Genomic DNA, 233,635 nt, shown 5'->3' on the forward strand with positions numbered 1-233,635 from the left:
GCAGTATGGGTATCAAAATACAAGATAACAGAAAAACAAAACAGAATAAACGGCAAAAATTCAGTAAAATGCATAATCAAATGGCATACATACTGTAACTAAGCAAAAAAAAAATCATAGTGAAATAAAGGGTCTCAAACAAACTCCGCCTCCATGTGCTGCAAAACAAATACAAAGTAGTAGAGCATTCAAAAAAATGTCTAAGGCGAAAGACTGTATAATCTAAAAAACCCATATAGAAAGGGGGAAAAATTATTTTAGTTTTATCCAAGTTGAGTTTTAGGTATTTGTTAGCCACTCACAATGGTATGGCTAAAAAGCAGAGAGAAATTGTGTTTAGGACACAGGGAGACAAGTCAAAGGTGGAAGGAAACATTCAGCAAAGAGCTCTGACAATTATATCTCTATGGGATCATTCCCACTGAAGAGCTTGCAATTTGCATAAATATCAAACATAATCAATGCAGCATTTTGGTGGTGATCGCAATGCAATTCTTGTTCTCTTGAACAGGAGTCGTCGATTATAATCACCAAAGATCACCAAACTTTTGAGCTCCAAGATTACTATCACTAGGGGATTGTGTTGGGCGATCCGAGTGTGAACCAGGTGTAAGTGTTCTTTCCTCTGCTGACTAATGCTTCTTTCTCTTTTTTAAAGGGAAGGTTCAGGGACTAGCTAAAAAAAATAAAAATCCATTTCCACTTACCTGGGGCTTCCTCCAGCCCGTGGCAGGCAGGAGGTGCCCTCGGCGCCGCTCCGCAGGCTCCCGGTGGTCTCCGGTGGCCGACCCGACCTGGCCAGGCCGGCGGCCAGGTCGGGCCTCTTCTGCGCTCCATGGTGCGTTCCACGCCGGCGCGCTGACGTCATCGGACGTCCTCCGGGTTGTACTGCGCAGGCTCAGAACTACTGAGCCTGCGCAGTACAGCCCAGAGGACGTCCGATGACGTCAGCGCGCCGGCGTGGAAAGCACCATGGAGCGCAGAAGAGGCCCGACCTGGCCTCCGGCCTGGCCAGGTCGGGTCGGCCACCGGAGACCACCGGGAGCCTGCGGAGTGGCGCCGAGGGCACCTCCTGCCTGCCACGGGCTGGAGTAGGCCCAAGGTAAGTGGAAATGGATTTTTATTTTTTTAGCTAGTCCCTGAACCTTCCCTTTAATCAGTCACATGAATGTATTTCTGCAGAAATCTCTGAGTGTTATCACTCTTTTCTTTACTTCTCTTTGCCTGAGTCTGATAAATCCTCAGTACCCTGTTACAGACAATTTTGAGGCATAATTTCCAGGAATTTTATTTGAGAAATATTTTAGAAATACTTTCAAAATTTTTTCAGCGGGTGTTCTGAGTCTCAATGGAACCATCATTTGACTTTAAAGGGAACCTAAACTCAAGTAAAAAAAAAAAGAGTTTCACTTACCTGGGGCTTCTACCAACCCCCTGCAGCCATCCTGTGCCCCCGAAGTCACTCCTGGATCCTCTGGTCCCCCGCCACCAGCTAGTTTTGTTTTTACCAACTTGGAGTGACTTCGAGAGCACAAGATGGCTGCAGGGGGCTGGTAGAAGCCCCAGGTAAGTGAAACTCTTTTTTTTTTACTTGAGTTTAGGTTCACTTAAAAGTGAACCCAAGGTGAAAATAAACTGATGAGATAAAAAATTGTGTGTATCCTCCTACTCCTAAAAATGCCTTTTTTTAGATAGCCCATGGTTTTATTTTATATTTAAACATTTACAAAGTAGATTGAATGTTTTGTTGCCTCTGCTCAGTGGTAGTCTATTAAGTGTCCCAGAGTTAAAATACAGGAACTATTGACCTTTTTATCTCCTTCTGCTCTCAGGTGTTGTGCTCTGCCAGGAAAACTTTTAAGGCTGTAATCTGCTTATCAGTGAGGTTTACTATATTCCCAACAAAGTATGAAAGCTGTCACTTCCATGCCTCAAAATTAACTCTTTCAGGCAGCAAAATAAAACAAGTAAAACAGCCTGGTTACTACCATATTTTTCGGACTATAAGACGCTCCTAACCATAAGACCCATCTCGGTTTAAAGGACAAAACCAGGGGAAAATATATATATATATATATATATATATATATATATATATATATACTAATACTAAACTAAACTATTATATTATACTAATACTAAACCTGGTGCATCCATGGTAAAGGGACAACTTGTGGATTATGCCCCCTTTGTACCTCACGTGTTTCCCTGTGTACACCTGTGCCCCCCCATGTGTCCGCCTCTGATCTCCTTGTGTCCTCCTCCATGTCCCTTTGTGTCCTCCTCTATGCCCCTTTGTGTCCCACTGTGTCCTCCGTTTGTCCCTGTGTCCTCCTCTGCATGGGCACAGTACGGGGAGTCGTATTGTCAGGCGTTCACAAGTCAGGGGCTCCCTGCATTTGGACTATAAGACGCAGTACTTTTCCCCCCCACTTTTGGGGCAGAAAAAGTGAGCCTTTTAGTCCAAAAAATACATTAGTATATTTTGTACTGTACATACACATGTTTATCTCATGTCACACATCGCGTTGGGTACACTTTAGATGGTGCTAGTGTTTTGGACAATAATGTGACTCAAGGAAATGACCTGGAATTTCCAGTTCCATGTTTAACATGTTAAGAGATCTCACACATGAAAAACTACAGCATGCTCTCCCCAGAGAATACAGCCAGCATAGAGACAAGGAATGCAAAACTAGTGGTCGGTGGGGCAAAAGACACTGAATGTGTGCCTCTCTCCTCTAACTGCATGCTATATGTATTTTAGCACTGAGTGGTGTGTACCTGGCAAGGGGACAAGATATACTTTTCCCTCTCAAAATGCAGTGTTGTCCAGTGCTGATGAATGCTGTGTTCTTCCACAATGCTGCCCACACTGAGAAGGGAAAAATATGGGAGAGGGCATTGGGCTATCTGCCCACACCTTAAATAGGAACTTTAACCAAGAATTAAACTTCATCCCAATCAGTAGCTGATACCCCCTTTCCCACGGGAAATCTTTATCTTTTCTCAAATAGATCATCAGGGGAATCGGTATGGCTGATGTTGTGGTGAAACCCCTCCCACAGTGTGATGTCATGACCATCGTCCTGACAGTTTTCGGTTTGTGAACCTCTGATGTCACCACTTGTGATACATTTTTGAATGTAAATCAGGGAGAAGAAAGATTTTACAATAGGCAAACACTGATCAAATAATCTTTAAATTAATCTTGTTAAGAAGAAGCAATTTTATCACTTATGTTTCTTTCATTACCATTCCTCTTTAATGTGGAGGTTCTACCAGGTGAATAAATAAAGACGTATTTTCCCAGTCCCATTATTGATTCACATAAAGACAAAATAATGGAAACACCTAACATTTTGGCATCATAATCTTTGAACATGTTTTAAGCAATCAAAACTTGACATATGTAAAAAAAATGTTGTTTATTATTTTTGTTATTTGATATGTTTAATTAAAATAATTGCTTCTTACAGATATTTAAACAAAAGTTGGTTATAATTTATAAAAATGTCAGATCTCTCAGAGAGGCCAAATTGTTGGTGCTCGTATGGCAGGAGTTACTGTAACAGAAACTGCCCGAATGCTTGGCATGCTTGGCATTTCAAGAGGTACTGTCTCAAAAGTAATGACTGCCTTTGAAAGAGAAGGAAAAACTTCCTCAGCAAAGCACAGTTGTGGCCGAAAGTCGAAGTTGTTTGAGAGAGAGACCGTCAGACTATAAATCGAATTGTTAGAAAAGCTCACAAGACCACGGCTCCTAAAATAACTGCAGAGCTGAATGAAAACCTACAGAACCCAGTTTCCACAAAAACTGTTCGTCGGGAGCTGCAGTAATCTGGATTCCACGGAAGAACTGCAATTAGAAAACCTCTGCCTTTGTCTTTTTGTCTCAAATACAAATACAAATGTTTCAAAGCATTTACAGTGGTGTAGAAACCACCAGAATTGGTCCCTCAAGCAGTGGAAAAATTTGATTTTCTCTGAAGAATCATCGTTTACCTTATTTCCGACCTCCGGCCGAGTGTATGTTTGGAGACAGCCGAAAGAAGCATTTCATCCAGACTTCCTTCTCCCAACCGTAAAACATGGCGGGGGTTCTGTGATGATCTGGGGTGTTATTTCTTGGGAATCCACCAGGCCAATTTCCCTTCATGGAAGAATTAACAGTTGAGACTATTTAGGAATTTTGGGCGACCAAGTTCATCCTATGGTTCAAGAACTGTTTCCTGAGGAGAATGCCATCTTTCAAGATGATAATGTCCCAATCCATACAGCTAGAATTGTTAAAGAATGGCACGAGGAACACTCTAATGAAGCTGAGCATCTCATCTGGCCACCACAATCCCCAGACCTCAACATTATTGAGCATTTATGGTCGTTATTAGAGATTAAAGTAAGAAGTCGATTTCCGCCGCCATCATCTCTAAAAGAATAGTGATGTCTCGAACCTCCGATCTAAGGTTCGCGAACCTCGAACACGAACTTACGAAAAAGTTTGTGTTCGCGCAAACTTTGCGAACCGCAATAGACTTCAATGGGCAGGCGAACTTTCAAAACTTCAAACATTAATTCTGGCCAGAAAAGATGTTTCAAGGGGTCTAACACCTGGTGGGGGGCATGGCGGAGTGGGATACATGCCAAAAGTCCCGGGGAAAAATCAGGATATGACGCACATCAGTGTTTTAAGGGCAGAAATCACATTGCATGCTAAACTGGAGGCATAAAGTGCTTTAAAACATCTTGCATGTGTATACATCAATCAGGGAGTGTAATTAGTGTACTGCTTCACACTGACAGACCAAACTCACTGTGTAACACACCGCACACAGCTGTATGTATAGTGACGGCCATGCTGGACTGGTGCGCACCATGGCGATAGTGCAGGCGATGGCGTTTTTCAAGTCCATATGGTCGGGCTGAGGTAGCTCAATGACAGAACAACAGTGACTGTCCAGCTGATCGAATTTGGTCTGCCCACAATGAAGCAACAACCTTATTATCTTGGGTGTGCCCCCCAACACACTCATATAGCCAGCGGTCATTGTTTCATTGTGATATGCAAGCCCCTTCACCGCGCCAAGGTAGCGATCACAAAGGGGAATTGACACATGTACGTGCCTTTTGTTTTGTTGTTGCAGCCGCAGTGCAGCCACAAAAATTAGGCAGGCATCATGTACATGCACCAGAAAAAATTGTCATTGTTTTTGTAAGTGGCCGCTGCTAGCAGCGGCCTTAAAAATTCAGGAATCCACCTGGAGTCCTGGACCCTGTTGGTGGTGGCAGAGAAGGCAGTCAAGCGGCTTGCAGGCAGAGATGCTGTGTGGGGACCGACATAGTGGGGCAGGCAGTCACATGGCATGCAGGTAGAGATGCTGTGTGTGGGGACTGACTTAGTCTTCGGGCAGGCCTGACCGTGCTTTGCAGACCAGGCATCCGTGGTCAGATGGGCCCTTGACCCAACGCTGTGTTCTAGAGATGACACCACTTGCCTTTCAACATCACGGTACAGCTTGGGTATCGCCTTTTTTGAGAAATAATTGCGGCCTGGTATCTTCCACCGTGGTGTGTGACTTTACTTTTGTGTGCTGCTTTTCCTCAGGTGGTCATCCCATTGCAGTTTGTGCTTTGTCATCATGCACCTTTGTAAGGAAGTTTTCCCTACGCGGGCCTTGGTCTTTCCACGGCTCAATTTTCGGTGGCAGAGAGTACAGATGGCAATGCTCTCATCTGAGGCAGACACACAAAAACATTTCCATACAGCAGAGCCCTGGGATGATGGCACTTTGATGGCTGCCGACTGAGTGTTAAGTGGGGTGCCAGAATCAGAGCAGGAGGAGGAAGCTATGTCACGGTTCCATGCGGAAGCTGAGGAAGATGAGGTGTTCTGTGTTAAATAGTCAACTACGCCCTGACAATATTGGGGGTTGATGGCACGTGCCTTCTGAACACTGTACTTTGGTCCAGGGCCACACAAAATCACGACAGCATGACCTCGAACAGACCTGCCGGGTAGCCTGCCTTTGGCTCTGCCTGTTTTGTCCATATTGGGGGGGATGAAGTGAAAGGTATACACTGACTTGACTAATACAATGAGCAGTCACACAGGTACAGTGAACAGGTATGCAGTGACTGGTATATAAAACTGTGTGCTGTCACACAGGTGCAGCAAACAGGGATGCACGGACTGGTATCAATACAATGTGTAGCTGGCACACACACAGGTGCAGTGAACAGATATGCACGGACTGGTATATAAAATTGTGTGCTGTCACACATGTGCAGTGAACATGAACAGGTATGCACGGACTGGTATAACAAATGTGCAGCTGTCGCACACACAGGTACACTGAACAGGTATGCAGTGACTGGTATATAAAACTGCGTGCTGTCGCACAGGTGCAGTGAACATGTACATGTATGCACGGACTGGTATTACAAATGTGCATCTGTCACACACACAGGTGCAGTGAAAAGGTAGGCACTGAATGTGCTGGGCCTGGCACAGTATAGCAATTAGCAAGGGCCAGCTGCGACCAGCTGCAACAGACAGGGCTGTATTTGCAAGTGGGCCACACACAAAAAAAAACACATCACAAGAACATTAGCTCTCAAAAGAGCTGTTTTGGGGTGCTTTTTCGTAATAAGTATCAGCAAGGAGCAAGCTAACAAGCCCAACAAAAGCCTAACTAAGCCTTCCCTATCTCGTCTCCAATGTCTCTCCCTTCTCTCCCTAATATCTGAGCAGACTGAGTGAGAACATGGCCGACGCTGCTGCCTTTTACAAAGCTATGGGGGGGGAGGGGAGGAGGGCTCCAGGAGGGAGTGTAGCCTGATTGGCTTCCATGTGTCTGATGACTGTGATGTAAAGGGTCAAAGTTTAGCTCAATGATGTAGTATAGGGGGTGGGTGCAACTCGCATAAAGTTCGCGTTCAATCGCGAACGAGAACCCGCGATGTTCGCGCGAATAAGTTCGCATGCAAACCGTTCAGGCCATCTCTATAAAAGAACTGGAGGGTGTTTTAACTGAAGAATGGGCTAAAATTCCTTTGGAAACAATTCACAATTTGTATGAATTAATACCACGGAGAATTGAGGCTGTAATTGCCGCAAAAGGTGGACCTACACCATATTAATATATATTTTGTTGATTTTGTTGATGCTTCCATTATTTTGTCCAACCCCTGTATATTAAAAATGCTGTAAGAGTGGCAACAGCTTGCCGTTTTGAGCCACACAGGCTCAAAACGGCAGGCTGTTCACACAATACAGCATAACACATAATGCAAAACGAAGGCTTTATATGGTAGATTACAAATCTGCATTAACCAATCAAAAAGCTGCTATGCAAATTAACGGACCTGATGGGGAACTATTAGGTAATGGCCAAATAGGCCACACCCCTTATTGCCATTGCTCACCGACTATTTAAACACAAGCCTTCACCAATCAGAACTGACCGCTAGCAGAAATCGTGATATAAGCCCTAAATATATATCAAACATAGCTTAAAAACATACCTGTCAGGCTTGTCTGGTCACCTGCTATAAGTCAGGCTGTATGCCCATATGACTGACCTATAGCCCAGCTCTAACGCCTGCGGAAACTCCTGCCTAATACAAACTACAATACCCTGCATGCAGATGTAACATACAAACTGACAGACAGCAATCACCAAACACAGCAATGAGCAATGCAAACACAGTATACTTAATAGTCACCTGAGGCCTATAGGCTGAAGTAATCCAGATGATGGCAAGATAGCAGGCTGTGGCTAAAGTATAATCACTAGACAGATGCGTAGTCAAACAGGACAGAGTCAGTCCAGGCAGAGTACATGGAAGTCCTTTTACAAGCAGGGGTCGGTCCAGTCAGCAATCAGGGGAATCCGGGTACTAGCTGAATCGGCAACAGGTAATCCAATAGAGAAACGTGGTCAGGTACAGGCAGAGGTCGGCAACGATAAGGCAATCTGAAAGAAGCTTAGTCAAGAGCCAGACACAAGTCGGCAGCAAGACAAGCAACTTAGTGTGAGCGCAATCTCAGCAACAAGTCTAGCATAGGCTATCATGGGCAATGACAGAGGGCGCTCAACTTTAATTTATACTAGGACTAACCAATCAGAAAGTAAAAGAATCCAAAGTAACCAATCAACAGAGAGCGTGTCAGCAGAGATGCTGACACGCAATGCACACATATGGTTAAAGGATACCCGAAGTGACATGTGACATGATGAAATAGACATGAGTATGTACAGTGCCTAGCACACAAATAACTATGCTGTGTTCCTTGTTTTCTTTCTCTGCCTGAAAGAGTTAAATATCAGGTATGTAAGTGGCTGACTCAGTCCTGAATAAAAATCATCAGGGAAAAAAGCCCGGGCTTTTTTTCTTTGATGGGTGGAGCTTAGATAAAAATACAGCAAAAAATGATGCTTTGGTAAGAAAAGCAAAGTTCTGATGCTGTGAAACTGTTAAAGAAACTCCAAGCCTTTTCAGTTCTGCTGAGTAGATTTTTAGTCCGGAGGTTCACTTTAACTACTTCAGCCCTCAGTCGTTTTCACTTTATGCATCCGAGCAATGTTCACCTCCCATTCATTAGGCTATAACTTTATCACTACTTATCACAATGAACTGATCTATATCTTGTTTTTTCCGCCACCAATTAGGCTTTCTTTGAGTGGTACATTTTGCTAAGTGCTACCTCACTGTAAATGGGTCAGGCACTGCAAAAAACGCTATCCCAACCACGATAGAAGTCGCTATAATTTAAACCGAAGCCCACCGTCACCAGAGATGAATCCTTGTCAACAGGTAGCGGAAATAATTGTGGCAAACTAACAAAAACGAAGTAACCCAGCTGACAGGGACACTATAACCCGGAAAGGCGCAGTGATGTCCACACCTTCTGGACTGCTGGGGTTTATGCATATTGTATTGGTTAGGATTGGATTGGTTAGGATTCTATGATACTGGACACATTTTCCCTTTCAATCATTTGTATACAGTTATGATTGTGTTGTGTTATTTTGTAAAATTCCCTTGAACTTTTCCTTGATTCAATAAATGTTTATTCATACAATAGAGTGTTGACAGCCCCTCCTACTACTTAGATATTGCATTGTCTAGCACTTTAGTTTTAGCAATCTGGCTTCCACCTAAGGCTTCACTATAGGGAGTGCAAAGAGGAACTGTAGTGAAAATTATGTAATGAATAAAATTATTTTTTTTAATCAACGATTATTTATACATTTTAGTCAGTGTTTGCCCATTGTAAAATATTTGCTCTCCCTGATTTAAATTCTGAAATGTATCACAGGTGGTGACATCTTTACTCCTGTCAGGTGATCTCTGCAGGATTTTCATTTACTGAGAGTTCCAAAGCCAGTACAAAACATACCTGGTCTCCCAGAATGCTCTGGGGAGGAGAGTTCAATTTAGCTAATCAGCCGAGCTTTCCATCACTGGCAGGGCTATATTCAATATACGGTACAGCAATATACAGATATAGGAAATGCTGAAACCAGGAAAATTACACTAAAAGTGGGTATCTGAATACTGTAGTTTACATTCTACCATGTGTCACTACTGTGCCTCTTAAACACATGGGGCTTGATTCACAAAACAGTGATAACTGAGTTATCACGTCTAAAAGCTTTGCACGTGCAAACGTGCATGGAAGCCATTTTGCGTGCAAAGTTTTAGCACTCGCGTGTTACGTTACGCCGTACGCGCGATAAGTCTGCTTTGCACGTGAAAATGACGGCGCTTCGCGTGCTAACCTATAAGAGTGTCTGGTTTGCACGCTGTGTAATGTGCGCAAAACTTTACGCGCGCAAACTATTGACTTCACACTAAGTCATTAGTTTGTGCATGTAAAGCTTTACGCGCATGATATCACGTGCAAAGCAGCTTTGAACGGGCGTGCTAAGTGTTAGCACTCTTTTGTGAATCAAGCCCATGGATTGTTATCACTGAACAGAGCTCTTTGCACCTCCAATTTCAGCTTAGCAGAATGGCAATAATTGTTGATGAGATGAATAAATGACAATTTGAGTAACAGAAAATGTTAAGTTTTATTCATAAAATAATTCTCCTTCATCATATGTATCAGGGAGGGATACAAAACAATGGAAAACTGTCTATAAATTTTAATGCAAACATGGCAGCAATTTACATAGTTGGTTTGAAAAAAAGACATTGGTGTAGCAACTGGGAGTGCAAAAGTGCGACCGCATCGGGGCTGGACACTTTCAACTATCCTCTTAGTTTTCATTGGTGCTATGCTGGTAATGAACACTTCTATATGTATATTGCATTGCGGTAATCCTTAACAAACTGTTTCCTTTATCTAAATACACCTCTCTCATGCTGCAGCTGTCCTTGATAGAACTTGGGGCTCCATATCAATAGAGTGCTTTGGGCCCAGTATAAAACTAGCACAGGGGCCCCAAGTTCCTTAGTTACGCCACTGACATTTGTCCATCGAGTTCAACCAGAATTGTTGGTACAACACTAACCTGCACCGTTTGTTATGTAGTAAGGTGCGTACACACGCACTACTACAGAGAACGACGGGTCCGTCAGACCCTCCTGCTGGGTGGTCGTTCTCCCGACAGACCCTCCCACTCAGCGGATCGTTCAGAAACAGCCTTATCAGTCTGCAGACAGACTGTACACACGCACTACTGTCTGGAGAACGACGGCCCAGTGGGAGGGTCTGACGGACCCGTCGTTCTCTGTAGTAGCGCGTGTGTACGCACTTGTAAGTCTACACTGTGGTATGCAGATGTTTATTTGTTTTGGTGAAGGATGTGACAGGTATTCTTTAAATAGCAGCTTGATCATGATTCATTTTGTTGCATCTGTTAGGGCATCGTTTTTCTTACTAAAGGACCTCCTCATGCTCACCGGACAGTGTTATGATTATAATGTGAATAGATCAGTGTTGCCTGTAAAGTGCTGCAGAATATATCTGGGCTATGTAAACCAGTAAAATAAATAAATAAATAAATCACTTTCCATTATTCTTTTGGCATATATTCTACCCTGTTTTCCTGTCAGAGGGAAAGGGTGAGCTCAGCCTTCACTGTCTTTTTATAGCTTTAGATTTGAGACTTCCAGTCTCTAAGCTGATTTACAAGATAAGTTGATAACTTGAAGGAGGACTAATGCTTAAAGGAAAATTACAATTACAATGTATAAGCACATTTTGCGTAAAACAAGCCTGAACAGAAAATACATGTTTGAGACAATTAATTGTATTTGTAGTACTATATTAATATTTTTATGTAGTAATATATATAATATTTTTATTAACATAGTGACATCTTCTGCAGCGCTTTACAGAGTGTGTTTTTCTTACCTACAGTTTAAGTGCTACGATTCAAATGTGACGTGTAAACAGTAGTCATTACAGTGTGGTGTAGAATCTGGTTCATTCAACTTACGCACAGAGATAATTAATTACCATTTGAAAATTCTAGCACTATGTTGTTACTGGATATCTTTGTGCAGATGGATAAAAGTGTTCTGTCCTTATTTTTCAGGAGAGCTACTGCTACATTAGACTGCTGTTCATTGCCTTATTTGCACTGATAAAAGAATTGGTCAATGAGTTCTTGCCATGTAGAAAAAAAATTGAATGTGAACACCCCAAGTTCAAACTAGGATATATACTACATGTACTTACAGTGCTGCCTATAATTAATCATACCCCTGGCAAATTTTGACTTAAAGTTACTTTTAGACAAGACACATAACATTTATATTGCGCTTTTCTCCTGGCGGACTCAAAGCGCCAGAGCTGAAGCCACTAGGGCGCGCTCTATACGCAGTAGCAGTGTTAGGGAGACTTGCCTAAGGTCTCCTACTGAATAGGTGTTGGCTTACTGAACAGGCAGAGCCGAGATTCGATCCCTGGTCTCCTGCGTCAGAGGCAGAGCCCTTAACCATTACACCGTCCAGCCACCAGCAAGTAATTTTTTGACGGGAAATGACATAGGTGTCTCCCAAAAGATAATAAGACGATGTACAAGAGGCAATATTGTAGCAAAAAAAAATTCTCAGCTTTTATTTACATTTGAGCAAAAAGTGTCCAGTCCAAAATTATTCATACCCTTCTCAATAATCAATAGAAAAGCCTTTATTGGCTATTACAGCAATCAAACGCTTCCTATAATTGCAGACCAGCTTTTTGCATGTCTCCACAGGTATTTTAACCGATTCATCTTTAGCAATGAGCTCCAAATCTTTCAGGTTGGAGGGTCTTCTTGCCATCACTCTGATCTTTAGCTCCCTCCACAGATTCTCAATTGGATTCAAGTCAGGACTCGGACTGGGCTTCTCCAAAACTTTAATGTTGTCTGCTAACCATTTATTCACCACGTTTGCTGTGTGTTTTGGGTCACTGTCATTTTGAAATGTCCACTGGTGTCGGGGTACGCCAGGGATATGAATAATTATGGGCAGCACTGTATACGTTACTCTCATTATTTCACAAGTTAATTAAAGTAGAAGCAGACAATTTGAGTGCATGCAGCCACTGGACAATTTGGGCGTCGCTATTAGCCACTTAAAGGAACACTCTCAAACCAAGTGTTCTAAAATGACAATGCACAAATAATGTCTAAGTAGCTGTGTAAACATGTTCCTACTTTGTATGTTAATTATCAGAGGCAAAAGCTGTAATTTGTTTGTGTGTAGAGTTTAGCTACGCTTAAAATGTCTCATTTGCATAGGTGAATCCCTGCAGTCTGACATGCTAAGAATGGTGTAATATGGAAGCAGAGTTATATGAAATGCCTCTGGTTATGTTGCACATAAAATACATTTCCTCTGCTTTCTGCAGAGAGCTCTCAGAGACAGGCAGCTGCTCAAAGCTTTCTCACACACACAGGGTTAACAGATAGAGTGTGAGGGAATCCCCCCTCATCTCATGGTTCACTGGCCCCTCAGATTTTGGTGTCACTGAAGTGTAAAAGGAATTTGATAACAGTAAACAAAGAGATAAGCATTCAAATGTATATACCCATACTTAACAGAACTTCCCAAACTATTGCTATCTCCATTGAAAAAAACCACGTTAAAGCGGAATATAACCCTGCATTTCAACTTTGCTCTAAAACATTATTTACAGTATATTATATGCAACCAGCATTTTTCTTTTTACTAGACCAGCATTGGAAGGGTTACACAGGGCTTTAAAGTTCCTGGAGATTTCTGCAGACGCATTCCGAAGCTGAAATAGATACATTTTTTTTACATAAATGTATCTAAGTGTTGAATGTGACTCATCTCTCTCACTGAGAAGGAGCTTGGAGGACAGCCAAAAAGTGTGTAACATTTATCAATAGATACATTCAGCTAAATAGAATGTATCTATCTGAACTTCTGCATATCTCTCCACGGAACTTTAAACATCTGTGTTTAACCCTTCCAATGCGGGTCTAGTAAAAAAAAAATGCTTTTTGCATATAATATGCTGTAAATAATATTTTAGAGCAAAGTTGAAATGTAGGGTTATATTCCGCTTTAATCGATAGTATTCCTTTAAGCCTAAGTGGATGAATATATTTGTCCAACAGGAGCCCCTTCGTGGCAATCTGGATGAATATATTTGTCCAGCGGTGTTGCAGGGGTACACGCTTGTAACTGTCGGGTGCATGCTCGTTCCGCTATTACAGGGGATCAATTGCAGAAGGGGAATGAGTGTTCCCGAGGTAAACGATTCCCTGTAAATTAATCCACATGCCTCTAATCACGAGGCATGTTGATTCATGAAAACGGAACATCACAAAATGTAAAAAAAAAAAAAAAGATCAAGCACTTCTTGGTATCATCTAGGAGAGTGCTTAGCGCTACCTAGTGGCATAAAAGGTAAAAGTAAAGTAGAAAAAAAAACACATTACACACAAGCACACACACAGACACACACACACACACTTTAAATAAATATATATATAAATGACAGGTTTAAAAAAAAATACGTAAATAGTCACCTTAGGGACTAAACTTTTTAAACGTTTTAATATGTACAGGTTTTATGCACAGTACAACATTTTATTTTAAAACTATAATGGCTGAAAATTGATAAATATTTTTTTCCCCCATTTTTTCTTATAATTCTTTTAAAAATGCATTTAGAATAAAATAACTCTTAGCAAAATGTACCACCCAAAGAAAGCCTTTGGGTTGGTGGCAAAAAATAAAGTTATTAGCAAATGAATGGAAGAAGCACTGACGGGAAAATTGCTTCTGTCCTAGAGGTGAAAACACCTGCGGGCTGAAGTGATTAAGTATAATACTAATTAGCAGCAAATGGGCGCCAAGACAATTAGCAGCTACAGTAGCAGCCATGGCACTATCTGCATGGAGTTTGTATGTTCTTTCCGTGACTGTGTGGGTTTCCTCCGGACACTTTGGTCTTCTCCCACAACTAAATTATACATACATAGACATAGGACTATGGTAGACAGTGGCGGCTCCAGCTTCAGATTTTCGGGGGGACTGAAAAGGGGCTCAATGGCTGGCAGGCGGGGCTCATGATGAAAAATGGGTGTGGTCATGCAACAGAATGTGGGCGTGGTCATGGGTGGGGCCAAATATACATGACCTTAGCTGTGGTGTAATAAATCTGCCAGGGAAGTTTGAGCTCTGCCATACTGTTTCCCCCCAAAATACATGTAATCTAACAGCATTTCACCAAAAATACATGTAATCTGGCAGAGGTTCCTCCAAAATACAGATAAAATGGCAGTGGTTCCCCCAAAATAGACAATCTGACAACAGCGGTTCCCCCAACATACACATAATCTATGGTAAAAATTATTAGACTAACCCTCACGGGTCCTCCTCTAGAATTGACCATTGCTGGGTATCGTCTGCTACCTTACCCATGATTAAATCAGCCACAATCCACCCCACTCCCTGGTCAGATCATGACATGAATATAATATCATTCTCTTCCTTAGTTCAGCGCCCCTCAGAGTTCCGCTGGGTCTTTAACCAGTATTTACTAACTGACGAGAACACAATACGCCACATCAAGTCTAAATTGGTGGAATACTTTGATTTGAATAAAGCTGACGAGGAATTCTCTGATCTTACAATTTGGGAGGCACACAAAGTGGTAATACGGGGGATAATGATCCAACTGGCATCTAAACATAAAAAAGAGAAACAACGCACGCTTCATGATTTGGAGCTTGATTACCAATCAAAGTATGATTTATTCCATAATAGCCCCTCCCCCTCGAACAAACGAGATTTATTGGCTGCTGAAACTGCCCTTAATTTAAGCTTAACTGATGTAGCGGAAAAACACCTTGCTTCTACTAAGTTTCAATTCTATTTAAAAGCCAATAAACCAGACACCCTACTAGCTAACCGATTGCGCCACTCGGATCCCTCATACAAACCTATAACCCTACAAACAGGACAAAACTTAACTACTTCTAACCCACAAAAAATAGTCGAGATCTTCCGGCAGAATCTTGAGAAGTTATATAACTCCCCTGACTCGGCCTCCCCGGAGCAACTAGACAGTTACTTATCATCAGTATCTCTTCCCAATCTTCCAGTTGGTTTTAAGGAGTCAATAGATAAAGAGATAACGTTAGAAGAAGTCCTCTTGGCAATTAAACAGCTTAAATTAAACAAGCAACCAGGCCCAGATGGCTTTAAAGCCATCTACTATAAAAAAAACTCAGTGAGGAATTTTCCTATCTTCCACGCTAATACCAAACCTGATTTTTGCCAGACATGTCATCAGTGCTTGGTCTGACCACGACATAGTTTGGACTGCTTGCTCATCCCTCACAACTCCTATAACACGCCCCCCTTGGCGATTGAATGAAAGCCTTTTGACTGATGGTGAGGTGGTTCTGGAGTTGGAGGAACACCTTATAAATTATTTCCAACGAAATGATGTAGATCGCATTAAACCTGATATACTATGGCTAGCACATAAGCCCACTATTAGAGGCCAAATTATTAGAATAGCCTCCCAAAAGAAAAAAACAAAAACTGGCAAGCAACTAAATCTTGAACACAAATTCTCACAATTACAGAGAGCCCACTCTTCCTCTCCCTCCAGATACCTCTAAAAGCAGATCCAGGATACTCAAAGCCAAATAGACATACTTCTCTCAGCAAGGACAGAAAAAGCAATTAGATGGACCAAGTAAAAAATTTATGTTCAACATAACAAACCAAATACCTGGCTCGCTAGGAAACTTAAACAAGCGCACTCCAATAACAGAATCCACCAAATAAAAACAAAATCTGGCATTATCAAAGCTGACCCATTAAAAATTCATAACGAATTTGCCGAATACTATAAATCGCTATACAAAGCTAAAACTTGTAATATGTCAAGCCCAATTGCAACCACATTCCATCAAAATTTACACACACCAATACTACGCCCCGAAAAAGCCTCTACATTGAATTCCCCAGTCACCGACCTAGAAATATTTCTAGCCATCAAAAAATTAAAAAATGGCAAGGCCCCAGGCCGGATGGCTTTTCTGCTATATACTACAAAAAATTTAAAAAAGTATTAATCCCCTACCTTAAAAAAATATATAACTCTATATTAGATGGCAAAACCCCGGCCCCTGAATTTTTGCAATCAACAATCGCTGTCATACCAAAACCTAAACGTGATCCCTTAGACATAAAAAATTATAGACCAATATCTCTTTTAAACCTAGACTATAAGTTACTTACAGCTATACTTGTCGCCAGGCTAAATAAACTAATAGGACCACTTACACATAGAGACCAAGTAGGATTCATCCCACATCGCCAGGCCCCGGATAACGTAAGAAAAGTAAATAACCTCCTCCATATAATTAAAACACGCAAAGCCCCTACTGCCCTTCTATCCCTAGACATGGAAAAGGCTTTCGACACTATTGACTGGACCTTTATGCATTCAACTCTCCAAAGAGCAGGAATATTTGGCCCCTTCCTACAAGCTGTTAATTGCTTATATTCCAACCCAGTTGCATACCTTAAACTACCCACTACTAACCCCGTCCCTATCCCAATTCAAAGAGGTACCCGACAAGGGTGCCGCCTCTCTCCCGCCATCTTTGCCTTAATAATAAAGCCCCTAGCCAATAAAATTCGCTCCTCTCCTGACATACTAGGCATTAAACTCAAAAGTTCAGAATATAAAGCAAACCTTTTTTGCGGATGACCTGTTACTAACCCTCTCCTCTCCGCATACCACTATCCCCAATCTACTCCAACTGGTTAAAACATTTGGCAAGCTTTCAGGCCTCTCCCTAAACATTATTAAATCAGAGGTACTTTTTGCCAATCTCACTAAGCAAAGTGCTGAGGCTCTGGCTGGCAAATTAGGCCTCTCCCACCAAACAAAGTATATTACATATTTGGGCATTAAAATATCAGCTGATCCAAAGGACCTCTTTCAATTAAATTACAAACCAATGCTCAGTGAGCTCAAGCAAGACCTGACTAGGTGGAATTCACCGATAATTTCGTGGCCTGGTCGTATTCACTCAGTAAGAATGAACCTTCTACCGCGAATATTATACTTATTCAGAACACTACCTATCCAAGTGACCAAAGCATCTCTCAAAGACTTACAGAACTCTGTCTTTAAATTTATTACAAACGGCAAAAAGAGCAGAATTAATCAGCACACTATGTGTCTCAATAGAGCACGTGGAGGTCTAGGTGTTCCAGACCTATACAGCTACTATCGAGCTTCTCAAATTGCCCAACTAGCCCAACTCCACTCTGAACACAACCACCCACTATGGGCTGATATTGAAAACGACCTTTTGTCCCCAGTTTCATTAACGGCCACCCAGTGGTCTTGTCTACCCTCTCCAGCAAAATATAAACAACAATCACCTATAACTGCGCACTCCCTTAGTATATGGACTAAATTAAGATTCACCAAAAATCTACAATCCCAAATCCCCCACCAGCTCCCTATACTCAATAACCCAGATTTCACACCTGGGTGGGACACATAATCTTTCATATGGTGGACAACCCAGGGTTTTGAGACTATATCTAAAATTATTGTGGCTGACCGGTTGCCAACATGGAACCAATACAGAACACTTACCTCCTTTCCACCAAAAGAACAATTTAGAGCTATTCAAATCTACCACTATATTAGATCAATAATTGGCTCCTCTGTGGCCCCTCTCACCCATACCACATATGAAAATTGGTGTTTACATAGACCCTTAGAAGGCGGCCTTATTTCATATCTATATTCAATAATCTCACAACCTTTAGAATACTCTAAAACTAAATCAATGATGATGTGGGAGGAGGACCTAGGACAGACACTGTCCATTAAACAATGGAGTAAATGTTGCCTTACTCTAGCAAAAGGTAGTAGCTACTTTTCTCACATAGAGACTAATTATAAAATACTCCACTGAACGCACATTACTCCTAAGAAAATGCACACTATCTCCAAGGACAACTCCCCCAAATGTTTTAGAGGGTGTGGACAAAATAGTGACTACTCGCATATATGGTGGATCTGCCCAACAGTCAAGCGATTTTGGGCCCAGATTGCCTCAGCAATAGGCACTGCTCTAGAAACCTCCATCTCCCCTGACCCATTTCAACTTCTCCTAGGCCATAAACCACAGAAATGGAAGTACCAACAACATAGGTTGGCTCAACATATTGCAAAAGCAGCACGCCTGCACATTGCTAGACAGTGGCTAAAACCCACCCTCTCAATAGAACTCACCGACCTTATCTTAACAGACATACTGATCTCTGAAAGACTGCTGGCCATAATCAATGACACCACTCTACCTTTCACCAGAACATGGCAGCCCTGGCTCTCTGCCTCGACCTCACTGGGCTTACGCTCCTGTGCCCTCTCCTTCTAGGGACAATGATCACTTTGTACTGTATTCCATCATATATTCAAAAGACGTCTTGTAATTTTTCCTATGTTAATGTCAGCTATGAGTTTACCTGTTTGATACGCCCTATGTTGAGGGCTTACGTAACCGATGTTATATTTCTTCAAAAAACTTAATAAAAGATTTTGAAACTAAAAAACTCAGTGAGGTATTAGCCCCAAAATTAACCAAGGCATTCAATAGTATCCTGAAAGGAGCTATCTTTCACATGGACTCCACCTCAGCAATGATCAGTATGCTTCCCAAACCCAACTCCAACCATTCACTCTGGTCCAATTATCGCCCCATATCGCTTCTCAATATCGATGTCAAATTGCTAGCAAAAATTTTAGCGTCTCGCCTTAATGTCGAAATTGCTTCAATCATCCATAATGTTTAGGTAGGCTTTATGCCGAACAGACAAGCAGGTGATAGCGTTAGGCGCTTGCTGCACCTTATCCACCAAGCCCACTCTTGTAAAATCCCAGCAATGTTACTCTCTTTAGATATCACTAAAGCTTTTGATTCTATCTCATGGCAGTCCCTGTTTGCTGCACTACGGAAATGGGGCTTTGGCGACCATTTCCTCACATGGATCAAAGCCCTCTATTCTCAGAATCAGAATCAGAGTTTATTATCGCCAAGTACAACGGTGGGTTGTACCCAGAATTGGTTTTGGCGCATACAGGGTCGTCGATGAAAAAGACAAGAAACAGCATACGGATAAGCATGGTACATACATAGACAGGGGACAAGCATACATAGGACAACATTACAGCTTGTGCGTACAATTAAGCAGAGTGCAGCATTGCATACAGTTAAGCATGGTACATACATATAAACAATAAAAAGCAAAAACAAAAAGTAAAACAGAGAGCATTACAGCATACACGTACAGTTAACGTAATACAAACATAGCAAAGCATACATTGATAGCAGGAACAGAAAAGAGTGGGACTGGAGGAGCAGCCTGAGAGCTGATATGAGCGTTGCCATTTTCGGCACTGGACGCTACACAGCGACACGCTCCCAACAAGACAGGTACTACCGATTGTCCACGAAAGTAGAGAGAAGGCTGAGAAAGCTGAGGGGCATCATGATGGAGGCGGACAGCAGAGTTCACTCGGACCAGGTTGCTCGAGGGGTAGCACTCCTGATTTCAAGTCTGCACAGCTGGAAATGAGGGTGCAGACGCAGTGGGGGCCCTGTGGGGCCAGGAGGCACTTTTGCTGGGCCACAGTGGTGGTGGACTTGGGGCCGGGGGCAGCAGTGGTGGACAGGCCAGGGGGGTTTACCTTGGTGGTGGCAGGACATCAGATGCAGCAGCCAGCAGTAGGCAAAGGTAGTGGACCTGGCAGCCAGTAAATTTAGCCCCCGGCTTGTGGCCTAGTGCAGGTAGGGTGTAGGTGGCCAGGAGGTCAACAGCACAGACCTTTAGAGAGGATGGTGTGTCCGTGGGTGGTCTGGTGGATTCAGCAACAGTAGCGGTGGGCCGGTGCAGCTGCAGGGAGCAGATGGATGGTCCGGCAGTGGCATGCTGGTGTATCCGTCAGCGGCAGACCTGCACTGAGGAGCAGAAGAGCCCGTTTCTCCCCTTCATGCTGTGGCAGCGGTGTTGTGTCTGGCAGGCTCCCTTCCCAGGTCGGAGCACGTGGCACAGCTATGATCAGCTGACTGTCCCGCGCATCCGATTCCTGGTCAGCTGATCCAGCGGCAGCCAGCAGTGGGCCAGGACCAGTGGTGTCAGAGGAGCCAGCGCTGCACGTGTGGCAATCCCAGGGCGTGGGCGCGATCCGCCGAGCGCCCGATCAGCGGAAGATTCCCCAGGCTGTGTGGCGGCATTTCGGGTGGCTGGCTGGACTGCTGAGGATGGCAGAGTCCCCGCAACACGTGGCCGATCAGCTGGCATCCCTCGGCCTGCTCAAAACTCACCCACCGGCTCCCACCCGCGACCTCCGTTATTCCCACATCTTCCCCCGCATCGTCCCCAGAGGGGGAGAGAGAGCAGGTGAGGGATAGGGGGGAGAAAGGAGAAGAAGACCGGAGCCCTGTGGCCGCGGCGCCCTGTTATGGCGCCATCTTGAGTACTGGTATGACCCCATTCTACCCCATTGGCCTTCATGAAATACAATGGATTTAAATCCTCCTCATTTAAAATTGCTAGAGGTACTCGGCAAGGCTGCCCCCTTTCACCACTCCTATTCGCATTAGCGATTGAAATCCTGGCTATCCAAATTAGGCACTCCCCAGATATCCACGGCATTCAACTGGGGGACAAAACTCACAAAATCAGCCTCTTTGCTGATGACCTCATACTCTGTATATCTCGCCCCACAGGTACAATCTTAGCGTTAAATAAACTACTAGATACATTTGGCAAATTCTCAGGACTCAAGGTGAATCCAAATAAATCTAGAGCATTAAACATATCCCTGCCTCATAACCTCATGATAGCTTTGCAAGATACCTTTGAATTTATATTAGATCAGAACAAACTCCCATACCTGAGTATATTTCTTACTAACTCCCATGATACACTATTTTCCCATAATTACCCTGCCTTAGCAAAGGAACTGCTCTCATTACTTGAATGCTGGAAAAAATACTCAATCTCATGGTTGGGCAGGATTGCGGCAATCAAGATGTCCTTCCTCCCAAAGCTTTTATATGCTTTTAGATTACTTCCCATTCCAATGCCTTCATCCTTCTTAGCTAATATACAAAGGAAAATGAATGAGTTTATTTGGGGCTCCAGGAACCCTAGATTCCGCAATTTATATCTTTACCGATTGCGACATGACAGAGGCCTTGGAGCGCAAAATTTAAAACTCTATTTTGCAGCAGCACAAATAGCTCCTCTAGCTCTGTGGCACCTCAACTCCAACAGACCCGCTTGGGTAGATATAGAGGAGTCACTAGTCAAACCGATCAGCCTATCAAATCTCCTATGGCTTTCTCCTTCCTTAAAGAGACACTGAAGCGAAAAAAAAATGATGATATTATGATTTGTATGTGTAGCACAGCTAAGAAATAAAACATTAAGATCAGATACATCAGTGTAATTGTTTCCAGTACAGGAAGAGTTGAGAAACTCCAGTTGTTATCTCTATGCAAACAAGCCATTAAGCTCTCCGACTAAGTTAGTAGTGGAGAGGGCTGTTATCTGACTTTTATTATCTCAACTGTTCCTGGACTATTTACTTTTCCTCTGCTAGAGGAGAGGTCATTACTTCACAGACTGCTCTGAAAGACTTACCGTATTTTTCGGAATATAAGACGCACTTTTTCTTCCCCAAAAATGAGGGGGAAAAGTGTCTTATATTCCAAAGATGCGGTAAATGTGGCTCTGGAATATACTTACCGGCTCCTGTTGCCGCGATCCTCTCCTCTTCGTCTGGCGCTCTTCATCCCAGGACGTCTTGTCATTCATTGTGAACGTCTTCAGAGCCCCAGCTGCCCGCGCGCCTCTTCACTGCAGTCTTCGTATAGACTGCAGCCTTTCGATATACATGTGCTGCCGCCGCCATCCTTCCTAGTTACGGCGTCCTCCCCCGATGTCCTCCCTAGTTACAGCATCCTCCCCGACGTCCTCCCTAGTTACAGCGTCCTCCCCTGACGTCCTTCCTAGTTACAGTGCCTCTGACGTCACGCGCACATGTGCGTCGCAGATCAACCAGCAGAGGGCACTGTAACTAGGGAGGACGTCGGGGAAGGACGCTGTAACTATCGAGGACGTCGGGGAAGGACGCTGTAACTAGGGAGGACGTCGGGTGAGGACGCCGTAACTAGGAAAGATGGCGGCGGCAGCACATGTATATCGCAAGGCTGCAGTCTATGCTAAGACTGCGGCGAAGAGGACCACGGGCAGCTGGGGCTCTGAAGACGTTCACAATACATGACAAGACGTCCTGGGATGAAGAGAGGAGACTGCAGCTGAAGAGGAGTGCCGCAGCTTGGACCCTGAAGACCTGCATCCTGAATGACGGGCGCCCTCTGATGAAGAAAGCCAGATGGGGGAGGAGAGGATCGTGGCGACAGGATCAGGTGAGATGTTTCATCAGGGTTTAGCTAGTGTAGTGTATTTGGTGGTGGCAGAAGGGGTTGGTTAGTGTAGTGTAGTGTAGTGTAGTAGGTGGTTACAGCAGCAGGGGTTAGTTAGTGAAGTGTAGTGTAGTGGGGGCAGCAGGGGTAAGTGAAGTGAAGTGTGGTGTGGTATAGATGGGCAGTGTAGCTTAGGCCAGTGTGGTGTAGATGGGCAGTGTAGTTTAGGGAGAAAGGGTCCATAAGACGCCCCCTGCACCATAGACGCACCTAGGATTAGTTTTTTTTTTCTTTGATTTTTGCCCCCTAAACCTAGGTGCGTCTTATATGCCGGAGCGTCTTATATTCCGAAAAATACGGTATTTTGAATGCTGAGTGTTGTGTAATGTGCACATATGATAGAATGATGCAATGTTAGAAAAAACACTATATACCTGAAAATAAAAGTATGAGAATATTTTCTTTGCTGCTAATCTTCTAGTAATTATTCATAGTACACAACCAATTCACTATATCATATTTTTTTTCGCTTCAGTGTCTCTTTAAGGAAACCTATCAATAACCCTATAATTAAAGCATCTCTAGCAACCTGGGACAGTTACAAATACTCAGGGACTCTTATATCTCCTCATAAGCCTCTTATCTTTCCTAGGAAACCCCTCCTTCCCAGCGGCCTTAGACTCCCCAGTCAGCTTCCATTGGTGGTCTCATGCAGACCTCACCACAATCTTCAATCTCTCATCAGGCTCTGGAATGAAATCATTTGCTTTCCTACGCGAACATAAACATCTCCCTAGATCTAAATTATTTCGCTATTTACAGATTTCACATTTTGTTCAGGCCCACCTGGTATATACCGACTCGCCACTAACTAGAACCTCATTCGAGCACATATGCTATTCTGACCCCCTTTCCTCTGGTACTATTTCCCATCTGTATAAAACGCTTATCCACAAATTTTCTCGATATAGGCCAGGATATATAACAGCGTGGGAAAGGGATCTTGGAATTACACTGGACTCTGATGACTTATCTGACATATGGGCCAATGTCCCTAAAATTTCGGTTAATGCCAACTTAATTGAAGTTAATTATAAACTTCTCTTTAGGTGGTACTATGTCCCTTCTCGCATAGCAAAATTCAGCCAAACCACCTCCCCATATTGTTTTAGGGGATGTAACATCCTTGGGACACATGATCATATCTGGTGGAAATGTCCAAAAGTCCGCCGTCTTTGGTTGAGAGTATGCACATGGGCATCCTCTTTAATAGCCAAGCCAGTTCCCAGAGACCCGAAGCACGTATTACTAGGACTTCCCTACCCTGATTTAACTAAAGCACAGAACTCACTTCTCTCCCACATCTTCACTGTCACAAAATTAACTATAGCAGCAGCCTGGCGCTCATGCACCTTATCTTTTGAGCTGGTCAAAAACAGGCTGACTCGCGTACTATTCTTTGAAAAGTTACGAGCTAGAATGCTGGATAAAATTAGCAAATTTAATAAAATTTGGCTACCCTTAATGCAATATCTTCTAGGCCCGGAATGTAGCGCCAGAGTGAATAGCTTATAATTTGAATTGTGTCCTTAGCATCATAATACTTTTACCAACAACTGTGTGGTCGTAAGGCCTCCCTGTTCCAAAACTTGGTCACTACCTCTTTCTCTCTCCTAACCTAGCCTTTATCTTTTCCTCTCCCTCCTCCTAAGCTCAGTTTAGTTTTTCTCTATCCACTTTTTTCTCACTCTTCTTTAACTTTACCTGACCTGAAGGTGATATTCTTACTGCAGGATTTCCCCTCATCCACAATGTAATGACCTAAAGCCTTCACCTGCCCTCACTGGAGGGTAGGGGTCAATATTGCTATCTCCCCCTCACTTAGATGGGATGCACTCCTGTCCAGCCCAAATTGGGTTTTTTGAATGGACAGGTGGGCCATCCCGAATCAATGGCACCTCTATGTTACATACCCGTCAAACCCTCTTTTTTGAGATATAGCAAAATAAGTGACATGCAATTTAAGCTTATAGTATTGAATGACTATATTAAGTAATATTAGAGTTTAGCTTTGCTCTTTAGAAAATGTCATTGGTACTTCTATTATTGTACTAGTCTCAACGCATCCTGCATATGGACAATTTATCCTTTTACCCTCGTTTTTAATGTCATGTTGACATTATATGTGTTTTTTAAAACTTAATAAAAATTTCATTGGAAGAAAAAAAAAAAAATATTAGACTGTGGTGTGGCTTGCTAATGGCCGTGTGAGGACACACCATCGCTAAGCTCCCGCAGCCCGGACTCAAAACCTTCGAAACAGCACTCATAAACCCACTGAAACAGCCCATGGGTGGAGGCAGAAAGAAAGGGGCAAAAACCCAACACAACACGCCATCGCATTCTCAAATTAAACGCTTCCTGAGGCCTCTGTAGAGAAGACTACAAGACCGGGAGACCAGCAACATGGCTGTGGCTCCGCGTGACAAGACTAGCCACGGCTCTCAATCACCGAGAGCGAGCGGCTCACCAAAGGGTTCACCCGCAACAACAGGGACAAAGGGGACCCGATCACCTGACTAGCCTCACAGCCCCCTGGACAAGAAACAGCGAACGCAGCCATTAGAGGAGAGGCCCGAAACACCACAGGGCGGACAACATGGCTACTCACCCACCTCGCCAAGCAGCAGCACCTCCTCGGCATCTCCTAAAGCGGCGGCAAGGGGATCTTCTCAACAAGCAAGCCCAGTCCAGCTATCACAGGTCCTCACCACTGAACTCCGATACCGTGAAGGCTTCACAAGGTAGGCCTATATCCCCTAATCAGCAAGCTCATAACTCTCGAAGAGACCTGTACAAGTGCCCAACCCTCTCCTAAGCGGCATACAGGCCTGGCATCTCCCCCACTTTCTGATGGAGCAGATTCGTATGTAGAAGTTGAATTACATGACTATATCAGCTCTCTCCCTACCAAGCAGGATCTAGAGAGCTGTTTTACCAGAATAATGGAAACATACAAACAACATATGGCCGAGTTCAGACAGGACTTTGCACATGTAACACATAGAGTGGAGAAAGTGGAAAAATGTCAAGAAGATCTTGCTGACTCTCTAAAACTACAAAGCAGCACTGTTAATGCCCACTCTGAACATATTGCAGCCCTGTATATGAAGATTGATGATCTGGAAAATCGCCATAGAAGGAACAACATACGCATAAGAGGTGTTCCTGAAACAACCAGAGCCCCTGTGTAACGATTGGTGTCAGCAAGTACAGACTTTCTGATTATTGGTGATCTGCAGTAACACCAATAATACAAATTGGAGATTATTATGTGCGAACTCTGCAAATGGTAGAAACTCTACCCACTGGTGTTGGGCGTCCGCCACATAACATCTCAGGAACTGTTCCAAGGACTGGTTGATCCTTTCCGTCTGACCATTGGTCTGCGGGTGGTAACCCGATGAAAAGGACAACGACATACCCATCTTTTTACAGAAGGCCCGCCAGAATTTCAAGACGAACTGGACCCCTCTGTCTGAGACGATATTCTCCGGAATACCGTGCAATTTAAAAATGTTTTGCACGAAAAGATCTGCCAATTCTTGGGCAGTAGGGAGACCCTTCAAAGGCACAAAATGGGCCATCTTACTGAATCTATCTGTGACCACCCATATGACAGTCTTTCCACTGGAAACCGGAAGTTCTCCCACAAAGTCCATGGAAATATGCGTCCATGGTTCCTGAGGGGAGGGCAGAGACTGTAAGGTTCCGGCTGGAGCCTGTTGGGAGGGTTTGCTCCTAGCACAGAACAAGCTTTAACAAATTCTCTGCAATCAGGTTGTAGAGATGGCCACCAGACAGATCTACATAACAGTTCTTGGGTTCTGGAAATACCAGAATGTCCGGCATTCTTATGTCCATGAAACAGTTGCAGAACATTGGTAGGCAACTGACAGAGGACATACAGAACGCCTTCCGGTTTCCCCTTTGGGACCTCCACTTGAAAAGGGTTAAGAAGGTTAGCGAGATCTTCCACTATTTCGGTGGCTGCCAAAATGATCTCCTTGGACAGAATACTTTCTGGAGAAGGAGGTGGCGCTGTTTCAGGTTCAAAACAACGTGATAGAGCGTCAGCTTTGATGTTCTTACTCCCTGGTGTAAATGTAATTATAAAATTAAACCGGGAGAAAAAGAGAACCCATTTGGCCTGTCTGGGGGTGAGTCTTTTGGCTTTTTCAATATACTGTAAATTTTTATGATCCGTGTATACAGTTATTACATGCTCCGCCCCCTCCAACCAGTGGCGCCACTCCTCAAAAGCAAGTTTGATGGCCAACAATTCCCTGTTTCCCACATCATAATTCCTCTGGGCTCGAGAGAGTTTTCTGGAGAAAAAAGCACAGGGCTGAAGTTTACCTTGAGGACCTGAACGCTGGGACAACACTGCTCCAACTCCGACCTCCGAGGCATCTACCTCTACTATGAATGGGTAAGCCACATCTACATGACGTAGTATAGGGGCAGAACAGAATGCTTTTTCCTATAATAATTCGCGAATCCCAGGAATCGCTGCAGTGCTTTAAGCCCAGATGGTTGTGGCCAATCCCTCACAGCAGAGACCTTCCTGGGATCCATGGATAACCCTGTCGTAGAAATAATATATCCCAGAAAGGAGATCTCTTTCGTCTCAAAAACACATTTTTACAATTTTGCAAATAATTGATTCTGCCTGAGTCTTTGTAACACATACTTGACATGTTGGCGATGATCAGTGAGATTTTTAGAAAATATCAAAATATCATGTAAATACACAATCACAAAATGACCCAGTACCTCCCTAAAGATCTCGTTCACCAACTCCTGAAAAACTGCAGGAGCGTTACACAACCCAAAGGGCATCACCAAGTATTCATAATGCCCCTTGGGCATGTTGAATGCCGTCTTCCATTCGTCTTCTTCCCTGATACGAATTAAATTATAGGCCCCTCTCAGATCTAGTTTAGTAAATACGGAAGCCTCAGACATTTGTGTAAACAAATCGTCAATGAGTGGAAGTGGATAACGATTTTTAATCGTGATCTTATTTAAACCCCTGTAGTCAATACAGGGACGCAAACCTCCGTCTTTTTTTTTAACAAGAAAGAATCCCGCTCCCGCAGGGGATCTTGAAGAGCGGATAAACCCTTTCTGTAAGTTCTCCTGAATATAATCATCCATGGCTAGTTTTTCTGGATGAGAGAGGTTATATAAGTGACCCCTAGAAGGCATGGTTCCCGGTTTCAAATCAATTGGGCAGTCGAAAGGTCTATGTGGGGGTAATCGATTTGCTGCTCGAGGACAAAACACATCAGAGTAATCTTGATATTGTGGAGGCACTCCTTCCACATGAACCTTAGTAGAACACAAGGCTATACTTTGTAGACAATGCTGAGAGCAATAAGGAGACCATGTAGTCAGCTGCCCATTCCTCCAATTAAACTGAGGAGAATGTAAACGTAACCAGGGTAAACCTAATATCACTGTAGAAGTAGACATTTTTAAAACAAAGAATTGTATGGTCTCGTGGTGCAAAACTCCGACTTGAATTGAGAGAGGAGGAGTCTGACACAGTGGGGACTTTCCTTGTAAAGGAGAGTCGTCAATTGCCGTGACGTACAAATGTTTTTCCACAGGAAGGAAAGGAATATTTAAACTTAAAGCAAAATTTAAATCTATAAAATTAGCAGTGGAACCAGAATCTACAAACGCTGTGGTAGGAGAATTTTGCCCCTTCCAATCTATGGAGCAGGGCAATAGTATCCTCTCTTGTTTAGGAGGTAAAACTAGTCCGCTTAGGGTGGTACCCCCAACCACACCTAAGCCGAAGAGTTTCCCGACTTCCTACCACAGTTTTGTGCAATGTGACCTTTCTCTGCGCAATACATGCAGAGACCCTCTCTGCGTCTTCTTGTCCTCTCAGCCTCTGTGAGGCGCCCGTGGCCTAGTTGCATAGGCTCCTCAGTCTCGACTGTTGCCGAGCTACTAGCCCCTGAACTCCTAGGATACATAGGGTACTTGCCCTTCTTGTTATACCTGAGGCGTCTATCTATTCTAATAGATAACGTTATAGCCTCATCTAGATCTTTAGGCTCTGGATGGCTAACCATTACATCGGTAACTGCTTCCGACAACCCGTTCAGCAAAAGTCTCCACCCCAGGCAGCAACCAATCAGAGCAGGCTAAAATGTCAGCTGACCTCCAGGTGGCCTTCCCGACTCCAGATGGCAATCAGATAAAATCCCTGGATCAACATCATTAGGCATTACCTAGTAATTGTAGCCATGGATGTCTTTCAACGCAAGGAATGCATCTAAGCCCCCTTTAAATGCAGGTATAGAATTTGCCATAACTACTTCCTGTGGCAATGCATTCCACATCTTAATCACTCTTACTGTAAAGAACCCTTTCCTAAATAAATGGCTAAAACGTTTTTCCTCCATGCGCATCTCATGTCCTCTAGTCCTTTGAGAAGGCCTAGGGACAAAAAGCTCATCTGCCAAGCTTTTATATTCCCCTCTAAGGCGTCTTTTCTCTAGACTAAATAAACCCAGTTTATCTAACATTTCTTGGTAAGTGAGACCTTCCATCCCACGTATCAATTTTGTTGATCGTCTCTGCACCTGCTCTAAAACTGCAATATCTTTCCTGTAATGTGGTGCCCAGAACTGAATTCCATATTCCAGATGTGGCCTTACTAGAGAGTTAAACAGGGGCAATATTATGCTAGCATCTCGAGTTTTTATTTCCCTTTTAATGCATCTCAATATTTTAATAGCTTTAGCTGCAGCGGCTTGGCATTGAATACGATTATTTAACTTGTTGTCGATGAGTACTTCTAAGTCCTTCTCCAAGTTTGATGTCCCCAACTGTATCCCATTTATTTTGTATGGTGCTAGACCATTGGTAAGACCAAAATGCACAACTTTACATTTTTCAACATTGAATTTCATCTGCCATTTACAGTGGTGTGAAAAACTATTTGCCCCCTTCCTGATTTCTTATTCTTTTGCATGTTTGTCACACTTAAATGTTTCGGCTCATCAAAAACCGTTAACTATTAGTCAAAGATAACATAATTGAACACAAAATGCAGTTTTAAATGATGGTTTTTATTATTTAGTGAGAAAACAAACTCCAAATCTACATGGCCCTGTGTGAAAAAGTGATTGCCCCCCTTGTTAAAAAATAACTTAACTGTGGTTTATCACACCTGAGTTCAATTTCTGTAGTCACCCCCAGGCCTGATTACTGCCACACCTGTTTCAATCAAGAAATCACTTAAATAGGAGCTATCTGACACAGAGAAGTAGACCAAAAGCACCTCAAAAGCTAGACATCATGCCAAGATCCAAAGAAATTCAGGAACAAATGAGAACAAAAGTGCTGTAACTGAGATCTATCAGTCTGGTAAAGGTTATAAAGCCATTTCTAAAGCTGTGGGACTCCAGCGAACCACAGTGAGAGCCATTATCCACAAATGGCAAAAACATGGAACAGTGATGAACCTTCCCAGGAGTGGCCGGCCGACCAAAATTACCCCAAAAGCGCAGAGAAAACTCATCGGAGAGGCCACAAAAGACCCCAGGACAACATCTAAAGAACTGCAGGCCTCACTTGCCTCAATTAAGGTCAGTGTTCACGACTCCACCATAAGAAAGAGACTGGGCAAAAACGGCCTGCATGGCAGATATCCAAGGCGCAAACCACTTTTAAGCAAAAAGAACATTAAGGCTCGTCTCAATTTTGCTAAAAAAACATCTCAATGATTGCCAAGACTTTTGGGAAAATACCTTGTGGACCAACGAGACAAAAGTTGAACTTTTTGGAAGGTGCGTGTCCTGTTACATCTGGCGTAGAAGTCACACATCATTTCAGCAAAAGAACATCATACCAGCAGTAAAATATGGTGGTGGTAGTGTGATGGTCTGGGGTTGTTTTGCTGCTTCAGGACCTGGAAGGCTTGCTGTGATAGATGGAACCTTGAATTCTACTGTCTACCAAAAAATCCTGAAGGAGAATGTCCGGCCATCTGATCGTCAACTCAAGCTGAAGTGATCTTGTGTGCTGCAGCAGGACAATGACCCAAAACACACCAGCAAATCCACCTCTGAATAGCTGAAGAAAAACAAAATGAAGACTTTGGAGTGGCCTAGTCAAAGTCCTGACCTGAATCCTATTGAGATGTTGTGGCATGACCTTAAAAAGGTGGTTCATGCTAGAAAACCCTTAAATAAAGCTGAATTACAACAATTCTGCAAAGATGAGTGGGCCAAAATTCCTCCAGAGCGCTGTAAAAGACTCGTTGCAAGTTATCGCAAACACTTGATTGCAGTTATTGCTGCTAAGGGTGGCCCAACCAGTTATTAGGTTCAGGGGGCAATTTCTTTTTCACACAGGGCCATGTAGGTTTTGAGTTTTTTTTCTCACTAAATAATAAAAACCATCATTTAAAACTGCATTTTGTGTTCAATTATGTTATCTTTGACTAATAGTTAACGGTTTTTGATGAGCAGAAATATTTAAGCGTGACAAACATGCAAAAGAATAATAAATCAGGAAGGGGGCCAATAGTTTTTCACACCACTGTATGTGCCCATATAGCCATCCTATCAAGATCCTATTGTAATATGTCCCTATCTTCCTGAGAGTTGATGATTCTGCACAATTTTGTATCATCTGCAAAAATAGCAACATTGCTTTCTACTGCATCTACTAGGTCATTAATAAATAAATTGAAGAGCATTGGACCCAGTATGGACCCCTGTGGGACCCCACTGCTAACAGTCTCCCATTTTGAGTATGATCCATTGACCACAACTCTTTGTTTTCTGTCCATTAGCCAGTTCCCTATCCATGCACACAGACTATTGTACGCTTAGAGTGACGTCATGTAAACAAACTCGAGGTTGCCATCTTGTGGCCAAAGAGTAAAACTACATCTAAAAGTAAAAAAAAATTACACTACACAAATTTTTCCCGAAATAAAACACTATTTACTTCCCCCCTCCCAAAAATACCCACATAAAATGTTTAATAAAAAAAAAAAAAATTACAATGTAAAAAAAAACAAAACACATAAATATGTCTAAGGGTCTTAACTATTTAATATCTATGTAAAGATGAAATATTTCTATATTTTTTTTTTATAAGCTTGTAAATAGTGATAGATGCAAAACGGGAAAAATGCTCTTTTATTTCCAAATAAAATATTGTCGCCATACATTGTGATAGGGACATAATTTAAACGGTGAAATAACCGTGACAAATGGGCAATTACAATACGTGGGTTTTAATTATGGAGGCATGTATTATTTTAAAACTATAATGGCCGAAAACTGAGAAATAATGAATTGTTTCCGTTTTTTTCTTATTCTTACTGTTAAAATGCATTTACAGTAAGGTAGCTCTTAGCAAAATGTACCCCCCAAAGAAAGCCTAATTGGTGGCGGAAAAAACAAGATATAGATCAGTTCATTGTGATAAGTAGTGATAAAGTTATAGGCAAATGAATGGGAGGTGAACATTGCTCGGATGCATAAAGTGAAATCAACTGAGAGCTTAAGTGGTTAAAGTGAACCTAAAGTCAGACAGAAAAAATGAGTTTAACTCACCTGGGGCTTCCCGCAGCCCCCTGAAGCTGATCGGTGCCCACGCTGACTCCATCAGATGTCCCTGGACCGGCCGCCCGCGACTTCCGGTTTCGCCGTCACCGGCCGACAGGCTGGGAACGCGAGTGATTCTTCGCGTTCCCAGCCAGAATATCGCCCCCTATGCTGCTATTGCAGCCTCCCTATGCTGTAATAGCAGCATAGGGGGCGCTATTCTGGCTGGGAACGCGAAGAATCACTCGCGTTCCCAGCCTGTCGGCCAGTGACGGCGAAATCGGAAGTCGCCGCCGGCCGGTCCAGGGACATCTGATGGAGTCAGCGTGGGCACCGATCAGCTTCAGGGGACTGAGGGAAGCCCCAGGTGAGTTAAACTCATTTTTTCTGTCTGACTTTAGGTTCACTTTAAACATTACCAGCTGCCTGGCAGCCCTGTTAGCCTACTTGGTTGCAGTCGTGTCTGGATCACACTAGAAACAAGCACGCAGCTAATCTTGTCAGATTTGGCAGAAATGTCAGAAACAACTGATCTGCATATGCTTGTTTAGGGTCTATTGCTAAAATAATTAGAGGGAGAGGATCAGCAGGATAGCCAGGCAACTGGTATTACTTAAAAGGAAATAAATATGGCAGCCTCCATATAGCCCCTGCTTCAGGTTCCTTTTAACCATTGCAGTGTATGAAGTGACCTTTATTGACTAGGCACTTTAAGAATAAAATGTGTTCTTAAAGGTTAGATGAACATTCTATAAATAGTGCCTTCAAGAATATATGATTTAGTACTTGAGACAAAATAATAAATCACCCTCTGGAAATGCATACATTATACTCTACAGGGTGATGACAGTATATAATGCTATGAAGCAAAGTGCTTCATATAAAGGAAGGAATACGGTGATTAAAGTTGTGTTTATATCTGTAGGGAATTGAAAATGTAGCTTTCCAAAGTATTCCTCATCTCCAACATAATATGCCTAAACTCATGTCTGATATTGTAAAATGATCTCTGCTGTATTATAATACATCCTTGGTGCTACAGTAGATTGTTCTGACAGCTTTTATGGTTTCTCCCCAAGGCAGCCAGACTGAATGGATGAGTCAGCTTTTTGTGCAAAATCAATTTTGCAAGGAAAAGTGCAGTTTTGTTTTTGGAATATTTTCATGAAAACATGCCTTTCACATGTTTTTGCTGTAGGTAGAAATAGTTAATATTTGCAAGAGTTAAAAAAAACTCTATAGAGGTCCACAGTACTGCACTCTTACCCATGGGTAAAATAACACAAAAGAGAGATGGTACACACTGAAAGAAATAAAGAAAAATGAAAAGAATACTTTTAGGCTACGTTCACAGTGCTCCATTGCGTTGCGTCATGATGGAGGTTTTTCTTTTTTTTTTAACATAATTTTTATTTTCGTTTTTTAGATGCTTTACAACAGTTTATCCATACAATTATTATTAACTTTCCTTATACACGTTCACTTGACTGTCTATGTGCTCATATATCCAGAAATTAGGTTTCAACAGTAACATGGACAAAACTCTTCTCAATATTAAAACATATTTTTTTCCTCCTTTGAGAGTGTGGGCTTGCTTCTTCCAATAGGTGTTATCTAATTTGCGTAGAATCCCATTAACTATGATAAACATTGCCCTTCTACCCTCCCCCATCCCCTCCCCCCTCCCTTCCCCCCTACCCCCGGATCACGGGCTGTTGGACTGTGTTCATTATTACCTGAGATTAGCATTTGTATCGAAGGTCCCTACCGTGCTTATATATCAAACTCATGCAGGATTCATCTCATATAATTCCTGTATTCTACTGAATCTTTATAGTTGATCTATAAGGCCCAGGTTTGGTAGTATTTTTTGTATTTATATTTGCTGGTTAGCACTGTCTCCTCAGTCATCTGTATCTGGTTAAGTCTCCGGAACCAGTCTTTTACAGTGGGGATGTATTGGGATTTCCAATGTAAGGGGATTAGACCTTTGGCTGCGTCTAGCATATGAGGGACCACTGTTTTCCTATATGATTTGCTTTTAGATAGGTGTAGGAGGACTACCCACGGATTATCCTCAATCTTACGACATGTTATTTTTTCAATTATCTGAAGCACCTCGTCCCAGTAATTTACTAATTTGGGGCAGTTCCAAATTCTGACAGTGTCTTTAATCGGTGTTTATGCCATAGGTGCCCTAAACATAGTTTATCTCCTCCTCCCCAGGATCCAAAAAATCCCTTCTCCAGGCCTGGTGTGAATAACGGGTATCCTTTCATTGGGGACATTAATGAGATTCCTGGGAACCATTTGTGCTTTTGGTTTATGTTGTCTATGATTTTAAGGGTATTGTGTGTCCAATCTGGGCACATGTCTGATAGACCTCTGTTTGCTTTCGGAACCCATTGGGCTGTAGCCAAATCTCTACTCCCTAAAGTTTTCTCTAATCTAACCCAGCTTTTCGTCTCGTCCCCAAATTTCCAGTCTAGGGCTCTATTTAATGCTACTGCCTGATAGTATGTTTTAATATCGGGGAGGCCCAGGCCTCCTTTCTCTTTTCTTCTGATGAGGATGTTGTAGGCTAATCTGGGGTGTTTACCTTTCCATATGAATTTAATAAATTGCGTCCTGATTTTAGAGAAAAATTCTTTGGGGAGGGGTATGGGTATCATTGACATGAAGAAAAGAACTCTTGGCAACACATTCATCTTCAGAATGTTCTTTCGCCCGAACCAGGTGAAGCTATCCCTATCCCATTTCCCTAAGTCTTTCTTCAGAGCCTCCAGTAGAGGTAAGAAGTTTAGCTTATACAGTGTCTTAAGATCCGAAGGCAATTTAATCCCTAAATAACGTATTGCTTCCTGTTTATACGGAAAAGGATAGTTCTCAGAGATTAGTTTGATTTCCATTGGATCTATGTTAATTGCTATAAACTCTGATTTGGACATGTTTATTTTAAAATTAGAAATTAGGCTGTACTCTTTCAAGATTTTAAGGAGGTTTGGGAGCGTGGTGTGCGGGTCTCTTACATAGAAAAGAATGTCATCTGCGAATGCTGACAGTTTGTATTGTTGAGAGCCTATCTCTACCCCTTTGACCTCCCGGCTCTCCCTGATTTCTCTTAGTACTGGTTCCAGAGATAGCACAAACAGCAGAGGAGACAGTGGGCAACCCTGCCTGGTGCCATTGCTTATTGTGAACCTTTCTGACAATATTCCGTTCACACGGACCCTCGCATTAGGCTTTGAATATAATGTCATTATCCAATTTTGCATTCTTGGCTTCAAACCAATGTGTTGCAGAATTACTCTTAGCAAAGTCCAGCTCACACTATCAAACGCTTTTTCCGCGTCAGTGGATAGTATCATCAAGGGCGAGCTAGACCTCTGTGCCCAGTGGATTACATTTAATGCCTTACTTGCATTATCCCTGGCCTCTCTTCCTTGTATAAAGCCTGTTTGGTCAAAGTCTACTAATTTGGGGAGTACTTCTTTTAGCCTATTTGCAAGTATCTTTGAAAAGATTTTTACATCTAAATTGATGAGCGAAATCGGTCTGTAGCTTTGGCACCAGGCAGGGTCTTTCCCCTCCTTAGGAAGTACTACAATATGTGCCTCTAGAGTTTGTGGCTGAAAATTATCTTCATTTGCCAGTTTGTTAAAAAAGGTGAGCATGGGATTCATGAGAGTATGAAGGAATGTTTTGAAATATCTTTTAGTGAGACCGTCTGGTCCCGGGCTTTTACCATTGGGTATGTTTTTGATTACTTCCCCAATTTCTTCCGCCAGGATGGGTGCATCAAGCACTTCTGAGTCATCTACCGACAGTTTAGGCATGGCTACCTTGTGTAGGTATTCTTTTATTTTTTGTATGAAGGTTGATTGTTCATGGGGTGTCCTCTGTGTCTCTATGTTATATAGTGAGGAGTAGTATTGTTTAAAAATCTCTGCTATTTTCTGTGAATGATTTATCATTTGCCCCTGAGGGTTCTTTATTTGGCTTAAAAATGCTTTTTATCTTTTTGCCACCATGGCCCTAGCCAGAATCTTCCCCGTTTTATTGCCATACTCATATATCTTAGCTATCCAGAGTCTCTGTTGTCTCTGCACCCTCTGGTTCATTAACTCTAATAACTTATTCCTTTCTGTTTTTAATGCTTGTATTCCATCCCTGGTTTGGTTTCTCTTATGTATCTTCTCCATATTAGTTACTGAGTCAATAAGTTTTTGGTATAATGTGTTATATTCTCTTTTTTTTTGTGTGCCTATTTTTATCAATTCTCCTCTTATTACTGCCTTATGGCATTCCCATACCGTGCTCGATGCTACCTCATCTGTGGCGTTTTCCCGAAAGTAGTTTTTTAGGGTTTTTTGCAAAGATTTAATTGTCTCCTCATCATCCAGAAGTGACTCATTCAGGCGCCAGTGCCATTGTTTTCTAGGAATGTCCTTTAAGGTAAGTTCAAACCACACTGCTGCATGGTCAGATATTGTTTGACATTCCATTCCTGCTTTTAATACCACCCCCTAAAAAATATTGATCTATATAACATCGATCTATTCTTGTATATAGATTATGAACTGTGGAATAGTAGGAATAGTCTCTGTTTAATGGGTATAAGTACCTCCAACAGTCTACTAAGTGTTGCGCTCTTAAACGTTGATTTAATCTCCTTATTGCGGAAACTGGCGTTGATGAGACCCCTGTGGATGAGTCCAGAGACGGATTACTCAGCATGTTGTGGTCTCCTCCCCATATCAGACATCCCTCACGAAATCCCCGCAATTTGGCTAGAACATGCCTAAAGAAGGGGATCTGTCTCTGATTGGGGGAATAGACATTCACTATCGTATATTTTTGTCCTGCGGCTTCCCCTTTGATCATCACATATCTCCCTAGTTCGTCTATCAGGCTTTCTGTTATCTGGATTGGACAGTCTTTACTAAGAGCAATAGCCACACCTTTCGCTCTCCTTATTGGAGAAGAACCCAAAAACCATCTATCAAATTGTCTTGTTGGTAAATAAGGAGGGAAGCCTATTTTGAAATGTGTTTCCTGCAAAAGTAGAATTTGCGGCTTTAACCTCCTCATCTCCACCCAGAGCTTCGATCTCTTGTTTGGGGAGCTTAGTCCCCTTACGTTATATGTAAGAACCTTTAATTTGTCGCATTTATTTTCCATCTCTATAACCTTTGGCATAGTTTAGTCCCTTTAGCCCGTGATCCCTATATTGTGTCCCCAGTCTAACCCATTTAACACTAGAAGTGTATGAGCTTATCGCTCTCACCCACCCCGTATATCGGGGAGACCTACTGGGGGTATATGACCGCATGGTGAGGAATCTATCCCTCCCATCTCGGAACCTCTTACCCATCTATATTTAACACCTTGTTTCCTATCTTACAACTATAACATATTTAGACACCTGTGTATATGTACCGCTCTACATATGCAACACACAACATTTATATGCATAAAAACCAGAAAATTCTTAACGTTGAATTTCTTACCCTATGCCCGCACGGATGCCTGGGTATTATATTACAGGTCATCCATGTTTGCCTAGAGTTTGTCTGCGTACCTTTATACTGAATGTCCGCTTGTTACTGAAAAGTCCTATTTGTTACGCGACTATGTAGTTTCTTATGATGTTCGTAACAAACAGATGTGCCAACTCACAGTCTGACCTTAAGCGTCTGGATGTACGCTCTTGCTCCTTCTAACCTTTTTCTGTTCGCAGGCTTTGCCATGTGGTTATCCTTGTGATCCTTGCTGAGAGTTGCTCTCGGATCTGCTCTTCCTTTTGTTTTGGCCTTGTCGTTGCCATCTTTCTCTCTGGGGCATTGGTGGTAAGTCCCCTGTTTCTCTCCAGTCCTCAAAATCAACTTTAGATAGATCAAGTTTTTCTAAAAATTCTTCCAGATCGTCCTTGGTGCGAAGTGTGGCTGTCTTACCCGCCACCGTTGTGATGAGTGCAAACGGGTGTCCCCATTTATACACACCTCCTGATTTCCGGATCTCCTCCAAGAGAGGTTTTACCGCTTTTCTTTGCAGTAAAGTGCGTCTGGAGATATCCGGGTAAAAATAAAGCTTGGCCCCGTCAAAATCTAAATGGTCTCTGTCTCTCATTTTTTGAAATATCAGTTCCACTTCAGTAAACCTCAATAGCCTGCAGATGACGTCTCTGGGTTTTGCTGGGTCTGCATTTCGCGGCATGAGGGCTCTATGGACCCTTTCTATGTCTATAGGGTTTTGTGCCGGGCGTTCCAAAATTATGTTAAATACATCTGTTATTGTAGGCTTTAATTCTTCTGTGCCTGTTGCCTCTGGGAGACCCCTGATTCTTATATTTTGTCTCCTAGCTCTGTTTTCTTGGTCATCCATTTGTGTGCGTAGCAAGTCCAGTTCTTTATCTTGCTGCGTCACTTTCTTTCGGACGGCTTCCATGTAAGTGTGGGCCTTGTCTTCATTTTCTTCCAGGTTCAGCACTTTTTGCCCTATGTAAAAGATGTCCTTATGTAGACCATCTAATTCCCTTCTAAATGATTTCTCGATGCGGGCAGCGAAGTTCTCTAGGTCATTTAATGTGGGGAGACCTTGTATGCATTATCTCAACTCTTTTACTTCAGAGGCCAGATCTGTCCCCTTACTTAGTCTTCTCCCGGAACATGCCTGCTCTCTGTCATGTCTTGGGGAGTCACCCACCTCAGAGCTGGGTCTCTCATAGTCCTCCTCCGAATCAGTGCGGTATTCCGGTGAGTCTGTATGCTGGCTGCGAATCCTTGGTTGTGTGTTCTTGGATTGTCTTGTCTCCCCGCTCTGTTCTCTTTCGTTGCGCTGCGAGTTCCTGTCGGGCGCCATCTTAGATGAGGATGCTCCGGACTCTCTTCTATTGTCTCTGAAGAAGGTGCCAATCCCCGGAGTATTAGCCGTTTTTTTCCCGGTATCTTTGTTCCCCTTCTTAGGTGGCATCACTCCTTCGTATCAGGGCTCTCAGACTTGCTTCGATGTCAATGCTGCTGCTTAATTTCTCGGCTCCGGGACGGGAGCGATCACAAGCGCGTCTTCACTCTCCCATGTCCGGACACGCCCCCCGATGGAGGTTTTTCAACAGCGGACATCGCACAGCAATAAAAGAAATCAATGCAACATTCACAGTGCATGCGGTGCGATGCAAGTCAATCAATCAAGCAGGAAGAAGATCAAATGATTGTCCATGGAGGTTTCCAATAACAACTCCTCTATGTACCTCATTCCCTCCTCATGTGGAATTGAGGTAAATAAACTTTGTACATCGAGAGTTGCAAGTATCACCCCCTCAAAATCAACGTTCAGTATTTTTAACCTTTGAAGCAAGTCAGTGGTGTCTTTATACTTTATTCACTGCTGATGATTGTTTTTTGATGTGTTTCTCCCCTAGGTCATGATGATTGTCATCGTGTGGTGGGCGGTCGAGAAAGGGAACATGTCGTATCCCTGGGTCTGTGAGTCGCTGTACAAATTGAGATTAATTACATGACTAACATTACCGGAAGTACTGTGCTATTGCTTAGGCTTATGTATGCTTTTCGCTCATGTTTACCTTAAGTGTTTAGCTGGGTAGACATTATATGTGTAGTGCCCAGTAAGTAATTGTATGGACTGATCCTACGGGGTTAATTTGTCTGACATCACCTTGGTCTGCTGACCAAGTGTGTCTTGGATTGAAGGGTGTGGTGCACTTTAGTGGCTAGAGTATATTAGAAGACTGTGTGTCAGGGTTGTATGTACACTTGAGGAAGGGGGTGACCCCGAAACATGTTGTGTTTGCAACTTTTCCAATAAACGCAAGTTTATATCGCCTGTGGAGTGTCGACCTCGAATCTTTGTTATTGTGAACATATTGGTGGAGTGGTGAACCCCTGAGTGTCTGAGCACCGGCGGACCAGGTGTGTGAAGCCTGGGTGGGTGAGGACCCCGGCAGTCTGACTGTTTGCATGTCAACTTACTGCCCATACAATGCTATGGGCCTGTTCACAGTAACTGATCACGTTATTCTAATTTTCTGAATGAAGGCTTTGCATTTAAGTCTATGCCCAGTCTCCATTGCAGTTCACACACATTTTAATGCGTGCGTTATGCAACTGACCACTGTGAATCCAGTTTTAAGGCTGGATCCACAGTGGCCATTGCATAACACATGCGTTTTAATGACTGTGAACTGCCAAGGAGACTGGACATAGGTTTACACTGCATCAGTTGCAGTGTAAACCTATGTCAATACAACTGCCCATGCACTTCTATGGACCTTTTCACATCTGTGCATTTTAATGAATCGCGTTATTCTAACTTGCTGCATGCAGGCTTTGTATTAAAGTCCATGTCCAGTCTCCATTGCAGTTCACACACATTTTAATGCGTGCGTTATGCAACTGACCACTGTGAATTCAGCCCAAGGCTGGATTTACAGTGGTCAGTTGCATAACGCACTTGTTTAAATGCGTGTGAACTGTAATTAAGACTGGACATAGACTTTAGTGCAAAGCCTGTATGCAGCAAGTTAGAATAATGTGATCCGTTACTGTGAACAGGCCCATAGAATAGTACGGGCAACAAGTTGGCATGCAGAATTATTCTGCAACACAACTGAGCACATAGCCTTAAGGATACCAGAGCCTAAAAAAATTGGAGAAGTGGGGGAGCATGCATTTAGGGGGAGCAGTCCTGATGGCCACCGCTCCCCCCGTTCTCCACGGACACCCCTCTCTCTCACCTAAAGAACCTCCCCCGCAGCTTCCTCTGGGTCGTCGGGAGTCTTCATCGCTGCTCAGACCCCGGCCCTGGTGCGTACGTTGTGCAGCGCTGGACCACGGCTGGGAGTGCTCTGTGCATATGCATGACGTAAATCATAACGTAATAGGCATGTGCAGGCCGTCATATGCATGATGTCAATCATAACATAATAGGCATGCGTAGGCCGTTCCCGGCAACAGTCGTGCGCTATAGGAAGCGTGCAGCCAGGCCACCGTCTGTGCAATGATGACGACTTCTGGCGAACCGGAAGCTGAGCGCGGGGGTCCTTTGGGTGTGAAAGAGGGGTGTCAGTGGAGAGCGGTGGCCATCAGCACAGCTCCCACTAAATGCCTGCTCCCCCCGTTTCTCTAACCTTTTTCGGCTCTGGTATCCTTTAACGGCTAATTCACATTGCTCATTTGCAGTGCAGAATAACTCTACATGTCATTTCACTCCACACCATAGTAGGCACATAAGGGGTGCCAGAAGCAATATGCTCCACCACCAAGCTGGGTGCCCGAAGTCCCTCTGTTGGACCTTATACCGCCAGACTGACCGACTGCCCTGTCATGGCTAATGCTCTGCCACTGGGACATGTAACTAGGCCACCAGCCAGCTATGGCACTGCCGCAACCCCCAGGGACTTTCTCTCTCTGTTTCTTTCTCTACTATCTCTCTACACTACTTTTTCCATAGGCATCCTGGGGGGCATCCAAATAGCTGCAGAGCTGTTGAGCGCTGTAGAAAAGGTGGCGGCTCCACTCACTTAGCACTTGGATGTCCCCTCGGGACCTTCCACTATGCTCTATGTAACTATGTATTATGTTCCATGCACTGTGTACTCACTACTACGTGTAATGTTACATAGTTACATAGTTACATAGTTATTTTGGTTGAAAAAAGACATACGTTCATCGAGTTCAACCAGTACAAAGTACAACTCCAGCCCGTCCCCCACATACCCCTGTTGATCCAGAGGAAGGCGAAAAAAACCCCACAAGGCATTGTCCAATTAGCCCCAAAAGGGAAAAATTCCTTCCTGACTCCAGATGGCAATCAGATAAAATCCCTGGATCAACATCATTAGGCATAACCTAGTAATTGTAGCCATGGATGTCTTTCAACGCAAGGAAAGCATCTAAGCCCCCTTTAAATGCAGGTATAGAGTTTGCCATAACGACTTCCTGTGGCAATGCATTCCACATCTTAATCACTCTTACTGTAAAGAACCCTTTCCTAAATAAATGGCTAAAACGTTTTTCCTCCATGCGCATCTCATGTCCTCTAGTCCTTTGAGAAGGCCTAGGGACAAAAAGCTCATCCGCCAAGCTATTATATTGCCCTCTGATGTATTTATACATGTTAATTAGATCTCCTCTAAGGCGTCTTTTCTCTAGACTAAATAAACCCAGTTTATCTAACCTTTCTTGGTAAGCGAGACCTTCCATCCCACGTATCAATTTTGTAGCTCGTCTCTGCACCTGCTCTTAAACTGCAATATCTTTTTTGTAATGTGGTGCCCAAAACTGAATTCCATATTCCAGATGTGGCCTTACTAGAGAGTTAAACAGGGGCAATATTATGCTAGCATCTCGAGTTTTTATTTCCCTTTTAATGCATCCCAAAATTTTGTTCGCTTTAGCTGCAGCGGCTTGGCATTGAGTATGATTATTTAACTTGTTGTCGATGAGTACTCCTAAGTCCTTCTCCAAGTTTGATGTTCCCAACTGTATCCCATTTATTTTGTATGGTGCTAGACCATTGGTACGACCAAAATGCATGACTTTACATTTGTCAACATTGAATTTCATCTGCCATGTATGTGCCCATATAGCCATCCTATCTAGATCCTGTTGCAATATGACACTATCTTCCTGAGAGTTGATGATTCTGCACAATTTTGTATCATCTGCAAAAAATAGCAACATTGCTCACTACTGCATCTACTAGGTCGTTAATAAATAAATTGAAGAGCACTGGACCCAGTACAGACCCCTGTGAGACCCCACTGCTAACAGTCTCCCATTTTGAGTACGATCCATTGACCACAACTCTTTGTTTTCTGTCCATTAGCCAGTTCCCTATCCATGCACACAAACTCTTCCCCAGTCCTTGCATCCTCAACTTTTGCACCAGACTTCTGTGGGGAACAGTGTCGAAGGCCTTTGCAAAGTCCAAGTATATCACATCAACAAAAGAGAGGGAGCACCGTTTCCAAAAAAGAGTATGCAGCGTGCCCAAGGTCTCTCCCCAGTGCCTCCTGGGAAGTGCAGTCCAGATAAAACAGAAAGGACCGGCACCGCTGTCTTGTATCAAAGCTCTTTTAATAGCACCAAAGTGGCAGCAGTGACAGACTGCTGTTTCGGTTTACACCTTTATCAAACTGCTCAAAGCCATAAAAATTGTGACAAGACAAACACCTTTAAATACCCCCTTCCTGTATGGGAGGGGCCCCAGAGCGGACCTGAGAGGGAACTTCAATGGTAATATGCAAATATGCTCATGTTTCATGCACACTGAAAAAAAGTGTAATACCTGAATTAGCTTGTACACCACACCCCCAAGCTGGGATGGATGGATGATCACTTCCAAAAAAGGGAAACACTTTCTCCTCCTGTCCCTCCTCCAGCCAGCCACTCACAGCTGTGCAGGCAGTGCTCTGACAACTTCCAGGTCAACCCGGAAGTAGTCAACACATTATGGTCATTGGAGTGATCAGGTTGCAGTATTACCAAAAGTGGCCACAAGATGGCTCACTAAAGGTCGGTGCGACATTAAAGTTGCACCCTGCAGTAAAAAATGAAAAGTTCAAGATTAAGCCACAAGATGTCAGTGTGTGCAAAAATTCTAATGCAGTCAATAATTCGCATAGACAATGAGTTTAAGTATATTTTAAGTGCGACAAAAACGTCGCATCAAGAATACAAAAAGCAGTGTTGTTCTCCTACCTGGTTCGCTGAGGGTGGACATTAAAAGCAAAATCTGGAAGAAGAGCATAAAATAAACATATGAAAACGTGATTTACTCAGGAGGTTCTGATGTCACTAGATACAAAAACTAAGATCATATTCGCGGTTTAAACCACCCACTCCAAAAGTATTCAGTTTCCTGATCCAAAAGGCCTCCTTTTTAAGTAAGGCCTTGTCCCTATCCGAGCCCCTCCAAGTATCCGGGACCCCATCGATTGCCATTATGCGCAATTGTGACACTGCGTGTTTATGCAAATGAAAATGTTGCGCTACCGCCAAAGTGCAATTCGGGTCGCGTATATTCGATTTATGCGACGAGAAACGCTCCTTAAGTCGCTGAGTGGTTTTGCCTACATAGCCAAAACCACATGGGCATTTAATCATATATACGACGTACCGAGAGTTACAATCGTATCGGCCACGTATTTTAAAGGGGACACCCGTTGAGGGATGGCAGAAAGTGTCCCCCCTGATAACATGTCCACACATGTGGCATGATAAACAAGGGTACATGCCCCTTCTGCCCGTGTCCCCAACAGGGCCCCCACTCCTAGTAATTTTGTCCCGAACTGTTGGTGCCCTTTTAAAGGACATCAACGGGGGATATCGTAGTTCTGGAATCGATGGGAATCCTTCACTCAAAATGTGCCAATGTTTGCGAATTGTACGTGCAATCATGTTACTGCAGGTATTATATGTGGATACGAAAGGTAACCTAAGGCTTCTCCTTCTACCTATTCTATCACGTTTCTCAGTTTGGAACGTATTTTCAGGGTAACCCCGGGCCCTAAACTTACTCCTCATTTCTTCCTGTCTCCTCTCCCTGACCTCAGTATCTGTGACAATGTCCGCCACTCTCTTAAGCTGCCCTAGTGGTATACTATCTCTGGTGCCGTCGGGGTGGAAACTCCTATAGTGCAACAGGGAGTTCCTATCAGTCTCTTTGACAAATAAATCCGTCTCGAAGTGACCATCTTGCAAAATGACTCGAGTGTCCAAAAAGGAGACACTACTGGGGTCACTATGCGTCGTAAACCGAATATAGGGGCAGGCACTGTGCAGTTGCGATACGAACTCATCCAGGCTCGAACGCGGGCCCCTCCACACGCAAAATATGTCGTCTATAAATCTCCACCAGCACAAAGCGTGCTGGCGGAAAAGACGATTATCATAGACAAATGCCTCCTCATGGAGGGCCATGTATAGATTTGCGTAGGAGGGGGCCACGTTCGAGCCCATTGCCGTGCCCCGCCTCTGCACAAAATACCTGCCCCCAAACGTAAAATAGTTGCACTTGAGTACCACCTCCAACAGTCGCACCAGAAATTTCCTCTGCTCGTGTGAATAGTCAGTGCGGGTCATGATGAACCAGTCAATCGCCTCCACACCCCCATCATGCGGGATGGAGGTGTAGAGGCTCTCAACATCTAGTGTAACAAGTAGCACTCCCTCATCGACTTGACCAAGACCTCGTAATTTATCCAAAAACATCCTTGTATCACGAAGATACGATGGTACTTCATGTACAAGAGGCTGGAGCAGGCCATCCAGGAATTTAGCTATTGGTACAAATATTGACCCAATGCCCGAAACAATGGGTCTACCTGGAGGCCTGTCCAGCCTCTTGTGGATTTTAGGAAGGATATAAAGCGTAGGGGTCTTGGGATGTTCTTCCCTGAGGAATTTAAAAAGACCATTATCGATAATGCCTTTTCTCAATGCTTCATTTAATAAATCATCAATTTTTGCCCGAACAATCAACACAGGATCACAATCTATGCTTTCATAAACATCAGAGTCAGATAATTGTCTCAAAACCTCCTCATTGTACATACTGGTATCCATCACCACCACTGCCCCACCCTTATCTGCGGGGCGGATGGTGATGGACACATTATCCCGTAAGGAAGAAATAGCTCTACGTTGTATTGGTGACAAATTACAATTGACCCCAATTTTACCCCTCTGGAAATCATCCTCGACACATCTAAGGTCATTCTGGACTCTAGAAATAAATGAGTCAATAGTGGGGTGACTTGGTGGAATGAAACCACTAGGGTTTCGCAAACCTATTTCCCGCAACCTGAAACAACCCTCAGGGCCATCTCCAGAAGTTGGGAACTGGGGTATGGAGGCCGATCTCGGATGCCTCAGCGGGTGCTTCGAGAGATCGATCCCCAAACGGCCACGTAGGGGCCGCAGCAGGAGAGGCGGCCGGAGATACCAGCGGAGAAAATGGACATCAACGCAGGGCAAGCCCACAAGGCAGGGGCAGGCCAGGCCGCAATGTGAGCCCGAGAGTACTGAGACCGAGGGCACACCATCATTAGTGGTGAACATTAGTTCCCACAGTCTTTCACCTGACGAGATTCAAGTTTTGGAACTGGGACTGAACTTTTGTCCAACTAACTCACCGAATTTCTTCGAAGTGGATCAAGAACTTTATCGTTTTTTTCGTCTCATTAAGCTCAAATATTTTTTTGCCTCCATACCCCAGTTCCCAACTTCTGGAGATGGCCCTGAGGGTTGTTTCAGGTTGCGGGAAATAGGTTTGCGAAACCCTAGTGGTTTCATTCCACCAAGTCACCCCACTATTGACTCATTTATTTCTAGAGTCCAGAATGACCTTAGATGTGTCGAGGATGATTTCCAGAGGGGTAAAATTGGGGTCAATTGTAATTTGTCACCAATACAACGTAGAGCTATTTCTTCCCTACGGGATAATGTGTCCATCACCATCCGCCCCGCAGATAAGGGTGGGGCAGTGGTGGTGATGGATACCAGTATGTACAATGAGGAGGTTTTGAGACAATTATCTGACTCTGATGTTTATGAAAGCATAGATTGTGATCCTGTGTTGATTGTTCGGGCAAAAATTGATGATTTATTAAATGAAGCATTGAGAAAAGGCATTATCGATAATGGTCTTTTTAAATTCCTCAGGGAAGAACATCCCAAGACCCCTACGCTTTATATCCTTCCTAAAATCCACAAGAGGCTGGACAGGCCTCCAGGTAGACCCATTGTTTCGGGCATTGGGTCAATATTTGTACCAATAGCTAAATTCCTGGATGGCCTGCTCCAGCCTCTTGTACATGAAGTACCATCGTATCTTCGTGATACAAGGATGTTTTTGGATAAATTACGAGGTCTTGGTCAAGTCGATGAGGGAGTGCTACTTGTTACACTAGATGTTGAGAGCCTCTACACCTCCATCCCGCATGATGGGGGTGTGGAGGCGATTGACTGGTTCATCATGACCCGCACTGACTATTCACACGAGCAGAGGAAATTTCTGGTGCGACTGTTGGAGGTGGTACTCAAGTGCAACTATTTTACGTTTGGGGGCAGGTATTTTGTGCAGAGGCGGGGCACGGCAATGGGCTCGAACGTGGCCCCCTCCTACGCAAATCTATACATGGCCCTCCATGAGGAGGCATTTGTCTATGATAATCGTCTTTTCCGCCAGCACGCTTTGTGCTGGTGGAGATTTATAGACGACATATTTTGCGTGTGGAGGGGCCCGCGTTCGAGCCTGGATGAGTTCGTATCGCAACTGCACAGTGCCTGCCCCTATATTCGGTTTACGACGCATAGTGACCCCAGTAGTGTCTCCTTTTTGGACACTCGAGTCATTTTGCAAGATGGTCACTTCGAGACGGATTTATTTGTCAAAGAGACTGATAGGAACTCCCTGTTGCACTATAGGAGTTTCCACCCCGACGGCACCAGAGATAGTATACCACTAGGGCAGCTTAAGAGAGTGGCGGACATTGTCACAGATACTGAGGTCAGGGAGAGGAGACAGGAAGAAATGAGGAGTAAGTTTAGGGCCCGGGGTTACCCTGAAAATACGTTCCAAACTGAGAAACGTGATAGAATAGGTAGAAGGAGAAGCCTTAGGTTACCTTTCGTATCCACATATAATACCTGCAGTAACATGATTGCACGTACAATTCGCAAACATTGGCACATTTTGAGTGAAGGATTCCCATCGATTCCAGAACTACGATATCCCCCGTTGATGTCCTTTAAAAGGGCACCAACAGTTCGGGACAAAATTACTAGGAGTGGGGGCCCTGTTGGGGACACGGGCAGAAGGGGCATGTACCCTTGTTTATCATGCCACATGTGTGGACATGTTATCAGGGGGGACACTTTCTGCCATCCCTCAACGGGTGTCCCCTTTAAAATACGTGGCCGATACGATTGTAACTCTCGGTACGTCGTATATATGATTAAATGCCCATGTGGTTTTGGCTATGTAGGCAAAACCACTCAGCGACTTAAGGAGCGTTTCTCGTCGCATAAATCGAATATACGCGACCCGAATTGCACTTTGGCGGTAGCGCAACATTTTCATTTGCATAAACACGCAGTGTCACAATTGCGCATAATGGCAATCGATGGGGTCCCGGATACTTGGAGGGGCTCGGATAGGGACAAGGCCTTACTTAAAAAGGAGGCCTTTTGGATCAGGAAACTGAATACTTTTGGAGTGGGTGGTTTAAACCGCGAATATGATCTTAGTTTTTGTATCTAGTGACATCAGAACCTCCTGAGTAAATCACGTTTTCATATGTTTATTTTATGCTCTTCTTCCAGATTTTGCTTTTAATGTCCACCCTCAGCGAACCAGGTAGGAGAACAACACTGCTTTTTGTATTCTTGATGCGACGTTTTTGTCGCACTTAAAATATACTTAAACTCATTGTCTATGCGAATTATTGACTGCATTAGAATTTTTGCACACACTGACATCTTGTGGCTTAATCTTGAACTTTTCATTTTTTACTGCAGGGTGCAACTTTAATGTCGCACCGACCTTTAGTGAGCCATCTTGTGGCCACTTTTGGTAATACTGCAACCTGATCACTCCAATGACCATAATGTGTTGACTACTTCCGGGTTGACCTGGAAGTTGTCAGAGCACTGCCTGCACAGCTGTGAGTGGCTGGCTGGAGGAGGGACAGGAGGAGAAAGTGTTTCCCTTTTTTGGAAGTGATCATCCATCCATCCCAGCTTGGGGGTGTGGTGTACAAGCTAATTCAGGTATTACACTTTTTTTCAGTGTGCATGAAACATGAGCATATTTGCATATTACCATTGAAGTTCCCTCTCAGGTCCGCTCTGGGGCCCCTCCCATACAGGAAGGGGGTATTTAAAGGTGTTTGTCTTGTCACAATTTTTATGGCTTTGAGCAGTTTGATAAAGGTGTAAACCGAAACAGCAGTCTGTCACTGCTGCCACTTTGGTGCTATTAAAAGAGCTTTGATACAAGACAGCGGTGCCGGTCCTTTCTGTTTTATCAAGTATATCACATCTACAGCATTCCCAATATCCATATTAGCATTCACTACCTCATAAAAGCTGAGCATGTTAGTCAAACAGGACCTGTCTTTAGTAAACCCATGTTGATGCTGAGAAATAAGATTATTTTCTACTATGAAGTCATGTATAGTATCTCTTAGTAACCTCTCAAATAGTTTGCATACAACTGATGTTAAGCTTACAGGTCTATAATTTCCTGGATCAGATTTTTTGCCCTTCTTAAATAATGAGAAAACGTGGGCTGTACGCCAATCCACTGGGACTCTGCTAGTTGCAAGAGAGTCACAAAAGATAAGATAAAGGGGCTTAGCTATAACTGAACTTAATTCTCTTAGGACTCGAGGATGCATGCAGGGGCGTAACTAGAAATCACTGGGCCCCCCTGCGAATATTTGGATGGGGCCCCCCCCCCCATAGGTGCCAAATAATTGTAATGGGGCAGCGTTTCACTGTAAATTAATTGTAAAGTGGGCAGCATTTTACCAGACAATCGTAATGTGGGCCAGAAAATCGTAATGTGGGCAGAGTTCACCAGAAAATCGTAATGTGGGCCTTTAGAAAATCATAATGTGGGCAGAGTTCACCAGAAAATCGTAATGTGGGCACCAGTCACCAGAAAATTGTAACGTGGACAGCATTCACCAGACAATCGTAATGTGGCAGCGTTCACCAGAAAATCATAATGTGGGCAGAGTTCACCAGAAAATCATAATGTGGGCAGAGTTCACCAGAAAATCGTAACGTGAGCAGCAGTCACCAGAAAATTGTAACGTGGACAGCATTTACCAGACAATCGTAATGTGGGCAGCGTTCACCAGAATATCGTAATGTGGGACAGAAAATCGTAATGTGGGCAGAGTTCACCAGAAAATCGCAATGTGGGCAGCAGTCACCAGAAAATCGCCATGTGGGCAGCAGTCACCAGAAAATCGCAATGTGGGCATCAGTCACCAGAAAATCCTAATGTGGGCAGCAGTCACCAGAATATCGTAATGTGGGCAGCAGTCACCAGAAAATCCTAATGTGAGCAGCAGTCAGTCACCAGAATATCATAATGTGGGCAGCACACACCAGAAAATCCTAATGTGGGCAGCAGTCACCAGAAAATCCTTATGTGGGCAGCAGTCACCAGAAAATCGCAATGTGGGCAGCAGTCACCAGAAAATCGCAATGTGGGCAACAGTCACCAGAAAATCGCAATGTGGGCAGCAGTCACCAGAAAATCCTAATGTGGGCAGCATACACCAGAAAATCGTAATGTGGGCAGCAGACACCAGAAAATCGCAATGTGGGCAGCAGACACCAGAAAATCGTAACGTGGGCAGCAGACACCAGAAAATCGCAATGTGGGCAGCAGACACCTGAAAATCGTAATGTGGGCAGCAGACACCAGAAAATCGTAATGTGCGCAGCAGACACCTGAAAATCGTAATGTGGGCAGCAGGCACCTGAAAATCGTAATGTGGGCAGCAGACACCTGAAAATCCCCCTGCAGAATTTCAATGTGTGTGGGCAGCGGGCAGCGGGCAGCAGCGGGATAAATACCTTCTTCCTTGCGTTCCATCGCCGCCTTCTCGCTCTAGCGGCTGACGTCACTTCCGCTTCCGGAAGTGACGTCAGCCGCTAGAGCGAGAAGGCGGCGATGGAACGCAAGGAAGAAGGTATGTATCCCGCCGCCGCTGCCCGCTGCCCACACACATTCACTAGCTGGAGGGGAGCGCAGAGGGGAGAGCCCAGAGGTGAGGGAGAGGGGGGAACTTCCCCTCTCCCCGCCGACTGTGGGCAAGGCTTTCCCCTCATGCTGCCACCCCTCCAGCCCCCAAAAAACGGCCCCGAGCGGGCCCCAGGGGGGGGGCCGGGCCCCCCCCCGCGGGCGCAGGCGCTGCAGGGCCTATTGCTACGCCCCTGGATGCATGCCATCCGGGCCAGGTGCCTTGTCTATTTTTAATTTATTTAGTCTTGCCTTTACTTCTTCCTGCGTTAAGTATTTAATATTACAGTTAGAAGATCGAGACTCTTCTGCCTCTGTAATTTGCAACAGTGCTGTTTCCTTTGTGAAGACAGAAGCAAAGAAAGCATTTAATAACTCTGCCTTACCTTGGTCATCCACCATTGAGTTCCCACCCTCATCCTTTAGGATTCCTATACAGTCAACCTTTCTTTTTTTAGCGTTGATGTACTTGTAAAACTTTTTTGGGTTAGATTTGATATCCCTAGCGATTTGATTTTCAGCTTCGATCTTTGCCAGCCTAATTTCTTTTTTACAATTTTTATTGCACTCCTTATAATTGCTTAGTGCAGCCTCAGTCCCCTCCTGTTTTAGGACCTTATAGGCATTCTTTTTCCTCTTCATTTTATCCCTAACCTTTCTATTCATCCATAGAGGCCTTTTTTTATTCCTAGACATTTTGTTTCCATATGGGATATACATACTACAATATTGATTGAGAATACGTTTAAAAGCTTGCCATTTCCCTTCAGTGTCTTCCCCTTGTAGTACATTATCCCAGTTCACCAAACTTAGTGCCTGCCTAATTTGATTGAACTTTGCTTTTCTAAAATTCATAGTTTTAGTGGTCCCGCTGCCCCGTGGCCTATCAGTCACCAGATCAAACGTTATCATGTTGTGATCACTATTTCCCAAATGTTCTTGAACTTGCACATTTGATACATTATCTGGTCTATTAGAAATGATCAGATCCAGTAACGCATTCCCCCTAGTTGGTTCCGTTACCATTTGAGTCAAGTAATTGTCCTGTAGTGCTGCCAGAAATCTGCTGCTTTTACCAGAATGGGTAGCCTCAATACCCCAGTCAATGTCTGGAAAGTTGAAGTCGCCCATAATTATGACCTCATTTTTACTTGCAGCTTTTTCAATCTGCTGTAGTAATCGCAGTTCTGCAGCTTCATTAATAAGAGGTGGTCTGTAGCATACCCCAATAAGCAATTGGCAACTTTTATTTCCACCATGAATATTTACCCAAACGGACTCCACATCTTCGCAATCTTCCTCCATCTCATCGTTGAGGACAGCTGTAAAAGAATTCTTAACAAAGAGACAAACCCCTCCACCTTTTTTCCCTGTTCTATCCCTCCTAAACACATTGTATCCTTTTAAATTAGCTATCCAGTCATGGCTTTCATCCATCCATGTCTCGGTTATTCCCACAATGCCTTTGTCATTCAGAATGAACTCTAGTTCGTCTATTTTATTTGCAAGGCTCCGAGCATTGGTTACCATGCACTTTATATTTTTACCAACACATTAACCAATTTTGTTTACACGAAATGGGCTACTTGAAGTTTTACCAACCTCCTTAATCTTTACACTGTCCCCACCCCCCTCTCCACCCCCCATAATGTTAGGCTCCCACTGTCTTTTTACCTTATCTTGTCTACATATTGAGACTTTATCCTCCCGCCTCCCCCCAGATCCTAGTTTAAAATCTCCTCCAACCGTTTAGCCATCTTCTCCCCCAATGCAGCTGCACCCTCCCCATTAAGGTGCAGCCCATCCCTGCTGTAGAACCTGTAGCCGACTGCAAAGTCTGCCCAGTTCTCCAGGAACCCAAACCCCTCCTTCCTACACAAATTTCTCAGCCACTTATTTAACTCCCTAAGCTCCCTCTGTCTCTCAGATGTGGCACTGGCAGTATTTCAGAGAACACCACCTTGGAGGTCCTTGCTTTAAGTTTATCTCCAAGTACCTGAAAATCATTTTTGAGGACCTTCCATCTCCCACTAACTTTGTCATTGGTGCCAATGTGTACCATGACAGCTGGGTCTTCCCCAGCCCCACCCAATAATCTGTACATTACTGCTTTCAGTTTGCTGTACCATCACCGACCCTGTATGTGCCAAAAATAATTCTGGGTACAACTGCCGTTTTACTTGGCAAAATAAATTATTCTGATTCTGAACTGTACACATGCACATTATCCTGCCTCGCATTATGCCACTGTATCTGTTGAACCGATATGAAAATACCATTACATACCACGATCATTGTTAATGCAATTTAATGATCCGCAATGTCCCAGTGTGAAAGTAGTTTTAGACCTTTGACATTTAGACCTTTGAAATGGTGTCTGGTAGCTGCATTATACGCGTATGTATTTCAGCAACGTGTATCGTGTGCAACACACAAGGGGGTTGATTCACTAAGACAAATAGCATGCCTTATCAGAGTTAACACACCTTATCAGAGTTAACACTCCTTATCAGAGTAGCAATGACAAGAGCTCCACTCGTACTGCCCTGAGCCCCTGTGGGTCCAGTCACTTTATAGGGCATTATCCCAGCACTTTCATTGGCCCAATAGGCTACCTGTCAAGTTTCCTGTCAAGTGACTGGCAGCCTATTGGGCCAATCAAAGTGCGGCGATAATGTCCTTTAAAGTGATTGGCCCCGCAGGGGCTCAGGGCAGGACGAGTGGAGCTCTCGTCATTGCCAATTAGCAGGCATAAGTTCGTAACACTCGCTATGCTACTCTGATAAGGCATGTGCTTTTAGTCTTAGTCAATCAAGCCCATAAACATTAGAAGACCATAGACTTGCACTGTCTGATGTTCCCACGTAATGCGCTGCGCAGTAGTGCGTTTTGATATCGCACTGCTGCATACATTTTTGTCAAGACACAACACTGACCCATTCAATGTGATCAACACACAATGCACGGCAATGCAGAAGGCATGCGATCCCATGAGCTGCATTCCAATCGCAAGGCTATCTGCAACTAGTGTGAATGAGAACTTTGCAACTTCTTCACTTGTGATCGCCTGACATTGTTTCCATTTATGCCTCTCTACAGAATCTGTGGTAGTCCATTTCTAGCCATTTTATTGCCCTAGGCAGGACAGCCCCAGGCTCATACCTGCCGCAACTAAATTTATGTTTTTTATAGAATTCCTAAAAATGAAAAAAACAAAACAAAAACTATGACTTAAGGAGGTACTTTAGCGAAAAGAGGGGTTAAAATCAATACATTGCAAAGCCAGAAGTTAAAAAATGGAAGAGAGATCAATAAATGATTGATATTCAATGATTGATATTCACCATGTAATTTGTTAATGGTGTTTGCTCCACAATCAGCCTGCATGTCATCATCTTTATTGCTAGCAGACATGAAAAAAACAGACACCACCAACTTACTGGCATTATCTATAACCACACCCACTAACAATGCGATAGGCTAAAAGGCTGTTTATATATATATATATATATATATATATATATATATATATATATATATATATATATATACATATGCACAGAGGGTGTAACGAAACAGACCACATACCTGGTGTGTTGGAGTCTGAAGTGTGGAGGACAGCAGCTCTTGCGACTCACCACACAGAGCCCCTGAAGTATGAACAGGGTCTCTGGGGAGTAAGGGGCAGAAGCACTAGCAGACCAAGCGGCGTGACGACTAAGCGCGTGACCAGGATGGAGCTGCAGCACTTCCGCAGGCTGAGTACGGGCGTGCAATAACTCAGCAACCGATGCCGAAGGCAATAGCGTAGTCTTGATCCGTTTCCAGTAGTCAGCAATAAAGCAGGTTCTCATACAGGCCAGGGTCGGTAACAGAGTGGGTAGTCGTCCGGAATAAAGGTTGGTAGCAAATCGGATAGTCTGACAGGCAGAGGTCGGCAGCAGAGCGGGTAGGCGGGACAGAAGTCGGTAACCAGGCAAGCAATCAGCAATAACTCAGGAACAAGGCAGAGTCAGAACTCACGTCACGGGAGAACGTCTCACAAGCTGCAATACAACAGCACTGAGGCAAAGTTCTCTGCAGACTAATGTAGGCCGTTTGGGCGCGAATTTGCGTCATTACGTTCGCATGCGCGCGCATGCGTACTTAGCCAAAGACGCTGCCCCACGCCTTTCAGTGCAGAGGCCTACATCGTTGCACAGAACGCGCACGGACACACACCGCCAGAGTCCCCCGCCTATGGACCCGGTGGCCTGCCCCAGGACGCACGTGGACATTCATTTGTGTCAGCCGCCTTGTCCGATCCAGTAAGTGTGACAGAGGGAGATACTGGTTCCTTGGCAGTTGGAAACAGTTGTTATTTCCCACAATGCAACAAGGCTCACAGACAGGAAACTATCAGGACCTAGGTCCTGATATCACACTGTGGGAGGGGTTTTACCACAATATCAGCAGTACAGACCTCCCCGATGATCTATTTGAAAAAAAGGTAAATATTTATCATGGGAAAGGGAGTATCAGCTACTGATTGGGATGAAAATCAACCCTTGGTTACATTTCCTCTTTAAATTCCAACTAAATTAAAACTGAGTGTGTGCCAACCCCCCCCTCCCCCCTCCTTACGCACGCACACACACACACACACACACACACACACACACACACACACACACACACACACACACACACACACACACACACACACAGGCACACACACACACACACACACACGCGCGCGCGCGCACGCACACACACACACACACACACACACCAGGCAGTGGATGCATGAACCGCTTCAGTTGAAGCCAGTGAATGGATACCATTCGATGCATGAACCAATTGTGAATGAACCCTTACAGTACATGGCCGTCAAAAGTAGAAACTGTACCATTTGGAATTTAGAGTACATCTGAACTATGCTTAAATTGTTGTCATTATTTTGTGTTTGAAGAGAACCTGAAAGAAAAAATAAATTATATAGTGTTTTTAAGGTGCAACCCACACCATAAGGTCTTATCTTTGACATATTTTTCTATCTCCTGCACCAAATTCACAGGTCCCAAATATCATATGCTTCTTTCAAAAGTTAAGGCATTTAGCATTAACTCATAGTTAGCTATGTTTAAGCAGCTCAAGGGCTCACTAAATCAAACAATTGTACACATGTTTGGGTACCATTCGATGCATGAACCAATTGTGAATGAACCCTTACAGTACATGGCCGTCAAAAGTAGAAACTGTACCATTTGGAATTTAGAGTACATCTGAACTATGCTTAAATCGTTGTCATTATTTTGTGTTTGAAGAGAACCTGAAAGAAAAAATAAATTATATAGTGTTTTTAAGGTGCAACCCACACCATAAGGTCTTATCTTTGACATATTTTGTTGTGGCTGGATAGTGTACTGGTTAAGGGTTCCGCCTTTGACATGGGCGACCAGGGTTCGAATCCTGGCTAGGTCAAGTACCTATTCAGTAAGGAGTTCAAGGCAAGACTCCCTAACACTGCAGGGTGGCCTCCTGAGCGCGTCCCAGTGGCTGCAGCTCTTGAGTGCTTTGAGTCCGACAGGAGAAAAGCGCTATACAAATGTTCGGATTATTATTATTATTATATTTTTCTATCTCCTGCACCAAATTCACAGGTCCCAAATCTCATATGCTTCTTTCAAAAGTTAAGGCATTTAGCATTAACTCATAGTTAGCTATGTTTAAGCAGCTCAAGGGCTCACTAAATCAAACAATTGTACACATGTTTGGGATCAGACTACAGTTCGAGGCCCAATGCTTCACAGATGCATCGGTAGATTGAAAGCTAGCAACACCTCTGTTGCTACTTAAAGAGAAACTCCAACCAAGAATTGAACTTTATCCCAATCAGTAGCTGATACCCCCTTTTACATGAGAAATACAATGATTTTCACAAACAGACCATCAGGGGGCGCTGTGTGACTAATTTTGTGCTGAAACCCCTCCCACAAGAGGCTCTGAATACCGCGGTACTCTGGGCAAACTGCCACAATGTAACAATGTTCACAGACAGGAAATGGCTGTTTAAAGCTGTCTGTAACAGCCAGAGCAGCTAGAAACAGCTACATAACTTGCCCACAGTAACAATGTCACCATGTAATACATGTCAGAATGTGAATCTGGGAGAGGAAAGATTTTACAATGAGCAAACACTGACTAAATCATTTATACATAATTATTGTAAAAATGAAGCACTTTTTTTAATTAAATTATTTTCACTGGAGTTCCTCTTTAATACGGGCGGGCTGAGTAGGGAGAACAATGCAATCGGGAGCTGCTCAGGCAACAGGAGTTGCTAAAGATCAGTTATGTCAGATCTTTAAGAGATGTCAAGTGGTTGCTCCACATAGTCGATGAATGCTAAATCCTCGACTGAGATGTTCTTCGTCACCTGCCCTAGGTGAGTTTAATCTATGGTGTGTCTGTAACTTAAAGGACAACTGTAATGAAAGGGATATGGAGGCTGCCATATTTATTTCTGTTTAAACAATACCAGTTGGCTGGCAGTCCTGCTGATCCTTTGCCTCTAATACTTTTAGCCATAGACCCTAAACAAGCATATGCAGATCAGGTGTTTCTAACATTATTGTCAGATCTGACAAGATTAGCTGCATGCTTGTTTCTGGTGTTATTCAAACACTACTGCAGCCGAACAGATCGTAAGGACTGCCAGGCAACTGGCATTGTTTAAAAGGAAATAAATATGGCAACCTCCACATTCCTCTCGCTACAGTTGTCTTTTAAGTCGTGTGGACTGGGATGTCAAGGACACTGCAAGTAAACTTTCTAGTAGATTCTTATGAGAAGAATGCTGCAATGGGGTGCATTGTAGAACCAAAGTTGAAAAAAAAGTAAATAAAAGACAGTACTCTTACTTTCCAGTTGAACACGTCAATATTACATTGCTATAAAGGGGCCTAAGGGACTTTAGTGGAGTAGAAATAGAAAGATTACAAGCTCTGAGACTTAAAACAGTGGATATATATTTAAAAGAGCCTAAAAAGCACATATCAAGAAAAAAAAAACATAGATGGTCAACCAATTTGCATCTATCAGCTGCATGAAGAAGAGAGGCCTGGTGCATGCTCATTCCACATAAAACTTTGCCTTGACTTGTGTCCAGAGACTTGGTCAGTAGATCCTTGTGACTGGCAAGGAAACTTTATTCTCACCTTATGGCACTGACACAACTGGACATTGGCAATTCATGGTTATAAGCTATGTCCTTAGTTGGCTTAGATAATTTTTTTTTTTTTTTAATCTTTTTGGTCAGTTACTGTACCCCTCAAACTTGGCAGCCCAAAGCGAGGAAGGTGCTATCTAGCCACATGCTGCTTTCCTCATTGGGTTCTTAGGATCATGATAATATGACATGCTATAAATTTAGGACCTTACAAGGAAATCCACACACAGGACCGGCACCACACACTGTAGTTGATAGCTCCTTAGAGTTTTATTGGTGACAGCATGAAGACAACAACAGACCGCTGTTTCGGCCTACTCAGGCCTTTGTCAAGTTGCCTAGTGATCATGGAACACATAATGACACATACAAACATTAATATAGTAGAAAAAACGCCCCTACAGAGGCCCAATGACCAATCACAACAGCGTATATCAGGCGGACCTGATGGAGAACCAAGCCACAAGCAACACACCAATCATATAACTATAATTCAAATAGTGGCTCACCAATCAGAAAAAGATGAAGTTACCCCGCTGCAGGGATCTAGGAGGAGGAACGCATCATAGCGGGCGCCGCCGCTTCCGTACCCGGAAGTCGGCGGCATGACGTCACAGTCACATCATGTGACTAAACCAGCTGACGCCCGCCGACCAATCCTATGCGTCCAAAACACTCCATACCCATAACAGCCTCCGCATCATAGCGGTGGGAGGTATAGAAGCAACCCCGTGAGTCAGCCCCTGTTGTCATAACGACCCAGGACGCTCACACATATTACCGGCCGCAACACTCACCACACCACTGCGAAGTTAAAGGGGAACTCCAATCTTGCCTCAAGACGCTGTCATGATGGTCTGAAAAATAAAAACATACAAAATAAAACATCCTAAGATCACAACTATATGATATAAATACAGATATATTACACCAAAGACACATCAATTTAAATACAGAAACCCAAGTCTAACTCTCTATTAAGTCCTGCCCGCCCCATGGCATCCAATCTCCTGATCCAACCAGCCTCCCTTCGTAGTAATTCCTTCTGTCTGTCTCCCCCTCGCCATTGGGGTGATACCCCATCAATGGCCATTACCCTCAGTTGAGAAACTTGGTGACCACAGGCATTAAAGTGTTCAGATACCGCCTGTCCCGCCGTGCGATTTCTAACAGCTGACTTATGGGCTGAGATCCGCACCTTTAGACACTGAGTAGTCATACCGATATAGATAAAACTACAAGGACACTTAATCAAATAAACGACATGATCTGAATTACATGTGTAATGTCCTCTGATATGGTACTCAGTGCCCAAGGTGGGATGTTGAAACCTATTGCCCCTAATGACGCTATTGCACATATGGCAGGACAGGCAGGGAAACATGCCTCTACTTGGTGAGTGACTCTGTCCCACAGGCGCCGACCCCACACGCAACTTGTCACGCAAAGTCGGGGCTCTACGATAAGACATCATGGGGGGACATCTGAATTCAGGCACCCTTGGAAAACCCTCACGTAGGAGGTGCCAGTGCCTACGTAGTGACCGTGCCACAACTTCACTGCAGGTGTTGTATGTAGATACAAATGGGATACGAGGTATCCCCTTCGTACCTGGTCTACGTCTACGTTTATTACGTTGTATGATGTCCCCAGGGTAACCCCTCATGCGAAATTTTTCTGACAATTCAGTTTTACGATCAGCACATGTAACAGAGTCACTCACAATCCTGTCTATCCTAGAGAATTGACTACCAGGAATCCCATCCTTCACCCCACTGGGATGAAAACTCCTATAGTGTAGGGTGGAGTTCCTGTCCGTCGGTTTGATGAACAAATCAGTAGAAATAGTCCCCTGTCTGCTAGAGACCATGACGTCAAGAAACGGAATCTGCTCCAAATCCCAATTGGTCGTCAGTCTTATACAGGGGCACTGCTGATGGACCTCCTGGATGAACTCATCCAGGGTATAACGTGGCCCCCTCCATATGCAAAACACATCGTCTATATATCGCCACCAACAGAGGGCATGTCGGCGATACAAAGGATTCAAATAGACGAAGGTTTCTTCATACAACCCCATAAAAAGGTTTGCATAGGAGGGGGCCACGTTGGAACCCATAGCAGTTCCCCGTATCTGTCCAAAGAAACGCCCCCCAAACTCAAAATAGTTTTCTTTTAAAACAATGTCCACTAATTGCATCAAAAATCTGCGTTGTGAATGGCTACAATCAGTCTGAGTCATAATATACCAGTCTACAGCCTCTACACCCCCATCATGTGGGATGGAGGTGTAGAGGCTCTCAACGTCCAACGTGACCAAAGCCACGTCTCCATCAAGGGATGGTAAGGTCTTTAGTTTAGTCAAAAACATACTGGTATCCCTTAAATACGAGTCAAGAGTCTGCACTACTGGTTGCAAGAGCCTGTCTAGATAACGTGCCAGGGGTACAAAGACTGATCCCACTCCCGCCACAATCGGTCGTCCCGGAGGACAACATAGGGTTTTATGGATCTTGGGAAGAACATAGATATGTGGCGTAGTGGGATTCTTCTCCTGCAAAAAATTAAACAGTGGTTCATCAATAATATCCCTGGCAAGAGCATCTCTCAAAACATTCAAAATGCGCCTTTGTATTCTGGGTAGGGGGTCACACTGTAGTTCTACATATACACTGGTATCAGATAATTGTCTTTCGATTTCCCCAATGTATTGTTGGCGATCCCATACAACCACAGCACCCCCCTTATCTGCAGGACAGATGACAATATCAGCATTGTTCTGTAAAGCTTTAAGGGCCTGATTTTCATCCTTAGACAGATTATGGGACACACGGAATTGTCCGCACTTAAAGTCACGTTCAATAGCAGACACATCCTCCGTAACTCTGGCAATATAATTATCAATCAGCATATGACTAGACGGTGTAAATGTACTAGAATTACGTAAGCCTGAGTCTCTCAAACGTAATGCATTGCCAGTTGTATGGCCAAAGTCTCTATGTGTAGGGACATCAGGGATCGTGCTGAAAAATTGTTTCAACTTCAGAGAACGGAAGAACCGGAATAAGTCCTGTTCAAGTTTAAAGAAATCCGGCAAAAAAGTGGGACTAAACGACAGGCCAAAATTAAGTACTCGTTCCTCAACTTCAGACAATGTATAGGAGGATATATTTACCACCAAGCTAGGGCTGTTTATCTGCCTCTCCTGGGCCTCAAGTTCATTGGGTTCTTCGGTGGCTTGTTTTTGGGCCCTCCGCCTGTACCGCCTGCCCCCCCTCCGCTGCCTCCGTCTTGGGGGCGGGCCGGAGAAGCTTCCCTTGATGTAATCACGTCCTCCGACCCAGATGATCCTGCACCCGAGGCTCCACTTCCAGCATGTCCCTTGCCAGGAATTCTTCTCTGACGTCGTGGAGGTCTATTCTGTGAAGAAGTGACTTGTTTCTGCCATGGGTAAACATATCCTGACACGTAATCTGACTTGTCACGATTAAACTTCATCCGTTTAGCATCCTCCTGGGTTTTTAAGTACTCTGTGAATTTCTTATCCATAGTTTCAAGGAATTTGTTGTAGTCATCATCAGACATCAAGTCCTTGATTGATTTAAGGATGGATTCCAATTTACTGTCCAGTGAGGGCAGCTCCTTCTGGATCCTTACAATAGTATGTAGCATTGCGTCATATGACGCCTTGTTCCATATTTTGACCGATATGTCACAGAACTCCGTGTCCTTAAGGAAGAGTAGAGGAGCCACAGGTGCTCGAACTGCACGTGGTATCCTATGTGCCCTGCAATATTCTGCTAATGTCTTTGCATGCACTTCTAGATTGATCTTAGATCTCCTTGTGGTCTCATACTCTACCTGGAGTGGCTTTACATCTGGCTTGAGGAGGAAAGGTGTACCAGTTTCTATAGATGCCAGGATTGATGCAGCCTGGGTCTCTGAATAATAGAAGGTGTCCTCTGGTGTATTCTCTGTATCCGCCATGTTGCTCAACTGGAAATGGTACAAAGCAGTATATCACAAGCGTCCAGGAGCACACTTCTGGCTTTAAAGTAAGATGGTGTGCCTAGGTCCTCACCCCGGTACCAAGGGGCCACAGCATCAAATCCACACACAGGACCGGCACCACACACTGTAGTTGATAGCTCTTTAGAGTTTTATTGGTGACAGCATGAAGACAACAACAGACCGCTGTTTCGGCCTACTCAGGCCTTTGTCAAGTTGCCTAGTGATCATGTAACACATAATGACACATACAAACATTAATATAGTAGAAAAAACGCCCCTACAGAGGCCCAATGACCAATCACAACAGCGTATATCAGGCGGACCTGATGGAGAACCAAGCCACAAGCAACACACCAATCATATAACTATAATTCAAATAGTGGCTCACCAATAAGAAAAAGATGAAGTTACCCCGCTGCAGGGATCTAGGAGGAGGAACGCATCATAGCGGGCGCCGCCGCTTCCGTACCCGGAAGTCGGCGGCATGACGTCACAGTCACATGACGAATCATGTGACTAAACCAGCTGACGCCCGCCGACCAATCCTATGCGTCCAAAACACTCCATACCCATAACAGCCTCCGCATCATAGCGGTGGGAGGTATAGAAGCAACCCCGTGAGTCAGCCCCTGTTGTCATAACGACCCAGGACGCTCACACATATTACCGGCCGCAACACTCACCACACCACTGCGAAGTTAAAGGGGAACTCCAATCTTGCCTCAAGACGCTGTCATGATGGTCTGAAAAATAAAAACATACAAAATAAAACATCCTAAGATCACAACAATATGATATAAATACAGATATATTACACCAAAGACACATCAATTTAAATACAGAAACCTCTCTAGAGAGTTAGACTTGGGTTTCTGGGTTAGACTTGGGTTTCTGTATTTAAATTGATGTGTCTTTGGTGTAATATATCTGTATTTATATCATATAGTTGTGATCTTAGGATGTTTTATTTTGTATGTTTTTATTTTTCAGACCATCATGACAGCGTCTTGAGGCAAGATTGGAGTTCCCCTTTAACTTCGCAGTGGTGTGGTGAGTGTTGCGGCCGGTAATATGTGTGAGCGTCCTGGGTCGTTATGACAACAGGGGCTGACTCACTGGGTTGCTTCTATACCTCCCACCGCTATGATGCGGAGGCTGTTATGGGTATGGAGTGTTTTGGACGCATAGGATTGGTCGGCGGGCGTCAGCTGGTTTAGTCACATGATTCGTCATGTGACTGTGACGTCATGCCGCCGACTTCCGGGTACGGAAGCGGCGGCGCCTGCTATGATGCGTTCCTCCTCCTAGATCCCTGCAGCGGGGTAACTTCATCTTTTTCTGATTGGTGAGCCACTATTTGAATTATAGTTATATGATTGGTGTGTTGCTTGTGGCTTGGTTCTCCATCAGGTCCGCCTGATATACGCTGTTGTGATTGGTCATTGGGCCTCTGTAGGGGCGTTTTTTCTACTATATTAATGTTTGTATGTGTCATTATGTGTTACATGATCACTAGTCAACTTGACAAAGGCCTGAGTAGGCCGAAACAGCGGTCTGTTGTTGTCTTCATGCTGTCACCAATAAAACTCTAAAGAGCTATCAACTACAGTGTGTGGTGCCGGTCCTGTGTGTGGATTTGATGCTGTGGCCCCTTGGTACCGGGGTGAGGACCTAGGCACACCATCTTACTTTAAAGCCAGAAGTGTGCTCCTGGACGCTTGTGATATAGGACCTTACAAGGAAGCATGAGAGAGATTAGCTCTTTAAGACTAGGTTCACATTGCTCAATTGCGTTGCAGAAAAATTCTGAAAGTCAACTTACTGCCCATACAATTCTATGGGCCTGTTCACAGTAACTGATTGTGTTATTCTAATTTGCTGCATGCAGGCTTTGCATTAAAGTCCATGTCCAGTCTCCATTGCAGGTCACACACATTTTAACATGTGCGTTATGCAACTGACCACTGTGAATCCAGCCTAAAATAGGAATTTAGAATTTATGTTCAATGGCTAGTGGACTGTCTAAAAAACTTCCAGAACATCAGCAACACAGGAAGACAGCCATAATAAACAATGAGTTCAGCAGACATGAATATAGTTGGCCATCAGGAAACTTGACTGCCACTTTGGTCAGTGGAATATGCCCCAACATTGTGCTCAACATTGAAGGCCAAGGATAAGTTTTCTATCATCAACATTTTCCCTTTTAGGCGCAAGTCGTTACCCTTGGTGACTTTAGGGGGACAGAGCAAAATAGCATCCGCCTACACATCACTTAAAGAATACCTGTAATGACTCGTAGCAGAACATAAAATATTATTCAGGATACCTATATTTACATTACTTATCCTGGTTTTGCCATCTGAAATGCTTCTCATAACTATATATTGCCACATATTGATATGTAACCCTGCACTCCCAATGTTGTTTAGTCTATGGGTCAGAAACCTTTTTGGCTGAAAGAGCCATAAACGCCACATATTTTAAAATTTAATTCTGTGAGAGCCATACAATATGTTTCAAACTGGCACAGTGTGCATGTGCAGCAGAGGGCTTGCGTCCCTGTTGCCATAGTAATGTGTATACAGTTGATCCTGTGTATGACGCATCTTCAGCTTCTCTTCTCTTTCAGCAACATCAGCAATTTCCACGAGAGCCAGACAGGAACAATTCAGACTAACAGCTTGTACGATTAGCTAACTGACTTGGGAGTTGATTCACTTTGGCCAAATAGGCTGCCTGTCAAGTGACAGGCAGTCTTTTAGGCCAATCAAAGTGCAGGGATCTCGTCCTACAAAGTCACTGAACCTGACAGGATCCAGGGTGGGACAATTGGAGTGGCGGTTAGTTTTGGGGGGAGCGCAAGTAAGTTAGTAGTGCATACTACCGCAGTAGCGTGCTTACTTTGAAAATGTTACTTGCGTTGCCACACAGCGCTGCGCTGTTTGAGCAGTGAAGCTTAGTGAATCAACCCCTACTGATTTGTCTGTGAGCCAGATGCAGCCATCAAAAGAGCCACATGTGGTTCCCGACCCCTCGTCTAGGCTAAGATGTCATGCATTCTTCCCCTGAGCACACTGGGAGATCAACTGATGTACCTGCTCACTAAATAGATAAGGGGAAAATTATCTCACAGTGATTCATCTTGCCAACAGTAAAGATTCCAGCATTACTGGTAAATTTAAGAATGTCACTGCCAAGGCACCAGGCAGTGATGCGATAACCACTGATTTGATCTGGCAGTGTATTGTAGCTTGAGATGGTCAGTCAGGGCTGCCTCTACCGAGAATACAGCATGTGTACAGCAACCTCTGATCCTCCTCGATACGTTTGACGGACCAACACAGCCAGGCAATGTTCTATTTCTCACCCCACTATCTCCATTTACCCCCCCCATCCCCCTTTACAGCAACAGAATGTACAGCACCAGGCCCCAAATTGCCGTCCAAGGTATCAAGTTCCAATCCTGGCAGGCAACAGAATTTTTAGGTGCAAACGCATTGCATTGCTATATAAAAAGTATTTTAATATGGAGTCTGCAGACTGTGCAATCAAATATACAAATTGTTTACTATATGGACTTATTGAGTCGGTGCAGCCGTGTAAACATATGACCAAAATAAAGCAGAAAGAATTGGCATTGTACACCTATTCAAAATAGTCACACTGAGCCAGTACACAGACAGAATTCTAAAATCATAACTGCGCAGAAATTCCTATACCCACTGTATGCAATCCTTTGTTTTTTTGTCAGTGTTGGCAAAAGGAAAAAGGACCTCAAGATATAAGAGCTTAACAAAAGTGACCATAACAACTACCATAACAACTACAAGGGTACCTGTCTAGTGAGTGCTGCTGGTAAGGTCTATGCCTCTGTCTTTTTGGTGCAAATTATTATCCCCCCGATTTTTTTTTATTTTATTTTTTTTATCTGATCAGACATGTTGGAAAAATCTTTATATTCGATCTAATGGAATAATCGAACAAATTATCTATTAAAAAAACATCAAATGAAAAAATTGTACCATGTATGGGCACCATAAGGAGAAGCTGTTACATCTCACCTCCTTGAGAGCCAAAACAGAAATGTGCCTTTATAAGTAATATGCTGTTTGCTGATGATGCAGCAGTGGCAATTCATATAGAACAACAGCTTAAAGCAGCAGAGACAGCCATACTATTCCAGGAAAAAACACACACATATAAGTAGATAAATACTTGTTCTACTTAAATAACATATGTATTGTACTGTCCACATTTTGGTTTCAGTGAATTTGATACAGTAAATAAAGAGAAAACGGTTCCTGGCATTTTCCAATTTTACTTTTTCTGACTGAAGCCAATCCTGTCATTTCCTCCCTCACTCTTTTTTTCTATCCTAGAAACTGCATTGTCATATCTAGCTTGCTTTGTAAACATGTGAGCACAGCATAGATCATATTTCAGCAACTTCTCCCTTGTCAGTCTTGTATCACACTGAACTGCCTTCAGCCAATCAGTAAGGAGCAGGAATGTGGTAGGGAAGATGACAAGCTTCCTTATCCTTGGCACTGTACTGATTAGAGCCAGGCTAACTGAGATAAGATTTATAACAGCAGAAATGATTGGATTGTAATGCTTACAATGCAGCATTGGGTTGCAGGCTGTATAATAAACACAAAGCAGTGGGTAAATGGAATTTGATTTTGTGGCTGACAATCCCGCTTTAAGACTCTGATGAATAACTTCCAGACATACATAGAATTCAGGCTGACAATCAGCCTGGAGATCACCATGGCATGAGGTAGTGTCAAGGCATCTCCATTAAAAACTAGGAGCTGGATGCTGTTTGCCAGTTCACCTGCTTGGGCTCCATCATCCCTGATAACCTTTGCATACATGTGGAAATTAACCTCTTGACGACCAGCTAACGCCGATTGGCGTAAACTGGTCGTCTGCGGGTTACCATGGAAACTTTCCATGTCAGTTCACGGAGGGTGTCTCCGTGAACAGCCGGAGAGCCGCCGATCGCGGCTCGCCGGCAAAATGTAAACAGGCGGGGAAGAAATCCCCGCTGTTTACATCATATGGCGCTGCTGCGCAGCAGCGCCATAAGGCAGATCGGCGATCCTCGGCCTCTGATTGGCCGGGGATCGCCGGCATATGATAGGTTGAAGCCTATCCTTCAATGCGCAGGACGGAAATCCGTCCTGCGCAGCTCACAGGGGAAGGGAGAGGGAGGGAGCGGGCGAGAGGGCGGAAAGCGCTGCGGAGGGGGGCTTTGAAGAGCCCCCCCGCTAAGCAACTGCAGCCGGCGGCGATCAGACCCCCCCAGCAGGACATCCCCCTAGTAGGGAAAAAAGGGGGGTAGTCTGATCGCCCTGCTGCACTCCTGATCGGTGCTGCGGGCTGTAGAGCCCACGCAGCACCGATCAGTGCAGAAAGCCCTGGTCGGCAAGTGGTTAATAAGCCCTTTGGAAAGGCTGCAAAGATCTTTTGCTCTTCTTAACATACATGTTTGGAAGATCTTTTCAAGCTTAAAGAGAAGATGAAGATGGAAGTTGCCAGTACCTCTATTATCAGCCCATAACAATACAGGAATTAAATTTGAACATAAGGCAAAAAGGAGACGAGGCACAACATATTTCCACAGTATTCTAGGTATATCCTGGAGAAGTATAGTGCCTAGCAGTGATGTCCTCTCTTGTTCCAACCTTCCTAGCATGTACACGCTACTCACGCAGTGAATAGGGAACTGGGCACAGTAGATTCTTCCAATAATTTTGTACTGATATTGCACTTGATGTCTGCCGAATGATATCAAAGTAAATTTCAGTTAGTTATTAGTCGTCAAGGTGATCTAAAGCTACACTGATACTGTACAATAGGAGACACAAGGGTACTGGGCGTTGACACTGATTCTCAAGAAAAGAATACAAATCACTGGGTCCGGCCCATACAGATTATTGCCCTGAAGCAAATCCTCAAGGCAGAAGAAGAAGAAAATAGGAGGACCCATTGTAATAAATATGGACGGGGCAGCGGCGGCAAACAGCGCTGCCACCGTCGCTGCCTCCGTTCCCCTGCCCGATCAGTTACCCGTGCCTCGGGCGTCTAGCACGCCGAGGACGGGTTTGTCAGTTGCCCATAGGGTTGTGTTGACGCCTTTATGCGGCGAAGAGGCGGCTCAGCTGACCTGCGGGTTGGCTGACGTCACGCCATGTGCCCGCTGCTGCTGATTGGCCGGGCGCAGGGGGGCGTGATTCCAGGTCTCCTCGGGCTCTTAAGCCCGGAGGATTCAGTAGATCTTTGTCTGCTGTTGCGATCACTACGTGTTAGCGCTCAGACCTTAGTTAGATCTGGTGTGCTTTGATCCGGGAGGAAACCGGGGATTTCACACAGCTCTAGGATTTGTGCATTATATTGTTATTATCTGTTTATGAATTTGGCTCGTTTCTGACTATTCTTACTCTTTAGTGATTCTGTACCTTTGCCCATCTGATCTAGTTACCGACTCTGCCTGAATATCGTTCCTCTCTCTGCTCTAGCGATTCTGTACTTTAGCCCATCTGATATTGCTGCCAAACTCTGCCTGTTAACCGTTACTTCTCTGCCTTCTGATTTTGTACTGTATCTGCCTGGCTGTTACCGACTCGATTAGTCTGGCCTCGCTACTCACCAGTGAGCCCTTGTCACTGGTGAGGTGTTCGCTGTACTGACAGTGCCCACCAGCTCCTCTGGTGAGGTATAGTCAAATCTGTCAGTATATACTGTATGCACCAATCACTACACTCATTTACAATAAAGTGTGACTAAGGTCTCGTTATTCTTTATGTTGCTATATTTGTATTATTGGTGATTCTGCAGATCATCACATAATCAGATATAGTATCTGCATTATTGGTGATACTGCAGATCACCAAATAATCTTTGTTATTGCTGACACCAATCGTTACAGAACAGCAGACCAAAAATCTCTATGGAAACACTGTGCAGTCAAGTTGAACTGTTAACCACTGCTGTTAACGGCCTAACCAACACGGTTAACGCTCAACAGACACAGATCAACCAGTTGTCAGAGGTGGTGCGCACCCTTCAGGCAACTAATGCACCAGTGTCATCCCCTGTTGTTACCGAGCCCAGGATACCTCTCCCTGAAAAGTTTTCAGGGCACAGGTCTGATTTTCAGAATTTCAGAAACCGTTGCCTGTCGTATTTTGAGTTACGACCTACGTCATCAGGGTCTGAGGGTCAGAGGGTGACTTTCATTAAAACTCTATTATCTGGGGATTCGCAGACGTGGGCTTACAGTCTACCTACTGGTCATGAAGCTTTAGCGTCTGTTCAGGAATTTTTTAAAACTATGGCAATTATATATGACGATCCCGATTTGGCTGTTACGGCTGAGAGGAGACTCAAAACTCTCAGACAGGGGCATAACACCGTTGAAACATACGCTGCAGAGTTTAGAAAGTGGGCTGTGTCGGCTAGATGGGGACCATTTGCTTTATTGGATTGTTTCTTAACGGGATTATCTGATGCAGTGGCCGATCTTATGTTAAGCCATCCGGAGCCCAAGACTATTGATGATGCGATCTCATTAGCCGTTAAAATAGATTCACGGGGAGACCCGTTCCTATCACTTCATCTTCCCCATCTCCTTCTCTTCCTCAGGACGAGCCGATGCAGATAGGACATTCCAAGTTATCTGAGGTAGAGAAAAATCGGAGACGAGCAGAGAGGCTCTGCTTATACTGTGCAGAGAAGGGCCATGTGGTACAGAATTGCCGGAAGAAGGCGGAAAACTCTGCCGCCTAGGTGTAGCTAGAGGTACTACCCTAGGCGAGCCTGTGTTACCTCTAAACGGGAATCGTTTACTTCTCCCGTGTTCTATTACCTGGGAGGATCGAGTTTTTTCCACACAGGCATTCATAGATTCGGGTTCAGCAGCCAATTTCATAGATTATGATTTCGCTATGAAGTTGGGAATCCCCTTTGTTTCTTTGGACAGGCAGATTTTTGTTACTGCAGTGGATGTGTAACGATTGTGGAACTTTCCCCGTGATCAGCGCACAACGCGTGCGCTGACACGGCGGAAATCCTCCACAAGCGTATAATTTGCAGGAACCCAGAAAAAGGTGCTACGCACCCGTAGAGGGAAAATTCCTGTCGGCAGATGGCGCTGGGGAGTGCAGAGGAACCAATCCTCTGTACCTCCACAAATGCCAGACAGGAATTGTACGAAACGCAGAATGCAAATCGCAAGAAAGGCGATTGCGAATGAGAATGAGCAAAGGGACAGGTTGTATGTGTGTGCGCCAATCCAGTCGCCACCCCGCGACCGCACACACACAACAGCAGATATGAAATAGGAACGCGATCGCGAGAGGTGCGATCGCCAGACGAGACACAAGGCAGATCAGGACAGAGTACGAGGGTAGCAAAGGCACAGTAAATAATACAATGAGAAAATGTGGAAAACAACAAACGCTAGCTAACCGCGAACACCGCACTCCGCACATTCGCAACAGTGCACGCGGTTATGCGCGGTCTCCACGTGATAAGCACAATAGAGACAAGCACGCCTAACTAACCATCAACAGACAAACATGAAACAGAGGACGCGAGCGCTTGCTTAACGGTTACCTCACCGAGCCTCCAGCAAGCGTAGCAGACAGACACACGAAAACAGGGACAAGCGAGAGATAGGATCCACAGCACTAGCGAAAAGTGGCTAGCGCGATCCAAGTACAGAGTAGCAGAACAGAAGGATCCCCAGCGCCAGCGAAAAGTGGCTAGCGCAATCCCAGAAGAGAGAATAGAAGGATCCCCAGCGCTAGCGAAAAGTAGCTAGTGCGATCCCAGGAGAGAGAACAGAAGGATCCCCAGCGCTAGCAAAAAGTAGCTAGTGCGATCCCAGGAGACAGAACAGAAGAGATAGCTGGTAGCAACCGCTGCACCAGCTATACTCCAAGAACAGAGATCAGAACCATTTCCTGTCAACCACCATAGGGACAGGACAATGGCAAACAGGCAAGACAAGACAGAACAGGCAATACAGATAATACAATCCTAACAGCACTAGGGAAATCTGCCTAGCGCAGATTTAGGAATTACTCTAAGCTGATGTTCAAACAGAGTAAGGCTGACACCCCACCAGGAGTGTTACATAGGACGAAATCCTTATGAACAGCGAAGCATTGTGGGAAAGACATAGTACTTATATAGTACACGCCTCCAATGAATGTGGCCAGGCAATTTGCATGACAACGTATGCAAATTCCTCTGCAAGCACAAGCTGCAAAACTGACAGAAGCTGTTCTTTCCAGAGTCCTGCAGCATGCAAACCTACACAATGGTCAAAAGGCTGGCTGCCTGCACAGGCAGCTGAGCAAATCATCACAGGATGACTCTCCACTGCAGGGAAAACAACCTCTGTATCAAACTCCTGTATTGTTATGTCAGGTGGGGGTGCTGCATAGGGAGCAAATACAGTTTTTTGTGCTCAAGATGGTCACTTCCACCGTGATCCTTGGTATGACATGGTTGCAAAAGCATTCTCCTCAGATTGACTGGAGTTCTGGGCAGCTTTTAAGCTGGTCCTCCTACTGTCATCATCTTTGTTTGGAGAGAGTGACTATTTGTGCTACCAAGGTTTAAATGGAAGGATTGCCCGCACCATATTCTGAGTTTACTGATGTCTTTTGTCCCAAAGCCGCAGACAAACTTCCTCCACATAGAAGTTTCGACTGTCCCATTGAGTTGAGACCAGGTTGTATGCCCCCTAGAGGCCATTTATATAACCTTTCCGGTCCTGAAAAACTTGCTATGCAGGATTATATTAAAGAAAACTTGGCCAAGGGGTTAATCCGTCCTTCAAAGTCTCCGGCCGGAGCAGGATTCTTTTTTGTAAAGAAGAAGGACGGTGGGCTACGGCCATGTATTGATTACAGAGGGCTAAACAAGATTACTATAAAAAAATTGTTATCCACTCCCTTTAATAGATGACTTGTTCTCCCAGGTTACTGATGCATGTACAGTGGAGGAAATAATTATTTGACCCCTCACTGATTTTGTAAGTTTGTCTAATGACAAAGAAACGAAACGTCTCAGAACAGTATAATTTCAATGGTAGGTTTATTTTAACAGTGGCAGATAGCACATCAAAAGGAAAATCGAAAAAATAACCTTAAATAAAAGATAGCAACTGATTTGCATTTCATTGAGTGAAATAAGTTTTTGAACCCTCTAACAATAAAAGACTTAATACTTAGTGGAAAAACCCTTGTTTGCAAGCACAGAGGTCAAACGTTTCTTGTAATTGATGACCAAGTTTGCACACATTTTAGGAGGAATGTTGGTCCACTCCTCTTTGCAGATCATCTAAATCCCTAAGGTTTCGAGGCTGTCTCTGTGCAACTCTGAGCTTGAGCTCCCTCCATAGGTTTTCTATTGGATTAAGGTCCGGAGACTGACTAGGCCACTCCATGACCTTAATGTGCTCCTTCTTGAGCCACTCCTTTGTTGCCTTTGCTGTATGTTTTGGGTCATTGTCGTGCTGGAACACCCATCCACGACCCATTTTCAGTTTCCTGGCAGAGGGAAGGAGGTTGTCGTTCAGGATTTCACGATACATGACTCCGTCCATTTCCCTGTTAATGCGATTAAGTTGACCTGTGCCCTTAGCAGAAAAACACCCCGCCCCAAAGCAAAATGTTTCCACCCCCATGCTTGATGGTGGGGACGGTGTTTTGGGGGTCATAGGCAGCATTTTTCTTCCTCCAAACACAGCGAGTTGAGTTAATGGCAAAGAGCTCTATTTTGGTCTCATCAAACCACAGCACCTTCTCCCAGTCACTCACAGAATCATTCAGGTGTTCAATGGCAAACTTCAGACGGGCCTGCGCATGTGCCTTCTTGAGCAGGGGGACCTTGCGAGCCCTGCAGGATTTTAATCCATTGCGGTGTAATGTGTTTCCAACGGTTTTCTTGGTGACTGTGGTCCCTGCTAATTTGAGGTCATTCACTAACTCCTCCCGTGTGGTTCTAGGATGCTTTTTCACCTTTCTCAGAACCATTGACACCCCACGAGGTGAGATCTTGCGTGGAGCCCCAGAGCGAGGTCGATTGATGGTCATTTTGTGCTCCTTCCATTTTCAAACAATCGCACCAACAGTTGTCACCTTCTCTCCCAGCTTCTTGCTAATGGTTTTGTAGCCCATTCCAGCCTTGTGCAGGTCTACAATTTTGTCTCTGACATCCTTGGACAGCTCTTTGTTCTTTCCCATGTTGGAGAGTTTGGAGTCTGCTTGATTGATTGATTCTGTGGACAGGTGTCTTTTATACAGGTCACTAGTTAAGACAGGTGTCCTTAATGAGGGTGACTAATTGAGTAGAAGTGTCTAACCACTCTGTGGGAGCCAGAACTCTTAATGGTTGGTAGGGGTTCAAAAACTTATTTCACTCAATGAAATGCAAATCAGTTGCTATCTTTTAGTTAAGGTTATTTTTTCGATTTTCCTTTTGATGTGCTATCTGCCACTGTTAAAATAAACCTACCATTGAAATGATACTGTTCTGAGACTTTTCATTTCTTTGTCATTGGACAAACTTACAAAATCAGTGAGGGGTCAAATAATTATTTCCTCCACTGTATCTTCTCCAAACTCGATCTACAGGGAGAATACAACCTGGTATGCATAAGGGAGGGTGATGAATGGAAGACGGCGTTCAACACACCCGACGGGCACTACGAGTACCTGGTCATGCCCTTCGGGTTGTGTAACGCTCCCGCCGTCTTCCAGTAGTTGATTAATGAGGTCTTCAGAGAGGTCTTAGGGCGGTTCATCCTGGTTTACCTAGATGACATACTTATATTTTCACCCAATTTGACGGAACACAGGGAGCATGTTAAAGGGAACCAGAGACACCGGAATCGTAAAAAGAAAAAAGCTTTTATACATACCTGGTGCTTCTTCCAGCCCCATAAGCCTGCATCGCTCCCACGCCGCCATCCTCCGCTTCCTGGATCCGACAGGTACCGGGTCCCGTCACTTCAGGCGGACGCGGCCAAATGTCCGCATGAGCAGGGGCTCCCTTCATACCCTTACGCGTGCGGCTGCGCAGTAGGCGGCACAGTCGGCGGACAATTGGCTGCGTGCTGCCGCCGACTGGCCGCAACTACGGGACCCGGCACCGCTGGATACAGGAAGCGGAGGACGGCGGCGTGGGAGCGATCCGTGCGTATGGGGCTGGAGGAAGCCCCAGGTATGTATAAAATCTTCTTTCTGGGACCTCTGGTTCCCTTTAAGTTCGTCTTGAGGAGATTAAGGCAGAACTCTTTATATGCTAAGATAGAGAAATGTCTCTTTGAAGTGTCCGAGGTCCCCTTTTTGGGTTACATCATTTCTACCACAGGACTCTCTATGGATCCCAAAAAAGTTTCCGCTGTACTGGAGTGGCCACAACCTTTAGTGCTGAAGGCACTCCAGAGGTTTCTTGGCTTTGCCAACTATTATAGAAAGTTTATCAAGGGATTTTCTTCTGTGGTGTCACCTCTCACGGAACTTACCAAAAAGGGGGCAGACACTTTTAACTGGTCAGCCGAAGCGCATACTGCCTTCTCATCTTTGAAAGAGTTGTTTTGTTCTGCCCCCATTTTGCGGCATGTTGATGTCTCTTTTCCTTTCATAGTGGAGGTGGATGCATCAGAGGTTGGGGTTGGGGCTGTGCTGTCCCAACACTCCGGTCTTCAGGGCAGACTGCATCCACGTGCATTTTTCTCTCAGAAGTTTTCTCCCGCCGAGAGAAATTATGATATTGGAAACCAAGAGTTGTTGGCCATCAAACTCGCATTTGAGGAAAGGCGCCATTGGCTCGAAGGGGCAGAACATACGATTACGGTCTATACTGACCACAAGAATTTAGAATATATTGAGGGGGCCAAGAGACTTAGCCCCCGACAAGCCTGATGGTCTTTATTCTTTTCGAGATTCAGATTCATCATTACCTACAAGCCAGGACGTAAAAACATCAAGGCAGAGACAGTACAGCCACCAACCCCTGAGTACTTCCTGCCCGAGAAAGTTGTCTTAGCAGCCACTGACACATGGGAGGATTGGTTGTCTATTTTGGGTCCCTATCAACAAGACATTCCTGAGGGAAAAGTAGATGGGGTTCTGTTTTTGCCACTGCATTATCGTTTACAACTTTTAAAGTTGTTTCATGCACATAACAATGCAGGACATCCTGGGGTGGCTAGAACACAGGATTTACTGGCTAGATGCGTCTGGTGGCCGTCTCTGGTCTCAGATTGTAAGGAGTTCATCAGAGATTGTTCAGTCTGTGCCAGAAGTAAACCTTCTAGACAGGCTCCGATGGGCATGCTCCAGTCATTGCCGGTGCCTGAGCAACCATGGACCCATCTGTCCATGGACTTTGTGGGCGAACTCCCTAGATCTGAGGGTAAAACTGTCATTTGGGTGGTAGTCGACAGGTTCAGCAAAATGACTCACTTTATTCCTCTGGACGGACTCCCCTCAGCTCAGGAATTGGCAGATCTCTTCATCCAGCGCATTTTTTGGTTGCATGGGATACCAGAAAATGTGGTGTCAGATAGGGGAGTCCAATTCGTGTCCAGATTCTGGAGAGCATTTTATCATCAGTTAGGAATAAATCTGTCATTTTCCTCCGGCAACCACCCACAAACCAATGGGCAAACCGAAAGGGTCAACCAGTCACTTGAATAGTTTCTTAGGTGTTATGTGGCCGATGCTCAGTTGGAATGGGCAAAATTCCTGCCGTATGCGGAATTTGCGCATAACAATCTAAAAAGTACCTCTTCAGGCTTCTCTCTGTTCCAGGTAGTTTCGGGGAAATCTCCTAAATTTTCCCCGTTACCAGTAGTGTCCTCTTTCCTTCTGGCAATGGAAGATTGGCAGAGATCTTTTAGGGACATGTGGCCTATAGTTAAAAGAAATCTGGAAAAGGCTTTTCTAACCCAGAAAAAACAAGCAGATAAGAAGCGATCTGTGGAATGGGTGTTTGTTCCTGGGGACATGGTGTGGGTTTCAACTCGACATCTGGCGTTGAAACAACCTTTGGCCAAATTGGGCCCCAGATTTGTAGGCCCATACCCCGTCTCCAAAAAGATCAGTGATGTGAAATATGTGATTGCACTGCCCGCTAGTATGAGAGGTACAAAATCTTTCCATGTCTCTTTGTTAAAAGCGGCTGTGCATGTGGATTCCTCCCCCCCCTGTGTTTGTTGATGGTGAACCTGAGTATGAGATTAAGCAAATATTAGATTCTCGCTGGGTACGCAACTCAGTTCAATATTTAGTTAATTGGAAGGGGTATGGGCCTGAGGAGAGATCTTGGGTGCCGGGTCACCGTATGCATGCTGAGGAGTTGAGGCAGCAGTTTCATAAATCGCATCCTGAAAAGCCATGCAGGACGGGCCCGGAGTCCACGCCTCAAGGGGGGGGGTACTGTAACAAATATGGACGGGGCAGCGGCGGCAAACAGCGCTGCCACCGTCGCTGCCTCCGTTCCCCTGCCCGATCAGTTACCCGTGCCTCGGGCGTCTAGCACGCCGAGGACGGGTTTGTCAGTTGCCCATAGGGTTGTGTTGACGCGTGCACGCGCGCACCGTCACAACCTTTATGTGGCGAAGATGCAATTGTAGAGTCAGGAGCGGCACACCTTTCCGTACTGTATGTGGGTGCTGAACCTTTGATGCAAAGCAACATCAGATGAAGTTCCAAAAGTCCAAAGGTAGGTTCGCACACCAGCTTTTCAGATAAGCCAAAGATAGTTTTATTCCATCATAATGTGTCAACACTATGCATGACAATTGTTTCGGGGCCACGCAGGGTCCCCTTCCTCAGATACGTGCAGACAAACATCCTAGTGAGTAGCACATCACATTAAATACAGAAAGTGACAAAAAAGGTCAACCCATGTAAGCCAAAGGTACGCCCCCTCATTAGAAAATGTAAACAAAGAACAAATAGAACAATCAATGCTAAATACACATGTGAGACACAGGTCTAAAGACAGTGTCTATCACTAGTATAATGCCCTCCAAAGGGTCTCATTGCAAACTTTGCAAAAAGCATGAGAGTATCCTAATACTACTAAAATCTATAGCTGTCACTCACCAATGATTTCAAAATGATTGGATGTCGGTTCCCGCCGTGAGAATCACTCCGGGGCATTTCAGTAGATAGACACAGTGTTCAGAATTACAATTGTAATAATTGTTCATATAAAATATACATTTATGAAAGGAAGGGGTGTTACAGATGTTTTAACTGCAATGTATGTAACTCTCTTATCACAGGTACCTACTTTACGCATCCCAGATCTGGTAAGAAATTTTATATGAACAATTATTACAATTGTAATTCTGAACACTGTGTCTATCTACTGAAATGCCCCGGTGGCCTAGGATATGTAGGCAAAACCACTGGGGCATTCAAAGTAAGATTTCAGCGTCACAGGAGTGACATCCGTGTTGCAATAAAAGCAAAAATGGAGGGCAAATTGCTTGATTCTACCAAACCAGTAGCAGTACACTTTGTGCTAAATGGGTCACCGAGTCAGTGAACTTAAAGGTCTTGTCATCGACCATGTCAGGAAACCTCGGAGAGGGGGTGATTGGGATAAACTTCTATTACAAAAAGAAACCTATTGGATTTATACCATGGACACAGTGACACCCAGGGGTTTGAATCAGATCAATTCTTTCACGTGCTATCTGGATGAAAGATAGTCCCTTCCCAGGTGATATCAGGAAGTGTACCTATGTTGTTTAGCGATAGATTACCTTAATGGCTCAATATGTGGATTACATTTATGATATGTCTATATTTTTGCAACTGCATGGTTTGTTTTGGTTTTACAGGTCCCCAGAAGCTTTCCTGATACCATTCCCTTCCTCCATCTCCCTTTTCCCTTCCTTGTCTTATCCTTACCCTACTCATGGGCAATGTAGATATGTATATGGTTTTTATCGCTCACCATAAAATTCTGTGAACTATGGTTTCATATGCAACTGCTGTGGCTTATCACCCCTGATGGCGGATGTTTATGCCATGGGGTGGTCTATCCATGAACAGATTGCATGCTTGTGGCACCCGGTACTGCCTGTCGGTTCTCAGTGGGATCATTCCGTTTATTAGGGTTATGACAAGCGAGTGCTCAGCTGAGCACTCGGCTTGTTTCGCATAGTTTGCGTTAGTTTCCATGGTGACGCGCCGGGTTTAATGCGCTGTTAAGTTACGTCAGGGGCTGTCATGTGTAGCATATGTGTTCCCATGACAACGCGCCATCGCTACGCTACAAGGACGCTTTTACAATGACACGCCTCTCCAGCGTGTCAATTGACAACGTGTGTGGTGGGGAACTGGCTCTTGGATCTTACGTTTGACCCTTGGCCACGCCCCTTCCGCTCCAGCGGCTTCCGGCTCCTACGGCAACACTCTCATGCGGTGAGCGCTGTGATTGGTTGCCGTCAGACTTACCTCCCAGAAGTCCACGCTGTTTTCTAACAACGGCTGGTGGCGGAACGGAGTGATTCTCACGGCGGGAACCGACATCCAATCATTTTGAAATCATTGGTGAGTGACAGCTATAGATTTTAGTAGTATTAGGATACTCTCATGCTTTTTGCAAAGTTTGCAATGAGACCCTTTGGAGGGCATTATACTAGTGATAGACACTGTCTTTAGACCTGTGTCTCACATGTGTATTTAGCATTGATTGTTCTATTTGTTCTTTGTTTACATTTTCTAATGAGGGGGCGTACCTTTGGCTTACATGGGTTGACCTTTTTTGTCACTTTCTGTATTTAATGTGATGTGCTACTCACTAGGATGTTTGTCTGCACGTATCTGAGGAAGGGGACCCTGCGTGGCCCCGAAACAATTGTCATGCATAGTGTTGACACATTATGATGGAATAAAACTATCTTTGGCTTATCTGAAAAGCTGGTGTGCGAACCTACCTTTGGACTTTTATGTGGCGAAGAGGCGGCTCCGCTGACCTGCGGGTCGGCTGACGTCACGCCATGCGCCCGCTACCGCTGATTGGCCGGGCGCAGGGGGGCGTGCTTCCAGTTCTCCTCGGGCTCTTAAGCCTGGAGGATTCAGTAGATCTTTGTCTGCTATTGCGATCACTACGTGTTAGCGCTCAGACCTTAGTTAGATCCGGTGTGCTTTGATCCGGGAGGAAACCGGGGATTTCACACAGCTCTAGGATTTGTGCATTATATTGTTATTATCTGTTTATGACTCTGGCTCGTTTCTGACAATTCTTACTCTTTAGTGATTCTGTACCTTTACCCATCTGATCTAGTTACCGACTCTGCCTGAATATCGTTCCTCTCTCTGCTCTAGCGATTCTGTACTTTAGCCCATCTGATATTGCTGCCAAACTCTGCCTGTTAACCGTTACTTCTCTGCCTTCTGATTTTGTACTGTATCTGCCTGGCTGTTACCGACTCGATTAGTCTGGCCTCGCTACTCACCAGTGAGCCCTTGTCACTGGTGAGGTGTTCGCTGTACTGACAGTGCCCACCAGCTCCTCTGGTGAGGTATAGTCAAATCTGTCAGTATATACTGTATGCACCATTCACTACACTCATTTACAATAAAGTGTGACTAAGGTCTCGTTATTCTTTGTGTTGCTATATCTGCATTATTGGTGATACTGCAGATCACCAAATAATCAGAACTTTGTTATTGCTGACACCAATCGTTACACCCATAGAAAAGAGTATTGTGTCGGTATCAGAGCTGAATTCAGTAGTCATCGTAACCAGGGCTGTGGAGTCGGTACAAAAATCATCCGACTCCGAAGATTATAAAACCACCGACTCAAAGTCCAGGTACCCAAAATTGCTCCGACTCAACAGCCCTGATCATGACATATGTGCAAGAGTCATCCTTGCACTTATTTCTTCTTTGGGTACAAGAGATATTGTTCATGTATGAACAGGCAGGACAGAATCTCCCTAGCTGACATTTACACATGCATGTGTATATTGTAGTTTGTTGTTTTTGATAGATTTATAAAATATGAAGTAAAAAGTACATCAGAATGTTATGCGTGACAAAAACAATGAACAATGAAAGTGACGGTTTTCAGCAGAAAATGTTTTTTGTTCTGTAAATACTTGCCAAAACTAAGTAGAAAACATTTGAAGAATGGTACTTTTGATTCAATAAAATGACTGCATCTATGTAAAGGTGCCCATTAATAGGGATGTGCTCACGAGTACTTACGAGTAGCTAGCTACTCTATTTCGTTATTCTAATGAGGCTTAACCACTTGCCGACCGCCCCCAGCCGATGGGCGGCGGCAAAGACTGGGCCCAAACGACCGCAATACGCCCATCGGCGGGGGCGGCTGCGGGAGTGGCTATGCGGCGATCGCGTCATTCGTGACGCGATCAGCCGCCGGGGACTGGCTCCGCCCACCGCTCGTAGTAACCCGCCGGCCGTTCGGAAGCGCCGTCGGGTTACTAGCACCCGGATCGCCGCATTTACATTGTATAATAGGCTTTGTAATGTATACAAAGCCTATTATACTGGCTGCCTCCTGCCCTGGTGGTCCCAGTGTCCGAGGGACCACCAGGGCAGGCTGCAGCCACCCTAGTCTGCACCCAAGCACACTGATTTCCCCCCCCCCTGCCCCCTGATCGCCCACAGCACCCCTCAGACCCCCCCCCTGCCCACCCCCCAGACCACTGTTTGCACCCAGTCACCCCCCTAATCACCCATCAATCACTCCCTGTCACTATCTGTCAACGCTATTTTTTTTTATCCCCCCTCCCTGCCCACTGCCCCCTCCTGATCACCCCCCACCCCTCAGATTCTCCCCAGCCCCCCCCCCCCGTGTACTGTATGCATCTATCCCCCCTGATCACCTGTCAATCACCTGTCAATCACCCGTCAATCGCCAGTCAATCACCCCCTGTCACTGCTACCCATCAATCAGCCCCTAACCTGCCCCTTGCGGGCAATCTGATCACCCACCCACACCAATAGATCGCCCGCAGATCCGACATCAGATCACCTCCCAAATCCATTGTTTACATCTATTCTCTCCTCTAAACACCCACTAATTACCCATCAATCACCCCCTATCACCACCTGTCACTGTTACCCATCAGATAAGACGCTAATCTACCCCTTGCGGGCACCCAATCACCCGCCCACTTGCTCAGATTGCCAGTGCAATATTTACATCTGTTATTCCCTGTAATAACCCACTGAATACCTGTCAAACACCTATCAATCACCCCGTCACTGCCACCCATCAATCACCCCCTGTCACTGCCACCCATCAATCAGCCCCTAACTTGCCCCTTGCGGGCAATCTGATCACCCACCCACACCAATAGATCGCCCGCAGATCCGACATCAGATCACCTCCCAAGTGCAGTGTTTACATCTCTTCTCTCCTCTAAACACCCACTAATTACCCATCAATCACCCCCTATCACCACCTGTCACGGTTACCCATCAGATTAGACCCTAATCTGCCCCTTGCGGGCACCCAATCACCCGCCCACACCTCAGAACGTCCTCAGACCCCAGCCCTGATCACCTCGCTAGTGCATTGCTTGCATCTATTTCCCCCCTCTAATCACACCTTGAGACACCCATCAATCACCTCCTGTCACCCCCTAGCACACCTACCCATCAGATCAGGCCCTAATTTGCCCCGTGTGGGCTCCTGATCACTCGGCCAAACCCTCAGGTCCCCCTCAGACCCCCTTCCGATCACCTCCCCAGTGCATTGATTGCATCTATTTTCCCCTCTAACCGCCCCCTGAGACACCCATCAATCACCTCCTGTCACCCCCCTAGCACTCCTATCCATCAGATCAGGCCCAAAACATCCTGTCATCTAAGAGGCCACCCTGCTTATGACCGGTTCCACAAAATTTGCCCCCTCATAGACCACCTGTCATCAAAATTTGCAGATGCTTATACCCCTGATCAGTCATTTTGAGAAATTTGGTTTCCAGACTACTCACAGTTTTGGGCCCGTAAAATGCCAGGGCAGTATAGGAACCCCACAAGTGACCCCATTTTAGAAAGAAGACACCCCAAGGTATTCTGTTAGGTGTATGATGAGTTCATAGAAGATTTTATTTTTTGTCAAAAGTTAGCGGAAATTAGATTTTTATTGTTTTTTTCACAAAGTGTCATTTTTCACTAACTTGTGACAAAAAATAAAATCTTCTATGAACTCACCATACCCCTAACGGAATACCTTGGGGTGTCTTCTTTCTAAAATGGGGTCACTTGTGGGGTTCCTATACTGCCCTGGCATTTTAGGGGCCCTAAACCGTGAGGAGTAGTCTAGAAAACAAATGCCTCAAAATGACCTGTGAATAGGACGTTGGGCCCCTTAGCGCACCTAGGCTGCAAAAAAGTGTCACACATGTGGTATCTCCATACTCAGGAGAAGTAGTATAATGTGTTTTGTGGTGTATTTTTACACATACCCATGCTGGGTGGGAGAAATCTCTCTGTAAATGGACAATTGTGTGTAAAAAAAAATCAAAAATGTGTCATTTACAGAGATATTTCTCCCACCCAGCATGGTTATATGTAAAAATACACCACAAAACACATTATACTACTTCTTCTGAGTACGGCGATACCACATGTGTGACACTTTTTTGCAGCCTAACTGTGCTAAGGGGCCCAAAGTCCAATGAGTACCTTTAGGATTTCACAGGTCATTTTGAGACATTTGGGTTCAAGACTACTCCTCACGGTTTAGGGCCCCTAAAATGCCAGGGCAGTATAGGAACCCCACAAGTGACCCCATTTTAGAAAGAAGACACCCCAAGGTATTCTGTTAGGTGTATGATGAGTTCATAGAAGATTTTATTTTTTGTCACAAGTTAGCGGAAATTGATATGTATTGGGTTTTTTTTCACAAAGTGTCATTTTCCGCTAACTTGTGACAAAAAAAAAATCTTCTATGAACTCACCATACTCCTAACAGAATACCTTGGGGTGTCTTCTTTCTAAAATGGGGTCACTTGTGGGGTTCCTATAATGCCCTGGCATTTTAGGGGCCCTAAACCGTGAGCAGTAGTCTAGAATCCAAATGCCTCAAAATGACCTGTGAATAGGACGTTAGGCCCCTTAGCGCACCTAGGTTGCAAAAAAGTGTCACACACGTACTCAGAAGAAGTAGTATATTGTGTTTTGGGGTGTATTTTTACACATACCCATGCTGGGTGGGAGAAATATCTCTGTAAAAGGACAATTGTGTGTAAAAAAAATCAAACAATTGTCATTTACAGAGATATTTCTCCCACCCAGCATGGGTATGTGTAAAAATACACCCCAAAACACATTATACTACTTCTCCTGAGTACGGCGGTACCACATGTGTGGCACTTTTTTGCACCCTAAGTGCGCTAAGAGGCCCAAAGTCCAATGAGTACCTTTAGGATTTCACAGGTCATTTTGCGACATTTGGTTTCAAGACTACTCCTCACGGTTTAGGGCCCCTAAAATGCCAGGGCAGTATAGGAACCCCACAAATGACCCCATTTTAGAAAGAAGACACCCCAAGGTATTCCGTTAGGAGTATGGTGAGTTCATAGAAGATTTTATTTTTTGTCACAAGTTAGCGGAAAATGACACTTTGTGAAAAAAAAACAATTAAAATCAATTTCCGCTAACTTGTGACAAAAAAAAAAAATCTTCTATGAACTCACCATCCTCCTAACGGAATACCTTGGGGTGTCTTCTTTCTAAAATGGGGTAATTTGTGGGGTTCCTATACTGTCCTGGCATTTTAGGGGCCCTAAACCGTGAGGAGTAGTCTTGAAACCAAATGTCGCAAAATGACCTGTGAAATCCTAAAGGTACTCATTGAACTTTGAGCCCCTTAGCGCAGTTAGGGTGCAAAAGAGTGCCACACATGTGGTATCGCCGTACTCAGGAGAAGTAGTATAATGTGTTTTGGGGTGTATTTTTCCACATACCCATGCTGAGTGGGAGAAATATCTCTATAAATAGACAATTGTGTGTAAAAAAAAATAAAACAATTGTCATTTAAGGAGATATTTCTCCCACCCAGCATGGGTATGTGTAAAAATACACCCCAAAACACATTATACTACTTCTCCTGAGTACGGCAATACCACATGTGTGGCACTTTTTTGCAGCCTAACTGCGCTAAGGGGCCAAAAGTCCAATGAGCATCTTTAGGCTTTACAGGGGTGCTTACAATTAGGCACCCCCCAAAATGCCAGGACAGTGAACACACCCCACAAATGACCCCATTTTGGAAAGTAGACACTTCAAGGTATTCAGAGAGGAGCATAGTGAGTCCGTGGCAGATTTCATTTTTTTTTGTCGCAAGTTAGAAGAAATGGAAACTTTTTTTTTTTTCTTTTTTTTGTCAGAAAGTGTCATTTTCCGCTAACTTGTGACAAAAAATAAAATCTTCTATGAACTCACCATGCCTCTCACTGAATACTTTGGGATGTCTTCTTTCCAAAATGGGGTCATTTGGGGGGTATTTGTACTATCCTGGAATTTTAGCCCCTCATGAAACCTGACAGGTGCGCAGAACAGTCAGAGATGCTTGAAAATGGGAAAATTCACTTTTGGCACCATAGTTTGTAAACGCTATAACTTTTACCCAATCCAATAAATATACACTGAATGGTTTTTTTTTAATCAAAGACATGTAGCAGAATAACTTTCGCGCTCAAATGTATAGGAAATTTTACTTTATTTGAAAAATGTCAGCACAGCAAGGTAAAAAAGTCATTTTTTTGCCAAAATTCATGTATTTTTTGATGAATATAATAAAAACTAAAACTCGCAGCAGCAATCAAATAGCAGCAAAAGAAAGCTGTATTAGTGACAAGAAAAGGAGGTAAAATTCATTTAGGTGGTAGGTTGTATGACCGAGCAATAAACCGTGAAAGCTGCAGTGGTCTGAATGGAGAAAAAGGCTCTGGTCCTTAAAGAGAACCTGTACTGAGTAAAATTATTTAAAATAAACACATGAGGTAACTACAAATGAACATTACATAGTTACCTTGCCATCAGTTCCTCTCAGAAGCTCACCATTTTCTTCTGACAATGATCCCTTGCAGTTCTGACAACATTTTGTCAGAACTGAAATATATCAGTTGCTGTCAGTTATATATCAGTTGCTGTCAGTTACAGCTGAGAGGAGAACTGATGTGTCCATGTTTCCCTATGGCTCAAGTGGGCGATATTACAGTTTAACTGTGTGCTGACCAGGAAGCTGTTATGGGGTAATAGCCAATTTCAAAATGGAGGACGGAGAATTCCATTAATCACAGTGGACAAACAGGACACAGGAGAGGAGAAAGAGATTGATGAATAGACTACACAGCAGGTAAGTATGACTTGTGTATGGTTATGTTGACTTTTAATTTTCAGTACAGGTTTTCTTTAAGGGGCGAAAAGACTGTGGTCCTGAAGTGGTTAATTGCCTCAGGTGTGCGGCTGGGAGAGAGGGGGTTAATTACCCAGCTGCCCGCCGCTTCTATGCGTATCCCAGCCTCACACCCTTCCAATGGGACGCGTTCCACGACTCAGTACCATGCACTTCCTCCTTCAAAAGGAGGAAGTGTGCGGTACTCGAGGCTGTGATACGCATAGAAGCGGCGGGCAGCTGGGTAATTAACCCCCTCTCTCCCAGCCGCACACCTGAGGCAATTAAGCCTCATTAGAATCACAAATTCGGGTAGCTAGCTACTTGTAATTACTCGTGAGCACATCCCTGCCCATTAACGGTACCATTTTTCCTTCAGATTCGATCTTTTGACACAATTTTTATGATTTAATTGTATAGAAAACCACTCGTGGCACAAATTGATGTAAAATGATTGTTTGATAGATTGCAAAAGGAAAAAATAGACTTGAAAGTTGGATTTTATAATGAAATCGGAATGTAAAACCTTGTTAAATTATTCTGTCAATAGGAACAATCTATAATTGCCTTTCGATTAGTTTTGATTGTTCAAATCACATCAAAATATCAAATCTGAAGGAGAAATGATACCATTAATGGGCACCTTTAGACTGAAAAAAGAACTATTGATTAGTTTTGACTCTTTTCATATAAAAAAAATCATTTTATGAAAGAGGGAGCGCTAACAAAATTTAGAACTGATCATATGAAACACTGAAATAATCATTTTAGATGATTTTAAAAATGATGTCTGCTGGTATGCCCTGTGTAACTGTCAGATTTTTAGCATGCAGTGATTGTACTCAGTCATCCCCAAGGAGCAAGCCCATTAGTTCTGTGATCTTAAAAGTAAAGTACATTTTACTGTGGCTTCAATTGATTTGTAGTGTAAATGGCAGTAATACAGCATTGTGAAGAAGAGGTTAAGCCAGTGCTGTGTAGTGGATGGGGCGGGCAGAGTGGGAGCAGAGCTCCTCCTTCACCCCTGCAGATGCCAGGGGGCACACGCCAGATGGGTACAGACAGTGTTGTACTGAGAGGAGGTACATGTAGATAAGGAGGAGGAGACAAGTAGAATGGCAGTAAGGGGAGGATGAAGGGATGCAGGGAGGGCACTAGAGAGAGGGAGAGAATAGAGGGGTGAGAAGGGGTCAGGCTGATCAGGGACACATACCGACAGTGTAATGTGAAGTACACATAGAACAAGCCAGTAGTCCAGGACAGGATATGACACTGTACAAACAGCTGCACTTTAAAAGTCATAACACAGTGCAAGCACTCTCTTAAATTCAACTATTTCCATTTATAATAACATCGACACTATCCCAGTTCTTCACGAACACTGATGCTCTCCTCGTGCCCAAATATAAGACCATGGGTGTGGCCATCTGCTTAATTCTTTCTAGCAAGGCAGCAGAATTTGGGCTCTTATTAGGATAATTATTGTAGAGAGTCTTATTTTAGGGTGCTCCTTTATCCCCAAGTCCCTCTCCCCTCCCTCCGGCCCAGTAATTCCCCAGCTGGAGCGGTGGGGAGGGCAGTACAGGATCTCTCACACTATGTTACTCAGCATTTCATTTACAGCTCCGCTGAGAAGAGACAGGGGCACAGAGACCCGCAGCACAGCGCCTCTGATACTGGACACAAAGGGGCTCTGATGGGATTCTCATCCCCTCCCTGCTGTGTGCGGCGAGAATGGACCTAGGATAAGCTAGCGGAGCCCAGAACATGCCAGCCTAATGGATGTGATTGTGGCGGGCACACGCAGCAAGTGAGGGAGCTGGATCATGGTAGGTGGCAGTGCCCGCGTCCTGTGGGTGGGGGGTCGGGAATCCCCAGGTGCTGCTGAGCTCGGCAGAAGGCTTTGTTTTTACTTCTAGTTTGGGGCAACGTGTGCATCTCGCATGTTCTGTGGAATGGCGCTGCGGTGCTGGGATTTTTGTGCAGAAGCGATGAAAACGATGTAATGTATTAATGGGGTGACCCCCCTTCACCCTGGCAATGTCTAGCTTTATAAGAGAAGGAGGGGAATTTAGGACAAGGGGGTGGGGAGATTTTGTTTTAACAGACTGCTAGAGACTAGAGCTGGTTAAAAATGGCCGCGTAGGAAGGGGAGGACCCAGAGCAGACATCGGGATTAGAGATGGGAAGTTCGGATCTTTTCAATGATCCGGATGATTCGAATCGGATCATTGAAGAGATCCGGATCTTTGATCCGAATCTCGGATCATTTTACTACCGGAAGCATTCGGGGGTGAAATGAACAGCAGGACAGGTCTGTGGACAGGAGAAGGAGAGGGGGGTGGACACACAGAGAAGGGGAGAAGATGGACAGAGGGCAGGGAGTGGACAGAGAAGGGAGGAGGGACGAGCAGAGAGCAGAAATGTTTGCACACAATACCCACATACTGCAATCATGCTTTACATGTATTTCACCTATATGTTCATCTGTACACTTTGAAAGAAAAGGTCGCACAGTGAAAGAAAGCATTCCCAGAAGATAAGTGCAGCTGTTTAGTGCCGAGTGCAGGAGGATTATATTGCCTTTCAATCACACTGTCTGCAAAGTTACTGAGCTGTGCTGAGCCAAAAGCTTCCAATGTGTTCACTGTGCAGCACTACGGAACAGCCAGCCTATAATGGGCAGCACGTTATAGCCAGTATGTGTGCTCTACACATATCTGGCAGTGGCACCGATGTCCCCTCTCTCTCATCTACCTGCTGTCCCTGCAAGGCTGCCTCCCCTCCAACAGAGCGATCCATCCCTGCTCTGCTTCCAAGACCCCGCTGAGAGGGGGCGTGTCGCTCCTGGCCCCGCCCCTTTTGCGATCCGAATCGTTCATTTTGATGATTCGGATGATCGACTCATAAGATAGATTCGGATCAAAGATCCGAATCGTTCATGATCCGGACAACACTAATCGGGATGAACTTGGAAGTGAAGCTGAGGAGAGGCAACACTGACCTGACTACTGTCCCAGACGGGTAGACAGACAGACAAGTCACAGTCACTGCTGTGTGTCAGCCAGCAGCACAGTGTACAGCAAGTACTCTGCAGCACAAACTGGCCGGTGAAATGCAGAACTGAGCACAAGTTCTCTGTGGGACGGAGTAGACGGAGGTTTGGCTGCTGCATGGTGCCAATATTGTGCTGGGACTGGCATTGCCATCAGCTTTCTCTCATGTCCTGTACCCCAGGACTGGCATTTAACAGCATCTCTGCCCGCCCGTCATACCTACACAAAATGCAGGCAGATGTTATCCCATTCTAATGTAGGTGCAGACATGTGTGTTACAGTCTGCTCTCGGATCATAGAAGATTCATGCAGCATGCCAACGTCTGGCAGCAGCGGCCAAACAGATGCATGGCTTCCTGCTGCAGTCTTCCTAATAGACATCTCTTAGGAAAAGTGACTGCTAATCCCCCTTTGAGTGACTGGTAAACATTACTTATATCACTTCCCAAAAAACGTCAGTTATAACGTGCTATAAAAACGTACTGCATAGATTTCACAGATTGTGGAATAGCGACTTGCGAAAAAAAGAAAAGAAAACTCAAGTAGTCTAAACAATGCACAAGTTATACTAGTATTAAACAAGTTAGACTATATATATATATATATATATATATATATATATATATATATATATAGTATTAGTAAAGCATGCATGCACTGACGTGTTATGCAGAACTTTACTCTGCACAGTAGGAGCACAATCATTGCCATAGTGCTTATCCATTGTTTGTAGCATTATCATACAAGCTCCATGCAGATGGTGTTCTGGCAGACATTTGAAGTTGGGACTGCAGCGCTGCAAGGCAGGGTGATGACCATTTAGCTCCCATGATGCCAAGCTAATGCACAACTTGCTACTAGTTGATGAATAAAGAAAACACTATTCACCATTTCAGCAGTTATTAACCAACTGAGCATCACCTAGCAAATTTTTCTGATCTTCTCACTTCATTAAAGCAAAAGCAGAGACAACACAGCACCATGATTGAAGAAAACTAACATATACTTTATTAGACTCCTAATTTGCATAACAGTGACTTTTTGGTTTAATTTGCAATTGACCATCACACTTTTTATCCAGAGTAATATGCATAGTACTGGTATATCATACCATATTTTACCATTTTGAACAGTATAAGTGAAAGAAAAACCTATCTTTATCCAATGATAAGTCTATGCCTTCTGCAAAGTTCTTTATTTTCGACAGAATCAGCATGTTATAGCTGCAAGGATCAAAAAATCCAAATATACACATGGTAACATTTATAGAATGATTGTATATGTGTGCAGAACTAAACACTTTTGACAGTTATCAGTCCAGTCAATAATAGCAGGTGACAGCTACAACAGGACAAGTGAAATTATATTAGAACTGCATACATTTAAAGCAATGAACATTTTACAATGTGTGGTGTGTTTGGTAAAATTTAACCAGGTGACAGAAATAATTTGGCACCTTACATGAGTTATTTTGTGGCTCACCAAAGCAAATGTAACAAACAGCCGTTACAAAAAGTGTCAGTCTGCATCTACAGTTTTGTTTGCTATTACACACTTCCTCTGGTTGCTGTGGCACGTCCTATTCTTGCACTGGTACATGTGAATAAGTGTCCCATCCCAACTCAGGGGTTAACCCCTCTGTAGATATAATGATTTAAAATAAAATACTGCAGTGAAAATAGTAGCTTCACATCCTATCTTACCCATCTTTGCATCTTCCTCACTCTGTGTTTGGGTCCTGCATCTTTAAAGGGATGTCATTTTATATCAGTATTTTTTTTAGTACTGTAGGACGGGCTAGATGTTGAGCGTCACCCCTTTCTCTCCTCCCCCCCACCCCCTCCTTCCCACACACACACTCACTCTCTCTTTTATGTCTTTTTTTATGCTATCGTTCCTCTGCCTATTTTCCTAATGGAATATAATTCATAAAGTTGCCTTTTACTTCACTGTGGGGAAGCCTTAATTTGGGGTGGGGGTTGAGGGATGGTACCAGGATTTTTTTCAAAGCAAGACCTCCTCCCTCTATCCCAGTCTGGAATTCCCAAGGGATCCTTTATCGCTTGATTTTTTTTTATGTGTCATTGGAAGCATTATTTTGATTTTTTTTTTTTTTGTGGGGGGACAGAAAGTTGAATGTGGGATCTTACACGGAGAAGAAAACATAAAGCTGCTGCCTGTGACTCAGTAACTTTTTGTATATAGCAGTGGAATATAAGAGGATACCTTGTACAGTCATGTATGCTTCACCTTTATGCCTGACCCAGGTAAAGTGACTTCAATCACATACTTGTGACTTTTAGCCTGTCATGCTATTGATTCACACCTTGCTTGCTTCTTTCCGCTGCATTCTACAGCCTCGTCACATGCAGCTGTGTCTTCATCTTTAAAAGACCTTTTTCTTTTTGCACTGAAGAAGCGATCCTGTTGTAGTTCTGAAAAGGAAAGCATTGTAGCAGGATAACAAAGGGTGCATGTCTTTTTCTGGCAAGGAGGGTGGCTGTCATATTTGGCACTGTGGCATACATTTGTGTGCTGTAAATAGGAGCTAAGGAAAACAAGTCATAAGTTTTCGAAGGACTTCTGTTACACTCAAAAAAAAGGATATGTTGTCTTAAAAATGCTAAGAACTGTGATTCATAGCTATGATATTACAGTTTGTTTTAAGTGAGAGAAAAAATATGTTTTAAAAAGAAACCTGCAGGAATGTGTTAGGCCATTCTTTGCTGATAAAAAAAAAAATTCTGGTCACATGTTTAGTCCGCCCTTCGTCCCACACCCTCTTGCCCGCTCTTTTCTGCAAAACATATTGTTTTATAATAATTTAAAACTATATTTACGTGTATAATAATGCTGTATGTGTATAGTTGTATGAAATATTATGTATTTTATGATTAGTATGTGGGTGCTGGTAGGATACGAAAGTATTATATGGCAGTGCCACTCTGTACATTTGGGGGAAGGGAGTAAGGCAAAGGCCACGTTAACAAGTCTGTGTGGATTTTTGGTGCACTAATGAAGTTTTCTTTGCCTTCGTGTTAAATTAATCATAACTTTGCTCTTGGTGTTTTGTGCTGCTGCTTTCTGTGACATCCTCCTTCCATCGCTCACGTTTGTAGTGACTGACAGTCGTTTTTAACTCACTGAGAGATTAAACTTGGGATGGTTCCCCCAGGAAATGCGCTAGTTGCAGGTTTGGCAGTTTTGGGGTTAACACACCGACGGGTAGAAAGGCCTGGTGCGTGACGTGACCTTGGCCTGAAACGACAGACAGGCGAGTTCTGACCAACATAAGTAGGAAGTGACTGTTGCACCTGCTCTATATGGGTGTTATAATGTATAAGTATGCATCCATAGGTATAGCTAAAGATAGTAAAGAAGCTAGAAATAAATGCTGCTATCTGAAAAAGGAAGAAAGCTCTACCGTTATGCAGTAGCATTGTTGTCAATGCACTTTCTGTATAAGGATTTTACTTAAAAGGCTTCCATTGTGATTATATGACACATATGGCTTTGCAGATACATGAACTTTCTGAGCCATGTACATACTTCTGCAGGTGCTGAATGGCTGTTCATTATGCAGCTGAGGGTGCTGTACTGCAGAGTAACATTTATCTTGCCTCAATGCAGTTTTTCTATCCAAGTACACAAACCAGCACTTCCATTTTGACACGGTAATATTACAGAGCCCTGAAGATTCGGGGGACAACTATACAACTTCAGCAAAAGGGATAAGCTGCTGCTGGCCAGTCAATTCTTGCCTTTCATGTTCTGTATGGAAACTAATAAGTTACTATGGGTAACTGCTTTAGTTTTACTATTTTCTTCAATGCAGTTATAATAATTAAACCCTTGAATGCCTTTAATTAGGAACTTGTATTTTATTGTTTAGCTTCAGCTCTTTACTTGTGTCCTGCTTCATAATCTACTGTTGTAGCCCTACTTGGATATTACTGATTGTATTGCTTTAAGGCGTGTTTTATTTTTGTTATATTTTTACCTGGACCAAATGCTATAACATTACTACAAAAAGGTTGTAGCACAGTGGACAGCAGTGGAGGAGCGACACAGCAAACCTGGCCTGGATTCAAAAAGGGCCCATTTCCACTTGTGCGAATGTGCATGTGTTTTCTGCATGCAGATTCGCATAACCAATACAAGTGGATGGGCCTGTTTCCACTTGTCATAAATCTTGTGTGGTTTTGTGTGCAGGAAAAATCTGCACGGCGGAGCCATCAGAATTCGCATACAATGTATTTAATAAAAAAAATTGCATGCGTTTTTATATGCAAATTTTACCATGAATTCTACTGCGAATTCACGGGCGTTTTCGCATAAAATAAATGTAAAAGCACACAGGCACTGACATGGTTAAATTTGCATACTTACTAACATATGCGAAACGCCCACGAATTTGCAATAAAATTCGCATCCACGTGCAAATTTGTTTTTGTGTTTTCCGTGACTAATTCGCACCACACAAGTGGAAACGGGCTCTTACTGTTTGCAAACCTCACCTGGTTCATATCAGACCATAGTAGAAGTTTCTGAAAGATTAGTAAATTTGCATCTATGCAGTCATGTGCAGCAACTGCAGTAGGAACCGTTTTTTAGGAGGATTTAGTGTAGTTTAGCTCTTGCTGTGGCTACGAGCATGAGACTACCATGGCAGGACCACTATAGAGAAAAAGTTGTAATATTTTAAATTTGTATATATTCACATGTATAAAATGTACATTTGTCCCAGAGTAACATGACTATAATTTACTTTTTTCCTATGTTTCTGTCACCTACAGTAGATAGCAAACTTCTAACAGATCTGACAGTTTTTGGACCAGTCCAAATCATCATGGGGGATTCTCTGGCTTTTCTTTGTTTCAAAAGCACTTACTGAGCAGCTACTGCTGTTTCCAACTGCCACAATAATGTGCAAGTGGGTAGGTAACCTGGCTGACATCTTTGTATAGATCCTTTCTAGGGAATGCTTTTGTAAAGAATGAAGGAAACACTGAGGGCCAGAGCACACCAAAAAACGATAGAGTAATCGCAAACGCTCATCGCTTTTCGAAGTGGTTATTTAAGGCGATTCTAGGCATGTGCCTAGCGATTTTCTATCGATACCTAGCATTTTTTGGGAGCGTGTTGTGTGTAGCATTTTTTTTATATACAGTACAGTTGCTAGTGTACTGGCTTTGTCAAAAAAAAGTTTGGAAAATCTCTCTGTTCTAGTGTTTTTCAGCCTGATTTTCCACGTTCCTATACTTAACATTGAGGCTGGATCGCCTCAGAAATCAGCAGAAATGCTGCAGGACTGCGTTTGGGAAGAAAATCACATCGCCCTGGTGTGATCCATCCCATTCTAATACATTAGCCAAACGCTGTTTAGGGCACTAGCGTTGTTAAAAGAGCTCAGAAGTGCTCTTGGTGTGCACCAGCCCTTTGTCTGCCCCTTGAGGAAATGTACTAGTCCAAATCCTGTCAGTTCTGTCAGACTTTTACTACCTATACTGTAAGTGACAGCAACATAGCAGAAAAATAATTCATAGCTACTGCAATTGTACTCGGAAAGAAATGCACTTCTTATTTGTATGTGTACAATTGTATTTAAAGCTTTTTGCCACGGTGGTCCTATAATCAGTTTTCTCAGTATTCTAATACAACCCAGGCATAGGTTGCAAACAATAGCCATCTGACAACAAAATTATTCATGCCCAGTTTCAGGATTTATTTTTTAATGTTTGAATATTTTTTTTTAATTAAATTTTTTATGCCCCCCTTTCTGTCTATTGGACCACCACGGAGATCTTTAATTTGGAGACTCATGGACAGAAAATGAAGGCCATCAATATAATTGATTGATGATTCTAAAGCTTGGTACATATTTGAAATTGTTGGCATTTCTTGCGTTCCCTTGAAAAACAGGAATGGAATAGGAAAGTCGCAACGGTGCAAACGTTATATGTGCATGGCGTCCTATACAGTGAAGCATACAGTCAATGAAAAATATGGTTCGCTGTCACTGTTAATGTACACGTTACATGGCAACGCACTGCATGCAGTGCATTGGGATACTGCCCTACGCTAGATTGCACTGCACTGTAAGCATCGCATAGGATTATCATTGCAGTGCAACTTTCCATGGTATTATGCATCTGTGAAGTCTCACAGCAGCACCCCACTGAGAACGTAGCCTAAGGGCCTTTTTCCACTACGCGTGGATTCTGGATGCAGAAATCTGACGCCAATGAATGTCTATACATGAAAATCATGCACAAACTTTTTTCTGCTTGTTTTTGATAGATTTTGGCAGTTTTAGGACTTATTTAGACTTATTCTTCTCTGTGTTCCCTCTGGAGAGATTTTCCCTCATTCTCTGTTATATAGATAAAACAGTAAGTTAGAACTATCTCCAGTGGGCTGTTAATAGAACAGGAACTCCACTGGAGGATTTATCCACAACGTCTGCTCTGGTGACAACTTAAAAATGAAAGAATTCACCAAAACATGTCAATAGAAAAAAAAAAAAAAAAACTTGACAGAGGTTTTTTCACTTTGACATGCACACTTAGGGCTGCTTTCACTTCTTCACTTAAACTTTTCTTCCCACATAAAAAGTGAAAAACTGCTCAAAATAAATCATTTTAGATTATGTGATGACAGATGTCACACCTCTTCTGTTGTGAGCAATAAGCCTGAGGCCAGAGAAAAAGGGCCTGAAGCAAGAAACATGTATCTTCCATGTTAACGCCCAACATTATTAGAGCATGTACCCTTTTATGAAAGATGATGTATGCTGAGAACCCCCTATTGTGCATAACATCATCTTAACTTTCCCTTGACACGCATACAAACACCACACACACACACACACACACATGTACACACACATGTATACACACATGTACATACACTACACACACACACACACACGCAGTGTATGATATATTATTTAAAAAATAAAAAAACAACCCAAGTGCCCTCAGGGGTACATGTAGCATTTGTTAAGTACCTCTAAGCAGCATAGTACAAATCAGGGCTGGAGACATCCTGGGAGTCAGGTAGGCAGGAACTCTCATACAGCTGTCGTCTAAATTGTGCACGTTTTTCTGCTGTTGGTGTAGCTAGCTCTTAGACATACCAGCTCCTGAACTGTGGATTCATTTTTTAATCTGTGACAAACTGTAAAATCTAAGGTAGGAAATGCAAAACAGTTTAGTGCATCAGGGCTCAATATTGTATTGTTAGACTACAGTATATAGGAAACATATACCCCGTTACATCGGACAATATCATCGCTTTGTCAACACGATGCAAATATATTGTAATGGTACAATCACAGTGGCATGGTAGAGGTGCAGTGCAATTGCTCAGTTGGCCATAAAGTGATACATATAGTGCACTATAGTGCTCTGCCTCTGACACAGGAGACCAGGGTTCGAATCTCGGCTCTTCCTGTTCAGTAAGCCTGCACCTATTCAGTAAGGATCCTTGGGCAAGCCTTCCTAACACTGCTTCTGCCTATAGAGCGCGTCGTAGTGGCTGCAGCTCTTGCACGTTGAGTCTGCCAGGAGAAAAGCGCGATATAAATGTTCTGTGTCTGTCTGTCTGTCTGTGTCTGTCACTATCACATAACGTTAACATTAACAGTGCATTACTGAATGCATCACACCGCATGCATAACATGTGAAGCCACTTTTTCCCTCCATTGTGTTCCTGTTATGTATCTTAAATGGTATCTGAAGTGACATGTAACATGGGCCCTGATTCACCAAACAATGGTAAGATTGCAGTGCACAAGTAGCGCACATCACTTTTTCTGGTACTAACGCTGGATTAGCACTGCCTGTTAACATACTAGCACCGCCAGGGTTACTGAGATATAGCTTGTATTACCATAGCAATGCGCATGCAACCTCTGTAACATGCGTGGCGCTAATAGCAGGGCCGTGGAGTCGGTAGAAAAATCATCCGACTCCTCAGTTTATGAAACCTCCGACTCCAGGTACCCAAAATTGGTCCAATTCCTAATGGTGCCCATATACAGTACAATAAAAACGTTCAATTTTCCCATTCGACCAAAACGATCAAATTAAAGTTTTAAATATTTTTTTTCAATCCAGAAAAAATAATTGATTATCCTGTTTTTTCAATAAAAATCCAAATTGACATGTTGGAAAAATCTTTATATTCGATTTAACAGAATAAACGAACAAAATTATCTAATAAAAACAAATTGAAAAAATTGTACCATGTATAGGCACCATTAGTCCAATTTTTACAAAGGCTATGCATTTGGTTCAAAAATCATCCGATTCCGACTCCTCGGTGTATTGAAACCACTGACTCCAGGTACCAAAAATTGCTCCGACTCCTCAACTCCAACTCCACAACTCCAACTCCACAGCCCTGGCTAAAAGGTTAACGGGCAGTGCTCCCCCTGCAGTCCTATCAGTAAAATTGCAGTGTGCAGACATCTTACTGTTGTTCAGTAAATCAACCTTGATGAGATACTGTGTATGTACAGTCTCAGTCTCTGCGGTAACACAGCAAACCACACTTGAGCAAGCCCACTTGAGAGTGGGTGTAACACGTATGTGGCCTAACTTACCAGTTGGTGGGAGCACATAAGCCCTTCAAACAGAGTCGGGACAAGATCCTCCAGCATCCAAGCCTGAGACACTAAAGTGCGCCCCCCATCCCTCCCACCCCAGCCGTCACACACTGATTGCTATTAGACTAAGAGGCTCCCCAGGGCCCCCAACACCTTAATCTCTAGTTATCTGGCTTGCAGTCACTGACATTTATCCCCTTTTCTTATTTATCTCTGCTTCAAACACAAAAGGGATATGATAGCTGAGTGAGTTGTGCTCCACCTCCTACACTGCGCACTGAGGCTAGAGCCTCTCTTGCCTCTGCCTCGGCCCAGGCTTTCCAACATCTCTGGAAAGACCTGTGACTCCTGAGGCAACAAATGGCAGTAGCAGGTACCTGCATATCACGGGACAATATGAAGCAGTATGTAAGAACCTCCAAAGTTTTTGAAACTGCCACAGGTGGCTCCTGCAGCATATGGGTGAGCATGGACTGGCAAGCTAAATTGCAGGCACGATAAAGAACATGCCTGTTTAGAAAAATACTAAATATGTTTAAAATAAGAGACTATTATAAATCTTCATTTGGTGAACTGACTTATTATACCAGACTTTCCATACAGTAAAGGTGGTCACACACGATGCAATACAATTATCCGATTTTACAGCAACTCGATCAAAATGATCGATTCTACAGAAAAATCAAAAGCTTTTACTTTTTTTTATATTCGAGTGAAAATTCTGATCTGATTTCCCATTTTCTTTTTTTTGATTTTTTTTTATCAAGAGTGGAAATTTCTGATAAATTTTTTGTAAGATTGAAATGTGTGTGGTAGATTGACAATTTTGTAATGTAGAGACGCAAGCAATTTTCTGAGTTTTCAATCATTTTCTTTTCATAATTGGGGAAAAATTTAATGTGTGAGGTACATTGGTCAGATTTTTAAAATGTTACAATCAATCAGAAAAATGGATTGTACATCTTGAAAGCAAAAGAAATGTAAAAAATTGTATGGTTTGTGGCCACCTTTAAGCTCAACACACACCATACAATCTTGGTTGTACAGATTTACCAAATGTACGTAGTATAAGGGCCAACAGATTGAAAATACCTTGAATGAGTGATTGGATAAGCTCTTATACTACATGAAAGTGGTAAGATTGAACAACCAAGATTGTATGGTGTGTGTTGAGCCTTAGTCTAATTCAGGTTGCTTCACATGGTGATGAACAGGGAGTAACCCTGTGTGACTGAGGTATGTGAATGTCTGATCAGCTTGTTAATGCGCTCTATGTGCATTGTTTTGGAATACTCTGCTTACAAATTGGATTGTTTTTAGGGGTTGACGAGAATGTTGGAAATGTTTTGCATACAAATTGTAACAACATTTGTTGTAAGTATCTGTTGAGCTTGTTCTGTCATTTAGTTCAGAATTGTAAACAGTGTGGATATGGAGCTAGTATGCCCACATTCAGGAACCAGAAGAAAATTTTAGTTAACAGTCCCACTGGAGGTCATCATAAAATTGAAAACTTTGGGTGCCTTCTGTAATTTTCAAGGCACACTGTCTGGCTTTTGGAATTTGTCAAACCTTTTTATAACAAGTTCTATTTTCTTTTTCAACAGTCAGACAACATTAACCTCCCTGGTGGTATGATTATTTCCAGATTTTAGTGTCTAAAAGCAGTGCATTTTTTGCACCCTATCAGACCCTAAAACCGCAAAATAATCATGCTGCCAGAAAGCCTGCAGCAGCCCCTGCTCTTACCTCCCTGCGCTGCAGTTTTCCCTCCTTACTCTGAGTGGTGTTGTAACTCTGTAGTGAGATTGTCGTTTGTTATCATGACAACAGGGGGCAATCTCACTAGGGGGATGCAAAGTCGCGGAGGACAGAAAGAAGAGTGACTGCCGGCGCCTGGATCCCTGGGGAGGGGAGAAAAAAACGCCTGCTGCGCGCTATAGTCTGCATAGACCTCGTCACCACAAGTCTAGCTCAGGGTTACTGCTCTGAGCTGCGGATTTCCAACACCGAGCCTGACTCGGGGTACCGCCTGGGAGGTTAAATAGAAGTTTTTCACCTAAGACTTAGGGTTGGCGCTCACCAAAAACCGCTAGAGAATCCTCAAACACTACCTGTTTTTGAAGCTGTTTTTCAGAGTGATTCTAGGCATGTTTAATGATTTTCTAAACATACCTAGCATCTTTTGGAGAGTTTTTGTGTAGCAGATTTTATATTTTGTTGCAGTAAATCTGTAACTGGACAGCTTCTGTAACAAAAACGCCTGGAAAACAACAATGATCTAGCGCTTTTTCAGAGAAGTTTTCCACTTCCCTATACTTAACATTGAGACAGAAACACCTTAGAATTCTCAAAAAATCTGCGGGACCCGAGTTTGCGTTTGGGGGAAAAATTAACCACTCTGGTGTGCACATTGACTAACATAAGCCAAGTGGTTTTCCCCCCGAAAGCATTTTAAAAAATGCTCAGAACTGCTCTTGGTGTGCACCAGCACTGAAAGGGATCCAAGCAGCTTTCTTTTTCTGCAGTTTGTCCTAGCTTCTAATAGCTGTAGGAGCTGCCATTTCCCCCTCCCCTTTCCTCTGCCCTTATTTTTCAAGGGGAAGGTGTGAAGGTAATCAAGTCTCTAAACCTTTTGAAGTACATAGTCCTTTTGTTTGCTTATTGCTACTTTGCTACTGCCAATTAGTGTAATCCTTATCTGCCTGCTCTATCCTCTTTCTGCAGACAGCAGTGCGGCAATAGGGCAATAATGAACATTTAAAGAGAAGCGAAAAAAAAAATGATGATATAATGAATTGGTTGTGTAGTACGGATTATTACTAGAGCATTAGTAGCAAAGAAAATATTCTCATATTTTTATTTTTAGTTATATAGTTGTTTTTTTTTATAACATTGCATCATTCTCTAATATTTGCAGCTTACACACTATTCAGCATTCTAAACGATTTTACAGAGCAGGCTAGTGAACTTTTGAACTGTTCTCTGCAGGAAAAAAGCAATACAGTGCCAGACAGTTGAGATAACAAGCTTCAGAAGACTATCTGTGACTTTGAAAGTCGTGGAGCTCAATGGCTCTTCATAGATAACAACTGGAGTTTCTTAACTCTTCCTGTATCATGCTGATACATGATGAGGTAACACTTTCCTCCAGGCTTATCAGGAAATTCCAGATGAAAGTCCTGAATTAACTGATCAGCATGAATTTGACGGGCCGGAACCCAACACCTTTCCTCCGGCCCATATCCCTTCCAGTCCACCAAGTACTGTAAAGAACCACAAACTCTCCTGGAGTCCAAAATTTTCTCAATTTCATATTCGGATTCACCATCCACCTCAACTGGCGGAGGAGGAGCTGAGGATTAAATTGTGTTCGCTGCTAGTTTTAAAAGAGAAAGATGAAACGAATTGACTCCCCTGATAGACCGAGGTAATGTCACCCTGTAAACCACATCATTATTCTTCTCCTGAATGGGATAAGGACCAATAAATCTAGGCCCCAATTTCACAGAGGGTTGACGTAAAGGGATGTTTCGGGTAGAAACCCATACAAGATCCCCTGGGGAAAATTAAAATTCAGGTGAACGTCTAGCATCAGCATATTTTTTCTGTCGAGACACAGCATTCCGTAGATTCTGCTGAACCTGAGGCCAAATCTGTTGAATGTGAGCACTCCACTCTTCCAAAGCTGGAAGAGGAGAAGGAGAAAATGGGAAAAAGGAAAACTTAGGATTTTGACAAGTGGCAATCCAAAATGGTGACAATTTGGTAGATGAACTGGAGAGGTTATTAAAGGCAAACTCAGAAGTAATCTTTGGACTATTTACCATTTGCTGACAGTCTAGTGCAAAACACTGTTCCAGGGACTGGTTAGTTCGCTCTGTTTGTCCGTTGGTTTCTGGGTGAAACCCGGAAGAAAAAGAGAGTTTGATGCCCAAGAGATTACTGAAAGCACACCAAAAGCGTGACACAATATGAGGATTATGTCTCTGCAGCCAAGGCAACCCCAACACGAGCGGACTAGAAGGCATTCTGAACACAGACAACTGGATTTTCTCATAATGTAAAGCCCCCACCTGCAATGAAATCTCTGGTGTGATGGATATGGGTTGTTTGGTCTGCAAAGGGGTATCATCTATGGCCGTAACATAGATTTTGTTCTGCAAAATGAGAGCTGGAATACCCAAGTTGGCTGCAAAAGTGGAATCTATAAAATTCCCTGCCGCACCTGAATCAATAAAGGCTTCAGTTTGTAATGTTTGGAATTTTCTTTATTTTTAGGGAAACAGCTGGCCCGCCCAGTTGAAGTTTCCCAACTTCACCTAGGCGGTGGAGTTTTCCGGAGCCTTTCCCTTTGCAGAACAAGTCTGGGCAAAGTGACCCTTTTCACCACAATACATACAGAGGCCTGCCTGCCTTCTTTTGAGCTTCTCTGTGGGTGAAAGTCGTGAGAAGCCCAGTTTCATCGGTTCTTCACTGGAGGATGCGCTACTTAATAATAATAATAATAATTCCTTTTTTTGTATAGCGCCTTTCTCCTGTCGGACTCAAAGCGCTTGCGAGGCAGCCACAAGAGCGCACTCAGTAGGCAGTAGCAGTGTTAGGGAGTCTTGCCCAATGAACTCCTTACTGAATAGGTGCTGGCTTACTGAGTAGGAAGAGCCAGGATTTGAACCCAGGACTCCTACATCAGAGGCAGAGCCCTTAACCATTACACTATCCAGCCACTATTGACCTAAGGTTCCCTGAGACGGAATAGACCTTATTGTGACGTCTGTGTCTGATTCGTCTGTCAAGCCTTATGGCCAGGGAGATGGCATCCTCCAAAGTTCTGGGTTCAGGGTGACTCACAGGCATATCATTTACAGAGTCAGCTAAGCCAAAGAGAAATTGGTCGAGGAGTGCTGCCTCTCCCCACGTGACGGATACCGACCATTTTCTGAACTCGGCCGCATACTCCTCAACAGTATCCCTTCCCTGACGTCTTGCAACTTACGAGTAGCCGTAGCTGTAATATCTGGGTCAGCATACATAGTAGCCATAGCATCGAAGAAACTTTCCACAGAAGAAAGGGCTATGTCTTCAGGACTTAACCCATATGCCCAAGTCTGAGAGTCCCCCTGTAGTAATGTTTTGACCACAGTAATTTTCTGGGATTCTGTACCAGAGGACCTAGACCTAATCTCAAAGTATGACATACAACGGTTATGGAAGTTACTAAAGTCAGAACGAAAACCTGAACATTTTTCAGCTAGTGGCATTTTAGGCTCAATAATGGTTGGAACAAGAGTCGGTGGAGGAGATTGCTGAACATTAACATTAGCTAGTATATTTATCTGAGCGAGTGTGTTGGATAACTGAGTTATCTGCATTTGCTGAGTGGCCATTTGCTCAGTGAGGTGATTAACAGCACCTGCAAGTGTGCGAATCTGTTCTCGCAATTACTCCATAATACTTTTTAATGGGTCTTGATAATATCACGCTGATACGTACAAGGGTATACACAAACAGGCTGTAGTCGTACACAAAGTCAGAGGTATCAAGGTACAGAGTAGCAAGGCAATATCGTAGTCAATAAACAGGCAGGGTCATACACATAAGTCAGATGTCAGTCATATTGTAAGGATCAGGCAATAATGAAGTCAGGGACAGGCCGAGTCGAACACGTGTGTAAGATGGCAGCGGTACAGCAGGATCAGACGAGAGCGAGGTCAAGAGGCAGGCAAAAGGTCGGTACACAGATAAATATACAATAGATGTTACTTCAATAATATTACTAGAATATTACGAATAAATTACAAAGTATAACTACAAGAACAATACTGACTGACTAGAGTACATATATATTGTGCGTCTACACAATATATTAATGTATCTCAGAATACAGCTAGCTAGGCCAAGAACCAGCGAACTGATTAGTATCAAGGGCAGTGAGTGAATGAATGCTCTGGCCTTAAAGAGACACTGAAGCGAAAAAAAATATATGATATAATGAATTGGTTGTGTACTATGAATAATTACTAGAAGATTAGCAGCAAAGAAAATACTCTCATATTTTTATTTTCAGGTATATAGTGTTTTTTCTAACATTGCATCACTCTATAATATGTGCAGATTACACAACACTTAGGATTCAAAATGAGTCTTTCAGAGCAGTCTGTGAAGTAATGAACTCTCCTCTAGCAGAGGAAAAGTAAACAGTTCAATTACAGTTGAGATAATAAAAGTCAGATAACAGCCCTCTCCACGACTAAGTTAGTCGGAGAGCTTAATAGCTTTTTTGCATAGAGATAACAACTGGAGTTTCTCAACTCTTCCTGTACTGGAAACAATTAGACTGATGTATCTGATCTTAATGTTTTTTTTCTTAGCTGTACTACATATACAAATCATAATATCATCATTTTTTTTTCGCTTCAGTGTCTCTTTAAATACATCTAGATCCCTATCAGCAATCACTCCCACCTGGTGATGTCAACTAGTGACCTCACCTGCTGACATCCCTAAACACTCCTCCTAAGCCAATAAGGCTTGTCTGAACTCGTGCGCCCTATAGTTTGCACCGCGCACGCGCGAGCCAGAAGACACTGTCGCAGGGAAGCCGGGGCCGCCGGCAGAGGACTCCAGCACAGAAGCCCCGCTGTTCGCCCGGACCATGCCAGAGACGCCGCGGGACCTGCCACTGGAAGGTAAGCTTATTACATCCTGTACTGGAAACAATATTAGACTTATGTCTCTGCTCCTAATCTTTTATTTCTTAGCTGTACTACACATACAAATCATTATATCATATATTTTTTTCCGCTTGAGTCACTCATTAAATGTAAAAAGAATAGGTAGAATATAAAAAAAACATTGTTAATATGCATTTTTAATGTGCTACTGAGATGCTCTGAATGCTACTGAGGTGCTCAGTTCACTTTAAACATGTAATCCTTCTTAATGCAGTTTATTGCGTACACCTGGTATTGCGATTTGCTCTACTCGGGGTGCGGTAAAAATTAACGCGTGTAATCCTGCTTACGCAGTTTAGTGTATGCACACCATATTGCGATCTGCTCTACTCATCGTGCAGTAAAATTTTATGCACGTAACCCTGCTTAACTCAGTTAATTGCATACACCACATAGTCACAAGACGGATATGGGCCAAAAGGCAGACTGTTATCACCTTTATTTCATGCATCATCCATCTTACTAGACCTAGCTCTGTTAAAGGAAAGGTCAGAGGGAAATTGAAAAAACCAAAACAAGATCTTCTTACCTGGGGCTTCCTCCAGCTCCTGGCAGCCGATCTGCCTTGGGTCCCCTCCGTTGCAGATGTAGCTCGCGCTCATGGTGCATTTTGCACAGGCACAGAACATGCTGACCAGGCGAGGTCGGCAACTGCAGCAGAGGAGAACCCGGAGCTGCGGTGAGAGACAGATCAGCTGCCAGGGGCCTGAGGAAGCCCCAGGTAAGTAGATCTTGTTTTTTTTATTTTCCTTAGATGTTTCTTTTAAGGTGATAGGGATATTTCCCAACAAGTTCCTGATTTACAGTTATAGGCCCTTATTCAATTCATTTTTTCTCTTAAGTTTTCTCTTTACTAAAAACTCAGTTTCAATTAACGTTACAGCACTTTGTAATTGAAAAGGTACCAAAAAGTAGGTGAAAAAGTTTTGTCAAAATTATTCTGAGTGCTTTCTTGCTTGCTAGTGGCTTAAAGGGACTCTGAGCAGGTGAAAAATTTACACTTACCGAGGCTTCTACCAGCCCACCGTAGGCCATGAGGTCCCCCAGCGTCCTCCTGGTTTCTTCCCTGGTACCAGTCTCTGCACCGGTTACAGGACAATTTTGGCCTGAAGTCATCAAGTCTGCTTGCCGCTTCCGTAGATTGCGTCAATACGCCATCTGGCTACGCGTCATCACACCGGTCGGCGTTAGAGTCCTGCTCATGCGCGGTTTAATCGGAGAGAACCACGCATGCGCAGGACTCCTCGAATTTGACCCACCTAAACCATTATATCATTCAACACTACAGCCCAAGGGGAAATCTTGGGAGGCAAGTTAGACTTCCATAGTCTAGCTATCGCAGTTGTGGCAGCTGACAGAACATGTCATAGGAAGGACTTTTTAATTTTTTAGATAGGGCAAGGGAGCAAGGAAAGCAGAGCAGCCTCGGGGTTGATAGTGTAGGAGGAGCCAGTGACCTTCTGGTAACATAAAGAAATAGACTGCCAAAAAGGTTGAATATCCTTGCACCCCCACCACACAGGTTGCTGCGTACCCGGGGAGGCCCCACACCTCCAGCATGTATTGGGCACAGTGGGGTATATCTTTGCCAGAGTCGCAGGGCACATGTACCAATTTGAAATACGCTTATAATTTTGTTGCTGAAGCCAGGAAGAATGAAGAGCTTATCCAAGGTAAAGGCCTTAGACCATTGAGCAGAGGAGAAATGCTTTCCCAAGGCGCCCTCCCAATAAGAGCAAAAAGTGCGCTTACACCCACATAGAGCATCTCGCAGTAAACCATATAGTTTGGAAACCAGGTGATCCGGCTTATGAGTTTATGCACAAAGGTCTTCAAGAGGAGTCAAAGACCTGGCATAATCACCTCTAGATCTGAACTCCCTCTACAGAGTTAAAGCTTGGTGTCGATGGAGCTAATTGCCTCCAGAAAACGTGGGGCACTCAGGCGGAATCGGGGCGTAGTCCGGCGGAGGGAAAAGTGCCGCAACTGTAGCCAGTCCTCTAGTCTCCAGGATAGGAAAAGTTTTCCCTTGATCCGAGGTGGAAAAATGTCATTGTCAAAAACTGTGCCCAGAGGAACTGCACTCTGCAGGATAGAGACTAACAGTCTGGTGACATACAAAAGCAGATCATCTGCATAGAGTGAGAGTTTATGGTTTGTCACTGCAGTTTGTATGCCTGTTATAAGCGGATTAGCTCTCAGAGCAATGGCCAAATGTTCCATAACCAGAGCATACAGAAGGGGGGATAGGGGACATCCCTGGCGGGTGTCATTATATATAGTGAAGGGGAGGGAAAGCAGACCATTGACATGTACATGAGCAGATGGACTAGAGTAAAGAGCCAACAAAGTTAGGGCCCAGAACTATTTGAAGTAAAGAAAGGCACAAAAAGGTCCAGTCCACTCTATCAAACGCATCCACTGAGGCGCTAAACTGATTGGAGGGAAGGGACGTGGGCGGGGACCTGCGCAATGCAGGAGGCGGGGGAGCGCCGAGACTGACAGTACAAAAGTAAACAAAGCCCGGTGCGACACGCTGCGTGTCGACAGCGCGGCTGTGATTTATGGGGGAGAGCGGTGCGCAGGGGGAACTTAGGGGGGATTGAAATAGCCTCTAGTGGATGAGACCTGAATGGCAACCGTGTCATAGTAAGATGGGATTGGTGGGTGTTTGTCACATGTGGTAGTGTAATGCCTTCATATTGCTCTCTGCAATTTTAATACAAAGGTCCCTGAATAAAGCTTTCTACACACCCTACATGGTTCTTGACAGAGGAATGCTACCTCTACTGAGAATCCAATGCGTGTACAGCAACGTCTTATCCCCCTCGATGTGTTGACGAGTGATCCATTGGCATATTGACTCAGCTGCGGACATAGGTGTGCCGAGCTGTAGCCCCCCCCCCCCCCCCCCCCCCACACACACACACTCACTCACTGTCCCACGAGAGCTTCGGGATCCTGAAATTTTAAGATGTATACACCTTTATTATGAAATCTTTGATCAGCAGTGGCTGGATAGTGTAGTGTTTAAGGGCTCGGCCTCTGACACAGGAGACCTGGGTTCGAATCTCGGCTCTGCCTGTTCAGTAAGCCAGCACCTATTCTGTAAGGAGTTCTTTGGGCGAGACTCCCTAACACTGCTACTGCCTACTGAGTGCGCTCTAGTGGCTGCCTCGCAAGCGCTTTGAGTCCGACAGGAGAAAAGCGCTATACAAAAAAGGAATTATTATTATTATTTTTATAGTATTGATACATTTTGTGAGCTATTATAGCGTGTGCACTCACATAATAGTTTTATGCAGCTTGATTTGGTAGAGGTTATACTTGGCTTACCTTATTTTGTTGTATATGTATGTTCAATGCTGTCATATTGCAGTGTTTTTAATTCTGGTGAGACACTGGGAGACGTTTGGAAGATCACAAAATGTATCAGCAGTGCAGGTGGTCACTGCAGTAAATGCGCAGTGAAGAGTAATAAGGTTCCCTGTGATAAAAGCATCATGTTGCATCTGAGTATGGCCACAGTTACGCTCTGATGTGACTCAGTGTTGTGGCAGCCTCTCCACTGCTCATGCCAAACACTAGCAAATAGTCAGCCAGTGAACAGGAGCAGCTGGCAGGCGGCACATCCTGGAAAAACAGGATTGGAATAGTAGCAAAATTTGCATTATGCGATGCAACACATACAATGAAGCATACAGTACATAAAAAGTATGCTTCACCACTAGGTCGTCTGGTTACACACAGTATTCCTTGTTTTATTCCAGGCCTAAAAGGAAATAAATATGGCAGCCACTATACCCCTCTCAGTTCAGGTGTACTTTAAGCATTTATCATATAATTTTACAACGTTTTCAATACCTTTGTTGTAATATTACTACACACCTCTCCTATGAAATGGAGGGATTGAGGACAAAGACTTCATGTTAATGCTGCTGAACAAAGAGTTGCTGTTGTTCTGCAGTCACAAGACAAGCACGGCAGGGAGCGAAGATATTAACATGATAGATACTAGATAAATTAGACTTACACTGAAATAATACCATCTGTATCTTGCAACATCTACACAGGAGGGCCAAGAGTGGCCAGAGATAAAGATACGGGCAGCCCCATCACCTTTGCAGCAAATCTCCTCTCCACTAACCTTTAAAGAACAAGTGTCACCCATGCTAACTTAGAAATAAAAAACTATATAAGCAGATAAATACTAGTTTTATTTACATAACATATGTATTGCACTGGCCACATTTCCTGTGATTTTTATAAAGGAAAAGCAGAGAATCCTATTCTAGACAGTTTCCATATTGGTTAACTTTGACCTCCTGACATCATTTCCTCCCTCACTCTTTTTTTCTCCTCTTGCTAATTGTGTAACGTTACCCGCCCTCCTCCCAGAGTCTTCAGACACTCCCACTGAGGTCTATACTAGGAAGTGCACTGTCTTATGTCATTAGAAGGAGGGGGAAATAAAGGGAAGAGGAGGAATATATTATAGATAAAAAGTCCCCCCAGCATGCAACTGTTTGGCAATGGCAATTAAAGGGCCAGTGATCCTGAAGTATGTGATGACTCCGAACCATAACAGCAGAAAAAAGTTTTGAAAGTTTTGAATGCAGGATTAACATCTTTATCACTTAAAGAGACTCTGCAACAAAAAAAGTTCCCCCGGGGTTACTCACCTCAGTAGGGGGAAGCCTCTGGACCCTATCGAGGCATCCCCCGTCCTCCTGTGTCCCACGGCGGTCTCGCTGCAGGCCATGGAACGCAAAGCCGACAATTTGTCAGGCTGTACAATATTTTCCTTTTCTGGCTCCAGCGGGGGTGCTGTTGCGGCTCTTCGCTCAGAAATAGGCGGAAATAGTTCATCTCTGTCGGGTCTGCTCTACTACGCAGGCGCAGGAGACTTGCGCCTGCGCAGTAGAGCGAACCGACAGAGATCGGCTATTTCCGCCTATCTCCTTGCGGAAAGCCGATACTGCGCCTGCTCTGGAGCTGGGAAGGTAAATATTTACATTATTATTTTGTTACAGATTTTCATTAAGACACTCAGACCAGTTGCTGTTGAAATTTGATTTTTATGGTGACAATCCCGCTAACACCTTAATAATTAAAAACAATGGTGCATGAGCCAGCCTGGGGCCCCGGGAACTTTAACACCTTAATAAAACATAATGGATCCCATAGCGTAAAACTGTAAAAAAGTTTATTTAAAAAAACTATCCATTCACAATTTTGCAGATGTGTCACATAATCAATAAACACTAGTGTCCCATTGCCTCTGGCAGCCATGCACGCCCAAGCCATCACACTGCCTCCACCGTGTTTTACAGATGATGTGGTATGCTTTGAATAATGAGCTGTTCCACGCCTTCTCCATACTTTTTTTCTTGTAATTATTCTGGTTCATCTGTCCCAAATATGTTTTTCTAGAACTGTGCTAGCTTTTTTAGATGTTTTTTAGCAAAGTCCAATCTATCCTTTCCATTCTTGAAGCTTATGAGCGGCTTGCAGTGCACCCTCTGTAATTACTTTCATGCAGTCTTCTCTTTATGGTAGACTCCACCTACCCCCTGGAGAGCGTTGTTTGCTTGGTTGGCAGTTGTGAAGGGTTTTTCCTTCACCCCGGAAATGATTCTGCGATCGACCATCACTGTTGTCTTCTGTAGAAGTCCAGGTTTTTTTGCGTTGCTGAGTTTACCAGTGCTTTCTTTTTCAGGATGTACCAAACTGTAGATTTTGCCATTCGTAATATTGTAGTAATTTCTCAGATTTTTTATTTTTTTTGCAGCTTAAAGATGTCTTCTTTCACCTGCATGGAGAGCTCCTTTGACTGCATGCTATATGATTACAGCAAAATATTCCACATGCAAGCACCATACCTCAAATCAACTCCAGGCCTTTTATCTGCTTAATTGATAATGACATAACAATGGCCTTGCCCACACCTGTCCATGAAATAGCCTTTGAATCAATTGTCCAATTACTTTTGAGCCCCTGAAAAGAAGGGATTGGGTTAAAAAATGATGTAGTTGCCTCACATTTTTATGCAATTGTTTTGTTCACCCCACTGAATTAAGGCTGACAGTCTGTACTTTAACTGGATCTGAGTTGTTTCATTTAGAATTCATTGTTGTAATGTACAGAGCCAAAATTAGAAAAAAATTGTCTCTGTCCAAAAATGTTCTGACCTAACTGTATGGAAGCAAAAATATATTGACATTATTGTATTGCTCGAAGAAACTCTGTTTCTTGTCATGAATTAATATTCTCAAATTCACATAAATATTAAATTAATTAAAAAGTTATTACTGTTAAACTTATGCAACACTAAACAGAAAAATTTGCTCTGCACAAGTAAGTTAAAAAGTACTACAGAGAATAATCGCTATTGCAATAGCAGCAGAATAAACTACTTTGGGTCAATAAAATGCTTAAATATGCAACTATTACTATCAGTATCTGACAGAGTTTTGGCTGTCAGCACAATCGATGTTCGTAAATCTAGGCATACACTGCACAGGGTACACCTGATGTTGGCCATGGCTGATATGTCCCTGTTCAACACCTGATTATAGGAAAAATAAACCATATACCACCTTGCACAACTAGAATAACTAGAATCAGTTTTTTTGCAGATACAGTTACACTGCTTTGTACTGTTCATTGTGGTATATATATATATATATATATATATATATATATATATATATATATATATAAAAATAACATTTTGCGTTTTTCTCCTGGTGGACTCAAAGTGACAGAGCAGCAGCCACTAGGGCGTGCTCTATAGGCAGTAGCAGTGTTAGGGAGTTGTGCCCCTACTGAATAGGTGCTGGTTTACTGAACAGTAAGTGCTGAGATTCTAACCCAGGTCGCCTGTGATCGAGGCAGAGCCCTCAACTATCCAGCCTCTGCCTGTGTCCCTGCCTGTGGTCTTACCCTCCTGTAGGGCTGGGTCTAGACTTTTTGCTGCCTGAAGCATACATTGTGAGGATGCCCCTCCTCCCCCCAACATCCTGCCCACACACATTTGAAATTAAATAATTACCCCACATATAACACACAGCAATCACCCCACATATAAACAGCAATCACCCACATATATAAACTGCAGCAATTGCCCCCACGTAGTATTACTGGTGTCAGTGGGCATTATGGATAAAAAATATCCCAACATGCTGCATATCATCTCCCCAACCAAAGTGCAGTCACCACATCTGGCCATCATTGATGTTCAGTGGGCAAGTATGCCTGTTCCCTCATCATTTCTGGTTAGTGTGTGTTTTAGGGATGGGGAGAGTGACTCAAAGTTACAGAAAGTCAGAAACAGTGGCAGTTTCAACACTCATGCAAACTCCATGCAGAGCCCTGTTTTAAAACTAAAGGATATCCCAGGATGTTTACACATATACAGCAGTTCAGTAACCAAAGCTTCTAGCCACTGCATTAGGCCTAAATGATAAATTGAACTTAAACCAAAATCGTGATCACCAAGATCACTATTTCGAAATCGTCAAAGCAGCGATTTCTGTGATGGCATGATTTCCGCATGGGAAGTTTGAAGAAGCGGCTTCAAACTTACCCCAAGTCCGGGTGCGTGTGGCCCTCTGCATCGGCAGTGTTGACCTTCCGCACGAGTCCAACGCTGGCCGTCCTCTCTTGCCATCTGGTGACTCTTGTGTCATATTTCCTGGTTCCTGCATGTCACATGACATACAGGAAGTATGCTGTACATTAGAGCCTGCAGGAGCTGAAGTGGATAGATGGGCATCGCAGGACTCTAGCTAAAAGGTATGTCCAGCACTGCCGCAGCTTAGGGGCACAGAAAGAGACACAGGGCAGGCACAGAAAGAAACACAGCAGGCACAGAGAGACAAAAGGGACACAAAGACACAAATGGGACAAGAGAGAGACCCATAGGGGGCACAGACAGAGACACAGAGGGGACACAGACAAAGGGGGCACAAAGAGAGACACAGGGTGCAAAAAGAGAGACGGGGACAGAGGCGAACAGAGAAGGGGAACAATGTTTGATTTTTTCGGAAATCGTGAATTGAATCGAAATCTCAATTTTGGACAGAAATCGTTCAACTCAATTTTTTCCTAAAATCGTTCAAGCCTACTTTGCATAAAGTGTGTGTACATTGTACAGGTGCTGGCTTGGCGCCCAGTAATTGTCGCTGCCCTAAAGCACGTGATGCAGCCTACTTCATGGGAGAACCACCCCTGCCCTCATGCTCCTACTGGTTTCCATTAGATAAATCACAGATGTGTCCAATCCATGCTCCATCAATTAAATAACCAAACATTATCTGAAATGTCATTTTTTAAATAGAATTTCATAGATCTGAGGTTTATATCGGTTCTTAAATCTGTATTAAAAATCCAAATATAATATCCATAGTTTAATACTACTCCTTCACTTATCACATTATCAGGTGAAAAAGACCCAATGGGCCCAATCCAATTCACTTTTTCTCCTTTTTTTTTCATTGGTGATATTTTCAAATTATAAATAAAATGCCCTTTAAGCCACCAGCAGGCAAGAACATGCTCACCTACTCTTAATTCACCTGCTTTTTGGTAATTTTTCAATTGCAGAGTTCAAAAGTTATTTTAACCCATTAGCAATTTCAAAATAATTTTCTCATTTGAGATAAGTGCACTGCTTTTGACCTCAGTTGGCAGAACTCCTTGTGCTGTAAATTCTTAGAAAGCAATAGAACATGCCACTAGACAATAGACTAAGGAAGCAGCCATATAGATTTTGCCCTTCAACCTCCTGATCCATGTTTGGTGCCATGCCTCATACATACATAGGAGGCTTGATTCGGTGCTCGGATATCTCGCAGAAACACTGGTGGGAGGGATCTTGAGAGAGAGAGATTGGGAGCTGCTGTACACACTAGATTCTTGGCAGAGAATCTAATGCTGGCGAAGGCCAAGTGATAAAGATGATCCCTGCCTCTCTCGGAAGCTTTTCAGACAGATGAGGAACTATCATATACTGACTGGCGTTTCTAACATTTTGACACATACAGTGGTTTGCAAAAGTATTCGGCCCTCTTGACGTTTTCCACATTTTGTCATATTACTGTCACAAACATGAATTCATTTTATTGGAATTCCACGTGAAAGACCAATACAAAGTGGTGTACACGTGAGAAGTGGAACAAAAATCATACATGATTCCAAACATTTAAAAAAATAAAAATAACTGAAAAGTGGGGTGTGCATAATTATTCAGCCCCCTGAGTCAATACTTTGTAGAACCACCTTTTGCTGCAATTACAGCTGCCAGTCTTTTAGGGTACGTCTCTACCAGCTTTGCACATCTAAAGACTGAAATCCTTGTCCATTCTTCTTTGCAAAACAGCTCCAGCTCAGTCAGATTAGATGGACAGCGTTTTGTGAACAGCAGTTTCCAGATCTTGCCACAGATTCTCGATTGGATTTAGATCTGGACTCTGACTGGACCATTCTAACACATGGATATGTTTTGTTTTAAACCATTCCATTGTTGCCCTGGCTCTATGTTTAGGGTCGTTGCCCTGCTGGAAGGTGAACCTCCGCCCCAGTCTCAAATCTTTTGCAGACTCCAAGAGGTTTTCTTCCAAGATTGCCCTGTATTTGGCTCCATCCATCTTCCCATCAACTCTGACCAGCATCCCTGTCCCTACTGAAGAGAAGCACCCACAGAGCATGATGTTGCCACCACCATATTTGACAGTGGGGATGGTGTGTTCAGAGTGATGTGCAGTGTTAGTTTTCCGCCACACATAGCGTTTTGCATTTTGGCCAAAAAGTTCCATTTTGTTCTCATCTGACCAGAGCACCTGCTTCCACATGTTTGCTGTGTCCCCCAGATGGCTTGTGGAGTACATTTGAAATCGGCGCCGGTAGACTTGGGTGCAGGATACAGCGGTATATCGCTGATCCTGCTTCTGCACAAGTCCGGGCCGATTTAATTACTATTCCCCCTCCAGGCGGCCATGGATAGTGGGGGAATGAAACAATTCGGCTTCCAGCGACCGCTGGAGGCCGAATTATTATGTTTCTAAGCAACCTCGGTTCCGTCAGAGTTACTCACTGAGCGCTTCAATAGGAGTGATTCCTATTGAAGTCTATGGAGGCGCCGGCTGCGCCCAAATCTAGCAGTGCTGAAAAGCACTGCTCCGTGGCTTGTGGCAAACTGGACTTCTTATGCTTTTCTGTTAACAATGGCTTTCTTCTTGCCACTCTTCCATAAAGGCCAACTTTGTGCAGTGCATGACTAATAGTTGTCCTATGGACAGATTCCCCCACCTGAGCTGCAGCTCGTCCAGAGACACCATGGGCCTCTTGACTGCATGTCTGATCAGCGCTCTCCTTGTTCGGCCTGTGAGTTTAGGTGGACGTCCTTGTCTTGGTTGGTTTACAGTTGTGCCATACTTCTTCCATTTCTGAATGAACGCTTGAACAGTGCTCCGTGGGGATGATTAAGGCTTTGGAAATTTTTTTTAGCCTAAGCCTGCTTTAAATTTCTCAATAACTTTATCCCTGACCTGTCTGGTGTGTTCTTTGGACTTCATGGTGTTGTTGCTCCCAATATTCTCTTAGACAACCTCTGAGGCCGTCACAGAGCAGCTGTATTTGTACTGACATTAGATTACACACAGGTGCACTCTATTTAGTCATTAGCACTCATCACTCAATGTCTATGGGCAACTGACTGCACTCAGACCAAAGGGGGCTGAATAATTACGCACACTCCACTTTGCAGTTATTTATTTGTAAAAAAATGTTTGGAATCATGTCTGACTTTCGTTCCACTTCTCATGTGTACACCACTTTGTATTGGTCTTTCACGTGGAATTCCAATAAAATTGATTACGAGGCTGCATTAAACAATTATAAGGAGTGCAATAAAAATTTTAAAAAAGAAATTAGGCTGGCAAAGATTGAAGCTGAAAATCAAATCGCTAGGGATATTTACAAGTTTTACAAGTACATCAACTCTAAAAAAAGAAATGTTGACTGTATTGGACTCCTAAAGGATGAGGGGGGAGACTCAATGGTGGATAACCAAGGTAAGGCAGAATTATTAAATGCTTTCTTTGCTTCTGTCTTCACAAGGGAAATTACAGAGGCAGAAGAGTCTCAATCACAAGGGAAATTACAGAGGCAGAAGAGTCTCAATCTTCCAACTGTAATATTAAATACTTAACGCAGGAAGAAGTGAAGGCAAGTCTAAATAAATTAAAAATAGACAAGGCACCTGGCCCGGATGGCATGCATCCTCGGGTCCTAAGGGAATTAAGTTCAGTTATAGATAAACCCCTTTATCTTATCTTTTGTGACTCTCTTTCAACTGGCAGAGTCCCAGTGGATTGGCGTACAGCCCACGTTTTCCCATTATTTAAGAAGGGCAAAAAATCAGATTCAGGAAATTATAGACCTGTAAGCTTAACATCAGTTGTAAGCAAACTATTTGAGGGGTTACTAAGAGATACTATACATAACTTCATAGTAGAAAACAATCTTATCTCTCAGCATCAACATGGGTTTACTAAAGACAGGTCCTGTTTGACTAACATGCTTAGCTTTTATGAGGTAGTGAACGCTAATGTGGGTATTGGGAATGCTGTAGATGTGATATACTTGGACTTCGCTAAGGCCTTCGACACTGTTCCCCACAAAAGTCTGGTGCAAAAGTTGAGGATGCAAGGACTGGAAGAGTCTGTGTGCATGGATAGGGGACTGGCTAATGGACAAAAAACAAAGAGTTGTGGTCAATGGATCATACTCAAAATGGGAGACTGTTAGCAGTGGAGTCCCACAGGGGTCTGTACTGGGTCCAGTTCTCTTCAATTTATTTATTATTGACCTGGTAGATTCAGTAGTGAGCAATGTTGCTATTTTTGCAGATGATACAAAATTGTGCAGAATCATCAACTCTCAGGAAGATAGAGACATATTGCAACAGAATCTGGATAGGATGGCTATATGGGCACATAAATGGCAGATGAAAGTCAATGTTGAAAAATGTAAAGTCATGCATTTTGGTCGTACCAATGGTCTAGCACCATACAAAATAAATGGGATACAGTTGGGGACATCAAACTTGGAGAAGGACTTAGGATTACTCATCGACAACAAGTTAAATAATCGCACTCAATGCCAAGCCGCTGCAGCTAAAGCTAACAACATTTTGGGATGCATTAAAAGGGAAATAAAAACTCGAGATGCTAGCATAATATTGCCCTTGTTTAACTCTCTAGTAAGGCCGCATCTGGAATATGGAATTCAGTTCTGGGCACCACATTACAGGAAAGATATTGCAGTTTTAGAGCAGGTGCAGAGACGAGCAACAAAATTGATATGTGGGATGGAAGGTCTCACTTACCAAGAAGGGTTAGATAAACTGGGTTTATTTAGTCTAGAGAAAAGACGCCTTAGAGGGGATCTAATTAACATGTATAAATACATCAGAGGGCAATACAAAAGCTTGGCGGATGAGCTTTTTGTCCCTAGGCCTTCTCAAAGGACTAGAGGACATGATCTGCGCATGGAGGAAAAACGTTTTAGCCATTTATTTAGGAAAGGGTTCTTTACAGTAAGAGTGATTAAGATGTGGACTGCATTGCCACAGGAAGTCGTTATGGCAAACTCTATACCTGCATTTATAGGGGGCTTAGATGCTTTCCTTGCGTTGAAAGACATCCATGGCTACAAATGCTAGGTAATGCCTAATGATGTTGATCCAGGGATTTTATCTGATTGCCATCTGGAGTCGGGAAGGAATTTTTTTCCCTTTTGGGGCTAATTTCTGATTGGAAATTGCATTTCTGCGGAATCCAAACGAGCATCCCTAGTGCCCACAACTTGGCAGCCTAAAAGCATATTGGACTTGCTGGGAGAAGAGAGAGGCCGTGCAGGAATGTAAGTGGGGGAGCTAGTTGAGAGGGACAAGTGCAGTCTTACTGTTCACTCAAGGGAATAGGCAGACATTAATGTCCTTATTAGGCTGTTATAGTTGTACTAGTGTACTTAGCCCGTTTAAAAACGGGTTAGGTCTGTCTCCGTGCGCCTGCCGCGGGCATGTGCGCACTCGCCCACTGCGCACCCTCACGCCGCGCGCGCACACGTCCGCCGTGCGCACCTGCACACGTGGCCGCCCCTTCCTCCCCTTCAGTGTTTCTGCGTCCCTGTCTGCACATGCGCAGTGCTACAAAACACACATACACAGAAAAAGGGACATGGGACGCAGAGACACTTGGGTTTTATTATAGAAGATGATTTTATTGAATAGGGATAGCTGCCCTTCAGTTAGTGCATGGGCTGCCATATGGCTACCCATTGTCATTGTTCTCATCCCACCCGTGTAATTATGGGACTGTGCTGGTGGGGTGGTATATTAGGCAGCCTTTACTCTGCATTGGATTGTGGGAGACATGGTGCCTGTACCTGGGTGGATTGGATAAATATGATAGTACACTACAGAGGGTAGCAGAGGATACTATATGGGGCAATGGAGGGGAAACATGGGGCACAAACTACTAGCAAAGCAGAGGGCACTACAGGAAGCAATGGAGGACACTTTGGGGGAGACAGAGGGGACTTCTATAATTAAAGAGTGCACTGCAAGGGGCAGCTGAGGACATTCAATTCTTCAGGAAGTTGCTGTCCTGCCCTGATTTCTGATCAGATGAAGGTGCCCACCAATGATACAATTGATTGTACAATCTTACCACTTTTGGTTAATGTGAGGGACTACCTAAAGTATCCATTCATAGTATACTCACTTAGTTTACCTTTCTACTACATAGATTGGGTAAGATTTTACAATTTAAAATGTAATCATTATTGGGCACCTTAACATGCCCTCCCACAGACTGATTTAAATTGTCCAAAAGTATAGTTGTTTTTCCCTTTTTTTCCTTTTTATATTCATAAGCAATTGCCTTGTTAAATGTCATTGTTACTACTTGTTGTAATTATGCTGGGTTTTGTTTTCATTGTTACCTGTGTGAGATTACATCGTGTGCGGTGCCCTCACTATTCCCTGTGATTACAGCAGTAGACTGATCCAGAGAACATGACGGCCATCCTGAGTGCACCCAGTAGCCCAATACTCGGCTGGCACGTGTTTGTGGAAGACAGGATGCTGACAAGCGTGCAGTTCAGCAATTCCGCCTGAAAGGACTACATGAGACAGACATAGGGCAGAACCCCCATACCAATTCCAACTTCTTGCTATTTAATTAATGCCAAATCCATGACTCTATTCCTGCTCAGAATGGAAGTGAATAGGTTAGTGACTTGAACAATTTCCCTAAAAAATGTGTAAAAGGCATGGGGTAATTATTAGGTGCAAAACATACCTTCCTAGGAGTGACTGCAGATGATCTGTAGATGTGGGAAAAGCAGTAACATGTCTTTATAATGTTAGAATTAATCACAGCAAAAGGGATTTGGACGGTTGAGTCTGCAGTATGGTCTTGCCCTTCTGCATTGCTGTGCAGAGTGCTCTGCAGCTTTGTAAAAACACAGACAACAATGGTAGGTAAGATCTACTTACTTTTTCAGACCTGCATGGTTTAGTGTGTCTTTACACTACATGATGAGTAGAAAGGTCTGCACACCTCAGTGAATAAACAATGAAAAGAGGTAAGGTGCTTACATACCCTAGATCAGGGGTCTCAAACTCAATTTACCTGGGGGCCGCAGGAGGCAAAGTCAGGATGAGGCTGGGCCGCATAAGGGATTTCACGTGTCTCCGCCGCGAAACGTGGGCTGCAGAGCCCCCAAATCGCCCGGGGGGCAATCCGCCCGGCATTTCCTGGAAGGGGCAGAGCTGAGCTTTAAAATTCAGCTCTGCCCCTCCTGACGTCAGTCGCGGCGGATTGCTGCCTCTGCTCGCCCCTCACACTCTTCCTTCACAGAGAGGGGCGGGGAGAGGCGGCGATCCGTGCGGCGATTGACGTCAGGAGGGGTAGAGCTACATCTGGAAGCTCTGCCCCTCAGTGCATTCGTAGATGTTTGCCCGGGGGATTTGGGGGCTCTGCAGCCCTCGTTTAGCGGCGGGGATGCGGCGGATTACTTGGGAGCACTGAAGCGAACTATAAGGTAAAATAGGCAAAAATAGTTCGCTTCCGTGTCTCTTTTACTTTTGCCAGCGGGGGCCACAAAATATTGTATTGAGGGCCGCAAATGGCCTACGGGCCGCGAGTTTGAGACCCCTGCCCTAGATGGATGTTGTTCGTAGGGGATCACAACCTGATCCCCTTGGGCAACATCGCTAGGGCAGGCAGCACACACATGTTAGCTGTGTAGCTGATGACTTGATGTGTTACTGGAGGAAGGGGTATGACGTAGGGATGACAGGCGGCACATATCTGACGTCATGTGGCGGTTGGGGGAGCAATGGAATTGGCATAGCTGAGGTTGAGTAGATCCGCCTGGCGGATCGCTCGTGGGTTGGGGTTGAACAATGGAATTGGCATCGCTGAGGTTGAGTAGATCCGCCTGGCGGATCGCTCGTGGGTTGGGGTTGGCCTGATTGTCAGTTGAATCGGTCGTTATCATCCACCTCAGCTGACTTAAGTCAGGCATGTGTACAAGGCTGTATATGTAAATGGGTGCTGTAGTCTGGTAAACAGAGTATCTTACAAGATTCAGCATAATAAAGAATTGACCAGAACACCAATATAAAGTTGCAAAAAAAACACATATTGATATCGCTAATGTAAAAACACATACAGTGGAGGAAATAATTATTTGACCCCTCACTGATTTTGTAAGTTTGTCCAATGACAAAGAAATGAAAAGTCTCAGAACAGTATCATTTCAATGGTAGGTTTATTTTAACAGTGGCAGATAGCACATCAAAAGGAAAATCGAAAAAATAACCTTAAATAAAAGATAGCAACTGATTTGCATTTCATTGAGTGAAATAAGTTTTTGAACCCCTACCAACTATTAAGAGTTCTGGCTCCCACAGAGTGGTTAGACACTTCTACTCAATTAGTCACCCTCATTAAGGACACCTGTCTTAACTAGTCACCTGTATAAAAGACACCTGTCCACAGAATCAATCAATCAAGCAGACTCCAAACTCTCCAACATGGGAAAGACCAAAGAGCTGTCCAAGGATGTCAGAGACAAAATTGTAGACCTGCACAAGGCTGGAATGGGCTACAAAACCATTAGCAAGAAGCTGGGAGAGAAGGTGACAACTGTTGATGCGATTGTTCGAAAATGGAAGGAGCACAAAATGACCATCAATCGACCTCGCTCTGGGGCTCCACGCAAGATCTCACCTCGTGGGGTGTCAATGGTTCTGAGAAAGGTGAAAAAGCATCCTAGAACTACACGGGAGGAGTTAGTGAATGACCTCAAATTAGCAGGGACCACAGTCACCAAGAAAACCATTGGAAACACATTACACCGCAATGGATTAAAATCCTGCAGGGCTCGCAAGGTCCCCCTGCTCAAGAAGGCACATGTGCAGGTCCGTCTGAAGTTTGCCAATGAACACCTGAATGATTCTGTGAGTGACTGGGAGAAGGTGCTGTGGTCTGATGAGACCAAAATAGAGCTCTTTGGCATTAACTCAACTCGCTGTGTTTGGAGGAAGAAAAATGCTGCCTATGACCCCCAAAACACCGTCCCCACCGTCAAGCATGGGGGTGGAAACATTTTGCTTTGGGGGTGTTTTTCTGCTAAGGGCACAGGACAACTTAATCGCATTAACGGGAAAATGGACGGAGCCATGTATCGTGAAATCCTGAACGACAACCTCCTTCCCTCTGCCAGGAAACTGAAAATGGGTCGTGGATGGGTGTTCCAGCACGACAATGACCCAAAACATACAGCAAAGGCAACAAAGAAGTGGCTCAAGAAGAAGCACATTAAGGTCATGGAGTGGCCTAGTCAGTCTCCGGACCTTAATCCAATAGAAAACCTATGGAGGGAGCTCAAGCTCAGAGTTGCACAGAGACAGCCTCGAAACCTTAGGGATTTAGAGATGATCTGCAAAAAGGAGTGGACCAACATTCCTCCTAAAATGTGTGCAAACTTGGTCATCAATTACAAGAAACGTTTGACCCTCTGTGCTTGCAAACAAGGGTTTTTCCACTAAGTATTAAGTCTTTTATTGTTAGAGGGTTCAAAAACTTATTTCACTCAATGAAATGCAAATCAGTTGCTTTCTTTTATTTAAGGTTATTTTTTAGATTTTCCTTTTGATGTGCTATCTGCCACTGTTAAAATAAACCTACCATTGAAATGATACTGTTCTGAGACTTTTCATTTCTTTGTCATTGGACAAACTTACAAAATCAGTGAGGGGTCAAATAATTATTTCCTCCACTGTAGTTCATCAGTACTTTAAACTGAGGTGCTATGTTTGTTCACATTAGCGATATCAATATGTGATCCTTGTTGAAACTTTATACTGGTGTGCTTGTAAGTTCTTCTTTGCACTATATGAAATATTTTCAGCTACTATAAAAAAAAAAGTACATAAAATAAAGTTAAGGAAACCTGCATACAAACTATTTCGGATACATATTAGATTATTATGGCTCTGTACATATTAACAAGCTGACACATCATTGCATTCCAGCGGTTCTGGAGGTGTGTTTAGCTTCTAAGGGTACAATGGTTAATTTGCATATATTCAGCAGTGATGCACTGGGAGACATCTCAAGCTCACTCCAACCTGAATTATCGCAAATTCTTTCTGTTTTAAGAAAGCAAACTTTTGTTTTCCATGCATTTTAGTAAGGGGGCTTTTTGGACCATTGTAGCCCCTCACACACTCCAATGAGTTCTGGTTCACCATGAGCTTGTTGGTTAGTTATATTTAGGTAATCTCACCTTCCCAACTAACAGAGAAAGGCCTTGCCTACCACAGCTTTGCTAACACACGTTTTTGCAATTCCCTAGAGAAAATCTATGCGCTGCTACTGAAGTAACCATATCATTTTTTTTGTGTAGCAGACCTGTAAGGAGATGAGAAAACTTTAGCTAGTAAAACCATCTTTCAAAATATTTAATCTCTCAAAATGTATTCTAAAGATAAATGCCCTCACATAATTCTTACCAGGATAAATTCAACTTTACCTGGTTTAATATTCCTCTAAATAAAGAATGTTTGAAAAAAAATTGCGTTTCCCTCACGTTTCAGAATTGAATATGTTTCCCATCCAGTTTTCTAAGGCGTTGTTATTTAAGCATGTTACCATGAAGCAATGTGGACTAGTAGAAAGAAGCCCAGACACCACTTACGGTACATTGAAAGATCAATACGCAGTGAAAATTATATGAAATAATATCCAAATATTTCTAATCCTTACATATATGATTGTAGTAAGAACATAACTGCAGATTATGCAGTTATTATGGGGCTCTGGAGTACAGTGGGTCCAGCAGTGCGTAAATACATAGATATTTAAGCAAGTAGGGTTAAAATGTTTATATGTTTATAGTTTTGGGAACCTCTATGCAAGCACTTAAAAAAGACCACAGTGTTCTGCAAACTTTGCTACAGTTTTAAAATTGTACAAATCTTGACTATAAATGATTTGCAATAGGGAAATAGTATTGTTTATGTACTTGAGAAGAACTTGACTTGAATGTTTCACACAGAATGTCAAGAATCAGTGGCTTAGCAATAGGGGGTGCAGAGGTTGCGGCCACAGCATAAAACAGGGGCTGCTGGATTAGCTCTTCAATAGTGCTATGGTTGTAATAATCACTGGTATATTAGCTTTAAATAGTGGTAAACATTATCAGGGCTGGAATGTTACTGGATGGGCCAAATTCCACTGGAGCGATTGCGATTACCAAAATCGCAAACGCAGGACATGCAGCATTTTTTGCATTAGCGTTTTTGCAATGTAAAGTATATAAAGCTTGCATAATCTCTCGTCAAAACCTACAAAGAGTGATTTTGCTACCCTTTTTAAATTACTGCACACTGTAAAAAATTAAAATTAATTGAAGGACCAATCAGAATTAAAAACGCTAATCGCTACACAACAAAACGCTTACACTTTTTAAAATAGCTACTAAAATTGCTAGAAAACGCTCCTGAAATCGCTTACAAAACACTAGCGATTAGCGATAGCGCTTTGTAGTGGTTTCCAGGCCTCACACTGTTTCCTGCCCCCCCCCCCCCCCCCCCTCGCTTACATCTCTGTGGCAGTCCTTGGCACGTTTTTATGTTTGAAAACAAAATCACTTTTGCATGATATGGAACATATTATGCAAAAGTGATCCCTTTTGTTTAGCAGCACAACAATTGCAGGATTATTATCACACATTATTTTGGCTGTTTACTCTGTATAGTTAAAGTCAAACACTCAGCTACTCCATGACAGCCAGAGCAAGGGAGTTTTCTGCCGGTCACATATTTTGTACAGGTGTGTAAAACATGAAGCAGTTGTTCCTGGCCTGTGCAGCCAATGACTTGTTCACATTATAAATCGCCACCGCAAGCGTTGAGCGATTTTTTAAAACGCTTTTCTAAGTGCTTTCAGAGCAATTTTCACTTAGAAAAGCGGTTTTCTAAGCGCTTTTGCGTAGCGATGTTTTCTTCACTTCCAGACTTCAATCAGGAAGTGAACTCTTTGACCTGGAAATGAATAAATACAATTAATCAAAGCGCTTAGCAATTTTGCTGTAATTTCTATGGAATCGCAAACACTCTGGAAATGGTGCAGGAGCCGCGTTTGCTAATTAGATAGAAAGCTCATCGCTTATGTGAGAACACTCACATAAGCTAACATTGCACAATCGCTTTTAAGGCGTTTTTTAAAATCGCCAGTGCCTAAAAATAAGCGAAATAGCTTATAATGTGGACAAGCCCTCAGAGGGTATGTAACTGGGATTTCTGTATTGAGAACTAGAGCAAAAAATAAAGTAAGTTTTAAGAAGTCATTTCTTTGAGAAGTCATTTCATTACTCCTACTGTATTTCAGTTCTAATGAGGGAAAGATAGTCCAAGGCAGTATACAAGAGTTTGATATTAGTATAGTGCTTCTGAGTGCTATGGGCATGATCCCACTTTTTTATAAAAATCTCCCATAGCATTGCATTAGCAAGAGCTTTTTCAAATCACTATTAGAAATTGCTCCTAGTGGGTTTCTGGCCTAATAGTTTGTTGGTAGTATGTACCGGTAAGTACCTATTTCAGTCAACAGTCTAGCTAGTTTACTCTAAAATGCAAATAATAATTGTTTATCTAATGGTGGCTATACATCTGGCGATTTTGCAGCCGAACAACCATCCAATTCGATAATAATTATCGAATCAGATAAAAATCGGTGCAGCATTAGGCATGTCTGATCAACAATTCAGGCTGAAATCAGTCGAGTGTATCGATCAGACATGCTGAAAAATCTTGGGCTGACGTGATTAATCAGATGCGCAAAAGTATTGGTGTGCAATGTTGGGGCAAGGGATGAATGCGATAGGACCCCCAGCCGCTGTCCCCAAAATTTGTTATTTATCCCCTAATGCCGTGCATTAAAATATCTGACCTGTCTGCTGATGCTGCTAGTGGCCAGCCCTCCAGCTTCTGCATTGTCACCCCATGTGGCTGACATCACACGCAGGCAGCCACATTGCGGCGGATGCGGCGTCACAAGGACGATCCCTGATTTAATGCTCAAACGATTACCATTCTGCATAGTAGTTCAATTAATTATATGCTACACTTAAAGCGGACCTGAACTCAGAACTTCCTCTCTGCTCTAAGGCCTAGAACCCACTACAAGTCGCAAATCGCAATCGCTGGCATTTTTAATTAGCGTTTTGTAAGCAATTTCATGAGCATTTTCCTGTGATTTTGGTAACGATTTTAAAAAGTGTAAGATTTTTGCCAGCGATTGTGATTAGCGATTTTAATTCTGATTGGTTGTTTCAAATTATTATAATTTTTTTTTTTACTCTCCCAAAATGCTGCATCTTTTGCGATTTTGATTTTGCCAATTGCAATCGCTACTGTGGAATTTGTTACATTTACATTGGCAAAGCGTTTAGGAAAATCTCTAGCGATTTAAAGTGCTCCTTAAACGTTTAAAAAAGCGCTCTAGAAGGTTCCAGCCCTTAAAGATATGTAACAGCATAAAAACCTTTAAAGAGACTCTGTACAAAAAAAAAAAAAGTCCCCCTGGAGGGTACTTACCTCGTGAGGGGGAAGCCTCTGGATCCTATCGAGGCTTCCCCGTCCTCCTCCGTCCCACGGTGGTCTCACTCTGGCCCACGGAATGCACAGCCGATAATTTGTCAGGCCGTGTAATATTTACCTTTCCCTGTTCCAGCGGGGGCGCTGTTGCGGATCTCCCCTCAGAAATAGGCGGAAATAGCCGATCACAGTTGGGTTCGCTCTACTGTGCAGACGCAGAAGACTTGCGCAGTAGAGCGCACCCAACTGGGATCGGCTATTTCTGCTTATTTCCGAGCAAAGAGCCGCTACTACGCCTGTGCTGGAGGCAGGAAGGTAAATATTTACATGACCGCTGTTCAGGGAGCTCTATCGCTGCCACTGTGGGACAAAGAAGGACGGGGAAACCTTCAATAGGATCCAGAGGCTTCTCCTTCCTGAGGTGAGTACCCCCAGGGGCATTTTTGATTAATACAGATTCTTTTTAAAGAAAATAATTTGTGTTACTCCTGATACAAATCTTGCAGTAAATCTGCAGTGTCTCGTTCCTTATTTTATGGAAGCAGACATATTGTTAACATCCTGTGTTTACAAATTAGCTGCTCTGCCATGGCAGAAGAGATGCCTGAGCTGGCACAGTTGAGTGATCAAATTACAGTGGTGATTAGTCACAGATGAGGAGGAATTAGACAGGCTAAATTCTTTCAATACACGGTGCATTTCTTTGTGTTTTCTTTCTGTCCTGTGCAAGAGTTCAGTTCCAAGCAAAGCCTTGTACACACATCATTTGAAATGTTAGACTAACGTCAAATATTGCCATGTAAGACAACATTCAGTATAAAAATGTAGCCAAACAATGTTAAATGACCAATATCGCTCTATATTGATCTAACTTGCGGATCAATTCAGATTTCTATTGGGCAGATATTGTGCAGTTGGCCGGTGTGTACATTGTCTTTCAAACTGCATTGTTCTGGAGCATGCATGCATATGTCATGTGAAATGTCACTTCAGCTTACACGCACAGTACTCGAACAACATCATTGTTTGGAACATCAGTGTGTGCAAACAACATTGTTTAAACTACTTGTCATTTGTTTTTTCCGGGTAATGTTGTTTGAGCATTGTCACTTGTTTGTGTGCGCCGACTTTAATCTAGCATATGTAAAGGCCGTAAGTGGATTACATGCACTAGGAATAACTTTCACTCGTTTCTGCTGAAGAAATAACCCTGCAGGAATAAAAAACTGTCTTATAAAATATATATAGGCTACGTTCACAGTGGTGCGTTGTGGTGCACTGCTTGCTGCAATGCACCAGCTATGCAGTGGCGGTGCAGGAAGGAAGAGGATCGTGGGAGCTGAGCTGCGCACCACAAGGAGGTCGGAAGAGGAGGAGGTCGGAACAGGAGGTCTTCTGACTAGGTGAGTAAATGGGTTTTTCTTTTTCAGGTGGTGCTGCTGATTGTGGTCAGATCTGATAAGGATTGTGCATATTGGGTTCAGATCTGATAAGGATTGTGCATATTGGGGTCAGATCTGATAACGGTTGTGCATGTTGGGGTCATATCTGATAACGGTTGTGCATATTGGGGTCATATCGTATAACGAGTGTGCATATTGGGGTCATATCTGATAACGATTGTGCATATTGGGGTCATATCTGATAACGGTTGTGCATATTGGGGTCATATCTGATACCGATCGTGCATATTGGGGTCATATCTGATAATGATTGTGCATATTGGGGTCATATCTGATAACGATTGTGCATATTGGGGTCATATCTGATAACGATTGTGCATATTGGGGTCATATCTGATAACGATTGTGCATATTGGGGTCATATCTGATAACGATTGTGCATATTGGGGTCATATCTGATAACGATTGTGCATATTGGGGGTCATATCTGATAACGATTGTGCATATTGGGGTCATTGAACGTGTTTTTTTGTTCAAATCCGCTCACATTACGTGTACTTTCTTGAGAAAACCTGCACAATTATGTGAATTTTCTGGGGAAAGGGTCACCAAAACTTGGGCCCTCTGTCTTTGCGTTGCACTTTTAAAGGGAACCCGAGGTGAGAATAATATTGAGGCTGCCATATTTATCTCCTTTTAAGTAATACCAGTTGCCTGGCTGCCATGTTGGTCCTCTGCCTCTAATTCTTTCAACCATAGACCCTGAACAAGCATGCAGCAGGTCAGGGGTTTCTGACAATATTGTCAGAACTGACAAGATTAGCTGCATGCTTGTTTCTGGTGTAATTCAGTTCACTACTGCAGCCAATAGATCAGCAGGGCTGCCAGGCAACTAGAATTGTTTAAAAGGAAATAAATATGGCAGCCACCATATCACTCTCACCCTGGGTTCACTTATATTACAGTTAGCCCCGCCCTCATCCAGTCATGACCATGCCCATTTTTTCAGGTCGTAGCCACACCCATGGTCGTCAGCTCCCCCGGAAATTGGTCCAGCACCTGCATAGCACCCCCTAAAAAAAATTCCTGGAGCCGCCACTGCAGCTGTGCAATGTTCACGGTGCAGTGGGTGCGGTATAATGGCGTGTGGCATTAAAAGGCACTGCATGTAGTGTGTAACCGCAAACCATGCATGTTACCAGCGGCAGTGAGGCATACTTTTCACTGACTGAATGTTTCACTGTATGTGGCCCAACGCGCAGATAACATGCAGTGCCACTTGGTTACCCACTCCTGCAGTTACAGAGAATGCAACACTGCAGCGAAAATAACTTACTGAAAAAATGTGCTTTATTTTTACGACTATATATTATTTAGTCAGTGTTTGCCCATTGTAAAATCTTTCCTCTCCCTGATTTACATTCTGAAATGTATCACATGGCGGCATCTTTACTGCTGGCAGGTGATGTGTGCGGAAGGAGGTGCTGCTTTTTTGGCAGTTGGAAGCGGCTGCTATTTCCCACAATGCAACAGAGTTCCCACAGTTTGATGCATCACACTGTGGGAGGGGTTTCACCACAATATCAGCCATACAGAGCTCCCTGATGATCCGTTTGAGAAAAGGTCATGATTTCTCAATGAAAGGTGATATCAGCTATGGTACTAATTGGGATGAAGTTCAATTCTTGGTTATAGTCTCTCTGTAATAGTGTACAGTTAAAGCTATTTTATTTTTTCCTTTGACTACAGTATACTGTAAACTGGACAAATTAGAGCCATCAAAGAAATACTAATGTAGGTGAGAAAATTCCCCAATTTTTTGTAATCTTGAAGTGAGGAAAACTTTATGCCCATGCAGGTTTTCAATGTCTGGTGTAACCTTCCCCCCCCCCAAACATCCTTTGTCAAGAGTAATTTTACAGATATTCTGCTAGCAAGTATTCGTGGCGCCCGTATTTCCACGATGCCCATTTTGCATTAAGTGTCCTCTCCTTCTTTTCTTTTGTTTTTTGTTTCATTTCTAGTTATTTGCTTTCACTGTTTTTATTATTGCGCACTGTTGAGCTTTGAATTGGCTCTGATTGACTCCTCTTCTGAGCTTGCACAGAGTTCTTATCCCACACTGGAATTTGCTTATCTGCAATAACGACCAACTTTGAGTGCTATTGACCAGCTCTATTTATTTAGCTCATTACCATAGCAGCCATTTCTAAATGCATGTATATATTAGATGTACCTTACTCTTGGTTTATACTAATTTTTCCAGTGAGTAGATGGTACTTCTTGAAATGCATGGAGTTTTTTCGGACATTATATTAAGCAGTGCTTTTTCTATGTCTTTTTGTGCTTGTTCTCCTTTCTCTTCCTAGGGTACGCATGGTATGTTTTTACATTAGGTATATATTATCTCATTAATGTGTGATGTGGTTTTGATACATAATCTTTCAGGTACAGTATAGTATGCATGCATGAGACCAACATAATTTTTTTCTTAATGTTACTTACCTTCTGCTAATTGACATGATTACTTGTGAGATGTTCTACCAGGTGTTTTTCTAGAATTTCATTTTTCCAGTCTTTTGTTGCCCCTTTCCAAACTTGTGTTGTCCCTGACGACTCATAGTGTGCATGCGCAGAACACTCCCAGCAACGGGATCGCGATCAATGACGCAGACTGCTGGGCCTACTGCTGCCGGCCTGGCCAACACGGAAGCAGCTTCTGCTGACTTTCAGGAGAGAACAGAGGGGGACAGCAGTAAGCGGGTAGACCAGTGGGCGTGGGGACTGATCCCTGTATACACCTACTCCCTCCATTCTTACAATCTTATTCCCCTCGGATATCCTTTAAAGGACTCACAAGCTGAATTAAAAAAATGTTTTACTTAACTGGGGCTGCTTCCAGCCCTTACAAGTCATGTGTGTCCATTGGAGACATGTAACTTGTAGGCTGGAAGAAGCCCCTGGTAAGTAAAAATAGTTTTTTAAATTCACCTCGTGAGTCCTTTAAAGAGAACCCGAACTGAAAATTAAAAGTCAAAATAAACATACACAGGTCATACTTGCCTCCCATGTAATCTGCTCATCAATCTCTTTCTCCTCTCCTGTGTCCCATTTATCCACTGTGATCAATGGAATTCTCCATCCTCCATTTTGAAAATGTCCGTTACCCCATAACAGCTTCCTGGTCAGCACACTGTTATTTCTGTAATATCACCCACTTGAGCCTTAGAGAAACATGGACATTACCTTGCACATTCTGTTGTAACTGACAGCAGCTGATATATAACTGACAGCAACTGGTATATTTCCGTTCTGACAAAATATTGTCAGAACTGGATGGGATCACTGTAAGAAGAAAATGGTGAGCTTCTGAGAGGAACTGAAGGTGAGATTAGTATGTAATATTCATTTGCAGCTACGTCATGTGTTTATTTTAAATAACTCAGTTCAGGTTCCCTTTAAGGAAGGAGTCTGGATTGCATGTCTTCTAAAAATTGGTTCCTTCAGAACATTACGTGAACATAACTGATTCTTACAGGCTGCACTGTCTAATGTTCTCACTATTGCACTGTGCAGCAGTGCGTTGTTATAACACACTGCTGCATGCAGTTTCGGCAAAACCCAGTGCTGACCCATTCACTGTAGTGAATGGGATCTGCAGTGCAACACATTGCAATGCACATAACAGCCATCTGCGTTTGAAAATGTGAACAAGATGAACCAATATATCAAGATTGCAGTACACAACTTCCCTTCCTTCCTCTGTACACTGTATTAAAGGATATCCGAGGCAAATATAAAAAAATATCTTTACCTACCTAGAGGTCATGTCTGTCCCTCGCCGTAGCTCTGGTCTTGTCCCTGGTCCCGCTAGCAGGCTCTGAAGCATCACCGTCCCCCGGCAAGTCGTCATCTTCTGTGCATCTTCCGGGCGTGCCCATATCACCGGAAGCATACTTCGCCTGCAAAGTTTTACTGCACAGGCACAATACAATACCCGATGATGAGTGTACGCCTGCGCAGAAGACGCCGTCCCGATGGGGTCGGTGATATTTTAGAGCCTGCCTTTGGGATCAGGGAGAAGATGGGAGCTGCGGCGAGGGACAGGTGACCTCTAGGGGCTGGAAGAAGCTCCAGGTAAGTAAAGCTAGTTTTTTTGATTTGCCTTGGATATCCTTTAAGATTCTTCAGAGTATTATTTTGCATAGTTATATATTATATTGTGTTGATAACATGTTTATACATAGCCCCTGCTAGAAATAATGCATATGTATTCTAATCAGACAACATGGAAGCAAAATAATCAACTTTGTTAATGAAACATACAAAATAATATAAGAAAAACTACTGGGAATCTAGATATATACAAAAAATACCTGGTCTTCGGCCCCATTCACACCTAAAAACGAAAACGCAAGCTTTTTGCGGTTTTGTGCGCTGTTTTTTTTCGCCGCGCTCCACTAAGCGCTGCGTTTTTGTAAGCGATTTTCTAAACACTTTTTCAGAGAGGTTTTGTAATTCACTCCATGACACAAGTCAGGAAGTAAGCTCTTTGACCCGGAAAAAATAAATACAATGTATTTATTCTTAAAAACGCGAACGCATTTGCTGCACAAATTGATTTTGTGAGCGTTTTTCCTATACCTTCCATTATAGCAAAAACAACTCAAATGGTACAGGCACCGATTTGCTGAGCGGATCGGAAATGAACCGCTCTGTTGTGAACTCTCTCATAGGGAATCATTGCACAAGCGTTTTGTGGGCGATTTTAAAAATCACCTGAGCTTGAAAAAATGGGCCCTTCCAGAATGCTGTGGGAGGAGGAATCCTCATAGCTAAACAGGTTGTGACATCCCTAGGAGGGCAGGGCTACATACCAATATACTGCAATATATAGATATAAGAAGTGCTTCTAATGCAGAAATCAGGATAATTAACATAAAAGTATGCTGGATAATTTACCGCATTCTACTTTATGTCACTACCGTGTCTCTTGATCTTGAAGCCTTCGTTTTAATGCCTTAATGAAACGGGACAGTAATGTTTAGCTTGGTAATGGATAGCTTTTATTGAGGCACTGCTGATTGTAGCTCCATGCCAAACCCTAAAAAAAAGAAGCAGATTGAGGAGAGAGAGAAGACTTGGAGGGCAGCCCAGTGGCAGTGCTTTGATTACACTTAGATTGATTTTGGTGTTGAATATAGCTATTGGTGCAATACTGCCCATGCTCCATGTTGTAATGAATACCAGGTATGATGATAGTTCTCACAATGCATAGGTTTAACCTGGGCCATAGACCCTAGGAGTTTGACTGGGACTAGAGGTCCTGCCTCTGTTCTGGCTTGAATCCAAAAAGGGCAGCATTGTCTAACAAGGTGCTGTCTTGGGCCACTGATTGGTCAGTCTCAACTCTAGGAGAGATCCAGGCCACTAGTATTGCTTAAAATTAATAAATATGGCAGCCTCCATATACCTCTCACTACAGTTGGTCTTTAAAAATACCATGGACATTATTCACTCATACTGTAAGTATGATGCTGGATTGGCCATCACAGGTATAGCTAAGTATTATTGGTTGGCAGTTAATGCTCAGCTGGTGGCAGTTATTAGAGTACTGGATGCTCCTCACAGGATACTTCTGGAATTTCTAGACCGCACTCCAATGTAATTGAGGACCTTATTGTGGCTGCCTCATAACCCAAAATGAAAAGACCATTCTTAACACATGGCTTATAACTCTGTACATTCCTCAGTAGGATGTAATTTGCCCCATATGCTGTCCATGAATAACCCCCAGTTTCAGTCAGGACTGCAGAATCCCACAACTTGTCATTAATGATCACCGAATACCCAATTAATTGTTTACATATGTAAAATGATCTCTCAATGGGCAATAAAAGGGAATTGGGTTCATGGATCATATTAAAAATGGGTTACTGTTAGTAGTGGGGTCTCACAGGGGTCAGTACTGGGTCCAGTGCTCTTCAATTTATTTATTATTGACCTAGTAGATGCAGTAGAAAGCAATGTTGCTATTGTTGCAGATGATACAAAATTGTGCAGAATCATCAACTCTCAGGAAGATAGTGATATATTGCAACAGAATCTGGATAGGATGGCTATATGAGCGCATAAATGGCAGATGAAATTCAATGCTGTATAATGTAAAGTCATGCATTTTGGTCATACCAATGGTCTAGCACCATACAAAATAAACGGGATACAGATGGGACATCAAACTTGGAGAAGGACTTAGGATTACTCATCGACAACAAGGTAAATAATCGTATTCAATGCCAAGCCACTGCAGCTAAAGCTAATAAAGTTTTGGGATGCATTAAAAGGGAAATAAAAACTCGATGCTAGCATAATATTGCCCCTGTTTAACTCTCTAGTAAGGCCACATATGGAATATGGAATTCAGTTCTGGGCACCACATTACAGGAAAGATATTGCAGTTTTAGAGCAGGTGCAGAGACGAGCAACTAAATTGATACGAGGAATGGAAGGTCTCACTTACCAAGAAAGGTTAGATAAACTGGGTTTATTTAGTCTAGAGAAAAGATGCCTTAGAGGGGATCTAATTAACATGTATAAATACATCAGAGGGCAATATAATAGCTTGGCGGATGAGCTTTTTATCACTAGACCTTCACAAAGAACTAGAGGACATGATCTGCGCATGGAGGAAAAACGTTTTTGCCATTTATTTAGGAAAGAGTTCTTTAAGGTAAGAGTGATTGGAATCACTGCCACAGGATATGGAATGCATTGCCACAGGAAGTAGTTATGGCAAATTCTATATCTGCATTTAAATGGGGCTTAGATGCTTTCCTTGCATTGAAAGACATCCATGGCTACAATTACTAGGTAATGCCTAGTGGTGTTGATCCAGGGATTTTATCTGATTGCCATCTGGAGTTGGGAAGGAATTTTTTCCCTTTCAGGGCTAATTGGATCATGCCTTGTAAGGGTTTTTTGCCTTCCTCAACAGGGATATGTGAGGGAGCAGGCTGGTGTTGTACTTGTTGTTTTCTGGTTGAACTCGATGGACGTATGTCGTTTTTCAACCCAAATAAATATGTGACTATGTAACTAGGTTGAACTTGCATGTAAGCTTTGATATATGGTACCAGTCAGAATGGCTAGGGCTAATCTGCATATGAGCTGTATATGTTGTAGTGGATGTGAAGGACATCACTGTACAAATGTCATCAGGAAGCTGTCCAACAATCCTACATTTTTAAGAGCCCTTTTCAATTGCAATCGATTTCTTTTTTGATTATAGTTATTTATGGTGCAATTGCGATTTTTTTGGAGATGAAGGGGGCAAGGCTTCATGCACTCCCATAGACTACTACATAAATGCAATCACAGGAAAACGTGAAAAGCTGACGTGATCGCGCGCAAAGTAACGCTGTTTGCGTGCTAACCTTTGCGCGCAGCAGCTCACGTGATAACTGCTGTGATAGCAGTTATCACGCTTTAGAGAATCAAGTCATTGTGTGGAAAAGTAGTGCAGGATTTATTTATTTTTTAATGCTGTGCAGAATAGTAGCTGCCTTCTGAAAACACAACTGTGTCATAGAAAACCATTTCATGCATTTTCGCATTGCAGTAAAATGCTTCCAAAATGCATTAGCGTGATTGTTCTCTAACTGACATACTTTTCAGCAACCTTGATTGAGATCTGATTTGATGGACATTTTGGTGGGGAAGCTTGACCATTAGAGAGCAGTCAGTAATTAAACCTCTAGGTTTGTGGTTTAATGTATCTTGAGCATGCTGGGTTTGCAGTGCTGACTTCCTGTTTGAATGCCATATGCAGCTTAACTGAATAGCAGTATGTGAACTTTCTAAATGCCTTCCTGTATTTCATCATCACCCACAGAAGATAGGTTGGAGCTGTGACTGGTTACTAGGGTTGCAACTGTATGAAATATTCATGGTATGATAACCGTCTAAAAAAAACCCCGCAGTATGACAGTATCGCGGTATACGGTATTACACAATCATTCGGACCTGGGCCTTCTCCTCACATTAACCACTTCCCCTCCCTGGCACGAGTAACTACATCCCTGCAAAATCCCATATCTCCTTGCAGGGGCATAGCTACCATGTCCCTCCCCGCCGTGCTCTCCCGTTGGCCCTCCCCCGGCGCGCCCTCACACACCACCATGCTCGTTACAGCCGCCGATCTTTAGCCGGGAGATAAATTAATGGGAACACAGTTTTCCATTTATAATTAACTCCTTACCTTCCACACTCCCCAATAGTTACCGAAACCGTGACAAAAATATAAATAAATGTGTGTATGTATATATATATATATATATATATATATATATACATATATATATATATATATATATATATATATATATATATATATATATATATATATAATAAAAAAAACATAAATTGTTACCTAAGGACTACATTTTTTTTATATGTATGGCAAGAGGGTATATTACTGTTACTGTTTAAATTATGGGCTTGTAATAAGTGATGGGCTTGTAAAATGCACCTTTATTTCCAAATAAAATATTGGCGCCAAACATTTTAAACGTTGCAGTAACCGGGACAAATGGGCAAATAAAATGTTTAGATTTTCATTATGGTAGCATGTATTATTTTAACCACTTTACCCCCAGCGGTACGAATTTCTCCCTTTTTTCCCCCCTAAAAAACCAGGGACGGAGAAATCCGTACCTTCTGCGCTACCGCCGCTGTCCGCGCTCCCGACGCTCGTGCGCGCACCCGCCGCTCATGCACGCCGCCGCCCGCTCGCCCGGAGATCAATGGACGGGAAAATCCATTCCCGTTCGTTGATCTAGCCCCCGCAATGATCTGCTGCTTCTTTCAGAAACAGCGAGATCATTGTGAGTCTCCCAGCCTCCTACTGCTTCCTGTAAGCGTCCTTCCGGACGCTTACAGGTCGCATGTAAACAAACACTCTGTGGCCATCTTGTGGCCAAATAGTAAACTACACCCTAAAAGCATTTTACATATACAAACATTACATTTGCACAATAAATTAACTCATTACCTCCCACACTGCTCAATTTTTATTTTTTTTTTGTAATTAAAAAATAAAAAATACCATAAAAAAAACAACATAAATAGTTACCTTAGGGACTGAACTTTTTAAATATTTATGTCAAAAGGGTATAACACTGTTACTTTATAAACTGCGGGCTTGTAATTAGGGATGGATGCAAAACTGAAAAAAATGCACCTTTATTTCCAAATAAAATATTGTCGCCAAACATTGTGATAGGGACATAATTTAAATGGTTTTATAACCGGGACAAATGGGTTAATACATTTCATGGGTTTTAATTACAGTAGCATGCTTTATTTAAAAACTATAATGGCCGAAAACTGAAAAATAATAATTGTTTCCCACATTTTTTCCTATTTCCCCATTAAAACACATTTAGAATAAAATAATTCTTGGCATAATGTCCCACCTAAAGAAAGCCTAATTGGTGGCGAAAAAAACAAGATATAGTTCATTTCATTGGGATAAGTAATAATAAAGTTATAGACGAATGAATGGAAGGAGCGCTGAAAGGTGAAAATTGCTCTGGTGGTCAGGGGGTAAAACCCCTCAGTGGTGAAGTGGTTAAACCTATGATGACCGAAAACTGAGAAATAATGAATTTTTAATTATTTTTTTATTTTTCCTGTTAAAATGGATAAGTTGGAATAAAATAATTCTTAGCAAAAAGTAGTAATACTATTCCCCCTCCAGGTCGCTGTGGGTAGTGGGGAAAGATGTATTTCGGCTTCCAGCTGTTGCTGGTAATGGAATTACAGTGTTTTTATAGTAATTTGCGCTCTGTCTTTTTACGGCGCCCAAATTACTCACTGGATGCCGCTATAGCTGTAATTCCTATTACAGCCTATGGCGGCATCGGCTGCGCCCAAATGTATGGCACTGTTTTTACAGTGTTCCACCTCCTCACTCCCCTTCCCTCTATGGTAGCCAGGTATAGGTTCCCCCAGTATAGGTAGCCAGTAATAGGTGCCCCCAGTATAGGTAGCCAGGAATAGGTGCCCCCAGTATAGGAAGCCAGGCATAGGTGCCCCCAGTATAGGTAGCCAACAATAGGTGCCCCCGCATGGTAGCCAGCTATAGGAGCTCCCAGTATAGGTAGCCAGGAATAGGTGTCCCCAGTATAGGTAGCCAGGAATAGGTGCCCCAGTATAGGCAGCCAGGAATAGGTGCCCCAGTATAGGTAGCCAGGAATAGACGCCCCAGTATAGGTAGCTAGGAATAGGTGCCTCCAGTATAGGAAGCCAGGCATAGGTGCCCCCAGTATAGGTAGCCAACAATAGGTGCCCACGTATGGTATACAGCTATAGGAGCCCCCAGTATAGGTAGCCAGAAATAGGTTGCCCAAGTATAGGTAGCCAGGAATAGGTGCCCCAGTATAGGTAGCCAGGAATAGCCCCCCCCCCCATATAGGTAGTCAGGCATAGGTGCCCCCATTATAGGTAGCCAGGAATAGGTGCCCCAGTATAGGTAACCAGGAATAGGTGCCCCCAGTATAGGTAGCCAGGAATAGGTACTCAGAGTATAGGTAGCCGGAAACAGTTGCAGCCAGTATAGGTAGCCAGGAATAGGTGAGCCAGTTTAAGTAGCCAGACATAGGTGTCCCAGTATAGATACTTATGTAAGTAATGGCATAGTCAACTATTGACACCTACTAACAAAGAAAAATGAAATATCTGAGAGGGCGAACTAGGTTTGTCAAGGTTTGCTGGATAGCTTATGACATCCTCATTAAAGGGAAGGTTCAAGCAAAATAAAAAAATGAGTTTCACTTACCTGGGGCTTCTACCAGCCCCATGCAGCCATCCTGTGCCCTCGTAGTCGCTCACTGCTGCTCCAGTCCGCCGCTGGCAGCCTGCCGACCTCGGAGGTCGGCGGGCCGCATTGCGTACATTTTTACGCATTCCCGCTAGTGCAGGAACATTAACACATACATTTTTACGCATTACTGGTTCAATGCGTAAATATTTACGCATTGAACCAGTAATGCGTAAAATTGTATGTATTAATGTTCCTAAGTAGCGGGAATGCGTAAACATGTATGCAATGCGGCCCACGCGACCTCCGAGGTCGGCAAGCTGCCAGCGGGGGACTGGAGCAGCAGTGAGTGACTACGAGGGCACAGGATGGCTGCATGGGGCTGGTAGAAGCCCCAGGTAAGTGAAACTCATTTTTTTATTTTGCTTGAACCTTCCCTTTAAGGCCCTCTGAATAGATTTCTACCTGGTAACTTCAGTGACAGAAACAGGTTATTTGTATTTGAAGAAACAAACAACCTACAGGCTGTGGTTAGCAGCACCCTTCTTTTATCTACCATAAACTCCCTCTAGAAAACATTATGCAGTCGCTCATGTATATTCTGCACTGCAGAACAAACCAAAATGCAAAGTATTGTTGGTAAAATGTGTGTAAAAACACTCTGTTAGATATGAACTGTTTCTCTCAGTTGCATACACAATCTTGGTGTTCTTGGTGTCCTCATTTAACCTTACTCTGTTCTCTTTATACAAACACCCCTCTCCGGCTCCACCCGCTCTTTACTTCGGAAGTATGACCTCCCCCTTTTCATATCTTGCATTCACTGTGTCTGGTTAACTATTTGTGTGCCACAAGTGCCCATTGTACCTGATTGCTCTGTCCATTCTAAACAGTATGAACATAGAGCACATTTTAAAATGCAGGTTATTTGTGAGCAGATTCTGTACAGCATTATTGCTTATTTTATTTTTGTAGTCCAAACAAAGTTTGCTCTGATATTACTGAAATATAGTGTTTGTGATGTCTGTATCTGACCTCAATGAATCTAAACTCACATCCTCATATATATTTTACAGTCTTTTTTCTAAATGTAGAGGATACCAATATAATGAGTGGAACAGAAGCTTTCCTCAGACTATAGTATTGCACTTATTGGAAATTGGTAAATGTCTAGCAAAAGTTGGATAGTCACTGTTTCTTACAGAAAGGGCTATCATTGAGAGATGTTTTCTGCATTTAGCCACTGCTGTCTCACATGTGTAAAACTCCAATAGCTGGTTTGTATGAAAAAACAATTACTATAACTAAAGGTGGCCATACATGGTACAATTTTTAATTTTTTTTCGATTAAATAATGTAGTTCGATTATTCCGTTAGATCGAATATAAATATTTTTCCAGTATGTCCGATCAGATTTTTCTCGAAAAGATGGGATAATCGTTCAAATTTCTTGATCGAAAAAAAAAATATTTTCAACTTTCATTCGATTCGATCATTTAGATTGAATAAACGGGAAAATCGAACATTTTTATTGTATCGTGTATGGGCACCATAAGAAAGACATTGGGGACCACAGACCGTTATGTATTGCTGCATCTGGTAACAAATCTATACAGAATGTGCTTCATGTTAAACATGTACTACTTTTACACCAGGACATCAGATTTGAGAGGGATATGAAAGCTGCTATATTTATTTCCTTTTAAACAATACAAATTGCCTGGCATCCTGCTGATCTTTCATGCATTACATTTAGTGATGGTAGAACCATTCGCCAGGTGAACAGTCGCCTTTCGCCATCTCAGGTTAGACGCGAGCAGTACGGACCATTCGCACCCACCCTATGCATTTCCATAGGGCCATTCTTTGACCCTTCACCCTGACCCTTCACCATGAAGTCAGGTGGGACGGAACAGCCAATCCGACCTGATCACTTGAAGGCTACTCCCCCCTATAAAAAGCACGATCCCCAGTGGCCAATTTTACTCTGCCTGTGGTCATTGTAGGGAGAGGAGCTGCTGCTGCAGATACAAGAACAGTGTTAGATAGGCTGTATTGTGATATTGTGCTGTGTAGCTGCTTCCTAAGTGCACTGCTACTTGTGCACCAGCTAGGGACCCCAATAGTCCTTTTGATGACTTTTCCTGATTAGATAGGCTGTATACATATTGTACTGTGTACCTGATTCCTAGGTGCACTGCTACTTATAGTGCACCAGCTAAGCCTCCCCCCCTTCCCCCCAATAGTCCATTTGAGGACTCATCCTGTCCATAAAAGTCATTTTGTGTACTGACATTGACTGCTGTGTGCTGTACTGAAATTTTGTTATTATGGCGTAGTGTGTGGCTGGCTGCGTCACCGTTCTAGCTCGCTTTCACTGTGCATAAGTGATTCATTGTCACTGACCCCCACACATTGTCACCCGTGTCACTCACCTTACTGTGCCCTAGTTTCAGTGATATTAGTCAGTGTGTGGTTTAAAAAAATGACCGTGACATATTTGTCACTTACCGATTGTTGTTTACCGTATGTTGTTACATCAACATACCTTACTGTGTTTTAATTTTAGTGACATTAGAAAGTAAGTGTGTGTATGTGGTTCCAAAAAAAAAATGACAGTGTCACAGACATTTTTATCACATACAGATTGTTGATTAGCATACGTTGGAACGCCAACACACCTTACTGTCTGTTACTTTCATACTACCTAATAAAACCTAAGTGTCTCTGCGTCCTGTCACCTCAGGGACAGCCATTGTTGGGACAGGAAGGGGGCCGGCCAGGCAGTGGGCGCGTGCGTACGCGCACTGACAGGTGGCGGCGATGACAGACTTAGAGCCCGTTATTAGTCAGGCTAAGGTCATTAGTTAATATATAAAACAGTCAGTGTATGGTTAAAAAAAATGACAGTGTCACAGACATTTTTATCACATACAGATTGTTGATTAGCATACGTTGGAACGCCAACACACCTTACTGTCTGTTACTTTCATACTACCTAATAAAACCTAAGTGTCTCTGCGTCCTGTCACCTCAGGGACAGCCATTGTTGGGACAGGAAGGGGGCCGGCCAGGCAGTGGGCGCGTGCGTACGCGCACTGACAGGTGGCGGCGATGACAGACTTAGAGCCCGTTATTAGTCAGGCTAAGGTCATTAGTTAATATATAAGACAGTCAGTGTATGGTTAAAAAAATGACAGCGTCACAGACAATTTTGTCACTTACTGATTGTTGATTAGCATAGATTGTTAAAGAAGTGTAAGGTGGGGCAATGTCATTAATTGAATAAAATGTAATACCTTTGCCTCTTACACCAGGCCTCATGCCCACCTTGGCCACAGGGACAGCTATCCTGCACCCCACCTTCAGCACTCATTATGTCATTTGTGGACAGTATGTCAATTTGGTCAAATACTGCTGCGTCAGCTGGCAAAGAAAGACTTCAGAAGTCTTCAGGAGCACTCTGGAGCACAGACTGCTTCATACTGCGCATGCACGAGTGCCGTCTCTCGCACACTCACACGTGTGCACTGTGGAGCCGCCTGTCTTTGGGAAGACTTAGCTCCTGAAGACTTCCAAAGTCCCCCTGCGGTGGGGGATTTAAATGAAGGAGCTGCCGCTGCTACAAGGGCACCGGGAGAGGGGAGAGAAGGCTCTATAGGACCCAGAACCTCCCCTGTTCTTAGATAAGTGTCTTAAAAAAAATTCATTTGCTTTAAAGAAATTTGGGTTGCAGAGATGTCCTAAAGGTTCCAGAACTTCGCCTGCCATTAAAGTCAATGGGGCTCGCTGTAAACGAGCGGTTCACAGTAATGTTTGCGAACGCGTTTGCAAACATAAAATTGCAATGTTTGGTCATCACTAATCACTAGTGTCTGAAGCACACGCCGGGTACGAGCTTGTGGCAAATCTTCAGTCAAACATCTGATCTACATCCTTGTTCAGGGTCTATGGCTAAAAATATTAGAGGAAGAGAATCAGCAGGACACCCAGGTAATTTGCATTGTTAAAATGATAAAACGTGTTGGCCGGAGCCAATGCTGTTTGACGTCATTACATCAGAAAGTTGCCCGATACTGCTCACATTTAGTTGCCTGAGAAAGCGAGAGTCACTAGCAGGATGCCATGGAGATCCGTTACCAGTTCCCGGGTGGACAACCGTGCCGCTATTTCTACATGCCTTTGTTGTATATGGAGCCGTAAGTGCACACTATATGTGTGTGTGTGTGTGTGCGTGCAGTGTGAGATACATCTTGGCTGTACATATTGCATGTTATTTGTTCTTTTTTGAGTTGGAGTTATATACCCTGGAGGAGGAAGTTTACTGGTATTGCTTCTTAAAGATCGGACACCGTATAACTTATATCCACCTGGTCTTTGAGGTGGCTATAATCTGGTGAGCCTCAGTACTGCTGGATTTGGTTGTGCTGATTACACGTTGCTGTGTCTCTCGCTGGTTGATCACTTATAACTAGGTGGTGTTTGCCATTTGAACCTACAGTATTACGCTATACCAGTTTTATTGTTTTAGAGTTTGTGTATGTGGAGAGTGCACTGAAGTGATATACATTTCTTCAAGTCTTTCTTCTGGAACTGAGTCCGTGTGCGCGCTTACTTGTTATATGTTTTGGAACTGTGTGGCTGGGGCAAGGTATGTTGTTTTGTCAATTTGCATTGTTTAAAAGGAAATAACTATGGCAGCCTCCATACCCCTCTTACTTCAGGTGTCCTTTAAGTGGTTTCAATGCCTTTTCAGAGTTTCATTAGACAGACCACCATTTAGGGCTGACTTACACTAGGTCTGCTGCCACAGAGTGGATGTCAGCAGTCCAACAGACATGCAGAATAGTTCCTATAATTTCCTGTTGCATTTCCGCAATGCAGAAACCTGACCTGGATGAGCTTTTCAAACAGTGGATGCATTGCTGTAGAATAGCACACATCTGCTACCAAATGCTGGTGGCAATAAACATTGCCATTGACTAGGACTGGTACAGCTTGCCTGTACCAAATGGAAACATTGCCACTCTGTCATTGTGTGAACCAGTTCTTACTATGGATAGAAAACTGTAATCGCTGGGAGAGAAGCTACTACATCCATACGCTAGACATAATACTGCACAATGTGCAGAGAACTGTAGGCTATCACTGCTCTCTGCACTTTATGACCTACAATTGGCTCAGGTGAACTGAATAGAGATTTTTGCACATGCATGCATATTTTCCCATTTATCGCTAAACACCCCAGTGCATAAAAGGCAGGTCCCACAAGTTATTAATCAAACAAATATGTTCCAGGGCACATTCTGTAAAAACACAGAATTCAGGCTCCTCACACCGAGCTAGGACATTTAAATATGTAATAAGGAGGTGCTAGAGGGGGTGTGGCATATAAAACAATGCAAATTCTCATGCAAATTCTTCCACACAAATTATGCAGTAACCAACACTATCCCTACAGCCAATTTAAAAGCCTGGGACTTTACAAGAATAAAGACTCTTGCGTAGTACCATACACCGTGTAGAGGTCCCCCAGTTTTAGTATGTGTCCTAACGCTTACCCTGTAACACGCATAGTACAAACATGCAAGCTTTCTGTGCGTCAAGCCTAAGGATTAGGAGCACATATCCTAACATCCTCTCCTGGGACAGATAGTGCATCAGACTAATCGCCTAAACTAAAATGTCTAAAAGGGAATAGGTTTAAAGTGTTGCAAAAGTACAAATGTATTGCTCACATACATACATAGTGATCCCAATGCAAAATTCCCCATACAAATCAAGTCCAACACAAAAAAACCTCAACCCATAAAGCCAAACATGGAGACTTATAAGGCCTTGAGGGTGGTAATGAAGTTCTGTTCCACCTTGCTATGCAGAATCCTTGGGAAATATTGCATGAATCCTCACCCCAGTAGGCAAGTGGACAACATGTAACAACATGCAATAGTAGGTGCATTTGTTCATATTGTAAACTGATATGCATTGCTGATATCAACACATGGGGGGGGGGGGGGGGATTTGGTTGATTCTTTCACTCCTGCCCTGAGAGCTACAGTATTTAGCCCACCAACTAACCTGTTTATATTACATAGATGGTGGCAACACATTGCACAGTCAGAAATCAGATTGGTTTGTGTAGCCTAGCGATTGTATTGATAGTTGCAATGTAGCCATTTTGTTCACAATTCTCTCTCTCTTGGACCGTTTATATTTTTGTATTGGTAACAATAAACAGTTTGTTAGGGGCTCTGCTGTACAAATGATTGGTTATTCTCTAATCCAATATGAATTGGGAAGATTGATGCACTGTGATCCAGTATTTCATCTTAGTTTGGTTTCAGCACAAAATCCTCCATCATTGGGGCTTGCCTTGTAAGGGCCAGCTAATCCTTTCTACTTCCTAGTTCCAGTGCTCATGTTTATGAAATGTCTTAGGATATTGCCCTGGGCATGCTTGGTAAATGATCAAAGGCAATGATGTCACTATTTTATACCAAAGCATGGGTTGTTATAGGTTAACGAATTGTTGGTTTCAGGGTTCGCGGATCTCTTTTTTTATCAATTAAATTTAGGACAGCGTGGATTTGCATACAACTATAAGAAGTTGTCTTAAAGAAGTTACATTAGTACAACTGCAATCACCCAACTGCTAATTCCTTATCATTTTAGCAGTCGTCATTATTATTTGGTAATGACTGGAGATGTTTGACATTTATTAGCCCTACATTTAAAAAACACGGGATGTACATTGGGCAAGATATACATTTAGTATAATAGGGAGAAATCAGTAATTATTCAACTAGCTAAAGTACTAAGGCCTCTTTCACAGTGGGACGTTGCGTTTGATGCGACGTTAAGGTTGCATAACGTGCCCCTAATGCAACGCATTGAAAGACTATAACTTGGACGTTATTTAGCTCTGCAACACACATAACGCAGCAATTGTATTGCTAAACACAGAGCATGCAGCACTTTGTAAATATTGCTACACGTTACACATAACGCAAGGTGTGCACTGTGAATGTCGCACAGACTTTGTGTTGCTGTGCGTTAGTCTGCGTTATAAAATTTTCTAACGTGCGACTTTAACGTCGCACTGTGAAAGAGACCTTAGGCTAGGTGCACACATAGCAGACACGATAGCTTTGCGGAAAAACACTGTGTTTTTGCCACCAGTGGAAATCTATGGGCCGCAGGAAAAAACGCATATCAAAAATGCATATGCGTTTTTTGAAAACGCGCGCATCAACAACGCATATGCATTTTTGATATGCATTTTTTCTGGTTTTGTTGCATAATCTTCAAAAACGCACATAATGAAAGTGCATGGAAACGCAATGGTATGTGTTTTACATGCGTTTTTCATGCGTTTTTGGGAAAAAACATTTTATGATGTATTTCCGCTTCCTGTTGTCTTCCTAGTGATTTGCATAAAACGCAAAAGAAAAATGTATGAAAAACACTTACAAAATGCATATGCCTTTTTTATGTGATCCGCAATTGCATTAAAACGCACGCAAAACGCTTGAAAAACACATCTGCGGTAAAAAAAAAGCTAAAGCAAATGTACCAAAAATGCATAAAAAAAACGCACACAACATTAACAAGCATGAGGTAAAACACAGCTTTTCATGTTAATGCAGCTTTTCATGTTAAGTTATGTGTGCACCCAGCCTCTGAGCAGCAACAACCTTTCTTGTGAGTACTCTTACAAATGATCCCTTTTTTTTCTCCTTAACAGGATGAGTTTCACCCCTTCATTGAGGCCCTTCTCCCTCATGTACGAGCATTTGCCTATACCTGGTTCAACCTTCAGGCACGAAAACGAAAATACTTTAAGAAGCATGAAAAAAAAATGACTAAAGAGGAAGAACGAGGTGTTAAAGATGAACTGCTAAATGAGAAGGCCGAGGTTAAACAGAAGTGGGCATCCCGTCTTTTAGCAAAACTTCGCAAAGATATCAGGCCAGAATTTCGTGAAGATTTTGTGTTGTCCATAACTGGCAAGAAAGCTGCCACTTGTGTCCTCTCCAACCCAGACCAGAAAGGCAAGATGCGAAGAATCGACTGCCTCAGACAGGCAGATAAAGTCTGGAGATTAGATCTTGTGATGGTGATCCTTTTCAAGGGCATTCCACTGGAGAGTACAGATGGTGAAAGACTGGTGAAAGCTGCACACTGCTCTAACCCACAGCTATGTGTTCAGCCGCACCATATTAGTGTCTCTGTCAAAGAACTGGACCTGTACTTGGCCTACTTCATCCGAGAAAGAGGTGAGAGAATGGTTTGCTGTTATTTTGAGTTCTGAGGTCGGACTGAATTTGATGGGCAACTATGTAATTATTTTATTAAAAACATTTTGGCTGGTTGTGGAGTTGATATATTTAAAGCTGTCTGTCCCATTTTAATGATGGGCAGAAGTTTTCAGTATTCCTGATTTCATAGCTGAGGTATTCAGATACAATATTATTCAAAAGGAAACCTAAGGTGATAGTCTAGTCCAGCCTTCCTCAACCTTTTTAATTTGGAGGAACCCTGCAAATATTTTTTTGATCTCAAGAAACCCCTGCATTTATTTTGCAGGAGGCATGGACTTTAAAAGTAGGTGTGGCTGTTTATTTCACTACCACCTATTACAGTGTCCCTCTTTTTACTGTGGTGCTTATTCTGGTGCTTTTTTATGTGCTCATTACTATTTTTACTGCTTCTTTTTTACAGTATCCCTATTTTAGTGTGCTTTATCATACTCCCCTACAATGGGGGAAAATGCCAAGGAACCCCTGCAGAGTACTAAAGGAACCCTGGTTGAGAAAGGCTGGTCTAGTCTATTGATGTTCTCATGGGTGGTTCCATGATGCAATATTATTCTATGCATATTGGTGTATACATTGCATAGGGTGTGTGACATCACTTTTTTAAATGGTTTTATTTCTTTCTGTAGTGTTAGGATGGATTAATAAATTGTTATGGATGGATTAATACATTGTTGCTATTCTATGGGCCATATTGTTTCCTCTTGCTGATGTTATGTTATAATGCCATATTTACCAATTAAATGTGAATATTTCCTTTAAAGTGGAGGTCCACTTAAGAGTGGAAAAGCCAGCATAAAATTAAAGTAAACCTTTGACTAACTGTTTATGGGATGGGACTCAGGTCTGAGTCACACACTGTGCCTACCCCTTTCTATCTCTCTGAGGGCTCGTTCCCACTATCGCGAATCTGCATGCGTCCAACGCATGCAGATCCGCACATGTAATGCAAGTGGATGGGCCTGTTTCCACTGTAGCGTTGTTGAGGTGCGTTTTTTTCAGCGGTAAAAAAACGCACAAAAGAGCCAACGATTTCGCCTGCGTCGGGAATCCGTGCGAATCGCCGCTAATGTATTTAATAGTAAAAACGCATGCGTTTGTTACATGCGTTTTTACCCGCGATTTCGCGTGCGATTTCGCACCTTTTTCAATTTTATTTAGCCCTGGCAGTGTCATGGTTAATTTCGCATGGCACCCTGCCATGCGAAATCGCATGCGAAATCGCGGGTAAAAACGCATGCGGAAACGCATCCGCATGCGTTTTTACAAGCGTCGGAATGCGGCCGAAATCGCGTCGCAACAGTGGGAACGAGCCCTTAGCCGCTCCCATTGGCCAACCAGTGACAGGATCACTGGACACCAGTCTATTATAAGTTGACAATGGGGAAATTGGGAGCAGCTTTTAAAACTCAGGGCTTAAGCTGGGTCTACAGGGAGCGATGTGTCTTATCAATCGATCGATTGACAGGTCCGATCTCGCCGCGGCCGATTCCCTGCTTGTTCCCCACAAGCAGACAATGGCAGGGAATCGAGCGGAAGATAAGTGGCGCTGGCGGGGACTAGGGTGGGTCGAATCCGACGTGCGGGCGAGCGGGGACGCGCGGGGATGCGGCAGAGTCGATCCGGCGGTTAATCATGCCGCCGGATCACTCCGTGTAGATTAGGCATAAGACGCACTCCATTTACAATTGGGCAGATATTCCCTACATATGTATAGTCGGATTTCAGATTTATGAGTTAAAATTTAGGTTTTATATAAGTATTCATTCAAAAGTTTTAAATATGACATCAGATGGCTCAAAAATGCTATAAAATGAGCCTTCCGTAAGCACTGCATTTGAATGAGAATGCTTTTCCAAAAGGCCTAAGGCAGAATTGGTGTCCTAATATCATCAATGTTTGTCCAGCTTCACTAGTATACAGTATAGACTGCTAATGTGAAAACTGCATAATAGATTCATAAAGTGTAAGAAGGGAGGGTATGAGTGAAAAGAATAAAAATGTTACAATGTAGAGAGAGAGAGAAAGAATAGAAATTAGAACAAAAACTTCTAAATATCTGTTCAATTTAAGAATTGCAATCAATTTTTCTGACTGATTGTAACATTTCAAAATATGACCAATGTACCACACATGTATGTTCAATTTTTCCCCCAATTATGATAAGAATGATTGGAAACTCTGACAAAATTGCTAGGGTGTGTATATTAATAAATTGAAAATCCAACACACACCATACAATCTTTAGAAAGATTGAAGAAAAATGTCTGGCATTCCGGATCAATTAAAATTGAAGAAAACGGGAAATCCGATCGGATTTTTCAGTCGAATGAAAAAAAGCTTTCGATTTTTTCGGGAGATTCGATAGTTTTTATCGAATTACCGTAAAATCTGATCATTGTATTGTATCGTGTGTGGCCACCTTAAGAGAGAGGCAATGCTTAATAGGCAAGAGAGAGTAAAAGACACAGGTAAAAGGCAAAAACCGAAAAGGGATAGGGGAACAGTGATCCAGGGAATAGTGTTGGTGCATTTGCCATATTCAAATTTGGAACCTTGTTCTGAATTCTGACAATGTGAACCTTTGTGCTTTCGTGGAAGTCGAAAAGCAGAACGGCAAAAGAAGAGGTAGCAGAGAAAGCGTGAGTAATGGCAGATAGAATTAACAGAGAGAAAGCTACGCAGAAAGTTTTATGAGAGTGAGGGGTGATACTAAGGAAGAGATAAAGGGGTATCAGAGAGAAAGTGTGTGAGAAGGGAGTGATAAAAAGAAATGTAGAGCAAGAGAGGTGAGAGTAAAGTGGCCGAGACATAGCAAGAGAGAAAGGTGTTATAAAGAGATGTAGAGCAATAGAGGTGAAGGTAAAGAGATTGAGGTGGAAAAGAGAAGTTGCTTAACCACTTCACCCCAAGGCGGTTTTTACCCTAACGGACAAGAGCGATTTTCACCTTTCAGTGTGACTACTAATCACAATGAAATGATCTATATCTTGTTTTTTTCACCACAAATTGGGCTTTTTGGGGTTGACATGTCACGAAGTAAAAAAACAGAACCGCTCTGCAAAAGCGCTTAGAAAAGAGATTTATACAAAATCGAAGCGCACAGGTAAGTGCCGGGATGGGGAACAAAATCACTCACAAAATCGCAAAATGCTGGCCTCAGCGATTGTGACTTTAAATGTGAACAAAGCCTTAGTGCAGGCACTCTTGTACACAAGCACTGCAGAAGCACCTGTGTATATCTGCACTAAAGCATATGTAAAAATTTGAATTAAATGCATAAACCTAACCTAACAAATGTATGTAAGTATATTTAAAGAAGATATTCGTCTGCCTGAAAAGCCTTGTCCATATATCCTTAAAATCCCAGTGCATGGTAGTGTGCTTCTATGTTGCTGCACCTCACGTATCCAGTGATCACACTTTCTGTTCAAGAATTAGACGCGTCTACACAAAGTGCATAGGTATGTTTATGGTCGTGCAGAGGATGTGTGGAGATCGTAACAGCAGGTCAGGGTAATGCAGATGTACATGACGGCACATAATGTGATTTTCAAATAACATACTAAGAACACCTTTGGGCATGCGAGAATCAGTCTCATACATATATTCACCGTCATCCATTCCATCATATGGCAATGGGTGTACAGTAGTTCTTCTGTGAAGGCTTACTAGCTAGTGTGGGTTTTGAGGAAAAATGGAAGCCTCTTTTTTGCTAAAAATATATACTTCCTATAGTGTTCTAGTAGGGGAGCCTTTGTTAGAAGCTCCCATTCGCATCACTTCCGCATCCCCCGAATGGAGGGGACGAGGGTGAATGCGGGCGTGAGAGAATCTGCAGCATGCTGCAGATTCTTTGATCGGTCTGCACTGCTCCTGATAACCAGCACGCAATAGAAACTGTTCCATGGAAGTGCTTTGGTTTCAGATCGGCCGCGGTGCAATGCGGCTATGCCACATGTAGTGGAAACAGGCCCTTAAGAAACTTCAGTTGTTATCTATGCAAAAGCGCTTCTCCGAGCTCTCTGACTAATTTAGTCAGAGAGCAGTGCTATTTTCGGAAGCACTTATACATAAAATAAACAGTGAAAGACAACTTCAGATAAGATTTCACTGCAGGGAAGTTCAAAGGGTCTATCTCTGCTCTGTTTCATGGTTTAAAACGCAGAGTGTAATTCGTAAACTAGTAATATTAGAGAATGATGCAATGTTATAAAAAAAAAGCTATTTAACTGAAAATAAAAATATGAGACTCTTTTCTTTGCTACTAATGTTCTATTAATTATCCGTACTACACATACAATTCATTATATCATAAGTTTATTTTTTGCCGCAGTGTCACTTTAGTCTTTCCATCCACCATTAGTGGTAATTTTACAGTTGAAATGCAGCATTTTAAAACTACTTTAACAAAAGTACATCAAAATTATTATTTATGGAATTCTATAGCACCAACATATTATGCAGCACTGGATAATAAATGAAGAAAAAAATGTTCAACACTTTTCTGACAATGCACGCAGGAGTTGGTTCAATAATGTTGGGCTAAGCCATACTAAAACAGAACTAATCATTTTTCCAACGTCTCTGTTTACCTCTCTGCCTGTTATAATAATAAATGTTAATAACACCCCTATAACTTCAGTCCAAAGCACGGTGCTTAGCAGGGCTGTGGAGTCGGTACAAAAAAATAACCTGACTTCAACTCTGACTCCTCAGTTTATTAAACCACTGACTCCAACTCTGATTCCAGGTACCTAAAATGGCTCCGACTCCTCGACTCTGACTTCTTAGTTTAATACTTACCATGGCTGTGGATTTGGTACAAAAATACTCAGTCTTCCCAGTTTATGAAACCTCTGAATCCAACTCTTACTCCAGGTACCCAAAATTGCTCCGACTCCACAGCCCTGGTGCTTAGGCGTAATATTTGACTCCTCCCTCTTTTTTATTCCTCACGCTCGCTCCCTAACCAGCTCCTGTAACCTCCAACTCAAAAACATATCTTGCATCTGACCGTTTCTCACCCAGGACACTACTAAAATATTAATACATGGTCTTATAATATCTTGTCTGGACTATTGTAATATACTACTTTGAGAAATACCAACTAACAGACTGGCACTGCTCCAATCTGTACTGAACTCAGCTGTTCGCCTTATTCATCTTTCCTCTTGCTCTTCCTCTGCTACTCTTCTCTGTCAAGCTTTTTATTGGCTACCAATTAAAGTGAATGGGAATCGCATTTTTTAAAAAAATGAAGCAACTACTTACCTAAGGAGAGGGAAGGCTCTGGGTCGTATAGAGCCTTCCGTCTCCTCTCTCGGTGCCCTCTATCCTGTGCTGGCTCCCCCCGTTTCAAACTCCCACCGAAAGGGTATTTGGAAGTCTTCGGGAGCCGTGTCCTCCCGAAGATGTGCGGCTCCATACTGCACAGGCGAGAGCGTGCTAGAGAGCGTTCTTGCGCAGGTGCAGTACAGGGCCGGTGCAAGGAAGGATCCGCAGACCGGATGCTGGTAGAAAAATGCTGTAATTCTTTATTCAAAAAATTCCACATGACATGGAAATAAAACCACAGGGTTCAACTGACGCGTGTCGGGCCTACAATCTGCCCTTAGTCAGGGCCGCCCTTCTTCAGGAGCACTCGGGCTCCCTGAAGACTTCTGAAGCCTCCTTCGGCCGGATAAAGCAGTGTTTGACTAAATTAGTCAAATACTGCTACCGGGCGAGCCAGCACTGGAACGAGGGGACCAGGAGAGGAGCGGGAAGGCTCTATAGGACCTAGAGCCTTCCCTCTCCTTGAGTAAGTATCTGTCTCATTTTTTTAAATGCGGTTCCCATTCACTTTAACCAGAGGATCCAGTTCAAACTCTTAACTCTAACCTACAAAGCTCTCCACAATCTCTCTCCCCTGTACATCTCCTCACTAGTTTCCAGATACCAACCCAATTGCAATCTAAGATCTGCACATTACCTTATTTTGTCCTTCTCTAGAATTACCTCGCATTCACATATACAAGATTTCGCACGTGCTTCACCGCTCCTCTGCAATACCCTTCAACAACACATCCGGCACTCTCCAACCTTTGATATCTCTAAACGCTCCTTCACAACTCACTTTTTCTGACAAGCATACGCTCCAAATTAGGCCATTCTCCCCTTGACCTAAGGCCAAGTTGCACTCCTACTATCCTAAAAACACACTGCCTCTAGGTATGATTATTGTATACTATCTTGCCTCTCCCCCTCCCCCCCCCCCCATTCCTTTAGATTGTAAGCTTGCAAAGGCAGGTTCTTTCACCCTTTTGCGTCTCTGAATTTGTTATACATTTTATTCATCAAGTTACTTTTGTCACTGTACTTACCAATTCTGTATTTTGTATATATTTGTATATTATTGTTTGTATTATTGTATACCCCATGTTTGTTTCTTACACGGAATATGTTGTCACTTTATACATCAATAATAATAATTACTGGGCATCTGTTTATTAAACTGACACAGGATTTCCCTCATGTGTAAGTGGATGTGAAATCACACCTTGGTTTGCAGCTGTCATCTGAACATATCAGCTGAATTATCACAGTCCAGGAGCTCTCCAATGTGCTGAAGTTGCAGGTTTTCTGTCATTTCAGGAATGAGGAAAACTTTTTTGTTGTGTAAATGTTACAACAATTCTAGAATGTGTGACATCCTCCTCTGCCCCCCCCCCCCCCCCCCCAACTCAGTTGACAGACAATAGAAGCTTGAAGTGAGCAGGAAGACCCTGGGCAGGTGTGGGGGGTCCTCTTTTGTGCATTTAGCAAACTATGATTTTTCTATATTTCATAGACTCCTTAACCACTTCAGGACCACAGTGCTAAACCTCCCTAAAGACCAGGCTATTTTTTTATTAAATTGGCCACTGCAGCTTTAAGGCCAAGCTGCAGGGTCGCAGAACACAGCGCACTAGTGATCCCCCCCCCTTTTCTCCCCACCAACAGAGCTCTCTGTTGGTGCGGTCTGATTTTTTACTATTTTTTTTTCAAAGCCCTCCCTCCCCCCAGCTAGCCAATCCTGGTGATAGGCTTCAACCTATTAGAGCCGATCGCTCTCTTATGCCCCAGGGGGACAGCCATGTCACACGGCTGTTCCCAGTACAGCGCTGCTGCTGATCGCAGCTCTGTACATGGTAATAAGACGGTGGTTCCGCCACCTAACTGGGGCTGCCGCGGCGGCCACGCCAGGTAGTTAAAGGACCACTATCGCAAAAGAAGTAAGCAGTTAAAAGCTGACAGAACCAACAGGTTTTGGACTAGTCCATCTCTTCAGGGGGGATTCTCAGTGTTTTCTTTGTTTTCAGAAGCATGTCCTGAATGACAGTTTAACTGCCAAAACAGCAAGATACCAGCCAGCCTCCCTACTCACTTGCACACTATTTTGCCAGTTAGATTTAGCAACTGCCTTTCAGGAAATACTATTGAAATCAAAGAAAAGCTTGTGAATCCCCCTTCATGAGATGAACTGGTCTAAAACCTGTCGGTTCTGTCAGCTTTTAACTGCTTACTTTTTCGCAATAGTGGTCCTTAAAGATGGAATCGTAACCAAGAGTTGAACTTCATCCCAATCAATAGCTAATACCCCCTTTCCATGAGAAAGCTTTTCCTTTTCACAAACGGATCATCAGTGGGCTCTGTATGGCTGATATTGTGGTGAAACCCCTCCTGCAGTGTGATGTCAGGACCATGGTTCCGACATCACACTGTGGGAGCCTTGTTGCATTGTGGGAAATAACAGCTGTTTACAACTGTTTACAACTGCCAAAAAAGCAAGCAGCATCTCATTCCACTGATATCACCTGCCAGGAGTAAAATGTCACCATGTGATAAATGTTAGAATGTAAATCAGGCAAAGGAAAGATTCTACAATGAGCAAGCACTGACTAAATCATTTATACACAAATATTGTAAAAATTAAGCACTGTTTTATTACATTATTTTCACTGGAGTGCCTCTTTAACAACACTGAAACTGCTCACTGCACTGGTAGAGTTCACTCACTTTGTATCTTTGGAACCTCTAGAGACATCCTTAGTTTAATTTTGAGCCATGTCATTTCCAAGGAAAGGGGCAGAAAAAAAAACTTAACATAAATGATTACTTTTTCCTACTTTAAATTATATGTTAGAGCCAGTCCACACTAGGTCCGGAAACGTATCCGTGGCTGCGTTTTTCAAACCTGATGAAAAACGGAGTCCCGGATACTAATGTTGAAAATAGCAGACAGCCTCACCCAAGTAAAAAACGGATCCGTCTGCGTTTGCGGGGATCCGTTTTCAAAACCTGAACGGAAGGTCCGGATCTGCTGCATTTTCACGCAACGGATCAGGACCACGGATACACGCAGGGGTAGTGAAAGTAATGAGAACACGCATCTCCAGCTCCACAGGCAAAAAACGGATGTTAAAAAGGATAGCCTGAGCTTTATGATTGGCCCAAAAAAATCCTCCCACTGCTTCCTAATGATGGAGACGTTTTCTGTCAGGGAAAAACCTGAACGGAAACTGATGCAAAACTGATGCACTTTCATCAGTTTGCAGTACGGTGGGTACTTCCCCTGATCCGGACTGCAGTGTCCGTCCTGCAACCGGGTCTAGTGTGGACCCACTCTTATGCTAAGCAGAATATTTACAAATACCTTCTGTTTGAAGAAGACAAACTGTTTTGCATAACATTTTAGTAAAAGGGCTTTTTGGTCCTTGGTAGCCTATTACACACGTTTAGGAGTTGTGGTTCACCATGAGCTTGCTGGCAATCTTAAACTCTAGGTTTCAACTCCTACCACATATAATCATATTAATCCATGCCATGCACTGATGAGGTCCAACCAGTCTGAAACAGCCTGTATGCATGTTGGATTCTTGTGGCTGTGTACAATTAACAAGCTGACACGTCATTGCATTCCAGCAGTTCTGGAGGTGAGTTTAGCTTCCAGGGACAACAAAGGGACAAATTGCATATTTACCAGAGATTCATTGTGGGACACCTTATATGCTCACTCCAACCTGAATAATTGCTAATACCTTTTGTTTTAAGAAGGCAAACTTTTTTGCATAGTATATTAGTGAGAGGGCTTTTCTGGACCTTTTTATCTCCTCACACACTTTTAGGAGCTCTGGTTCACCAAGATCTTCCTGTAAGGACAGAAAGTAAGGAAAATTCTCCTAGGTCTCCGAGGCATAAGCGCTATTAAAACCCTGAAAGTGATTCTTGCCTCTTTCCACAATATTCATCGTGCTTTTTTGCCAATGGTAACACTGATGTTTCTGGGAAAGAAAATCCACGTATGGGTGCCATTTATATATGGCTGATATGATATCAATGGTACAATAAAATATAAATCATTCTACCTCAGAGGAGCTAACTGGCTATAGCAATGATGCAAAAACATACCTTGGAAAACCTTGGTGGAGAGCATACCAGGCTATGCTTTTGAGTTGTAGGAAGAAAACCCAACAAAGAAAAACACATGAACATGATTGTGGTCCTTTAACTGACTCTGGACCTGCAGGCTCCGACCAATTAAGGAGCAGAGCCTTTTTTCACCTTTGTGATCCCCTGTGATTGGCTTACAGTTATCAAAGGTCAGAAACCAATTAAATCAGACTGCTGAGTGTAGCGGCAGCAGAAGCATGAATGTGGCAGGAATGCATGCAGCCAAGATACTGAAATCTATGCCATGGCAGAGATGAGAGGCTGCAAACAGGGCATAGATTTCAATAGCATGCGTTTGGAAACAGTGAAGGGTCCAAAATTCCAGATAACAGCAAACCACAAAAGCATTGTTTCCCATCTCACCCCTCCTACCAGAAGCAGTTCCATAGCGCCATGCTGTCATCTCTCCTCCCTTGCCCACAGAAATCTTCCCTTGCCCACAGAAATGCATGCATTGCTTTGCTATATCGGAGTGAGGAATCTGTATAGCATTCAGTCCCAGAACTGTCCCTTGATGGATCAAGTCCTTATCCCTTTGGGCAACAAACTTTGTGCATGTGTATGCACGTTTAACCTCTATACTTCCCTGCGAGGTTACAGATTACCCAGCAAGCTCATGGTGAACCACAGCTCCTAGGAGTGTGTAACTAGCCCCTTACACTCTCCTAGGAGTTCTGGTTCACCGTGAACTTGCCCGGTAATCTGAAACTCTGGGTGCTTCAAGTCCTACCCCATAGAACCACATTAACCCATGTCATGCAATGATGAGGATCAACCATTCCAAAACAGTCTGTATGCATGTTGGATTATTGTGGCTCTGTACAATTACCAAGCTGACATATCACTGCATTCCAGCGGAGGTGTGTTTAGCTTAGAGGGACAACAACAGATTGCATGTTCAGCAGTGAAGCATTGTGGGAAACATCATATGCTCACTCCAATCTGAATAATTGCAAATACCTTCTGTTTGAAAAAGGCAAACTTTTGTTTTTCCCCAAAGAGGCAAAGATTAAAAGCATTCTGAACTGGTACGTTAAACAATAACTATAATTTCAAATTCCTGATTTTCTGTTTGAATTTGTAAAATGGCTTCAAGCCAGAAGATGTTATTTCTGCCCAGCCTGTGCTTTGATTCTTTTGATTCTCATGGCTAGCAGCAAAGCAAAAGCCAGCACAAGTAGGTCAGTGGCCTTACCTTTCTGCCTTCTGCTGTTTAGCAATACAGCCTGGGTAAGCCCTTAACCCTCCTGGCGGTATAAAAAATTCCGCCAGGAGGCAGCGCAGCAGTTTTTTTTTTTTTATATCATGTAGCGAGCCTAGGGCTCGCTACATGATAGCCGCTGCTCAGCGGCATCCCCCCGCCCGCTTTTATCGCCTTCGGCGATCTCCGATCAGGAAATCCCGTTCAAAGAACGGGATTTCCTGGAGGGCCTCCCCCGTCGCCATGGCGAGGGGGCGGGATGACGTCACCGACGTCGGGACGTCATTGGGAGTCCCGAACCACCCCTCAGCGCTGCCTGGCACTGATTGGCCAGGCAGCGCACGGGGTCTGGGGGGGGGGCGCGCGGCGCCACGGATAGCGGCGATCGAGCGCGGGGCGGCGGCGATCGGTGTGCTGACACAGCTAGCAAAGTTCTATCTGCGTGCAGCAAAAAAAAAAATTAAACAAATCGGAGAAAACCTCCTGCGCGGCTTACCCCGAACTACGTTCGGGGTTACCGCCAAGGAGGTTAACCAATCCTCCAAACTAGACAGGAGCACACTTAATGGTCATTCCACTCTGTATGTAATGGAGCGATAATTAGGGAATTTATATTTAAGCTGCAAAGCTAAATATGTGATTAAATAAGATTACAGTATACCTAAATAACATATTCAACATATTCAACAGTAAATTGAAAAAAATCTAAGTGTTGACCTTCATGCTACACAGTTCTTTCTTAGACTGCTCAGTAATTGCATTATCAAATTTTGAGGTCAGCATTAGTGTTTTGTTACTCAATATACTTCATAACTAGTGACATCTAATATCTTAGCAGTAACAAAGTATATTTTGTGAAATTGTTAGTAGCGGCATTGTGTAACATTAGCAGCAGCTGCTCAGCAAAATCTACTATCATTATCATTATTGATTTATATAGTACTATTATCATCTGTTGCACTGTACAAAATAGGCCGCAATCATCACAATTTCGGAATCGTCAAAGCAGTCATTTCCGCATAGGGAAATTTGAAGAAGTGGCTTCAAACTTCCCCCGGCGCGTGTGGCCCACAGCATCGGCAGTGTTGGACATACCTTCCGACAGGAGTCCAACGCTGTCCGTCCTCTCTCACCGTCTGCCGGCACGGCATACTTCCTGGTTCCTGTTTGTCACATGACATACAGGAAGTATGCCGTGCGACTCATGCTGGAAGGTATGTCCAGCACTGCTGCAGCTTGGGGGATAGAGGGGGCACAGAGAGACACAGGGGACACAGAGGGGGCACACAGAGAGCACAGGGGGCATAGAAGAGACAAAGAGTGGGCACAGAGAGAGACATAGAGACACAGAGCAGGAACACAGAGAGACAAAGGGTACACAAAGAGAGACACAGAGGGTGCACAAAGAGAGACAGTGGTACAGAGAGAGACCCAGAGGAGGCACAGAGAGAGACCCAGAGTGGGCACAGAGAGAGACACAAAGAAAACACACAGAGAGAGAGAGACAAAGGGGGCACAAAGAGAGACACAGAGGGTGCACAAAGAGAGACAGGGGCACAGAGGGGGAACAAACAGGCACAGAGGGGGACCAAAGCTTGATTTGAAGGAAATCATGATTCCAGACGGAAATCGTTTGATTCAATTTTTTCCTAAAATTGTTCAGGCCTAGTACAAAGTAAGAAAAGTACTGAGAGGTGGTGCACAGCATTAGAGTGTCATTGGCCAAAAATATTCAATAATTATTCCCTTGGGAGCTTATAATCTAAAGTAATAGGGAAGAAACAAGCAGTAAGGCAATGTGTAAGCAAGCTGTATATCCAAGCACAGCGAGTCAGAGAAGAAGCACAGCGTGCTCAGCGATTGAAGGGAAAGTCCTAGGTTAGATTGAATGCTTACCTAAAAATGTGAATTTTAAAGTAAACCCAAGGCGAACCTTGGGTCACAAACCAGATGCATACCTAAGAAGAGGGAAGTCTCTGGATCCTGTAGATGCTTCCCGTGTCCTCCTTGCCACCACTTGCCGGAACCCTTTAGAAGATTTGTCAGATTAATATTTTTATTTATAAAGATGCATGTTACAAATTCAAATGTTAGATGATTTTAGATGTATTTACTAACATGTTTATTTTATCTCCTTTAAAGTGTTTGAGTTGAAAAGCTGTAATAGATGGATGCTTGATGACAGCCTCTGGTTTAGGTGTTACAGCATTTTATACAAATCACATCATAGAGCAGTAGGTAGATATACTGTACTCTGGCACATGGGCAACAGTCTTGGCATATGATCAGGAAATCAATAGACCATGATTTTGAAAACTATTGATTTGGCTCTGTGACTTTTAAATTAAACATTCACTGTGGCACTGTGACCCACTAATAAATATTTTGCATCTTCTTCTCACACCTTTTATAATAATTATTGCTGTTAAATACTGTTAAATGCTGTTTAACCATCCCCTTTAAGCTGCACACCTATGATGACTGCTATTGCCCCTTGAAGCACTTCCAGCAGACATCATTTTCTGCTAAGATGGGCTTTAGTTACAGTATGTATCCTTGGTTTAAACTGCCATGACAGAATGGTTTACTCTCTTAATGCTGTGTTTTATTCCTTATTTCTGCACTGTAGCCTAGTTTCTCTCTGCATTCTGTTCTCCCCTCCTACATCACATTCCATTTTAACTTTACCTCGCTCTCTGCTCTTTACTCTTTTTGTCCTCCCTCTCTTCTCTTACATCAGCATTATTCTCTCAGCCACCCTGAAAGCTCCTTAAGGTTTGAACTCTAGGGAAATTTGGTCTGGAACATTGTGTCCCATCTGGGAGGAGAGTGTGCGTCTGCGCGCATAGTAATGTGTGGCTATTGTGAGTGCTTCTCCCTCTGATTCTTCCGTCTTATGTCATTTTTCTTTCGTTTCTGTTATGATTGTTTCAGCCCTCATATTGTCATGTGATTAATTTTCTCATCGCAGCATCTTTGCAAAAAGCTCATTTCAGCTTGTGTTCTAGAAAGTAATAGGGAGGTTGATAGTTGACTGAAGCATACAGTGAACATGAATAGTGGAAATTGGAGAGTAAAGATACAGTCAAATGTGGACAATCGCTCTCTATCTTGTCAAATCTTCTTGCCACGCCCTGTGCCCTGAGACAGGCAGCAGATGGCACCAGTCTGCTTGGCAGTATCATGGAGGGACACATCTGTCAGTCAATCTTTGCCAGTCTACACATATGTATGTTAAAGCTCACATTAATATTTGCCACTTGTTATCTCTTATACATCCGTATTTCCTTCTTTTCGCTGCCTTTTTGTGGTATTGTCTAACCCCTATTGCAATTTTAAATAACGGAAGAATGAAAAAAAAAAAAGGCCCTGCAAAAAAAGTCTGCACTACCAATAATATTGCCCAAATAACTTTTATTAGCTTAGTATTTCCAGTTTCTAAAGAAAGACTAAAGGCTGGTAAAAGTATGTAAAATTGTGGTCTGTTCACCAACTGTAGAGGCCAGAAGAAGATGTCTATGCATCAATCCCCTAGTGCGACAAATCAAAACTAGGTTGACAGAAAGTCTCTGAAGACACTTAGGGCCCTTTTCCACCAGCGCGTTTGCGCTGGCTGAATCGCAAAAACGCAAACCGCTAGCGATTTTACAATCGCTACGGTTTGCTTTTTAACATGGGAATCGCGGTAGGTCATTTCCACTACCGCGATTCGTTTTTGCCGGGAACGCGAACGCGCGGCGGAGCGATAATTGCCGCGATTTTGCTATGCAATGCAAAATCGCGGACGCGAACGTCGGGGAATTGCCGGTAATTGCGATTCAGCAATCGCTAGCGTTCAGCGTGAACGCTAGCGATTGCTAGTGGAAAAGGGCCCTTAGGGTCCTTTTACACTTCATGCGTTTTAATGCTTTTTCTTTTCTCTATAAGTGCATTGTGACAAAGCTTCAGTTTTTCACCGTATTCTGTAAAAGAGGCCATAGGGAAACACTGTCATTTCAGTTACAACTGACAGCAACTTCTTTAGTGTAAAAGTCCCTAAGGGCCCTTTTACACTTAATCAGTTGCTCAGTTAAAACAGAAAGAAAACTGATTTTCAAAGTAATGCCCATGTTTTCCTATGGCACCTTTCACAATTAACGCATTTTAACTGAAATCTTCTTCCCAATGCACTGCTATGGAAAAACGCGTACCAACGCATACTAACGCATACCAACTGATTAAGTGTAAACGAGGCCTTAGACTCATGTCCAAAATTAAAATACACCAAAATTACACAAATCAAACTCTAAATATATATACAGTGGGATGCAAAAGTTTGGGCAACCTTGTTCATTGTCATGATTTTCCTGTATAAATCGCTGGTTGTTAAGATAAAAGTGATATTTGAGAAATGAAATTAAGTTTATTGGATTTACAGAAAGTGTGCAATAATTGTTTAAACAAAATTAGGCAGGTGCATACATTTGGGCACCACAAAAAAGAAATGAAATCAATATTAAGTAGATCCTCCTTTTGCAGAAATTACAGCCTCTAAACGCTTCCTGTAGGTTTCAATGAGATTCTGGATTCTGGTTGAAGGTATTTTGAACCATTCCTCTTTACAAAACATCTCTACTTCATTCAGGTTTGATGGCTTCCGAGCATTGGCCAGCTCTCTTTAACTCACACCACAGATTTTCAATTATATTCAGGTCTGGGGACTGAGACAGCCATTCCAGAACATTGTCTTTGTTTCTCTGCATGAATGCCTTAGTGGCTTTTGAGCAGTGTTTAGGGTAATTGTCTTGTTGAAAGATCCAGTCCCGGTGCAGCTTCAGCTTTGTCACTGATTCCTGGACATTGGTCTCCAGAATCTGCTGATGCTAAGTGGAATCTATGCGTCCCTCAACTTTGACAAGATTCCCAGGCCCTGCACTGGCCACACAGCCCCACAGCATGATGGAACCACCACCATATTTTACTTTAGGTAGCAGGTGTTCTTCTTGGAATTCTGTGTTGTTTTTCCTCCATGCATAACACCCCTTGTTATGCCCAAATAACTCAATTTTAGTTTCATCAGTCCACATCCCCTTACTCCAAAATGAGGCTGTTTTGTCTAAATGTGCTTTAGCATACCTCAAGCGGCTCTGTTTGTGCTGTGGGCGGAGAAAAGGCTTCCTCTGCATCACTCTCGCATACAACATTTCCTTGTGTAAAGTGTGCTCGAATGGCTGAACGATACACAGTGACTCCTTCTGCAGCAAGATGATGTTGTAGGTCTTTGGTGCTGGTCTGTGGGTTGACTCTGACTGTTCTCATCATTCATCACTTCTGTTTATCCGAGGTTTTTCTTAGTCTGCCACTTCAAGCCTTAACTTGAACTAAGCCTGTGGTCTTCCATTTCCTCAATATGTTCCTAACTGTGGAAACAGACAGCTGAAATCTCTGAGACAGCTTTCTGTATACTTTTCCTAAACCATGATAGTGAACAATCTTTCTCTTCAGAGAAAATTCAAAGAGGAGGGAAACTTTACAATTGACCCCCTTAAATACTCTTTCTCACAATTGGATTCACCTGTGTATGTAGTTCAGGGGTCACTGAGCTTACCAAGCCAATTTGAGTTCCAATAATTCGTTCAAAAGGTTTTGGAATCAATAAAATGACAACAGTGCCCAAATTAATGCACCTACCTAATTTTATTTAAACAATTATTGCGCACTTTCTGTAAATCCAATAAACTTAATTTCACTTCTCAAATATCACTGTGTGTGTCTCCTATCTTATATACAGTGGGTTGCAAAAGTATTCGGGCCCCTTGAAGTTTTCCACATTTTGTCATATTACTGCCACAAACATGAATCAATTTTATTGGAATTACACATGAAAGACCAACACAAAGTGGTGTACACATGAGAAGTGGAATGAAAATCATACATGATTCCAAACATTTTTTACAAATAAATAACTGCAAAGTGGTGTGTGCATAATTATTCGGCCCCCTTTGATCTGAGTGCAGTCAGTTGCCTATAGACATTGCCTGATGAGTGCTAATGACTAAATAGAGTGCACATGTGTGTAATCTAATGTCAGTACAAATACAGCTGCTCTGTGAGGGCCTCAGAGGTTGTCTAAGAGAATATTGGGAGCAACAACACCGTGAAGTCCAAAGAACACACAAGACAGGTCAGGGATACAGTTATTGAGAAATTTAAAGCAGGCTTAGGCTACAAAAAGATTTCCAAAGCCTTGAACATCCCACGGAGCACTGTTCAAGTGATCATTCAGAAATGGAAGGAGTATGGCACAGCTGTAAACCTACCAAGACAAGGCCATCCACCTAAACTCACAGGCTGAACAAGGAGAGTGCTGATCAGAAATGCAGTCAAGAGGCCCATGGTGACTCTGGACGAGCTGCAGAGATCTACAGCTCATGTGGGAGACTCTGTCCATAGGACAACTATTAGTCATGCATTGTACAAAGTTCCCATTGTGGAAGAGTGGCAAGAAGAAAGGCATTGTTAACAGAAAGCATAAGAAGTCCTGTTTGCAGTTTGCCACAAGCCATATGGGGGACACAGCAACCATGTGGAAGAAGGTGCTCTGGTCAGATGAGACCAAAATGGAACTTTTTGGCCAAAATGCAAAACGCTATGTGTGGTGGAAAACTAACATTGCACATCACTCTGAACACACCATCCCCACTGTCAAATATGGTGGTGGCAGCATCATGCTCGGGGGGTGCAGCTCTTCAGCAGGGACAGGGAAGCTGGTCAGAGTTGATGGGAAGATGGATGGAGCCAAATACAGGGCAAACTTGGAAGAAAACCTCTTAGATACTGCAAAAGACTTGAGACTGGGGCAGAGGTTCACCTTCCAGCAGGACAATGACCCCAAACCTAAAGCCACGGCAACAATGGAATGGTTTAAAACAAAACATATCCATGTGTTAGAATGGCCCAGTCAAAGTCCCGATCTAAATCCAATCGAGAATCTGTGGCAAGATCTGAAAACTGCTGTTCACAAACGCTGTCCATCTAATTTGACTGAGCTGGAGCTGTTTTGCAAAGAAGAATGGGCAAGGATTTCAGTCTCTAGATGTGCAAAGCTGGTAGAGACATACCCTAAAAGACTGGCAGCTGTAATTGCAGCAATAGGTGGTTCTACAAAGTATTGACTCAGGGGGCCGAATAATTACGCACACCCCACTTTGCAGTTATTTATCTGTAAAAAATGTTTGGAATGATGTATGATTTTCGATCCACTTCTCACATGTACACCACTTTGTATTGGTCTTTCACGTGGAATTCCAATAAAATTGATGCATGTTTGTGGTAGTAATGTGACAAAATGTGGAAAACTTCAAGGGGGCCGAATACTTTTGCAACCCACTGTAATAGGAGACAGGTGTCCCTGCGTACACCTGTCTCTGTGTCGCTGGATCCGTGCCTTTTGTTACTGCATGTGCGCAGCACAGATCCAGACAGCCATTGGGACTTGAGAACGGGGCCAGTGAGCGGCGTGTGTGTGGGCGGACGGGTGCGCTGACATGTGAGGGTGTTAGAAAACAGACCTAGAGCCCGTTTTTAAATGGGCTTGGGTCGACTAGTATGATATATTTCGTAACAACCAATGATTTATACAGGAAAATCATGACGATTAACAAGGTTGCCCAAACTTTCGCATCCCACTGTGTATGGCATAAGGTGAAAGTGTCGATACATGTTCCATAGATTACAGTAGAGTGTAGAAAAGGTACTCATCTAAATGTGTGACAATTATATATATATATATATATATATATATATATATATATATATATATATATATACTGTATATATATATATATATATATATATATTTGTGTGTGTGTTAAATATATAGTTGCATCTACAAACACTTTAACACAATGTTTAGAGCAGTAACAAGGTACAAAAATGAGAGGAGGGTAATAGTGAGTGTGTGTTCAAATGTGCATAGGTAAAGCTTGCATATCTGCTGAGTCTTGGAATGGGTTATTGTGGGACTAAAGGGTTGGAGGAGACATGCATTATGCTGCTCCTTCTTCAACAAGAATTAAGGTGGACACATAACTTGGGAAGCTGTTTCCCTGTAGGTTTAATGAACATTTTTCATTCACCCTTTTGTAAGAAAATCTATTTTAATACCTGATTTCCTTTCTTTGTTCCATTTCCCTACTTCACATTTCCTATATACTGGCTGTGTCTTGATTCTTCTTGCCACTCCATTAAGTTGCTCCTTGTTGAGTGGGGAAACCATAGTGTTTCATGTATCACTTTTTTCATTTTTTTTCTTTCAATATATATTTTATTTGAAAGCTTATAACAGGATAACAAGTTATAAAGATGCAATACACATATGTCAAATAATCAAGTCTTTACAAACAGGAAAAAAAACAAAAAACGCTTCTATTATGTTATCATCAGAAAAGTCACTCAAACAGTGATATCAAGCTCCCAAAAAATAAGTTTTCTGTTTTTTTTCCTAGCTTACTAAGTAGCAGAACATAACTCTCTTATATATGATACAAAATAAGACAGAGCCAATAGTAGAAATATAACCTTAGAGTCATTCATATTCCATTCCTAATAGCTAGCGTTGGGGTGGATGCGGTGTTCTATTACTAATGATCTGAGGGCCTCCCAAGCTAGGTGTTTATGTGCTTAAAAGAGCCAAACTTATGGAATTGAGTGGACCCATATAAGGAAGTAGTGGAAGATTTGCCCTAGTCATATATGGTGTTTGTCTTAGAGGTCTTATATTGGAAGTAGACCCTGTTCTCTTGTTGAAAATACGGTTCATAAGCCTTAAGAGTATTAAGTATAGTGATAAGAATATAGCGGTTTTGAGAGTCGGGACCTTTTCCAGGATGAAAGGGACAATGTTGGAGGGGGTTATCACTGCCCACCCACGATTTTCCTATTCCATAACAGTTTTGTATTCGTCAGAGCTTTGAAATTCGTACCACACAGCCCAGGTAGTAGAAATTCTATGAGTTTGGTCATGGGCAATCAATATTATTTCTTCCAGATCTTTTATTTTATTGAGTCTCTGGAACCAGGCCTTGATAGTAGGGATGGTAGGTGTGTTCCAGTATGCGGGTATAAGGGCTCTTGCTGAGTTTATCATGTGGGGTAAAATAGACTTCCTGTATGCGGGGGGAGATGTGGTTGAATTGTGTAGAAGATAGGTATCTGGGGAGAACTTGACCGCCATACCAGAGACCACTCCTATAATTCTGTGTACTTCATGCCAGAAAGAGTCTAACTTTGGGCAGTTCCAGGCTATATGCAAAAGATCTCCAGGAGCTTTGTTACATCTCCAGCAGGTATTAGCATAATTTGGGTTAAATTTGTGCAGGACCGATGGGGTTCTATACCAGAGAGTTTGAAATTTAAAGTTCTGTTCTTTGGAGTTTGTATCTCTTACTGATTTGTGGGTGTTAGTAAAAATGGTTGCCCATTGGTCATCTGTTAAGGGGGCTGGGAGAAGATTATTCCATTTTTCTCGGAAGTGTAACCTCGGTCCTGGCCTGGCGGTCAAAAGCAGGGAATAAGCCCAAGACAGCATATGTTCCCTTGGGGACACCTCTAGACATTTTTTGTCAAATACTGTGAGAGGCGTCAGAGCCTTGTTTCTCACTTTCTGTGAGAGAATAAAGTGTCGTATCTGAAAATAAACCCACTTAGGTATTTGTACGTCTGGGTCTGGGTGTTGGGTGTCTGTCAGGTCTCTAACTCCGCCTGAGTGTACAAAGTTAAGAATTCTAGGGGTAGACTTTATATTCCAAGATTGCAGGTATCTGGAGGACTCCCCGGGGATGAAATCTGGATTTCCCACCAGAGGAGTCATAGGTCCTGGAGATTGTGAGATCTGGAAGTTCACAGAGCACTTGTGGAAGATTTTATATGTTGCCTTAATTAAGGGGTGGCTAATGTCAAGCTGTGTAAAAGATTGGGGGGAAATCCATGCCAGTCCTGGCATGAAGATGCCGCCTGCTGCCTGTTCTAATTCTATCCAGTCTTTTTGTGGGGCTGAGGCTGTCCAGTCAGTTACTCTAAGTAAGTGTGATGCATAGTAGTAGAGTTTTAAATTAGGTAAGCCTGCTCCTCCTGACTCGAAAGGCAGAGAGAGGATTTCGTCTCTGATCCTAATTCTTTTATTTGCCCATACAAATTTATTGATACTTGTTTGTAGGTTTTGGATATAACTCAAGGGGACTTCAGTCGGAACCACCTGGAACAGGTATAGAAGCTTTGGGAGGATGGTCATCTTAGTGACCGCCATCCTGCCAAACCATGATAAACCCCTAAGAGCATTCCAGTTTACAATATCTGTTTTTATCTTGCCTCGAGAGGTAGGTAGTTGATTGCAAATAACTCACCAAGATTTACTGGGATTTTCATCCCAAGATAAGTGATGGCTTTGGTTTCCCATCTAAAGGGGAAGTTAGTAGAACAGGTCTCAATCTCCGACTGCCTGAGAGTAACACCAAGGGCCCATGATTTCCCAAAATTAATTTTCAGGTTTGAAAGATCTCCAAAGTCCTGCAGAGCTTTAATCAAGACCGGGAGGGTGTGCTGTGGATCTGTCAAGAAAAACAACATGTCGTCCGCGAACGCTGCTACCTTAAAGATTTTTTTGCCTATTTTGACTCCTGCGATCTTGCCATTATTACGTACAAAGTTTAAGAAGGGCTCCAGCGTGAGAACGTATATTAGAGGGGACAATGGGCAGCCCTGCCTCGTGCCATTTGTGATGTCAAAATGGTTGGAGAGAATTCCATTGGCCTTTACACAGGCAGATGGGTTGGAGTACAGAATGTTAATCCAGGCCATAAGTGAGGGGCCAAAACCAAGCGTAGTAATGACTTCTCTCATGTAATCCCAGTCTACTCTATCGAAAGCCTTCTCGGCGTCCGTGGAGAGAAAAAAACCCTCCACTGAACGCCGAGAAAGCCAATCGTGTACCCCTATTGCCTTTGTGGTGTTATCCCTACCCTCCCTGCCTGGGACAAAGCCCACTTGGTCTGGGTTGATAATACTGGGAAGTAGAGGGGAAATTCTATTTGCCAAGATTTTGGCAAATATCTTGGCGTCATTGTTTAATAAAGAGATAGGACGATAACTCGCACAGGAGGTAGGATCCTTACCTTCTTTGTGAATAATGGTTACATGTGCCTCGAGGAATTGTTTTGAGGGGGTAGTGGAGATGGTGATACCATTAACCGCTTTAGTAAAAAAAGGTGCTAAGTCTTTAGCAAAGGCTTTATAGTAAGCTGAGATTAATCCGTCTGGGCCAGGACTCTTACCCACCTTAAGGTGTTTCACTGTGTAAAGGAACTCAGAAATAGTTATAGGTAGTTCCAACTCGTCTATAATTGGCTTGTCTAGTGTCTTAAATCCCCAGGACTTTAGATATTTGACTATCTTGTCTTTCTTAGTTAATTGCTCGAGTGGGGAATCCTGTTTTTTATGAAGATTATAGAGGTCTAGGTAATACTGCCGAAAGGCGTCTGCTATTTCCTGTTGGGTATGCCTCAGCACACCCTCCCGGTCCCTGATAGCTGTGATTTGTTGTTTAGCTTTTCTTTTTCTAAGCCTTCTAGCTAGTTGTGTACCCAGTCTATTACTCCACTCGTAGAAAGAGGCTTCCGAGTATAGAAGGATACTTTTGGCCTTTCTATCCAATAAAGTCTTGAGTTCTGTCCTAAGGGACGTTAATTCAGCTAGGTTTTTAGAGTCCATAGATAATTTGTGGGTCTTTTCTAAGACCACAATTTTTTGCAGTAATGAGTCTAACCGGAAAAAGTGTTCTCTTTTTTTCCTTGCCCCGATTTTGATCAATTCCCCTCGTATCACCGGCTTATGGGCCTCCCAAACAGTCAGAGGTGAGATCCCCTCTTTAGAGTTTAACTGGAAATATTCTGTCAAAAGTTTCTTAATTGTGTCATTAGTCTCCAGATCTTCCAAGAGTTCTGGGTTCAGCCTCCAATTATATTGTTTGTGTCTATGAGTAGGGAATGTGATAGAGAAATAAACCATAGCGTGGTCAGAGAAGCCCAAGGTGCCAATTCCCACGTCCTTGACAAGGTGTAGGTCTGGTTGCGATATCATAACATAATCGATACGAGAGTATTTTTTGTGTGGGTTAGAGTAGAAAGTAAAATCTCTACCCTTAGGATTGAAAATCCTCCAGATATCAATCAGGGTTAAATCTTTAAATGAATTCTTAATTTTTTTAAGACATTGGTAAGGCACCGTAGACTTCCCATTAGAGGTATCAAGTAGTGGGTTTAAAGGAATGTTGTTATCTCCACCCCATATGATCATTCCTTTTGCAAATGTCAGTAGCTGTGAAACCACCTTAGCTATAAAACCTGCTTGTTTCTCATTAGGGGCATATATAGCCACAAAGGTGACCTCTCTATTGTCAATTTTACCCAGAAGGAAGACATATCGCCCCTCAGGATCAATTTGATGTTTGATAATTTCAACTGCACAGTTTTTATGCAGTAAAATGGATACGCCCTTTGTCTTTCCTGAGGGTGAAACCGCGTGGTAGCTCCTGGTATAGTACCTATCATTCAATCTGGGGATGTGGGTTTTGCAGAAATGGGTCTCCTGTATCATAGCGATAGTAATTTTTTCTTTTTGAAGTAATTGGAGGAGAGCTGTTCTGCGTTCTGGGGTATTTAAGCCTTTGACATTATATGAGGCTATTTTCCAGGAGCTAGCAGGCGGCACTTCTTGACCCGACCGGGGTGGCATTGTAGTACTAACAAGGTTTACAAAGCAGGAGTTCCCTGGTGAGGTCCCGACTATCCTGTTGGCCCAGAGAATAAACAAAAAGAGCAACTGGGTCAAAAACATTAGAGTATTTGTTCGCTTTCAGCAAATTATCTAAGTTCGTCAGTAGTTATGTTATTATAATACGGTTGTGCAAAGTCTCTACTGTATAGAGCACTTATAGAGTACCGTAGCAAGGCTCAGCAATTATAAAATAATCGCTGGGTGGGAGTGGGGTCTGATTGTTCGATCAAGCTGAGTATTTATCTAGTAAGTACTTTCATAAACCTCGACCCGGTACTCTCTCTCCTCCTGCCTCTTTATCTCATAAAACTTAATGCTAATAGGAAGTGATGAACTTATTAAAACAATTAACATGAGCTTTTAGTTAGGGGGGTCACTGGAATACCTCTTACCATATTAACAGCATCATATGTTGTTTAGTCATAATCTAATATCGTCTAACACATATTCAAGAAGAGTAAATACCTAGCCTATGTTAAGATGCCTAGATCTAGAACCTGTAAGGGAATAATTTGTTAGTCATATGCATATAGCTCTAAAACATTGATGGTAGATCTTTTCCCCCTTTCTTATAGAGCAATTCCCTAATGCTCCTTTAGATGTACATACTTATAGAAAAAAAAAAAAAACCAAACAGCTTATATATCGACATTCTTAGTGCAACTTATCAGAGCAATCTTTTTATGTACTGAGGCATATAGTTGCGCAGAAAAGTAGGCATAGAACATCAAAAAAGAGTTCTCTTCAGGAAGCATAACTAACAGCTCCCTGTTTGTTATGCCAGAACGACAGGTATGGTAGGTATATGTAATAAAAAGGGAATAAAACTGAAAATTATATACTACCAGTCTTCCCAGAAGAGGGATATTCAAAGTCACTGCTTCGCTATCTTTCAGGTAAGGAGATTGTCCTCGTTATCCGACGGTGAGGCTTCCAGTTCCACCGTGTCGTCTTGCGGATTTTCTGCAGGCAGCTCTCCTTGTGTGTCAGACGCTGAGCTGTGTCTTCTTCTGCGACTAGCGCTCTGGAATCTTGGGCCTTTAAATGGCGATTTACGTGTGTTCCTGTTGAGTGAAGAACGCGCCACAGGGCCTGAGTTCAAAATAACAGGAGGGTCATCATTTTCTGGGAACCAGTCAGGCAGATGTATCTTGGCTAGGCCCAAAAGCTTGCAGAAGTGAGGGGTGTCCGCAGGTATGCGCATTAACGCGTTGACTGTGCCTTTGGTCGCATGAAGGCAGAAGGGGAATCTCCACCGATAGGTAATGTTTTTTTCCCTGAGGACTTGCAACAGCGGCTTAAGTGCTCTTCTGTTCTGGAGTGTTATAGCGGATAAGTCCTGAAAGAGTTTTATATCAGCATCATTATAAGTAATTCCATCTTGCTCTCTTGCCTTTCTCATGACTTCCTCTTTAAGGGTAAAGCTGGCGAAACAGCAAATCACATCCCGTGGTGGATCATCATCATTTTTCCTAGGCCTCAAAGCCCTATGCGCCCTCTCAAGATCGATCGGTGCATCTGTGGGCCGTTCAAGTAGTTGGTTAAAGATTGCTGTAATGGCGGATCTGATCTGGTCGTTAGAGACCGATTCCGGCAGGCCCCTCACTCTTATATTATTACGTCTGCCCCTGTTATCAAGATCTTCTAATCTTTGTTGAAAGTCCAGCATCTTTGAGTCTCGATATGTAGATTGACTCTGGAGTTCACTAACCTGTTGTTTGATGCTTGTGTTGTCCTGCTCTACTACTGACAAACGCTTGCTGATCTGCGTCACGTCTTCCCGGAGTTCTGCGATAGCGGCAGCTAAGGTGTTCTTAATGTCCGAGGCGATGGCTTTTATTATCTCCGTAGTAGGCATGTTGTTGAGGCGATCTATCACTCCTTTGCCCGGACTTAACCCGGAGTCTAGCGAGGAGGCCTGCGGGGAGGAATCGTCTGTTGGAGACTCAGGCGCCATCTTGCCGGTTTGAGGCTTAGGTTGTCCTGCCTTCTGAGGGCGAAAATATTCCGGTATGTGCTTTCCAGTCGATATCTCCGAGGTCCCGGAGGCTTTATGTGTCTGCTGGCTCTTTTTTGGAGGTCTGCTCGTGTTCATCGTAGCCGGAGGCTGGAAGAGAGAGCGGGTCTATGGCAGAGCACACGTCTCACGCAGCCATTCTCGAGCGGCGCCAAACCACGCCCCCCACTTTTTTCATTTTAATTGTTGCAAATTCAAGTGGTATGTGTCAAGATCACGTATCACTTGTACATACCCTTTTAACACTTTAGTATATGAAGCAGCTTCAGGCATATGGACACTTTCATTTTTGCTAGAAATCTTTATAATTTTATTTGTGGTGCGTTGGTGTTATTTTGCCTTGGACCTGGGCTTCAGTGTTTCTGGGGATTTATTGCCTCCATGGTTTTGGTTTGTGGCATTGGGGTTATGATTTATAGTGCTTTCTCCTCTTCTGGATTTTGTATATTTGTAACAAACTGGGAATTTAAGGGAATTGAATCTATTTTCCTCTTGTAATGGGTCGGACGGAGGTGCCCAATGTGTGTTCTATTTTAGTATTTTTAAATACAAAATAAAAAATTATATAATAAATAGAGACGATATAGAAACCAGTTAAACTGGAAAAAAGTTTTCAACCAAAAAGCAATCTGACAATGCGTTTCACTGGTCATGGCCTTGATAGCATAGGGGGTAGAGTGTAGGCGCCTCTAATCTAATTAGGTATTATCTGGTGATCTTATGCTAGGCTCTCCCAGGAGTCCAGGCCAATGAGTGTGTCCTTGAAGCGTTTTTTTTTTTTACCTCACCCCATGTGAGGGGAATGATGTCTTGACTTGTGTGTTAATTGTATTATAGTGAGGGAGACTTGCCCAGATTATCAGTCTCTCTTGTCCTAGCCCATCTTGGTACAGTGACAGGATGTAATCAAGATGACTGGAGATGGATCAGCCTTCCTGCGTGTTGAATCAGTCTAGTGATTTTCTCCAAGTACTAAGCCAGATCCAGCCTTCACATGCATTGGTAGGTATGCGCTATTTCAACGAGGAATACAAACCTGTCAGCTACCCTTCACCTGGTTTTGCCGGCCAGTCAAACTTGTTGTCTGAGGTGCGGCAGCTGGTGGATGCAAACAGCAACTAGGAGCCACAGGTGAGAGTGTCAGGTGAAGACCAAAGTGGATGAGCACCTCCAAAGAGCATAACTTGCCCCAACATTAAAGGTTCTACCTTTACCTGACACCCCATTGGCTAGTATCTTAAAATAAAGTTCTCCTTCTGGGTGCCTTTGTTTGGCCGCAATTAGTCCCGATAATCTGGCTCACTAGCATGCACAGAAGAGCCGAATGCCGCGCCTGAGCCAGATTATTGGAGCTAATTGCGGCCGAAGGGAGGCACTCAGAAGGATGGCGAAGGCTGCATCGGTGCTCATGGGGCTGGAAAAAGCCCCGGGTGAGTATAAAATCTTTTTATTCTGAGATACCAGGTTTACTGTAAGGTTCCTGACAATTTTGACACTAAGCTGTGTAGCTATTGATACTGTAATAACGTTTTAATTACTAATAATTCCTAGGTGGTATACTGTATATTGTTTTTTTCAGGACAACCTGGGCTTTCTTTGGGTAATATTTTTTTCAACAATTGTTTTATTTTAAAGATATATTTAAGTGAAAATACACCTTTTTCAGGTTTCATGCATCCTAATTTTACAAGTGCCACAGCTATAAAATACCCTGGGTACCCCTCCTACTGTCCAATTGGCTGAACATCATATCACATTTATGGGGATTCAAATAGGTAGGAACCCTTTCTCAATATTTGAACTAAATTATACGCCTTTTATCAAATCCATCATTGAATAGCTGAAAAGATGGAATAACCTCTCTCTGGTAATTATGGGAAGTGTAGCACTGATCAAGATGATCAACTTTGGTCGTTTGTTATATCCAGACTCTACCATTGTTGATCAAGCATTCAAATTTCCAGTCCCTTAACAAATCATTCACTATCATCCTTTGGAAATCCAAACATGTAAGATGTAAGCTTTCCAGGCTGCAGTTGCCGAAAGATATTGGTGATCTAAATATTCTCGATATTAGACGTTAAAACCTGCCATGTCTTTTCGCCATGTCAGGGATTGGCTGTTTTCCTCTAGTGTCTATTCAAAGCTAACGTTATAGTTAGTGTTATTGCAGAGCCATGGTTTTTGGCAGGCCTTCTACATACAAATTGGGCAATGCTTCCCACATGCACAAGATATTTCATGATACAATTGTAGCCTTTAAGGGGAATTGTAAATTATTTTGGCTCCCATGGAGGATATCTAAATTAATACCTCTTGGTAGTCATTCCGGTGTTCCCCTCTAGACTATATGACAACTTTCTGGATTGGGAAGAAAAGGGATTCAAGCATTTAGGTAACCCATTATCTTGAGCACCACCAGTGGTACATACCTGAGGAACTTAGATGTAAATATAATATCAGGTCAGGTCCCATACTAAAAGTCACCCAGTGGATTGGCATACAGCCCACGTTTTCCCATTATTTAAGAAGGGCATAAAATCAGATCCAGGAAATTATAGACCTGTAAGCTTAACATCAGTTGTATGCAAACTATTTGAAGGGTTACTAAGAGATACTATACATGACTTCATAGTAGAAAATAATCTTATTTCTCAGCATCAGCATGGGTTTACTAAAGACAGGTCCTGTTTGACTAACATGTTCAGCTTTTATGAGGTTGTGAATGCTAATATGGATATTGGGAATGCTGTAAATGTGATATACTTGGACTTTGCTAAGGCCTTCAACACTGTTCCACACAGAAGTCTGGTGCAAAAGTTGAGGATGCAAGGATTGGGGACGAGTCTGTGTGCATGGATAGGGAACTGGCTAATGGCCTGAAAACAAAATAGTTGTGGTCAATGGATCATACTCAAAATGGGTGACTGTTAGCCGGAGCCGAAGCCGGAGCAAGAAGCAGAGGTAGCCTCTAGTTGGGTCACAGTTAGAAGGGGTAGGGGAAAAAGTGGCAGGGAGGCTAGTCCCGAGATGTCCCTCACTAATAAGTATGCTTGTTTGCGTAATATTGGGGAGGATGATTCAGGAGTAGCAATGCTGCAGCAGGATGTGCTCCTTAGCAACCAAGGGGCAGATTGCTGTAACGAGAAAGGAAATAGGAGTGCAGCTAAGGCTAGACAGGTACTGGTGGTAGGGGATTCAATTATTAGGCGCACAGATAGGGTAATCTGTCGAAGAAACCGTGAAAGCCGTACAGTCTGTTGCCTCCCGGGTGCTCGGGTTCGGCATGTAGTGGAAAGAATTGACGGATTATTGGGTGGGGCTGGGGAAGACCCAGCTGTCATGGTACACATTGGCACCAATGACAAAGTTAGTGGGCGATGGAAGGTCCTCAAAAATGATTTTCAGGTACTTGGAGATAAACTTAAAGCAAGGACCTCCAAGGTGGTGTTCTCTGAAATACTGCCAGTGCCACGCGCTACATCTGAGAGACAGAGGGAGCTTAGGGAGTTAAATAAGTGGCTGAGAAATTGGTGTAGGAAGGAAGGGTTTGGGTTCCTGGAGAACTGGGCAGACTTTGCAGTTGGCTACAGGTTCTACAGCAGGGATGGGCTGCACCTTAATGGGGAGGGTGCAGCTGCATTGGGGGAGAAGATGGCTAAACGGTTGGAGGAGATTTTAAACTAGGATCTGGGGGGAGGCGGGAGGATAAAGTCTCAATATGTAGACAAGATAAGGTAAAAAGACAGTGGGAGCCTAACATTATGGGGGGTGGAGAGGGGGGTGGGGACAGTGTAAAGATTAAGAAGGTTGGTAAAACTTCAAGTAGCCCATTTTGTGTAAACAAAATTGGTAAATGTGGTGGTAAAAATATAAAGTGCATGGTAACTAATGCTCGGAGCCTTGCAAATAAAATAGACGAACTAGAGTTCATTCTGAATGACGAAGGCTATGACATTGTGGGAATAACCGAGACATGGATGGATGAAAGCCATGACTGGATAGCTAATTTAAAAGGATACAATGTGTTTAGGAGGGATAGAACAGGGAAAAAAGGTGGAGGGTTTTGTCTCTTTGTTAAGAATTCTTTTACAGCTGTCCTCAACAATGAGATGGAGGAAGATTGCGAAGATGTGGAGTCCGTTTGGGTAAATATTCATGGTGGAAATAAAAGTTGCCAATTGCTTATTGGGGTATGCTACAGACCACCTTTTATTAATGAAGCTGCAGAACTGCGATTACTACAGCAGATTGAAAAAGCTGCAAGTAAAAATGAGGTCATAATTATGGGCGACTTCAACTTTCCAGACATTGACTGGGGTATTGAGGCTACCCATTCTGGTAAAAGCAGCAGATTTCTGGCAGCACTACAGGACAATTACTTGACTCAAATGGTAACGGAACCAACTAGGGGGAATGCGTTACTGGATCTGATCATTTCTAATAGACCAGATAATGTATCAAATGTGCAGGTTCAAGAACATTTGGGAAATAGTGATCACAACATGATAACGTTTGATCTGGTGACTGATAGGCCACGGGGCAGCGGGACCACTAAAACTATGAATTTTAGAAAAGCAAAGTTCAATCAAATTAGGCAGGCACTAAGTTTGGTGAACTGGGATAATGTACTACAAGGGGAGGACACTGAAGGGAAATGGAAAGCTTTTAAACTTATTTTCAATCAATATTGTAGTATGTATATCCCATATGGAAACAAAATGTCTAGGAATAAAAAAGGCCTCTATGGATGAATAGAAAGGTTAGGGATAAAATGAAGAGGAAAAGGAATGCCTATAAGGTCCTAAAACAGGAGGGGACCGAGGCTGCACTAAGAAATTATAAGGAGTGCAATAAAAATTGTAAAAAAGAAATTAGGCTGGCAAAGATCGAAGCTGAAAATCAAATCGCTAGGGATATCAAATCTAACCCAAAAAAGTTTTACAAGTACATCAACTCTAAAAAAAGAAAGGTTGACTGTATATAAATCCTAAAGGATGAGGGTGGGAACTCAATGGTGGATGACCAAGGTAAGGCAGAGTTATTAAATGCTTTCTTTGCTTCTGTCTTCACAAAGGAAACAGCACTGTTGCAAATTACAGAGGCAGAAGAGTCTTAATCTTCTAACTGTAATATTAAATACTTAACGCAGGAAGAAGTAAAGGCAAGACTAAATCAATTAAAAATAGACAAGGCACCTGGCCCGGATGGCATGCATCCTCGGGTCCTAAGAGAATTAAGTTCAGTTATAGCTAAGCCCCTTTATCTTATCTTTTGTGACTCATTATTTATTCCCATTATTTAAGAAGGGCAAAAAATCTGATCCCGGAAATTATAGACCTGTAAGCTTAACATCAGCTGTATGCAAACTATTTGAGGGGTTACTAAGAGATACTATACATGACTTCATAGTAGAAAATAATCTTATTTCTCAGCATCAACATGGGTTTACTAAAGACAGGTCCTGTTTGACTAACATGCTCAGCTTTTATGAGGTAGTGAATGCTAATATGGATATTGGGAATGCTGTAGATGTGATATACTTGGACTTTGCAAAGGCCTTCGACACTGTTCCCCACAGAAGTCTGGTGCAAAAGTTGTTGATGCAAGGACTGGGGAAGAGTTTGTGTGCATGGATAGGGAACTGGCTAATGGACAGAAAACAAAGAGTTGTGGTCAATGGATCGTACTCAAAATGGGAGACTGTTAGCAGTGGGGTCCCACAGGGGTCTGTACTGGGTCCAGTGCTCTTCAATTTATTTATTAATGACCTAGTAGATGCAGTAGTGAGCAATGTTGCTATTTTTGCAGATGATACAAAATTGTGCAGAATCATCAACTCTCAGGAAGATAGTGTCATATTGCAACAGGATCTGGATAGGATGGCTATATGGGCACATACATGGCAGATGAAATTCAATGTTGACAAATGTAAAGTCATGCATTTTGGTCGTACCAATGGTCTAGCACCATACAAAATAAATGGGATACAGTTGGGGACATCAAACTTGGAGAAGGACTTAGGAGTACTCATCGACTACAAGTTAAATAATCGTACTCAATGCCAAGCCGCTGTAGCTAAAGCGAACAAAATTTTGGGATGCATTAAAAGGGAAATAAAAACTCGAGATGCTAGCATAATATTGCCCCTATTTAACTCTCTAGTAAGGCCACATCTGGAATATGGAATTCAGTTCTGGGCACCACATTACAAAAAAGATATTGCAGTTTTAGAGCAGGTGCAGAGACGAGCTACAAAATTGATACGTGGGATGGAAGGTCTCGCTTACCAAGAAAGGTTAGATAAACTGGGTTTATTTAGTCTAGAGAAAAGACGCCTTAGAGGAGATCTAATTAACATGTATAAATACATCAGAGGGCAATATAATAGCTTGGCGGATGAGCTTTTTGTCCCTAGGCCTTCTCAAAGGACTAGAGGACATGATCTGCGCATGGAGGAAAAACGTTTTAGCCATTTATTTAGGAAAGGGTTCTTTACAGTAAGAGTGATTAAGATGTGGAATGCATTGCCACAGGAAGTCGTTATGGCAAACTCTATACCTGCATTTAAAGGGGGCTTAGATGCTTTCCTTGCGTTGAAAGACATCCATGGCTACAATTACTAGGTTATGCCTAATGATGTTGATCCAGGGATTTTATCTGATTGCCATCTGGAGTCAGAAAGGAATTTTTCCCTTTTGGGGCTAATTGGACCATGCCTGGTGGGTTTTTTTTCGCCTTCCTCTGGATCAACAGGGGTATGTGGGGGACGGGCTGGAGTTGTACTTTGTACTGGTTGAACTCGATGGACGTATGTCTTTTTTAAACCAAAATAACTATGTAACTATGTTAGTAGTGGGGTCCCACAGGGGTCTGTACTGGGACCAGTGCTCTTCAATTTATTTATTAATGACCTAGTAGATGCAGTAGAAAGCAATGTTGCTATTTTTGCAGATGATGCAAAATTGTGCAGAATCATCAACTCTCAGGAAGATAGTGACACATTGCAACAGGATCTAAATAGGATGGCTATATGGGCTCATAAATGGCAGATGAAATTCAATGTTGAAAAATGTAAAGTTATGCACTTTGGTCGAACCAATGGTCTAGCACCATACAAAATAAATGGGATACAGTTGGGGACATCAAACTTGGAGAAGGACTTAGGAGTACTTATCGACAAAAAGTTAAATAATCGTATTCAATGCCAAGCCGCTGCAGCTAAAGCTATTAAAATATCGGGATGCATTAAAAGGTAAATAAAAACTCGAGATGCTAGCATAATATTGCCCCTGTTTAACTCTCTAGTAAGGCCACATCTGGAATATGGAATTCAGTTCTGGGCACCACATTACAGGAAAGATATTGCAGTTTTAGAGCAGGTGCAGAAACGAGCAACAAAATTGATACATGGGATGGAAGGTCTCACTTACCAAGAAAGGTTAGATAAACTGGGTTTATTTAGTCTAGAGAAAAGACGCCTTAGAGGGGATCTAATTAACATGTATAAATACATCAGAGGGCAATATAAAAGCTTGGCGGATGAGCTTTTCGTCCCTAGGCCTTCTTAAAGGACTAGAGGACATGATTTGCGCATGGAGGAAAAACATTTTAGCCATTTATTTAGGAAAGGGTTCTTTACAGTAAGAGTGATTAAGATGTGGAAGTAGTTATGGCAAATTCTATACCTGCATTTTAAGGGGGCTTAGATGCTTTCCTTGCATTGAAAGACATCCATGGCTTCAATTACTAGGTAATGCCCAGTGATGTTGATCCAGGAATTTTATCTGATTGCCATCTGGAGTCGGGAAGGAACTTTGTCCCTTTTAGGGCTAATTGGACTTTGCCTTGCAAGGGTTTTTCGCCTTCCTCTGGATCAACAGGGTTATGTGAGGGAGCAGGCTGGTGTTGTACTTTGTTCTCTGGTTGAACTCGATGGACGTATGTCTTTTTTCAACCCAAGTAACTATGCAACTATGTAACCTGCAAGACATGCGATCCATGCAAAATTGTTAGACTTTGAGTCCTCTGTCGAGCCTGGCAGGAAGAGAGAGACCCTTTCCATGATCGAATCTGAGTTACTGCACTTAACATCCCAGGACCTATCAGTCAATAACATGAAACACTGGTGCATGCAAGTACTTTTCACATCCTCAATTGGAGGATAAAATTCTAGAGGGCAATAACAATGTATGCAATTTCATAAGTGAGGTTTGAAGAGGTTCCCATCTTATCATATTGTATAATGGCAAATATGCTTACAATATTAAGTATAAGGTTCAATCAGAAAGGTATACGGGATCTTCTCTGAAATGTGCGCTATGCAGTACTGACATGGTGCATTTCCTATTGTACTGTGAGGCAATAGCTTGGTACTGGGACAACGTTCTCAACTTTATCTTTACAATATGCAAGAAAAATGTTGCTGAGGATCTCCTGGTCTGTTTGTTCAACTATGAAGAAATCACAGATTCTAGTTCAACACAATTATCTGACCTGGCCCATATTATTATTTTTATTATTTTTGTTTTTAAGTTTTATTGAGTTTTGAAATTGTTACAAGACATGGATAACCGTAGATTGTAGATTTCAATACAGGCTTAAATATACAATGGCATTTAAATATAAATATAGAAAACGTAATAACTATATTAATTTCCCCGCAGAACACCTTCCTCTCCCTCTACCCCTCCCCTTAAAATCCAGCCCTCCTAATTGTTTCACTCTCACAAGTCCCAACCTCTATCCACACTACATTACAACCCTTCAACTAATGCAGCAGACAGGCACCAGAATTCAGAAAATTACAACCTAAAGATGTTGGCTAGAGCAAGGTGATTTTGGGACCTCTAATGTACCCAGAGTGCCAGTGAGTTATTCAATACAGTACTATAAGGTAAGCCTAAAAGGGGACATAAACCTGTGTAAATCTGGATCATAAAGTGTTTTCTCAACAAAAGGTTATCATTTTTTGAAGAAAGATTTGGTTTTAGCTTCTTTATTTAGCAAGGGATCTGACCTGTCCATTGCCATAATTTGCGCATATTATATTTATTGCATATTATATTCATATATCAGAAAGGTAATCAATCGCTGTATATATTTAACTGTGCCCAGACTCTGGGACCATTTTGTGGCATAAACTGACATCCGATTGGCATCAATATATTGTGCAGCATATACTGTATATTAGTTTGTTCCAAGATGTGTTGTAAAAAATCACCGGGAACAAAAAGCCAGAAAAAATGAATAGGGGTCTTATTCCCTGTATCAACCATATAGTATTGAGCCCTGGGGCACATCGCATTTTAGTGGTACAGGGTTGGACAGGAAAGGCCCCAAGAACATTTTTTTTTGTTCTGCCAGGCAAAATGGAGTTGAACCACTGGATAAGCAAGACTTCATGATCAACTGTCAAAAGCTGCTGAGAGGTTAAGCAAAATCAGGATGGAACACTTGCCTCTTTCTCTTGCCATGAGCAAATCATTGCAGATCTGGGTGAGGAGTGAAACACAGCTGTGATGTTTTTTGAAGTCAGATTGTAGAGAGTCAAAGATATTGTTTCTTGAGAGCCTGGCTTCAAGTTGGAGGTATATTGCCTTTTCAATAACATTCCCCAGAAAGGGGAGGTTGGAGACAGGTCTGTAACTGCTCATAGCATTTGGGTCTAAGCGTGGTTTCTTGTGTATTAGTCTGAGGATAGCTTATTTCAGACAGGCAGGAAACTGTGAAGGATTGCGGAATAGCCACCGCGTGCCCTGACGGTGTGGCGGCTACTTCCGCGTCCAGCCCGGCGGTCTACGTGCGGCGACGTGTGTCTGATGCTGTTCAGCCTTCTTGTGCACACAGGCTGAGGAATACACGCGCGCGCGCGCGCGGAGAGACAGAGGCTTTATGGGAAGCAGCGGGGGATCAGCTGACGGCGCTGGTCAGCTGATCCCGGGGCAGATGCGGATTGGCTGGAAGGGACTGGGCGGCGCAGATCAGCGCTGCACTATATAAACACTCGTCCCTCAGTCTCAAGCTGTCTGCCGTTGCGAATGCTTCATGTGTTAGCACACAGACCTTAGTCAGATCCTACAGTGTGTTAGAACCAGGAAGGACCTGGGAATTCACACTGAGCTAGATTACTGTCTCAATGTTATGCTCTAGACTAGTTCCAGGGTGTTGTGACTACGGACCTCACACCCAAGCCTAGGATACTGTCTATGCTATGTTATGCTCTAGACTAGTTCCAGGGTGTTGTGACTACGGACCTCACACCCAAGCTTAGGAAACTGTCTATGCTATGTTATGCTCTAGACTAGTTCCAGGGTGTTGTGACTACGGACCTCACACCCAAGCCTAGGATACTGTCTATGCTATGTTATGCTCTAGCCTAGTTCCAGGGTGTTGTGACTACGGACCTCACACCCAAGCCTAGGATACTGTATCATTCTATGTTATGTGTTAGACTAGTTCCAGGGTGTTGTGAATTCAGATCTCACACCCAAGACTAACATTGTGTACCTTCTTACCTTAGCCCGCCACTAGTGTGTTGAGAGCTAGGATCTCACATCCAGTTAGGGCAAGTTTGTTCATACTAGCAGCAGGGCATCCTGCAACCAGGCTTAGGCCCCTCTCCTAGGGAGCATTTAGCCTATAGGGATTTACCCACAGTCTGGGTGAATTCCTTTCTTCTTCTTACCTCCAGCTCCCCTGGTGGTTATCACTCAAAGTATTACTGTTACATCAAACACTCATATCTCAGGTGTCCAGAGGTTAGACATACCTGGATTATTGGTGATACTGCAGATCATCCATAATCTGGTGTATATCTGCATTACTGGTGATTCTGCAGATGACTAATAATCAGATTCTCTCTGCCTGTTGACACCCATCGTTACAGAAACTTTCCTGCTTATACGGAACAGTTGACTAATTTTTGAATCGCTGGTCTAAATAGGTCAGGGCATTTCATCATGAAGTTTGCTGGGGGCGAGGGTCCAGGTCGCAGGTAGTCTAGTGAAGGTTTAGGATATCTTTTTCAGTGATAACCTTGAATCAGACCATGGTAGTGTGTTCTTGCATCCATTATATGGCTCTGCGTAAATAAGAGACAATGAAGGCATTTCGCAGGCCCTGGTGCATGCTTTGAAGAAAATGCAGTGATATGTACCGAAGTACTGAAATCTGTAAGACAACATACACGTCTGCTTGTTTTTTCCCTCCAAGTCCTGGAGGCTTTTCTCATTGTAAGATGCTGCAATGACCTACTACACAGCTCAGCACTTGAATGACAAGTGTTTTAGCAGAAGTTTTCTGAAGTCAGTGGGTGCCACTTCACCTTATTAGGTCATTTATATTAATGAATACTTATGTCCACTTCTGTGAAAGAATAAAACCTTGTGCCAACTAAGCTACAACATTTCTGAAATTCACACATACATTTACCAAACAAAAATTAAGCCTTGAAAAAAGAAACTACACAGTCTTCTGTTAAGTGTTATTCTGCTGATTATGCTGTTTAAGATGTGTATAACATGACTGTTTTACAGATCTAAAAGTGCAGCAATATACCTTATGCTTATGTAGTACTGGGGTGAAATGAGGGTAGGCTCTCCCACCAGCAGTGAATTTTAATCAGGCTCTGATTGTCAGTCCAGACCGGAGCCAATCGATGATTATTGATCAGTCCTTGTGAAGTATGCTATGTGTGAGTGAGAGGGAGGTGGGCTGGGGACTGCATGAAGTGATATCTCTGATTAGCTTTAACCCATGCTATCCAAAGGAGGATGAAACACAGTGCTTTCGATATACTCATAGCTTACATAGCGTAATGCTGGGGGGGGGGGTCATACTTTCTGACCACCCAGCACAACAAGGCTAAGAGCTGGATAATGGAAGAGGCTACACAGGCTGCCCAGAGCAACTGCAGCTCTTGGCTTCTGATAAGACGCAATGGCAGTGCAGTGCGATGTTGCGCTGCTCTTGCGATAGCAAATATTCAGATAGATACAAGACAGACTGGTGTGAGATAGCCAATAGCAACCGCAGCAATGGCTACCTCGCAAGGACAGGACTAGGAGGACAGAGGTTGACAGAATGAATGCTTGCTAATCTAGTCAATGCCTCAGTGACAGCAAGCATTCACAAAGACAAGAGTGAGGTAACCAATAGCAACTGCAGCAATCGATACCTCGCAAGGACAGGACTATGCTAGCTAAACACGGGTGATCACGCTAAGCGCAACCTACCGAAACGTGCTAAAAACTGACTAGCTAAACACAGGATATCAACAGTTCGAGTACGTATATATCAGCGGCACTGATGTATCACCGTAGCTCGAATACAAGGAAAATAACAAATGCTGACTAGAATATGTATATATTGGCGATGAACCAATATATAACATAAGCAAGAGACTAGCTAGATCTGACTGGAGCAATACCGCGAACTAACTAGGCAATACAAACAATACAAATTCTCTGCACTAGAAGGAGTACGTATATATGTCCCCATGGGAAATATATAATCTTAGCTCCACAAGATAACTGAACTAGAAGGTAGCAAGACTAGGAATATATTTCACAGTATCAAGGGACGCAGTAACAGCTTAGACAGAGCTGAAACTATCACGGGTGAGGTGTAAAAAGGGAGGCAGACTTTTATGCTGGCATCAGCCAATGGATGCAAGCATGCAAATCTCCACACAGCTGAATGGTAATCATTCAATCCTGAGCTGGTTTGGTTACCATTTGCTAGCTGAAAGACTATCTGTACCAATGCATGGAGTCCTATGCAACAATATGCATACAGGAAATCCAGGTCTATCTGGCTGCAGTTCAGCTGTAGTAAGCCATTGGTGGAATGATGACAACATTCTGAGCTGCCCAGAACTGCAGAGCAATTGCAAATGACAATGTGACTCATCGCGAATGCACAACCGAATGCAGACTGAGAAGCCAGAACTGTCCGTTTGCGGCTCCACCGCAATGGACGAACACGCCACAGGAGGAATCCTTACACATAGCAATGTTGCACCTTATGTTTAATTTGACAGTGCTTTAGGAAACTAAGGGTTCCTATTTTCCATTTTCTTGTAACACACATCTCATTTAGAACCGTATGCTTGTCTTTGGTCATCCTGGCCAAACACCATTCAATAAAATTTGTACATGAAAAACAACGAATGTACAGTAGGTTTCAGTGTGTTAAAAAGAACATATTTGCTAAAGGCAAATAGCAATTGCGATGTGTAAAAGGTGGGATACCTTAGTAAGTGAGCCTTTAGAAACACTGGCACAGATCTCAACTTAGCAATTTCTTATGTATATAGTTTAGGCCCGGTTCACATTGGCAGTTAAAACGGCCCGTTTAGCGGACGGTACCAGAATGGATCCTAATAGATGCAAATGAATCCAATGTTAACCAGTGGATCCGTTCACTTAGCTCCGTTGGAACAGATCCAATTGGTACGTTTCACCGAATGGCCGCAATTTTGAGGAGTGAGCGATTTTTCCAGGTCGACGGACCAGTCTCATTCATACCGCTGGAATGGAGGGTCACAGATCAAAAACTGATGCCCAATAAAAGCTGATCTGTTTCACAAATCAGTTTTTGCACGGATCAGTTTTTGATCCGTCCAGGGTGAGCCGGACCTAAGGGACTCACTTCTTGTTGCAGGGACATTAGTCCACTCTTCTTTGTAGGACTCGTCTAATTCTGAGATATTCTTGACCCTTTTTTCATGCACAGCCTGTTTAACATTTACAGTAGCACCAGATTTTCAATGAGGCTTACACGACACAACTCCAACATAATGTATGTTTTACAGTGGGGTGCGAAAGTTTGGGCAACCTTGTTAAGCATCATGATTTTCCTGTATAAATCATTGGTTGCTACGACAAAAAATGTCAGTTAAATATATCATATAGGAGACACACACAGTGATATTTGAGAAGTTAAATTAAGTTTATTGGATTTACAGAAAGTGTACAATAATTGTTTAAATATAATTAGGCAGGTACATAAATTTGGGCACTGTTGTCATTTTATTGATTCCAAAACCTTTAGAACTAATTATTGGAACTCAAATTGGCTTGGTAAGCTCAGTGACCCTTGACCTACATACACAGGTAAATCCAATTATGAGAAAGAGTTTTTGAGGGGGTCAATTGTAAGTTTCCCTCCGGTTTTACTTTTCTCTGAAGAGTAGAAACATGGGGGTCTCAAAAAAAACTCTCAAATGACCTGAAGACATAGATTGTTCACCATCATGGTTTAGGGGAAGGATACATAAAGCTGTCTCAGAGATTTCAGCTGTCTGCTTCCACAGTTAGGAACATATTGAGAAAATGGAAGACCACAGAAGTGACGAATGGTGAGAACAGTCAGAGTCAACCCACAGACCAGCACCAAAGACCTACAACATCATCTTCCTGCAGATGGAGTCACTCTGCATCGTTCAACCATTCGGCGCACTTTACACAAGGAGATGCTGTATGTGAGAGTGATGCAGAGGAAGTCTTTTCTCCGCCCACAGCACAAACAGAGCCACTTGAGGTATGCTAAAGCACATTAGGATATGCCAGCTTCATTTTGGAATAAGGTGCTGTGGACTGATGAAAATAAAATTGAGTTATTTGGGCATAACAAGGGGTGTTATGCATGGAGGAAAAACAACACAGCATTCCAAGAAAAACACCTGCTACCTGAGGTAAAATATGGTGGTTGTTCCATCGTGCTGTGGGGCTGTGTGGCCAGTGCAGGGACTGGGAATATTGTCAAAGTTGAGGGACGCATGGATTCCACTCAGTGTCAGCAGATTCTGGAGACCAATGTCCAGGAATCAGTGACAAAGCTGAAGCTGCGCCAGGACTGGATCTTTCAACAAGACAAAGAACATAAACACTGCTCAAAATCCACTAAGGCATTCATGGAGAGGAACAAGTGCAATGTTCTGGAATGGCCATCTCTGTCCCAATACCTGAATATAATTGAAAATCTGTGGTGTGAGTTAAAGAGAACTGTCCATGCTCGGAAACCTTCAAACCTGAATGAACTAGAGATGTTTTGTAAGGAAGAATGGTCCAAAATACCTTCAACCAGAATCCAGACTCTCATTGGAACCTACAGGAAGCGTTTAGAGGCTGTAATTTCAGCAAAAGGAGGATCTACTAAATATTGATTTAATCTATTTTTTGTGGTGCCTAAATTTATGCACCTGACTAATTTTGTTTAAACAATTATTGCACACTTTCTGTAAATCCAATGAACTTTATTTCACTTCTCAAATATCACTGTGTGCGTCTCCTAAATAATATATTTAACTGACATTTTTTGTCGTAACAACCAATGATTTATACAGGAAAACCATGACGATTGACAAGGTTACCCAAACTTTCGCACCCCACTGTAGCTATGCGTTTTCATCCTTTGTTTATTTATCTTCTTATTCCTTCTGAGATGTCAAATTCTGTTTAGGTTATCACTGTAAATTGACATATTCTCTGCAAAGTATTATTCTTTCCATCCTTGATTTTGTAAGTGTTTTGGATTGTCTACGCAATCGATCGACTAATCAAATTTCTTAACGGATACGTCCAGGCAACCTGAAAAATAAAAATACACTTACCTGGGGCTTCCCCCAGCCCTTGGCAGCTGTCCTGTGCCCTCACCGCAGCTCCGGTGGATTCTGGTCTCCTCCGTTACAGAAGCCAACCTCGCCAGGTCGGCTTCCAGGTCGGCTTCTTCGGCGCTCCACCGCGCGGGTCAGGTGGTCTGGTTGACGCCATCAGTACTGTACTGCACAGGCGCAGTAGTCATGCGCCTGCGCAGTACACCCTACGGCATTGACTATGAAGGAGGTTTGAGGCTGGATTCTTATACACACCAGATGAAAATGTGTACAGATCCATTCCAATCCTGTCCAGTACATATCATCCATTTTGTATCAATTTTCCATGAGTTTTGTATCAGTTTTAATGGACAGGAGCAGATCTGACAAAGTAGGACAGAAAACAGCTGATTCTCCTCTTGCAATGCTGTGTGCTGCAAAGAACTTCCTGTGAAAAGAGATGATAAATAAATAAAATGTATGATGTAAACAGCTACTGTCACTCTGCCCATTAGCATATGGTATCCAGTACGTTTACCTGCAGGTTGGGACTCTCCTCTCCATTGAAGGACCACTATTACGAAAAAAGTAAGCAGTTAAAATCTGACAGAACCAACAGGTTTTGGGCTAGTCCATCTCCTCATGGGGGATTCTCAGGGTTTTCTTTGTTTTCAACAGCATTACCTGAACAGCAGTTTAACTGCCAAAATAGTAAGATACCAGCCGGCCTCCCTAATCACGTGCACACACTATTTTGTCAGTTAGACTTTGCAACTGCTGTTCAGGAAGTAATGTTAAAGTGAACCCGAGGTGAAAATAAACTGATGAGATAAACAATTATATTTATCCTCCTACTCCTAAAAATGACTTTTTAAGACATCCCAGGATTTTATTTTATATTTAAACATTTAGAAAGTAGATTGAATGTTTTGTTGTCTCTGCTCAGTTGCCGTCTATTAAGTGTCCCTAAATGAAAGTACATGAACTATATTGACCCTTTCTCCATCTGCTCTCAGAAATATGTAGAAAATGTATTTTGCCACAAAAAACTTTTATGGTTGTAATTTGCTTATTAGTGATGTTTACTATATTCCTGACAAGGTTCTGACAAGACAGAAGCTGTCATTTCCAGCCTTAAAAATTAACTATTTCAGGCAGCAAAATAAAAAAAGTAAAACACCCTGGTTATTAATATGTTTAGTACTGTACATACACATGTTTATCTCATAATGTCACATGTCGCCTCGGGTACACTTTAAAAACAAAGAAAACCCTGAGAATCCCTTATGAGGAGATGGACTGGTCCAACACCTGTCGGTTCTGTCAGATATCAACTGCCTACTTTTTTCACGATAGTCCTTTAATGGAACGGATTACACAGAATTGAAATGTGTGAACAGTTCCATTTCAAAATGTATACGTTTTACTTTCCATTTACAGCGCTGCGTAATATGTTGGCGCTTTATAAATACAATAAATAAATAAATAAATAAATTTATCTGAAAACAGCACATTTTTAAAGCATGTATGAACTACTCCTGAGTTTTACCCTATCCAGAATTTGCTGAGTCTTCCTTGTGTTCACCACCATCTCCCAGCAGGGAGATAGGGGGTATTTCAGCCAGTTAATGATCAATAGCTCCAATCTTTATATTTTAGGGGAACAGTCCCTAATTTAAAAACACATTGCTGGACTTCTGTTTTCGGCGCCTGCATGTGAGGAAGGGGAAAGCAGAGCTCTGCACTCCGTGACCACTGTTTTTGTTCATCCGCACAGCTTGAGTTCCCCCACTGCAGCTAAACGGCCTTTGGAGGTCACCGGAACCCTTTCCATGCACTTTGTCCCCCCATATGGACCCCCCAACTTCATCAGTTGCTCTCAGTTATAACTGAAGACAATTGATTTTCAAAGTAATGTCCATTTTTCCCTATGGCTCAGCTCTCTCTATACGCGTTTTAACGGAAAGAGAAAAAAAGCATACCAATGCGTACCAACGCATACTAACACACACTAATGCAGTAAGTGTAAAAGGGCCCTTAGTCAAACTCTATTTGAATCTATTGTTAACCCACTTTTCATCTTAAAAGTGAGAGCAGATTTCACTACAGAGAGTAAGGGCCCTTTTACACTTAATGTGTTGGTATGTGTTAGTACACATTTTATTTCCCCATAGCAGTGCATTGTGAGAAAGCTGTCAGTTAAAAGCATATTGTGTGAACTGAGCCATAGGGAAACATGGACATTAGTTAGAAAATCAGTTGTCCTTTCAGTTATAACTGAGAGCAACTGATATAGTGTAAATTGACCCTTACTTACAAATTAAAAGCAGTGTATTAATGCCTGCTTTTTAATGGAAGATAGGAACTTGCAAAAGTGAGGATTGGTAAGGAGAAGGTCTGCAACAATAGCATAGCGCAAAGAAAAGTGGATTACTTGATTTCAGTAACCCTTTTCTCATAGTACTATTAACCTTGAGTTTAGACTAACTTTCCTCTTTTCATTAAACCTGTTGGAAATGAATGCAGCATAAAATGTTCAATGTGCTTTGTGTGATAGTAAACTTGCATTTGTTAATATGAATTGTTTTTTATGGAGATATATAGAAAATTGTTGATATATTTTGATGTATTGTACATTTATACACATACATATGAGTATCTTCTGGTTGTCTAGAAAATGCACTTTTGGGAGAAAATTAATTCTCAAATAAAATGGCTGCCATTTGTTGTTTTACAAAATGGCTGCCAAGAATATACACTTTGTCTTTGAAAACCCTTTCTTAGCAAGAAGCTAGAAGGATGCTTGCCTGCTTATAAAATGCTTGCGTTCTACAACCAACCATATATGTAGATTTTGTTAGGGATGTACCAGTGAATTTGGACTGTGTTGCTTTATGAGAATATATTAGTATATTCCTGCAAAGAGAGCTGAGGCACAGTAGTAGTGGACTATAATACAAGGTCTTTCAAAATAGGCCTTAGTAAGGAAATAGGAGAAAGCTTGAGAAGCAGAAGGAGAGAGTGTATAAGATAAGAGGAAGTAAGAATAGGAAATGGAATAAGCAGCTGAATTGAGGGAGTGGAAAGCACCGAGAGAAGGAGGGAGAGAAAGAGAGGAAAGGAAGAGCTTGCCAAATTCAACTACTTTGTTTGGCAAGCTTGCCTACTACAAAATTAACCCTGAAGTCTGTTCGCTTAAATGCAGAATCATTTCTCTGATCCTCACTTTTGTTCGGGTGCGGCTGTCCGTTACGAGGAATGTCACTTTTATAATCAGTATTAACTCCTTGCCTATGACAGATATGCTCGTTGGAACTACACGTACCATACTCTGCAGGGGTCAGGAACCTTTTTGGTTGAGAGAGCCATAAACGCCACATATTTTAAAATGTAATTCTGTTTGCCATTCTGAGAGCCATACAATATACAATATGTTTCAAACTGGGATAGTGCACATGCGCAGCAGAGGGCTCACGTCCCTGTTGCCATGTTGATGTGTATACAGTTCATCCTCTGGGCAGTGGAAGTGTCAGACAAGTCTTCAGCTTCTCTTGGGTTTCAGCAACATCAGCAATTTCCCCGGGAGCCAGACAGAAGATATTCCGACTAACAGCTTGTACAATTAGCTAGCTGACTAGGGGGTTGATTCACTTTGTAGGAAGTGTTCCTTGCACTTTGACCCAATAGGCTGCCTGTCAAGTGACAGACAGCCTATTGAGCCAATCAAAGTGACTACAAAGTCACTGGACCTGACAAGGTCCAGAGTGGGACAATTGGAGCAGCTGTTCGTTTTGGGGGGAAGCATGAGTAAGTTAGTAGTCCATGCTACAGCAGTAGCGTGCACTACTTTGAAAATGTTACTTGCGCTGCCACACTAAGCTGCAATGCTTGAGCAGTGTAGCGTAGTAAATCAACCCCTAACTGTGAGCCAGATGTAGCCATCAAAAGTCTGGCCCCCGAGCCATAGGTTCCCTACCCCTGTCTTACTGCATAGATAAGAGTAGACCTTGCAAAAGAAAATTATTATGAATGGGCAGGGACTAAGTACAGGCCGAGTAGAATTTTCTCCACTTTTCCTCGCCTCTTTATTTTAACAAAAAAAATCACAATCAAAAGTACAAAATTAAAGGTTGAAAATTGAGGGGATAAGTATAAGGGCTTGTTTCCACTAGTTTGGGTGAAATCTAATGTGATCAAGCATTCCAGACAGTGGTCGTACATGATGCATGTCCGACGTGTCCGATACCCCGCCGGATCGATACTGCGCTTAATACCGGCGGGGAGAACAATGACAAGAAACGAGCGGCTCATTAGCCGCTGGCTTGATACCGGCGCAAAAACGGTCCATGTATGCTCAGCATTAGTTCTGACACATAGCTGAAGGTTCTGACAAAGAAATTACACAAAAATTATCAATGGAAATCAAATGTATCAACCTATGGAGGTCTGGATTTGGAGTCACACTCAAAATTAAAGTGGTGAAAAAAAAACACTACAGGCTGCTCCAACTTTGATGTAATGTCCTTAAAACAAGATGAAATGAGGCTCAGTAGTATGTGTGGCCTACACGTGCCTGTATGACCTCCCTACAACACCTGGGCATGCTCCTGATGAGGTTGCGGATGGTCTTCTGAGAGATCTCATCCCAGACCTAGACTAAAGCGTCTACCAACTCCTAGACAGTCTGTGGTACAACATGTGCTCAGTTTGAACCTGCTTTCATTTGTGAAGAGCACAGGGCACCAGTGGTGAATTTGCCAATCTTGGAGTTATTTAGCAAATGTCGTGCATGGTGTTGGGCTGTAAGCACAACCCCCACTTGTGGACTTCGGGTCCTCATACCACGCTCATGGAGTATGTTTCTGACCGTTTGAGCAAACACATGCTCAGACACAGCACTTGATTGTTTCCTGCTATGATGGACATTAATAATAATTCTAACGTTTGTATTGCGCTTTTCTCCTGTTGGACTCAAAGCTCTTGAGAGCTACAGCCTCTCAGGGCATGCTCAGTGTGCCACAATGCAGTGTGGAATCTTGCCCAAGGACTCCTTACCGAATACGTAATGGCTTACTGAATAGGAAGAGCCAAGATTTGAACCCTGGTTTCCTATATCAGAGACAGTGTCCTTAGCCAGTACACAATCCAGGCACTGGACGTTGCATAACAGTCATGTCAGCCCGCTCCAAGCTCCAGCCGAGTTGATTAGTACAGTATGGGCCAAAAGATTTGGCAGTGACACAAGTGTTTTGCAATCTTTGCTGTTTCAGCATTTGTAAATATTTTTTTATATGTTTCTATGGTATGATGAAGTTAAAAATATTTCATAAGTTTCAACGGTTCTTATTGGCAAATACCTCAAATGTATCCATTATTTGCTGTGTTGACCCTCCTTTATAGCTTTTTGTTCTGTCTAGCTGGATGTCAACTTCTGTGCCAAATCTTGGCTGATGTTGTTGCATTTTTAGTTCTTGGATTAGACCACAATTTCTGGGTTTCTTTCTGTCCACCCACTTTTTGAGCATTGACCACAGGTTTTTAGTGGGTTTAAGATCTGGGGAGTTTCCTGGCTATTGGTCTAAAATTTCAGTTTTATTATTTCTGAGCTAATGATATGGTGTTCCATTGTGCTGGAAAATGCCCAGGCCACTCCCAAATTGCTCTGGACTGTTAGGAAAAGTTGCTCTTGAAGGATGTTTTCATACAAGTGTTCTTGGGAAGGAATGTGTGTGAGCCCACCCTCTTGGAAAAGAATCCCGCACATTGATTGTCTTACTGTTAGCACAACACAGAACTCATGGTAGTGTACTTCTTTTGTTTCCTTTTGTTTTCTGCATAGTCAGTTTTCCAGATGTCCCAAACATTTGAAAGGATGATTCATCAGAGAAAATAACTTTGCACCAGTCATCTGCTGTCCAACCATTGTACTCCCTGCACAATTTTGATGTTTTTTTCTTATCACAAGGCCATTGTCCAAAATGCTAAAGCAGCGCAGCTTAATGTGAGGGAGCACTTGTTAAAAAGAAGGGGCAGCCACTATGCACGCCTTACATAGCAGCGTGCATTGCTATATAAGGAGCGTGCCTTCCATAGTTACGCCCACTGCTTACACCAGGTCTCAGCTTATCAAGTAGAATACATGCAATGCCTACCACCCCGAGGATAGGCTCCCGTTCAACTCTGTATGGAGCCATGTCCAGCCAATCTCCGGCCCTGCTCCCAAGTCTCATGCGAGTCAGCAAAGGAGGGGCAGTGGTGCAGGTGCCCTTGTAAGGCTTGAAAAGAAAGGACTGCGGTCATCCATCTCTTCGGTCCTCCTGGAAAATGTTCGCTCCCTCCTTACAAGCTGGACGAACTTCATCTCCTCAGTGACAAGACAAAGTTTGGCAACAACTAACCAATCCTCTGCTTCAAGGAAATGTGGTTGCACAATGACATTCCAGACAACTCCCTGCATCTCCCAGGCAAAATCTGTTTGATTTTACATCAGCTCCTCTGGGTCACCCAACACATCAGTACCTAGGAAGTGCTTCCCTGAACTCAAACTCCTACTTGTCGACTGCAGGCCGATTAACTCGCCCAGGAAATTCTGCTCCTATGTCCTTGTAGGAGTTCACATACCAACTGACACTGAAGTCAAACATGCCCTACACAAACTCAGTGATACCATCACGCAGTGAGAGATCTCCCTTCTAGACTCACTGTTCATTGTTATGAAAGATTTCAAGAGATTCAAGCTCTGACATGAGCTTCCACGTTTCCACCAGCATGTCGCCTGCCCCAATAGGAAATGGAATTTCTTTGACCACTGCTACATTTTCCTGAAAGACGCATAGAAGGCACCACCAAAGTGTGGTCAATCGAGGCAAAACTATAATTTCAAGCCTGCTTTGACTGCAGTGACTGGAAGGCTCTAGAATTGGCAAATTTGGACGAGATGACAGACAATGTTACCTCATACATCAACTTCTGTGAGGACTCCTGTATACCAACCAAGTCCTTCAAAGTCTATCCGAACAATAAATCGTGGCTCGTGGCTACTGGTGCACAAGTCCGGCAACCAGGAGGACTACAGAATTGTAAGAACTGCCATCTGTTAACATGTCAACTTAAAAAGTTTGGCATCGCCCAGGAGCTTCTGACGAGCTTAAACGCTGTCGCTATTCAGTCTGTCATCTGCTTGTCCATCCTGGTGTGGTACACTGGCTCCTCCACTAGCAACAAATACAAGCTACAGAGGGTCATCAGATCAGCAGAGAAGATCATCGTGAAACCCTTCCCCCCACATGACCTCCTCTATAACTCCAGACTGTGCTCCGGAGCGATGAAGATTCCCAACAACCCCTCACACCCAGGCCACTGCTTCTTTAGCCGGCTCCCCTTAGGCCAGAGGTTTCACGCCATCTTCACCAGGACCTTAAGGCATAGGAACCCTTTTCCCCCTCTGCTGTCAACCTCCTGAACTCTCTCCATGCCCTGCCCTTTCCAGAACCTCCCCTCTGCCTGACCCCTTTTCCCCCCTTAAGACTGTGGCCGCTGGCTTTTGTAGCACCAGAGCATCTATTGAAACACTGTCTTCAATGTTTTTTGTTAACACTGCTGCTATTGTTTCTGACGTATTTATATTCTTATTTTTATTCTGAGCCCTGTATGTGCCTATCCAATTCCGGGCATGACCCAGTCATGCTTTGCGAATAAATAAACAATTATGATTATTCTGATAGAAATTGTTTTGCCCTGATAATTCAGTTAGAGTAATTGAGTTATGTCAGTTGCAGCTGTTCATACATTCATGTGTTCTGATATGGCTATATTGAAATAAAGTTAGCTGTTCATTTTGTGCCAAGGTCAAATTAAAGTGAATGTTTTTGTGTGATAACGTTAACTTTTTATGTTAATAAAGCTCTTTGAAGTGAATCAATATGCATCTGATTACTCTGCACAATAACTTTAACAACAATGTGAACTGCAACCACAAAAGCCAAAGCTGCAAATTTGAAAATCACAACTTTTGTGTCACTTAGAACTTTGTGCCATGACTTTAGCTGCACAACAAGCAAAAAGCAGTTAATTGAGCGTAAAAACATGAAGTGGACGCACCTTCACTGTAATCACCATAAGAGGAAGCCAGCATTCAATATGGAGCCATATGGCTATCAGGCTGCTAATGGAGACTGGGGAGGGGTGATGGTTTGGTTCCTGAGAAGAACCCTGAAGACTTTTTGCAAGTTACAAATCAGGACCCACAGTAACTCCTATTATTGGGCACCTTGCTGAGCCAGGGGATGGTGTTCATTGAAAATTAGTGGAAATGGATTAGGAGGCTATGTCACCTCTCTGCTTTGGAGCCACACTGCCTCTGCTGAAGGGGAAAGGGGCCATTTTGTTTGGTACTTGTTAAATATAAAAAAACAGAGTCAAGCTGCAGCAAGACTTATTTTACATAACTAAAGCACATCTCTGCTATACGTTAGCAGAAAATGTCTGCTGTGTACCATAGTTGAGTGGTGGCTGTGGAGGCTTGATGAATTACAGTTGAATCCCTTTATAGTAAACTCCAAGTAGTTTACTATATTAGAAGTTTACAATATATGAAATTGTCATACTCAAGCACATAAAGCATACTATAGTACCGTATCTTAATTCAGTCAATAATTGGGAGTCATATTTTCTTTGCAATGCTTCAGCAAGCGAGCACAGGTAGTGTCTAAGCTAGATCAAAATGCACAGTGCTCAATATGCAGGGATTTGCATGCAATAATCATGCAACAGCTTGCACATGAAACATAGGTCTCACCAGTTAGTGCAGGAACAGTACTTATACCTGGAAGATGCTGTAGGGTTGCAGCCATGCACAAGCAAGTTACAGATGACAGGCACTTTTCCCAGAAATGAGGCAGCAGCTTACACAGGAAGCACAGATCTTACCGGCCGGTGCTTTCGAGGTAATTCACTCAGGCCCAGAGTAGTGTGCAGATAGCAAGCAGGCTACAAGTGGTTGCAAGCCTGCCCATCGACCACGGCTCATGGGTCTCTGACTGACGTATGACGCATGCGCCTGCCCATTTTGTACTATAGCCGGATACAGAATACCACAGGGGCACAAAAAACATATTTACTATAACAAAAGTTTTATTAAATCTGGGTTTACTATACCAGGCGTTACTCTTATATACTTATAATGGTGCTTGGTCGGCCCTGAACAGATGTCAAAGTCATGGACATTAGGGTTTACTATACTCAAAGTTTTACCATATCAGAGTTACCTATAACGAGATTATACTGTACACTGTATTCATTTATAAATTACTTAGTCCGTTTTTTCCCATTGTAAAATCTTTCCCCGCCTTTTTATCTCCCTTATTTACATTCTGAAATGTATCACAGGTTGGGTGTAACGATTGTGGAATATCTCCGTGGTCAGTGCACAAGATGTGCGCTGACACTGCGGAAGTCTTCCACAAACGTGTCAAAATGATAGAACCAAGCTTTTGGTGCTAAGCACCAGTAGAGGGGAATTCCCACCGGCAGATGGAGGTGTGGAGTGCAGAGGAATAAACCCTCTGCGCTGCCACAGATGTCAGATGGAAATTGTATGAAGAGAAGCAGCACAGGGCAAGATAGCCCCTAAAGAGAGAGAGCACAGAGACAGAATCAATGTGTGTCCACCAAACTAGTCGCCACCCAGCGACGGTGAACACACAACAGCGGAAACGAAGTGGGAACGCAATCGCAAGAATGGCGATTGCCAAATAGTGACACCAGACTGAGCAGGACAGAGCACGAGAGTAGCAAAGGCATAGCAAACAACAATCAGAGGAAAATAACAAACGCTAGCTAAATGCGAACACCACACTCATTCTCAACAGCGAACGCGTTTTCTGCACGATCACCGCGCGTTAGGCGCCCAGTGATAAGCGTGCCATCCTAACTAGCCACAAGTAACACAAATGAGCACAAACAGACAAGACAGACAAATTAGGTAGCCAGTAGCAACCGCTGCTCCAGCTTACACTCCAGGAACACAGATCAGAAGGATCCACAGCCGCTACCGCTAGAGGCTAGTGCGATCCAAACAAGACAGACAGATGAGGTAGCCAGTAGCAACCGCTGCTCCAGCTTACACTCCAGGAACTCAGATCAGAAGGATCCACAGTCGCTACCGCTAGAGGCTAGTGCAATCCAAACAAGACAGAGCGATTCGCTATAAACCGCCGCTGGCGACAGCGCAATCGCGACAGACAGGACAGAATAGGCAGTACAAATTATACACAAACTGACTGCACTAAATAGGAATGCAAGGAGCACTCCCCAAGAATTAACTATACTAAGATAGCAGTGGCTGACACTCCAGGTGAGTCCAGCAGGAACAAACCTGCTGGACTCACCTGGCAGCAAAGGATTCTGGGATCACATGGTATTTATACTGCAAGCCTTCAAAGGAGGCAGCTAGGCCGGTTGCATGACAAGTGTATGCAAATTGCTCAGCAGCAGAGCAGGTCTGAAACTTGCAAAGCACAGGCAGGTCTCTTTTCCAGAGACCTGCAGCCCTCAGACTTAAGGAATGGACAAACAGCTGTCTGCCCGTGCAGACAGCTGAGCAGATCGTTACATTGGGGCATCTGGAGTGCTGGCAGATACATATCTGTGAAAATGACGTATCTAATCAATTTACTTTTGACTGATTTTGCGCAGTTTATCAATCAAAAGGGCAGGGTAGGAGCAATAGGGAATCAATGTCCTATAGGGTTGTACTGCATCAAACCGACCAATGCTTGTGGTTCTGCTGAAATTTATCAAAATGTAATGTTTTTGTGTATGTTAGGGATCCATCTTTATGGGATCGAATTCCAATCAGAATATATGTTCATAGAAGATTACCTGCTGTGGAAACAGCATGTCAATGTATTCAGTATTTCTAGAAATATCAGGTTCTATAATAATATTTACATTTTTAATTATGTAATAAGAACTGGAATGCGCTACTGTAACAATGAGCAGCAGAGCAATCATTTATTATCAATACTTTTCAAAATTCAGAATGGGAACAAATAAAGCTTTGCAGGATCCTGCTATCAATTCACTATATGCCATACATGTCAAACTCCGGCCCGCGGGCCAAATCTGGCCCTCAGAGCCATTAAATTTGGCTCTCAAGTGGTTTCCCCACTTTGCATTATGTTTGACCCACTCTAGACTACCAGGGAAGCTATATTGGAGGTGAAACCCTAGAACTACAGGGAAGCCTATGGAGGAGGTAGGGGAAAACACTAAACACTAGGGAACTGTATAGGGTAAGGTTGGGGCCTCTAGACACCAGGGAACTGTATAGGGGAGGGAGAACCACTAGGGAACTGTATAGGGGTTGAATGAGGGTCATTAGACACCTGGGAATTTTATTAGGGAGGAAGGTGGTCTGTAGACATTGAGGTTGGCCCGCGACTAGGTCACGGTGTGCAGTTTCGGTCCACTGTGTATTTGAATTTTACACTCCAGCTACATGCATTCACACTTACTCCCATACCATCACTCCCCTGTAGTGAAAGGCTGGATCTTACAAAAGTGCACATGCAGTTTTAAGACATGAAAAGGGGGTTAATGTATTGCATGGATCCTTAGTTGGTGAAGTAGTCCAAAACAGCACTGACTAAGATGTGCAGTAATATCTTTCAAATGGCAGATCAGTCTGCAGAATAAAGGTAATCACATATATTCCCAAATGGAAAGCTGTTAGTAGCAAATATGTAGTTAGTGTTAGTTATTCACTAATGGCAATAGCGTATACAAGTTGTTGCTGTAGCTGGAAAATCATATAGAAATGAACACAATTAGTGCCTTCTAATCATTAATGCAAGAGCCCTAAGGTATTTGCTATTGCAATGCAGTGACAGCGTCAGCAAGTACGGTATGATGCTGATGCAAAGAGAAGCTGCGGAAATTGCCACAAATAGTACCTTTTTTTGCTTTAGATAATTCAAAGCATTGCTATAAACTTCTGTTTGTATGTGTATATGTGCACAAGTTCGTTTACAGGCATTATGGTAGGATGTGTATACAGTCTAAAGATACTTACACACGTCAGATGACAGTTATTCAATATGGCTGTGTGTAACCCCCAGGAGTACAGTACAGGTAGTTCAGGTCTCAAGGAGGACCCTGAAGAAGAAAGATGGGCACATTTTCTATGTGCGTCTTTCAACAGATGAACCTTTTTTGGAGGTTTTCTTTGGCTTCTTTCACAGTGACAGGGAAGTTGTAGATTACGTTGTTCAGTTGCTGTTGGGTGACATTTGTAAATGCCATTTTTACTGTTTTAGATTTTAGAACAGTATTGGGTGGGAAACCAATAATTCTAATAATTATTTGGTATGAAGTACTTTTAAAGCATTTTTAAGTAATACCGTCTAAGAAATGTTCACTTTAAGGGTTCGTGCACACTTGAGCGGAAATCGCACGATTCCCGCTCAGCGCAGAAAGCTAGAGGTTTTTAAAAACCACTAGCCCATGTAAGCCTATGGCGTGACATGCAGCGTTTTGCCGGCAATTCGCGATTAGCGATCGCGATTAGCATGCATAGTACCACTAATCGCGATCGCTCCCAAAATGCTGCAGTGTCCAGTGATTTTTCCACGTTATTCGCGAAAAAAATCACTCCCGCAACCGCCGGCGTTTTGCGGTTTTAGGTGTGAATGGGGCCTAAAGTTAATTTGACAATATAAGGTGTTGGCACTAATCTTAGCTTATATTCACCATAACAATTAGACACTCCAAGAGTCTATAACTGGGTCTGTGGATATATGCTGGTATTTTAATAGACGATTGCAGGAGATCCTAGAGTCAAAGAATTCAAAAACTGGCGAGAGACAAGCAAACAAACACCCGGCCACCGGGAGCCCGATCTGGTGTAATACCTTCTTAAAAGGTTCAGAGTACAAAATGCTAGTGAAATTATACTCACAAAGGTGGGTTGCTCTAAAGAGGCAACCACTCGTGTGTGTAGGTGGAGAAGTACCGTCTCCACTCGGCCTTTTTCCGTAGATTCTTGGTCGCAACTCCAAAAATGAAAAAAAAAAAATTCGACTCTCCTGGTGAGAGAGAGCGAAAAATTCCTACTAAGTAGGATATGATGGGTGAATTTGGAATGTTAGGAGGCGCCCAATTAGAGTGATAAATAGGTCTTCAAATTGAAGGAGATAACGAGTAAAAGCGGATTTTCTTAATAAAATAAGATAAGATAAAATATAATTTCATTTATTGATTGCGAACAGCACTACGACAACGCGTTTCTCGGCGTAAGCCGCTTCCTCAGGTCAAATGAGTGCCGGCTATATAGCTGTAGAGGTCCGGAGGCGCCTGTATATGCGATAATAAATAAATGAAATTATATTTCATCTTATCTTATTAAGAAAATCTTATTTTATTAAGAAAATCCGCTTTTACTCGTTATCTCCTTCAATTTGAAGACCTATTTATCACTCTAATTGGGCGCTGCAACAATTGTGGAATTCTCTACGTGGTCAGCGCACAGGACGTGCGCTGACACTGCGGAAATCCTCCACAAGCGTATAATTTGAGAGAACCCAGCAAAAGGTGGAAATATTGGTGGCCTGAAATTCAGGATTTGCCAAGAATCTGGAACATTCTGATATGAACTCATCTCTGGTTTCAGAGTCCAGTATCTTAAACCTCTTAAAGATACAGGACCCATATTCGACCAAATCGTACAAATCGGAAATTCCCTCTACACTGGGAATTTCGGTTTGGCTGGTCATACTGTAACGATTGTGGAATTCTCTCCGTGGTCAGCGCACAGGACGTGCGCTGACACTGCGGAAATCCTCCACAAGCGTATAATTTGAGAGAACCCAGCAAAAGGTGCAACACACCTGTAGAGGGAAATTCCTGTCGGCAGATGGAGCTGTGGAGTGCAGAGGAACAGATCCTCTGCCCTGCCACAGATGCCAGACAGGAATTGTACGAAGGGAAGAAACGCAGGGCAAGATAGCCCTGAAAGAGAGAGATCAAAGCGACAGAGGGTATGTGTGTCCACCAATCTAGTCGCCACCCTGCGACGATGAACACACAACCATGAAGATCAGGTGAGAAGGCAATCGCAAGAGATGGCGATTGCTAACAGTGACACAAGACCGAATAAGCACAGATGAGGAATGTATGTATGTCCACCAATCTAGCCGCCAACCTGCGACGGTGGACACACAACAGAGGAAACCAAGTGAGAACGCAATCGCAAGAGAAGCGATTGCGAATGAGAATGAGCACAGGGACAGAATGTATGTATGTGCACCAATCTAGTCGCCAACCCACGACGGTGCACACACAACAGCAGAAACAAAGTAGGAACGCAATCGCGAGAGAGGTGATTGCCAGAGGTGACACAAGGCTTAAGCAAGACAGGGCATGAGAGAAGCAAAGGGACAGCAAATCATACAATGAGAAGATAAGGAAAATAACAAACGCTAACTAAACGCGAACACCGCACTCATTCGCAACAGCGAACGCGTTTACAGCGCGGTCTCCACGTGTTAAGCACAACAGAGACAAGCAAGCCTAACTAACCACCGACAGACAAACACGAAACAAAGAACGCGAGCGCTTGCTTAACGGTTACCTCACCGAGCCTCCAGCAAGCGTTTGTATCAGACAAGACAGATACACGAAAACAGGAATAAGTGAGAGATACGATCCACTGCTCTTTCCGCCAGAGCGAGTGCGATCCAAGTAAGGCAACAGAGCTAGCAGGATCCACTGCTCTTTCCGCCAGAGCAAGTGCGATCCAAGTATAGCAAGAGAGCTTAGCAGGATCCACTGCTCTTTCCGCCAGAGCGAGTGTGATCCAAGTATAGAAACAGAGTGAGCTGGATCCACTGCTCTTTCCGCCAGAGCAAGTGCGATCCAAGTACAGCAAGAGAGCTGTAGATCAGAAGGATCCACAGCCGCTACCGCTAGAGGCTAATGCGATCCAAGCACGACAGACAGATGAACAGAAGGGCCTACCAGTAACAACCGCCGCTCTGGTTAGCACCCCACAGACAGACAGACAGACAGAACAGGCAATACAAATAATACAATCCTGAAAGCTCTAGCAAGGATGCCTAGTGCAGTCCCAGGAATTACTCTAAGCTAATCTTTAAACAATAAGCATGGCTGACACTCCAGGAGTTTTTCACAGGACAAACCCTTATGACCAGTGAAGTACTGTGGTATTTATAGAGCAAGCCTACAAAGGATGTGGCTAAGCAATTTGCATGACAAACGTATGCAAATTCCTCAGCAGCAGCAAGCTGCAAAACTGACAAAAGGCCTCTTTTCCAGAGACCTGCAGAATGCAGACCTGAACAGTGGTCAAAAAGCTGCCTGCCTGCGCAGGCAGCTGAGCGAATCATTACAGGCGCCTCCTAACATTCCAAATTCACCCTAGAGTCAAAGAAGATTAGTAAAGTGTCTTTCAACAACTTATGGTGATTATTGTGTACACCCTAAAGTGGAAATAGAACCTCATTTTTAATGTTGTCAGGCTGAAATCTTGTAGCCTATTATTATTACATTTTTTATTTTCATATAATTCTGCAACCCCAGGTTGTCCTTGTTCTATCTTCTTGTATAGGTGGGACATGAACTGATGTCACCTTGAAGGTTAAATGAAAGTTAACTAAAATCAGTAACGTCAGGACCCTGGAAACAGGGAATCAAGTGACCTCTTGCTCAGGTGTTCTCACCTTTCCTGCTTTACATCTCCAGCACAGGTTCAATGAAGAGGGGAACTAATCTTTGCGGGACAGCTATACCACAAGGAGAGAAATTAGATGTCTTTTTTTCTCCTCATCTACACGGTACAATTTTACGTCAGAATGGATCTACTAGATAATTTCCAACCGGTACAATCAGATTGTGTTAGATTTCCAATAGATTTTGCAAAGTGTATCGCAAAATTGATCTAAAACAATTTGGGCGTCTACACACTATGCAATTTCTTATTAGCTCTATCTAATAGATCTGTCTATCTGATGGTATCAGGTCAGAGGAAATGGGAGGTCGTGTGCTGCTTTTTTATACTTCTCTGAGTGAAGACTTTTTCTAAAATCTTTTCTTTTCTCTCTCTAGGAGTCTTTTGTTCTTTTTCTTTTTGCTCTCTATCTTTTGCTCTTTAAGGGGCCCATACACTGGTTGATTCCAGCCATCGATCAATCGGAAATCAATTTTATTGAATCAGCCGATCAATCGATTTACGGTTGATTTCAATCGATTTGATCTATCTGACTGGATGGAAAATCTAGGTCGATCTGCTGCTGGCAGTAGATCGGTGGCCCATAGAGTTGCATTGGATCTAATGGTCCATTAATGCATCTAGATTGATTTCCAATAGATTTAATTCTGAAATCTATTGGAAATCTGTTCCTAGTGTGTGGCACACATCAGACAGGCATCTGACAAAAATCTATCTGATGGTCGAATCTGCTACAAATCTATAAGTGTATGGCCACCTTTATGCTCTGGATTATCAAGGGTCAACAACACTGCACAATAAAATATAAAACTGTGGTTGATTACGAAGCAGATTGTTTTTATCTTTGGACCTGTTGTCAGGTCATTCTTCACAGTGTTCCCATGTTGGGAACTGCGCATTATCTGTTGTATAATGCTCTTTTAATATGTGCACAGTTTGTACAATTTTTCATGAATCTTTGTTCACTCAATAAAACTTGATTTTCATAAAAAAAATTGTCAGAGCAGACAGCTTGTGGGTAAGAATTAAAATTGCATTACCTTGTCACCAACCGGCCAGACTGTAGTTGTTGTTTGTTTTATTTTATGTTATGTTCTTTTTTCTTATATGAAAAATAAAAATAAAAATTCTCTTTAAAAAAAAAAATAAAAAAAATTGTATTACCTTGCTTCTCAAAGTGCCTTTTTAAATGACATTTTGTATTCCATGAGGGGTCTTCTTTGTGTAGTTTCCTTTCTCAGTATCCCAAATTACAAAGATACATTGTGCTCTGGTTTTAAGCTTATTATCACAAATACTGCTAGAGGTCTGACAATATTAGAGCAAGGTTAAAGAGAACTGAAGAAATTAGAGATTTGTCTGCTGGGATACCAGCTTTTAGTTTGATGGTTTGACCTGATTTCCTCTATTGAGTAGGATGTAGCTGATTAATTTAGTGTAATTTACTGTCTAGAGTTAGAGATAAGTTGTGTTATGGACGTTTTTTTTTTATCAACAAACGCTGTGTATTGAGTAAACTATAGGTTACAACAAATTTACAACATTTCACAGCAGCCATATCGTATAAAACGTAATCAACAATTCAATATCATACCGGAAGCGCAGTGCGCCTCCTGGAACCCCCAATCCCTGAAAGAATTTGGTCCCTAATCAAATCAGAATCAACATAATCATAGGCCACAAGCCAATTTCCCCATTTTTTTCAAATTTAGCAGGGGAGCCCCTATGTGCGTATATTACCTTCTCCAATTTCAAAACATTTACTTGTTAATCCACAGGACGGGGTTCAGAGGCGCAGTGTTTTTCCAAAATGAAAGAATTAACTTCCTAGCAATAAAGAGTGAATGAACAATAGCTAGACTAACATGTTCAGTGATACTTCCATTGTCATATGCACCCAGAATACACACCATGGCGTTACTGGGAACAGTTGTCTGGTATGCCTTCTTAATAATATCTAATATGCCCGAACAATAACTACACAGCTTGGGGCAATTCCACAGCATGTGCAGCAAGTCAACATGATTTCTTACACCTTGGACAATCTAGTATAGTAGCCCAGCACGGTATATCCGTTTGGGAGTGAAATGAGTCCTATGAACTATTTTGAGTAGCATTTACTGAGAGCAGAGGCACTGCCTGAAGGGCTTCCAACTAATCTTCCTCTGTAGTGTTATGGAAGTTTACGGTATTTTTCAATCCTGGGGTATGGTATTTTAGGTCCTAAGATGTTTAAAACATAGTTGTTATTAGAGAATGACAGGTGCTTCCCTCTTTGCTGCCTTCTTAAAATACTGTTGTTCAAGCTGTAATAGTAATTATCTGGTAATTATACTTTCTAAGTTACTCTCCTGGAACAAGTACGCAGAACAGAAAAGTTAGAATGCCTGATGTGTATACTTGCTTTAGCAAGTGATTTAGTAAGTATTATACCAAGAACATTTTAGCCAGGAAATTAACATTTTTTGAAGCATATGTCAGCATCTGTTGCTCTCTAATGATCAAAATAATTTAAAGTGGACCTGAAATTTGAATGCAAAGATTTTGTGCAGTAAACCTTTTATATTAGTAATACTAGGGGAAAAAAAGCCATTTTCTTCATTTTCTAGGGCTAGAAAGCATTTTTACAGAGCATTATGTTCACCTTCATGAACATAATGGTGCTATATTAAATTCCAAAAATTCTCTGCAATTTCCAGATAAAGGTACTAGAAATCTGAGCTTCAGGTAACCGATGTTACACAAACTTGGGCTTCTTTAACATCTTTCAAGTCTATAGTAAACTTTAGAATAGAACAATGGAGGAGTACAAGTCAATCAATCCAAAAACAGTATATCCAATGTAGCAGGCACATCGTCAAGAGTCTGGGTGCTTGGTGAAGTGACTTATGGCAAAGTCACAGTAATTACAACAGTTAACACAAGTCACCAGCACACCAGTATTTTCTTAAAGGGGTTCTTTCGCGAAAAAAGTAGGCAGTTAAAAAATGTGACAGATGACAGGTTTTGGGCCAGTCCATCTTTTCAAGGGGGATTCTCAGGGCTTTCTTTGTTTTCAACAGCATTTCCTGAACAGCAGTTTAACTGCCAAAATAGCAAGATACCAGCCGGCCTCCCTAATCACTTGCACACTATTATGTCAGTTAGCTTTTGCAACTGTTGTTCAGGAAATGCTGTTGAAAACAAAGAAAGCCCTGAGAATCCCCCTTAAAAAGATGGACTGGCCCAAAACCTGTCATCTGTCACATTTTTTAACTGCCTACTTTTTTCACGAAATAACTCCTTTAAATGCTTTGCACTTTTATTGCGCAACCATTTCCACACAGTACCCGACAATTGTTTTGGGGGCCTAGCACGGTCCCCCTTTATCCAGGCATATACCACATGCCTTGAGAAAGGGGGACCGTGTGAGGCCCCGAAACAATTGTCAGATACTGTGTGGAAATGGTTGCACAATGAAAGTGCAAAGCATTTAAGAAAATACTGGTGTGCTGGTGACTTGTGTTGACCAAACCAAAAACAACTATTTTTCATAGAAAGTATCAAAATTTACTATTAGATCAAAAATGCAAAATTGACAAACACACAATTAAAAATGCAGGATGGTCATCCAGGGCACAAGCGGCGCTGCCACAACACTTGCCCCTCAACACCACACAGACAGTAATAAGGTCTAGGGAGTAACACAGACCAGCAGATGATTATGAGTAGATGTCCTGTTGGGCAGTCCATCATATAGCAGTTAGTGAAGTGTGAAGAAACATTGGTCCATGTAAAGTTTAATGTAGCCGATTAATAAGCAGCATGTAGTGCATTGATCAGTAGTATCAATGCAGGCCAAGCACAGGAACAGCAAAGCCAGTCAGTCGGCCACAAAAGCACAGGTATAAGTATCAAATTGCAGATAGAGTCATTAGAAGTTTATACAATACCCTCCAGATATGTGTTGTGGTCACCGATGCAACCTTATCATTAGTCTGTGGTTGATAACACAGCTGCAGAAACAGGACTGTCAATTACACATCATCACTCAAAGATTCATAGGTCATTAGAAAAGCTGGCAAAAGGATAGGCATCCATGTGGTCCAACCAACAGAGCAGCTACTGCTCACATCCACAAGTTCCAGAAGGGCAGCAACAGATCTCGGGTTATCCCTGCTCAAGCACCACAGAAGTATGCTACAAGCATGTAGCAAGTCAGCTGAGTAGGGGAATGCGGTGGACAGCAGTGGATGGCGCAGAAAATGCGTGGTAGAAGCCAGCATGCATAACTAGGGAGCCACGCCGGAGAAACCCGACTTGTTTTACCGGAAGTCATTTGCCTTCTTCAGGGGGGGCATGGTCAAACACTCAGACACAGTCATGCGATTTAAAGTGATGCAGATCTAGGTGCAGCTGGTGTCTCCATCCCTCCACCACCCATACAAGACATCTCATGTGAACCACAGGTAATCAAAACCCACAAGAGGCGATCAAAATTACCACCCCGAATTTTCTTATGTATTCTATCAAGGCATTCTCATAACTACCCCTATAGGCGGTTTTAAAGTGTCAGACTACCAAAGGCTGCATAGAAAGGTCTTTTTTGCTCTTAATGCTTGCAACATAGTCGCCAGTTCTGGAACGTAGTTCATGCTTGTTCTTTCCAATGTGAAATGCACCACATGGGTAAATCAGCATGTAAGCTACCAGAATTGTTTCACAATTTATAAAATGTGTCAGAGACCATGTCCTACCATCAGGCAGCCTGACACTTCTACCAACCCGCATAAAGCAGCAGGCTGAACATCCTCTACAAGTATATGTACCTGTTACTGTACAGTGTTTACGCTCAATCCCAACTCCAGGGAAATGGCTACCCACAAGCATATCTCTGAGCGAAGATGCTCTACCAAATGGCATATTAGGATGTTCAGATACTAAGGGGCCCAATTCGGGTATGTGCATTGGTTATAGGAGGATGGCCATGGTGAGCTTCTGGACGGACGCATGTGAGAGAAGCTCCACTCCAGACCATATGGAGATAGCTGCGGCCATTGAGGACTATTTTTGCTTCAATACTTAGTCTGATGTCTCCTCTGAGACACTTTGGGCTGCCCATAAGCCAGTTATCCGTGGGCTTTTGATCTCCAAAGCTATTGCCTCTAAAAAGGCCCAAATGCAACAAATTGTTTCCCTGTTTTGAGAGGTAGAATCCCTTTATAAACAATAAATGGCCAGAGTCTTGATCCTACGGTTGATCTTCTTCTACAGCATAAGAGCACTGAGCTTAACCTTTTGCTTAACAATAACATTTAGAAAGCTCTGAAATTCACTAAGGCTAAATTTTTTGTTATACGGTCATAACCCTTCACCAATGTTTGCCTGTAAACTCAATCAGTTTTCTAAATCTCCTCACAATTATAAGTTGTGCAATCATGCTGGTCAGTTAGAGACACTCCCTCATAAGGTTGTTAAAGAACAAGCGACACCCATGCTAACCTACAAATAAAAAACACATATATAAGTAGATAAATACTACTTCTACTTACATAACAGATGTATTGTGCTATCCACGTAATGATTCCTGTGAATTTTATAAAGGAAAAACAGAAAATCCTATTCTAGGCAGTGGCCATCTTGCCAAGCTAATGCTGACATTATATCATCCCTAACTCTTGTTTTCCCCCCTCCCTTCTCTTGCTCATTGTGTATTCATTAGCTTCCCTCCTCCCAGAGTCTTCAGACACTCCCACTGAGGTGTATACTAGCAACTTCACTGTCTTTTTTTTTATTTACACATCCAATCACTGAGCCACCTTAGCCTTGCTTGTAAACACAAGTAATCAGAGGGTGTTTCTGATAAGCAGCAAGGCAGGGAAGTCGATGGAAGAGGATAAATATATTATAGATAAAAAGAACTCCCAGCATTCAACTGTTTGGCACTAGGGCCAGTGCTCCTAAAGTATGTGATAACTACAAACCATAACAGCAGAAAAAGTTTTGCAAGTTTTGAATGCAGGATTAGCATCTTTATCACTTAATACACTCAGACCAGTTGCTGTTGAAATTTGATTTATATGGTGACAATACCGCTTTAAGGTTTTTGAATAGTTTTACACTGACCTGATGGGCTGTTCCTGTACCACAGATGCTGACCGCATAGCTATGTGGCTTTCTTCCCTGCACCTTCCCAAACTTTCTTCTGAACAATTATTTTGTCTTAATGCACCTTTTACTGTTTAATGTTGAGCTTCAAAATGCTATTACGTCCTTGAAGCCCTTCTCTGCACCTGGCCCTGATGAGTTTTCTGCAGTTTATTATAAAAACTTGCCCCATTGTTGATTCCCCACCTGGTTACATTGTTCAACTTTGTTTTGAACAATGGTTCTTTCCCCTCTCAAATGCATGAAGCTGATTTATCTTTAAACTCTTGAGGACTGCAGTGCTAAACCCCCCTAGTGACCAGGCAATTTTAAGTAAAATGTGCCACTGCAGCTTTTAGGCTAAGCTGCAGGTCCGCACAACACAGCACACAAGTGATCCCCCCCCCCCTTTTCCCCCCACCAACAGAGCTCTCTGTTGGTGGGGTCTGATCGCCCCCAGATTGTTTTTTTTTTTTTACAAATATTTTTGTTCCTGGTTTTATAAAAAAAAAAGTATGTTGCTTTAATAGATTCCCTCCCTCCTTCCCTCCTTCCCCACAGCCAGCCAATTGTGGTGATCGGCTGTCATAGGCTTCTGTCTATGAGAGCCGATCGTTCTTCAGTGTCCCAGGGGGACAGCCGTATCACACGGCTGTCTCCAGTACAGCGCTGCTGCCGATCGCATCGCTGTACACCTAAATAGACGGGGATCATGCCGTCTAACAGTCTCCCGAGCGGCAACAGCTGGCCCCAGGACTTTACGCCAATCGATGTTAGGCGGTCCTGGGGCTGCCGCCGCGGCCACGCCCATCGGCGTGACGCGGGCGGCAGGAGGTTAAAGTGGATCCAAGATGAAAAACTAACTATGACAAGTAACTTGTCTATATATCTTATCTAAAGTTTAGATAGTTTACACAGCAAATCTAGCTGCAAACAGCTTCAACAGTTTCATGTTTATTTATTCCTGTGATACAATGACAGCGGCCATGTTTTGTTTGTCACATTACACACAGGCAATTACACACAGGCAAGCTGCAACTGCATCTCCAGCCCTCAACTCACTCCCCTCTCCTGCTTCCTCCTTCCCTCTGTCTCTAAAATCTCTGGCTAGTAACCTCCTCCTTCTCCTGCCCAGACTGAGCTCCCATAAGCCCTTGCTACATGGAGTGCCAAGGCAGTTTGAGCTGTGGGTGAGGCTTGTTTATGTATCCACCTGACTTCTCCACAACACAACTGATGGTCCCAACCCCATGTATAAGGCAAGAAATCCCACTTATTAAACCTGACAGGGCACATTTCAGTTGAATACCTCTTGAAGCTCATCAAGAGAATGTCAAGAGTGTGCAAAGCAGTAATCAAAGCAAAAGGTGGCTACTTTGAAGAACCTAGAATATGACATATTTTCAGTTGTTACACACTTTCTGGTTATGTACTATACTTCCACATGTGTTAATTCATATATATAGTTTGGATGCCTTCAGTGTGAATCTACAATGTTCATAGTCATGAAAAAAAAGAAAACTCTTTGAATGAGAAGGTGTGTCCAAACTTTTAGTCTGTACTATATATATATATATATATATATATATATATATATATATATATATATATATATATGAAGCAGTTATCTCCTATCCAGTTCCAATTCATCGATTTATTTGGAACGGCCGTCCCCCAGGGTTAGAGCTACAGTGCTGTACCATCATAAATTATCTGGTGGTATTGGCCTTGCTAATTTGTGGCACTATTATGAATCCTGTAGCCTCTCTCATCTTCTTGTTTGGAGCCCGGTTACTGAACTCCCATTATGGTATAATTCTGAGTCACAATCTATATCTCCATTCCATCTCCCTACTCTGATTTCTACTCCTGGCAAGGGTGTGGTGACTAAATTATCTCACTTTAATAGAATTGTTGCCTCATCCTTTAAAATTTGGCACCACGTACGTCCTTTTTTCCAATAGTCCCCAGACATCTCTTTGTGGACGTCCTTTTTGGGAAATCTGGATTTTACTCCTGCGTTTAATAATGCTGAGTTCTTTGCTTGGTGGAAGGATCAGGGTCTCGTGACTTGGGAGAGATTTTGGATTATGGATAAATTTATATCCTTTCATCAATTCAAATGTACCAGGTAGGCCACTTTTGATGAGATGTTTCTCTATTGCCAAATCCGTAATTATTTCAGTCCCTTTTTAGCCCTCCCCCTCGTAACCCACTCTCTCGTTCTAAAACTATTTATTATAAGCAAGGTTGTGTTGCAAGCTATATTTCTTCTATTTACCAATTACTTAATGATTTTGGTTCAGAAGTTAAAACTTTCTATATGATAGCCTGGGAATCCGACCTAGGTCAGTCCTTTGGTCTTAAGACCTGGCGCCAAATTTGGTCCAGTGTAGCTTCAATATCCTCCTCTAATATCCTTAAGGATACCCCTATTAAACTGCTATTGCGGTGGTACTATACCGCTGCCAAGATCCACCGGATTTTTCCTTCATCCTCCCCCCTGTGCTTTTGTAATTGTGGTGGATCCGGCACCCTGTCCCACATATTCTGGGACTGCCTTGTAGCTCAATTTTTTTAGTCGGATTTACAAACCTTAGCTTCTTCTGTTCTCCCCTTTCCTGTCACTGTTACTATGACTCGGGCACTTTTATTTGCTCCTAATCCTGGGGTCTCATGGCTGTTCTGAAGACTTTAGTATTTTCTCCTTGCCGCGATTTGGGTTATTGCCTTCCGCTGGAAGACTCCTGATCTCCCTATTTCAATGGTTCATGATAGGCTTCATGCAATTAGGCTTTCTGCTAGGTTGTTCTATGCTGCCCTGGATAATTTAGATAAGTTTGATCTCATCTGGAAATATTGGATTGATTATTGTGACCAGCTGAACTGATTGCCCTTTTTAATTTTTGGTTCTCATGTATCTTATTTCTGATCACATTATGTACTGTTGGTTGTACTGTTGTTTTATTATGCCCTTCTGGATAGATATTCCCTATATGGCCATTCTCTAGTTTGCTTCTGCAATTTTTGCTTTGCCTTCAATTTTTGGACCTCTGTACTTGATTTCATGTTTCTATATTGTATTATCTATCTTTTCTTGTATTTTGTATCTTTTTCTAATGCTTCTGAATAAAGCTTTTCAATATAAGTACATTGGTTATCTCTGTGTGCTGAGCACAGAATAGTGTGACAAATCTTGGTGCATAATTTAACCATCTGCCGGTGCCCTGTGCACAGATCATAGATTCCCAAAAGCTACACTCCACTTGCTGATATGCATTTCTCAGATATCTGTCCCTTTATCCCCTTTCTCTAAATCGAGGCTGGAGTCGGGCCGCTTCCTTTCTAAATGAAACCTCTGAACAATTGCACTGCAGGGGCAAAAATTGTCCCATGGGGACACCTTTGATGGTATGAAAAGGATGGAAGCTATTCGCTCGTTACATGGAGTTAATAGCGGTCTCCTTTCTATATGGTGTACAGATCTTCCATCTGGAAGGTAAAATGCAAATTACAATTTTATTAATTCAGGTCTCCGACCATAAAACGAGGAAAACATTGTGTGGCACGTGGTAGGTGCTCAGCTCTCCAAGAAAAGCACCAACTGCCTGGATACCATTTTCATGCAGGATATAGGGCCTCCACATCGAAGGCCACAAAGAATGTCCTAGAAGGCACCTGTATGCTACTAAAGACACGCAGAAGATGGGAAGTGTCCCTAATGTAAGCATGCAGGGCCTGCACATGTGGCTAAAGGTGTTTGTCAAGGTACATACTCACCTCAGTGAGAGAGCCTATCGTCTCAGGGTATTTTTCAGCTGCTTGTGCACCTTTGGTGATGCATAAAATGTAGGTAGAATTGGTATGACTATGCTGCCCTTATCCAATGGTTTAATTACCCATTCATTCTGTATTTTTAGGGATTCCAAGGTCACGAGTTCTTTGTTGCTCAGATTACTTGTCCCATTCCTACCTGTTCTAAGGGCTAAGAGATGTTCCTCGAAAGCTGAAATAAATGTTTGTAGACTGGGATTACTCGAGAATGATGTAAAAATGGTGGATTTATTACGTAACCTGAAATCTGTAACTTGTGGACAGTACCCCTGTGGTACTAATTTTCCCCCAGGGGCTCTGTTGGAATCTGATATTTTTGAGATTCCAGGTTCAGCTTGTAAGGTTTCAAGGATCTTGAGAGCCCACAAGTCACTCTCTGTCCACTCCTCTCTAGTATAATAATAATAATAATACTTCCCTTATTAAAGGTCTTATGACCATAGAGCAACTGAAGGAGTATTCGTCTGCCAAAAATGTGCACGTCAGTTACTACATTGAATATGTTTGCATCATAAGTGGGGTAGAAGCCCAGTCCTTTAGACAGTAGAGTTACAACTGTTTCGTATAAAGCATGGGAGATGGCTCGTAAAAAACTAGAATTAACACTATTAACAAATATAAAAAGGAAAGATATAATCCAAACACAACAACAATTTGAATATGGTAATAAGTGCGGGAAATTACTGGCCTACTTTCTTAGAACTCACACTGAAGCAACCGCCATTCCCAGGATTGACCTACCAGATGGCCAATCAGTTACTCTATCAGCTGATATTGCTAACGCCTTTAGGGAGTTCTATGAGAAAGTATACTCCTCCCGAATTAATCCATACACAGATCTTTCCTCAAACTTCTTAAATAGTCTGAACCTACCAACCCTAGAAGTAACCGATATTGAACAACTAGATGCTCCTATCAGAGCAGATGAAATTAGTATGGCCATTTCGTTAATAAATATAGGCAAAGCACCAGGCTCTGACGGGATACCAGTGGAATGGTATATTAAAAGTAAAACTGATTTGGTTCCTAGATTAACTGCCCTCTTTGCAGACATACAGTATATGCCAATGACATACTACCGGCCTCAATGCGTGAAGCTCTTATCACAATAATATTAAAACCTGGGAAAAACCCCTTTGAATGCGACTCTTATCGACCTATCTCACTGATTAATATTGATACTAAAATTTTAGCCAAAGTCCTTGCAACCAGACTTGATAAAGTTATGCAAAAATTAATACACCCAGATCAGTGTGGATTTATCGCTGGAAGTACCACTAGACTTAATATAAGGAGACTATTCTCCAACATACAATATCCACATGCATGCACGGGTACAAGAATCATTCTCTCCCTTGATGCCAACAAAGCTTTTGACTCTATTGAGTGGTCATATCTGCTGCAAACTTTGGAGAGATTTGGATTTGGACCCGGGTTTCGCAAATGGATTGCAATTTTATACAATAATCCAACAGCAAAAGTTAGGGTACATCAAACTATATCCCAAGCATTGAAAATAACGAGGGGGACCAGGCAAGGCTGCCCCCTATCCCCACTATTGTTCACATTGGCAATAGAACCTCTGGCCCAGGCAGTCCGCCAATCTGGCCGAATACATGGGCTCCCTATTAATCATATAGAGGAGAAAATTTCTTTGTATGCTGATGACATGCTGATTTATCTAGCAGATCCCGGATCTTCCTTAGCAGAGGTTTCAGAACTATATGGGCAATTTGGGCAAATATCAGGACTCACGATTAATTGGACCAAATCATTGTTATTCCCATTAGATAATTTTGATCACTCCATTATACACTCAGCCTCTAAATTACAAATTGTGGATAAATTTAAATACCTCGGGCTATGGATACATAAAAATATAAACAGTTATGTGGACAATAATTTAATTCCCCTTATAAATAGCACTGAATTGAAAATAAAAAATTGGATGGCACTCCCCCTGAATTTATTAGGAAGAGTCTCTTCAATTGAAATGATTATATCTCCAAAACTACTTTATGTTCTTCAAATGGCACAATGTTGGGTACAACAAAAGCACTTTAAGAAACTGGATTCTATGGTCACTTCTTTTCTATGGAATGTTGGCTCGCCTAAATTGGCACTTGCAGTCCTCAGACTCCCCATTTTGCAAGGTGGGCTTGCATTACCTGACTTCTATGTTTACTATTTGGCATCCCAACTGGTCCCAATTGCTAACTGGTTGAATTCCTGCAGGACTGACTCACTTATGAACACTGAGGCTGATATTGCATCCTCTTATGAAGCATTATGCAATGCAATTTACAGGGGTTCAGTACCCACCGGGGATAAAGGTACATCTCTTATTAAAAATACAGTTAAAATATATCAAAAAACACAAAAATTATGTGACCCATTGCCAATGGCTATGTCGCCTAGTTCCCCACTATGGTTCAACAACAACCTCCCAGAGTTGCTGACAATTCCGGACATATCATTTTGGTGCAGGCATAATATTAAATATATTAACCAGTTGTACTCTGGTGGATTGTTCAAGGACTTTATAACGCTTCGTCGGGAATTTAACCTTCCCCGGCATTCGTTGTTTAGATACCTTCAATTACGGCACGCTATCAGAGCGCAATTGGGCCTACAGCAAATCCTCCTTATACCATCTTTATTAGAATCACTACTATTAAATAAAGATTCAACAAAACAAATATCAAAATATTACAATTTTATTATGACTTATAAATATACGGCCAAACGAGGTACATATCGGGATAAATGGCAACGTGCAGATCCTGAAATAACAGATTCAAATTGGGAGGAATTCCAAACTACATACTTTGGTACAACTATTGCCTCAAAAGATAAAATTATTCAAGTCAAGTGGTTACACCATGCATATTTATCCCCTAGTCGGTTGGCAAAAATGAGTCAAGCCCAAAATGGAATGTGCTTTAAATGCACTGCACCAAATGCGGATTTCATACACTCTGTTTGGTCCTGCCCGCAAGTTCAAAAGTATTGGAAATCTGTAATTCATTTTCTGTCCACTAAGATAGGACTACCTGTTGTTCTGTCATTCCAAATATGCATGCTGGGAGTGCTAGGTGACATGGCCTGCGGGAAATATAAGAAAATATTGGATAGAATCTTACTCTGTTACGCTAGAAAAGCTATAACGATATGTTGGAAACAACCTAATCCACCGTCCATTAAAAATTGGATAAAGTTGGTCAATGATGCGATACCGTTATACAAACTTACCTACCAGGCCAGAGCCCAGTTTAATAAATTCAATAAGGTGTGGAGTATATGGGTAGACTCCTTTGAGACAATAACGCCTATCTCTAACTTGGACATTACAGCTACGGTGCAGGATTTGCATTTATAATATGTGTAAGATATCTAAGAAACCCAGAAGTTTGATGTCATATTATTATTCGAAAGATGCAACGCTCAGTTTCAAAACATACCTCTATATGTATATGTATATGCGTGTATAAATTGGAATACAGCTGTCTCTTGCTATACAACTGTTACATACACTGTTAATTGCCATAGCTAACGGAGGAAATGTGTTTATCTTTTATGTGTTGTTTGTTTGAAAAAATTTAATAAAAAATTCTCTTTAAAAAAAAGAGTTACAACTGTTTGGTTGCCAGGTAATTAACCTCTTGCGTGAGGTTAATTACCTGGGGACCAAAAGCATCTGTTGGCAGATAACCCTACCTCTTTGTAGCTCCCATCTGTACCTTGCCCTTCTCTAAAAAAAAAAAAAAAAAAAAGGGACAATGAAGTGAATTCTCAAAACTAGAGCTCTGAGACCCTGTGGCATCTGTTATGCCAAGAGAACAATCTGATTCTGCTGTCACTATTGGTTTGGGTGGATTAGGGCCTGATGCCAGAAAAGTCCTCTTAGGGTTGGGGCGTTTGACTCCCCACCTGTATGCCGAGCCAACCTTATATGCTGTCCTGTGTCTCAGTACTTTTTTATCTCTTTGGATTACCAGATTTCAATAAAATGTACTAATGTGCGATTCACAATTACGTTTTATTATATAGTGAGTCTACACCCCACAGCATGAGAGAACCAGTAACTTTTTCTATTTCAGCCTCAATTTTAGCAAGATCACCCTCATCAACCTCATTCATAAGGGTTAAGAAAATGTTGGTGCCATTATCAAAGTTGCTTTCCCACCTCCTTTGAAAGTCCTCACTAACATTGTTTCTTTGGGGGGAAACCTGGAAGTGCAGCCACAATGGTGTGGTCATCCAGTCTATTCAGATATATACCAGATTGTAAATTAATTTTGATAAAGAAAGTAACCTTTCTTATTTCTTAATGTCAGTTACAAAATGCATTACTAACAATGAACTGGAAAAAGATATGGAAAAGTTATCAATATAAGACATAATGGATGCTGATGTATCAACAGGCTTACAAAATAATTCAGCTTTTGAACTGAAATATACTGAGAATGAGGTATACCTTATAAGCCTAATTTTTGAGCACAAAAAATGTGCTGAAAAGTTACCCCCTTGGCTTATATGTGAGTCAGTGGATCGGAACAGATGGAGGAGCAGGTTTTGTTACTGGTAGAGGAGTGTAAGGATCTTGATCTAGTGATCCTGCTCTTGCCATCTGGCTCTCTGCTGTGTCCGTGCCCCCCATCCCCTGCAGACTGCGCCGCTAAAGACTAAGGGCTTGATTCACAAAGCGGTGCTAACTGTTAGCACGCCTGTGAAAACCTCCTTAGCACGTCTAAACAAGCTTTTCGCGCGTAAAACTTTATGCGCGTAAAACTTAACGCGCGTAAGAGCTTACGCGCGCACTGCACAGAGCGCAGGGTGCTCCGCGCGAAGTGCCCATTAAAGCCTATGGGACTTAGCGCACGCATAGCACTTTGCGCACGCAAAACTTTGCGCACAAAACTTTGTGCGCGATCTGATTGAGAAATCTGGTGCTAACCTACTTAGCACCCTGGTTAGCATGTCTAAAGACTTTAGACGTGCTAAGTAGGTTAGCACCGCTTTGTGAATCAAGCCCTAAATGTGTCCCCTGTCTTGTGGAGTAGCGCTTGCAAGTAATGTGTCAGCTGTGCAATGATCGGGAATTCTTCCTGCGTTGCAATCGCTGTGTCTTATATCTATGATGCCATCTAGTGGCGTCTTGAGACACAGCTGTATCATTCTTGGGGCACATCAGCCTATTTTGGAGGGGACTATACTGGGGAAGGGGCTTATATGTTAGTCAATTACTTTTTTCCGTTTCCCGAGGTAAAAGTGGGTACTTCGGCTTATAAGCGGGTCGGCTTATATGCGAGTATATACAGTAAATAAAAAGGGAAAAGTGTAAGGTCAATCAGCTGAGTATGTCAGGGCACAGAACACTGCAGGCAAGAAGAATTGTTTGCAAAAAAGATGTATATTTGTGTTTCTACTGAATAAAGATTTTGTCAGAAAGCTAGCCTAGGCTAGGAACCAGGAGCTGTTCATAAAATAATAATTATAACAAGATTTTTATGAATTAGTTAAAGAGAAACTCCGATAAAGAATTGAACTTTATCCCAATCAGTAGCTGATACCCCCTTTTACATGATAAATCTATTCATTTTCACAAACAGACCATCAGGGGGCGCTGTATGACTGATATTGTGGTTAAACCCCTCCCACTAGAAACTCTGAGGACTGTGGTACTCCTGGCAGTTTCCTGTTTGTGAACCTTGTTGCATTGTGGGAAATAGCTGTTTACAGCTGTTTCCAACTGCCAAAAAAGCATGCAGCAGCTACATCACCTGCCAACAGTAAAAATGTCACCATGTAATAAATGTCAGAATTTAAATTAGGGATTTAAAAGATTTTACAATGGGCAAACACTGACTAAATCATTTATACATAATTATTGTGAAAATTAAGCACTTTTTTATTACATTATTTTTACTGAAATTCCTCCCACTTGACGACCAGGGGATTCTCCCCTTACCTGTGCTGCGTGGGCTCTTCAGCCCACAGCACAGATCGTCTTTTCAGCCGCCGGCTACTTGGGTTTTGGGGTTGGCAGGGCTCCTCAAAGCCCCCCTCCGCAGCATTATTCTGCCCTCTCCACCCTTCCCTCCCTCCCCTCCGTGCTGTGCCTCTAATAGGCTTTAGCCTATCAGATGCCGGCGATCCCCAGCCAATCAGAGGCCGGGGATCGCCGATCTCCCTTACGGTGCTGCTGCGCAGCAGTGCCGTATTGATGTAAACAGCGGGAATTTCTTCCCCGCGTGTTTACAATTACCCTGCGAGCCGCGATCTGAGGCTCGCAGGCTGTTCACGGAGACACCCTCCGTGAACTGACATGGAACCATGGAAACACCACTTTGACCTGCCGACGCCTATCGGCGTTAGGCGGTCGTTAAGTGGTTAAGGATTAGCTAAGTATTTACAATTCTTTAGTATGTTAGATTGTAAGCTAGTGTGATGTTTACATAGAGGTCATTGATAAATAGGGTGTTTTCATAATGTTAGGAACTTTCTTCAGGAGATAAAAGGGGCAACTCTGGTTCACATATAATGACTCCCAAAGTACGAAGAACAATAGAGGTCAGGCTACATTTCCTATCATTACAGTTAAGCATATGGCTAAAGGCGGTGGCGAAGGACATTAACAAGGGAGAACTATGGATATAGTTCACAAATGTGTTTCTTCATTTGCATAGTTCACCTCCCTCTTCATCAACATTCATTTTTATGCACAAAAGATAGGTTGCAGCATTGGGTGGTTGTGCCAATCTCTATGCTGGCACAGCCTCTTGTAGGTTTAATGCTAGGTACACACCATACAATTTTCTGTTAGATTCTTCTGTTAGATTTACCTACAACATGGAAAAAAGCTATCTGGCAGGTAAATCTAAGAGAAAATCTAACAGAAAATTGTATGGTGTGCACCTAGCATATGACTTGTAGTTTGCAACATGAAGATAAAAGATCTCAGCAAAGGGAGGGAGAATCATACACTTATTACAGGAATATGTGTCTATAACTATTTCAATGGCAACTGTTCAAGTTTGGTACTACTGTATTCTCACTTTATAACCCATTACCATCTTTCCTGAGGGTTTTCCCCTCTTAGTAAAGGACGTTATATAAGTAATGTAGGTGTTGCATTTGCTGTTGTATATTATGCCATACGCGTAATATGCACACTCTGGATTGGTATTGCGTATAGCGCAATAAACTTTAGTCAATGTTTTGTGAATATATTGATGTATACCTTTCTAACTTTTTAAATCCTCTTTGGAATTAGAAGTCTTATAGTGCTTGTACGCTTCTCAACCGTGATTGCTACATAGCACTATAGATTTGATAAAGCAATTGCATCTACGGTATGTAAATTTGACCTGATGAGTTAAGAACAGTCCATTAATTGTAATTGTTTTCGTTCAAGTGTAATTGTTTTACTGAATGAAAGGGCTTTAAAATTCTGATCATGTTGTATTGAATCGAACATTTGCAAAACATTTAAGCTTGTTTTAAACTACACAGATTAAGAAGACTGCAATGCAATCTATGTATGTGCAACTGGCATCACAGGTCTGGTAGTCTTGTCTTTTGTACTTCTTTCATTAATATAATCATACTGCAGTATTCTACAGACTTCTGCACCATGGCCATAATACTTTATAATTTTCCTTATACAATGCAGATGTACAGTATAATCTGTTTGAAATGGCTTTTTTAGATTTTGTTCTTGTTGCTAGGGGAAGCACCCTGCAGTAGAAAAGAGAGAGGTGTGCCATTTCTGATAGCATATATGAGGGGGGAGCCGAGTGCGCAGTGTGGATGGGATGTTCTGATCCTCTGCAGGGAGGACAGATGTGAAGATCTTGCTGGGTCGAGAGTGAGAATTGCTGAGCTCAGCGTCTGCAGGAGCGTGTTATTAATAGATGTAGAAACAGTGTGTGGAGGGGGCAGTGATGCTGGGACAAACCAAATGGATGCAGAGGAACTCGGAAGACACTAGGACTGGGAAGGGACAGAATTGCTTGTCGTCCACTGCACATAGCACAGATCAGATACATGAAAGAAAAGGACAATAAAGGAAAACTATAAGTAGCAGCAGAAAGCCCGAAGAGATGTCAAATACTGTCGCACAGGGAACTAAGCCTACTCTAGCACTTAAAAAACACAGCATGCAGGAGAGGAACTTGCACAGACTATTATTAAAGTGATAGGAATACAGTGTTGGAAAAATAAAAATAAAGGCACAAATACAAAAAGAAAAGATTTATGTACAAAAAATATTGCAGAAGATACTACAAACTGTATAATTCTGTACATTTTTTTTGGTGCAGTAGGTGTGCGTGTGTGTGTTTATATAATGCGTATTGCATTCTACTTTGTTGATCAGAGCTGCAGAATGTATTGTAGCTGTACCGTGGGAGCTCTAGTGCTGAAAATGTCATTACCTGCATCTGATACTGAGATATAAAAATATTTACATAAGGATAATAATAAGGATAATAAGGAAGGAGGCAGGTTCAGGGGGCCAGTGAATGCTTTTAACTGGCAGTAAATCGAAATGCGAGAAGTGGGAGACTTAGTAAAAGTAATCATGCTTCAGAGGAGAACATGCAAATGTCTTTTGTTTAAACCATCAATATCAGTTTAAAAGATTTCAATAGAATGGTGAAATATTATGACATATGGAGACTATTTTGGCCTCTGTATCCTCAGTGAAAAATGACCCCTTATGTCCAGTCAAAGTAGCACAGCCTTTTTGAAAGGGGATGAGGTAAGAGCTTTCCAGCTGAGACACAGACAGCAATAAAGCATTTCTGTAGAAAGTGTATACTGTAATGTCTGTTTCCATTGAAAAGATCCACCCCCCATGTTTTATATTATGGTAAACTCCTGTCATCTAGACAATAAGGGGCTGATTCACAAAACGTAAATTACTTGCATGTTATTTCACATATCTCCTTATGTTTTTTCACTTTATCTTGTAAGGCTTGGTGGTGTATTCTCCACAGTCAGCATGCAACGCATGAGCTGATGTGAAGGAGGTACACACACTAGCACAAGGAAACAGGCTATCCCTAGTATAGTGGAGGGGAGGACTGACTCCAATACGAGATTGTGGCGCACAGAGCCGGTGCAGATCCGACAGCCACAAACAATACTTTTGCGATAATGTCTCAGCGCAAGGTAGCGCTGAGCGCATAAACCAGAACTGAGGAGATCAGGACAGGTAGACAGAATGAACGCTTGCTAGCAAGCCGCTACTTAGTGACAGCAAGCGTCCACAACAAGACAGACTGGAATGAGGCAGCCAATGCGTTTGCAGCGATGGCGTGCCTCATAAAGACAGGACAGGATAGTCAGGAAATAGCAGGATCAAGATAGATGAACGTAACACAGACAAAAATACAATAAGTATGTTTTCCTAGCGTATTACAATTACAGCTATCAATGAAACTATTTGTAACGTCTGACTAACATATGTATAAATCGGCAATGAACCGATATATGACATAAGCAGGAACACTGACTAAGACTGGAGTAATACAGGGAACAGGACTCAGAAGGATTCGCTATCTCTTCGCAGAGATGAACGCAATCCACAAACGGTAACAGAACAGGATTCAGAAGGATTCGTTATCTCTTCGCAGAGATGAACGCAATCCACAAACAGAACCAGGAGCAGGGTAACTAACTCAGCACGGGTGATCACGATACGCGCAACCTACCAAAACGTGCTGGAAAGCTGACTAACTGCACACAGGATATAAACAGTTCGTGTACGTATACATCAGCGACACTGATGTATCAACGTAACACGAATACAAGGAAAATAATAAACGTGCTGGTATGCATATATATTGGCAATGAACCAATATATGATGCAAAGACCAGCAAAGTATCTTTAGAACAAGAAACACGATCTGGGGCTGAAGCGACAGCAAGGCAGGCTTAAACTGAAGCTATGAAAACCCGAGGAGTCCTGCAGGAAGCAGATCTTTATACTGAGGTCATCCAATGGGAGCAGACATGCAGATTCCCACACAGGTGAATGATAATCAGTCACAAGCTGACAGCAGGGAAAGGCAGACAAAGCTATGCAGCTTGCATGGAAAGAGATCAGAACTGCCTGAGCTGCAGCACTACTACTTCCAGCAATACCTGCTGCAGCAGCGATCATGACATATCTATATTAAAAAAAAAACTCCAAACTATAAAAAAATTATATATATATATATATATATATATATATATATATATATATATATATATATATATTATTTTTTTGCACTATTTTTAGTATATTTCTGGTTATTAGGTGCTTAAAAATAAAGTTTAACAAAGATGAGGGATTAATTACGAAACATTTCAAGCACCCAAGAAGCACAAAAGGACTAAAAAGAAGGGAAAAAAGTAATGCTGACATTAAGATAATCATGAATGACTTATTTTGAGTTACTTTTTAATTTATTTTTTTTGTTAGAAAATTATGAAAAATTATTTTATTGATTATGTGAGAAATAAGTGACGTTTGCCATATTTATGAAGTTATGATCAACATGATCCCTGCTGTATACTTTACCAAATAGTGTGTGCTACTTGAATAGTGGAGGACTCTATTGTATTTAATGGAACAGAGTGGAAAAAAGGTTTTTTTGTTTTTGTTTTTCAAACACACGTTTGTCAATTTTACCACAGATTGCCAATTTTAAAAGTACTGTAGTGATTTGTTAGTGCAAAGCCAGTGTAGGGAATTTGCCACTTCTGATTCAAGGTTCTGTTCAAATGAATGGTGCTTCAGATCACCACTTTAGAGTAATAATGGCAAACGATCACAGAACAGATTGCCACCATCTTTTTGTTTTTAAATCTTTTTATTGTGGCACATATACAACATATCAGTCATACACATTAAGACCAATAGAGTACTGGATTCACTTTTTATAATTATGGTAATGTCAAATGGGAGATTTGCCTAAAAAGTGCTAATCAAAACAGTGGTGATCCTTAGAAGAATGCCTTTTTTATAAATAGGCCCCCATGTGTTGCACATTTGGAAAAGAAGTAATGATCATGGCTCTCAACTCTCTTTGAACTTTAGAGTTGTCATAATATTAAGTAAGTCTGATCTGGCTGTTTAGATCCATGCATGCACTCAGCTGTGTCTGCTTTTTGAACAATACATGTAGCAAGAATATCTGAGCTGCCTTGTTTTGTGTTTTGTAAATATTAATGCATAAAATGTAATTTCTCAGGTAAAAATTAATATTAGTTTGTTTTTTGTTTGTTTCTGTAATTTAGATTCTGACCAGGACAGCAGCCCACGCACAGCTATTGGCTCAGATATGGAAGACACTAAACCTATCAATCTGGGTTAGTATCTCAGTTGAACTTATAAGGAAGCACACTGCTTAGTGGTTGATCTATAGTTTCCTCTGCATGTGTGTGCACCTGTCTGCCTGATTTCACAGATGTTTTGTCTCTGCAGATATCTCAGACTTCCAAGAGAGTTTTGTAACTTCTGGCGTATTCAGCGTCACAGAATTAATTCAAGTGTCTAGAAGTGAGTAGCCAAAGTTCTTAAATCTGGAAAGGTATCTTGTGTGAGTGGGTGAAAGCATTGTATGCAATAGACGCTTTAAAGGACTTCCGATGTGAGAATAATTAAACAGATTTTACTCACCTGCATCTTCTTCCAGCCCCTAGCAGCAGTCTCAGTCCCTCGCCACAGCCCCGGTCCTCCGTGTTGTCCCGCTGGCCACCTGTATAGATTGAAACTCCGCCGGGAGGTCAGATCTTCTGCGCCGGCATTCGTGCCTGTGCGTCCATGTCATCTGGCGATATTGTGCCTGCGCACAAATAATGCACAGGTGCAGTATGCACCAGATGACGTGGACACGTGGTCACAAATCCCCGCACAGGTGCAGAAGAGCCGACCGGGGTGCGGCGAGTTACCGAGACTGCTGCTAGGGGCTGAAAGAAGCCCCAGGTGGTAAAAATCTGTTTAATCATTCTCACATTGGAAGTCTTTTAAATCAGAACTCCAGCCGAAGGTTTATTTTAAGTTTGAACTGAGCAGTTTAGAACGTCTGTAAAAACCCAGAGAGTATTTTTTGTTAGTTTTCTCTTTATTGGTTTGTGTCCCTGTTGAGGAGATTATGTCCCTCATTTTCTGTCTATCAAGATACCAATGAAAGCAACATGAAGTTTTCCCTAATCCCCCTTCTATAGAAAAAAAATGACCTAATAGTGTTTCCAACGGTAATAGGGTTGACAGACAATACAGGAATCTGTACCTGGAATCTGCACTCTCTTTGTTAAGTACAGACAGCCTGCTGTATGAGTAGTTAGCTGTACAGAGTAGAGTTTATTATTAATATTCGGCACTGGACTAACCCAGTGACTGGCATCAAGTGTTGGTTAGGAACCATGATGAGGTACTGCCTTACATGCACTTGTTCTATACGGGTTATAGAAAGAAAATCACCCCTCAGGATATTCGTATTTTGATACTTTGCAACATGAAATAAAGACATACAGTAAAAAAAGGATATTTTTTACAGCTGTATTTACTCAACGTGATTTATAACAATAAAGTGATAAAATAAAGATTCACGAATGCCTCTTGCTCACTACATGCGATTCTGATTTTTTTATACGATTGGATATTTGATTCCGATTAAAAAGGAAGTGCATGCTGCTACGTTTTTTAATCGGAATAAAAAATCAGATCGTATAAAAAAAATCGGATTCGCTTGTAGTGTGCAAGAGGCCTTAGATGGATAAAGTATCAGCATCTACCCCCTCCGAAAAAAAAACTTGTGATTGCATTCTGGTGTAACTAATCATGATTTTCAACGCACACCTACCCTACTAGCTTCCCAACTGTGATCAACTGTAATCATTTCGATCACTCAAAGGAACACTATGATGAAATACTATAACTCTTTAAATACATATTAATAAAAAGCACATTGTGCCAGGAGTGACATGCACCATAAATTAGTAAGAGTAAGGCCCCTTTTACACATAATCAGTTGCACTCAGTTATAATTCTTAGTTATAATTATTCTCATTTTAATTAGAATAGTAAGAAAAACATTGAAAAAAAATCATTATTTCTAATTTTTCGGCTATTATAGTTTTAAAATAAAACATGCTACCAGGCCCGGATTTACCTCACAGGAGCCTATAGGCACAGATGTCCTGGCACCTTAGATTTTGCCTTCCATGAACCTACAAACCTCACCGCACCGAACTACGAGTGTGCTAGCTGTCCCAGCTGTCACTTCTCCCTTACTTCCCTTGACTGGCGTAGGTAGCTACAGTTGCCCCTATTAGGAAGCCATAGGTATCCTCAGTATTAAGTAGCTAGAGGTGACTCAAGTTTTAGGTAGCTGGAGGAACCTCAGTATTAAGTAGCTAGAGATGTCCCTGACTGAAGGGAGATCTCATCAGTGGAATGCCGAGAGCTGGGTGAGTGAGCATGGCAGGCGATCGTGGGGAGGTATGTATATCTAAGCCCCTGGAGCCATTGATAACCACCTGTGGTGCATAGATATACTGCCTCCACTGCAGTAAATGGTTAAAAGGCATTAACCCTCTGGGCGATACAATTATATTGCCCAGGAGGGGGCGCAGCACTTTTTTTAAAATGTTTTCTTTTTTAAATCATGCAGCGAGCCCTGGTCTCGCTACATGATAGCCGCTGCGCAGCGGCATCCCCCCACACACTCCGATCGCCTTCGGCGATCAGAGTAAGCAGGAAATCCCGTTCAGAACGGGATTTCCTGCTGGGCTTCCCCGGTCGGCATGGCGACGGGGCAGGATGACGTCACCGACGTCATGGACGTCGTGACGTCAGAGGGAGTCACGATCCACCCCTCAGCGCTGCCTGGCACTGATTGGCCAGGCTGCGCAAGGGGTCTGGGGGGGGGGGCTGCGCGGCACGGCGGGTAGCGGCAGATCGGCGGCGATCGGAAGTTACACGCAGCTAGCAAAGTGCTAGCTGCGTGTAACAAAAAAAAATTATGCAAATCGGCCCACTAGGGCCTGAGAACTCCTCCTGCGCAACATACCCCGAGCTCAGCTCGGGATTATCGCTCAGGAGGTTAAGCTCCTTATACCTCTTGCTTTGGGTTCCCTTTAAACCAGTCTTAATTTAATTACTGATTTGACCCAGGTGATAGCTTCAAAGTTTTGGCAACGTATTACAGACAGTTTTGAAAACAAAATCCATTCCAGGTTGTCTGGATAACTTATGTTCTTTAGTGTTCTTCAGACCCAGGAGAGCCAACTCCTTTGTTCCATTGTAGCCTATATTGCATGGTGTGTTGCTATAGCAGTTCTATAAGAATGACATATATTAACAGAATTTTCTGCTTCTTGGGATGATATTTGATATTTTTACTGCAGCCCCAGTTGTGTCGGGAACAGGTCCTAATTTCTCTCTAGGAGAGCTACAGGGACAGCTGGCATACGATTTAAACCCAGCAGGAACTGGCATGAGAAGAACCCTCCCCAGCACATCATCAAGCGGGTGTGTCATCTGAAGGGTTTGAGTAAACTATTGTCTTTAATATAGTCAAAACATGTTCTAATAAATGGCTCTGCTTTTGATGAATCAATCCTCCTACTGATAAAAGGAGTTGCCTAGTAAATGCTGTTATTAACACATAGTACATTGCCTTCAAGAAATATGTAGTGTTAGAAATATGTACTACATGGTGTAAAGTATGTGGTCAAACCTTCTAATTAATGGAATTGGCTATTTCAGCTACATCATTCATTAAAAATTCATAAAATCAAGCATATTGTTATTGCCTTAGTCCAACATTTACAATAGAATGGGTTACAATGAATAATAAAGTGACTAGCTCTATGCTAAAGTGTCATAGAACGTCACCTTTAAAGCAAACTGATTTGTTAGAATTCCACCCTGGTCAACCCTTAGTTCAGTCATCATGAAGAGGAAATATCAGGACCATCATGTGTTAAAGTTTGTCACCCATGAAAATGAGCTGTCTTTCATTGTAACATTCACTGCAGATTTCTGCACAAGAAGTGTTTATTGGAGCTTTATGACATTTTTTGGGTGGAGCAGAGAAGCTACTCGCAAAGCTAAGGACACAAGATACAGTGCCATGCATTAGTTTGGGTTGTGTAAAGCGTGCTGGCATTAAATATTTTAGCACTGGACATGCGTTCTCTAGAGCATTGTTTCTCAACTTCATTACAGCATGTACTCCTTTGTGAAACTTGGCACTGGCTGAATCTCAAGTACCCCTTGACATATATATTTGACAGGAGCAGTCAATGTTTGTGTATGAATGCTTTAAATTTTCCGTTATGCTTTTAATTAATGTAAAAAAAAAATCAGGTTTATTTTTACATGATTTATAATTTTTCTAATCCAAAATGTCATTGTAATAGACTGATTAAGTTCACGTGACCCCCGTGCATACATGTACCATGTGAGAAACTAGGCTCTAGAGTGATCATGCTTAACCTTCTGCCATGCTGAAGACTTGAGTTTGGCATCAATGTTTGAGCTTGACCATACTCCAGATTTTAACACATCACCCCATGTTAGTGCTTGACTTTACTAATGATCTTGTGTCTGGAAGGGAGAAAATACTGTCAGCTCTGGCCCAATCTCTGGTGAAAAGCTTTTCTAAAAGAGTTAAGACTGTTAAAGCAGTAGTGAATGTCCTAAGGCGGAACTGAACAAAGAGTTTCACTTACCTGGGGGTTTCTGCCAGCCTCGTGCAGCAGGTCCTCCATGATCCTCCGTTCTCCCGCTGCCAGCTACTTTTGGTACTGTGATGACAATCAACGTGAATCTTTCTCGCCTGCAATAGACGCTATTGCGCAGAAAGATACGCGTGGCCCGGGGCGCGCAGGCGCAGTTGCCGCGTCGGCGATACCGAAAGTAGCTTGCGGCGGGAGAACAGGAGGATCATGGAGGACTGGCGTGTGACAGGAAAGCTGCACGGGGCTGGCAGAAACCCCAGGTAAGTGAAACTCTTTGTTTTGTACATCATTTCAGTTCCGCTTTAAGGTGTGTACACACACCAGATGGAATGGTGTACAGATGTCCCCTGAGCTTGTTTAAAGTTAAGAATACCAGATCTTTAACTTACAGTGTCCTCTGAGCCGACTGATCTTCTTACCCCTTTGCAAATGCCGCTCCATCTTGTGCTGTCCCTCATTCCGTCCGCATTCAAGCAGATGCATTTCTCTGCTGCAGGGGTCCTCAAACTGTCACCCAAGGGATTGAGTCCCACTCCCTTCAGTAAACAAAAATTCAGTGTGGAAATGGACATATAAACTTTCTGCTACTACAAAAAAGAAAAGAAAATATGCATAAATATATAGAAAAATAAGTTAGGTACTGTATTTGATGCCCTTTTTATTTGCATTAAGGTTTGAAGTTTCTTGAAGTATTAGCTTTTGGAATGATTCCCTCCATCGGATGCTAAGCATATGAATTTAAAGCAAATCTAAAATCAAGAATATATTAAAATCTTTGTCCAGAGGCTTCTCCACACCTACTGTACAGCTCTTGGTCTTTCTGAACATAGTTACATGTTACTTGGGTTGAAAAAAGATATACGTCCATCGAGTTCAACCAGAGAACAAAGTACAACACCAGCCTCCTCCCTCACATATCCCTGTTGATCCAGAGGAAGGCGAAAAACCCTTGTAAGGCATGGTCCAATTAGCCCCAACATATTCAACAAGAGTTTGTCAAATATACTCTCGTGGCTATACTCCCATCCATGTACAAGTGCATCCATACTGGGCATGCATGAGCATGGAATGCGCATGCCCAATAGAATAAAGCTACTCATGCTGTGTTCGTGGCTTCATTTTACTGGACATGCGTGGACTGTGTACTCACGCATGCCAGATATCAATGTGCTCATATGTGAATGTGAGTGTGACGACAAAGAAGATGGTCCTGGGCAGCAGTGGTGAGCTTTAGGATGATCTGGATTTAACTTCCAAACATTTCAAACTTCCTAACATTCAGAATATGTAACATTATGTAAAAAGTTGAAAATTGAGTTTGTATGCCCAGGATCTGATAAAGATGGCCACTAACTATACAATTTGCTGAATTATCATTTGCCAAGGATTATTTGTATGAATGATCAGAAATGATCGTTTGGGGCAACTAATGGACACAAATCTCCTAACCAATCCAATCAAATTGATGAGATTTGTCCAAAAATTGGTTGAATTCATTTATCTGTCAGATTGGTTAGGAGGTTTTTGTCCATTAGTGGTCACAAACAATCATTTTCGATCTTGCAAATAATCATTTGTAAGTTTGTTCAGAAAATTGTATCGTCAGTGGCCACCTTTAGGTAAATCTTTCTGAAAGCTAATATTTCAAGAAACTAAGCTGCAAATAAAAAATGTATCTCATTCAGTTCTCAGTCCCTTTGTTTATGCTACAAGTGCCATCACAAGGCTACAATTATGTGACTTACATAAATGTATGCAGCAGGAGGATGGGACAGTAGTTCAACGCTCTCACTTTCTATTCCTTTTGTGTATATCATAAGGAGTTGTATGAGGTAATCCCAAAAAGAATGTTTTCAGTCTGCACTCCGCATTCTCACATTTAGCATTGAATGAATATGCATGCTCAAAAAAGAGGGGAGCTTTGAATTTTAGGGTCTCCAAGCATGTTATAAGTGTACAGGCAAACAGAGTTGCCAAAAGGATAAAAGTCAATAAAAAGTTTAAAAAGTGGTGGAGGCCGTGGTGGATTTCCCTCCTCCAGATAGACACAACAAACTGGTGATAGAATTCAACCAAATATTTATTTACTTATTCCAGAAAGTGCAACGCGTTTTGCAGGCATATCTTGCTTCCTCAGGAACGGAGCATAAATCTCATGCAGGTCTAGTACAAAGCAAAGCACCTCCCCGATTTTTTTAACTTTTTATCGACTTTAATTCTTTTTGCGCCTCTGTTTGCCTGTACACTTATTACATGCTTAGAGACCCTAAAATTCAAAGTCCACCCTTGGTGGAAAGGGTGTTGCCCTCTTTTTTCTGATCTACAGAGAGGGACTTCTTAATCCTGAGTGTGGACAGGTCTAATCTCCCCACCTGCATTTACAGTGGTTTGTGAGTATTAATATCATAAACTTACTTTGTCACATCCATATTGCCAGTACATACTACACTATATTGGGCTCTCAGTGTCTCTTTCTATGTTATGAGTACTACTGTTTTGATGCCACTGGCTCATTTGTTCATTTTGGGGTTTTTTAAACCACACACCTCTTAGCTTTTTATGTGAAATTAGGCTTTTCAACTATAAATCCTGTAAAGAAATGTTGATGCACCAGAAGCAACTGAGTACGGAGGGGCATGTTTAAAGGGAACCTGAAGATAGAGGTATATGAAGGCTGCCATATTTATTTCATTTTAAGCACTACCAGCTGCCTGGCTGTCCTGCTGATCCTCTGCCTCTAATACTTTTAGCCATAGACCCTGAACAAGCATGCAGCATATTGTGTGTTTCTGACATTATTGTCAGATTTGACAAGATTAGCTGCATGCTTGTTTGTGGTGTGATTCAGACACTACTGCAGCCAAATAGATTAGCAGGGCTGGCAGGCAACTGATATTGTATAAAAGGAAATAAATATGGCAGGCTCCATATATTTCTCGCTTCGGGCTCCCTTTAAGCTCTGGGTCAGCTGTGGATGTGTAGATTGCAATATTCCCACCGGTCAGATGGAAAAGGGGAAGTCACAACCAGTGGCCTAGCAATAGGGGATGCAGAGGTTGCAACCACACCGGGTCCCTTGGGCCAAAGGGGCCTGAGGTGCCCTCCCTCAATCACAGTATTAGCATTTTAATGGTCCTATGGTGGTAATAATCACTTCTATAGCTACTTTAAATAATAGTGATCATTAAAAACTGTTCCCCATCCCCTTCTTGCACTGTGTCCAGAGCTCCTTAGCTACACCACTGGGCACAACGTAACTCTTTCTGGGAGGATTGCATCTAATAGCGGCGGGGCAGGAGATGGCCAGTGTCTGGGGTCCTCACCACTTACTTTATAAGATATCTATTTGACATTGGCTAATCAAGGAGCATTTATTCAAAACAAGCTCTGCAGCTGACAGCCAACACATATCTTGGAAAACATTTGTGCTTGGAATAAGGCTTTAACCACCATCAAGCCATACATCAGGCAGGAGAGAAGACAATGGCCTTAATTCACTAGAGACCAGTAAACTGAACAGTATTCCTGCTTGTAATTATCTCTCAGTATTGCATGCTAATTACTCCATGATTCACATAAGGCAGGTTAAGGAAAAATGACACACATTGATGAGCCACTTATAAGCTTATCTAATACTTTCCACTTGGCTTAAAAATGACAAATTAGCATAGTTACACGAGGAAGTGCCCAACTGTAACTTTCTTCAGCATTGCATTAAAATAGTATTTTTATTTAGTGAGAGGAACAGAAAGTTTGGAGGTTGTATAGAACAGGTTATTTTGTATAGATAACTGTCACATCGACTGAAAGTGTGTACACATGCACATAGATTATCGCCCGCAGAGGTCAGCCGAGTGCCTTACAAATGGGTCGCTAGGCTACAGCTTCATTTATTTATTATTTATTTTTATTTATTTAAGTAATTTGTATAGCGCCAACATATTACTCAGTGCTGTACAGAGCATATTGTCTTGTCACTAACTGTACCTGAGAGGGGCTAACAATGTAGTCCCTTCCATAGTCGTATGTGTATGTATTGTAGTCTAGGGCCAACTTAGGAGGAAGCCAGAGTGCACAGAGGTAACCAACACATACACGGGGAGAACATAAAAAATATTTGCAGATGTTGACCTGGCTGGGATTCAAGCCGGGGACCCAACGCTTGCAAGGTGAGAGCACTAACCACTACGCCACCGTGCCACCCTTATGATGAGCTCTGTTGCTGGGGAAGTGGGAGGTGACCCTTACAGTGGTAGGGGTAAGGGGGGGGAATGGTGTACACACACTAGATGCATAGGAGAGCCAGCCCCAGACAAGAACATTTGTGCTTGCTTAAATTCTATGTGGTTAATTTGCATATATTCAGCAGTGGTGCCTGGGAGACATCTCGAGCTCACTCCAACCTGAATTATCGCAAATTCTTTCTGTTTTAGGAAAGCAAACTTTTGTTTAAATTCTATGTGACTTACAAAGTTAGACTTAGCATAGACTTCAGGTTCTGGCACCTGTATGACCGGATGGAGGTGAAAGAGCTCAATGAGCTGCTCCTCCTATACTGTGCCGCAATCCACAAATTTTAGGCAGAACATAGGCAATCTGGGACTCCAGGTGTCGAACACGCTCCTTTCTTCAGGGTGTGCAGAATGGAGAAGTACTCAACCCATTCGGCACACAAACGAAAAACACATGGAGCTCCAAGATGGCCCCAAAAGTGCTTTTAGCATGGAATGAGTGGGGAGAGAGACTCCCAAACAGGTTGCAGAGAGCAGAGAGGAAGAAAACACTAGATCCTGTCCAAGAGAGACTCCCGGGACATAGCGGCAGATGTGGCCAAAGTAATCAGCCCTGATTTGCAATAAATTGTGAAGGAATCTGTGAAAAAGTCACTGGCCCTATCACAAGGCAACTTAAGGAACATACAGAAA

At 42.7% G+C, this 233,635-nt stretch overlaps 1 protein-coding gene across 2 annotated transcripts; it reads left to right on the forward strand.

The window, feature by feature from the left end:
• Window positions 1–87,434: 87,434 nt before the first annotated feature.
• LOC137510123 (nuclear factor 1 C-type) lies at window positions 87,435–227,526 on the forward strand. 2 transcript variants are annotated; one of them, XM_068233884.1, is made up of 5 exons: window positions 87,435–87,871; window positions 145,591–146,122; window positions 224,259–224,330; window positions 224,446–224,520; window positions 227,373–227,526. In XM_068233884.1, the coding sequence occupies exons 1-5, from the start codon at window positions 87,869–87,871 to the stop codon at window positions 227,507–227,509; spliced, it is 819 nt and encodes a 272-aa protein (XP_068089985.1). In that variant the 5' UTR covers window positions 87,435–87,868; the 3' UTR covers window positions 227,510–227,526. The 2 variants fall into 2 exon arrangements, with proteins under 2 accessions (XP_068089985.1, XP_068089984.1); XM_068233883.1 differs by lacking the exon at window positions 87,435–87,871 and adding an exon at window positions 90,957–91,365.
• The last annotated feature ends 6,109 nt before the right edge of the window (window positions 227,527–233,635 follow it).

Source organism: Hyperolius riggenbachi, chromosome 1 (assembly GCF_040937935.1).
Source record: "Hyperolius riggenbachi isolate aHypRig1 chromosome 1, aHypRig1.pri, whole genome shotgun sequence".
Taxonomy (NCBI): domain Eukaryota; kingdom Metazoa; phylum Chordata; class Amphibia; order Anura; family Hyperoliidae; genus Hyperolius; species Hyperolius riggenbachi.

Bases quoted from the DNA above. Each gene is read 5' to 3' on its own strand.
- LOC137510123 (XM_068233883.1), top strand. From the start codon at position 91,336: ATGTATGCTTCACCTTTATGCCTGACCCAG. The intron at 91,366-145,590 runs GTAAAGTGACTT...TCTCCTTAACAG, and splicing joins CACCTTTATGCCTGACCCAG to GATGAGTTTCACCCCTTCAT. The intron at 224,521-227,372 runs GTGAGTAGCCAA...TTTTTACTGCAG, and splicing joins ATTAATTCAAGTGTCTAGAA to CCCCAGTTGTGTCGGGAACA.